The 288358-nt window shown below is 44.1% G+C and overlaps 1 protein-coding gene across 1 annotated transcript; it reads right to left on the reverse strand.

Moving 5' to 3' along the window:
• Positions 1–20828: 20828 nt before the first annotated feature.
• On the reverse strand, positions 20829–210198 carry MKLN1 (muskelin 1). Its single transcript, XM_065416326.1, has 18 exons — positions 210092–210198; positions 179484–179553; positions 160851–160993; positions 159211–159299; positions 146138–146247; positions 138649–138841; positions 126618–126695; positions 125789–125854; positions 108868–108980; positions 72558–72770; positions 70615–70836; positions 64358–64487; positions 47511–47658; positions 46173–46287; positions 42087–42226; positions 29729–29831; positions 23573–23627; positions 20829–20950 (listed from the first exon to the last, which is right to left on the reverse strand). The coding sequence occupies exons 1-18, from the start codon at positions 210196–210198 to the stop codon at positions 20829–20831; spliced, it is 2217 nt and encodes a 738-aa protein (XP_065272398.1).
• Positions 210199–288358: the final 78160 nt, after the last annotated feature.

Consider the following 288358-nt stretch of genomic DNA (forward strand, 5'->3'; position numbering starts at 1 on the left):
TGCTTCTATAGCGGGAGAGTGCCGGTATTTAAGCCTTGACTAGAGACAAGAAAGTTCAGCTTCTGGCCATCGTAAAAGGTTAAGAGCTTGAAGGCCTCTTGCAGGGCTTCTCAGCCTTTTTCATACTGGGACCCCTTCCGTCTAGCTGGGATCTAGCACTATGGGAAGGGCAGAGTGGTCATGACACCCCCCACCCCCGGGCTGAGAACCTGGATACAGAATGATCAGAAGCCTCTGGTGCCTAACGGGGTACTCCAGAAACCGCGTTAGCATCACAGGGGATTTGCCTTAGTGAAGGGTGCTGCTGAGGGTAGAAGGGCTGGAGGCAAAGGGCTAGCAATCTACTGTCATAGGTTTCTCTCAGCTCTTCGCTCTGCCGTCATGTGTATCACCTGCTGCCAGTGCCCAGTACATTGTGAGGCTCTGCACCCTGTTTGTTCTTCTTCCATCACTGCTCACCAGGAGAATGAGGATCTTTCCCCCACGTAACCTCCACCTTCACCTGCAATACCATAGTCAAACCTCCAGGCTCTGCTCCAATCAAATGAGGGGGCAGTGCCATCTAGTGGTGAGAGTGCAGGGTAAGGGATTTGGGGTCCATTCTGTGTGACCTCAAAGAAGTCTCTTAGGTGCTCTGTGCTTTTGTTTTCCCCATTTGTTATGTGCAGAGAAGCTTTATAGAAGTGCCAATTATTAAGCCACAGGAGATAAGGGAAAGAACAGCAACTGCCCTCATCCCAAGCCACGTGATTGCCTGGTCATTTGCCAAGTCTCCCTGGAATCACTATGGAAAATCCTTTGCATTCACCAAAGCTTCCCCTGCCAACACCAGTGATCACTCCTGGGTCCTTAATACTCCCTCTGTCCTCCATGGACCTTCCTGGCCTGCTGTGTGAATTCCACTGACTGACACTGAGGTCCTGTTGAGGATACATCCTTCCTTCAGGACAGGGGCAATGTTTAAGGCTCCAAGACTGCACTTCTGCTGGGTTTCTTTAGCCACTGTAGGTAGACGTTGCTGTGGGATGTTGCCTTCTCAAGCCATTAAAATGCAGCATTTTTCAGATACCGTAGTGTCCTGACTACAGCGAATAAAACGGAGTTATTTAATTCTGGGCTGGAATCATGTCCATAAACTAACTGAGCAGGAAATACCTGCACTGCCCCTACCATTCAAATGAAATTCCCAAGCCCGTTCTTTTAGCTCCTAGCCCAAAGGTCATAGAAGTTTAAAGTGTGTAGGAAGCCCACCATGTATTTAGGGAGGGTCCCAGTAGGGGTCCTTAGTGAGATCTGCATTTGAAGCAGGACTAAACTCCCTGTTTCATCATTGCATCCAATGACAAAGTCGCTCAAAACGCGCCTTGAAGTTTCTCACTGATGATAACAAGGCATCTAACAGCAGGCAAATAGGAAACTGCCACCTTGATTGTCTGGCGTGCAGGCAGACTCAGGAAATGCAGTTCTGACAAGAATGTGTGAATGCAAAAGAGAGATTCAAACTCATTATGTGAGGCAAGGGCTGGTGCTGGGGAAAAACTTAGTGAAGTTGCTGCTGTTAACCCAAACATTCTCTCACACACGTGAAAAATCTGTGTCGTGTCAGGACAGGGCTGGCCCCCCTCAGCTCCGATCCTGCGACATCACACATGCCTTCCTGGGGGGAAGTGTTAGTAACACCGGCAGCTCTCAGAGCACATCCAGGCACTATTAGAGAGAGAGAGCGAAATAGCAACAGGCATTTCTAGAAAGAGCCAAACCAATCACCTGTTCCATGGTGGGCAGTAATCGCTTCTCTCGTCAGTTAATCACTGCAGGTTTCCTTTAAGGACATGTGTTGCACTCCTGAGCATCAGTCAGAAACACTGCAAAGGTCCCCAACACAGGATTAGAAGCAAACAGCCCAAGGCTGTTTTACAGCCCGAAAGTGACCCGCTGAAACTCACTCTAGCAATGCTCCCCGTGCCATAAGCAGAAGAATGTGTTGGGGCCCAGTGACTGGGAACCTAAAGTCAGTGCCAAAATTAGTGCTGGTCTGAGTGACGTTAGCTAGTCCCGCTTCTGGCAGAATTTTGTGCAGTCAGATAATTTGAAAGCTCTGCCCAGCTGCAAAGGAAAAGAGAATTCAGCAATCAGGCTAAACAACAGCTGGCTTCATCAGGGGAGGAGCTCGCCCAATGTCGTATCCAGATCCAGTTGGCACGGGTCAATTTCTGCCAGTTCACACACCCAGTTGAAATCAACAGGTTTCAAAACAGGAAAGGCGAATGGAGGTTGCATCAAGTTCTGAAAGAAAAAGCACCTCCTCATGTCGCCACCTTAGTAGGCAAAGAGTCTTGGAAATCACCGACGTATTGATTTGGATTGTGTCAGGCTGGGCCTCTAAACCTGCGAGAGCCTTGAGGTATCAGCAAAGGGCAAACTACAGTGAACTGCACTTAAATTCCAAGGACATCGTTACTGCGAGCAGAGCCTAGCGTAGGGTGACCAGATGTCCTGATTTTATAGGGACAGTCCCGATTTTGGGGGCTTTTTCTTATGTAGGTATCTATTACCCCCCACCTCCTGTCCCAATTTTTCACAGTTGCTATCTGGTCATCCTAGCCTAGCGTCACTTATGCTAACATAGTACAGCGCTATTCCCCCTCATGACTGGGCACCATAGAGCAGTTCTTAAGTGTGGCCCTTGCTTGGGTCATGGGCAGGGATAGACCAGTGGATAAAGTATGAGCAAAAGGAGCAGCATCATTAGCTTGGGGGCAGTAGCCATGTCAAGCCACTGTACAGATTCCAGCCACTAGAGGGGGCATCGCTGCTTTAGCATGAAATACATCAGGAGTGCAGGAAAGATCCAAATTTCATTACAGGAGGTGCTGGGGGAGGGAACAGAAGAGTTCACATTTCTGAGACTTTTAAGTCTTATCTAGAGGTGAGTTTTCAGGGTGTGTTTGTCCCCCCCCCGTGACCCAGCATCATCCCAGGGCTGGTTTGTCTAAAGCTGAGCAAGTTCCGAATTTCTTCCCAGATTTCTTATCTATCAAGTCTCCCTCCAGCACAGTCTTAAGTTTAAGGACCCGCAAAAGGCATCACGGAAGGCAAGAAGCAGAAGTCTGAGCGGGTACAAGAAACAGGGTATTTCCCAATCTGAAACTCGGCTAGGCCCCAATCCTGCCATCTGACCAGCCCCGGCAGACCCTCAAGCCCACCTTGCTGCTCACTGACAATCCTTGTGTGGCTCAGTGCATAGGGGCAGGGTGCTGGCGCTGAAGAGCCCATGATCTGTTTCAGACACTATGGCAGAGCCCCGATAGCCCTTTAGGCTGGTAGAATGGCTGGTTAAATCAAAGGGATTTTTGCCTACATAAGAACTTCAGACCAATGTTTAAAAAAAAAAAAAAAAAATCACCCGAAGCCCTGACAATTTATTCTTTTCTCTAAAAAGGGCTTGATTTTATTTAGGCTTCAAATTTAGGTGCGTTTTTTAAAAAAAGGCTTTCATGGTACAAAACCCAAAATGATTACTTCGGTTCTCTCTTTTTAAAGGGACACCATCCACTTTAAAAAAGGCATCACACTTCTGGCCCTAAACATTGTACTCTCCTGTTGCAAGGACCATCTTGTTCATCTTCGGTAATGGAAAACGATTAGATAATTATTTTTCCTCTGCCTTTTCGGTTTGTTCACTTAGTTCATGGTCAGGTTCAGTTTCCCCGTGTAACCAGCCTCTCTTGTTTGTGTGGGTCTTTAACACAGCAGCAGCATTTTAAAAGATAGAAACCAGATCGTGAAACCTCAATAGTTTACAGGAAGTCACATGGGCAGGTGTAGTGGTAACAAGTTACTTTAAACATTTTAACAGTAGGCTCAAGTGGACGGTATCCCTTTCATTTCATTGTTGTGGGGATGTCGTGTGCTGGTCCAGGAGAGGCAGAAAATGAAAGTAACCTCCTTAATTCAAAGGCAGTGTGGTCTGAGGACAGGGTATTAGACGCTAGCCCAGGCTCTGAAACCTAGAGCAAAACACTTCAGGGTGAATTTTAAAAGGTATTTAGGCACCTAATGCCCATTGGTTTCAGTTACAAGTGGGAGCTTGTCCGGGATATCAACAGGGAAGTCTCTGAAGCTTGGGACATGCTTCCTCAGGTGGGAAGTACGTAACCCAGGCCTGCTTGATGTGTTCTGTCCACTTCTAGTAGCACCGAGACCATGTAGAGATGGATGAGTCTGCTACAGCCTCAGCTAAGAGGCACATAGCTTTTATCTCGTGCAGTACAGGCTCATACAGTAAGCTTCAGAGGTCCCAGGTTTGATCCTGCCCAGGGTCTGTCAGCGTTACACCTACATACCTTTAAAAATCTGGCCCTTAATCTCTGTGCTCTCAAAGGGGTAAAGTTTCCAGAAGCAGCACCGAAGTCCCATTTTCAAAAGCAAAAGGCACTTAAGGAACCTTACTATGAGTGAAAGCCAATGGGCCCGAGGTACTTAAGTGTCTGACGTACAAATATGGGAAAATGTTACCCAAGATCCTGATCTGTGAATCGAGGGGAATATTTTCTCTCTGGTAGAGCAGGTTCAGATTTATGGAGGAAGAGGGCTATGCACGAGTGTTACGCATTTCCATATCCAGGCTGAGAAAAGTGCAGACCAGGAATGGTGAAAAAGTAACAGACATTTTGGAGTCTCAGGTGTTAATCATCCAAGGTATTCACACAGGTTAAAGGTTTGGGGGGAGGGAGGGATCTCAACCAGAATAGAGTACCTGGTACAAGGAATTGGTAAACTCTCTTATATAAAGTAACCCTTCCCCCTTCTCTCATACACTGAAAGAGTCTGAAAAGTGTTTAAACCGGTGTATGTTCAATATGTAACTATTACTGCGAGTGGTGTGGCAATGTACTTCGCACTGCTTTGGGGGGGAAATAAAGGTAAGGTTCAGAGCCCAGTGCTGTGTGAGCAGCCCCATTAAAAGGGCTAGGAGTACTCACACAGGCAAGTACTTCTTCGCCTGCATCAGGGGGATGAGAATCTGATCCAAACTAAGGGGATGAACATTTCAGGCTATAGCTTGCCAATGGGACACTGCAGATTACCATTTTTGGTAGGCCCAGAAGACCCTTGCTGTGTTCTAAGGTGAAGCGTGATGGCTAAACCTGACCAACAGTGGCCAAGTGACCGTCTTTGAAGCGTGCTGTTGCATTAGAACAAGCAGCTTTGTTTTCATATTTAAACAGGCTCAACCTGCCGTTGTGATATTACAAAAAGCCTTAAGGAGCTGGTCTCAGCATTTCCAATAACTTTCATAACCATGTTGATTCACAATTGTTCTAATGGACAACTCATCCATTTGTAAGCTTGTGCGTCTGCCCTTTTACATAATGTTGAGTCTCTCTGCTTGTTTGTGCCAAGGAATCTTTAATTGCAGGATATTATCATAAAGGCCTCAATTCAGCAAATCATCCCTATTCAACCAACTTCTACTCTATGTATGTTCTTATACCATGCTCATCATCAGAGTATCGGAGTGCCTTCTGCCATGTGACTAACATCTGTCTCGTTCTCTCACCCTAACCACAGGGGAAAGCCACATGTTTAAGCATGCTAGGGTGTTTTTTGTTTTGTTTTTTAAATATACATGTTGCTATTTATGTTAGAGGAGGCAAGCTCAAAAAAATGCGCCTTGTACTTGGAGCAGAAAGTAGTTCTCAGCTTTAAGCGCATGCTTAAGCCCTATTGAAATCAGGTATATACTTAACTGCATTGGTGAATTGGGTCCAGAGACCGGATATCACAGATTGGAAGAACACGATGCAGGTCCAGGGCCTGTCACTGTGAAATTACAGGTCTTATTCAGAGCAAACAACATTGCTCAGCAAGCAGTGACTGAACATTTGAATGGGAATTGTGAAATGTATTTATTTTTTCCATACACCATATTTTTAAACCACAAGAATCTTAAAATATAGATTTTTTCCCTCCCACTTTTAAAATAAAGATTTCCTATGAAGAATGGAAAGTGATGCAGAGTAGATCATGTTCTTCAAAGTCCACTAGGAAATAGGAGAACTAGAAAATGCAACTTTGAGCATATTTGGCCTTAAAACTTCATAGTATAATGTAGCCATAATTGTGTGTTAGACCAAAAAAAAATGAAAATCCTCCCAAAAACAATAGCTTTAACGTAAAGACACAATCTCTATTTGTACAGTTACCTTTACATTTTGGTAAGACAAGTTCTTGCAAGACTTCTGTTTTCAGAATCATAGAAGAAAGTGTAAATAATGCATATTTTATGCTCATAGTCATATGCCATGGTCCAGCTGACAGTAGGTTTATATTACTGCCACCACAGCAAAAATCATACCCAAAACAGACGGTGGGGAGGGAAAATACATGTGTAAAGAGGCTATTTTGTTGTTGAATGTTTCCCATGTCCACAATGCAGCTATCTTGCGTGCTGTAGAGTGGCATCTCTCAGAGGAACAGGAGTCTGATTTACACTGGAAATTACTGAGCAACTGGATTGTAGAGATTATAATTCTTGCATTTTCCTACAAACTATATTTTGAAGACACCATGTATTTCTGTCAATAAACATTCTTGTGTGTAAAACAGGACTTCGTTTTTGGTTGGGACGAGGGGGGACTGCTTGCGTTAAAGGGACATGGCCACAAATTAAGCATAAATTGCAAGTGTATTTCCAATATTTAAGATAGCTTTGAGTTGGGATAGCTCAGTGGTTTGAGCACTGGCCTACTAAACCCAGGGTTGTGAGTTCACTCCTTGAGGGGGCCATTTAGGGATCTGGGGCAAAAATCTGCCTGGGGATTGGTCCTGCTTCGAGCAGGGGGTTGGACTAGATGATCTCCTGAGGTCCCTTCCAACCCAGATATTCTATGAAAACATCTATAAACATCCCTGCCACAGTGAGTGGCGCCTCCTGCTGGCCACCCTGGGAATTAACGCTTCCAGGCTAGCGCTCTCCCTCCGGTGGTATCTTCTCCCCATCCTGCCTCGCTCTGCAGCCCCTGCTCACTCCCAGATCTGCAGTTTCCTCTTCATGGCTTGGCTCTCCAGCCAGATCACCAAGGTCCTCCCCTTCTGGGGAATTCAAAATCCAGACCTGCTGGCTGGCATCTCCAAGCCCTTGTCACTTCCCAGTGGCTGGGAGGGAAACCCAGACCTGCCCTCTACACTGCGTTCCAGCCCAGGGACCCTATAACAAGCAGCCACAGTCCCTGTACAGTCCTACCTCTTGCTGGTGTTTCCTTGGGCCTTTTCCTACTTTTATGGCTTTCCCCCTCTGGATTTGCCAGCCTCCAACTCCTTCCACTCAAAGAGTGACTGCAGCCCACTTCCCTGCAGCCCTTCCCAGCAACAGCCCCCATCAGCAGCCAGCTACCTGGCTTTATGCAGGCCCCGCCTGTTCCTGCACAGGTGAGCCTGTTCCTCTAATTAGGGCTTTCCTCTCAGTGTTTAATCTACTAGGTTAATTGGCCCATCTAGCCTCCATGAACTCCTCCTAATCCTGTGTGGGATGGACACCTCACCACAATCCCCGTACACTGTCTGAAACCCAGAAACATGCTAGTGGCTGGGCTGACTGTTCCATGGAGGGTGGGAGGAGTGTCTCCTGTACATTTCCCTGTTTGCATTCTATCCCACTTATGCATCTTCCCCCCCCCCCCCCCCCACTTATGCTCTGACTGTATATTACTTACAAATACAAAAGCTATGATTGATTGTTAAGCACCAGATCCAGGGCGCACGGACACAGATAAACACAGATTTCAGTACTCAGGATACCCTTTCAGCTCTCTTTGTGGCATATAAGAATGCTAGAGACTTGCCCCAATTCTTTTTGCGGAAACCCTCGTAATATACATTCAATATGTACCAAAAAAAAAAAAAAAACAATTTCCATATGCCCCCTCCAAAAGGTGCGTTCAGTTCGTAGGAGAAAATGGTACTGGAATGAACACACAGTAGCCAAACTATCACATCCTGTTTGTATATATATTTTTATTAAGAAAAAAATGAAAATACATTCTTTCCATATGTACATTACATACAGTGGAATTCTACATTTGTCATTGTTCACCAGCTCACCCATTCATTTATTCACAGAGCAGTGCTTACGTATTTATCAACCCAGGAATCATAACACTGCCAAGGGCCAGAGAAGGGAAATTAACATTCCAAGCTGGAAAAAAATTTTTTGAATAGCTGAGGCGATGGGTCAGGAAGAGGTGATAGATGCAGATGGACAATCCTGTCAGTATCTCAGAGCATTCATTATTAATGTGATTTGTATCCTAAGCGCTCCGTCAGCTCTGTATGAGTATTCAGTACAGACCTCTACCTGCTCATGAAAATGTCGCTGCAACTCACAGGATGTCTCTCTGCAGGACCCTCGTTGATTCAAACGTTCTCCTGTAACTCACAGTCCAGATCTCCTATGGCAGGGGTTGAAGGTAAGGCAAATGATCAGTGAATGTCCACCTAATGGGACTCAAATGGGCACAAGTATACTTAGGACTGTCCTAGAAATGCAACTAGGCACCATGTCAGAGATCAAAGAGAAATGTAGATGTGCCAAATTCTTGACTAGGGGAAGTTCAGATCTCAAAGCACCATATGGGAGACAGCTTTTGGGGGCTTAACGTGGGTGGAGGGTAAGGAATGAGGTTCTATTTCAAAGACTACTACAACAGTCAAACATATATTCTCTTTATGTGCAGGCACAACTCCTATTAGCATTAATGGGAACCATGCAATGTAAGATTCAATCCCTTTCCCAGATTATTAGGTCTACAAATCATCAATTAATCAGATGCACAAGTGCTAATAGCTCAGGGTAGTGGGATGGAGGATAAAGGCCCTTTGCCCAAATGGTACAAGGGGAAAAGTTTGTGGTAGGCAGCATTAAAATCTCTGCAGTTACTGTCCAAGGTACTGTAAATAACTATACCCTCTCTATATACATAGGGCTTGGTGCATCTGTCCCACAACTGTTGGGTGTGAAGATTTTAATGACATCCACTGAGACTATCACAGCTTAGTCCAAGCAGCCATGAACCCAGAGATACAAAACTTGCTCTAGGTGTTTTAAGGTGGGAGGGAAAACATTTACAAAGACCTGATGCCAGGTCACACCTCAAAGTTTGCATGTGTAAAATCCATCTGATAATCATATGCGGAAATTGCTGGAATGCAATCTCGCAATATCCCACAATGAACTAGAGGGTCCAAGTTAGTAAACTGAATACCCAGCCATCAGGCCATTGATTTAAAGCCAGACTCTGCAAACGGTGCACAGAACTCTTATCAGCTTCACCAGGAACAGTTTGCAAGATTAAGCCCTACAACCAGAGCACAGGGTTGTAGCTGCCTAGAGAATGACACGGGAGGTAAGCAGGGTGCTCACTCTCACCCCAAGGGGGCAACCGTAAGACATTAACCTTCAACAGACAAGGACAAAAATGAAGACATTAGGTTTTCAATGCTATTCTGCCTTTTAAAATATCCTGGTAATTGAAAGAATCATCAAGTACAGTTACAGGATGGAAAGTGTTAAAAAAAAAAACAGCTTCTTACTCAACATAGTTGCTCCCCATGTTCCACTAACTCTCACATGTAGAGTTTAACCAAAGCAAACTAATGAATTCTGTTCACCCCTGCAGCAGAATCAACACCGCTGTGGGAGAGCAAGCTGGCTACTCCCCTGTCTCATGCAGCAGCAAAGCTTACAGCAGAAATACATCTCAGAGGTAGAAAGAACGGCTGGTGTTCAGATCCCAGAATCTCTGCAGTTAGAAGTCATTTTATTCGCTTGTAAATTGAGCAAAGTTTATCAGAGCTGAAGACGAACACTTTTTAAACATCACTTTTCTCTTAAAACAGAATTAAGTCGTTTCCCAAAGATTTCGAAGATCACCTTCTCCCCTAAGATCAGATATTCTGTGAAAAGGCAGCTTTAGCACCCTGCCGTGGTTCTGTGTTTCAAGGAAGCGTGCATCAATTGGTTCAATAACTTGAAGAGCGATGTATTAGGTAATTACACTAAATGAATTTTTAAATCAACATTGAGAAACGTGCCATTTCGTATCTACAAAGCCTGGAACAGTGTAGGTATGTCAGTGGGAGCTGAGATTTTGGTATAGACCTCTTCTATTTTCAGTTAAAAGTAGTTCACCTAAGTTAGCCCACTTTTTTTTTTTTTTTGAAAACTTTAAGTAGAAGGAACCTTATAACATCTTCCAGTTGGATCTCCCTTGCTTCCAATTGTCAGATGTATTTTCTAGGTCCTACTTTTCATCTTCCAAGATGGCCACCCCTGGTGGGTTTGTTGATTATTCTGTATTACAACTGCTAGGTCCGAACACATTCTAAATAGATTTGCTTCTCTCTGCAGCTGGGCACAGCGAGCGGAAAAGCGTTGTCTAACATTATACACCAATGTAATGCTCTCGTGTGGAGAAGAGAGGCAGCAAAGCCTGCCTGAAGTGCAGCCCTGGCATTTGGAAGAGGCTGCTCTTGCACGAATTTCATTTTAAAAAGGGGGCAGGTGGGTGATCTATAAGGAATCTGGATAGTGGGAGGACACACTCTTTCCTAATGGTGCAAATTTATAGACTGGAGGTGGAAAGGGAGGGGAGAGGTTTCGAAAATCTTTGCCTATGGAACAGCCCACTTAATAAAGCAGTTTATGAGGCCCACCCTACCTCCTGCCCCTGCTCTGTTTCTCTTCCTATTTGCAACAGGGAAGGAGGGCAGAGGAGACTGCAACTTACAATAAACCCTGAAAGCTGATAATTAACTGTTTTGACTATTAATATCTACATGACCCAAGCAGAAGGGTCCCCCTGTCCTTTTCATAATCCCCAATCCATGATTTAGCTTGTTAACGTCAAGACAAGATCTCTGTCCTCATACTTCTGCAAAGGTGCTACCACACTGCTGATGCAATATAAAATCATACGCCACCCTTGGAATAAGGTCTTATTACAGTCGAGGGCCTCTACGTCCTGACCAGAACGTTGGTTGTTTGGAGGGATGTGAATGGCCAGCTCTCTCCAGTACAGTGGCATAAGTGGCGGAACATCACGCTATTGCTGGGGGGGATCAGCGCGCATGATTTCGTGTCCTTTGTTCTTGGGCCAGCAGGCCTCCAGGAGAGTGCGGCTCAGGGCTGGCCCAATCTGTAGCGACTCTTTATTTTAAGAGTGATGTTGAGGCACTCTGGACAGAAAGGGTCACAATGATGCCCTGATGGAAGGGAATGAAAGTGATCCACCACAGCTTCCATTCAAGAAGAGTCCCCTTCAGTATATCAGCATAAGGAAATTAGGCATGCACTGGACCTTGGTGAAGAATGAATAGTCACAATGGAGAAGAACAACATGCTAAAGAGTAAGGAACTGGGAAGAAGGCCTGGATGATCAACTGCTGTCCATTGGAATGTGCAAAAAAAAAAAAAATAGCCACAAAGATTTTCATCTTCCACACGTGTCTCTTTAAAAGGTCAACTGTGAAGCAGTTTATCCTGACCTGTGTTCACTTGGTTAATGAATTACGACGCCACACCGATGTTGAATGCTGCTAATTAAATTCAAGCGGCCCTCAAATAGTTAAACTCCAAACCAATCAATGGAATCTCAGCAGGCTTGTTACAAGGAAACAGATGCAGGACTGTTTCCCCCATCTTGCTCTCCCCCTCACTGACATGCCAAAGCCTGCGTTGAAAGTTCTCTTCCGCTGATGCAATAGGTGATGGCATGCCAACACCTAGAAGGAAGGAGCTCACTGGGGTTCCAGGTGTTAACTTCAAAAACAGAACCCCAAACTCGGGTCACTGCAGGTAAAGAGAGCTTGGAGTTCACCTGCACGTAGAAACTGGCCCAGTTTAGGACTTAAAAGTAAAATGAACTTAAAACTAAAGGAGGTCGCATCAGTGCAAATGTTTACATTTATTTTTTAATCACAGTGTTTGTGAAAGGTGCTGTACTGGCAACCCTGGAAATTTAAGTCCTCAAGTTAACCTCAGGCACAACATAGGCAACAGTAATACAAGGTCCCTGCACACTACTCACTATTGGAAAGTCACAGCCCTGTTCTGGAGGCCTAGGGGTGTAACCCCAGGCATACGTGGGTAACCCAGGCTTCCTCTCCATTCAATCCTTTGCCCCTCTGCTGAGAATGTCAACACAGACCATCTGAACTAACTGGAGTAATTTGTATTGGGGTCACTTGAGACAGTAGTGAGGACTTCATTAGATGGTACCAGAACCATTCTCTGCTAGATTTCAATCAGTGTCCTAGAGGTGAAAGAGCCACACAGTGTTCTATAGGTCGTTTTAACAGTTTCCCCAAATTATCTTTTTTGGATCATCAGAACACAGGTGGTTTCCAGAGAGCAAAAATCTTGCATAAAACTTCTGATTACCACAACCTGAAAGTTTTTAACGCAACCCTCTCATGACAGTACAGTAATTAAACACGCACTGTGCCCATGTTAATAAATATTAAAGAACTCCTCACTGTAATATGGTGTTACTACACATTTACACCAATCTAATGCACCAATATTCACAGCTGTGGCATAAGCTACAGCACTGTCAAAACTACAGCCAATAGAAACAAGTCATGCACTTCCACTTAGTTTCCCCTCCCCTTCTCTTGGGCATGAGGCCTCTCTCTAGTTCATCACACATGAAAAATAGTTTTGTCATCTGGTCTAATTCTCCATGGACTAAAGAATGGACTGAAAGGCAGTGTTGTCTAGTGGATGGAGCACCGAACTAGAACTCAGGAGACCTGGGTTCTATTCCCAGGTAGGCCTCTGGCTCGGCCTTGGGCAAGTTACAAACTCTCTGTGCCTTCCCTATAAAGCACTTTTGAGATCTACCTCTGAAAAGCATTATGTAAGAGCTATTATTATTACCGAGACTGATCTGAAATAAAGGCCATTCCTCAAACTGATTAAGTGTAGTGTTTTCCCATGATTATACTAAAGCAGGCATCTTCCACTAACTGCTACTTTGCAGCAAGACAAGTGACTTGAGCACTTCAGAATCCAGACCCGTTTTTGCTGTTAAGTACTTATCTATATAGTGGCCAAACCTGTACCCCAAATCTGAACGACCCATGAACTACGGGGCACGAATTCAAAATTTGTACCGGAGCCTGGATTCACATTGTGTCAACACAGATACTTCTCCACTCTCAACTACATTGCCACCTGGTACCTCTGTAGCTGATCATTTCGGCATTTTCCAACAAGAAGAGATGTATTATCTTATAACAGTATTACACAAGCCAAGAGACACAGGAGATTTAAAATTTTATTCTGTGCAGAGTTAAATATACTAAACAAACTGCATTAAATAAGACCTCTAGAGCAACGTGACTCTCCTTCCCAATTCAGGTCCTATCGTGACATGTAGGATTATAAATAATTCTCTTGGCATGTTCTTGCATCATCTGTAATGACGACTGAATCCCCACATTATTTTCCTCTTTTAATACTTGCGGAGTTACTCAATATGATTTTTATGGATTTTATGCACTTGGTGCTTTAATTGTTACAACTGAGCTATATATGAGAGAAGTCAGACTTCTGAAAAACTACACTAACCTATCACATCCCACCCTTTCTCAGCCTCCCCAGCCCACAAAGGGAACCCTCCTCTGTAAGGGCATGTCTACCTGGGGAAGTTGACTGGAATAAACCCCCACGTGGATACTATTCTGGAATAAAACTTCCCTACCCGGCCCTCCATACAGTTGCGCAACCCCGATGTGGTCCTTGGGCCAAAAAAAGTTTGCCCACCCCTGCCTTAGAGGCTAACAAATTTATTTGGGCATAAGCTTTCGTGGGCTAGAACCCACTTCATTAGATGCATGAAGTAGAAAATACAGGAGCAGGTATAAATACAAGAAAAGATGGGAGTTGCCTTACCAAGTGTGAGGTCAGTCTAATGAGACAATTCAATTAACAGTAGGATACCAAGGGAGGCAAAATAACTTTTGTAGTGGTAATGAGAGTGGGTTCACACCCCTGAGCGATAGAACTTACATCGACTTAAACGGTAGCGTAGACAAGCCCTTAGTTGCTTATTCCTGCCTTTCCTCTCTACTCCTAAACCAGTGTTCAGTCTGTGACAGCTTCACCTCCTTCCACCCCATAGTTATCAAGATTCCTTAGCAGCCTCTTGAAAGATTTTTTTCTGGAGTCTTTTGAAGTCCAGATGCAATTATATCCTCCAGGTCTCTCTTGTCTGCTATTTTAAACTCCATGCCCCTGAAAGAGCAATCGTCTTTGCTTAATTCAACCCCACTCCACCACGTCTCAATCTCCCCCCACACCTACATCTTGCCTCTGCTTCTCCCCGGTCAAGAATAGATGTCGTCTTTGGAGATAACCAGGGCTCAAACTGATGGGAGGAATTTGCTGTAGAGCAGTGTCAGGAATTCCCATGTCCCAACACCATATAGGTGAGAACTCCATCTCTTTTACAGGGTATCCCTCATGGCAGCACACAGCGCTTCCCCTAGGCCACAGAGCTGGCTTTTTTGGATGTGAAGAACAAGGCAACAATACTTTAGCTGGGATTTGATTTCAAACTGTGTAAATAAAGGGTCGCTGACCTCAGAATAGTAAAGGAAGTTTAACTACCTATTTTACTCTTTCCCATTTATGCTGACGTAACTTTTCCCACTACACTCAGCTACCCACAACAATAAAATTGGACTTGGCCATGGAGTGCACTTTCACATATCAATTAGATTAACTTTCTGGTGCTCCTGCACCAATGCAATGGGTATTTGTTTCCCACCTTGCTCGGCTAGTGGGGAGGCATTCAACTAAAAAACCTTTGCGCTAGAACTCCATCAAAAGTGTATTAATATGAGGATCTGTACATTTCTCATTACACAGCAGTTTCGTTTTATGTAGAAGCTTTTTGACTGTGTCCCTTTAAATTACTGTAATCTGCTCAGGTTACACAAGCAGTTTATTCCCTTACACCAAGTCACCTGGTCTAAATTCCTTCGCCAACACCTTCTCCCAACTCACTAAAAGGTATAGCATTTCTCAACACTGCAAAATTCTACTTGCCCAGTCATCAAGATAAGGCCAGGGGCAGATTACCTAGCACAGGTGTGCAGTATATTTCGTGACAATTTTGCTGATGGGAGAAAGCTCTCCCATCAATTATTCCAGGCCCTGTTAGTGGTGGTAGAAGCTCTTCCACTGACAGGACACTGTCCACACCAGCACTTAGGTTGATGTAACTTACATTGCTCAGGGGGGTGGCTTATTCACATCCCTGAGTGACATAACTTATACCAGCTTAAGTTGTACTGTGTACATAGCCTTTGTCTCTAATCACCTCTGAGTGGAGTTTACACTGGTGCCTGTTTTGTAATGCTTTATCATCTGTGTGGTACTCTAACCCAAACGATAGCAGGCTATAGCAAATTTATGACTCATTTTATACTCCCCATCTCACAAGAGAAATAACTATCGAAGGAAAAAACGTTAAGTCAGACGCAACCTACTACACTGGATATAGGATTCATTCATGAGCCATGTAAGACTTCCTGATTTTTGTTCCTAGAAGAAACAGGTGAAAAAAGAAAACTCTCAATATACCAAGTCTGTTTCCTCCAGCAACCTGTTTTATAAAGTACATTTCTACACACGGGATTACAAATCTTTTTAGCTTCTGGGAAGAAGAAAGGAAGAGCAATGAACATAAGAGATGTGACAATATCTCCCATCCAGAGATCATGGATTCTTTACTGCTATTCATTCTTAGGAACAGAGCTATGCAAACTTAGAGATGAATTACACTCTGCTCACCAGTTTTCACATTACTGATGTCTCTGGCAAGAAAGATGGTTTCCTCAAGCAACTCCATGCTCAGGGAAAAGAATGCCTACATTGGATGCCATCTCTGTGTCATAGTCAAAACTATTCTCAAAGAAAGAAATCAGTGCAGAGGCTTTTCTATAGTACATTATCAAGGCAGATCTACCTACAGTCTGATCTCCAGGGTCTGTTTGCAAACCCTTTGCAACTGTGTCTGCACCCACCGATTTTTCAAAACAAATGCTTCAACGTGGTTTTGAAAACAATTCTATACACAGTACCTGTGGCCTTACTCATAAGTTAACCTGCAATTTACACATACACACAAAATCATAGGCAACCTAACAGATCAGTATTTATTTAAATTTCTACTGTTTCCATCTAAACACTACATATATGGGGTACTGTGCATGGGAGCAAAGGGCAGAATAAGCATATCTTCTGATTACAAGGAATGACCACCCTTCACTCTGATCAGCAAGAAAAAAGGGTTTGGATTATGACCAACTATATGTCAAAACTCTCTCAGCAAGCGTCAGGATGTAGCTAGTTTAAATAATTACCGCCCTGCAGACAGGTGTAGACCACATTCACGTCTCACCACCGTAGGAATGCTGCCACTGAGACCTCTCACAACAGATAAGAGTCAAATGGAATGTTGGTCAATTTGATTTCTTAAAAAAAAAAATTAACCCAAAATCTTCCTTTTGTCCCTTGCATTTATATGCCTCATGCAAAATGTGTGTAAACGTTTTACAATGGTGCTTTTACCTGAAGATACCATTTTTGAAAGAATCCAAAAGATACAGATTTACCTAACACACACAACAAACATGGACATCTATGGATTTCTGCCTTCTGACCCACTGGCAAGTGGGGTGATACAGAGATTGTTTCCACTCCCCCAAGTTCATGACCCATGTCTAAGATTATACATTCAACATTGGATTCAGTTTTGGCAATTTGCAGTAGGTAAAGGGCCTTGTTTTCTGAGGAAGATTTATACACAGCTTCTCAGGAACATTACGATAAAACAAGCTTCGTGTGAACAAAAACTTACCTACTGAACACCATCCCAAGGACAAACATTCTGAAGACCAATATCAGTAGACATTGGCTCAGTATCTCTCGAAGTCTCTACTAGTTAGAAAGCACTGGGAATAGCAGACATTTAAATTATCGCTTCTGATTCTTCAAATTGTTGGTACAAAGTTTTTTGCCTTATAAATCGCTACAAATAAACCAGCTATATGTTAAAATAGTCTTTGTTTTACTGACTTCAGTTGGTAGAAAGTGCTCGCTTAAGCAAATGGGACAATGTTTACTTTAGAATGCCCAATTTACATTTCCATGTAATGAAGTGGCCTACACTTGCAATGTGGATAATATGTGGTAGTAAATTTACAAAGTAGAGATCATGTATACTACATGTTCTTTCATGTGCTCCACACCAGGAAGCAGGCTTGGTGTTAAAGTGTTTTGAGGCTCTATGTAATCAACAGGATCAAGTACCGAGATGGTACCAAGTAAAGCATGTGTTTACACTTATGCGGTTATCCAGTGAGTGCACTATACAACAAAATGTCTTCTAAAATGATCTTTCCAAGCAAGGTGGAGAATCTCTTCTGTTTGGACATTTGTATTTCCATAATGCTTGGAGCTAATAAGTTCCTGGAATGACACTCACAGCTTAAGCCCATGCATAATACAACCCCAAAATCTAATATCACAACTGTACTTTAACAGGCTATTACAGGAATTTCTGTACATTCTCAGGAAACTGAACACTTTTTTTATACTATCTATTTTTATCAGCTATACAAGAGATGCAGAGTATACTATGGCAAAGCACCAATCATATAATTATGATTACTAACCTTAAAGAGGGCAGGGAAGTAGTGGATACCCTTTAGCAAATCCATAGGAAATACTCACTTTGGATAAACCTATCTGGCCACAGGGTGCCTCAATTGCTTCACAAATATACAGCTGCAAATGCATTTGCTGTGTCAGGTTGTACATCAAGCAGTTCTTAAAAAGGACAGGAGCGGTGGAAATGGCAGCTGGTTAATCACCAGCCGGAAGCAATGAAGTGCACACTGACTGGTGGTGGTGGTGGGGAGAATTGGTAAACTTGTCTGTGTACACAGCAAAGGTGTGTCAATATTTGATATTCCTGAAGTACTCCCATTAGCTTGGGGTAAGAGACAGGATTGTCAGTCATTGTGTAGGAAGTACTAAGCTAGCGAATTTAACTTTCTGCACTTGAGGCATCCACAACCTCCCCACCTGCCCCTAGCACAGAGCAGGCTTAAGCCCATAACTGAACATTTGCCGTTATGTGTCTGTCTGTATATATCAGAGATAAACTTTAAAATTGAGAATTTTACTCCCAGTAGTTTTCAGCAAAATCACACATACACACACCCTAGCCAATTATGTTTGCAAATCTCTTATCAGATCACATGGAGATCATGCTTTACTTTACTTCAATGAAGTGAATATGTTGTCACTTAATCACAGCTTGATTTGCAAGATATGCTTCTCAGTGAGGTTACTACCCCAAAAACATTTGGTGTTTTTATTAGACCCTCCACTAAATCTACTCTTGGTTACTTTTAATATAATTGCTTCACTTTGGTTCAACTTTATTTAAATAAAAATAAAGTTAAAAGGTAACGGGGAAAAAAACCCCCACCAGCTAGAAAAATGAAAATTAGAAGAGTAAATGCTTTGGGGTAAACTGCTTAGAAAGATTTTTTGAGGGGAAAAACAAAAAAACCACCAAAAAACAAGAATCACCCGCTTGACGTTGTGAGCAAGTTTGTTTCTGTGAACAGAATGCATAATCATAGTCCCAAGATAAACAGCACACAGCACTGTAAATCTCAGTACTTGAGGACTGAAAAATTTAGTTTAGTTACAGAACAGCAGTGCTATGGCACAATGCTAATGGAAGCAACAAAATTAACCTAGCCATTACCTAGCAAAGAACCAGAAGGTTACAACGTGCAGTAAAAAAAAACAAAAACAAAAAACACACCTATGGCATGGCACTTTTTCATGTTACTGGAGAAATTTTTTTTTTTTTTTTGACATTGTTCCTTTGAAACATTTAACCAGATTGTATTTGCTAAACTGTGTATTACATTGATTTTTTGATTTGCTACCTGTTAACTACATTAACTTACTTGCCAAACAGTAAGTTAGCGGTAACTAACTAAAAAAACAAAACACAAAAAACTACATCTATAATCCTTTCAAGGGGAAAAAAAAAAAAAAGTCAAGTCTAATCACTTAGTTTTTAAAGCAAATCCAGCCTCTAATGTACTGTTAATTTCTGGGTGTTTAATAACTTAATAAGCTAAACATTATTACAAATTTTTCATCATGATTTCCAATGTACTGAAACTGGAAACAAAATGTGAGGAAGAAAGGGACTAACTGAATGAAAGCACAAGAATACTAGAACTATGAAAAAAATATTCTTCAGTCATTTCTTTTCATTTAAAAAAAGTCTAATCCATCATCCCTGCAGACACAATACTTCCAGTAAATTCAGAGAAAAAAGTTACTCAGACACAGGAAATTCAGGATTCATGTCCTATGGGCTGTTGGCCCTCTAGACATGAAGCTCTACAGTCTTTATATAATTTATCAACCAGTTTGAACTGCATGCTTTCTGGCACTGAATTTAAGTATATGCTAACACTAGGTGCATGTGTCCTTCATTATACTTTACGGACACAGTGCAGCTCCAAGCCCTTAGGCCTACATACAAAGAATGTTTTCTGCAAGGGAGAAAATAAAGTCCACTTTCTGGACATATGCATTCAGCTTATTTTAATAAATCCATCCTTTAAACAAGGGGAGAGGCCTTTGTGCACAGAATAATTCTAAGATGCACTTAAATGAGCTGTGCTACATAGGACAAAGACAAAAAACAAGCTGTTGAGAACAATCCTCATTAAATTTCACATTCACACACAAATATACGCACAGAGCCAACATGTACGTAAACCCAGACGTGCTGCTTTGGAAAACTGCATCCAGACTGAAGTGCTGTAGAGGTGCAGCGTGTGCCTGGGGGATATGGAAGACCCAATTCTGTAGAACTCTACAAGGACTTGCAAAGTTTGTCATGAAAACAGCACAGGAGAGGCATAGACATAAAACCATCCCTGAAGAAATGCTTGTACCAGCACCTCCTGCACTCTATTTTCAAAGGTTTCTCTGAGGTTCAAACTTGACTGCCAGCTTTAAGTAGAAGGCTTCAGAGAATGGAAGCCAGGCATTTACAGTAGCACCAGCTAAATATTTATGTTCACACTCTATAGCAAATCCAATTACACGCTAGTCTTAGTCAGTTTCTCAGACTATAAGAGGGTGGCAAATTTGAGATATCCTCCTTCACACTGCACATTACAATTACAGGACTCAAGTCAATAAAGACACACATTACCTTAATGTACAGCAGTGTCCTGCTGCCAAGCTACACAACTGCTGTGAATAAAGCCAGTAGGGCAAAGCAAATGTCATGACTAGTTACAATCAAGCAAGAGGCATTTAAAAAAAACAAAAAAACAAAAAAAAACAAAGTAAAACCATCTTCAGTTTCAAGGAGACTGAAATATCTCAGCATTTCCCCTAAATGCAAAAAGGATGACTGCATGATTGATTTCTTCTTCTTACATTTGCTAACTCTTAAGTCAAAATCAGAAAATATATATACATATATATATATATATATATTTATTTTTATGTCAGTTACATTTTATTAGCCTAATTCAACAAGGGGAAAAACCTCAGGTATTCATTATACAAGTATAAAGCCCTATTCAAAGACCCAGGGGTCACTATATACTGCACACAGCAGTCAATCAATGCAGTAAAAAAAAAATTAAAATACTGAAAATGGATGCTTTTTTCTTCTTTCACATGTCCAGTGATTTTTCTGTCACAGTGTGATGAGGTCTACCAGGTTGCCTTTTGGAGGAGTCATGTTGTCAGGAAAGAAATTTACTAACGTATCAAAGAGCTGAGTTCTTTGCGCATAGGTATGGTCAACATCCGAAAATCCTGGGGGAGTGAGAAAGACAGGAAAAAATAAGTCAAATTTAAAACATGAAATAAATTAAGCAATGAAATACGCCAAGTATATACATTTTAAAGGAATGCGGAATATGTGCAATTCTCTCCTCATCCTCCTTTCTGAATACACCTCACTGCACTGGCTGTGACCAAAAGTCTTTCCCAACCTTGCGTCACACATCAGCATTAACAGTCCAGGCTGTTTATTCAGCCCTGCTATCCACTGCCACGAGTCTATCCATTATACATACTCTAAACCAGCCTGGAGTTGGTCTGTCTCACATTCAAGCCAACATCACTCAAGGGCAATGGATTTATATGTAGGGCCCTATCAAATTCATGGCCATGAAAAACACGTCACAGACCGTGAAATCTGGTCTCCCCACCATGAAATCTGGGTTTTTGTGTGCTTTTACCCTATGCTATACAGATTTCATGGGGGAGACCAGCATTTCTCAAATTGGGGTTCCTAACCCAAATGAGAGTTACGGGAGGGGGGGTGTCACAAGGTTATTTTAGGGGGGTTGCTGTGTTGCCACCCTTACTTCTGTGCTGCCTTCAGAGTTGGGCGGCCAGAGAGCAGCGGTCACTGACTGAGGGCACAGCTCTGCAAGCAACAGTGCAGAAATAAGGGTGGCAATACCATACGATGCCATCCTTACTTCTGCACTGCTGCTGGCGGTGGCTCTGCCTTCAGAGCTAGGCTCCCAGCCAGCAGCCACTGTTCTCCAGCTGCCCAGCTCTGAAGGCAGCACCGCCACCACCAGCAGCAGCGCAGAAGTAAGGGTAGCAGTACTGCAACCCCCCCACGATAACCTTGCAACTCCCCCCCCCCCCAACACACACACACACACACACACACACACCCACCCCTCCCTCTCCTTTTTGGGTCAGGATCCCCTATAATTACAACACCATGAAATTTCAAACTTAAATAGCTGAAATCATGAAATTTACCATTTTTTAAATCTTATGACTGTGAAATTGACCAATATGGACCATGAATTTGGTAGGGCCCTATTTATATGTACTGGAACTTCCTCTCTAATTTCTACAATTCACACCACTGGTATCCCAAAGGGGTCACTTTTCAATCATAATTAATTATTACGTACATGAATCCAGACTTGTCACATTGACTGAAACAAGGGGAATTTTCCTTTAAAAAGATACAGGACACACAAAGAAAGGTGCAACATATCCACATTGTTACAATGTAGATATTAATCTTAACAGGACTAAAAAGAAAAATACCTTCGTGTATTACCTTAATCATGTACTGCAAAATATTGGAATACCATGTTATCCAATTAAGAAATAAAGACAATTTAGATGCTTTCTAAAGTTACCATTTTTTTTAAATCAAAGGGGAAAATAATCTACTAAAATACAATTTAAGTATTCAGTTTCTTTAAAACCATATACGTGCTCTTTATGGGAAATCTAACTCTGTGGCTCATACACAGTGAGAGTGTTACAGTAGATGATTCCTTGGCACCACTGTGATAAAGGCTAATTCGCCTTGTTACATTAGAACAAAAAAATTGGAAACTCTCAACCTCTGGTGTCAAGGAGTTTTTATTTAAAAACTCATCTTAGAAAAATGTAGTATCTGTTGATAATGCTTAAACAAGATCAGCACAACCTCCTCATCCATTTGGACAAACTGCAGTCTTTTTTTTCCCTACCCTATTAATTCTTGAGGTGCAAATTGCCAATTCGGCTAACACCAAAATGATCAGTGCTTACACAGTATGAAACCAGGAACTGCTAGGCAGCACAGAGTTAGAAAAACGAAAGCCAAGTAATGCCTCTGGCCTTCTCATAGGTCAATCTCCAAATTATCATTCAAATAACCATGAAAAATATCTTGTTATTGGATGTCAGGGGAAACCAATTATGTTTTGGGAGTTCTTGTTTTTGTAAGTTTACAACATTGTCATCTTTATTATTCTTGACATTCTGTCCAAAGAGCCAGTTTTGCAAAGAACAAACAACTAAATTGCTCTAGGAACTGCACTGTGTTTTCACACCAAACAGAAATCTGTAACCATGCTGCTGGATTCCAAAATGACACGACACAAGTTCCTTTCTTTTGACCAAGGCTTCTGCTTATTTGGGTAATGGCGCAGCATATGGTGTAACAAGAGCTGCAAAATGATCCACTGAGACCTGAATTTGAGACCACTGATGACTGCTGTTTTAAAAATGGGCTTGAGGCAATAAACACTATTGAATAGAAATGTTCCTTCTCAAATATTTAAAGGCACTTTTCGGAGAAAAGGTGGGCGAGGTAATCTCTTTTATTGCTCTTTTATTATCTGAAGAAGAACTCTGGGTAAGCTTGAAAGCTTGTCTCTCTCTTTCAAACAAAAGTTGGTCCAATAAAAGAAACTATTTCACCCATCTTGTCTCTCTAATATCCTGGGACCAAAAGCTGTAACAGGGCATAAAGGCACTTAACCCTTTTACAGTCTGAATGTGCTAACACGTTTGTGGCCTACACCTGTTTCACCTCAATAGCAATAGCAGAAGTCTTATCACAGTAATAAACCTGGCTACACTTTGTGGTCTTAGCATAATTCATCTCTGGTTCATTATAATACTCACCCAGAGTGGTGAAATCTGAACCAGACTTGAACAGTGCTGAAGCAAGAAGCTGAAACTGTGGGAAAAAAACAAGGGCCAAACAAATTATCCAGATGTCTACATAAGGCAAACAAAAGCTTCTTAAAACAGCAAATTGCATTAAAGGTGGCCTGTGCTGTGTTTACCTAGCACAATGTTCATTCAGATGTATGGTACCGTGGTTGTCATAACAGAGGCAGGCAGAGCCATACAGGATTTTGCGACTGCATTTTTTTAAAACTATAAATATAGATTTTACATGTGTCCATTCCTCCTTTTCCCTTCGGCTTTAAGTGAATTCAGTGTTTAAAATTTAGCATAAATGTCATGAAAGGCAACATTCAGAGCCCTAGAGATAAAAGTCCTACTTATCCAAAGAAGACACACATCATAAAGGTAATGCAAGCGCCTCCTGAACTACCCCTCCAGATCATTTCTGTCTTGGAATGGCCCCTTCTAGATACGAGTTATGAGTGTGATACGGTCTCCATGCCCATTCAATCCTTGGTTGCCCAGCTGAGACAACTAAGGGTGCCAATTAGCACTGAATGAGATAGATGTTTGTGATGTGCAGAAGGAACGTGACTACAACCACCAACTTTTGTTCATAGGCCACGCAACCTTTAAATGGTTAGTAACTTCTGGTCACTACTAACCTGGGCCTGATCATCCATATCCCAGTGCCAACCCCCATCCATTCAGTCCCATAAGTTTTGGGTTTTTCATTAAAAGATTCTCAGGCTGGGAGCATGAGACTCAAGAGCGAGAATGCAACAAGAATAACTTCAACGTAGTAATAGCCATCCTTCATGTCTGCACCCTTCAGCTATCGGGAGGCAGCTATGAATAGCAACCCCCCCTTCACCATACCACTAGTCGCCAATTAGCAGAGCTATACAAACAAATTGAGTAATTAATGTTTCCATAAAGTTTTAATCAGTCCCTTAAGGCCCTTTATCATTTCTGTTGACCTTCCTCCTGTTCGCCTGCATCCCTCTGGTACTCAGATGTGCAGATTCCAAAGGAAGGGTGAGGTACGCACATACATAAAACAGAACTAAATCAATCATTAAGCTTAGTGCGCTTGCAGTGCTAAAGATGAGCTTCATTGCCACTGCAAATGGCAATGTATGAAAGAGTGATTCTGGCCCTGATTCAGCAAGGTGCTTATTTATTATTTGTATTATCCATGGGCCTACGAGCCCCAGTCACGGACCAGGACCTGCTTGTGCTAGGTTCTGCACAAATCGAACAACGAGAACTTACAATCTAAGTATAAGACAAGAGTAAAACAGACAAATACAGACAGAGGAATATAAGGAAACAATGAGACAATATTGGTCAGTATCAAAGGCTGTGGTCTTAGCCCACCAGCAGCCTAACCACTGTCAAATTTTTTGACGGCATCAGGAAAAGGGAGTTTAAAGAGGGATCTGAAGGGGAACAATAAAGTGGCTTTACAAATATTTGCAGGGACCTCTTCCCAAGCTGGAGGAGACCAGCTTTACCCCTGCAGCTCCGGGCTGAAGGGAGCATGCTCAGTTGCTCTGTGGGGATGGCACATGTGCAGTCCAGTCATACTTAGGAGCTAGGAGAGGCGCAAGCAAACTCAGTGTGGATGGACTCAGATTTTAGCAGCTACCGTCTCAGAGGTCTCTACTGAGCATGTGCAAACTGCAATTTTTCAAAAGGTCTATAACTTAGCAAAATTTGGGCAGATTTTTGTAGAGATTTCAAAAGGCACATCCCTGACACAAGATCACCACCTCCCTGTTACCCAGGCCAAATTCAAGTTCTTGTTCCAAAGCATAGGGGAGCTGGAGCTCTTCAAAGAAAAGGTCACCAGTATTTATTTTTTCCCCCCAACATGGGCAAAACACACTTTTCCCTAGCCTTGTTCTCAGAAATGGCTGACCTGTTTCAGCTGGAGTTTTCCCAAAAATTTCAAACTGAGGCAGACAACTGGCATGGAAAATTTCAGCTCAAATGGTTACAGTTTGGCAAAGTTACTCACAATTGAAAAAATGGTCTTATAATGGGAAGTGTCGGGAAATAATTATAAGCAGATCTACCCAGTCCTGCCTATACATAGCACCGCCTACAGCCTAGCATAAAACATTTCCTTCTTTAGTTACAATGCATTGCTCCTTCTACATCTTCTGAGTGTGACTGATTCTTTTCATTTATACAGTTACCTTGAACCTATTTATAGAGTGATCATGTGTCCCCACTCAAGTTCACTTTCCAGTGTTAGGTAAGTTCCACTCTCAAGCTTGCCCTACAGAATTATTTTACTCTCCATTCCTTACTTATGTTCTGTGTTTTCTCTAGGTTTGTTTATATCCTCCTGAACAGTAACATTCCAGGTATAGTTACATTAAAGCTCAAGAAACTACTGCCTCTGGAGCGTAGTAGGTGACCTGCTAAGGTTTACATGAATTAATAGCACTGGATTTTTTCCTGTCACAGCAGCACCAGACTGGGAGCTTATATTTAGCTTCTAATTTTATCATCCTTAGGTCTGAATCACTCCTTTTCAGATGCATGAATTTGGGGACAGCTGTGTTGTTTATATGGAATAGGAAAAATATATTTGCACTTTTTTTTTTTAAACCAGTATTAGCAAATTTCAGTATCTAGTATGCCTTTCATCTCATCTGCCAGGAAGCCACACCACACACTGGTGCAGTAATCAATAGCTTTCTATTTGCCCTGGAGACGTGCTAGTCACCTCACCTACGAGCACACCACAACTGTCAGGTCTCCAGGCCAGTAAGATAGAGACCCATTTCTATCTGAGAAGCTGATGAACTGCCTGGAGGGATCCAACATGACTTCAAGTGGGATCACCACTAATCTGCGCAAGTCAGAACCACATTACAAATCTGTTGTGTTGGTGAGCGACAGCACAGCCAGGATCTATACATGGCCCGTGGGGGCAACGTAATGAGCATTCATGTGCTAAATGAGGCCAAGAGGTTCTCAGCTACATTCCAGAATTTAAAAAATAAGAGAAAATAAAAAATATAATTCGCTTAACCGGATAAAGTCATAACAAATGCTGAAATTCTGGAGGTGCCATGCTGGCTCTCATTCACACTACATTAAACAAAATTAGTTACCAAAGCCAGAGCAAGTTTCTCAAGAACAAATTGTCTGTTTTCTTTGGCACTCAACTCAAAACAGCTGAAAAGATATGAAATGAAGTTTAAAAAATGAAAGGATCCTTTTATGCAGAATTTTACCTTGGTGCAATCTTTTACAGCAATGCTTACAAACCTCTGAAATTTGTGGTTCACAACGTGAACACCAACTGACACTGAACACCACAAACAATCACACTACACTATATCAGGGACAAATCCAATCAGCTTGCTGCTTTGCAGAGTGAATGCGAGTTGGTTGGAGACAGAGCAGAGATGGGGGAAGGTAAAGGAGAGAGGAAAGACAGCCGTAAGAGGAGCTCTGAAGAGAATCAAACTTAGCAGTCCTACAATGCTGAGCTATATTCAGCACACACAGCGTCAACAAGATATACTGCCCTTGCTATGAAATAGACCACATTTGTTATAGGTGGTGCCAGGGATTATGCAGGCATCTGTGCTGGGAAACAATGAAACTTCTGCTTCAATTTTGATGCAAAATATGGCATCAGTGCTGAGAACACCACACAGGAGCCATTTGGAGATGTAGTGCCAGTGCCAGAAGCCAACTCAATGAGATAACTGGAAGGGAAATTGACGTCATGGAAATATACCCAGTCAGTATCAGGGCAGCGTGGGCATAAAGCCATCTGACTGGCAGCTCTGTTCTGATACAACAAGTCGATGAGAGTTGAAGCTATTGGAACAGAAAAGATTGTAAAGGAAGAAGTTGCAGAAGGTTTTCAGCAGCTGCTCTAACTCTGCTAAACAGTAAATATTGATCTGGCAAAGAGAAGCAAGAGGAAAGAGGTCAAAAAATTCAAGCATTAGGCCTGCAAAGAAACGAGGTGTAGTGAAATTACAACTATTATCCTGAAAAGCCAGAGAGCGGCTTAGGGCCCTGCACATCAGTATTGAAACCCTTCCCTGGAATCACAGGTTCACACGGTAACATGGTCAACTCAAACATTTCATGCTTGCAAGGTAGATAAATTGAATAGCGTGCAGTTTACTGTGCGAGTATCTTGCAGAGACTTTGTGAAAGTATTGTGAAATATTTTGGGATCCTCTATGCACTATATGAAATTTAATTCAAATACTTTTCAGGTTGAAAAATAGTAAGAATTTCCTGTTATTTTTCTTCCTATTCCTGTCCCAAACAAGAGAAAAGATGTGAAGGTAGCTAATATGAGTCAATTTCAGTGTGAAACTCATAATTCAGACATGTTGTATGGATATGTTATCTATTAAATTTGGCAACAACCTTAGCATGTCAATTATGTTACTGAAAATGAATTGCAATCTATGATAAAGTAATTAAACAACAATTTCCAGGATCCTGAGACAAGCAAATTATTTTCCAAAGTCCTGTCACCCTATAACCCCAGCACCATATTGCATATGGCCTTCAGTAACAGCCCCACAAAAACAAAGCTTTTAGAGGCTCTACTTAGACAATTTCTATTTGCTTAGATTACATGATCTAGCCAGCACGCTAAGGGGCTTTGATCAGAGACTCCCCAAGTTCTTATCACAGCTTTGATACTGACTTGACACATGAACTAGGGCAAGACATTTAGTTACTGAGCCCAATTCTTGTCTCATACCAGCTTTACAGCTGTAACTATCCACTGACTTCAGTGGAGCTACTTCTCATTTGCACCAATGTAAGGAAAGTAAGGAACACCCTAACCAGTTAAAATGGGGCAACTGAGACAGCGTGATAAGGGTTACATGTTTGTACAGCATTTTGAAGGTCCGAAGTACTATACATAACTGCACATAGAAGCAAAACCCAAAAGCTTATCCTAAACTTCATAAGTTCAGTAAGTTATCTAGGGCTGCTACTAGACTTCATTAAACTCTTTTGTAAAGTGACATATGTAATGGAGAGAGGCTGTCTGAAATTCCTATCAGCTCTTGGGAACTTATTGCTTCATTTGTGCTTTGGGAACAAACTTACTCCTGGAAAAACCAAATATGTGCACTGAAAAATGCGATAAGGCCATATAAAAGCCTTAGTGATCAACATACATAAAAAAAATCCAGAGTGAGAAATATATCTTCTGGAGAAGAGCTCAATTTTTTCCTTCAGAGACATTTAAATATGTACAACCCAAATGAAAACATATCCTGAGAACATCACCTTCAGGGGAGATGTCTGATATCAGAGAATCCTTTTACATCTTCTTAATATAACATAATAGCAGCATTTCCTTTTATTGGGTGCAATATAATGCACTTTCCATAGCACAACCAACCAACTAACTATAAGCCTGTGCCATTTGCTACAGAGTTTATATTTCATTAAAACCCCCAAACACAAGACAGCCCATTAGAATTAAATCTAAGGTCCCCGCTGCATGCAGTTTTTTACTGATAGCTATTTTGGTATGGGGTGTGGAGTTTTTAAAAAATAGAAATAGTTATACTGGTACATCCCCTAGCTTAGATGCAGTTATACTGGCATAAAGGTGCCTTACACTGGTGTAGCTATTCCCATATATAAGAGTACGTCTATACTACCCACCGGATTGGCTGGTAGTGTTCGATGTATCGGGGATCAATTTATCGCGTCTCGTCTGGACGCGATAAATCGATCCGCGAATCGACGCCCGTACTCCACCTTGGCAGGAGTAAGCGGAGTCGACGAGGGAGCCACGGCAGTCGACTCGCCGACGTGAGGACAGCCAGGTAAGTTGAACTAATAGCGTAGCTGAAGTTGTGTATCTTAGTTCGAACCCCCCCGCTAGTGTAGCCCAGGCCTAAGGGGAATAAGCTATACTGGTATAAGCACTTTCATATCAGTATAACTGCAACCACATTAGGGAGTTGTACCTCTAACTATTCTAGTATAGTTAAAGAAATACATGTGTGTAGACAAGGTCTAAGAAAACCTAAGAACTCTAAAAGTTCCACAGTATGCACCTTTACATTCTATTTTTTTTTTTTTTTAACTAAAAAAAAAAAAAAAGGAAGTAGTTTTCACCCTTACCTCTTTTGTCTCCTCAGGGTCAGAATGATCCACAGTTACATACAAGTCATTCTGTAAGTATTTCAGTGCACTGAGTGGATCAGTTTGGGCCTTTTCTTCAAACCTGTAAAATGGAAGGAGATAAGCAACTTGTATGTGATTATAAGACACACTCAAAGCAAGCACTGTTTTCATTTACTTTGAGCTCAGTTACTAAACACACTCCCTACTCTTTTATGGGAGCAAAAGTCACACATGCAAATTGTTCAGTGATAGCTGCTTAAAGCACATGAATTCTATGACAGCTCAGCCCCCTCCTGCTAGAAGTCTGGGTACAGAAGCAGCATTCTAAGGTGCTCAGGGAAATCAAAGCTAGCGACTTTGATCCCTTTGCTAAAACAACCAAGTATCTCAAAGCTGTATAAGTTGTTGTTCATAAGGTACTCTGTACTAAAACATTAGGCAAATAAGCGTGGTGTATCCATTTCACACAGAGATAAACTGAGGCATGAGGAAGTGAAGTCACTTGCCCAAACAGCAGATTCAGAGATAGAAATTTTGAGTTCTAACAGACACTACCTACAATCAAGACACAATGTCCAAAACCTGATCTAACCGCCTTTAAAAAACCAATAGCACATTTTCATCCAAAATATTCCCTTAGGAATGAATATAAGGGCTGCAAATGTCTTAAAAGTATGGTATTCCGGCACCCACCGACCAAAAGGGAATAAACCTAAGACTTCAAGTTGGTCTGACCCAAAGACAAATGAATGGACAGACTGGACAATCTTGCTTTGGAGATTGATTCTCTCAGTTACACAGACTTTTCATTAGGTTGCTTGAAGAATTAGTTTCCCCCCATGTCATTAACTGAAAGACCCCTCCAGTTCTATGGTTTGTAATATTGATCGAAGCAGCCACTCTCAAACAGACAGCATGTTTACAAGTCACAAAAGAAGCTGCTGTGACTCTTCTGTACCAAAAGCACTTAGCAATTGTTATCTACCTTGTTCATTGTGGATCTTGGGAGGACAGAACTTGGGATAACCTGCTTCAGAAAGCACGGGTCTTTTTAGAAGCTAAACAGAGACTTCACTGCAATAGTAGCAATAAGGTTTCCTTCTTCTATAGGCCACTCACACTTGAACAGGTCTGACATTCCACCCAGTAGAGGGCAGTGATGACACATCAGCGACAATAAGGTTTCCTTCTTCTATAGGCCACTCACACTTGAACAGGTCTGACATTCCACCCAGTAGAGGGCAGTGATGACACATCAGCGACAATAAGGTTTCCTTCTTCTATAGGCCACTCACACTTGAACAGGTCTGACATTCCACCCAGTAGAGGGCAGTGATGACACATCAGCCAACATAGTTCTCAGTTTAAAAAGAATGACAGCAATTTTTTTTCAAACAGATGAAGTTTTATATCTACATTTTTCAACGGGCTGAACCTCAATGCCAACCTAATTGTGCTATGCTAAGGAGTTTCTTCAGTCTTGGCTTAGAATATCTCCTTTGATCAGTGTGGATAAAACTGGTTTAAAATTAAAAAAAAAAATCTGTTTCTTTACATTGTATTTTATTTAAATTAAATACATTTTATTTTTTTTAAATAAATGTATTGGAAATTGTGACAACATATGTTAAGGCCTAAACTTACTATGACTTATTAAAATTAATTAAATAAAAGTATTTCAAGCATCACATTTGCTGCCAAAGTTTTAAAGAAAGTTAGACTACTGAACTGATTGAAGTTACTGGATAAGCACCTGGAACCAGAGTTTGCTGAAGTGCGCTAGCCTCTTCTGCAATTGCAGAGAGAATATTTTCTTTATTTCAGTTTATTCAATTCAATGACTAGTTCATTCTAAGTTGAGACACCGATTGTGAGTTGAAGCAAGAAAGCTTGTTCTCCTCTTCCACTCTACAAATAAAAATGAGGTAAGGGGATGAGATCTACTAGTTCTAAAATCTTGAAGGTCATGGTGGCCAGAAACAACCAGTTCAATTCACTAACTACAGATATACTTCCTCTACTTAACCAATTAGTTTTAAAAGCAAAACATGTTTTGACTCTTTCTTATGTATCCAGCGCATTTAAGGTAGCTTTATTTAACTAACAGAACAATTTAAAAATACTTTTTTTGGTCATGAATTTAAAAAAAAAAAATCAACCAATAATTAACAAATGCATCATTCGCCATTTTCTAAAAAGTAAAAATTAAGAAACTGAATACATTTATGTTAAGCAATAACTGCTTAAATAAAATGTGCATATAGTATATCCTTTTGGTTAGCAAAAAGGATCAAATTTAGTTGCAAATCAATATGTATTAATGGTTACCAACCAATGAGAATCAACCTTTCTTTACGAAAATAAAGATACAGGTGCAAAACATGATTATATTAAATTATTTAAAATCAAGCTTACTGCTTGCTAATTTAAATCATTATAATTATATAAATGATTTTGGTTTAAATCAAGTCACTCTGTCTTTGATTATCTCCTTCCTTTAAAAAAAAGTTCACACCTTTTAGGAAGCTGCATGGACGGTCCAAAGGCAGAAGGAACCATGAATTAGCAGTCAAAGGGTAGGAGAGATTGTTTGATGTGATCTTGACAGTATACCAGGACTCACCAGTAAGTGCTGGTTAAGCTTCAGCTCCATTTCATATGACTAGAGGCCTCAGATATTGTACAGTATAAAAGAGGACATTCAAGCCCAAATTTTCAAAGTAATTTTCAAACCTGAGCATGTCTGACTATGCAAATCTACCTCTTCATGCACTGTTTTCTACATGGCCATTTGAAAAAAGAGTTCTTACTGAAAAGCTAAACTGAAACTTTAGCTAATAGCTGCATGATACGAGCACATACTTCTACTGCACAGTACGACATCACAGAATGCTGCCATTTCCCCAGGGGATGGTTCCAATCTCCATTTATAGTAACTACACAAAATGTAGAGCTAGATTCACGCTATCAACTAATGAACGCAGTCATCCTCAATAGAAGCATTCAGCTAATCAAAATACCAACTGAACTGTATCTGTCATTTTACCATGAACCTAGTCCTCATCTCCCTATCATGAGAATAACCGACACCAAAAAAATAGGACTAATAAAAAAAAGTCCACCCCCCCCCAAAATCAACCTAACAGAGCTGGGCTCTGGAGAAGAAGCAATAAAAAGGGTTGCTAGGGGAGTGCCTCTTGTCCCAATGCCTCCTCACCTATTTGCTATAAAGCAGCAGTGACTCTGAAATAGCACAGACCATTTGTAAACCTGTCCTTAATAAATCACTTACCCATAGCCTTAAGCATGAGTCAAAACAAAGATGCCTTTAATGAAGGTGAAATCACCCTCAAGCTGTACTATTATTAAGGCTGATGGGGAGCAAGAAGGGCACTTACTCCATATGATGCATTAGCACCTTCTTTAAAACAAGAGATCCAGGGCCCACTCTAGGACACACAGTGCCTAAAACACTTCAGATAAGAGGCATATCATAATCATCTCTAGACCACCACCAGCAGGAACAGATTATTTCTTAAGATCTTGTCATCATGTGTATGTCCCAAACGAGAGAGAGAAAAAATGCAGGATCTCCAATTTTATGGTCTTTCTGCAAGTGGTTTCATTTAAGAAAGTTTCTAGCTTTCTCCCTCGCTACCATCCTTCACAAGGTATGTTTCACAATTGACAGGCCCCCCTGCGTTGTTAGCAGAGCCTTGCAGAAAATATGTTCCTAGCTAAACAGCAGCGATGGTGTGAACTAACTCCCACCACGACTATTATGAAGAAGTGTTGAATCTTTGTCTGTCCAAGGCTTTAGCACAGCTTGATGACACAGCAATGCTCCTATCTGCACTACAAAATATAATTGTGTTGGAGATAACCATAATGTAATCAGCTTTAATGAAAACTAGGGCTGTCAAGCAACTAAAAAAAATTAATCGCGATTTATCGCACTGTTAAACAATAATAGAATACCATTTATTTAAATATTTTTGGATGTTTTCTACAATTTTCAAATATATCAATTTCAATTACAACACGGAATACAAAGTGTACAGTATTCACTTTATATTTATTTTTGATTACAAGTATTTGCACTGTAAAAAAACAAAAGAAATAGTATTTCAATTCACCTAATACTGTAACAATCTCTTTATCATGAAAGTTGAACTTACAAATGTAGAATTATGTAAAAAAACTGCATTCAAAAATAAAACAATGTAAAACTTTAGAACCTACAAGTCCACTCAGTCCTACTTCTTGTTCAGACAATCGCTCAGACAAACAAGTTTGTTTACATTTGCAGGAGATAATGCTGCCCACTTCTTGTTTACCAGAAAGTGAGAACAGGCATTCTCATGGCACTGTTGTAGCCGGTGTCGTAAGATATTTACGTGCCAATTATGCTAAAGATTCATATGTCCCTTTATGCTTCAACCATCATTCAGGGGACATACGTCCATGCTGATGACTGGTTCTGCTCGATAACAATTCAGAGAAATGCGGACCGACGCATGTTCATTTTCATTATTTGATTCAGATGCCACCAGCAGAAGGTTGATTTTCTTTTTTGGTGGTTCAGGTTCTGTAATTTCCACATCAGAGTGTTACTCTTTTAAGACTTCTGAAAGCATTCTCCACGCCTCGTCCCTCTCAGATTTTGGAAGGCACTTCAGATTCTTAAATCTTGGGTCGAGTGCTGTAGCTATCTTTAGAAATCTTCTTTGTGTTTTGTCAAATCTGTAGTGAAAGTGTTCTTAAAATGAACATGTGCTGGGGTCATCATCCGAGACTGCTATAACATGAAATATATGGCAGAATGTGGGTAAAACAGAACAGGAGACATACAATTCTCCCTCAAGGAGTTCAGTCACAAATTTAATTAACGCATTATTTTTTTTTAACAAGCGTCATCAGCATGGAAGCAAGTCCTCTGGAATGGTGACCGAAGCATGACGGGGCATCCGAATTTTTAGCATACCTGGCAAGTAAATACCTTGCAATACCGGCGACAAAAGTGCCATGCAGATGCCTGTTCTCACTTTCTGGTGACATTGTAAATAAGAAGAGGGCAGCAGCATCTCCTGTAAATGTAAACAAACTTGTTTGTCTTAGCGATTGGCTGAACAAGAAGTAGGACTGAATGGATTGTAGGCTCTGAAGTTTTATATTCTTTTGTTTTTGAGTGCAGTTATAACACACACAAAATCTACATTTGTAAGTTGCACTTACAAGTACTGTAGTGCAATCTCGGTCGTGAATGAGGTGAATTGAAAAATACCATTTCTTTTGTTTATCATTTTTACAGTGCAGATATTTGTAATAAGAAATATACACTTTGATTTCAGTTACAACACAGAATACAATATATATGAAAATGTAGAAAAACATGCACAATATTTAATAAATTTCAGTTGGTATTCTATTGGTTAACAATGCGATTAAAACTGCGATTAATCATGATTAATTTTTTTAATCGCTATTAATTTTTTTGAGTTAATCGTGTGAATTAACTGATTAATTGACATCCCTAACGAAAACCAAATAAACTCCTGTAGCTCAGCTAGTGAATTACACAACAAACACAAAAGTGGAATGGGGAGAAAGTCTCTGCAAGTGGAAAAGAAATAATCAGTTTGCAGCCCTCAAGCATGAGGACTGCTATGCTTTGTAACTTTTTGATCCAGTTAACATAGCTGAAAGTGCTAGGGGGAAAATGGATCCTTCTAGCATGGGGCCACCACTTCCCCAATCACGTAACTCTGCAAGGGAGACCTCCCAAACAATATGGGGGCACTAGGACAAAGTGGTATCTTTGCCCTCCCTCCAATGTGGGCTTGGGAGAAAGCTGCAAAGAGAAGCAGGCCAGAGACTCCAGCCAAGGGGGGCAGAAGCAGCACTCAGAAAACAGGGGGTAAAATGGGGCCCAGCCAGGGCCACCCCTCCCTCCCTGCAAACTCCTGGACCCAGAATGGTAGAGAGGAGCAGAGAAGACCCTCTCTCCGCCACGCACTCTGGGGGCACTAGGACTTGATCGTGTCTCCCCTTCCCCAGGCACCATGCTGGCAGTGGCTTGGAAGAAAGCTGCAAAGTAAGAGCCAGCCAGAGACTACAGCCAGAATGAGCAAAGCACCCAAAGCAAGGATCTTTGGAGAACTTCCCCTAGTTTTGACTGGTCTTTCTCTGCCCTGTATTGATGGCAAGGGTTCGAGTAAACAGCCAGTCTCTTCATCCCAGCTTCACTCTTATCCTCTTCTCCCATTTGTCCCCCTCACCCCTCTTCCCTTCAGTGTCTCCTCTGTCCCTTCCCTTTAGCTTATCCCCTTCTAAGTAAACCCACCAACCTCCTCTACCAAAAAAATATGGAACTAATGTGACATTAATTTATCACTTTGTTCAATCTGCTTGTGTGTTTTTTCCCCTTCCCTCACTCTGTGTATATTTAGACTGTAAACTCTTTGGGGCAGGGACTCTGTTCTGTGTTAGTACAGTGCCTAACACAATGAGTCCCTGGTCCATGACTCGTGCTCTTAGGTACTATGGTAATATAAATAATGATATTATTTCAATGTTTTTAAATTCTGCTACATTTACTTGACAACAAGTTACAGAGGTAGCCTTTGGCCTGGTCTACACTATGACTTTAAATCGGATTTAGCCGCGTTAATTCGAATTAACCGTGCACCCGTCCACACAACGGAGCCATTTATTTCGAAATAAAGGGCTCTTAAAATCGATTTCTGTACTCCACCCCGACGAGCGGAGTAGCGCCAAAATCGATTTTGTCAATTCGAATTAGGGTTAGTGTGGCCGCAATTTGATGGTATTGGCCTCCGGGAGCTGTCCCAGAGTGCACCATTGTGACCGCTCTGGACAGCAATCTGAACTCGCATGCACTGGCCAGGTAGACAGGAAAAGCCACAGGAAAATTTGAATTTCATTTCCTGTTTGCCCAGCGTGGAGAGCACAGGTGACCACAGAGAGCTCAGCTCATCAGCACAGGTAACCATGCAGGCTGATAATCGAAAAAGAGCACCAGCATGGACCATACGGGAGGTACTGGATCTGATTGCTATATGGGGAGAGGATTCAGTGCTAGCAGAACTTCGTTCAAAGAGACGAAATGCCAAAACTTTTGAAAAAATCTCCAAGGGCATGATGGAGAGAGGCCACAATAGGGACTCAGATCAGTGCCGCGTGAAAGTCAAGGAGCTCAGACAAGCCTATCAAAAAACAAAGGAGGCAAACGGTCGCTCCGGGTCAGAGCCGCGGACATGCCGCTTCTACGCCGAGCTGCATGCAATTCTAGGGGGGGCCGCCACCACTACCCCACCTGTGACCGTGGATTCCGGGTCGGGGATAGTCTCATCAGCTACAGCTGAGGATTCTGCGGATGGGGAAGAGGAGGAGGAGGACGAGCTTGCAGAGAGCACCCAGCACTCCGTTCTCCCCAACAGCCAGGATCTTTTTCTCAGCCTGACTGAAGTACCCTCCCAAGCCAGTAGCCAAGACCATGACCCCATGGAAGGGACCTCAGGTGAGTTTACCTTTTAAAATATAAAACATGGTTTAAAAGAAAGCGTTTTTTAATGATTAATTTGCCCTGAGGACTTGGGATGCATTCGCGGCCAGTACAGCTACTGGAAAAGTCTGTTAACGTGTCTGGGGATGGAGCGGAAATCCTCCAGGGACATCTCCATGAAGCTCTCCTGGAGGTACTCCAAAAGCCTTGCCACAAGGTTTCTGGGCAGTGCAGCCTTATTCCGTCCTCCATGGTAGGACACTTGACCACGCCATGCTTGCAGCAAGTAATCTGGTATCATTGCCTGACAAAGCCTGGCAGCGTATCGTCCCGGTGTTTGCTGGCATTCAAGCAACATCCGTTCTTTATCTTGCTGTGTAATCCTCAGGAGAGTGATATCGCTCATGGTAACCTGGTTGAAATACGGGAACTTAATTAAGGGGACAGAGGTGGCCGTTCCTACTGGGCTGTTTGCCTGTGGCTGAAAAGAAATCCTTCCCTGCAGTTAGCCAAGCACGGGGGGGGGGGGGGGAGATTGGCCCTGAGCTTTTCGCGTTTGGCTAGCAGGGATCTTCCCTGTTACCAGCCACGCGGTCGGGGGAGGGGTACATTGATCATCCCAGGGAATTCATGGCGGGGGGGGGGGGGTTAGTTTGGTTTCTGCAGGGATCTTCCCTGATACCTGCCACGCGGTCGGGGGAGGGATAAAGCGATCATCCCAGAGAATTGGATGGGGGGGGGGGGTTAGTTTGTTTTCTGCTGCTGAAGGTCAACAGGAAAACCGCAGCAGTCAACAGGCTTTGCTTGGTATGTGGGAAAGGAGGGCGCAGAAGCCGAAAGACAATGGCTTACCATGGCTGCCTGCAAGCTGAATTCTGTTGCCCGGACCTGCGTCTGTGATCTCTTAACACCAAAGCCACAGGCACTCAATATGAAGATGGAAAATGCGACCTTGTACTGAAATCACATGTGCTATGTAATGTGAATAGTGTTTTTCACCATGAAAGAGTATAAGCATTGTTCTGTAAAATGTATCATTTTAAAAACTCCTCTCCTTTCTTTCAACCCTCCCTCCAGCAGCTGCAAATTTTTCAAGCCTCCCTCCTCCGTCCCGAAGGCTATCTCAGATAAGGCGCCGTAGAAAGAGGACGCGAGACGACATGTTCACAGAAATAATGGAATCCACCCGCAATGAAAGAGCTCATTTGAATTAGTGGAAGGACACTGTATCTAAATTTAGGAAAGATGCCAGTGAACGTGAGGTCTTGAGGGACGCTCGAGATGAGAGGTGGCAGGCTGCAACGCTGGGGCTGCTGCGTGAGCAAACGGACATGCTCCAGCGTCTGGTGGAGCTTCAGGAACGGCAGCAGGAGGATGACAGAGTGCCGCTGCAGCCGCTGTATAACCTCCCTCCCCCCTCACCATGTTCCATATCCCCCTCACCCAGACGTGTAAGAACGCGGGGGGGGAGGCTCCGTGCACCCTCCCACTCCACCCCGGTGGACAGCCCAACCAAAAGGCTGTCATTATATTGAATTTGTTCAGTGGCCTTTTACTTCCCTCCTATCCTCCTCCCAAACCTCACCCAGATTACCTTCTTGGTTCTCTCCCTATGTTTATAATCACTTAATAAAGAATACATGATTTTTAAACGGGGAGGGTGGGTTCCTTACAGAGAATGAATGAGTCAATAAAGGGGGCTGGTTTTCATAACAGAGTGCCGCTACAGCCCCTGTATAGCCCCCTCCCCCCACCATGTTCCATAGCCTCCTCACCCAGACGTGTAAGAACGCGGGGGGGGGGGGGGGGGGGGAGGAGAGGCACCGTACACCTTCCCATTCCACCCCAGTGGACAGACCAAGCAAAAGGCTGTCATTTTTTTAACCATTTTTTAATGGCCTTTTCCTTCCCTCCTCCCAAACCCCACCCGGGTTCCCTCCCTCTTTTTATAATCTATGAATAAAGAATAAATGATTTTTATACGATAGTGACTTTATTTTGGTTTGAAAGCAAGCTGGGGGAAGGGGGAGGGTGGGTTCCTTACAGAGAATGAGTCAATAAAGGGGGCGTGTTTTCATGAAGGAGAAACAAACTGAAATTTCACACTGTAGCTTGGCCAGTCATGAAACTGGTTTTCAAAGCTTCTCTGATGCACACTGCTTCCTGGTGTGCTCTTCTAATCGCCCTGGTGTCTGGCTGCGCGTAATCAGCAGCCAGGCAATTTGCCTCAGCCTCCCATCCTGCCATAAAGGTCTCCCCCTTACTTTCACAGAGATTGTGGAGCACACAGCAAGCAGAAATAACAATGGGGAGATTTCTTTGGCTGAGGTCAGAGCGAGTCAGTAGCGATCGCCAGCGACCTTTTAAACGGCCAAATGCACATTCTACCACCATTCTGCACTTGCTCAGCCTGTAGTTAAACAGCTCCTGACTCCTGTCCAGGCTGCCTGTGTATGGCTTCATGAGCCATGGCATTAAGGGGTAGGCTGGGTCTCCAAGAATAACTATTGGCATTTCAACATCCCCAACGGTCATTTTCTGGTCCGGGAAGTAAGTCCCTTGCTGCAGCCCTTTAAACAGAGTAGTGTTCCTGAAGACGCGAGCATCATGAACCCTTCCCGGCCAGCCCGCGTTGATGTTGGTGAAACGTCCCTTGTGATCCACAAGTGCTTGCAGCACCATTGAAAAGTACCCCTTGCGGTTTATGTACTGGGTACCCTGGTGCTCCGGTGCCAAGATAGGGATGTGGGTTCCATCTATCGCCCCACCACAGTTAGGGAATCCCATTGCAGCAAAGCCATCCACTATGACCTGCACATCTCCCAGAATCACTAGCTTTTGTAGCAGCACCTCAGTGATTGCTTTGGCTACTTGCATCACAGCAGCCCCCACAGTAGATTTGCCCACTCCAAATTGATTCCCGACTGACCGGTAGCTGTCTGGCGTTGCAAGCTTCCACAGGGCTATTGCCACTCGCTTCTCAACTGTGAGGGCTGCTCTCATCTTGGTATTCTGGCGCTTCAGGGCAGGGGAAAGCAAGTCACAAAGTTCCATGAAAGTGCCCTTACGCATGCGAAAGTTCCGCAGCCACTGGGAATCGTCCCACACCTGCAACACTATGCGGTCCCACCAGTCTGTGCTTGTTTCCCGGGCCCAGAATCGGCGTTCCATGCCTATAACCTGCCCCATTAACAGCGTGATCTCCAAAGCACCGGGTCCCGCGGTTCGATAGAATTCCATGTCCATATCCTCATTACTCTCGTTGCCGCGCTGCTGTAGCCTGCTCCTCGCCGCCTGGTTTTCCAGGTTCTTGTTCAGCATAAACTGCACGATAAGGCGCGAGGTATTTACAATGTTCATGACTGCTGTCTTGAGCTGAGCGGGCTCCATGCTTGCCATGGTATGGAGTCTGCAGTGTTCACCCAGGAAAAAAGGCGCGAAATGGTTGTCTGCCGTCCGTTGCTTTCATGCAGGGAGGGAGGGAGAGAGGGAGGGGTGAGGCTGTACCCAGAACCATCTGCGACAATGTTTTTGGTCCCATCAGGCACTGGGATCTCAACCCAGAATTCCAATGGGCAGGGGAGACTGCGGGAACTAGGGGATAGCTATGGGATAGCTACCCACAGTGCAACGCTCCAGAAATCGACGCTAGCCCCGGTACATGGACGCACACCGCCGAATTAATGTGCTTAGTGTGGCCGCATACAATCGAATTTATACAATCTGTTTCCCAAATTCGAATTATATAAATTCGGATTAATCCCGTAGTGTAGACGTACCCTTAGGCTTGCCTTTAATCAGTCTTAAATGGTTTGGTTACATTTTAACATTTCAGTTTCGCACCATTGCCATTTTATAGGTCTGAGTAAACAGGAGCAGCCAAATGGTTACCACTAAGCAAGTGTCAGTTCTATACACCTAGCAGATTCATAGAGCTTAAGGCCAGAGGAAACTATTATGATCTAGTCTGACTTTCTACATATGACAGGCCACAGAGCCGCACCAATTAACTTGTACGTTAAGCCCATAACTTCTGTTTGAGCTATACCAGATCTTTTAGAAAGATATTCACTTTTTCTTTTCTTTTTTTTAATTTATTAAACAGACTTCAAATGGGGAACCAACCAATATCCCCCTAGATAAGTTATTCCGATGGTTAAGTGCCCTCAAAGTTAAATAATTGCACCTTATTTCTAGTCTGAATTTGTCTAGCTTCAGTTTCCAACCCCTGGATCTCATTCTCCCTTTTTCTGCTATATTAAAGAGCCATCTACAATCAGAAATCTCATCCCCGCGTAAGTACTTGTAGACCTTCATCTTTCTTCTTAACCTTTTCTTTGATAAACCAACTAGGTCCATATGAATCCGAGAAACATTTTCGTGTGAACCAATAAGGGGGTAAATTTTCAGATGTGTAGGGGAATTTGGACACATGGCCTTGCTAACACCACTGGAAGCCATAATTGCCTACTCGAACGCTGCCTTAGGAATGTGTCACTGAATTCTTTAAGAGACAACAAGAATATCAGGGTTTATTTTGAAAAACAGCAAAAAATAATAGGGGAACCTATAACAACTTTCAAAGATTCTCCCTATTTCCCCCACAAAACTTCTATCCAGATACTCCATGAATGTTCAGTATACAATTCTGTATATGCTGAAAAATACACACGTGAAAAATAATTGGGAAACTTATAACCCGTTACATAATCAGGGGAATGATATATCTACAAAATAATGAAAGATAATATTCAAATTCTCTAAAAAGCTTTTGGAAAGGCTACAACTTGTAATTAATCATCTCAAAAGAAGCCGTCTCCACTATTATACCTGTGCTTTCTTATGAGGTATTTGCAGTGTCTCAACAGGTATTCCTTCGAAGGCCGACAGAGCTTCAGTGACCAGAAGTCATCCAGCCTCATCTTCGGAGAGCAGGATTTGCCAGGATTTCCTCCAAACAAATAATGAACCTATGTAGGCCAGAGACAGTTTTTAAGTTGATATGTGCACATGTATTAAAACATTTACTGTACATTTGGCAAGTCACGTCTCTGAAGATGTTCTTCTACTACGTACACAGGTGGTGGGGGGGGGGGGGGGGTTGAAAACCTATTCCAAGTTATTACTAGGCTTGCTTCACTCTACTGAATCTGCTGATCAATAAATTGAGAAATAGTAATTCTCCTCAAGCTTTCTGTCTAGCATGATGAAAAATATAAGTCTGTGCTGTCAAAGACTAGTATGTGTCTTACTTTAAGATGATATCTTGAAATGATCTCTAATATCCATAAACTACATAACTTCTTTCAAATGTTCTTTAGGTTACTGCATCTATTGAAGAGAGAAGCCCACACTAATGCAACAGCCCTTCGAAGTGAATATGATAGTGGCTATGTGGAAGTAACAGTAGAAATTCAACCTTTTATTGTATATCATCTCCCAACACATTTTGCTCATTAGGCTTTTCTGGCACTGCTGCTCAGAAAGACTTATGGCATAATGACCTCTCAACAGTGACAGATTGCTAATATACTCTCCACTCTTGATCTCCAAGACCCTGACTCTGAAGTAGACTTAAACAATTATCTGCCAGAGGCAGAACACCAGTGTGTGGTAGAACCAAATTAAAGCATAACTACTATAGGGCCTAGGGCTCAGGTTCCTGGAGTCACATGACAACAGAATCTCTCTTTTGGTTGCAAAGAAAGTCTTGAAAACATAACTTTGCAGACAACCTGCAACAATGGTGCTCTGAAGTACTAACTATCCTAGTCATCCTAATGAGTTAACAACTTGGAAACCCACTACTCTGGAAGTGCCATCACCACAGCAGAGGGCATTGGGGGGGATCCTCACTGCTACCACTGAATTATGATTCTGATGGAGAGATGTGAGCAGCTCTCTGGGTTTGTGAGAGCAAAGTCCTCTCTTCTGAGTTAGGCCCCAACTCATCTGAAGACAAGGACCAGTGTACTAGGGCAGTGGTTCTCAACCGGGGGTCCAGGGGGGCTGTGAGCAGGTTTCAGGGGGTCCGCCAAGCAGGACCAGTGTTAGACTTGTTGGGGCCTAGGGCAGAAAGCCGACCGAAGTCCCACTGCATGGGGCTGAAGCCTGGGGCCCTGAGCCCCGCCGCCTGGGGCTGAAGCAGAAGCCTGAGCAACTTAAGCTTCGTGGTGTCCCCTGCGGCATGGGGCCCTGGGCAATTGCCCTGCTTGCTACCCCCTCACACCAGCCCTGGCTTTTATATGCAGAAAACCAGTTATTGTGGCACAAGTGGGCCATGTAGTTTTTATAGCATGTTTGGAGGGGCCTCAAAGAAAAAGGTTGAGAACCCCTGTTCTAGGGAGGCCTAAGAATGCTCAAAGGATAGTGATTGTGGGCTGATCCCAGTCCAGCAGAATGCTTTTAAGAGTAGACGTGTCAGGAGCTACCCACACAAACAGGGATGGGTCAACAGGGACTGTTAAGGCCCCCGACTGTCTTAATATGACCATAGTATATGGACAAATACTCAAGTAGCCTCTGGAAGGCCAGATTTGTTTTCATTATCTTATAATACAATAGCCTGGTTGTGAGATGTTCTACATGGCGAACTCCAACAGGCTTGTTCACTTCAGCTCCTACCTTAACTGGAGGCAAAGCAAAGAGCTAATGGGATAAAGCGTCAAATTGGAAAGGATGCATCCTGAAATGAACCAGCCCCACCCATGATTTCATAAATGATTGCTATTATTGCATTGGAACAGATAAAGCACCGATAAATATTATAATCCACTGTAAAGAGAGAAGAATTAATTGCACACAGCGAAAAATGGAAGGAAAAGCCAAGACACTGAAAATTAAGACATTTGAGAAAGCCCTTGTTCCCATCTCCCCGTTTTTGGTCAACTAGGGGTATACAAAAAGATTTATATGTATAAATAACAAGTACGGTGTACAGTTCACATTCTGCTGGTTTGCATCCGGCAGTACCATAAACTCAATGTTACAACTTTTAGTTTCTGACATCAGAAGGCCGTACAGGTAAGTCTTCCTACACACGCAAATTACTAGAAGCTGTGGCACTAATGACCAGTTAAATGATACAGCACTGGTAAATGCATTACAACATCTCTGCTCAAAGCCTCTATTTTTGCCAGCGCTAAGGGCAAGTTTTGAAAAATAAAATCCTGAAGTGCTTTCAACAACATGACAACTAAGATGTTTCCCTCTAATTATGAGGCTGAGTCCATGACCTCTTTACAATAAGGAGATGTAAAGCACAAGGAAAGTGGAAATCAAGTAGTATTGATTTTTTCCCCTTTTACTGGATTTAAAAAAAAACCACTTATTACCTGAAAACTCATCTGTTGAATACTAAATATCCCATAGAGGGTTCTGCAATTGCAGAGACTCAACATTTTCTCCTCCTCCATATATTCATCCCCCCTACCCAAAAAAAAATTCACTATTTTAGAGTCCATAGAAGGGAGACTCCTCATTTATATCAGGGGAGTCCAGAAAGGTCATTTGAACAGAGGCTTCTAAAACTATGTATGGCTTCTCATATAGAGTGAATTCAAGATAGGAACCATGATTCAGCAACCCGGTGGCACTTAGAATTCTGCTCTCAGTCTTGTATGGTCTATAACATTTAGGATATGTCTACATTGCAATCTAGAGGTGTGATTGCAGCATGGTTAGACACATGCTAGCTTTAACCATGCTAGCATGGCTAAAAATAACTGTGTATGTAGTGGCACGGGCTTTAATGCAGACTAGCAATGCAAGTACATACCCAGGGGTCCCCAGCATGCTTGAAAGCCTGCGCTGTAGCCTGCAATGCTGCATCCACACTGCTGTTCTCATCCATGCTGCAGCTGAGTTCTGGATTGCAGTACAGACCTATCCTTAAGTGACAGCAGTTATTTTACTTCACCAGTTGTCTATTCTGCACCAGTAGTTTGAATGACAAGTTTCCCCTGCACAAGCAATATTTATTCTTCCTAAATTAATACAAGATTTTAAAGTTTGGAGAATTTGAATTACATGCCCAAAAACTGCCTGCGTCTCACAATGCCATTTGCTGGGAGCCCACAAGATGGGTACGTGAAACGGAAAAGATTGCAACCACCCTCATTTGTACTATGCAATTGAATATGACAGCATAAGCCAGCCAGCATGTGCTGCTCCATATGGACTGAGCAGATCAAGACAGAGTGCTGCATGCATGGACTTGGCCTCCATGGGCTTTACTTATGTTTTAAACATGAGAATGTTTGTGACCTAACCTCACTACAGAACTTTACAGGCAGCATTTGTCCCATAGGCTGCTTTTTTGGCTGCCTCTAACTTAGCGCTATCATGCCTATTAATATTATAAAGCAGGGGTCGGCAACCTTTCAGAAGTGGTGTGCCGAGTCTTCATTTATTCACTCTGATTTAAGGTCTCGCGTGCCAGTAATACATTTTAACGTTTTTAGAAGGTCTCTTTCTATAAGTCTGTAATATATAACTAAACTATTGTTGTATGTAAAGTAAATAAGGTTTTTAAAATGTTTAAGAAGCTTCATTTAAAATTAAATTAAAATGCAGAGCCCCCCCGGACCAGTGGCCAGGACCCGGGCAGTGTGAGTGCCACTGAAAATCAGCTCGCATGCCGCCTTCGGCACATGTGCCATAGGTTGCCTACCCGTTATAAAGGAAGAAGCAGCTCAGTAACTTGTATGTTGAATTGATTCACCATCACCAGCAGATCTTCCCATCACCCATAGGGCCAAACTCAACTATTCGACGAAGCTAAGTGCATTACACCATGTCATATCATCAGCTTCTTCTTCATCACAGGCAAACACACAACCAGCTTATTTTTTAGATCTGCAGTTATGCCCACTAAATACAACTGAAATCTAGCACTCTGAAAATAGACATCCATACCTTGTGCAACTCATCATACACCAGCTGATGGGCAAACCTGGGGCAGGGCTCCTCCTCCTGAAGGCTTTTACTTGGATTATCTTTTGCTGCTTGATCGTTCTTATAGACACAAGACCTGGAACACAGGATAATATTCAAACATTCTCCCACTAGCAAATGAGAATTAGCTACAGATAAAACAAGAGGTTAGCGAAAGAGAAGGTTGCATAAAATGTGGGTGGTTGATTAAAACTCATTGTGTGCAAGGTAGGTATCTGGCTCCTTAATGGAGGGGCTGTGGGAGACTATCAGAGAAAAGGCAGGAGACAATGACCAATCCAGGGATCAGGGGGTCTTATTTATTAGTTTCAGTTTGCCCCACCTAATCCCAAATAAATGTACCATATAGGAAATGACTTCCTTGTGAACCACAGTTTTAGAACAACTGGATGGCAACCTTACTTCAAGTCTGGTGTCATATGAAACACCGTCACTTCCAAAGGGTAATATGTGATACAGCATCAGAATGTAATTATATTTGCTTTCCACAACCAACTCTCTATATAACTTTTCACGAGTGATGTACCCAAGTATTCGGATTCTAATATCTAAACTGTATTGTTAAATTTCTTCACCTAAATTTGGGTTACTGCTGATTATGTACTATATGTATTTTATGACTTTTAAAACAAACTTTGTATTTGTGGATAATCTAAGCACTATATCCAGATGTACAGACATTTCTTAACCCATGTATTATATAATTTTTTTTAACATTAGCTTTAATACTAAATTTAATAATTTTTTTTATTTCTACTGCAGCTACGTTTTGCCTTATGCATGGCAGCTGTTACAGTACTCAGTAGGCAAATGGTTAATTTGAAACTGCTATAACATTTTAATTACATAGGGCAAAATTTTCGAAGTACTTAAGTGATTTAGCAGCCCATGACCCATTAATTTCAGTGGGACAAGAACTTCACCCATTAATTTTCTGGGGTGGGGTAGTGGCACCCAATTGGTATACATCACACTAAACAGAAGTAAGAGGAGAGATTTGGATCAAAGATGCTATCTGGGAAGCGACCCTGGACCATACATTTTTAAAGGTCTCGTTGGAGGCCATCCCCCACCCACCCACCCACCCAGTAAAGCTGCAGGGAAACCAAGTTATCCAACTCAGTAGGATGAAAGCCTGAGTCAACCCTGCCTGCATCTGAACGTGTTGCAGGGGGAAGAGGCTTTTTAAGTATACTACTTTCCTACCATCCCACAAGCACACAATGGAATAACCTCCCTAATTTGTAAAAATTAGCAACAACTGCACCTTGCTTTCAGAGAAGCTTTTAATTTACTTACCAACTGTTCCTCACAATGTCATAAATCCAGAAAGAGTTCCTAACATTCTCTTCCCGTTTCTCTTTGTCTTTACTGAGCCCAGACAACACATGGATTTCATTCAGTTCTGGATCAATGGTGGCTCTCTGAGTGAAACCTGTCATAGGAACTGTTCAGTAAGAGAGAAAGTAAATGTTACATCCTAAACAGAATGACGGAAGCAGATATTGGAGAAGGGAGAATTGAAGGAATCCGATATACAATATGAAAATGAAATAACCTGCAAGCACAGAGTGTGCTTGTGAGGCATGGGGACCTCTATTTAGCTAGTTTGTTATTCCTTATTTGGCAGGGATTGGTTCTCTCTCATGTCCTGTACATTGCTGAGATATACTTGGCATTAAATAAATACTAAAGTAAATCCTTTGATTTACACCAAGAAGAACTTCTTTGCCTTTTAATTCCAAAGTAACAAGGTGCCTCATCTCTGCTAGAGGGAGAAGATTGCAAAGAACTAAGGGCAACTGCTTCATTTTGATAAAATTCAATAGGGCACAATTTTTTTTTTTAAACCAAGACAAGGAAGGGTTTTTGTTGTTGTTGTTGTTGTTGTTGTTTTTTAAAACACAGAGTTGCACCCGTTGAAGCTCAAGGTGTGGTTTTAAACAGTTAAATCAGTGCAAAAAGACTTTTTGGTTTAAACCAGGCTTATTTTGATTTAGTTTAAATCTATTAGCAACAAGTTTAGGCTAAACTGAAATGAAGGTGCCTGGACAGGGGTTTCTGCCAGTTTTACTATGAACTACGGCTGCTATCTCTCAGCAAGTGAGGTGCAAGATTCTATAACTGGATACTTTCTTGCTTTAAAGGGTTTGCGTGGGTGAATGTTCCCTTTTAGCAATGCTCTTTGTAGGAATTTTCTTGCTATTTTAAGATATATAGAGAGGTTACGCAGAAGATATGTGCAGACTCCTTTCCCCCCTCAATACTATATACACACACCTGCAGATAATTTTAGAGACAACCAAAATACGTATAAAAGTCAAATAGACTCATAGACTCATAGACTTTAAGGTCAGAAGGGACCAATATGGTCATCTAGTCTGACCTCCCGCATGATGCAGGCCACAAAAGCTGACCCACCCACAACAGAATATTCCAGCCTGCGAGCCCTGCCCTATGCTGCGGAGGAAGGCGAAAAACCTCCAGGGCCTCTGCCAATCTACCCTGGAGGAAAATTCCTTCCCGACCCCAAATATGGCGATCAGCAGTACCCCGAGCATACAGGCAAGATTCTACAGCCGGATCCTCATTTTACCCGCGATGGCACGTTAATGCCTAATTAACTAAAATCACGTTATCCCTTCAAACCATTCCCTCCATAAACTTATCAAGCCTAATCTTGAAGTCAGAAAGGTCTTTCGCCTCCACCGTTTCCCTCGGAAGGCTGTTCCAAAATTTCACCCCTCTGACGGTTAGAAACCTTCTTCTAATTTCAAGCCTAAACTTCCCCACGGCCAGTTTATATCCATTCGTTCTCGTGTCCACATTACTACTGAGCTGAAATAATTCCTCTCCCTCCTTGGTATTAATCCCTTTGATATATTTAAAGATAGCAATCATATCCCCCCTCAGCCTTCTTTTGGTTAGGCTAAACAAACCGAGCTCCTCGAGTCTCCTTTCATAGGAAAGGTTTTCCATTCCTCGGATCATCCTAGTGGCCCTTCTCTGTACCCGTTCCAGTTTGAGTTCATCCTTTTTAAACATAGGAGACCAGAACTGCACACAGTACTCCAAATGAGGTCTCACCAGCGCCTTGTATAACGGAAGCAGCACCTCCCTGTCCCTACTAGAAATACCTCGCCTGACGCATCCCAAAATCGCATTAGCTTTTTTCACAGCCACGTCACATTGCCGACTCATAGTCATCCTACGATCAACCAGGACTCCGAGGTCCTTCTCCTCCTCCGTCACTTCCAACCTATGCGTCCCTAACTTATAACTAAAATTCTTATTAGTCATCCCTAAATGCATCACCTTACACTTCTCACTATTAAATCTCATCCTATTATTTTTACTCCAATTTACAAGGTCATCCAAGTCTCCCTGCAGAATATCCCTATCCTTCTCCGAATTGGCAATACCTCCCAACTTTGTGTCATCCGCAAACTTTATCAGCCCACTCCTACATTCGGTTCCGAGGTCAGTAACGAATAGATTGAATAAAATCGGACCCAAAACCGAACCTTGAGGAACCCCACTGGTGACCTCCGTCCAACCCGACAGTTCCCCTTTCAGTACTACCCGTTGCAGTCTCCCCTTTAACCAGTTTTTTATCCACCTCTGGAATTTAATATCGATCCCCATCTTTTCCAATTTAACCAATAATTCCTCGTGCGGGACAGTATCAAACGCTTTACTAAAATCGAGGTAAATTAGATCCACCGCATTTCCTTTATCTAGAAGGTCTGTTACTTTCTCAAAGAAGGAGATCAAGTTGGTTTGGCACGATCTGCCTTTCGTAAACCCATGTTGTAATTTGTCCCAATTGCCATTCACCTCAAGGTCCTCAACTACTTTTTCCTTCAAAAATTTTTCCAAGACCTTGCATACTACAGAAGTTAAACTAACAGGTCTGTAGTTACCCGGGTCACTTTTTTTCCCCTTCTTAAAAATAGGAACCACATTAGCTATTTTCCAGTCCATCGGTACCACCCCCGAGTTTACAGATTTATTAAAAATTATCGCCAAGGGGCTTGCAATTTCTCGCGCCAGCTCCTTTAATATTCTAGGATGGAGATCATCCGGTCCGCCCGATTTAGTCCCATTTAGCTGGTCAAGCTTGGCTTCCACCTCTGATACTGTAATGTCAATCGCCCCTCCTTTATTCCCCTCTGTCCCGCTCCCTCTATTCCTAAACCCTTCATTAGCCTTATTAAATACTGACGCAAAATATTCATTTAGATATTGTGCCATGCCTAGATTATCCTTAATCTTCACTCCATTTACATGCTTCAGCGGTCCCACTTCCTCTTTCTTTGTTTTCTTCCTATTTATATGGCTATAAAACCTCTTACTATTGGATTTAATTCCGCTCGCGAGGTCCAACTCTACACGGCTTTTGGCCTTTCTCACCGCATCCCTACATGCTCTGACCTCAATAAGGTAGGTTTCCTTACCGATCTGCCCCCTCTTCCATTCTTTGTACGCTTTCTGTTTTTTCTTAATCGCCCCTTTGAGACGCCCGCTCATCCAGCTAGGTCTAATTCTCCTGCCTACTAACCGTTTCCCCTTTCTCGGGATGCAGGCCTCGGACAGCTCGTGCAACTTCAGCTTGAAATAATCCCAGGCCTCATCTGCCTTTAGCTCTCTAAGTATGTTAGCCCAATCCATTTCCCTAAGTAGTTGCCTTAGTTTATAAAAGTTGGCCTTTTTGAAATCGTAAACCTTAGTCACAGTTTTATTTCTGTTAATCCTTCCATTTAGTTTAAACCGAATTAGCTCATGGTCACTCGAGCCAAGGTTGTCCCCTACTAACATTTCCTCAACTAGGTCCTCACTACTCACCAGCACCAAATCTAAAATGGCATCCCCCCTCGTCGGTTCAGCTACTACTTGCTGAAGGAATTCATCTGCTAGCACGTCTAGGAACATCTGAGCCCTATTATTGTTACTAGCATTTGTTCCCCAATCTATGTCTGGGAAGTTAAAGTCCCCCATGATCACACAGCTCTTATTAGTTTTTACTTCCTTAAAAACATTAAATAGTTCTCTGTCCGCATCCAGGCTAGATCCCGGCGGTCTATAGCACACGCCAAGCAGTATCTCAGGGGAGGCTCTAGTAGTTCTTTTACCCAGTGTAATCATTGCCCAGACAGACTCTGTCTTATCCATTCCATCACTTATTATTTCTTTACATTTTAGTTCATTATTCACATACAGTGCCACACCCCCACCTTTACCTTTTTTCCGGTCATTCCTAAACAGCACATACCCTTCGATACCTGTACTCCAGTCATGACTACAGTTCCACCACGTTTCGGTTATTCCTACGATATCAGGTTTCATTTCTTGGACCAGGAGCTCCAGTTCCTCCATTTTGTTACCTAGGCTTCTCGCATTAGTGTATAAACATCTTACCGTATGCTGTCTGTCCTTTCTCCCATTAGTTATGCACTTTGGTACGGACCCCCTAGTGTCCATCCGCCCCGTCCTTCTAATGTCCAATTCCCTACCCCTATCTATATCTGTGCTTATCTCTCCGCCCTCATTTTCAGTGTTGGAATCTGGCGTGGAGATTAACTGGACATCTCCCAACCGTCTCCCCCAAGTTCCTAGTTTAAAGCCCTTTTGATGAGATGAGCCAGCCTTCCTCCCAGAAGTCTATTTCCTTCCCTACTCAGGTGAAGTCCATCCCGCGAGAACAGCTGTCTGTCCCCGAATGCCTCCCAGTGGCCATACATCCCAAAGCCCTCCTTATAGCACCACTCCCTCAGCCAGCTATTTATCCTCACAATTCTGTCTGCCCTTTGCTGTCCTTCTCTAGGAACAGGCAGAATCCCACTGAAGATAATCTGGGCCTCAACTTCCTTAAGCGTCGAATGTGAAATCAACATTCACAGTTTGTACCTGCATAATAAAGAGATGAAACTTAATTGAGAGGTGAAGGCCATACATGGTAGAAAAAGGGCCTCGAAGATTAAATGTGTAGCAAGGACCTCAAGAGTGTGTACCAAAGAACTAAAAGGTATAGCAGTCCTTTACATTATTCACAGATTTCAAGGCCAGAGAGGACCATTGTGATTATCTAGTCTAACATCTTATATAAAACAAGCCATAGAACTCCCCCATAATAATTCCTAGAGCATAGATTTTAGAAAAACATTATGTGCTACTACATCATAATTGTGAAAATGCTAATTACATCTCCTTTGATTAATTTTCTTCTATTTAATATTAAATGTTTGCCTTTTAAAACCATTAAATCATTTTAGATGGCACAAAGTAGAAAGACAGCTGAAAACCATACTAAGCATTCACCTCTTGAAAATGTGTTTTATGACTGGCTCACCATAATATAGGAGGTCTGCTGAGGAACCAAGGATATAACCCATTTTTCCTGAGTCCAGGGCCTTAACTACAAGAGCATCCTATACAGCAAATAGCACTTGTTTAATAAAGATCATCATCTGTGTTTGTGTCAATGCTTCCTAGAGGCAGGTATGTAGAAGTAGCCTCATTTTACAGAGAGTATGGCCAAGCACATAGCCACTGCCGCAGATATGTTAGTGGAAGAGACCTGGATCTCCCATAAGAGATACTTTAGTTCTACTTCCTGCTCTGGCAGCACTGATCTTGCATAATCTTTGGGTTACCTCATCTGTCAAATGGGGCCATAGGATACCTGGAGCCTTACTTAATAAGGGCTGTGATGCAAACAGATTAATGGTAGTCAGAAGAGGCGACACTCGAAGTCACGGTCTCATGACTCACAGACTAATACACTTTCCCGTAAACTATAGCGGGGTAGATAATAGCAGCGGTAGACAATAGGTAGACTGCAGGCCATATCCGGACAGCCAGATGCTTTTGAATGGAGCCAGAAATCTTTTTATTTACTTATTTTTTACTTTTATTTTCTCTGGAGTCTGGACCTTGCCTATACCTTGACCAAGAAATTTGGACAATGACCAGAGGCGGAAGTAAGCCGGTACGGTACGGTACGCCATGCCGGCAAGAGCCGGTACGTCATGCCGGACTGGACCGGCTTCTCTGACGGTGATTTAAAGGGCTCAGGGCTCCGGCCCCTGCGGGGAGCCCCGGGCCCTTTAAAGCGCCGCCCGAGCCCTGCTGCCGGCGCTCCGGTGGCGCTTTAAAGGGCCCAGGGCTCCTCCTGCAGCCGGGCTCAGGCGGGGATTTAAAGGGCCCAGGGCTCCTGCAACTGCAGGGAGCTCCAGGCCCTTTAAATTCCCGCCCGAGCCTGCCACCCTGGGGTAGCGGCGGCAGGGCTCCTGTGGTGATTTAAAGGGCCTGGAGCTCCTCAGAGGCTGGAGCCCCGGGACCTTTAATTTGCCCCTGAGCCCCAGGGCTCCCAGCCGCCTCTACAGCTGGTAGCTCCGGGGTGATTTAAAGGCCCTGGGGCTCCCAGCCACAGCCGGACCCCCAGGGCCTTTAAATCTTGAAAGGCCCCGCCTCTTCTGGCTGAGGCCACGCCCCTTCCTATTGAGGCCACGCCTCAAGGACTCCAGCATACCGGTAATTCCTTTAAGTTACTTTCACCCCTGACCATGACCAAAAATAACTGACTACCCCTAGACTACAGGGTACTGTGAGGAAGTTGTATTTTTTGCACTAAGAAAAATTGTGGTATGAACATCAAGGTATTCCTCTCTTTTCTACCTTCAGATTTAGAAACGTTGAAATACTGACGATTCCTGGAGGTTTCATTGTATGTAGTTCCCCGAAACAGCGTCATCAAATTAGCAGTTTGGCAGTCCTGTTTGTTGTGTAATTCTTATTTCCTGTTTCCCCAGGCAACCATCCTTTCAAATGCACTCATGACCAACACGTGATCTTTGTTTATCGATTCTGTTTGTCTCATTTTTCTTTCTGGGTCAGTTTACAAAGGCTGGTGAAGGTTTCTGGCTCTCAGTCAAGTTGCTTGGCAGGAGAACTCTCAAGGCGCTTACATGTTGCAAATTCTCCCTCCAATTAACTATGAAATTGCATACACGTATATACAATCTTGTGCTTCCTTGGAAGGGAAGCCCTGTGCTAACTACCTTTTTACATTATTATTAAACAATATACAGAATTGCATTTTACAAGTCTGTTTGCAACAGATTTTAGTATTATGCTTCACTATTTTCATATGCTGGGCCAGGAAAGTAACCTACACGGATTTAAAAAAAACTGGACAGTACTCATTTCTCTACAAAAATGTAAATAAGCCATTCAGTAAGTCTCATATTCAAATCTGTAGTCAGATAAAAACACAGACATACGTAATACATCTAGTTCACACTTGAATACGTACAACCCACCAGTGAAACTGCACATTTGAGCACCACTCAAAGTTCTTTCCAGGCTCCAGTTATGCTCCTCAGTGGAAAGCACAAGTCCTTGGAGATCTTTAACTAGCCTAGTCTTTCCCCGCTCCTACCCGTAGCTTTTGTCTCAATTTCCATGTCAAGTTTACGAGTGAAAGGTTGCCTCTAGCTGGCAGCAATACACATTTGAGCTGTTTCTGGCTTGTGCATCATCTTTAGTGATAAGTAGAATTTGGTCAGAAATGTCATCTATGCAACACTACTATCTTCTGCCTTGCAACTGAGGGGAAAATTGGCCCAAAGGCCCAGTACCTCACTCTCCCGTACCTGTGTTGGCTCTGTAGGACTACCCAGAGTAATGAACAGTTAAAAAAAATAGTGCATATATACACACAACAGACTCTGAGGTCAGAGCTACATTATAATACAATTGAGAGGAATATGATGCATGTATTATGTTACTGTTCATATTGGAAGTATATGGACTTGTTTATAGAGAGGTAGAGTAAGTCAGTAAAATGTGATTTGTGGGGGGTTAGATATGTTAAAGAATCTCTTACTCTGACATTTCTTTGCTTTTAAGGGCTTATGTGGGTGGCTTTTCCCTTAACAGAAACCATTTATGGTTGCTTCCAATTTTTGTCTTTGTGCGAACATAAATATATTCAGAATAAAAGAGGGTGAGAAAACTGGGATCCTGGAAGCACAGAATAGTTAGTTATAAACTCCCTCTTTAAATGCTGTTGTAAAACACCTGCATTGTTCCTTTGGCCTAGGAGTGATTCTCTGTAGTGTATGAAGGATACTATATAAAGTTAGTTTATTGTATTTATATGAAGAAGAAGAAAATCTTTGAGGAAAGGTCATCCTGTAAGAGCAAAGAAAATACAAAGCTTATTGGCAAAGGTAAAGAACAAAAGGGAGTAAGACCAGATGAGATCCACTCAAGGTGAAATTTCAGGGTTCACCTAGAATGAGAATCAAAAATAGATCAAATTCACTCAACACTTCCTCCCCCTCAAAAGTGTCAGTCAACCACCTCCTGACAAAAGGTTCAAAATGGAGGGAGTTTGGAGATGGATAGGAGATAGGCCGCTCACCACAGTATTGGTGTTTTAACATGGGGAAAGAGGTGGGACAGATAACCGCAGAACTAGAACCTCACACCTTGACCACACACACAAGCTGTACTGCTTCAATTCACTCAGCTTAGAAACTGAAGTGGTTAAACACACAAGTTTGTGTTGAGACAAGGCCTTTTACTCAATCCTTTACAGAGGAAGAGAATGAGAAAGTAAAAATATTATTGCAACACAATGAAAAAAAAGGCTTTGGACTGAACAAGTTCCTGAAAACAACAAAATTGATCAGACAGCAGTGGAACTAGGGCACACTAATTGGAAGATGCTGGGTAGAGTAATATTTCAGCCTAGAAAACATTAAAACCTTTAAGGGTGTTTACCAGATGTTTGTTTGATTCCTATCAATGAGCACAAAAACATATAAACCACCAACCTGTATGAAAAACTAACTGTTCCGATAGGAGGTTCAACAACTTCATTATCTACATCTGCAGCACACAATGTATTAAGTACTTGATGGTAATTAAACTATAATGTAGTAACCTCAGTCATTTGAGGGGTACACATGAGTAGTGAGCTTCTGAAAAGGTGTTCTTGGGTATTCAGCCAACAAAAGTCTCTTTAAAAGGACATTTAAAAACATAAGTGCATGTAAAAATATTAAACCCTTACTAAGACAACAATTACTTGCTTGGGATCTACCATTCTGATGTCTTCTCATAGCACGTGATGATCAATATGGGGACAAATTTTCTCCTGCATCAAAATACATTCAGGATAAGGAGAGTGCGTAGCTGTTCTAATTTACCCCAAACGATTATGATCCCACAAGGAGTATATATGCTCAGAATTGCTGTTCAGAAGTTCTGTTCCACCGCTCCCTACCTCTCCCCCCCCCCCCCCCCAACTACACTGGGCGGGAGGCAGCTGACACTGGAGAGGACTCCACTGGTTTCACACCTGCTGAGAATTCCCTCACGTGGTCAACTACAGCCAGTTCACATCTCCTCTGAGCCACTCAGGTGGTTCAAAGGGTACAGAACTGGGGCTCAGAAACTGGCCCATGACGTTTTGTGCCATGCATTCACAGAAGCCACTGGGCTCTCAATGCTTAAATCAACACTAAATCAAGGAAATAAGCCCATCTAATAGATGGAGGATGTTTTCATGGATTATCTCCATTATTTGTCAGCTCAATGTCCAATTGCTCAGAATAAGAAGACTGCAACAGGTGACTGCGATAAAGTTTTACAGTTCAGAATTTCCCTCAGAAACTGTTTATAATATAATGGTAAAAACAAACATTAGATTATTAGCAGCATGTACGGTGCAACCTTCCACATCTTGGAAATTGGCATATTTCTGAAACAGGAGGATGTAACCTGAGCTCTGCTACAGCGAGCCTTGATGTTCAGTGGGAGAAGTACATCAACCTACTGGCAACACAGTGAGATACACTGCGTTATCCACGCAAGATATTCTTTGTGATGAGATGGCCTGGCCTTTGGAATGGCCAGAGATAGCCAAAAATAAATGGGAAGACAGTGAATGGTTTGGTTCTGTTGATGTAGTAAAGTAAGACTCTAGAATCATCCAGTATACATGTGGCTTCAGAGAGACGACAGATCCATTTGAATCAGTCGCTTAATGTAACTCAGACCTACTTGGCGAAAGACCTAGTATGTGCTTTCAACATTACCATGTCCCTGTGAAACATTGTGTAGGGAGGTCAGCCATAAATCCTTGGCGCTCACTCATTCTCCCGGGCAAAGTGATAACTATAATAGCCATCTGCAGAGTGAGATGAAGTAAGAAGCATTCTGAAAGGGGTTCAAAAGGAGTTTCAAGAGGACAATGCTGAAGTCCCAGGCAGAAGCAGGTTTTCTAACCTGTGGGTAAATATGTAGCAGACCCCTGAGGAACTTCAATATCATCAGGTGGGAAAAGACTTGCACAACTGCATGGCAGATGGGAACACTGAGAATGTGCGAGGTGAACCTTAGTGAAGCTCAGTGAAGGATTAGAGTGTTTTACGTGCAGCAAGTCATTGAGGATCTTCAGTATTGTAGCCTGCAGAGAATCCAGGCCATGTTGGGATGCCCATATAGAGAACTACTTCCATTTTGATAAATCATTTTTCTTGGTGGACATCCCTGCTCTGAACCAGAATCTCCTGAATTTGTCCGGAGCAGTCCCTATCCATGGTACCTAACCAACCAACATCCAGTCTGTTAGATGGAGGGCCTTTGGAACTGGGTAGAGTACCTTACCATAGTGTTGTAAAATCAGGTCCAGGTAGTTCTAACACTTGGCATTGTCCTTTGCGATAAACAGATCACAGGAACCCCAGGACATTTATGTGAATTCTCATGTCTTTTGTGAACCAGGTCAGATGCCAAACCTGTCCCTGAAGTGTCTGATTAGAGTCTGTCGTCTTATGTTCTTGGGTTCTAGACACCATCCCAGTTCTGCAAGGATGTGAGGTGGCATCAAGTCCTTTCTGTCCATCCAGTGATTGATGGGAGAGAAGACTGACTTGAGCCTGAGTTGCAAGGGTTGCAGGTGAGGTATGGCAAGCAACATCACGTATATGCACGCCACCATACAGCCTAACATTCCAAGACAAGTCTGTATATTGTAGCCAGGCTTGATTTTATCTTGCGTAATACCAATTATAAGGACAGGAACCTGTTTGGCAAGTACGCTCTCTAGCTCCCATTAAGTTTTGGGGGAATGAAGTGATATTTCTTAGTTCAGTAGGAGACCCAGCTGGCTGGCTGGCTGGAGGGAGAGTGTGAGTGTGAGAGTGTGAGAGTAAGTAAAATCTAGGCTTTAAAATCTAGGCTTGTTACAGTCTCCTGCTGGAATCTGCCCTGATCAGCCAATCAATTTACAGGTAGATGTGGATGCCCCATCTCCTCAGGTGCATGCACCACCACCACCAGGCACATTTTGCAAAAACTCTCGGGCCAATGGAGTGTCTGAAGGGAAGTGCCGTGTACTGGTAGTCATTTGGCTGCAGAGTGAATCCCAAGTACTTTCTGTGGGTCAGTGGATGGCCACTTGTAATTATGTGTCCTACAAGCTGAGAACCATGAACCGGTTTTAAGTCTGCTGAAAAGGAATGGTGGAGGCAAGCTTTATCATTCTGAAACTCAGGTGGCATATGTATTTGTTCATTCTCCTCAGGTCTAGGACAGGAGGAAGACTCCCCCTTCTTCAGGGGGAGGAAATATTAGGAGTAAAAACCTACTCCCCTGTACACCTGAGGTACCAGCTCTATGGCTCTCAGATGTAGCAACAGGGCCACTTTTTGCAACAGGCTCTCCTGAGAAGGGATCCTGAAGAGGGCTAGGGAAGCAGGTAGGATAGGGAGTAAGTGTGGGAATGAAGCCAATGGCAGCCATGGGAAATGATGTCCAACATCCACTTTCTGTTGTAAGAGTAGACCACGCCCAGTGGAAAGGGGCACGGCCATCGCAAGCATCAGAGCTCCACATTCCCGTCAAACGGTCTGCCTCTGTGATGCTGCAGGGGGAATGACTGAGGACAACAACGGGTGTCTCCTGCAGTAGTGAGATCTTTTTCTTGGCGGGTACTCTGGCTGTCTGCTCTGGGAGTAGGACTAGGTCTTCTGCTATGATTGACAATTACAGTGCTTTCCATGAGAGCGAGCGAGAGAGAGTGTGAGTGTCCCAAAAGGATCATAGCGTGGCCCTCGAGCCTTTCAGCAAATGGAGCACTTCATCTAAAGAGCTGGAAGCTCTTCAGGCATAAGGCATATTGCTATAGAGCTACACCCCTTCAAAGGGAAGGTCCTATTTTGGGATGCCTGATGCTAGCTGCCATGAAAAGTTAGTGTCTTATTTAATGTGTCCATGGCCACTTACAGAGCTGTCCTGGCCACCATTTGGTCCTCTTATGATCCCCTTCAGTTCCTCCCTGTTCTCCTGTGGGATTTTGGACAGGAAGGGAATTACTCTCTTTTAGGTGAGGAAGTTACATTGTATGAACAGCCTGGTAGTTTGCAACACGGAGCTACAATGAGATGGAGGAATATACTTTACTGCCAAAACTTGTTTGGATCCTTCTGCTTTGGGCTGCCTTTTTGGAAGTGAACTTTTTTTGGATTCCCGATGCCATCAGAAACCCAGGATCTGGGCATGCACCAAAGTGACAGAAGTGCTTTGGAGGCAGCAGGTAGCTCTTTCCCCCACTTGCTTAGATGCAAAGGCCAGAGTATCCAGGGTCTGCCACAGCCCCTTCACTAGCTTGAATAAGCCCTTGTTGAGTAGAAGGGAGATCCTGGCTGAGCTCGCAGAACTCACTATATCAGAGAGTTTACAAGACCTCACCTGGATTACTGTGGTTTCAACAGCAGGGTCTCTGCGGTCTGTGAGAGGAGGTCCTGGAAAGCCTTCGAGTTGACCACCTGTGCAAGGGCCACTGCTTCATGTGGTGACTATGACAATTCCTTCGGTTGGGGCTGGATTTGTTGCTGTCCCTTCATTGTTTGATTGAGTCGGTGGCCTCCTTATTGATGCTGCTGGGGAGCAGGATCTCTTCCTCTTCACTGAGGAACAGGAGGATTTGCTCCAGTACATATAGGATGATAGTCCCCAGTATGGCTAAGAGAGCATGCTATGGGGTACTGGCTAGGTTGAAGTTGGCCAGCCCAGTGCCATTAATATCTTGCTTGAAACAGGGCTTGGAATGGGAGTCCTCCGACAGTAAGGGATAGGAATCCCTACTTGATGCCAGCAAGAACAAATAGGTCACAGAGCGTGATGAGGCGTATTCTTCCTCAAATGGTAGGGACAGAGTGGTGTTCCCCTGGGGCCAGCTGCTGTTTTGGTGCAGCGCAGGTCTCCAGTTCTTCCTTGAGGTATGACCCTTGACAGGCTCAGCTATTGGTGCAGGTGTCAGTAGTGAGATTGGCACCAGACCAAAAGCCCCTTGCACCTCACCAGCTGACCAGCTTGCCTCCTCCAATTTTGGAGATGTAAGGAGTTTGGAGGCTGTGTCTTTGGAAGAGTGGCATTGAAGTCCTCCTTGCGGGGTGGTTCCATGTGGCGCTTGGAGTCATGTTTATGCTCCATCTGGTCTTGCCTCTTGATGCTGCCCTTTGGTGTGAGGGCACCAGCACTGTCAGGTTCAGTGCTGAGGTAACTTGTGCCATTGCGGAGGCTGCCCATGCTGAGATAGTTGGTGTTGAGGTTGCAATGTTATTGGCATCTTCTTTGATGACTTCTTCTCTCCGGAGGCCCAGAGTATGGTGTCTGCTCAAGGGAGCACTGACCAAAGATTTTTCAGCTCCAGTCTGGCTGTTGGCATCTCCTCAGGGTTAGCAGTATCCCACAGACTGGTCTATAAGATAATTTGAGCCAACTGTCCCTGGACTTTTGAGTCCTCGGGGAGAAAGACTGGTACAGAGCACCTATCAGGGTTACGTATCAGAGGGGTAGCCGTGTTAGTCTGAATCTGTAAAAAGCAACAGAGGGTCCTGTGGCACCTTTAAGACTAACAGAAGTATTGGGAGCATAAGCTTTCGTGGGTAAGAACCTCACTTCTTCAGATGCAAGCCGAAGAAGTGAGGTTCTTACCCACGAAAGCTTATGCTCCCAATACTTCTGTTAGTCTTAAAGGTGCCACAGGACCCTCTGTTGCTTTTATCAGGGTTATGGTGCTCTCCCAAGCAGAAAAGGCATCAGATGTACATTGGGCTAAAAATATAACTGAATTGTAAGACTTTGGGATCTGATCCTACAACTGAAAACCAGAAGCAAAATGAAGTACAATGCATTAAAGATACTAACATGTAAAACAAGCATCCTTAACAGCATTTCAAGGGATGAGTCAAGTTTATATTACAGTGGCCTGTGTCAGAATTATTTTTACTAAACCAGTGCCTCATTACTAAACATTCTGAAAGGGGTTCCAATCCAGACTTGCTTTCTTTGACCAAAATAATTCTTTGACAGCATTTGTGGTTTCGAATATAATAGGCATTTCTTCTGTTCTTGTTAAAAGCAAATAATTCTAACATTTCCTTTCACAAACAAGGGAAATGTTCAAAGTTGTTTGTTTATTTTCTCAGACATGAGGACAGCAAACTGGAAATCTATTCATAAATGATTTCTAATGAATCATTTAGTCACAGTCTGCTATTCAACATTAAAGGGGGCTGGAGGGAGGGGGGAAGAGGGCTAATTATTATGTTCTCATTTGTCTGACTAACTGAAACGTGCAATTAATATACTTGGCCAGAGAAATGTGGCTCATTGTGCTCACTGGTCATAAGACAAGTCTGGTTTCTAAAATCTGAACTCATCACAGGTGTTCATTAAAAAGCGCCACACACACAAATGTTTGCCATTTAGATTTTCAAAACTGCAGTTCCCCTCAATAACCCAGTGCTAGCAGACTAGTAAAGGATATTCTTTCCTTTAAACTGTGGGCACGGTCTTTTTTTTTGGTGGGGGGGGGCCCTACTGCAGTGCCAAGCACCGAGAGGGCATTTAAATAAGATTGTGAACAGAATGCAATCTGGATCTCCCTCAGGAAGACAGTGAAGAGTAAAAAAAAAAAATCACTTTGCAGGAAGAGTATCATGAACTTTTATCCCATGTTTGAGATTTATTCAATCTTTATATGACTAAATTAACCCAAGTGAGCAAACTAAATGAGCAAAGAGCAATTTATGAGAGTATGATTGAAATAACCAATAACCAATGTACTTGCCTTAAAAAAAAAAAAAAGTGATCAAAATAAGGGGTGGAAGCTGTGTTTTTAAACATAAGTGATTTGTTTCCCAAACAAAGAAAAGGCAAAATTACTTGCATAAATGAGAAACTCTTACAAATATACACAATATTCTCACAGAAATATAATGGCACACAGAAAAACAGTAGTTTTAACTTCCCTGCTGAGGGCTGAATATGACAGGGAATTTCACAATTAAATAACAGGCAATAGTTCTAGTGAGTTATGGCCCTTCCTTTACTTGGCAAGGAAGACAAAACTGGTGTTTATATACTTTAACACAGTTTGTGCACATACAGAAAATTCCTCCCTTCTTTCATAAAAAGGGAAATATACATCAGCAACGTTGTAACTTTACCCTAGAGGGGAAAGTAAGTGTCAGACCTAGAAGATAAAAAACGATTACAGTGTTTCTGATTCTGTTATAATCATTCTTGCATGTAGTGTTGTAGCTGTTTTGGTCCCAGGATATTAGAGACAGAGTGATGTCTCTTACTGAACCAACTTCTTCAGGTCTTTTTCTGAAGCAGAGCTCTGTGTAAGCTTGTCTGTCTCACAAACAGAAATTGGTCCAAAAAAGACATTACCTCACCCACCTTCTCTCTCTAATAATCATTCTTAAGTATTTCTGAAAGCACCTGTCAACAACATGGTATTCTTGACAAGGTTTTAGAACCAAAATGATTCTCTTTATAGATCATAATACAGAGATGGTTGCAAGCCACATGATCCATTCAAACAAACTTGAACTACAGGATCTCTCTGCCAATGTCAAGGGAAGGAAGGAAGAAAAACCTAAGGCAAGACTTACATATGAAGTCTTACTAAAAAATGCTAATAAGGCAGAATGGGCCCAATGCAAAATTCACTGAGGCCAATGGGAGTCTTTCCATTAACGTCAATGGGCAGTAAATGCTTTGAGTGTGGAGTGCCACTATGTGTAAGTCACTGCCTCAACTGCACCGCTGAAGAAATCCTGATCTAGGCCTTAATTTCCTTTTGCCTAGACAATTGCAATTTCCCCCCCCTCTATGGCTTCCCTTCAACCCCTTTCTCCACATTGCAAAATACCTGCTACCTGCCTTTCAACAGAGAAAAGGTGCATCAAATCACCCATTGATTCTCACACAATTCCACTTGCTTCCCATTAGTTCTAGAGATCAGTTCAAAACTGTTCATTCTTCTTGGCAAATTCTACATGGACTTGACCCAAGCCTAACTCACAAACCTGTTCTCCTCTACTCCTTTAGTCCCTTCATTTCCCTTAGCATAAAATTTCTCTGTCCTATTACAGAAGCTGGCTACTATCAAGCGGCTTGTGCCATCTGGAATACCTTCCCTATATCTCTGCCTCATCAATTCTACAGCTCATTTCTTGTCTTGGCTGACTTTATATATCCCTCAAATAATGAACTGGAAGAGAGACTCTTTACTGTTTTGGAATATTTCTTGTACGAAAGGTGCTGTAAAAATAAGGGGGTATTACACTGCATTGGTTTAAGGAACAAACTATATGTAGAACTTCTTTTGTTTTCAGTATTTGCCAGAGTTTGGGACAAAATATTTTAGCAAATATTTTGCTAAGATTCCATTTTTATAGGCTGCAAGGTGATGAGCATTGATCATTTGCTAGAACGAGGGAAATAATATAAGTCACATAGCTAGAAGGCCATCAAGACTGTGGTGAATGGTAAAACCTAACAAACTGTGATTTACTTGTAAGCCTTAAAAATAGTACTGGTGAAGATCCCAAATTCACAGCCCTGGAGAATTAAGTCAGCCATTTATTTAACTAACAGGTACAGAGTGGGCAAGAGAGTGCAAGCTCTAGTTGGATGTCACTATTGTCAACAAGCCATTGTGATCTAACAGGACTACAGCCTCTATCCTCCGCCACTGAGGTCTTATCTTCTGCTATATACCTTAAGTCTTTCATCTATACCAACAAGACAACATTATACAGTGAAGCTCTTACCCATCCCTGAATCTTTCTTGGTGCCATCTGATATGATATCCACGTGATCGCTGTCAACATCATAGCTGAAGAAATCATTCAAATAAGTCTTCGATCTCTGCCCACCAAATACATATAAACAGCGGTTTTTCTGGAGAGGAAGGAAAGCAGATGCTTTAACTTTTGAACTGTGCTCAAGAAAACAAATTCTTAGCCAACCAGCTCTCAGTAAGCATTTGCAAAAACATCAGTGAATCATGAAAACAAGCAATAGTTCAGGCACATTTTTAGTTGGAGAAGGGAAAATTATTTACATCAGTTTGGCTATTTTGGCTTATGGAAAATGTACAAAAAAATATTAAAATTGAGCTCACTGTATTTTTTGATTCCTGCCCCCACAAAGATTTCCCCAGAAAAAGAAGTTGATTTAATTTGGCAAACAGTTTGCTCTTAAATGAAACATTTACTGGGGGAACCTTTCAAACATAGTATGCTTACAAATCCACTCATCTTTCAGCGTTTTATGATGTTTTGATGACATGGGTAAACTATGAAGACATTTGTTTAAATAAACTCTACGAAACTATAAGCCCTAAAACCAGAAGGGACCATAACATCACCTACTCTGACCTCTTGTCTATCACAGGCCATTACATTTTACCCCATACCCGTATATTGAGCCCAATTATTTTAGTTAAACTAAAGCAGTGTTTCCCAAACTTGGGATGCCGTTTGTGTAGGGAAAGCCCCTGGTGGGCCGGGCCAGTTTGTTTACCTGCCCCATCCACAGGTCCGGCCGATCGCAGCTCCCACTGGCTGCAGTTCGCCGCTCCAGGCCAATGGGAACTGCGGGAAGCGGAGCGGGTCGAGGGATGTACTGGCCGCCGCTTCCAGCAGCCCCCATTGGCCTGGAGCAGCGAACCGCAACCACTGGGAGCCGCGATCGGCCAGACCTGCAGACGAGGATGGTAAACAAACCGGCCCGCCAGGGGCTTTCCCTACACAAGCGGCGTCCCAAGTTTGGGAAACACTGAACTAAAGCATTTCAGTCCTCAAGAGAACGGGCTGTGCCACAGGCAGCGAACACGAGACCAAAGTGCCATCAGTGCCCATGGCCTTGCAAAGGCAGGGAATTGACTTGGTGAGATACGCCCGATGATCCTAGCATGCAATTCCCCACACTGTAAAGGAAGATAAAAAACCCACCAAGGCACCTGCCAGTCTGACCTGCAGAAAATTCCTTCCCAAACTCCAACTATGGAGGTTTGACCCTGGGAGATGAGAGCAAGACTCACTAATCAGTCATCTAAGAAAATGATTCACTGTACCACTTCAAAGAACTGGTCCACCCCACATGGTATCCTATCTTCAGCTATGGCCAATCTCTGATGCCACAGAGCAAGATTAAAACAAACAAACAAATACATCTGGCCAATTGTATTGAGAATAAAAATTCCTTGTGGACCCCTGAAGCCCTGAACCATGACGTTTGTTCATCATCGTCTGAATGTAGAGCTGCAGGTGTTATGACCATGTGGAGGGCAACGTGTACAATCATCCTCTCCCAGGCCCATGAAGGAAGGTGATGAACAGGAGGATTTCGCAGATCCCAAGGCCAGAAAGCTCCACCATGAACACATGACCCGAAGCTGGACTAAAGCATCTGTTTTACAAATATATCTAATCTCATTTTAATGACATCAGTGATGAGTCCACCATCTCCTTTGGTAAGATGTTCCAATATTTAGATTATTCTGACTGCTAAGAAACAATGTTTTATTTTAATGTTCAATTTATTTAACTTTAACTTCCACCAACTGGATCTTGTTATGCTCACTGCTTCCCAGCTCGGATCCAGGGCCAGATCCTGAAAGCCCAGGGTGCAACTCTTGACTTCAATTACGACTTCTGCACATAGAGAGTTAGCAGTACTGGATCCTACCAATATCAGATCAGCAATGAAGTGATCTAGTAGAACTTTTTCCATATTTAACTACTACAATCCTGTTTGAACAGGCAGTAAAGTTACAATGCTGTACTTGTGATAAAATCATTCTCTATGGTAAACAGTCTCCTAGTCAAATACACAAGATCATGACTTCACTACAGAAACCAAAAGAAAAACTGGATCACGAGAGAGAAAAGTTATCCAAATACAAATGTATTCATATTAGACACACAATAGACAGAAATGACTAATCAAATATACCAGTTGTATGTTATTGTTTTTCCCCAAGGATGACCAATTAAAAGTCCCTCCGTGTAGGTATACTGCTTTTGCTCTTTTTCAAGTATTTTTTTTAAAAACAGACAATGGTCTAAAATTTCCATAAGCTGAGTTTGTGCAAACATGTATGTGAGCACAAAACATACACAAGTTCACAGTGTTACCTGAAAGAGTATTTTGTGGGAATAACTTAGCAATATTTCTAAATCTTTAGAAGGCAATTTGAAACAAAGTGGAACTTTGAAAAAAGTATCTTCTACTAAATCAAAGGTGGGCAAACTACGGCCCGTGGGCCACATCTGACCCATGGACCCTCCTGCCCAGCCCCTGAGCTCCTGGCCCGGGAGCTAAGGCCCGGTCCCTCCCCTGCTGTTCCCCCTCCCCCGCAGCCTCAGCTCACTGAGCTGCCAGCGCAATGCTCTGGGCGGTGGGCTGCGAGCTCTTGCCAGGCAGCACAGCTGCAGAGCCGCGGCCTGACCAGGTGCTCTGTGCTGCGTGGTGGAGTGGCTGGCTCCAGCCGGGCAGCGCAGCTGACTGTCCTGGTGCTCTGGGCGGCACAGCTGTAGCGCCGCCAGCCACCGGTGCTCCAGGCAGCGTGGTAGGGGGGCAGGGAGCAAGGGGGGTTGGATAGAGGGCAGGGGAGTTCGGGGTGGTGGTCAGGGGTGGGGATAGGGGTCAGGGCAGTCAGAGAACGGAGAACAGGGGGGTTGAATGAGGGCAGGGATCCCGGGGGGCGGTCAGGAAGGGGGGGGGGTTGGATGGGGCAGCGGGGGGCAGTCAGGGGCAGAGGTGCCAGGGGGCGGTCAGGGAAAAGGGGTGGTTGAATGGGGCATGGGTCCCGGGGGGCACAGTCAGGAATGAGAGGAGGGGTTGGATGGGGTGGCGGGGGGGCAGTCAGGGGACAGGGAGGGGTGGATGGGGCAGGAGTCCCGGGGGAGGGCCGTCAGGGGGCGAGAAGCGGGGGGGAGGGGGTCGGAGGGTCAGGCACAGCCTCCCCTAACCGGCCCTCCATACAATTTCAGAAACCCGATGTGGTCCTCAGGCCAAAAAGTTTGCCCGCCCCTATACTAAATGAACAGAGATAGGAATTCCTAAGGGATCAAAATACGAACACAATAAATCACTACAATTTAAATTTTATGTTTTAAGTTGGCAGTATTAAGACAGTGAAAAATATACTACTAAACTATACATATTGTAAAACTCTGATCTCAGAGGCCTGGTAATATGTAAAAACCACGCTTGACTTCAATCATAAAGTTCATATTGTCACCAAAATCCTTAGATAAACGTACAGCTGAATAGCGGTTAGGCATTTAAGGACACATTTTTGAAAATCCTCAGTGCCCACAATTGAGGGCAAATTTTCAAAAAGCTCTGATCACATTTAAGCTCCTACATAAGTACTGTAACCAGTTCTGGTACCCATAACCCAAGAAAGATGTTGATAGAGATGTAGAGGGTTCAGAGAAGAGCCATGAGAATGATTCAAGGATTGAAGAACATTCCTTATAGTTATAAGCTAAAGAGACTGAGCTGCTTGAATCTAACGAAGAGAAGGTTAAGAGTGGACTTGATCGCAGTTTATAAGTACCTACATGGGGAACAAAAATTTTATAAATGGACTTTTCAACCTAGCAGACAAATGTATAACAAGATCCAATGGCTGGAAGTCAAAGCTAGACAAATTCAGCATGGAAATAATGCATAATTTTTTAATAGTGAAGGTAATTAGCCATTGAAACAATTTACCAAAGGTTGTGGCAGACTCTCCAACTCGGGCAATTTTTCAATCATAGCTGGAATGTTTTTCCTAAAGGTAGCTTTAATTCAAACATTTAATTAATTCATGGAAATTCTATGGCATGTGTTACATAGGAGGGCAGACTAGAAGATCACAGTTGTCCCTTCTGGCCTTGGAATTTATGAAGTAACCAGATTTACAAGAGTATTCAGCACCCGCTAGAGCAGTGGTCCCCAACGCGGTGCCTGTGAGTGCCATGGCGCCCGCCAGGGCATTTATGTGCGCCCGCCTAGTGCCCAGCAGGGGAGAGAAGCCGTGGCCCCGCGCCTGCCTGGGACAGAGAACTCCGGGGCTGCAGGCGCCAGTCTTCTCGGTCCCTGGCAGGTGCGGGGCCGCGGCTTAAGCCGGAGAGAAGCCATGGCCCCGGGCCTGCCGGGGACAGAGAACTCCGGGGTTGCTTGGGGCGGCAAAAAGCCGGGAGCCGGCCCTGGCCAGAGCCCTGCCGCTGGAGAGCCAGAGCATCGTCCCCTGGAGCCGAGTCCGGGCTGCGGCGGCGAGAGGGGCTCCCGGAGTGTGTGAGGAGCCGGGGAGGGAGGGAAGCGGGGCCCGGGATCCAGGGAGGGATAAGGGGTCCTGCTGCCGCCACCGCTACTGCTGCTGCTCTGAGTCTCCCCAGGGCAGCGCGACGTTTCCCCGCCCGAGTGGGCTGTGCAGGGCGCCGCCGGGCTGGGCAGGGGGCGCGGATCCCAGCTCGCGTGCTGATGGGGCAAGTGGCTGAGCAACCCAAGCTGCCAGGGAGCTGCCCCTTCCTGCCCTTGGACCCAGCCCGCCGCGCACCTCCCCCGCCTCAGCCCCGCGCTGCTTGCCCCGGGCTCCCACAGCGCCAGGGCGGGGAGAGGCAGAGCCCGGCTCCGAGTGGGGGATACTGCCCCGCCGGGAGACCCCCGCGGCTCGGGCACCTGGGGGTCAGTGTCCGTCCTCTCGGCTCTGCCTGCATGGGGCTGGGGAAGCAGCTGTCAGCGCCTGCCCCTCTCAGCCCTTGCACCCCCCCATCCCGCTCGCAGCCTCTTCACTTGTACCTCCCCCATCGCTCCTTCGCCGAACCCCTTCCCCTTGTACTCTCCCTTCACCCACACCTCTCCCCTTGTACCCTCCCCCAGCCCCCTCCTCCCACACCTCCCCCTTCCCCTGTACCTCTTCTCCCGTAACCCTCCTCATACCCCCTCTCCTCCTCCACCCTCCTCCGCGAGTACATCACACCCCGCTTCTCTGCCAGTGTAGAGCCCCCAAGCACCCCCACACCCACTCCTCTGCCTGAACCCTCTTTACTAGATCCCCATCCCTTTCCAGGTACAAGGTTTGAGGGTTAGTCCCTATGCCTTCCATGTGCATTTGAGTGCGGGTGGGCGAGGGCACTGGGGGGGGGACCCCAGGGCTGGGGTGGGGGGCAGCCAAAACTTTTTTTGCTTGGGGCGGCAAAAAACCTAGAGCCAACCATGCCCCGGCAGGCGCGGGGCCCGCCTAGTGCCCAGCAGGGGAGAGAAGCCGGGGTCCCGCGCCTGCTGGGGACAGAGTACTCTGGGGCTGCGGGCGCCGGTGTTCTCTGCCCTCGCGGCTTCTCTCCAGCTTCTCTCTGGATTCATATATTATGTAATATTAAATATGATGTTTTTCGTATTATTTAATGTACAAATACAAAATAAGCCTTGAAAAATTGTTGGTGATCGCCACACTCTTCTGAAAACATGAATGTGCTACTGGCCACAAAAAGGTTGGGGACCACTGCACTAGTGCCTTTCAAGAACAGAAGCTGCTGGGTAATGAACATTTTTGACAATCAGGCCCTTATTTTCTCAATAAACTCAAACACATGGATATATCTACAAGTCACCACCTGCTGCCATTAATAATATGCATCATCTATCAGGCCAAAGGATCCCAAAATGCTTTACCAACTTTTAGCAAAGATCACTTGAGACCCCTGGAAATGCAGCATCCCTGAAGGGAGAGGGAGAGGAGGGAACGCGACAGTTGTTTAATGTCAGCGCACTACTACATACAGTTCAGATGATGACTACCATTTCAAACTAAATCACAAGGTGAATTTTAAAAGTATACAAAAACACACATTACTACCACTGTCTCCTACAAACAGTGCCAGTGTTAATGATTATAAGTGGCTAATATCTGTTTTACTTCTCACCCAAAAGAATAATCTGAAGAAAGATTCATGTGCTCAATGAAGTTGAACAGGTATCACCCCCTAAAACCAGGCATTACAACTTAAAATCCAAAGTGAACTCTTACCGAATGGAATAACATGCAGTGTCCTATTCTGGATTGGATGTCCTCAGGTCCAGCATTACACGAATCTTCTCTCAACAGTTTCCATGTTTGACATTGACAGTCAAAAGCAAACAATCCACTAAATTGAGGTTCACTGGCTCTGCTGTCATCTACACTGCCATTACATGTCAAAATCCTACCTCCAAACGTATAGATCATGTGTTTTTCTGAATCCATACACATCTGTAGGAAGCAAGAGATGCATGTTAAACTAGATTTGTTTAATCAAGAATACATTAATATTTCATATCAGCCGATAAAAAACCCTTCGCTCATTGAGGTCAGCAGTAGAACAGCAATATTCAGCGTGAGTTAACATCAGCACATCCTCCTTCCTTCATCTGTAGTAAAGGAAGCAGTTTGCAGCTAACTCCGTGGGGAATGCAGACGCAGTGCACGGAGATTACTGGCCCCTAGTTTACAATGTGGCTTGGCTGCCCACATGAAGCAACACTGCATGCTAGGGTCTAGTGGCTCCGTTCTCCCCATCTGCGTAAGATGAGGGCAACCACAGGCTGCACGTTGGTCACCTCGGAGCATTCAATAGTGTTTTCAAAATTTGATGTACAAGAGTAAAAATGAAGACGTCCATGGTTTGCTTTTTTACTCTACTGTTTGCAATAACCTCTGTCATAACGTATACAAAAAGCTACCATCTGATAATGGCGAGGCAGGGGGAGTCAAGATTACTGAGGACTGGCCAAGGACTGCACACACAGCTAGGATTAAAATGGCCTATGGTTTTTGTTACCCCATGCTCAGCTCTGCCCCTCTTCCTCCAACAGCCTTCCTGTTTGTCTCATCTACCTGTTATTTCTAAAACAGCAGGGCCCTGACTTTGTAAGGTCTCTAGGTCTTATGGCAATATATGTACTGTTATTAAACAAAAAGAACAGGAGTACTTGTGGCACCTTAGAGACTAACAAATTTATTAGAGCATAAGCTTTCGTGGGCTACAACCCACTTCTCTAAGGTGCCACAAGTACTCCTGTTATTTTTGCGGATACAGACTAACACGGCTGCTACTCTGAAACCTGTTATTAAACAATCTCTAAAGCTTGAAACATAACTATTTTACAACACCCAAAAAGTGCCTCTCAGTACAAAGACGACAATGTGGTCCCTGCCTCCAAAAAACTTATTTCAGATATGAAACAACAAACGGAGTTACAAAAAAGTAGGAAAAAGCAGGGGACGCAGGGAAGGAGGACAGATGGAATTACAACAGCATTAGGTGGCTCCTCAGCACAGGTTAGATCACAGCTTGGCACAAAAGGTAGCAAAAAGAATCAATTTAATTTTAATTTTAATTCTTCAAGGTACAATACTCCAAAGAAAAACTGGCAGCCAATTCCGTAATGAATTCCTATGCCTATGAAGTGCATATACGTGTATACGCACGCACACACACCCCATAATTCTTTTTAAATTAAAAGTAGGCCTAATTTTGATCAAAAACCAAGCTTTTTTTCCAATATCTGCATTGTCTCTTGCACTGTTGTCCACAGTAACACCCAACACTGGCTACAATATGTTTGCGGTGCCACAATCCCAGTGACGAGCAACTGTTACTCACTGACAAGACATCACTGTGCAAGACTAGCTTTCCCAGACATAGCTGCATTGTTTCTTGATCTTTATAGGAGATTACAAGATACTAACAAATAACTTCATGTTCTTGAAAAAAAACAGGGTAGGTTTTTTATATTGTAACATTAACATTGCTAATTAGGAACATACATTTTTAAAAAATACATCATATCCATTTCTCCCAATATATTTTTTAGTTGCATTACCTGGTGCACACACTTTCTCAATTCTAGTAATGGGCTATAGTAAGAAATGTTGTTTTAAGCAAAGCCCGCGAAGTAAAAGTGCACTCAATGTTTATCTATGCACCTGACCTGATGATCAAACACCAACTTGGGACCTCCATCTGCTGCAGTGTCTTCACTTAGCAACATCCATGTGTTCGTGTCAATGTCATAACGGTAGAAATCGCTTTTCAGAGATTTACTGTTCCTCACGGAGGAATCCAGATAACGGCCCAGTGTGTAGATTTGCCTTCGCTGAATATCGATGCACATCTTGTGACAAGATCTGGCACTAGGACCATTCTATTAAAAAAGGAAGTTAGAAAACATTTTAATAGGCACAATACATTTATTAGGGCCCCAGATATTTGCTCAGTCAGGGTAAATAAATACTCAACAATTATATAGCCTTATAAAATAATCTGCTTTGGAGAATACATAAATTTTTTTATTTCCATCCCCAGTGATTTCCCTACAGCAGGGGTGGCCAACCTGTGGCTCCGGAGCCACATGCAGCTCTTCAGAAGTTAATATGCGGCTCCTTGTATAGGCACCGACTTCGGGGCTGGAGCTACAGGCACCAACTTTCTAATGTGCTGGGGGGTGCTCACTGCTCAACCCCTGGCTCTGCCACAGGCCCTGCCCCCACTCCACCCCTTCCCGTGCCCTCCCCTGAGCCCTGCCATGCCCTTGCTCCTCCCCGTCTCCCCCAGAGCCTCCTGCACACCACGAAACAGCTGATCGGGAGGTGCGGGGAGGGAGGGGGAGGCGCTGATCGGTGGGTGGGAGGTGCTGGGAGAGGGAGCTGCTGATGTATTACTGTGGCTCTTTGGCAATGTACATTGGTAAATTCTGGCTCCTTCTCAGGCTGGCCACCCCTGCCCTACAGCATGGACACATGCTATTCATACACTGTAAAGGTCCAGTTCACTTTAGAAAGGCAATGACATTATGACCTAATACACGTCTTTTCCAGCTAATTTTATGACCTGCAGTCTTTTCAGAACTTTCCTTAAAAGAGTGAATTTCCAGGTGCATGTGAAATCTACTTAAGCTATTAAAATGACAATAGCTGATACACTCAATGCACAAGTTCAAATATCATAGTCTATAAATACCTACATGGGATGATGATGTAATAACAGCGGGCTCCTTAATTAAGCAGGACGGACATGACAAGATCCAATGACGAAGTTGAAACTAGACAAACTGAAAATTAGGTGCCAATTTTTAAGAGTAAGGGTACTTAACCAATGGAACAACCTACCAAGAGATATGATAGATTCACCAAAACTAAATCTTTTAAATCAAGAATGGAAGTCTTTCTAGAAGATATTCTTCAGTTTAGCCACAAGTTACAGGGCTTGATGAAGTAAAATCCCAAAACTTGAGCTATTCGGGAGGTTAGAGAATTACAATGGTCCCTTCCAACATTAAAAAGGAAGAAGTGACTAACATGGCATCCTGCTAATCCATTGGCTCCCAGATCCCAAAGGCTTCTCAGAGCAACTTCTGATGGAAACTTCAACATTCATCCAGCAAAATCTCTGACCTGCTATCAGAACGCTCCACTTTTGTTTTCTGATCGATACTTTCCAGATATTTACACAGTTAGCTACACCCTGGACTGGATCTGGATGGAAAAAAATACAAGAACTGTCCTTCCTATGCAGGTAAAACTACTTCAAGAAGGAATTCCCTACTGCAAGACAAAAAAAACTACTGGTCATGATCTGCTGCTAAAAAAACTTGGAATTACCCAAATTCCAAAATTTACAGAAAAATCTATCCAACCAAGAGGGCTGAATACAATCAAACCTGAATATGCAAGACATGACATAACCAACGTTTCTATCCTTGGTTGAGAAAACAAGAAAGTTAAAAAATAATAGAGGAAGTATCCACTCTGCTGCCGCAGACCATGGGCCATAAAGTGACTCCATACTCCAATGTAGGAGTACATATAAAAGTGTGTGTGTGTGTGTGTGTGTGTGTGTGTGTGTGTGTGTGTGTGTGTGTGTGTGTGTGTGTGTGTGCTGTCAGAGTCCCAAGTTGTACATGAAACCTTGAATACGTCTTTGCACTTTATTATTCACATAAGATTTTACGAGAAGAAAGGCTTTTTTCGCCCTTCCAGGTTATACACTAACAGTTTATTTGATCTTAACCTTGGCTTGCTCTGAATCACTTGGAACAACATCTGGAAGTGATGTGAGAGCTTAAGACATTTTGCTTTTGTCAGCCATTTTAGGTGTTTGGTTGGGCATGAGGAAGAGTTCTTTGAGTAATTTTAGCATTCTGACAAAAAGAAACCCAAACACTGAATAATATAGCTGTCCAGCAAGCTCAATATTAGAGCTGGAGAGTCTAAAAGCTAGGAGGTGAGAAGTACAAATGACTCAAAATGAAAGTGTGTCAGGAGCCAGCAGTGCTATGCAGAGTGTTAACTAAGAAAGGTTAGCCCAGAAACCTCCATGAGCAATGGGGGAAAATAAATAAATAAATAAATAAATACAATCAAGCTCAAATAAAGAATGAGATGTTTTAGTCTGTAGTAGTGTGACAGGATTAAAATAAGCCAATAATAAATCTACCTTTATTGAAATATACAAAAATCCTCCGCCCCGGCATGAATTTGTGTTATGTAAGTTTTCCCTTATTGAAAGATCAGTTACAGAAGAAAACTAACTGCACCTTGTGTACCTCAGCTTTAATAAAAGCCAATTAGGGAATCCCTCATTCAGAGGTGGTATTATGACACTTGACATAGCCAGCAGCATAAATGAAATTAGTCCATTATGTAAAATCTTATCTAAAATGTCATAAGGCAAATCACAATTATACAATATCAGGACAAGAAATACTTCTAAAACTACTGTTGAAGTCGAAGCACACAATGTGCAACTGCCTCAGTATGTGTTAGAGATGAATAATGACCAAAAAACGTAAGTGTTGGCCTCAACCAAGAGACTTAATGTTAGTGTTTTCAAGGACAAGAATTCAAATTGTGTTTAAAAAAAAAGGAATAAATATTGCAAGCACCATTTCCTGCAACCCTAAATTGTTGAAATGTTATTAAAAAAACCATACTGAATTTCTCTTGCATTTTATAAATAGGATATGCTATCACATCACAGGCATGAACACACCTTTCTGAAGATTACATAGCAGTTATGTTACCAATAGGCAACAAGATTATTTTAAATAAAAGCAATATATAGCATTGTGACAATTTGGGGAAATCTATAAAAAAAAACTTATTAATTCTGTGTGAGACTGAGCTTTCTGCAGCCAAACTCCAGTCGGAAATGTGGGGCTAGTCTTCTACTTTCAAATGATATTTGAAACGCAACAGGCTGAGAAAATGGACTCTTGAGATTTGAAAGCCATTTTAATACTTCTAGGGTAGCCAGGTGGATCCTCCTCCTGCCACCACTGTAAGCTACACCTCTACCCCGATATAACGCTGTCCTCGGTAGCCAAAAAAATCTTACCGCATTATAGGTGAAACCGTGATATATCGAACTTGCTTTGATACTCCGGAGCGCTCAGCCCCGCCCCCTGGAGCGCTGCTTTACCACGTTATATCCAAATTCATGTTATATCGGGTCACGTTATATCGGGGTAGAGATGTATATGGGGCAGTTGTCCATGATGTATCACACGGTTTGTACCATACCAGAGTCACAATTTGGTGATTCCTTGATTTTTCATTTGTGGAGGAGGGATCCACACCTTCTGCGTGTTGTTCAAAACGCAGTTGAGTATAGTCCACTGCCTGTGAGAAAGACGAAATCCCAGGACTTTTTGTTGGAGCTTCAATCAGGTCTTTGTTTGAGATGTCATAAGGGGCCCACAATTCGAGCCAGAGAGTGCTGGCATCCTTGTGGTTGGCACGTAGTGCTGATGCATGGATCCAGAAAGACTTCCTGGATTTGAGTCAGGAGAGTGGCAGTGAATTGAGGTCATGAGCCATCAGGATCTTGTCTTACTCCCAGACCACAGCAACCTCTCACCTGATGTTGGCTGGCACAATGCCCGCCAAAACAGGGTGCCATAGTACTGGTGTTGATTTGAGAGAGCCAGTAATAATCCTGAGCACGGCAATGATTTCAATGTCAATGAGATTGGTGTGAGAGCTGCTTGCACCAAAACTGGTGTGTAATACTCCACATTGGCAAGACCAGGGCTTGTACTGATGTTCGAAGCGTGCATGTATCACATCCCCAGGATATGCCAGCAAGCTTCTGGATGATTTTAAGCCTGGTCTCTGTTTTCTTTTTGTCGTCAAGGTGTTGGCAACAGCTCAGCGTCCAATCAAAGGTAACACAAAGATACCATGGATTGTGGTCAGGCGAAAGAGGCAGACCACAAAAGTCCACTTTCAGCAACACTTTGGCCTCATGGTTATTCGAGTGGAAGCCAGAGATGAGTATTTCTGAAGCAGGCTGTTTCAGTCACCAAGCTCTGAAATACATTACAAGTGTCTGGAGGTCATTGTTCATGACCTTTGATGTGGCCTTCAGAGAGGATGTTTGTGGTTTTGGTGCAATGTCGTCTGCATAGATGAATTTACAGGAAGATGTGGCTGGAATGTTGCTGGTATAGAGCCTGACTAGTGCAGGTGTTAAAACATACCTTTGTGGGAGGCTGTTGTTCAATTACTGTAATTTGTGGACAGATTTACCAAGATGAATCTTTCGTTACTCAGCATCTTGGTGATGAGTCTGATGGTTGACTGCCATGGAAAAGCTAATGATAATGTCAGCAGGAGACCTTTGTGCCATACAGTATCATATGCAGAAGACAGATCAATGAATGCTGCCCCGGTTTTAAATTTTCACTGGTAGCCAGATTCTATGTAGCTGGTTAAGACCAGCACCTGGTCACAGCAGTTGTGACTGGTTCTAAATCCAGCCTGCTCTTTGGGGACCCGTTGCTCCAGTATTGGCTGTAACCTTTGAAGCATGAGCCACTCCAACAGTTTATAGCAACTGCTAAAGAGGGAGATAGGCTGGTAGCTTTTTGGATCAGTGGCCTCTTTTCCAGGCTTCAAAATGGCTATGAGCTTGGCTATCTTCCACTCTTTTGGTATTATAGCAGAAGAGTAGATGTTGCTGAAAAAGTCTGCCAGCCACCTTCTTGCCTTTAGACCAAGGTTCTTCAGAAATTTTGGATATATTCTGTCCATTTCTGCCACTTTCTCAGACTTAGTGTTGGAGAGACCCGTATCCACTTCATCTATTCTATAGGGGTCAGAAAGGGGTGAAGACAACTGGACTTGCCGCCTAATGTTTTTATCCATTGCCATGCAGGAGTTGGCAATTAACTGAGGAGATGACATCTTCACTTACTTGTGGTGGTTTGAAAAGGAGGCACTTTCAGGCATTGTGGCTTGACCTTGTAAAGTCAAGCACCGTCACAGTTTCACACCACCTTTTTCTTGCTGAGTTCAAAGACTCAAGCAATGCTATTGCGGTTTCAGGACTTTTGTCGGCTTAATATTGCCAGAAGAGTGCCTTGCCAAAACTGGGAGCCATAGTCCAGCAAAGGAATGAATGCTTTTCTGAAGCCCCTTGCAATGTTCAAGTTGGTGGCCAATATTAGACGACCTACAAACCGGTGGTAACAAGCCAGATATGGTGGGATTCGGTTTACCAAGCCCTCTACAATCGCCACATAGCAGGACCAGTCAGCAGACTGTAGATTTCAGCATGGTTCCAGGTCTATGTAAATCATGGCCAGGTGGTGTTGGGAAAGTCACTGAGAACTGACCTTGTGGATGGCATTGGGTGGCCGTTGATGTCACGCAAAACAAAGGTCAGGAGTGTAGCACTTCCACCATTGAGCCAACCTAAATATGCCAGTCATTGGGATTGTAGAGGAGGTGGTGGTCTTCAGTGAAAATGTGGGCTAGTTATCTACCCTTGTTCTTTCAATGGCTTAACAATAGAGGGTAATTTAACAAATACTCAACCACTGACATTTAATGCTCTAGACAACAGACTGGCTCCCAACCAGGAAAACCTAGGTCACCTGGGCAACGAAGTCACCTTGTGAGGGGATCTTTGGTCACGTGTTGAGGCTGATGAGGGAGTCACCTGACAGATGAGACAAAGGTTCTTTAAAAAAAGGGAGGAACTGATCTATTCAGGGCCATTTTTCTCCAGCTCAAGAGGAGAGGGAAGCAACCCAGCATGTGGGATCTGGATGAGGCAGGGGACCGCAAGGAGTCCCCAAGGAAAGGGTGAGCTAGTGAAAGGCATTATGTCGACGATGTTCACTGTTTTCTAAATTATCGGTATTCTAATTCCTGTGCTATTAAAGAGAAAGCATGAGCTAGATTTCTCTGCAAAGTCTGTATAATAAGCATTCAGACCTACTATGTGGCCCCTTGAAGAGGCAAACCAGAAGAGTGGAGTGGAGTTTGAGTGGAGTTCTAAGCGAGGGCATATGTAAGCTACAGAAAAGACTGAAGCATCAGCACTGAGACCAGGGTCTAGGCACTTGGACAGTGGGTAGCACCCACTCCTAAGAGCTGGAAGACAGAAGATCTGTGTGCTGAGAGCATGCCTAAGGACCCCAAGACTGGGGCAGTGACTGGGTTCAGTTCAGAATCCAGAGGCTTAAAACACCCACGGATCCACCACTGGGTTTCCTTGTAGCAGTCTAGCGAGTTGTGAGAGGGGCACTCAACTGGGACCTGTGACAAACCTTATAAGAAAATTTCAGCAGTACATCGCTGACATGCAGCAAGGTTCACTACTTTCACGTCAAAGCTTAAATACCCTTCTCACATCCCCTCTCTCGACATATTTCTTAATCCTCTTTCCTCACCACACTCTTTCTGCACTTCTCCCATTCTCATCTTGAGGAAGGACCAGTACTAAAGGGGAGGGAGGAAAAGAAACTCACTACAGCTTGATTATCTAGGAGAAACATTGGCAACTGTAGCTTCCATAATGACGACATTTATATTGAAGGGGCGGGTTTTCCAATTAAACAAAACTGAGTTTTTATTAGGGCTGTCACAGTTAACTCAGAAGATTAACTCAAAAAAAATTAATCATGATTAAAAAAATTAATTTCGATTAATCACAATTTTAATCACACTGTTAAACAACGGAATACCAATTGAAATTAAATATTTTTGGATGTTTTTCTACATTTTCAAATATATTGATTTCAATTATAACAGACTACAAAGTGTACAGTGCTCACTTGATATTACTTTTGATTACAAATATTTGCACTGTAAAAATGAAAAAAAGTATTTTTCAACTCACCTCATACTAGTACTGTAGTGCAATCGCTATCGTGAAAGTGCAATTTACAAATATATATTTTTTGTTACATAACTGCACTCCATAACAAAACAATGTAAAACATCAGAGCCTATAAGTCCACTCAGTCCTACTTCTTGTTCAGCCAATCGCTAAGAGAAACAAGTTTGTTTACATTTACGGGAGATAATGCTATCCGCTTCTTATTTACAATGTCACCTGAAAGTGAGAACAGGCATTTGCATGGCACTTTTGGAGCTGGCATTGCAAGGTATTTACGTGCCAGATATTCTAAACATTCATATGCCTCTTCATGCTTCAACCACCATTCCAGAGGACATGCTTCCATGCTGATGATGCTTGTTTAAAAAAAATAAAAATAAATAAAAAAAATTAAAATTTGTGACTGAACTCCTTGGAGGAGAATTGCATATCTCCTGCTCCATGGTTTTACCCGCATTCTGCCATATATTTTGTGTTACGGTAGTCTCGGATGACGATCCAGCACGTTTGATTTAAGAACACTTTCACAGCAGATCTGACAAAATACAAAGAAGGTTCCAATACCAGATTTCTAAAGAAAGCTACAGCACTAGACCCAAGGTTTAAGAATATGAAGTGTCTTCCAAAATCTGAGAGGGATGAGGAGTGGAGCATGCTTTTAGAAGTTTTAAAAGATCAAGACTCTGATGCGGAAACTGCAGAACCCGAACCACCAAAAAAGAAAATCAACCTTCTGTTGGTGGCATCTGACTCAGAAGATGAAAATGCAAATGCGTCGGTCCACACTGCTTTGGATTGTTATCGAGTAGAATCCGTCATCAGAATGTTGGTTGAAGCATGAAGGGACGTATGAATCTTTAGCCCATCTGGCATGCAAATATCTTGCAATGCTGGCTACAACAATGCCATGCAAACGCCTGTGCTCACTTTCAGGTGACATTGTAAACAAGAAGATAGCAGCATTATCTCCTGCAAATGTAAAAAAGCTTGTTTCTCTTAGCGATTGGATGAACAAGAAGTAGGACTGAGTGGACTTGTAGGCTCTCAAGTTTTACATTGTTTTATTTTTGAATGTAGGGGGTTTTTTGTACATAATTCTACATTTGTATGCTCAACTTTCAATTACACTACAGTACTTGTATTAGGAGAATTGAAAAATACTGTTTCTTTTGTTTTTTAAAATTCCAATGTTTGTAATAAAAAATAAATATAAAGTGAGCACTGTACATTTTGTATTCTGTGTTGTAATTGAAATCAATATATTTGAAAATGTAGAAAACATTCAAAAATATTTAAATAAATGCATTAAACTGTTTAACAGCACGATTAATTTTTTTAATCGCTTGCCAGCCCTAGTTTTTAATACTTCTTAGAGGTACCCCCAGCCTCTTTAGCAGGTCATCCCTGTAACACAAAAGTGAAAGCCCATCTCTGAGCACATTTATGCAGTTGTGACACTTATGGATGCTCTTTGGCAAGGGGAACAGTAGAACATTTTATGCTTTGTTAAAGAAGCCATAGATGTTATGTTAAGATCAATGTCTGTATTTCAGGTAGATGTTTTATGGATTCTCCATTTGTTATGTCATTGCCCTTGCAAGTGAAGTCCTTTTTATACTGAATCTGATGGTTTAAGTGCCACTTTTGTTTTCACATTAAAGGCTTTTGATGTATAGGCTGAACGTACTTCAAAAATTCATGCAGTAATTTACACAAGCATCAATGGCATCAAGATATTGCATCAATTTGTAGTTGAGACAACCCGTGATGCTAGGTACATGGACACTGACACATAGTGGGAGAGCCCCTGGCCGCAAAAGTTTACGGTCTAAAGGGACAAGACAAGAAGTATTTATCCTCATTTTACAGACGGTGAATAGAGGGCACTGTTAAGAGTACACAATCTGCCCATGGTCACAACATCTGTGACAGCGCCAGGAACTGAACTCAGATGTTCTAATTTTGAAATTAGTGCTTTGTCCACAAGACCATTCTTCCTCTCAAGTGATATTTCTCTGAAAAGTAGAAATAAACCTTAAACCATTGATACCTTAAAGTACCAAATTCTTGGCATTGGTACCAAGGGTAAAGGAGTGTGTACTGCTCAAAAGTAAACGAAACACAGGAACGGTGCAAACCATAAGAAGAGATTCTTATAAGACAAAAATGGACAGCAGTAACATATTTCATTCAGATTATCTAAATGGAATAGCAAGGTAAAGGCAAAGTGATCCTTCAAGTCTCATAATACAGATTTTTTTTTTTTAAGTACTAATTATATGTGCTGAATTAACAGCTTCTGGAGACCTAATTCCCCTTTTTATGTATTCAGATAACAGGCACACCAAGGGGAGTAACAATGTAAGCTTCCCCAGACTGGTCCCTAACAACATTTAATCTCTAACCCGAAGGGTACACCTCTAGGGAAAAGAAGTTAGTTAATTTCCATAGCTTGTTCCATCTTTTCTAGTACAAGCCTTGCCCACCAGAAGAGTGCTTAATTGGTAGCTTATTCAAAAAACTCAAATTGTGCATGCATGAAAGCATTAACTACAATGAAAAGGGGTATAAGGAATCCACTGGAAGCTTCCAATCAGTAAGTCTACCACTTTTTGGTAGCGATAAAAACAACTCCTTTAAAATGGCTTTAAATAATGGTGTCGTTTATTTTGAAATTGAAACCAGAGTGGAAAGGTCTAAACCTGCACTTGCTTGAGGGTTACTATATTTGTCTACACATGCCCTTGTAATATGAACACACTTCAGTGGGGGGACACAAGGTCCATTTATGAAGAAAGATATGTATAGATACTCTGGACAAAAGAAAATGAATAAGACACTTACAGCAACATGTGATGAAATGAATAAAGAGCCTGTGGGCAGTTGAGAATGTTCATCCAAAGAAGTCTACTTCACATAGCTACAATAGCAGGCCTGTTGTCCAGACAAAGAGTACAGTGAAACAACTTGTTGTGGAGAGAGTGACCTGACTGAATTCAAATTGGGAATGAGTTTGATGATTCCGGAAGTGTTTAAAAATCTTGACTCCGTATTTATTAAGCAACAGGGAAGGAAGAGAGACTGTAGTAGATATAACTTTCCTTTTAAACTAGTAATGGAAGAGATCAAATATGGTGAAAGGGCTACAGAATAAATTTCTTCCAGAGCCTTGACTGGTCCAAATTCCATGAGTCAACATCACAAGGTGGCTAGACCCCATTGAGATTATGCCCTCTCGAATCTGGGCAGAACCACTAAAACTGCGAACTGATTTATTAAGTATTTAGTACTCTCACCACACAGACCCGCTTTGTATGGTGCACATCCATTGACAAAGAGGGAAATTTTACACATACCTTCCCCATCTATGAATGGGAGAAGAGAAAACTTACTACCGAAAACATGCATACCACGCTCTTTGGAAACAGATTTTCCAGTGGAAGACAGCAAGTAAGGCAAATCTTGATTAGTTTTTAATCCATCACAGCCTCCCACTCAAAACAGAATTGTCAAATAAAAAGGCATCTCTACTGTAAGGAGGCAGTGTGCTCTGGAGGGCAGAGCATGGGACTAAGACTTTGTGGTCCTGGCTCTGCCACCAGCATGGTCTGTGGTCTTGAGAAAAATTTAAGTATCATGGATAAGTAAATAAACAAAGGTGTTTAAGGCTAACTTCTACTTATCTATTACTTTGGATAGCCGAAGTGCTAATCAATGGCCTGGTTTACGGGGGGTGTGGGGGGGTGTCGATGTAAGATACGCAACTTCAGCTACGGGAATACCGTAGCTGAAATCGACATATCTTATTCCGACTTACCTCCCGTCCTCACGGCGCGGGGATCAACGGCCGCGGCTCCCCCGTCGACTCCGCTACCGCCGCTCGCTCCAGTGGAGTTCCGGAGTCGACGGGGAGCATGTTCGGGGATCGATATATCGTGTCTTAATGAGATGCGATATATCGATCCCCGATAAATCGATCGCAACCCGCCGATACGGCGGGTAGTCTGGATGTACCCAATTAGTAGTAAAGGGCACATTTTACATTAAACATTTCCTCTAAATACCTAGATTTATAAGTATCAGAGGGGTAGCCGTGTTAGTCTGAATCTGTAAAAAGCAACAGAGGGTGAGAATATGCTTAAGGTTGGCGGGTTGTCTGTGGGCGAGGACTGGCCTGCCTCCCAAGGTCTGTGAAAGTGAGGGATCATGGTGGAATTCTTCCAGGGTCTCCTTCCCATGGGTCCAGATGATGAAGATGTCATCAATGTAGCATAGGTAGAGAAGGGGAGTGAGCGGATGAGAGCTGAGGAAGCGTTGTTCCAGGTCAGCCATAAAAATGTTGGCATATTGTGGGGCCATGCGGGTGCCCACAGCGGTGCCACTGGTCTGGAGGTATATATTGTCACCAAATTTGAAATAATTGTGCGTGAGGATAAAGTCACAGAGCTCAGCTCCCTGATGATGACACAGCACAGCTTGGAAGAATTCCACCATGATTTCAACAGCTTCCACCCCACCATCAACCTCAGCCTGGACCAATCTACATGGGAGGTCCACTTCCTAGACACCACAGTACAAATAAGCGATGGCCACGTTAACACCACCCTATACCGAAAACCCACCGACCGCTACGCCTACCTTCATGCCTCCAGCTTCCACCCCGGACACACCACACGATCCATCGTCTACAGCCAAGCGCTGAGGTACAACCGCATCTGCTCCAACCCCTCAGACAGAGACCAACACCTACAAGATCTTCACCAAGCATTCTCAAAACTACGATACCCACACAAGGAAATAGAGAAACAAATCAACAGAGCCAGACGTGTACCCAGAAGCCTCCTGCTACAAGACAGGCCCAAAAAAGAAACCAACAGAACTCCACTGGCCATCACCTACAGTCCTCAGCTTAAACCTCTCCAACGCATAATCAGTGATCTACAACCCATCCTGGACAATGATCTCTCACTTTCACAGACCTTGGGAGGCAGGCCAGTCCTCGCCCACAGACAACCCGCCAACCTTAAGCATATTCTCACCAGCAACCACGCACCGCACCATAACAACTCTAACTCAGGAACCAACCCATGCAACAAACCTCGATGCCAACTCTGCCCACATATCTACACCAGCAACACCATCACAGGACCTAACCAGATCAGCTACAACATCACCGGCTCATTCACCTGCACATCTACCAATGTTATATATGCCATCATGTGCCAGCAATGCCCCTCTGCTATGTACATTGGCCAAACTGGACAGTCACTACACAAGAGGATAAATGGACACAAGTCAGATATCAGGAATGGCAATATACAAAAACCTGTAGGAGAACACTTCAACCTCCCTGGCCACACAATAGCAGATGTAAAGGTAGCCATCTTACAGCAAAAAAACTTCAGGACCAGACTCCAAAGAGAAACTGCTGAGCTCCAGTTCATTTTCAAGTTTGACACCATCAGATCAGGATTAAACAAAGACTGTGAATGGCTATCCAACTACAGAAGCAGTTTCTCCTCCCTTGGTGTTCACACCTCAACTGCTAGCAGAGCACCTCACCCTCCCCGATTGAACTAACCTCGTTATCTCCATACTGATTTATACCTGCCTCTGGAGATTTCCATTACTTGCATCTGAAGAAGTGAGGTTCTTACCCACGAAAGCTTATGCTCCCAATACTTCTGTTAGTCTTAAAGGTGCCACAGGACCCTAGATTTATAATAGTCTCTTTTTAAAAAGTTATTTGCACATGTGAATTACAAGCGTTGTTAGTGGTAGCTTCAAAAGAACATGTTACCTAGTTTAACCAGGGCCGCCCAGAGGATTCAGGGGGCCTGGGGCAAAGCAATTTGGGGGCCCCTTCCATAAAAAAGTTGCAATACCATAGAACACTATATTCTTGTGGGGGCCCCTGTGGGACCCAGGGCCTGGGGCAAATTGCCCCCCTCCCCCACTGGGCGGCACTGAGTTTAACAGAGACATAATTATGAAATAGGCATCTCACTTTTGACTACTTGCCACAGACAGTAACATTTAGTGACTTTCAGCCTACAAACAAATTAACAACAAATGTTAGCTTTGGGAACCTTTTCCATTTCTCTTCTGAGACTTCTGGTGTGCAAACTAAGGAACAGACAAGAATCCAAGTAAATTATGTGACAAGGATAAACATCTGTTCAGGAGATGTTGTTGTAGCCATCTTGGTCTCAGGATATGATAGACACAAGGTGGGTGAAGTAACATCTTTTACTGGACCAACTTCTGTTGGTGAAAGAAATGAGCTTCTAAACTCCACAGAGCTCTCTGTCAAGTCTGGGAAAGGCACTCTGCCGCGGCAGCGCTTTAACGTGGATTGTGTAGTCGCAGCACAGCGCTGATAGAGAGCTCTCCCAGCGCTCTAAAAAACTACCTCCACGAGGGTCGTAGCTACCAGCACTGGGAGCACGGCTCCAGCGCTGGTGCACTGTCTATACTGGCACGTTACAATGCTGAAACTTGCAGCGCTCAGGCGGGGGGAGGAGGGGGGTGTTTTTTCACACCCCTGAGCGAGAAAGTTGCAGCGCTGTAAAGTGCCGGTGTAAACAGGCCCTCATATAAATTATGCATGAAATTAAGGTACAAGTGAGAGGTACACCTATGTATTCCTCAAAATAAATATTCTGCAACTTGAATTTGATCAACAAGCCTGCAGATTATGTATAAAGAAGAAGATAGTCAGCTCTCCCTCTTCCATATCTGTAGTGGCTCCACAGGGCCGAGAGAAGAAGAGAAGTCAAGTCATTTTTTCCTAAGTAAAGCAAGGGGATAGTCTGCTGTGACTAAATTTTGAGTACGAAAGGAAAATCTCTACACTCTGACCATATCTTCACTTGAAAGGATTAAATATCCTCCAAGACTTGCAAATGAATAATGTTCTCAAGCGATACGGAAGGCATTGCCCTCAATAGTACGATTTTATCTGAACAGTTGCTCTCTCTCCTGGTGAAGATTTGTGCACCAGCATTTTGTACTGCTACCTGTGTCCAGAGATGCCAGACTCCCACACTGGTGGAGGCCAATATCACCACAGCTTGGATGATTCTCTGAGTTAGACAGTGGAAGAATTACACTTCTCTTAGTCAAAAGAGCAACTAAAACCAATAGGATCTTACAACGTCAGTATGCCACACAGCTGCTTGGTAGCAGGGAAAGTTATACAGCAATATCCCATTTGCCATGGAGCAGAAGAATGGTCTGCTGGCTAGGGCAATAGCCTGGGTCTCAGGAGACCTGGCTTCAATTCTCTGCTCTGCCACAGACTCCTCCCTCTGCAATCTTGGACAACTCACAGTCTGTGTTTCAGTCTCCCACCTGTAAAATGGGGTTAATAGCACTGCCCTCACAGTGATGAAAAATTGTAAGGCAGTCAGATACTGTTGTAAAAGGGGCCATGAAAGTACCTAAGATACACAGGGCCTTCAAGTTCACTATGTCTCCAACAGTGACCAATGCCAGAGACTTTGAGGAATACCAAAAAAAACACTCACAGTACCCAACTGTTCCATGCAATGCTGAATCATAGTATATTTTATGAAAAATATCTTCTGAATATGCTACACCACGTTATAAAATTCAGTTAAGACTTAACTTCATTTAACTTGCAAATATAGAAAGCAATTATCCCACTTAAGGACTAACTTATGAAATATTTTCAAAAGTTCAGCTATTTTTGCTCTGGCGCACCATAGTGGGCATTACCTCTCGAAAATAATTTGCTCCTATACAAAAAGGAGAAAGGATTGTAACAACTCCTTAGGGTCTGCTCAAATGATTATCTATGCCAGAGTTACTATGCATCATTGTAGCAACACATAGCCCTGGCATACTCCAATAAAGCACAAAAAAATTGTTTTTGCACTTTACATCTTTTAAAAATAAATGTTAACACTCAAATAGATTCATTGTAACAAGGCAGGAGAAAACCAATTCGCCTTCCCCTAAAGAAAAGGCTGCTTGGGGAATTTTAGCTGGTTTTGGATGTCATAACTTTTTGCTAATAAAGAGTTATAGGCAATGATAATCTGCTGTACATGGATTGAACCAGATGAGAAACCTCAGGAGCAGGTCTGGACATTGTTTAAAAATCAGGGAGGGAAAAAATAAACAGCTGACCATTTATCCCTTTTAGGTGCTTTAAAAGACTGAATGGAATGTGAACACTGTCTCCAGTATAAAGTTCAGAAATAAGCATCATGAGATAAACACTCTTGTCCTGAAGCGAACTAGGATGAGGACATTTAAAAAAAATAAATCAACTCTGCCTCTATTTCCAAGAGCAGGCTGTCATTCCACAAATACTCCCTCCTGTCTGCACTCAGCTGCAGAAATTCATTTTTCTCCATTTCCCTTAATAGATTACAATTCATAAATATACAGAGAAGTATAATTTTTTCCCCCGGGGGACTGGAATGGATAAACCATCCACAAGTGAAATCCTCAGAAAAGAGAGGAGTGCATATTATTCTTGATGATGCTACCTTCAGCCAAATTTATTCTGCTTTAAAAAAAATTGTTAGTGTTTAACATGTTGTAACAAGTCAAAAATTAGGATACTGCTGCCTCACAATGCTTATACAACGTAAGATTGATCCAAGACAACAATTTTGGTCAAAAAGGACTTTACTTCCTTCTAGGCCAGTCAATGCTATCCCAGATTCAGCAGAACTAGCTACCATTATAAAACGAGCTCCCATGGGTGACGAATGTGGGAATTTTCTGTAATTTTTTTATGAACTACATTTGACTCTGTACCTACGACCTTGGCATTGCTTGGGGGCAGGAGACATGAGTGGTTTGTGTTACATAACTATCTGGGGTGATATGAACGGGTCCTCAAGGACTGGCCGGAACCAACACGCATCACTGGAGGATCTGGAAAGCTAATGAGAACCCAATGACTGAGCAATTGATACTCAACAACTGAAGGCTCCCAGCAGGTGAACATGTGAATTCAGCATGGCTTCATAGCAGAACAATGGACCAAGAGACGACCAACCGCATGCTGTGATCAGAACTGGCCTCACGGAGACACAGCAGGCCTCATCTGAGACTGACTTGACAGACAAAGAAGATGGATTCTGCAGCAGCTTGGCGGAGCCATGGCATTGGCCAGTCTGAACGCTGTGTTAACCTTTGCTTCTCTGTGCTAACCTAAGGACTTCCTGATGCTTCAGCCCAGTTGACGAATAAATCCTACTGTTTCGAAAGGGCTGCATAGAGTTTCTGCAGATATTTGCTGAAGTGCATTGATGCTCGCAGGGGGTAAAAGTCTCTGAACAAGGAGTGTTGGAGCCCAGAAGCTCAGTCTCTGAGGTAGTGAGGTGCTGCAGCCTCACTTAGTGCAAGAGACTGTGATCCCTTGGGGGTCTGGCACACTAAGGCTATGTTTACACTACAAGCTAGGGGTGTGATTTCCCTGCTCACGTACATATACTCCTGCTAGTTCTCATCAGGCTAGCGCAAGTATAAACAGCAGTGTAACCGCAGTAGAATGTGTAGGGGCAGCAAAGGCTCGGCTCAGCCATGCTGAGTACATACCCACTGGTTTCAGGCAGGTTCATATTTGGCACAGCTAAACTGTGCCGCTGCTCCATGCCTACAATGCTAGATCAATGAGAGCTAGTTGGAGTATGTGTATGTGAGCTGGGGAATCACACCACCAGGTCATAGTGTAGACATAACTTCAAGGTGCATTCCCAGGAAACTATCTACAGGCCAGGGCATACCACAGATCCTGTAAATTCATGACACCATCCCACTCAGCTTAGAACCTATTTCAAGCCCCTGGAAGCCAAGGATGCTAAAGACTAGCAGAAGAATTGATGTTGGTGTATCCATATTGTAGCATAGAGCACTTCTATTAGCCCGCAAGGCCAAACTACAAAATAAACTGGATGTGGGATAAATGCTAACGAATTAAATAAAAGCACCCACTAATAACATGCATGATTAGCAAGCCTTCTTCAGAATGTTCACACAATGGATACCTAGGGAAGATTCTGCTCTGTTACAATGGTGTAAGTCAGGAGTAACTTATGTCTTAAGTGGTTTTATAAAAGTGTAAGACAAGAATCCAGCCAAAAGTTTCTTCTGAACTTGGAAGTTACCCTCATTATAGCCACAAACATGCCACAGATATGAACATAAACAATCAAACACGTGACATCCTTTTGCAACAGTTCAATACCTATAATGATTTCACCCACAAGGTGCTTTTGTCCACCTGTGCTTTTAAAAAAAAATATTTCAAGTACTGTAGCTTTAGAGGTACTCTAAGCTATGATCTTGAGGTATAAAAAGAGCTGTGAAGTAGCATGTAAACAGGAAGTCTGGCTAAAATTTGTGACATTTAAGGTTCTCTCTAAATACTCCTTTGGAAAGAATGCTTCAATGCCATTTCCACAAACCGTTTGGGGATTTTTTTTAGATTCAGGTACCAAAAGAAAACAAGTACAATTTTTTGCAGATAATTGTCCACTGACGCATCTAGTCACAAGTGAGGGGAAAAGGATGAAGAAATATTCTTCATTCAGGCAGCAAATGCAGTACTTTGGCTCTGGCTGATATACTTACAAGTACTCTCATATGCAAATAAATAGGTTTAGTCATGGCTAAAGTCCTTTCCGGGCATCTGACTCAGACATGCAGGAACAGGATTAAAGTCAGAGGCAGCTTTTAGCGTGCAGTTATGATTTGTTTAGCAGCTCTATGATTTAAGATGAAAATTAAAAAAAAAAAAAAAAAAAGAGGAAAGCAGTTAGTAGAATACAAGAGAACCTATTAGACTTTATTGTGTGTACATACTAAAGTTTCTTTTGAATATTCAAAGCATGAATGACTGATTTATAGTCTCACACAGTTATACTTCAATACTACTCCTGGGGGAATTCTGCGCAAAAAAATTAAAAATTCTGCAAAATTCTGCATATTTTATTTGTCAAAAACAACACAGTATAATCACACCAGTTTCAATTATTTTGGTAAATTTATTTCAAAATACCGGTCAGCAAATATGTCTGCAACAATACAGAGGAGTCAAGCGTAATGGAGGAGCTGACGGAGAGGGAAAGAGCCTGGGAGTGAACCTGGATTGTTGGTGGGAGAAATATGGAACAGGGGGTTTTTTTTGAGGGAAGGGAGGGATTGTTAGGGAGCCTCCTTCATGCAGACCCTGGCCTTGCCCATTCAGTCAGGCACATCTGCCCCTGTCCCCATGTGTCCCTCCACCCCACCAACTCCCCCATCCCCATGTGGCCCTGCACCCCACTTAGCCACCCCCCTGTTGCCCTGAACCCCCTCCCCTGTCCCCATGTGTCCCTGTGCCTTCACTCAATCACCCCTCTTCCCCCATGTGACCCTGCACTTGCCCATCCCCAGGTGGCCCTGCATCCCCTCCCCTGCACCCATGTGTCTCTCTGCCCCCACTCAGCTACCGCACCTTCCCCATGTGGCTCTGCACTACTTCAGCCAGCCCCCACCCCCCATCCCTATGTGTCCCTGCACCCCTCCCCCATGTCTCTCTCTGTCCCTATTCAGCCACCCTCTTCCCCCAGTGGCCCTGCACTCCCCTCAGCCACCCCATCCCCATGTCCCTGCACCCCCTCCCCAAGTGGCCCTGTGCTTCCACTCCCATTCAGCCCCTGCCCCAATCTGTCCTCCCCCAATAGCCCTTATGAACCCCAGTCTGTGACCCCCCCCACCTGCCCCATGTGCCCCACACTGTCTGTCCCCTCATTTCCCGTCTCCTGCCCTGCCCCACCACAGGGCGCTGAAGGAAGGCAGCGTCTTTTCTTCCCTATCGGCAGCTGGGGCTGCTCTGTTCTAGTGCCACAGCAGCCCCTGGTGGGCAAAAGGCAGAGCTTCAGTAACTCTCCAGCCAAAGTTATTTTCTGCAAAAAAAAATAATGTGCATGCGCAGTGGTGCACAATTCCCCCAGGAGTATAATACAAATGACATCACTGCTCAGATTAGACTAAAGACAAAAAGTCCTACTAGGGCCATCTTTTTCCATCTCCCAGGAAGCAGTGAAGGACTGATCCAGTATAGCTGAGCAAATGTGTGTTTTACAATAATATTTGCTAGAATTAAATTAACAGGAGGGTTAGGGGTAATAGCCAGCTAAGAATCTGAGTTAACTCAGAAGTGAAGACAATCTACAGTTCAGGAAGGATGTTGATAAGTTGGAAAGGGTTCAGAGAAGAGCCACAAGAATAATTAAAGGATTGGAAATATGTCTTATAGTGATAGATTTAAGGAGCTCAATCTATTTAGCTTAACAAAAAGAAGGTTGAGTGATTTGATTACAATCTAGAAGTACCTACACTGGGAACAAATATTTAATAATGGGCTCTTCAATCCAATGAAGATATAACATAACCAAATGGCTGGAAGTTGATGATAGACAAAATCAGATGGGATATAAGGTATACATTCTTACCAGTGAGATAAATTAACCATTGGAACAATTTACCAAGAGTCGTGGTAGATCCTCCATCACTGGCAATTTTTGAGTGATGATTGGAATTTTTTTTCTAAAGAGATATTCTCTACGAATTAATTTGGGAAAGTTCTATGGCTTGTATTACACAGGAGGTCAGACTAGACCATCACAAGGGTCCCTTTTGGCCTTGGAATCTATACATCCCATATTTTTGAATATTTGCAACAAAATGCTTACAAATCACCTCCAAACCAAGAATCATTCACTAGGTGAAATTAGAACCCTGTGGAAAATGAAAACAATTGCAACCTATTCAAATAATCGCAACCTATGAACAAAAATTAGGACATGTTTAATTATCTGCTATAAGCCATTTGCCCAGATCCAATTCCAATAACACTGTACAGCACTTTGCCCTGTTCGTTCCACGACAGTTAGACTGGCAGGTTAGGGACCAAGCGTGTAAGCAATCATTTCGATGTTCTAACCATATGGCCACAGTGGCAGTGGGGTCATGGGGAGGAGAAAGACACGACTGTAGAAATGAGGGACTTTCTCTCTCTCTCTCAGAACAAAGAGAGAGAGCACGAGTGCATTGCAAGGGGAGAATGGCCCTTCAATGTGCGACAGTGAGTGGGTGGTGGGTTAGCAAAGGTGTGGTTTTTCTTTAAGATGTCTTTTCCAACCAGCTCTAGGGGTCACTACCCAGCCAACCAACTGCAGGCATTTGATCGCCACCGTCAAGTGTCTCAGAGGGTGGGACAACACTGCCATATACAGTAACTCCTCACTTACAGTCGTCCCGCTTAACGTTGTTTCATTGCTGATCAATTAGGGAACATGCTCATTTAAAGTTGTGCAATGCTCCACTCTTGCGTTGTTTGGCTGCCTGCTTTTTCCACAGCTGGCAGCCTCCCTACGCGCCCCCCACCCCCCCCATCACCTCTCGCCCGCCGGCAGACCTCACGGATCAGCGCCTTTCTCCTCCTCCTCCCCCCGCCTCCTGCCCACGGCAATCAGCTGGCTTGTGGCGTTTTGGAGGCAGGAGAGGGGGGGAGGAGTGAGGACTCAGCGTGCAGGCTCCCCCTCCCTCCCCTGCCTCCTGAACGTGGCAAGCCAGCTGATTGCCCGGGGCAGGAGGTGGGGGGGTGGGGAAGGGCGGAGCCTGCGCCAAGTCCTCGCTCCTCCCCCCTCCCTCCTAAACGCCACAAGCCACCTGATTGCCCCGGGCAAGAGGGAAGGGGGAGGAGCGAGGACTCGGCGCATCTCCCCTCTCCCTCCCCTGCCTCCTGCCAGCGGCAATCAGCTGGCTTGCAGCGTTTTGGAGGCAGGAGGGAGGGGGAAGGAGCGAGGACTCAGCGTGCAGGCTCCCCCTCCCTCCCCTGCCTCCCGAACGTGGCAAGCCAGCTGATTGCCCCGGGCAGGAGGGAAGAGCGAGGACTCTGCGCGCCTCCCCCCTCCCTCCCCTGCCTCCCGAACACGGCAATCAGCTGACTTGCAGCATTTAGAAGGGAGAGGAGGGAGGGGGGAGGAGCCAGGACGCAGCGTGCGAAGTAAAGGTGGAGGAGGTGGGGGGGAGAAGAGGCGGGTCAAGGGTGGGGGCTTGGAGGAAGGGGTGGAGTGGGCGGACTGAGAATTGAGCCCCCCGCCCCTGGTGCTTGCAGAGTAGGGGAAGCTGCCCTGAAGGGAGGGATAGCTCAGTGGTTTGAGCATTGGCCTGCTAAACCCAGGGTTGTGAGTTCAATCCTTGAGGGGGCCACTTAGGAATCTGGGGCAAAATCAGTACTTGGTTCTGCTAGTGAAGGCAGGGGGCTGGACTCTTCCAGTTCTAGGAGATAGGATATCTCCATTAATTTATTATTTATATTTTATTTATTTATTTAACCTAAGCCCCCTATTTACATTAATTCTTATGAGGAAATTGGATTTGCTTAACATCGTTTCACTTAAAGTCACATTTTTCAGGAACATAACTACAACGTTAAGTGAGGAGTTACTGTAGTGGGAATATGGTTGCCCAAGGCTGGGTGGTATGGTTGTGGGGACTTTGAATTCTCAATCTCTGTTGTAGCTGGCAAGGAGAGACAAGGTAATAAAATTTGTAAGGGAGGTTTAATTTCTGTTCCTTTGGTTTCACCTCAGGAGGTCAAGTTGTCAGGAGACAAGGAAACTGGCCTTCAATTAACAATTAATGATTGGATGGTGGGAAATTAACCAACCGTCTATCATTTATTAAAAGATGAGACCCCCTCCCTGACTTTGTGTACATTACACAAACTTCGGTAGATGCTGCTGCTTGGCCAGTTTTAGCATAGCTGTCATCATAAACCACAGGATGGGGTGTGGGGGGGAATTCAGTGGAAAGGAGGTGTAACCATGTTGATTGCAGCTAGCCTTAAATGTAGGAGCTCTTCTCCAAAACTGGATCTGATACAGTGTTTCAACTTACATGAGAGTCAGAGGATGAGATTAACATGGGGTTGGTATATGTGTACCACTCGCCCCATGGCACTACCAAGTCACTTCATAAACCAACTAAATTCCTCATTACAGGGGCATTAGAACGTACAGATTGATGGTTCTCAGCAACTTTGAGAATCTTTTAAGGCAGCTCAGGATTTCCTGGCCACCATGACGACCATAGGGCTATCCCAGGTAGGTACTGGCTCAATTCATATGGCTGGTCACATTGTGGAACTAGTTTTTGGACTTGGAGTGAAGGTTAGGCAACTGGATCCTAAACCTGTATCATGGACCAACCATTTCATCCTGCATTTTGAGGCTGGGGCTCACCCCTCCTATTGGGGCAAGAGGCTTGTTTTGATGGTCTGCTCTCAAAGATTAATGGAACCAGAAACGCTCTAGGGAGCTGAGGAAGAATCATGTTCCACAAACAGACCACTCCTTTAGTGGGTTGGTAGGATACATATAATACTCCCCTTTTGTCTATCATTGACGGGGTGCTGTCTTGGCCAGCTTCATTTTCACAGGTTACCCTGATTTACAGATGATCTACAACAAATGAAGACAGCTAGAGCACTGAAAGTGGAAGCCTTGTGCCAAGACTGATTGGTTGCAGCATAAAGACTTTTTAAACTCTTACAACGTGGCTGTGTAGGAGACAAAAAGAAAAACCATTTCCTCCATCATAGCATCTGCGAAATCTCAGATAGCAGATTTGGTTCAGGTGATAATCTGGTAAATCTGGACTGTCTCCACTCAGTAGCTGATCTGAGTCCCTCCAACTGGGAGGAAATTGTTCGCTTTTTCTGTGGACAAGATTGATCATTTAGGGATTGGCTGTCTGTTTCCATGATAGCAGAGTAAGGTCTTGAGGGAACAAGGGCCTTCTCTTCTCCTCCAGAGCTTAAACCAGTGATGCTCCATGAGACACTGGAGGTGTTGGAAGAACTTCATCCCACCACCTGTACTTTGGATCCGTGTCCTTCCTCGCCAGTGAAGGCCAGTGGGGAAGTACTGGCCTTTACTTGTGGAGATTGTCAATGCCTCTCAGAGAGAAGGTAGGTTGCCTGCTGCTTTGAAGGAAGCAATAACGAGTTCTTTCCTTAAAAAGTCATTGCTTTCACTAATTATCAAAAAGTATCACATCTTGCTTTCTGGGTAAGACTGATGAAGGTTGTGAAATAATTCACAGATGCATTTGATCTCTTTGACTCTTGTCAATCTGAGTACAGACCTGGCAATGACACAGACTGCATTAGCCAATGATCTCCTGGCAATGCACAAAGATGTCCAATGCTGGTATTAAATCTATCAGCTGTTTTCATTACCATGAGTAGGGTTCCGTGTCCATGTCATGACTTTCCGCGACCTCCGTGACTTCTGCAGGGGCCAGAGCTCAGGTGGCCCCAGAGACAGCCACACCAGCCGTGGTCCCCGGCCAGCCGGAGCAGCCGCAGTCCATGGCCCTGGGCAGCTGGTGCCCCTGGCCTCAGGCATCCCCCCAGCAGCGACCCCTCCCCCAAGATTTAATCACAGGTATTTTTAGTATAAGTCGAACAGGTCAAGGGCCATAAATTTTTGATTTTTGCACATGACCTGTCCATGACTTTTTAGTAAAAATATCCGTGTCTAAATCATAGCCTTAATCATGAGATGTCACTAACTCACCTGTAGACTCTGGAGGGGCTGATGTTCAGCAACTTAGTTCTCTTCTCAAGGAGAGCTCAATGTGTAGTTGTAGGCAACTGCTCTTCCACCCAAAGAGCTCTCAAGTGTGGGATGTTACAGGGTCCCGTTCTGTCACCTCTCCCGTTCAATATGCATATGGGGCCAGTAGGAAGTTTAGTAAACAGGCACAGGGTTTCGAGTTTTGAATAGACTGATGACACCCAACTGTATGTCTCTATCTCATCTGATTTAAGTAACGCAATTCAGCACCTCAGACAGTATCTAACTGATGCTGGGGCTTGGAGAAGAGTGAGTGGCTGAGGCTCAAAACAGACAAGTCTGAGGTGATGATGGCCAGTTGGGAGAAGCCGCCGGAGGAGGTAACATCACCCTCCGTGGACTGAAGGAGCACATCCACCATTAGTTAATAGTGTCTACAAATTAAGGGGTGATATTAGTCCCCCTGGCAGTGTTGGACAGTCATGTCGCAGTGACTCAGTCAGCTTTTTACCATCTGCATCGGGCTAGGAGGCTGCTAGCTTTTCTTTCAGATGTGGACCTTGCCTCTGTTATCCGTGCTTTTGTTCCCTCAAGATTAGTCTACTGCAATAAACTCTACATGGGGTTACAACTTAAGCCATTTGGAAACTGACAGTGCAGAACACGGCAGCTCACTTACATAAAGTGGGGCATCTTGCCGGAAACAAATGACACCTGGGCTGCAATATCTGCACTTGCTGCACACTGAGTGGAGTTTAAGGTTTTGGTTATGACCTACAAAGCCCTATATGGCCTGGGACTGCTTCTCTCCCATGCCATCCTACCACAGCTGTGGTCAGCATGCGGGCTTCAAGCTAGAGCCCCTCATTGTAAGTAAGAGACTGGCAGGCAAGGTGTTTCTCCAGGAGGGCTCAGAGTCTGGAACGTGCTCTCCTCACAATAGTCTGAAATAGCCCCAACCTGGCAACCTTCCAGGCATGCTGCAAAATATATGTTTGATAGAGCCTTTGGAGAAGGCTGAGGGTACATTTTCTAGATGAAAAGTAGCTGGCTGGCTGACCAAATTCCTGATTTTAATGCTGCTGAGGTTTAATCTAATTGTGTTTATTATATGATTAAGTTAGCATGCCTAGAGCTTTGGATAGGCATCAATTTGAAATCTAAATAAATAATTAAAATAAATCAAATAACCTGCAAATTTCATGGCAGATAACTCTAAAAAGTGAACAGAAATGTAAGATCCCTAATCTGGTTCCAAAAACATCAGTTTAGAACCTAAAAATGGAAGGTGACAAGAAGAATCTAGATCACTTGTCTCAAAACAAAGTAACCCATCTGCTCAGTCGTACAGGCTATCAAGAACATATCACTCCAGTGCTTCACTTTCTTCACTAGCTCTCTATGGAACATCAGGTGAAATTCAAGGTTTCAATCCTCATCTTCAAAGCACTGTTACACAAGTTACCCTCACCAAGCACGATCCTGCCCTTCCATGACAGATAGCTCCATTGTTCCAGTGCAATGTATCAACTTAAAGCATTAAACTTTTGCACCCAAGAGATTGTTGTCTCAAACTCCTCAGAAGTTTCTAACTCACTCCAGTAAACATCAGAACCACTGTGATCATCAGCACCGTCAAGAACAAAATACCACTTCAAGCAAGCCTTACCATAACACCAAACGAATAAAATATCACAAAGTCCTGCTCCCTGAATAAAAATCTAGACAAATTTTCATTTAATAACTTCCTTTGGGAATGACTAACTTATTTACCTCTGTAAAGATAAAGTTCTAATTATCATGACAATTACGCCTTTGCCTGCTCTATCTGAAACAGGAGGAGGCAAGACACACTGAAGAACCAGACTTTAAAAAAAATCATCCTTGAGGTAATTCAGATTACACTTCAACTCAAAGTGAAGTAACTGGCCATAGCCTCACTAATTTACAGCATGATGAATCATGTAAGAAAATGCAAAACCCTATGAAGATTAGAAACATTCATTTCTAAAACAAGTCAAGAAAGAGGTGAGGTGGACTGGATGATCTAATACCTTTTTCTTTCTGAGGCCCCCCAAACATGCTACAAAAACTCCACGGCCCACCTGTGCCATAACTACTGGTTTTCTGAATATAAAAGCCAGGGCCGGCATTAAGGGGTAGTAAGCAGGGCAATTGCCCAGGGCCCCACGCCACAGTGAAGCTAAGTTGCTCAGCCTTCTGCTTCAGCCCCAGGTGGCAGAGCTCAGGGCACTGGGCTTCAGCCCCATGCAGAGGGACTTCGGCTTTCTGCCCTGGGCCCCAGCAAGTCTAACACTGGTCCTGCTTGGCGGACCCCTTGAAACCTGCTCGCGGCCCTCTAGGGGGCCCTGGACCTCTGGTCGAGAACCACTGATCTAACAGATGCTTTTCCATCTCTAACTTCGATGCAATACCATCCCTCTCAAAGAAAAAAGATGTTTTAACAGGTACTACAGTTAATAAATTGTAATAAATAAAGCGAGTTAATAAACTGCAAAAGTGATTAAACACTTAACAGAGGTGTAAATTACCATGACAGTTCACAGAAGGCAAGATATATCCTCTGCCCTCAGGAGCTGAAAAATTTACATACATAAACACACAGAAGACATTGTAGGGCAAGAATGTAGGAGAGGGAGGGTCTGGGGAATAACTAACAATGACAGGAGAAGGGGGAATTTCCCAAGGAGGAATGCACTGAGCAGAGAGGATGCTCATAGCACTTCCATTTTTCTACACATTTTGCATGTGTAACTAAGCCAAAATCACAAGAATGTTATGAATAAGTGTTATTTTACCGATCGGGAAGATGTGAAGAGCAGTGAAATCACACAGCAAGTCAGCACAGTACTAGGATTAGAACTCCTGAGTTCCTGGCTCCCAACATTAAATTCAAGCCTCTTGGCCCTGTTACTTCATATGGTGTCTAACCAAATCACATGCTTGCTATGGAACATTCATGGATTAAGTCCTATTAAACATACTGGAGCTCTTTCAAAGCCTAAAAGCCTGGGGGGGGGGGGGGGGGGAGGGGAATGCGATGCTCTTTCAAGCAGCATTTGCTATAGGGAGATGCCAACAAACTTAAGAAACTGAGTTGGCTGGAACTTTAATACCTCACTAACCACGAACTGAGTATAATCATCTTAATACACAATTATACCCTCTCCTGCCAGCAAAGTCACAAGAGATCGAGAAAGAATATTGTTAAATTGAAGGTACATTTCAACAAATTAGCTTAGTATCGGTCTACGGCTCTGAAAATCAATGGTTCCTCCATTTTACCAAATTGGGATTGCTAATAACGTTACTTCTGTCAAATCTCACTGTAATCTGTGCAATTTTAGTTGTTGCATGAGTCCAACACAAAGCCTCTACTAGGTGAGAAGAAATGCAAAGACGACAAACTTTACAGACATATCTGAATGCTGTTTGGAGATACTCTCCCCGACAGGCAAGAAGTGTTTTTTAGTCTGGTTGACTTTTGTTAGTCTTCACATTGGCTTATAGACCACCTATGGTGCTGAAGAAATTTGTTCATCAACTGTGCACACACAGAACAAGGGGAATAGCCTTTGGCACCTGCCACTACTCAGAACTAGCGCCTATCAATCCTAAAGTTAACATGCTAAGATTCCCCTTTAGCAGAAATTGGAAAGACCTGTTCCCCTCTTTAAAATTGCCTAAAATAGCCAGTTGAAAATGCTATAATACTTTTAAAAGAAATCCAAGCGTCTTCTGCTCTGCACTTGGAGGCATTTAAAACCATCATGGGGAGGAGTTTCAGTTTATTGCAGAATCCTTAAGATACAGAAAACTGGTAAGTGATCTTCCAAATACGGTCAGAGAACTAGAACAAGACTACTATTCTGTGGTGCCTCATCAGGAACATAAACTGTAAGATACAACTAAAACAGTGGTCTCTGTTAAAAGACAAGCTTTTCAGAGCAATTACACATGCCACATGTGGTGTTACAAACATAAAAAAGAGTGGCTCTCAATTTAGCATGTCAACTTATGCTACCACATATCTTTTATGCCACTTGAGTATGCAACCTTAGCCTAGACACAAATGATTGAGCCTTCTCAGAAGAAGGGTGATCCATGTGGAGAACTGGTTCCTTCCCAAGATCTCCCAGGACCAAGGTTTGGGACCCTTCACAGCATGATGCATAACGTATTTATTTAAATATTCTCTTCTCTGTGAAGCTGCTGTGAAAATCTCCATGTTTCAGTGGAAAGATGCTTATTTCGGACATTTGGAGTTTTGAAAGTGCCTGAAGTTTGGAATGCTATTATGCAGTTTTATCACGGTCAGAAGTGGGAATTGTAAGTGCCAGGTGATGGAGAGCAGTGGAGTGGAAGTGAATAGCTCTAGGTCAGGGGTCTCAAAAATGCAGCCCGCGGAGCTCTTCCCTGCAGCCCGTGGAGCTCCCCACACACACCCCCGTTACTTCCTGTCGCTGCCAAACTCCCCTCACCTCCGCACCCCCCCCCCCCCGAGTTATTTTCTGTGCCTGTTAAGCTCCCCGTGCGCTGCTCCCCAATGTTTGGGGCACCTGCCACCCCCACGCCCCCCCCCCCCCGGAGTGTCTCCCGGCACCCACTTGCTGCCTCCTCACTGCCCCGGAACCTGGAGCCTGCAGCACAGGGTGACTCAGGAGCCTGCAGCACACCTTGAATCCGCTCCGCTCTGCAGGCTGCTGGCTTCCGGCAGGTCCTAGTGTCCCTCTCCACTAGGGCCAGGGCAGGCTGCCCTTCCCCTGCCCTTCTGCCCTAGTCCTGAGCCTCTCTCTTCAGTGAGGTGCTGCCACCCTGGAGTCACTCTAGGTGAGCGGCGCCAGGCCGGAGCCCGCACCCCGCACCCCAACCCCCTGTCCGGAGCCCCCTGCCACATCCCACACCCCAACTCCCTGTCCTGAGCCCCCTGCCACACCCTGCACCCCAACCCCCTGCTGCACCTCTCACCTCTCCTGCACCCCAACTCCCTGCCCTGAGCCCCCTGCTGCACCCCACACCCCTCCTGCACCCCACACCCCAATTCCCTGCCCTAATCCCCCTGCTGCACACCTCCTGCACCTCAACTCCCTGCCCTGAGCCCCCATTACACTCCGCACCCCTCCTGCACCCTAACCCCCTGTCTGGAGCCCCTGCCACATCCCACACCCTCCCGCACCCCAACTCCCTGCTGCACCCCTAACCCCTCCTGCACCCCACATCCCAATTCCCTGCCCTGAGCCCCCGCCATACCCTACACACCTCCTGTACCTCAACTCCCTGCCCTGAGCCCCCATCACACCCCGCACCCCTCCTGCACCGCCTGGGGGCAGAGAGGGGGCAGAGTTGGGGTGAGGACTTTGGGGAAGGGGTTGGAATGGGGGCAGGGAAGAGGTGGGGTAGGGGTGGGGCATCATGGAAGGGATGGAGTGGGGGCGGGGCCGGGGGCAGCAAGGGGTGGGTGTCAGTAATGCGGCCCTCGGGCCAATGAACTAGCCCTCATGCGGCCCTCGTGGTCATTTGAGTTTGAGACCCCTGCTCTAGGTACTTGGTTGGGCTGGGAGAAGCAGGGGTGAGCTTTTCTTCAATGTTGGAGGAGTAGAAACCTTCATAAAAACAGGGAGGGGTTAACAGAAATCACCGCAGAGGTTACAAGTAAATAAAAATAAGCAAGGGCAATAATAAAATTAGGCCCTGATCTTGCAAACAATTGCATGCATGAGTAACTCGTGTGTGTAAAAGGTATTCACATGCATGTTTGCAGGAATACACAGTCAACTCTCTGGGGCAGTGACCATCTCGCCCTGTGTGTTTGTGTGGTATCTAGCATAACAGGCACCTGATACTAATTGAGGTATTTGTGTGCAAACTGCAATAGAAGTAATACTAGACTCTTAAATTATTTCATTTATTTAGATTTAAAGTCTACAAAAATGCCTACACAAGTTTAATGCACCTTAATTAAAAACTCTCAGTCACTTACAATAACTCTAATTTGACATGCTTGAAAAAAGATAGAAGGGCTAATATTAGGGATGGGTTACTTTCCCATATACTGTGAGCAGCGTGGCTATGAACTTTTCTCTTATAAAAGTTTGTATTGTGCCCATGGTGACATACCACAAATCTCTGTGTACAGGATTTCTAGATTTTAAAAGATTACATTAAATCTGTTAGATAGCACAAAGCTGCAGCTGTCCATAGGGCCCCTTTGTGCTAGGCACTGTACAAATTAATAGCAAGAGAAAATCCTTGTCCCAAAGATCTTACAATCTAAATGGAAAAGGAAGGCAAAGATTGGGAGAAAGGGAATATTACCACCTTTGTCATCTCCAATAAGCCTATTCCCATGCTTAGAGTTAGGCATGTGCCTAAATACCTTGCTAAATCAGAACCCTGCTGAGGAAGGATGTTCTTATGGTTAAGGCATTAGGCAAGGAGTCCAGAGATCTGGGTTCAGTTCCTCACTGTGCTGCAGACTTCCTATGCAATCCTCAGTAAGTCACTTAGTTCCTCTGAGCCTCAGTTCTCAGTCTTTTGCTTATACATTGCATCCCTTTCCCTGTCTTGTCTATTAAGATTGTAAACGTAGGATTTTATTCTTTGTGACTGTACAGCATTTATGACAGTGGAGCTCTGATATCAGTTGGGGTCTCTAGAAGCTACTGTAATACAAATAAATTATTGCAGGAATTATGGTACTATTGATAAAATATCAAAAACAAACTATCATTATATTCAGTTTGCTGATTTACTTATCAGAGCCACTGGGACTACCAAAAAACTTCAGCGTTCTGACCCAATTTAGAGGCTTCGGGATTTCCAGGAAGAGAAAATTTATAAACTTTAGATAATGATCAGCTTACAACAACTGCAGTCTTTCATACAGCTACCCAATGAGCCAAAGATTTTCGCCTCTAATTACTTTCACTAAATTCATGTATGACCTCTTCCAGGAAAACTAAAATCTGATATTTGAAAGTTATTTGTTACAGTGCCAGTTTCTAAGCAAACGCAAAACCAAGAAACATTTCATACTTATCAATTGATAGTAAAACTAGAGACCAAGCAACATACAAATATTTAATGAAAGAATTAACTGGATATTGAGTGAATGAGGATAACATGACAGATGTGATAATATAGGCTCTAAGACTAGACAACTTTGAAAATCTGAGAGGATTTGGGTATCAGACTTCCATTAAAATTAATGGGTATTGGGTGCCCTGACCCCCTAGGAAGGTTTGAAAAATCTCAACCTAAAATGTATTAATGTTAAGCACTGTATGGCTGCTAATTATATAGTCAATTGAGTACACTGCCTACAAACACTCACCACAGTTCAACGTAAGACCCATGATAAGGCTTCTTTAAATTCACATATTTTCCTCATGAGGTAACATGTTTGGAAAGTTACCATATATGCAGAGAAGCCTGTTACAGGGGGAGAAATAAAAAAAGAGGGAATGGATGCTGGGTCCAGGTGCTGGTTGGGGGCTACCCGGAGATGGAGGGACCTGCCTCCACATGGTACTCAGAGTGGGAAGATGAGCCATTGGGTCCATGCACTGAATCCCTGATAGGGAGAGGGGTAGTTAGCTCAGCCCTGCTCACTCCACTCTGCTTCAGCTGCTCTGGCAACAGCTTGCTTGTCTACTCCCCAAATTCTGAGCACAGTATCATCTGCTGCCGCCGTGTTCCTCGGTGGGTCTAATGCTTTAAAACATTAACGTTCTGTTATTTTGGCCAGGCGCCCAAATTTTGCTGACTGCGCCAGCCATAGAATACAATTTTCAACAGTTTGTAACTCAGCTAAACATGAATGGAATTTAATGGGACAAAGAAAAGGCATTTCTCTAGCCTGACGGCTCTCTCACTAATGAATTTCAAAGGACTGCTGCAAACAATTGAGCCAATACAGCTTCTTATTAAAAAAAAAAAATACAATCTTTCATAAAAAACGCTAGGCAACCTAAATACACCTCTACCCAGATAGAACGCTGTCCTTGGGAGCCAAAAAGTCTTACCGCGTTATAGGTGAAACCGCGTTATATCGAACTTGCTTTGATCCGCCAGAGTGCGCCCCCCGGAGCACTGCTTTACCGTATTATATCATAATTCGTGTTATATCGGGTCGCGTTATATCGAGGTAGAGGTGTATATGGACCACTACTGTCTCCCCTATAGTTACACCTCTTTGTCCTAGAACTGGTTACTTTATATTACCCTTGAGATTATATTGGATAAATGGGGATATGTTTATTGCATTCTGCTCATATTTTAGCTTAACAGTTTAAATATTTAGTGTGACTAGCTAAACCAGTGCCAAATTAATAAGCACTAAAGGCATAGAAATAAAATACATACATACTACAATATGAAGAGAAAATAAGATTTTAAGTTCTCTTGGGATCTATTTGAATATTTTCAGCAATTCCATATCAACAGACTATTCCTTATAGCGACTTGTTTATGAATATTCTGACCTTCTTGTTAGAGGAATATCTGGAGTGTTTTCTTTAGCGTACCTATCCAGTTGAGATTCTAACCTTTCCATTTTTCACTCGTTTTACCCATTGTTCATAAGAAAGAAGGGCATTATTAGCGTGTAAGTACATATAATATATAGTACATACTGACAGTATATTATATTTGAATTCTGAATATGCCCCCTTTCAATAATCAATAAAAGCCCCACACACTGTAAACCTCCCTCTGCTTCAAATTCCCCTCAAGACTTTGTGTGAAGTCTTCCCAGATTTCCCCATAAACTACCCTGTCTCCTCTCTCTCTCTCCCAAGCCATTTTTCTCCTCTTTCTTCTGATTATCCCCCCCAAAAACAGTCACTCCTTTCCAAGATCCATCCTCCTTACACTCCCCCAGTCTCTCCCTTTCCTCAAATGTACCTGATTCTCTCTCGCTCATCCCCAAACCCTTACTTTTCTCCTCAAACTGTTTTTTGCACCTGTCTCCTTTCCCTCTTCTATATTCTACCCTGTTTTCCCTTTCCTCAGTAGCTTTCCCCCTAGCACCTAGCACTGCTACTGCCTGTTATCTCAACCGTTTCCTAGGGACTGTCCTCCCATAGCTATCCCTTAGTACCTTATCACCACCTAGTGTCCACCATCCATAGCTGTCCTCCTCCACCATATCAGTGCCCCTCCTAGGCTCCTCCTGCCTCACCCGCTAAGGCGAGAAAGGGGATGTGGAGGAGCACTGGCTAAGGCAGCAGCTTCTATCATTTTCCAGCCAGGGCCCTCCTGCCCTGCGGATGCTCAAAGCCGGCAGGAATGGTGTCCAAACAAAGAAGGAACGAAGGAACTGAGCCCAGTGCAAGCATGAACCAGAGCTATAAGCTCCTATTTGTCCAGCAAGAGGACATGGCATACTTTCCACCCATCCCTCCCTTCCCACAGCACAAGGCAGCAACTGCAACTGCATCCTGCCTATTGAGCTATTAATAGCTAATCAGCAGCTGGCAGGAGGAAAGAGGGGAGAAATAGAATGCTGAGCACTGCTGCAAAAAGCAACCTCTGAATCTCTTCTCTGCCCCCTCTACTGCTTTCACACCCTCCCCTTTACAGCCCACCAAAAGTTTGGAGGGAGGGGAGGAGGAGGGAGTATGAAAGATATTCACCAATCCCGCCTGGTATTTATGCCCATGCCTGTGAAACCTCATTATCTTCAGTTGGGTTGCACAAGTATGCGAACCATGATGCACCAGAGGTAACGCATTTCAGTATAGACAAATGGGAAGTTATACATGTAGAAACAAGGAATGCAGGCCATAACTACAGAATGGGGGGGCTGTATCCTGGACAACAGTGACTGAAAAGGATTTAGGAGTTATAATGGGCAAGCTTCTCAACAGGAGCTCTCAGAGCAATGCTATGGCAAACAGCTTATGTGATCCTCGGATGTATAAACAAGGAGTTGCAAGTAGGAGTAGGGAGCTGTATAAGGCACTGGTGAGACTGATACTAGAGTACTGTGTACAGTTCTGGTGTCCATATTTTAAAAAAATAGATGTTTAAAAATTGCAGAGTGTCCAATTGAAAGCCACGAAATTGATTCCACCACTGGAAAAAAATGCCTTACAGCAGAAGATTTACAAAAAACTCAATCTGTTTAGATTATCAAAAAGACAACAGAGGTGACTTCATTACAGTGCATAAGAACCATCACCTGGAGAAAATACTGGGTTCTAAAGGGATTTTTAGAAAAGAAAAACAATGGCTGGAAGTTAGAGCCAAACAAACTCATATTAGAAACAAGGCACACATTTTTAACCATTGGAACAAACAAGGGAAGTGGTGGATTCTCCATCTCTTGATGTCTTCCAAACAACAATGGATGCCTTTCTGGAAGATACACTTTATCTAAACGCAAATACTTAGGTTTAGTACAGGGGTAACGGGGTGAAAGGTAATAGCCTGTGATATACAGGAAGTCAGACTGGATGATCTAAAGGTCCCCTCTGGCCTTGAACTATGAATCTATAAATCTTTTTGTTGCTTCCTACTAGCCCAAACTGCAGCAGCTCCAAAAGCTTCATGCATCAAATATAGAGCAAAACAGGCTGAAGGTCATGGTACAAGCAAAAACACTAAAGCTCTTAGGATTCCAAAGCCTTTTAGTTAGGTTCAAATTTTTAAGTGTCCCTTTTATTTCTGTAGCTGAGAGAAGCTGAAGAAAGTAACAAGTTATTTCTGTACTGATGTAGCTTCAGAACCAGTATTGGAATGTGACATTAGGCAGACTGCTTGTTCAGTGCTGTCAAATTATTTCCACACATGCTACCTGCTGAATTCTATCTTTTTGTATGAAGAAGAATTTCTAGACAAAAGCACCACAAAACCAATTATATATATATACACACATTGTATAAATACATCAATGATGTTTTCATCCACTGGACAGATGACAAACTTCCTCACAGATTTCCACCACAACTTCAACAACCACCACCCGTGCATTAAACTCTTCTCTGGAACATTCCCACACCAGCATCAAGTTCAGTTCCTGGACACCACGATCAGCTTCAACAATCAAACCCTACTGACAATTATATACAAAAAATCCCTCAGATCACCTACCTTCACAGACCAAGTAACCACCCTAAAAACACACCAAGAAATCTGTTATCTACAGCCAGGCACTCAGATATCACAGAATATACTCTGAGGAGAAAGTCCAGGATATACACCTAAACATACTCAAAACCACCTTTACCAAACAAGAACACTCCACCAGAGAAGCAGATTGCATCATTGAAGGAGTCACCCAAATACCCTGAGAGAACCTGCTTCAATACAAACAAAATCCCATCCGATCGCCCACCCTTAGTTCTCATCTTCCACCCCACACTGGAACCCAAACGGGTATCATCTAACAACTACAGCCAATACTCAACGCGGACCCTATCCTGAAATAAATCTTTCCTGAACCCTCCAATCCTCCCCCCCCACACACACACACCTTTCTGGCCTGCAAACAACCCCCAACCTCATCATCAAAAGCAAGCTCTCCACAGACCAGGACACACCAGCTCAAAATGGGACCAGACCCTGCCAGAACAGATACAAAACCCACAGACATATCTCCACTGTTACAAATATCAACATCCCCTCTGAACACATCTTTCAAGATCCATAGGTCCTACACATGCCTATCACAACATATGGTGTACCTCATGCGGTCCACTAAATGCCCCAACAACAACTATGTGGGCGAAACCAGACAGACAGTCTCTACGCTCTCAAATGAACTCACATAGGAACATGATAAAAGACAAAAACACCCATCACCTCTAGGTGAACACTTTTCACAAAGCAATCACTCTATATCTGACCTTTATGTCATCCTCAAATGAAACCTGCCCAACACTTTCAAAAGATAAGCCTGGGAGCTTAAATTCAAAATCATGGTTTTAATAAAGACCCTGGATTTACAGATTATTACAACAATCTGTAGCCCATCAACCCGCCTTTTTGTCCTATGACTAAAGAGGTGTTAACAGGCCACATCACGTTGAATATAACCATATATGCTAACTACTTATGCTAAACTATCTGTTCAATCTTTTATTTAGCTGTGACACTCTGAGTACCTTTCCCAGACCTGAACAAAAGATCTGTGTAGCTGGAAAGCTTGCTTCTCTCATCAACAGAAGTTGATCCAATAAAAGATATTACACCTCACCCATCTTGTCTCTCTAACTTGTGGGTTATTCTGCTATTGACAAATAAAACAACCTCTTCCCTCCTCTACTCTGAAAAGTATGAGAGACTGAGAAGCCACTTTATTTCACCTTCTCCCAATATAAGCACTTCAAAAGTCCAGTAGAACTTCAGCGTCTGAAATCTTAATCTTAATGCAAGCAATACTCTAACACAAGTATTACAGAAGCATGACGAATTTTGTAACTGTACAGGTGATCCATTTAATCAGATACTAGTAATATGAATGTTTGGTGAACTTACCTCTTTTTCAGTATCTCTAGATATACAGGTCCACTGGTTTTCCTTCACACTGTATGCCCAGAAGTCAGCCAGATCCTGAGTCCCATCCCAGCCACCAAACAAATAAACAGTTTCTATAAAAATGAAAGAACATACATGGATTTTAAAAAACACAAAACCAGTTAATTTGAATGCCTTGAAGAGGCATGACCTTAAAACATACTTATGATCTACCTAGGATGAAAAGGCAGCACGAATTAATCAATTTATAAGTCAGTGGACATGGAAACTGGTACTAATTTCAAGCCAGTTCCTTTCTGAATGCAATTCTCTCTCACTGGTTAATTGAAAGAGCAATGGAAAGGTGGTGGTTTATCTAATAATTTAGGTTTTCAGAGTGGCTTGACACAGTCCCCTTAGATATACAGCTGATTTTCTAGGCTATTCGGATTTTATTTATAATGTCTCTCTATCTCAGAAGGGAGAATCAAATCCAGTATTTCATTGTAAAAGTACTGGAGAAAAGGACAAAAAAAATTCAACCAATATTCATGTTCAGGGTACTGTGAATAAGTACAGCTTGTTCAACAGGGTGTTGGGATTTTGTATGGGATGTGGTGCAGGCTATCAACTAGAACCTGAGATTGGGTTCTATTCCAAGCTCTGGCAGGCTTGCTATTCGACATTGACTCACAGTTACAAATGTTCTAGCTTATATCTGTTTTCCAAAAGGGCAGACTAATTCCCTTAACAGTGAGGTAATTACAATTTATGAAGTCCTCAGATTTTGACAAGTGAGGAAAGCCACAAAAACAAGTTAGTCACAGAGCCAGAAAATTCCATGACGTCAAGTTCCAAGCCCATTCCTCCAGAGCTTGCTACCCATCAAGAGTTAAATGTCAGAGTATGAGGCATATTAAAACTATGACCCCACCAACCAATTAATGACCAACATAACGGTCTCCAACAGGTGTCCCAGACAGTCATGCTCAGATATAACTGAATGAAGCTTCTGGGCGTGAGAGGCAGGGGAGGGGAGGGATAGCTCAGTGGTTTGAGCATTGGCCTGCTAAACCCAGGGTTGTGAGTTCAATCCTTGAGGGGGCCACTTAGGGATCTGGGGCAAAAATCAGTGCTTGGTCCTGCTAGTGAAGGCAGGGGGCTGGACTCGATGACCTTTCAAGGTCCCTTCCAGTCCTAGGAGATGGGATATCTCCATTAATTATTAATTATTATTATTATTAGTGTCTCTGCGCAAAGGAGAAGTGAAAAAGAATCTCAATGCTCTGATAAGAAGAGGAGTAGGAAGCATCTAGTGTACTGGCTTGGTAGCTTTGAAGTCTCAGATCTTCTCAAAAGAAAATTTGATTTTAATACCAAAAAAAAAATTGATTAGTGAACTAGAGTTAAATTTTGAGAAAAATAAATTTGAAGAGTATTTCTAATTGGGGGGGCAGCTTTCAGAACCCTTTAAGTATTCACTTAAGTACTTTTCTTAAAAAATTATGCACTAGTTTACTATAACAACTGTCTGCCAACTTTCAATCCGGTACCAATTAAACAGCACAGTTAAAAATGTGATATAGAATTTAAATGGCTATTGACCCTTGTCTATAATTGTGCTAGTGGGCATCACCATGAAAAGGTTATCCTGGTTCATTAACTTTAATTACCCTTCCTCTTGGGCTCAGGGCTCCCAATGTTCCCTGCAAAGAGCAAGTCCCTTTGTGCACATAAATTCTCACAGTTCACAAAACCCACATTACCACAACAGCTTCATTGATAGCCGAAGAAAATAAAAGATTTGGCACAGACCACGTATCCTATTGGGTCTCTGCCAAAATGTCATGCCTGCCTATGAAGGCTTTGTTGCTCCAGTTGAAGTTTAATAGCAAACCTGAATAAATCTAATGAAAGCTAAACCTTTTTATCTACCTTAAGAAAACCTGGTAAAATGAAAATCTTGCAAACGTTCAACAGGAGTGAAATATCATCATTAAAGTAAATGCCAATTGTAAGCACCTCAGTGCTTACAAGTGGCAACAAAGAGAAATGTACACAAACTATGTCAAATTTGCTTTTATTCTTACTGCATAACTACATTCCAGCTCAGCGATAAAGGCTCCATCATTACCCAGTCCAGAATGACTAACATTCCTTCCCTTTCTACTGGCGTTTTAGCAGATGCACAAAATAAAACCAAACATCTTTTATTTATTGTATTGCCAGCACAATTTTTGTACTGTAATTTATTTATTACAAGATTTTTTTAGAAGGACAACGGTGTTTCCAAATACAAATTTATCTGCTGCCAAGAGATTCATGGTTACTTGTTTTTTTATGGTTTCTTCTTCTGTTTGCAACCATTCTTCCAAGGTTTAAGTAAAATGTATTTTTATCCTTCACCACAAATCCAAAGTAACTCAATTTTGCAGCAACAGTTTCACTTCCTAGCCCCCTTTATATATGTGCACTATTCCACCATCAAATTGGGGATCTGTGACATCCTCCATAACGTTTGGCTTGCCATTAAGTCATCAACTTTTATTAAATTCATAGTCTCTGCCATACTGAATTTATCTCTGTTCACAGCGTAACAAAATACAACAATATTTCCAATACCACGGTGTGTTAACAGTTGGTAAATGATGATTATGCTGCACTGGCTGTTCAGAGCAATCACAGTATCGGTTTTCCCTAACCACACTTGCACATACAGCTACTAGGCCTATGATTGCAGTGAAAACGTTTCAGCAGGATCCAAGACTTGTATGGGAGGACAAGTCTGGTGAATGGATTTGGAGTAGTCTGATGGTGATACTGACCCTCTTAGTCTTGGCTTAGGCAACATATACTTATGGGTAAAGAGGCTGCACTTTGAAACTTTCAGTTTACCTCTAGAAAACACAATACTAGTATTAGTGGTAGTAAATGGACTGGCTAGTCAGGACAGGGACCACACGTTCCTATGGGTATGTCTACACTACGAAATTAGGTCGATTTTATAGAAGTCGATTTTATACAGTCGATTGCATACGTCCACACTAAGCGCATTAAATCAACTATCGTGGCTAGCATCGACTTACAGAGTGGTGCACTGTGGGTAGCTATCCCACAGTTCCCGCAGTCTCCACTGCCCATTGGAATTCTGGGTTAAGCTCCCAATGCCTGATGGGGCAAAAACATTGTCGCGGGTGGTTTGGGTACATGTCGTCAGTCGCCCCTCCCTCTGTGAAAGCAACGTCAGACAATCATTTTGCGCTTTTTTCCTGGGTTACCCGTGCAGATGCCATAGCACCACAAGCATGGAGCCCACTCAGCTCACCGTCACCGCTGCTGTTTTGAGCTGGAGGCTTCTGCCTCAGGCTGCTCTCCCAGCTGGCAACACCGCGCGGTCGCACCTACCCCAGCCTACCCCTTGCTCCCATGACTCATGAAGCCTGGACAGTAGTAAGGAGCAGTTCAACTACAGGCTGAGCAAGTGCAGAATGTGCCTTTGGACGTTTAAAAGCTCGCTGGCACTGTTGGTCAGACCTCAGTGCAACCAACATGCCCATTGTTATTGCTGCTTGCTGTGTGCTCCATAATATCTGAGAGAGTAAGGGGGAAGACGTTTATTGCAGGGTAGGAGGTTGAGGCAAACTGCCTGGTGTCCGATTTTGAGCAGCCAGACACCAGGGCGATTAGAAGAGCACAGCAAGGCGCACTGCGCATCAGAGAGGCTTTGAAAACAAGTTTCATGACTGGCCAGGCTTCGGTGTGACAGTTGTGTGTATTTCTCCTTGATGCAAACCCACCCCCTTTGTTGATTTTAATTCCCTGTAAGCCAACCACTCTCCCCCCCTTCAAAATAAAGTAACTATTGTTTTGAATCCATGCATTCTTTCTTTATTAATTTAAAAAAAAAAATGAGATAACGGACAAGGTAGCCCAGGTGGGGTGGGGGAGGAGGGAAGGACAAGGCCACATTAGTTATTGTAGCCACACTAAAAATCAAACTGTTTGAATGACAGCCTTCTGTTGCTTGGCCATCCTCTGGAGTGGAGTGGCTGGGTGCCCAGAGCCTCCCCCCGTGTTCTTGGTCGTCTGGGTGAGGAAGCTATGGAATATGGGAAGGAGGGCAGGCAGTTATACGGTGGATGCAGTGGGGGTCTGTGCTCTTGTCTGCTTTCCTGCAACTCCAAGAGATGCTTTATCATGTCCGTTTGCTCCCCCAACGGACGCTTCATCATCATGTCCGTTTGCTCCCCCATTAGCCTCAGCATCGCGTCCTGCCTCCGCTCTTCGCGCTCACTAAATTCTTTCCTGGCTTCTGCCACTGAATGCCTCCATGCATTAAGCTGTGCCCTATCAGTATGGGAAGACTGCATGAGCTCAGAAAACATGTCATCGCGACTGTTTTTTTCCGCCTTTTAATCTGTGATAACCTCAGGGACGGAGATGATAGGGGGAGCGTAGAAACATTCTACGCTCTACGATTCTGGGGGGACTGCATGGTCACCAGTGCTGCTGAGTTCGCTACGCTGACGAAACAGGAAATGAAATTCAAAAGTTCCCAGGGCTTTTCCTGTGTACCTGGCTAGTGCATCAGAGTTTAAAGTGCTGTCCAGAGTGGTCACAATAGAGCACTCTGGGATAGCTCCCAGAGGCCAATACCATCGATTTGTGGCCGCACTACCCCAAATTCGACCCAGCAAGGTCGATTTTAGCGCTACTCCCCTTGTCGGGGAGGAGTACAGAAGTTGATTTAAGAGCCCTTTAGGTCGACAGAACGGGGTTGGTTGTGTGGACGCAGTCATTTTTAAATCGATCTAACACAGCTAAATTTGACCTAATCCTGTAGTGTAGACCAGAGCTAAGTGTTTGAAGACTGTCTAACGCAATGAGGCTCCAATTCCAATTGACACCTCTTGGTAATCTAGTCAATTTAACATTAAAACTGCAAAAAAAGGTAATGTGTGTCCTAAAAGAACAAAAAGTACAAAAGGTAAAAGGAAGCTTCACATGCAGCCATTGTAGGGAAACAATTCGACCTCACAATGATTTGTGAGACAGAGGGAGAGAAGATAAAATTGATCCATTCCCAGTGGTGCTATTCTGATAATACAAGTTACAATACAGAAGTGCAGGTAGTGGCAAACCTCATTTTCACTCAATTCTTCAGATACAACTGAGAGTCAGACAGTATTCCAGGACAAGGTCTGCAAGTCTGATGCAGCATTCCAACCTCTGTGTCCAGAAAGGCTCACTGGCAGCCTTATCGTTCTGTCTGACGTGATTAAACATCACTAAAAGTATTACAGGTCGGTCACATCTTACACTGGGGTTACGTTCCGCAGTCAGCGCGTAAAGCGAAAATCACGTATAGTCAAAATTACATTGAGTGTAATGGCGGACGAAATCGCCCGCACTACAGGTACAGTATTAAAATAGTTTTTCTTTTTTTTGTTTTTGCCAACTGCATAAAGCTGAAATCGCGCATGTTAAATGCGCGTAAGATGCGACAGACCTGTAATTCTAAGATGGTACAAAAGAGCTAAAACTACATATAAGAATAGGAACAAACTCTTCCCAGGCAAGGAACCCTACATTCTCACTTGCTCCCTCAGAACTCTCAAGCAGACCAACCAAAAAAATACATAAAATAGCAAATGTCGAAGTTAAAGCGGCTTGTCTTCAATTACTAAGGAGCAAGGCAACTCTTCAAGGTTGCGTGCTGCTTCCATTCGGCTGCTTTTCTAAATATCAAATATCTGTACTCTGATCAAGACCAGTTTTGCATGCAAAAGACAGGAGAGGAAGCGTCTACTGTGTATTAAAGTTAAAAAGACTGATGCAATATCAGCTTGTATAGTAGATATTTTTCTACCATGTATCTGAGATGTGAACAATCCTTATTTTTAGTACTATGGTAGCACCAAAAATGTGCTAGACACTGCACAGACATATAGGGAAATGATCTAAAGACTAAAAACAAACAGGGGAGAAAGCAGCACTGTCTTATTCTTTGTGCTCCCATGTCTGTAACTACCTACTGTCTCGTCTTATGCTTAGATTGTAAGCTCTTTGGGAAAGGGGCCATCATTTTTCCCCTCTGTGCCTATATAGCACAATGGGGCCCTGCCATGACTGGGGTGCTCCCACAACACAAATATAACAACATACAAGCAAAGTGATCAGAGAGAAGGTAAACAAACCAAATTAGATTAAATTTTTTCTTTTAAAATGTCATTTCTTGCAGGCATTGCAATGAGTACTGGAGGATTGATCTGAATGGAGAGGGCCTGGCATGTCAAGGTAATTATATTGTAGCCGCACCCCAAGAGCTCAATCAAGATCAGGATTCCACTGTGCTACATATTGTAAAAATATATAGGAAAAGACTCTCCCTGTGCCCAAGAGGTAATGCTGCATCACTCTCCAGCTTCCCGCTCAACTCCGCCTTTCCCACTCATGGCCCAAATTTAGAATTTCTCCTACAGGTCAACCAGTGAACATTTGCAAGAGGCTATAGCACTGTTACATCCATCCAAAGCCCTTATGAGCTATAATTTGGAGGTCAAAATTCCCTACTGTTCTTGCCATACCCAAAACTCAAAATTAAAGTATTTCTTAGAAAAACTATATTCAAGAGCACTTCTAAATTGCTTATTCTGGCAAAAAAGCAGTCCCCAAGAGGTCTACTCTGCTCTCCCCCTTTCTTCCCTTACTCTCAATACTGTTGCTATCATCAACAACCCCCCTTTCCCAAGAGTGCAAGAAGCTGCACTACTCTGTCCATCCTTTAACACCATGCCTCAACCTAGATACTGCCTACCAACTTCTCTAAGCTTCCCTTTTTCAGAAGAGTATTTAGTAACCCTCTCGAATCACGTGCTACACAACAAATCAGTCAGATTGCCTATCTCCAGAGAACGTGCACATTTACACAGCCACGTCACTATTAGTCTGCACAAAAGATTACACTCCTCAATAGAAGTGTAAATCGAGGCCAATGTAACTAAAGCTCCTACTAAGACGACTTCGGGTAAAATTTTCAAAAGTTGCTTAAGTCGCTTAGAAATCTAAATCACACCGAATCAATGAAATTTAGGCACTTGAAAATTTTACCTTTTTTTTACAATATACTGCAGTGTATTTAATAGCACTAGTACATTATGAAGCACAGATCAAATTAAAATTGAACTAGACTTTAAACCAGTTAATGAATTTACTTGTAAATTATCAGAACATTCATTCTGTACTCAAGAAGCAAGTGCTGTTATTTGGGGGACACTACAACGTATGCTTCATATACAAAATGACTGAATCCCTGCTTCTAGTGCAAAACTCAACTCAACCTTAACTATGGGACTGCAAGGAATGATTCCATAACAAAATGTGCATTGTATTCCTGTCAAAGACGTGCTGTTATTCCTTATAACCTATGTTTGGCATCCTGACATTAAGTAGCAGAATTCATCTGCAAGAAAAAAAAAAAATCCTGTTGCTATGCTGAACCTCCCTCTCATTTGCTCAATAAATGGCCTGACAAAGCATGCTTAGGTCATTTTGATAAAGATACTAGCAGTAGATGTCTGAATCCTCTTACAAAATGCATCAAGGCAATGACTCTGCTACTTGCAGCTCTGTTCAGCTGGGAATACAGCACTGAAATCAAAGCCTGCAATCCTCTGTTTGGGTATTTTGCCAGAATCTACATAAGAAAGAAGGTACTGTAGTTCTGTTACAGAACTAGGCAGAGCACTTACCTCTAATGTCCTTGGGTGATGACCCATGTTTCCTTATATTAGAGCTTCCAAAATGCAGTCATAACTTTCTTCCCCTAAAAGATACAGAAAACTGTCCTGCCTCCCATATAAAGAGTGATTTAAAAATAGGTCCATCTTACAGGAAAAAATGGAAATGGAAATTTTAAACTGTATGTGCCTGTGGATGTATAAAGTTATACCAAAAGGACTAAAGGTAAAAAGGACATCATACCAAAAGGACTAAAGGTAAAAAATCCATTACAATCTACATATCACACAGACTATGCTGAGAGACTGTGTCACACACTCTCAAAGAAACTGCGAAGCCACCTGATCAGCATCCTATACAGCAAACAGGGAAAAATTAAGAATGAGCTCTCAAAACTGGATACTCTCATAGAAAACCAACCTTCCACACAAACTTCCTCATGGATAGACTTTACAAAAACTTGACAAGCCATTTACAACACAAACTTTGCCTCTCTACAAAGGAAAAAGGACACTAAACTATCTAAACTGCTACATGCCACAAGGAGCCACAACAGTAGTTCCCTTAACCCACCCAGCAATATTGTTAATCTTTCCAGCTATACTCTTAGCCCAGCAGAAGAGTCTGTCCTATCTCGGGACCTCTCCTTTTGTCCCTCCAGACCCATGAACATGATACAGATCTGCGGTGACCTAGAATCCTACTTTCAACGTCTCCGACTCAAAGAATATTTCCAACATACCTCTGAACAGCATACTAACCAACAGAATCCCCCCTACCAGCACTACAAAAAAAAAAAGGATTCTGCGTGGACTCCTCCGGACGGTCGAAACAACAGACTGGATTTCTACATAGATTGCTTCCGTCAACGTGCAAAGGCTGAAATTGTGGAAAAGCAACATCACTTGCCCCATAACCTCAGCCATGCTGAACACAACGCCATCTACAGACTCAGAAACAACCCTGACATCATAATCAAAAAGGCTGACAAAGGAGATGCTGTCGTCATCATGAATAAATTGGAATATGACCAAGAGGCTGCTAGACAGCTCTCTAACACCACATTCTACAGGCCATTATCCTCTGATCCCACTGAGGATTACCTAAAGAACCTACACCATCTGCTAAAAAAACTCCCTGACAAAGCACAGGAACAAATCTGTACAGACACATGCCTAGAACCCCGACCAGGGGTATTCTATTTGCTACCCAAGATCCATAAACCTGGAAATCCTGGACGCCCCATCATCTCAGGCATTGGCACCCTAACATCAGGCTTCTCTGGTTATGTGGACTCTCTCCTCAGACCCTACGCTACCAGCACTCCCAGCTATCTTCGAGACACCACTGACTTCCTGAGGAAACTACAATCCATCGGTGATCTTCCAGAAAACACCATCCTGGCCACTATGGACGTAGAAGCCCTCTACACCAATATTCCACACAAAGATGGACTACAAGCTATCAGGAACAGTATCCCCGATAATGTCACAGCTAACCTGGTGGCTGAACTTTGTGACTTTGTCCTCACCCACAACTATTTCACATTTGGGGACAATATATACACCTTCAAGTCAGCGGCACTGCTATGGGTACCCGCATGGCCCCACAGTATGCCAACGTTTTTATGACTGACTTAGAACAACGCTTCCTTGGCTCTCGTCCCCCAACGCCCCTACTCTACTTGCGCTACATTGATGACATCTTCACCATCTGGACCCATGGAAAAGAAGCCCTTGAGGAATTCCACCATGATTTCAATAATTTCCATCCCACCATCAACCTCAGCCTAGATCAATCCACACAAGCGGTCCATTTCCTGGACACTACTGTGCTAATAAGCGATGGTCACATAAATACCACCCTATACCGGAAACCTACTGACCGCTACACTTACCTACATGCCTCCAGCTTCCATCCAGGACACACCACACGATCCATTGTCTACAGCCAAGCTCTAAGATATAACCGCATTTGCTCCAATCCCTCAGATAGAGATGAGCACCTACAAGATCTCCATCAAGCATTCTTAAAACTACAATACCCACCTGCTGAAGTGAAAAAACAGATTGACAGAGCCAGACGAGTACCCAGAAGTCACCTCCTACAAGACAGGCCCAACAAAGAAAATAACAGAACACCACTAGCTGTCACCTTCAGCCCCCAACTAAAACCTCTCCAGCACATCATCAGAGATCTACAACCTATCCTGAAAGATGATCCTTTACTCTCAGATCTTGGGAGACAGACCTGTCCTTGCTTACAGACAACCCCCCAACCTAAAGCAAATACTCACCAGCAACCACACATCACTGAACAAAAACACTGACCCAGGAACCTATCCTTGTAACAAAGCCCGATGCCAACTCTGTCCACATATCTATTCAAGTGACATCATCATAGGACCTAATCACATCAGCCACACCATCAGGGGCTCGTTCACCTGCACATCTACCAATGTGATATATGCCATCATGTGCCAGCAATGCCCCTCTGCCATGTACATTGGCCAAACCGGACAGTCTCTATGCAAAAGAATTAATGGACACAAATCTGACATCAGGAATCATAATACTCAAAAACCAGTGGGAGAACACTTTAACCTGTCTGGCCATTCTATGACAGACCTGCGGGTGGCTATCTTACAACAGAAAAACTTCAAAAACAGACTCCAATGAGAGACTGCTGAGCTGGAATTGATATGCAAACTAGATACAATCAACTCAGGATTGAATAAGGACTGGGAATGGCTGAGCCATTACAAACATTGAATCTATCTCCCCTTGTAAGTATTCTCACACTTACTATCAAACTGTCTGTACTGAGCTATCTTGATTATCACTTCAAAAGTTTTTTCTCTTACTTAATTGGCCTCTCAGAGTTGGTAAGACAACTCCCACCTGTTCATGCTCTCTGTATGTGTGTATATATATATCTCCTCAATATATGTTCCACTCTATATGCATCGGAAGAAGTGGGCTGTAGCCCACGAAAGCTTATGCTCTAATAAATTTGTTAGTCTCTAAGGTGCCACAAGTACTCCTGTTCTTTTTGCGGATACAGACTAACACGGCTGCTACTCTGAAACCTATAAAGTTATTGTCCCTGATCTAAGTCGGGCATGACCTGGTTAATGAATATACTTCTGTACAGATATATTAAGAGTGTTCTGCTCAGGGCCAGCTCTAGGCACCAGCAGAGGAAGCACGTGCTTGGGGCGGCACATTTTAAGGGGTGGCATTCCGGACAATCTTGGGGCAGCACATTCCGGCCGCCCTTTTTGTGTGTGTGCGCACGCTTGGGGCGGCAAAAAAGCAAGACCCGGTCCTGGTTCTGCTGTGGTGTTTGACTGGAGTACTGTCTGGTCCTGAAAAAGATTATCTTACCTTAAAGCTACAGTTATCTTAAGTCAGGAAGGACATTATGGATTACAGCATGAGCATCAGACCTTTTTGCACCATGCATATCAGACTATATTCTTGGGATACAAAATAGAGTTGCCCGTCCCCTCCAAGATGCTCCCACGTGTGGAAAAAAACCCCAAAAAACCCAGAAAGCAGCACTACACAAAAAGAATAAAGTAATTTTAGCCTCCAGCTTCACTCACAGTGTAGCATTAGAGCAGTCCAACTAGTTTTAAAAATATTTTTAATATCATCTGATTACCTTAAAGGAGAGGTAACCTAGTAACCCACAGAATCTTTAGTTAACATATTAATGTATTTATCCCCTTTCATCTCCACCCATAAAAAAAAAAAAGTCTATTCCCAGAAATACCTGTAAGAGGGCAGAGTTAGTGTTGACTTGTCCTGCATGTCTAAATTGTTAGAAGCAACATACCAACATCATACTTGTCCCAACAGAGTAACATAAGCTTCAGTATTCTATTTTAAGCCTGCGGACAGTGACGTCTTTCACTTTTGCTGGCTCATTTTTATTGGAAACTAAGCAAGAGCAGAATTGTATATAAGCTACAAAATACACAGTTGAAAACAGCACAGGTTAGGCCTGGGCATCAGGGAATAGGGGTTTGTTCCTGACACTGACTTACTGTGAGACATGGAGCAAGTCACTTAACCTTTCCCTACGTCAGTTTTCACAGATGGTAATGAGTATAATGCCAATCTTTGAAAGTCACTTGGATCCAGTGATGAAAAGTGCTAAGCGCAAATTATCCCCTCTCATCCCCAGGATCTATGGGATAACAGTTCAGCAAGTGGGGCAAGGCGTACGTTCCTTTTTTTTCCTTTTTCCATTAACATTAGGCATGCGTGAGGCTGCCTAGAGAGACTAGCTTCAGTTTGTAAAATACACCCCAAAACAATGCCTAGCCAAATTCCCACACCTTCTATAAATGGGCCCAAGCACAAAAAGAAGCTTGAGCAGCCATTAGTAGAAGCAGCAGGTTTTACAACACAAACAGTATCAGCAACCTTCCTGGCCTTTTCATGAGCCAAATTAAATACCAGAAACACCCAGAACTTCCTCATGAGCAAAACCACCACCACATAAAACATACTGACTTTGCAGGCCCAAGCAGGCCCTGAAGCAAAACTGAGTACAGCCTCCCAAGAAGCCTACAGGAAATCTCTTCTCCAGAGCTGTAAGAATGATCCAAAGTTATGCTCTGTCACTAGAAGGCATAAAGCTTGGCGGTGAAGTTGACTAAAAGAATGGGAGGAAGTCCAGTTCTCCCTGAAAACAAAAGTACATGTGTTTGATTTAGTGAGTTACTCGCTAGTCAGTTTAAGAAACTAGAAGACTGACTCCGTTTCACTGTGTTATTTAATATCAGAATGATCATAGGTCAAAGCCTGAGCTAGTCAACTTGCTCTGAGTAAGGGAGGAAGAATCACACTTACCAATGCATTCATTCCGAAAATGTTTAATACATTTCATGTCAAAATGCATATATCCCTCTTCTTTGTATCAGCATCACTCCTGCTGCTTTGAAATAAGCACCCGATCTTGAAAACTATATTCTATATAGCCACTAGAGTGCGCTTCACAGCTTTCATTTCTCATGGTAGTGCTTCTCTCAACACAATCTCTAACAAGAAAATTTATCCTCATAGATCTTCCTCAGATTCTTCTACCTCTCTCCACGAAGAATGTTTGCCAGCCTCATACAAATGGAGTACTTCCTCTCTGGGGCAATAATTATATATTGGGTGACAAAGGTTTAGAACTTTATCAAACCAGGAAACCATAATAAAAATTAATGGTGAACAAGCAAGTTATTTTTAGGGCTGTCAAGCGATTAAAAAAAGTAATCACAATTAATTGCACTATTAAACAATAATAGAATACCATTTATTTAAATATTTTTGGATGTTTTCTACATTTTCAAATATACAGATTTCAATTAAAACACAATATAAAGCATACAGTGCTCACTTTATATTTATTTTTGATTACAAGTATTTACACTGTAAAAAAACCAACAGAAATAGTATTTTTCAATTCACCTAATCCAAGTACTGTAGTGTAATCTGTTGATGGTGAACGTTCAACTTACAAATGTAGAATTATGTACAAAAAAACTGCATTCAAAAATAAAAATGTGAAATTTTAGAGCCTGCAAGTCCACTCAGTCCTACTTCTTGTAAAGCCAATCGCTCAGACAAAGAAGTTTGTTTACATTTGCAGGAGATAATACTGCACGGTTCTTGTTTACAGTGTCACCTGACCAGGGCCGGCTCCAGCTTTTTCGCTGCCCCAAGCGGTGAAGGAAAAAAAAAAAACGGATTGAGCTGCCGCCGAAGAGGAAGAGACGGAGTGAAGGACCCGCCGCTGAATTGCCACCGAAGACTAAAGCGGAGCGTTGAGCTGCCGCCAAAGAGCTGCCGAATACCCCGACGTGCCGCCCCTTTCTATTGGCCGCCCCAGGCACCTGCTTCCTTCGCTGGTGCCTGGAGCCAGCCCTGCACCTGACAGCGAGAACCGACGTTCTCATGGCACTGTTGTAGTCAGAATCACAAGATATTTATGTGCCAGATGCACTAAAGATTCATATGTCCCTTGATCCTTCAACCACCATTCCGGGGGACATGCATCCATGCTGATGACGGGTTCTGCTCGATAAGAATCCAAAGCAGTGCGGACTGACATGTTCTTTTTCATTATCTGAATCAGATGCCACCAGCACATGGTTGATTTTCTTTTTTGGTAGTTCGGGTTCTGTAGTTTCCGCATTGGAGTGTTGCTCTTTTATAACTTCTGAAAACATGCTCTACACCTCGCCCCTCTCAGATTTTGGAAGGCACTTCAGATTCTTAAATCTTGGGTCCAGTGCTGTAGCTATCTTTAGAAATCTCACATTGGTACCTTCTTTGCGTTTTGTGAAATCTACAGTGAAAGTGTTCTTAAAATGAACAATGTGTGCTGGGTCATCATTCGAGACTGCTATAACATGAAATATGACAGAATGCAGGTAAAACAGAGCAGGGGACATACAATTCTCCCCCAAGGAGTTCAATCACAAATTTAATTTTTTTAAACCACACACAAGTGTCATCAGCATAGAAGCATGTCCTCTGGAATGATGGCCAAAGCATGAAGGGGCATACGAATGTTTAGCATATCTAGCACGGAAATACCTTGCAATGTTGGCTACAAAAATGCCATGCAAATGCCTGTTCTCACTTTCTGGTGACATTGTAAATAAGAAGAGGGCAGCCTTATCTCCTGCAAATGTAAACAAACTTTTTTGCCTTAGCGACTGGCTAAACAAGAAGTAGGACTGAGTGGGCTTGTAGGCTCTGAAGTTTTACATTGTTACATAACTGCACTCAAAAACAAAACAAAAATAAAAATCTACATTTGTAAATTGCACTTTCACAACAAAAAGATTGCACTACAGTACTCGTATGAGGTGAATTGAAAAATGCAATTTCTTTTATCACCTTTACAATGCAAATATTTATAATAAAAAATATACACTTATTTCAATTACAACACAGAATACAATATATATGAAAATGTAGAAAAACATCCAAAATATTTAATAAATTTCAATTGGTATTTTATTGCTTAAGAGTGCAATTAAAACTGCGATTAATCGCGATTAATTTTTTTAATCGCGATTAATTTTTTTAATCTCATGAGTTAACTGCAATTAATTGACAGCCCTAGTTATTTTTAAACGTATTTTGTCCTCATGCCCATGCACCTTAACTTGTTACAGCCTTCAACTCCCTATCTATACACCCACAACCAATATAGTCACCTTCAGCTCCCCCAAATCTTCAATAATCCCACATTCCTCCTTGCCCCTCACTGTAGCTGAGGGTATGATTTGCAGCTTGCACGGACATACCCATGGTACCTTTAATCTAGCTAGCCTGCTAAAAATAGTAGTGAGGACGCGGGAGGCAGCCTGGGCTTCAGTGCAGGCAGCACAAGTGAGTACCTACCCAGAGGGGTGAAACAGGCTTGTGCAGCCTGCACTGCCACGTCCTCACTGCTATTTTTTGCCAGATCGCTAGATTAAAGCTAGTGCATGCACACCTACACACGCTGCAAATTGCAGCCCAAGCTGTAGTACAGATGTACCCAAAGGCTTGGCACTCGCCCCTCTCTCCCCACTAACTGCAAGTCATCTTTATTACATTGTATTAATTGCATGGGTTAGGTGAGGAAAGGGTTAGAAACCATGTTTGTTAGGAGTATTTAAATAAGGAGTTGAGGGCAACACGAAGTCTTCTGACCGGTAACAGCAAGGTTAACCAGCAATTGGAGATACACCTCTACCCCGATATAAAGCGACCCGATATAACAAGAATTCGGATATAACGTGGTAAAGCAGTGCTCCGGGGGGGCGGGGCTGCGCACTCTGGCAGATCAAAGCAAGTTTGATATAACGTGGTTTCATCTAGAACACAGTAAGATTTTTTGGCTCCCGAGGACAGCGTTATATCGGGGTAGAGGTGTCGTGTACGTTATTACATATCAACCTATCAAGATATGGTCAATCAAAACCCTGACCATCCTACTTGTATCCCCCTTTCCTCTATCTTTTGACAGACTAAATTCTTTGGGGCAGGGACTGTACCATTCTTGTGTGTTTACATGGAACCTAACACTTTTTTTTCCTCCATAGCAGTGCACACAAAGTAGCTACAGGGTAGGGATTTGTATATTTATTACAATTAGACAGCCACAGTGAAAAAGTTGTTAAAAGGAGGAAGAACATTTGTTCTTCTTAACCTCTGAGGATAGGACAGGAAGCAATGTTAAATTGCAGGTTTAGGTTGGACATTAGGAAGTTTTTCCTAACTGTCAGGGGGGTTAAGCACTAGAATAAATTTCCTAGGGAGACCGTGGAATCTCCATCATTGCAGATTTGTAAGAGTAGGTTAGACAAACACCCATCAGGGATGATCGAGATAATACTTAGTCCTGCTATGAGTGCAGGGGACTAGACTAGATGACCTCTCGAGGTCCCTTCCAGTCCTATGATTAGGCAAGCGGGTTTGGGGATTTCCTCCAATGCTTCCCATTCTCCATCCATTGTACTGTAGTTTAAATAAATTACCTAAATAATTGAAACCAGCGTGATTATACTGCATTATTTTGACAAATAAAACAGACTGAATTTTGCAGAATTTTAAAATATTGTGCACAGTTTTTAATTTTTCGGTGCAGAATTCCCCCAGGAGTAAGTTCTTAGAAAAGTGGGGCTCATAGCACATGGCCAATCATTTAATAATAATAATAAAAAAAATGATTGGTTTAGTTTTAAGATCCCCAGGCCCCTTTCTCAGGAAAAAGCTCTGGCTCTTAATCAGAAGGTTCCTAGGTTATCAGTGTGAGTTAGGGACCAGTAACACTTGGCCAGCAAAGGCTGAGATTGCTTCCAGCCTTCAGACCTGCAGCAGATAGGGGAGGAAAGGGCACCCGTAACAGACCCTCCCCCAACCAAAAGATCAGATCACCTATGGAAGAAGTCACTCCTGCATCACCAAAACAAGCAGCCTGAAATCTAGAAGAGTGGAGTAGGGCTCCACAGAGGGAAAGCAGAATAACAATCTAGATGCACTAAGAGCAGAGTTTTGTCCCAACACTAATAGAAAAAAAGAATATACAAAGGAACGAGATATGTTTGCATATTTATAGCTGAGCTTGTATCAGCTCAATATAATTAAGTCCCAAAATAAAAATAGGACAGAACTTTCTTCTTAAAGAATAAATGACCATTCACCTGTCTGTACATCAATGACCATCTGATGGCCTCCTCTCATTCCTGGTCTGCTGTCCTCTCCATCACCTTGTTAAAGACAAAGGAAAGATTTTCTATTATACATGATTTTTCTAAAAAATTATAATTCATTCATTCATGCCATATAAGCTGAGCAGAGGCAGCACAACTTAAATAGCCCAGAGTTCTTCAAACATTCAAAATATACATAGCAATTATCTGGAGAACAGCATGTTTATACTCAAGGCAACCAAGATTATTTTTGTATTGTCCAATTGCTTTTTGTGTCTATCTTCCAGAGAAAAATCATTGTCATGTGTAAATCAGTGAATACAATGCTCTCTATCAGTACAGGGAGTGTCTTGCAAGAGGAGACCTTAACAGTCCCTGGATGTGAAAACATATCCTCAGGTCCATAAAAACTGTTGAGCTTAAACCAACCTTTGCAGCCCCCAACGCTGGGGACAGCCAAAGGCTAATTCCGCTCCCAGCATGGTAAAAAGCAGCCTCAGAATTGCTTGAAGACAAGTCAGCTGGAATGGCAGCTTAAATGATATTCCACCACCCCTTGTATAACTTTTGGTTTAAAGCTATTGTTCTGTGAACGGTTCCTTACTGAATGTACATTCACATACATTATTTTAGTATCTGAAGATAAATGCATTGTGCCAGAGTGAAAAGTAAATGACATCAGCTGCACCTGTAAAAAGCAGGACTAAGCTGTCCTATAGCCTCCCTTTTATCACCTTCATGCACTGTATCCACAAACTACTATAGTGGCAATTACTAATGCATGGGTAATTTTAAAAAGTGTTTCCATTTAGACTCTTACCTTTGGTACTTTTGGGGATAATCTGACCCCAACGCGGTTTGTATTCCTGCTGACTGATGTACTGATTGAACAAGCCATCTGCAAACACAGAAAAACCAACTTATTGCTGCATGTAATGTTTGCACTTACATTATGCTGTAGCAGAACATTTTCAGATTAAAATAAGATGCTCTCACTCAAACCTAACTGCTACTCTAGAGCTCTCTTTGAACTGTCATATGCATGTCAGTTACTAATAACATTTTCATAAATCATACCTTATTCAATTTGTATTTTGACAAAATAAAAAGAGTAAACATTAGCCACTATATCAATCAAGAATCAACCTGGCTTGATTGCCATGTCATGCCAGTTATCCATAAATCTCTAGCGTGACATGTTTTAATTAAGGATGGGTTCCTATTTCCATTATTTAAACAAGAAGGGAGGAAGTTGCAAGTGCTTATAAATTCAGCCATTTTAGCTCATGTTGAGCTGAAACTGGGTCAGACGGCATCTCCAGAGCTTCATCTAAGAGAAAAAGGTAAAGCAGATAGCTGTAAATGCTGAGAAGAAAGAAACAGGCATTGGATCAAAACAGAAAAGTAAATTAGTCTTAAATCCCATCTCTCTCCTCAGTTTACCTGAGGGCGTTTTTTGTTGGTGGCTTTTTTTTTTTCCCCCTTCTTTTTTTGAGAAGAGGGGGCAGAGACACAAAAAGGGGACTGGGCTTTTGGGGCCCCTGATAAAAAGCAGATTTGTACAGGGTTAGATTATATATGCTTCCTGAACCACAAGATGAAGTTTATAAATCTAAACAAAAAACTTTAAACACCCACTTGTTCATCCGTACCCCCCTTTTTTTTTTTTTTAAGTGTGGAGACCGTCAGTCCTAGGAAGGGAGGTGGGGGTGGACTTTTCCCCATTCAGGGGCCCAGGCATTTGAGGGTAAGGCAGGGACTTTAAAAGTTATGAACTTAGTTGATAGGCGTCCACTTCCTAAAAATACAGCTGCAAATTCAGCAGTGTATTACCTACCCCAGATGCCTCTAAGTGGAAAAGTTAAAATCAAAACTATATAAGCTCTTAATTATGTGTAGTACATGATGAACTTTCTCCACATCATATTTTTAATTTTTTTCTGGTCTTAATTTGTCAGGACTGAGATCTAGGTTTAATTAAAGGCTTAATTCTGCAAGTCAATGAGTGCTTCCTGGAAGAGGCTGAGCATTCTAAGGTTCTGAAGTCCGGTCTCACCAAACACTACACATCATTTACAAACTCAAACAAGAGTTACATTGGTCAATTCTAGCTATGAAACTTTCAAAGGTTTTCAGGCATTTTGACTCGCTCCAGAGATACATGCACAGTATATGTTCTGTTATTTGACACTAGTAAAAAATTTCACGTTAACAGAATCAGTCCCATTTTACTAGCCACAAACAGGTAGGGAAAAAAAATCATTCTTTTATGGAACATTAGGATGGTTTGGTCTTCAAGAAAGGAGCTAAACAGCAACATCAATCCCTTTGGCAGCAAACAGATAATTGGACACATAGAACAAGAGGATGAATTGCACCACATGACCTGAAAAGGGTGGTTTAACCTCTCCCGCATACTCAACACTCATGGGCTGCACTTGTCAAGACACAACACTTCTCCCCTGCTGTGCCTTCAGCTTCTTTTAATAATGCTTCTTTTCTTCCATGGGACACTGGTTTGGAGATATTCCAGCTCTATTCCCAGAAATGTTTCTTTCAGCTGGGAGCAGTTCCACATTCATTCTATTTGCGCTATAAATCAGCAGTGGCTTGTTTTGGAAGCTGAACCACTCACTAGTGGTTTGGCACATAGGCAGAAGGGGGCCTAGGTGGATCTCCTACCCGGTATCTGATCTATTCTAGTACCTTGCTCGTAGTTCTTGTTTTATCAGCTAAGCTGACCTGACACGTTTGAAGAAAGAGACAACACACTGCATAGGCCCTGTGGAGGATCAGATCTAGGTCAGATTAGGTTTTTATCATCTGTTTCCAATGAAACAGTAACAGTGGTTTAGAACGATACTTTCAACTCCATTGCAGAAACGATTTTAAGAGCGCTTATTAGTTTTAAAGGAAAATCAGATTCCAGAGCCCATGAGGCCTTTCACACAGGTCAATGACCATGTCTACTCTACAATTATGTCCAAAGAAGATGATTCATTATGTATCATTATCTATTAACTCCTTTACACCTACACTGTGATGCATTTTGCATATAGTAACATTCATCTCCTAGAGATTACAGGTTATTCATCAGCGAGGTACAATTTACTAATATTAGAGCCTTTATTTTGTCAGCCAGTTGAATGTTACGTAGCAAGAAATTTTACAGAATAACTGAATGAAGGGAGTATGCATGGCTTAGTATTACCCCTCAAAACTGCAGTGTGTCTGAAACTTCCAGGAAGATTCAACCATTCCCTTCTTATACACCCTAAGCACTTTGAGCACAGTCAACAAATATGATAAGACTTCTGGCTAGTGACTTAGTGGATGATCAAACATCAGATATTGACATGAAAAAACAGCCAGATGGAGCACCTCCTTGAAAAAAAGTGAAACCAGAACACTACCTGTAGCTTGCACACAGAAATCTAATCTGTAAGTACGTTTTGCAGTAGTTTCATGCAGTTCCATTAAGTAACTTGGATTCTGCATTTGCTATACAGGAATATTAACCAGACTTGTCTGTCAGAGCGTAGGCTGTCTGGAAGATGCAGGAATGAATCCAAATGTGAGGTATTTGAGCTACATCTAAGAAGCAACTGAGATTTAGGGAACCTTTTATTTTTGAGAGGAAGTCAGCCAGTTGCCAGAATTCCAATATGCCCATTTTCTGAGCATAATGCGCATGAGGAAGTCCTAAGAATCTGTGGGAAGAGTGTGATTGCCTGCCAAAAAGTTCTCAAAAGAAATTATCCAGTGAGGTAGGGTGGAAGACATCAGTGTTCAGCACTAGCAACACACACACACAAAAAAGAAAGAAAGAAAGAAAATCCACTTCTACTTCCACTAATCTTCATTCTCATCCATGCAGACCCATTCTTCCCGTCTAATAATACAGTGACGGCCTGCAAGAGGTATGGCATGTCACATTTTTAAACCTAGCATTACAAATATTTGCCCCCTTTTTTTAAGTCAATTTGTGCTAAACTAACTCTGTGGGCATCCCTGTTAAAGAAAAATGTAGTGGTGAAATGAGGTTAAGGCCATGAACCTCAAGATCAACGTGAGGTCAAAAGTTCATATGCCCAGGTTTAGGCTATGTAATGGCCAGGAGAGTTCAGAGTCTCTGAAGGCCTTGAAAGTTAACTGGGCATTTGTATATATTTCTCTTTAAATGTACGTTTGTACAGCATTGGAAGTATATACAACACTATACTGACCAAAACAAACTTATTTGAAAAGCTAATACACAGGACAAGAGTTCAGGAATGAAAAAGCCCCAAACTCTGCATATGAAGAAATTATTGTAGAAAGGTTTCACAAAAGTTTTAAGCAGGGAACTTGAGGAGAGTGAGGTGTACGAGAAGGCATTTCAAACACAGAAGACAGTATAAGAATGTAAAAGAGCATGGTGAGCAGGTGGTGGTAGAAGTCCAGAATGAAACATGGTAGACCAGAATGAAGATGTTTGGCCTTGAAGGCCAAAGAGAGGAAGGATAGTCCAGTGGTTCAGGACACTAGCCTGGGACTCTAGAAGTACAGATTCAATTCCCTGCTCTGCCACAGACTTCCTGTGTGACCTCAAGTAAGTCACTTAATGTGCTTCAGGATAATACTACTTCCCTACTTCACAGGGATGCTGTGAGGATAACAACACAGAAGTAATGCGGCTACACGAAGAAGGAAAGCTAGATGGAAAGATGGGTGAAAAGTGGGATTAAGGAGCTGCAACCTAATGTGAAAGCCAGGGGAAGCCAGTGAAGGGGTTCAGGCGTAATGTGGTCAAAGCAACAGAAGGGGAATCAGTAAAGAATAGGCAGGGAGTAATGGAAGTTACACGTAACTGGGAGCTTCAGTTAGCCAAGTATTGGATAATAGCATTATATCGTAAAAGTATTGAAATCAGATTTATAATACTCCTTCAGAATCAGTGACAGAATGTAGAATAGCATGTGTAAATAAAAATTCATGCTAAATCATTCAACTAGATTGCTAGTGAAAGGAATAGCTCACTCTACAGTTATAATAAACTGGGACAAGAACAAAGGATGCAATACCACAACATGCTTAACGTTGCAGGTATCAAGTTAACGGCTATGTCTATGCTACCACTTATGTTGGTATAATTTATGTCGCTCGGGGTGTGAATCAGCCACCCCCGTGAGCAACATAGTTACACTGACCTAAGTGCCGGTGTGGACAGCGCTATGTCAGTGGGAGAACTTCTCCCATTGATGTAGCTACCATCGCCCGTTGGGGATGGATCAATTAAGTCAACAGGAAAGCGCGCTCTCTCTCTCTCTCAGTTTGGAGCAGGTACACTAGAGAGCTTACAGCGGCACAGCTGCATCAGTGCAGCTACGCCACTAAGCTCTCCAGCAGAGCCATAGCCAGGGCCGGCTCCAGGGTTTTTGCTGCCCCAAGCGGCAAAAGAAAAAAAGAAAAAAAAAAAGCCGCTATCGCGATCGGCGTCAGCTCCACCGCGCCGCTTTATTCTTGGGCCATGTAGAGGAGTGGACTCACCCCTGCGGCGCCTCCTGCTGGTGACTTCTGGGAATGAACTCTTCCAGCATCCTGGAGCGCCCCCTGCAGGCTGGTGATGCACCTGTCCTCTGGCCCCGTGTCCCTCCCGGACCCCGGTGCCCTTGTATCTGGGGGGCTGCCCCCTGGCAGTACACCCCTCAGTACTAGGGTCTCCCCTCCCCAGGGAACCCCCACCCACTATCCCTACCTCGCCTCAAAATAAGGCCACTGCCAGTCACCAACTAGCCCCCGCTCCCTGGGGTAGACTGCAGTATAGGCCACTCATCACAGGCCAGGAGGGTTTGGACCTGCTGCCTTGGCCTAGCCCTGGGCTGCCCTCTGCAACCCCCAGTACCCCTGGCCTTCTCCTAGGCCACAGCCTGGGACTTTCCAGGCTGGAGCTCCCCAGCTCCTCAGCCATTCCCCAGCCCTGCTCCACTCAGGTACCCTGTGTCTAGCTCGCTGCAGCCAGGCCCTTCTCCCTCTGAAGGCAGAGAGAGACTCCTTGGCCTCTGGCTCCCAGCCTTTTTATACAGGCCAGCTGTGGCCTGATTGGGGCATGGCCCAGCTGTGGCTACTTCCCCAATCAGCCCAGCTTTTAGAGCTGCAGCCCTCTGCCAGGGCTGTTTTAAGCCCTTCCAGGCAGGAGCGGGGTAACCACCCCGCTACAGGCGGCAATTCGGCGGCAGGTCCTTCCCTCCGAGAGGGACCAAGGGACCCGCTGCCAAATTGCCACCGAAGAGCCTGACGTGCCGCCCCTTCCCCTTGGCGGCCCCAAGCACCTGCTTGCTGGGCTGGTACCGGCCCTGGCCATAGCCTAACGCCAGGTATACACCAGAAACTTTTGCTAACAGTGTCAGTTTACAAGTCCTTTTTTATTTTAAGCAAATTTCTGTATTGGCAAAAGCCCTAGTGTAGACGCAAGTATACTAACATAAAAGTGCTTTTCTCAGATTAGTTTATTTCGCTCAAGGAACCAGCGTCTAACACTGGGAGCATTTGCCAGTATTGCTATAACAGCAAACCTCTTCTAGTGTAGACCTGGCCTAGAGCTAGAGCCAGAGTTTTTTGCACATTGCATAGGTGCAATTGAAGCAAGCAATCAATTGTTCAAGGCCATTGCTCTATGCCAAGAGATGTCAGCAGCCAATGCAAACCTGACATTTAAAAACTGTCAGGAACTAGGCAGGTTGACTGTTCACCACAAAAAAATCGATTAAGCTGGAGAGCAACAGTGATTTGTTAACCAGTGAAATACTGGATCTAGGAATCTGCCATACTTGTCCTTTGCCAATACTTCTATACCTGGATAAGCGGGAGAACACTGCAGCAGTTATGAATCATTTGTTCAAGTAAGAGAAAATACTTCCTGGAAAAAGCAGAACAGTCCCAGAGGAGTGGAAAGGAGCACAGCAAAATCCCACACAGTAAACAGAACATGCTATTTGATATACTTGATTTATAAAGGAGACACAAACTATGAGGCTATCTTTAGTTACACTTCTTTTTACTCCCACTGTACCCCAGGAACCAATCACTACTTTGATAAAAACTGCATTACTGATGTTGCCAGCAGGCACATACACACTTCTGGAAGTTGTGTTTATTAACAGTTATTACAAAGCAGGAGAGAGGCGGAAGCGAAGTCGACGGGGGAGCCGCGGCCGGCGATCCCGCGCCGTGAGGGGAGGTAAGTCGATCTAAGATACGTCGACTTCAGCTACGCTATTCTCATAGCTGAAGTTGCGAATCTTAGATCGATCCCCCCCAGTGTAGACCAGGCCTAAGGGTATGTCTACACTACGAGAGTATTTCGATTTTACTTAAATCGAATATGTGGAATCGATATTACAAAGTCGAACGTGTGTATCCACACTAAGGACAGTAATTCGACTTTGTGAGTCCACACTAACGGGGCAAGCGTCGACATTGGAAGCGGTGCACTGTGGGCAGCTATCCCACAGTTCCCGCAGTCCCCGCTGCCCATTGGAATTCTGGGTCGAGCCCCCAATGCCTGCTGGGGAAAAAAATGTGTCGAGGGTGGTTTTGGGTAACTGTCGCCATCCAACCGTCACTCCCGCCCTCCCTCCCTGAAAGCGCCGGCGGGCAATCAGTTCGCGCACTTTTCTGGTGAGTGACAGCGCGGACGCCACAGCACTGCGAGCATGGAGCCCGCTGTGACCATCGCTGCAGTTATGGCCGTTGTCAACACCTCGCACCTTATCGTCTACCTTTTCCAGAGGCAGATGCTGAGAAATCGGGCGAGGAGACTACGGCAGCGCGGTGAGGACATGAAGTCTGAGAGTGGCACAGACCTCTCGCAAAGCACGGGACCCCGCGCCGTGAACAGCATGGTGGCAATGGGTCATGTTGATGCTGTGGAACGGCGATTCTGGGCCCGGGAAACAAGCACGGACTGGTGGGACCGCATAGTGCTGCAGGTCTGGGATGAATCACAGTGGCTGCGAAACTTTCGGATGCGGAAGGGAACTTTCCTGGAACTTTGTGAGTTGCTGTCCCCTGCCCTGAAGCGCAAGGACACCCGGATGCGAGCAGCCCTGACTGTCCAGAAGCGAGTGGCCATAGCCCTCTGGAAGCTTGCAACGCCAGACAGCTACCGGTCAGTCGCGAACCACTTTGGCGTGGGCAAATCTACCGTGGGGGTTGCTGAGATGCAAGTAGCCAACGCAATCGTTGAGCTACTGCTGTCAAAGGTAGTGACCCTTGGAAACGTGCAGGTCATCATAGATGGCTTCGCCGCGATGGGATTCCCAAACTGCGGTGGGGCTATAGATGGAACTCACATCCCTATCCTGGGACCGGACCACCAGGCCAGCCAGTACATTAACCGAAAGGGCTACTTTTCAATGGTGCTGCAAGCACTGGTGGACCATAGGGGACGTTTTACAAACATCAACGTCGGATGGCCGGGCAAGGTTCATGACGCTCGTGTTTTCAGGAACTCTGGTCTGTTTAGACGGCTGCAGGAAGGTATTTACTTCCCGGACCACAAAGAAACTGTTGGGGATGTGGAGATGCCTATAGTGATCCTCGGGGACCCAGCCTACCCGCTAATGCCCTGGCTCATGAAGCCCTATACTGGCGCCCTGGACACTGAAAAAGAACTCTTCAACTACCGGCTGAGCAAGTGCAGAATGGTGGTGGAGTGTGCTTTTGGACGTCTCAAGGGGAGATGGAGAACCTTACTGACTCGCTCTGATCTCAGCAAAACCAATATCCCCATTGTTATTGCAGCTTGCTGTGTGCTCCACAATCTCTGTGAGAGCAAGGGGGAGACCTTTATGGCGGGGTGGGAGGTTGAGGCAAATAGCCTGGCTGCTGATTACGCCCAGCCAGACAGCCGTGCGATTAGAAGAGCCCAGCGGGACGCGCTGTGCATCCGGGAGGCTTTGAAAGCTAGGTTCCTCAGTGAGCAGGGTAACCTGTGACTATTAAGTTTGTTTAAAGAGAAGCTGAACCTGCCCCCGTTTCTTTACCCGGTTAATGCTGACTATCCTCTCCAGCTACATACCCCGTTCACACCGTCCCCCCCCTTCCAACACACGTTTAAAAATAACATAAATGGAACTTTGTTAATGAACCCCGTTTTCTTTATTACGGGTTTCGCGGTAAAGTGTTGAAACTGGGACGCAGACTGTGGTGGGGAGCGGGCGTAGTGATGGAAAGAACGCTTCTAAACTCGAGGAATGACAGGCTCCTGCTCCTAGAGCGGTTCGCAGTGGTGGACTGGTTGTTTCAACGGAGCCTCCCACCCCTCCTTTTCGGGACTCTGTGTGTGGGGCTATGTGACTTTGTGGCAGGGGGAGGACGGTTACAGATCCCCTGCTGCGTGGCTCTGTGATCCAGGATAAGGACCGCTGCATAAGATCTCTAACCGCCCTCCCCCGCCACAAAGTCACATAGCCGTTCTCCCCCCCCCCCCCTCACACACACACACACACAGAGAACATGAAAACCACCTCCCAGACTGACCAGGGTGCCTAGTGACTGCAATGTGTGTGTGACCTGCTGCTGAACCTGCCCCCGTGTCTGTACCCTGGTAAAGGTGACTGTCCTCTCCAATTACCAACCCCCTTCCACCCTTCAAACACACTCTCCTCTAAAAGAACATGATGCAAACAGTAATTAACAGAAACGTATTTTTTATTAGCAACTACACAGTTAGGGGATGAAACTGGGACGGGGGCTTGGGTGAGGCGGGAAGGAAAGGACTTATCAAATTTTTGGGAATGAGAGCCTTCTGGTACTTGAGCAGTCTGCAGGGGTGGAGTGACAGTTTTCACGGCCCCTGCCTCCCCTCCTTCTTGGGACTTTGGGTGAGGGGGGTATGGGACTTTGTGGCGGGGAGGGCGGTTAGAGAGAGACTGCAGCGGGGCTCTGTCCTCCTGCCTCCGGTCCTGCAGAACATCCACAAGGCGCCGGAGCGTGTCCGTTTGCTCCCTCATTAGTCCAAGCAGCGTTTGAGTCGCCTGCTGGTCTTCCTGCCTCCACCTCTCCTCCCGTTCAATGTGTGATCGATGGTATTGCAACATGTTCTCCCTCCACTGGGTCTGCTGGGCCGCCTCGGCTCGGGAGCAGCCCATAAGTTCTGAGAACATGTCGTCCCGTGTCCCTTTCTTTCTCCACCTAATCTGCGCCAGCCTCTGGGAAGGGGATGCCAGGGTAGGTCGGGAGACAGTTGCAGCTGTGGGATGGGAAAAAGGGAGTGAATTCCTCAAAAAGATAATTTTTTGTGAACAATGAACATAGTCTCTCTCTGTGAACAAGACCAGGCACAGCACCTATCACATGCGCACTGAGGACAAGGTCGACTTTTCGGCCTTCGCATTCAGTGCCTGGGGTCTTGCAGTGGAGATCAGACAAGCGGGGCAGGACAGCGGAATTCGGGTAGCAGGCTGACATGGTAAGCCGTAGACTTTTGGCTGCTTAAAACTTAAATTATAGCTGCCCCTCTCCCGCCTCCACCGCATGGCTGTAAACCGCCGGTTACAGTTCTGTAAAGGAACAGGCAAGCAGTCCCAATAGTAACATTCCCCTAATTCTAAGCAGGTCACCATGAGCGACATCACTCGGCTGAGGATTTCTGAGACAGAGGAAGAACGCATGCTGCGTGAAAGCCAGCAAAAAACAGGGCCGTATGCCGCCATGCTCTGCAAGGCAATGATCCCAGAGTACTTGATGATAGCCTGGCGCGGAAAAGTTTCCTACCACGGAGGACACAATAAGGCCGCTCTCCCCAGGAACCTCATGCAAAGGCTTTCCCATTACCTCCAGGAGAGCTTCGTGAAGATGTCCCAGGAGGATTTCAGCTCTATCCCCGGACATATAGACCTTATTTGCCAGTAGCTGCACTGGCAAGGACTAAAAAGTAGAGCGCCTAGGGCAAACTAATCATGAAAAACCCATTGTTAATATTCCTGTTCTGTTCAAAATAAATGTTTACATGTTTAAAACACTTACCGACTGATCCTTCCCCTGATTCAGGGTCCGGGTTAACGCCTGGGGACGGTTGGTAGGGGATCTCTGTGGGGGTGATGAAGAGATCCTGGCTGTCGGGGAAATCAGCGTTGTAAGCGCTGTCGACTGCCTCGTCCTCCTCATCTCCTTCCTCATCTTCCCCGTCCGCTAACATCTCCGAGGAAGCGGCCGTCGACAATATCCCATCCTCAGAGTCCACGGTCAGTGGTGGGGTAGTGGTGGCGGCCGCACCTAGAATGGAATGCAGTGCCTCGTAGAAACAGCATGTCTGGGGCTGGGATCCGGAGCGTCCGTTTGCCTCTTTGGTCTTCTGGTACCCTTGTCTCAGCTCCTTGATTTTCACGCAGCACTGCGTTGCATCCCAGCTGTATCCTCTCTCTGTCATGGCTTTTGAGATCTTCTCGTAGATCCTTGCATTCCGTCTTTTCGATCGCAGCTCCGAAAGCACGGACTCATCGCCCCACACAGCGATCAGATCCAAGACTTCCCGATCAGTCCATGCTGGGGCCCTCTTTCTATTCTGAGATTGCATGGTCACCTCTGCTGGAGAGCTCTGCATCGTTGCCAGTGCTGCTGAGCTCGCCACGATGTCCAAACAGGAAATGAGATTCAAACTGCCCAGACAGGAAAAGGAATTCAAATTTTCCCGGGGCTTTTCCTGTGTGGCTGGTCAGAGCATCCGAGCTCGGACTGCTGTCCAGAGCGTCAACAGAGTGGTGCACTGTGGGATAGCTCCCGGAGCTATTACCGTCGATTTCCATCCACACCTACCCTAATTCGACATGGCCATGTCGAATTTAGCGCTACTCCCCTCGTTGGGGAGGAGTACAGAAATCGAATTTAAGAGACCTCTATGTCGAACTAAATAGCTTCGTTGTGTGGACGGGTGCAGGGATAATTCGATTTAACGCTGCTAAATTCGACAACCTCTTAGTGTAGACCAGGCCTAAGTTTCACCTAGACACAGCAAATGAACATAGAGCACAATACTGAGAGTCAGGAATTGCTGAGTTCTAACCATGGCTGTGCTCCAAACTTGCTGTGTAGGGCAAAGACACTTCAACTCTGCTACTCAAGCTCCCTCTGCACTCTAAATAAAGCTCTAAATAAGGGTTAACCTTAATTTATTTATAACGAATCTAGCCACTGGGCCTCTGCTCCAAAAGTCAGAGCCTTTCTCCCATTCCCACCTCAGGGTCTGCCTGTAAGCGGACTCCTATTACAAGGCATATTGTCCCTACACCCAGTCACAAAGCCACTGCCCTCATTCAAATCCCTCCCAAAATATTATTTCTGCTGTGTTGCCCAACTAGGTAGGTTTAAAAAGAACAATCCACTAAATTTAACAAAATCCATCATAATGAAGAGATGGCCTTGCTAATTGGTGAGTCTTACTGAAATCTTGTCATTCCCTTACACTCCTCCCAACTTCTCTTTTGTTTATTACCTTCTCTTGTAATGTTATATCTGACTTTAGGTTGTCAGCTATTTGGGTCACAGACCTTGTCTTCACTTGTTCCTGGAAGCACCTTTTAAACTCCGCCGGGGGGGAGGGGGAGGGACGGCGCTCCAAAGTAATAGTAATAACAAGGGAAAATGTTAGTAAGTCTTGTCGACCTTTACTAACTCTTCTCGCGCAGAGCATACTCATGTGTCCAGCAAGAGTTTACAAGTCCTCATGCTTCAGATACTAAATAGCTCCCCTTACATAATGCAAAACAAAAGCTATCACAATACAGCTGCATATATTTTAATGTACATTATGGAAAGAGTTTATACATCAATAGGCTTTCCAGACAAGATGCTGCTTTGGATTCACTTACCATTTACAGCTTTTTCTATCAATTCTTCACAAGCATCAAAATCTCCTTTCAGCACTAGTTTGTCATGCAGATCTGTCAACATTGGGTGCTCTAGCGCAATCTTGGTTTTCTTCTGCAGTGATTCAAAAGCCTCAGTGTAGTTGTGCTGGCGAAAATGCTTTAGACATAGACGAATGGCTTCCTGTTCACGGTACTACTGGAACACAAGAAAACCTATGAGAAGGGTAGATTTCCCTGGCTGGTACTAACAGGAATTTCTTACAAATTTGTTGGGATGGCAGGGAAGTGGAACCTCTCATACATATTGCATATGTTAACTGTTCATAGCCTACAAAGCTATACTAAACATAATATACTTTCCATGGCATCTGCCTCCCAAGGAGATGAGACAAAATATTGTGCTATTTCTTTAAGATGATTTAATTTTTTGATAGTTACAAGATGTGATCACCACAAGACCAAATCTTTAAAATCACTGCCATTCCTTTTTTAGCTCTTTGGTCTTGCTGCTGAATTCTACACGAAAATGGAAAAAAGTGGAAAAAACCCTTCACTCCCAAAATTATGTAAGCGTCATACAATCATAAATTATATAACAAAATACTTTAGAACAGTAAGTAGGTCACAGCTTCTCTAAGCGAAAGAGCATAAGGAAAGAGTATTAAACAGGAATATAGATAATGTTTTCACCCCTCAGCTGCTATAAACACACACACAATGACCATTAATCGCCATTACTTGAAATCAAAGACAGAAAGCATGAAAACCCATAACCTCAAAAGCTCAGCTGTCTTGCAGAATGGAATTTGGAAAAAACTGGTGTACATGCCAAAACTAGCACTGCAGGCTATTCCCTCACACCAGCTCCTCATCTCATGCCCCACCTGCCATCCAACAGTGCAGGATTTTGACACTAGGGTCTGGAGAAGATCCAGTGAGTTACAGTACCCAAAACTCAAAAGTCAGCATGCAGGGTCTGAAAAAGCTACCGTTTTAGTTGTCAGTCAGAGAGGGGGAAGATATATCATCATTAGGGCTGTCAAGTGATTAAAAAAATGAATCACCATTAATCGCGCTGTTAAACAGAATACTATTTATATAAAAAAATTTGAATGTTTTCCACATTTTTAAATATATTGATTACAATTATAACAGAATACAAAGTGTACATTACTCACTTTATATTTATTTTTATTATAAATATTTGCACTGTAAAAATAAAAAATAGTATGTTTAATTCACTTAAGTACTGTAGTGCAATCTCTTTATCATGAAAGTATCATGGGGGGGGAGGGGGGGGAGGGGGAATAGCTCAGTGGTTTGAGCATTGGCCTGCTAAACCCAGGGTTGAGAGTTCAATCCTTGAGGGGGCCACTTAGGGATCTGGGGCAAAATCAGTACTTGGTCCTGCTAGTGAAGGCAGGGGGCTGGACTCAATGACCTTTCAAGGTCCCTTCCAGTTCTAGGAGATAGGATATCTCCATTAATTAAATTTATTTATTTATTTAAAGTTGAACTTACAAAAGTAGAATAATGTACAAAAAAATAACTGCATTCAAAAATAAAACAAATGTAAAACTTTAGAGCTTACAAATCCATTCAGTCCTACTTCTTTCTTGTTCAGCCAATCACTCAAACAAGTTTGTTTACATTTGCAAAAGATAATGCTGCCTGCTTCTTGTTTACAATGTCACATGAATGTGAGAACAGGCATTTACATGGCACTCTTGTAGCTGGCGTCACAAGATATTTACATGCCAGATGCGCTAAAGATTCATATGTCCCTTGATCCTTCAACCACCATTCCACAGGACATGCATACATGCTGATGATGGGTTCTGCTGAATAAGAATCCAAAGCAGTGCGGACGGACGCATGTTCATTTTCATCATCTGAGTCAGATGCCACCAGCAGAAGGTTGATTTTCATTTTTGATAGTTCGGGTTCTGTAGTTTTCGCATAAGAGTGTTGCTCTTTTAAGACTCCTGAAAGCAGGCTCCACACCTTGTCCCTCTCAGGTTTTGGAAGGCACTTCAGATTCTTAAATCTTGGGTCCAGTGCTGTAGCTATCTTTAGAAATATCACATTGGTACCTTCTTTGCATTTTGTCAAATCTTCAGAGAAAGTGTTCTTAAAACAAACAACATGCTGGGTCATCATCCCAGACTGCTATAACATGAAATGTACGGAAAAATGTGGGTAAAACAGAGCAGGGGACATACAATTCTCCCCCAAGGAGTTCAGTCACAAATTTAATTAACGCTTAATTTTTTTAACAAGCTTCATCAGCATGGAACCATGTCTTCTGGAATGGTGGCCAAAGTGTGAAGGGGCATCTGAATGTTTAGCATATCTGGCACGTAAATACCTTGCAATGCCGGCTACAAAAGTGCCATGCGAATGTCTGTTCTCACTTTCAGGTGAGATTGTAAATAAAAAGTGGGCAGCATTATCTCCCGTAAATGTAAACAAATTTGTTTCTCTTAGCAATTGGCTGAACAAGAAGTAGGACTGAGTGAACTTGTAGGCTGTAAAGTTTTACATTGTTTTGTTTTTGAGTGCAGTTATGTAACAAAAAAAAATTCTACATTTGTAAATTGTGCTTTCACGATAGAGAGATTGCGCTACGGTATTTGTATGAGGTGAACTGAAAAATACTATTTCTTTTGTTTATCATTATTACAGTGCAAATATTTGTAATAAAAATAAATAGAAAGCAAGCACTGTACCATTTGTATTCTGTGTTGTAATTGAAATCAATATATGTGAAAATGTAGAAAAGCATCCACAATATTTAATTAATTTCAATTGGCATTCTATTATTTAACAGTGCAATTAAAACTGCAATTAATCACGATTAATTTTTTTTTTAGTTAATCGTGTGAGTGAACTGCGATTAATTGACAACCCTAATTATCATTAGCTTTAAATATGCTAATAGCAATAATTAGATGGAAGGAATTTAGGGTGACATTTTCCAAAGTATGTAAGCAACTTAGCACACCCACTTTCAATGGAACTTGTGCTCCCATATCTCTTTAATGAGATTATAAGTTTGGTTGTAAGGCATCTGACTAAAGTACCACATGACATTTTGATTAAAAAATCTGGAATACAAAATTAACTTGGCACATATGAAGTGGATTAAAAGATGGCTAATTAATAGGTCTCAAAATGTAACTGTAAATGAGGAATCATCATAAAAACAGGTGCATTTCTAGTGGGATCGTGTAGGGATCAGTTCTTGTCCCTACACTATTTAACACAACCTGGAAGAAAAGAAAATCAGAGATAAAGTTTGCAGATGACACAAAAATTGGGGGAGTAGTAAATAGTGAAGAGAACAGATCTCTGATAAAGAGCAATATGGCTCACTTAGTAAGCAGGGCACAAGCAAACAATGCACGTTTTAATATGGCTAAATGTAAAAGTATACATCTAGGAACAAGAACGTACACCCATACTTACAAGATGGAGGATTCTATCCTGGGAAGCAGTGACTCTTAAAAGATTTGAGAGTTGTGGTGGATAATCAACTGAACATGAACTCCCAGTGTAATGCTGTGACTAAAGACCTAATAAAATCCTTGGATGCATAAACAGGGGGATATCACGTAGGAGCAGAGAGGTTATTTTACCTCTGTATTTGGCAATGGTGCAACTGCTGCTGGAATACTATGTCCAGTTTTGGTGCCCACATTTCAAGAAGGATGTTGATAAATCAGAGAGGGTTTAGAGAAGAGCCATGAAAATGATTAAGGGGCTGGAGAACATGCCTTACAGTGAGACTCAAGGGGAACAGTCTCTTTAGCTTAAAGAGAAGGGTAAGTAGTGATTTAATCACAATCTATATGTGCCTTTATGGTGAACAAATATTTAATAATGGGCTCTTGAATCAAGCAGAGAAAAGTAAAACATGTTCCAATGGCTAGAAGTTGAAATTAGACCAATTCAGATTACAAATAAGGTGTGATATATATATATTTTTTTTAAACAACTGATTAACCATTGGAACAATTTACCAAGGGTCACAGTGGGCACTCCATTACTGGATTTTTTTTTTTATTCCAATTTAAAATTACAGGTATGCTTTTGTTCAAAAAGTAATTATTTTGGTGAAGTCCTATGGCCTGAGTTATACAGGTCAGACTAGAGATCACAATTGTTCCTTCTTATGTTGGAAGCTATGAATAAATCACATAGGCACTTTTGAAAATCCCACCCTTAGCCTTTATTATTGAGAAATATGCCAGCTTTATTGAATTTGATTTGGGGTTTTTTCATTCACTATTAAAATTTCACCTTTTTGCCTCTTAAAATGTAGGTATCGAATATTGATAAATTTTATTTTAAACATTTTTAGTGGGTGAAGTCAGTTTCTGTATTTTAGTATATATTCAAAATGCCTAGAGTTGGATGAATTGACAAATTTTTTGAAAACTAAAAAAAAAAATCGGTCACTGTCCCTTCAATCTTCCATCAACATTAAATTTTGTGACAAAAGGTTTACAAGTGGAAAGAAAATATCTACAATAGTCATAAGTGCAGTGTTTATCATTCTTAATCCAAAATTATTTACTACAGTCATCTGTGAACTGGTAGTTACCTGAAAATGTTGGGAGTGAACGTTATCTGTGACTTCAAAAATCAACTACCAGCACATATGTAAAAGAGATTAAGTTGCGTGCTAACAAAAAACACAGAACACTTACTGGAATATGCAAATAAAGCAAGGAGATCAGCTTCACAATATAGCTGAATGTATGAAAAAACAACATAGAATCATAGAATATCAGGGTTGGAAGAGACCTCAGGAGGCCATCTAGTCCAACCCCCTGCTCAAAACAGGACCAACCCCAACTAAACTATCAACTTAAAAACCTCTAAGGATGGAGATTCAACCACCTCCCTAGGTAACCCATTTCAATGCTTCACCATCCTCCTAGTGAAACAGTTTTGCCTAATATCCAACCTAGACCTCCCTCACTGCAACTTGAGACCATTGTTCCTCGTTCTGTCATCTGCCACCACTGAGAACAGCCTAGCTCCATTCTCTTTGGAACCCTCCTTCAGGTAGTTGAAGGCTGCTATCAAATCCCCCCCGACTCTTTTCTTCAGACTAAATAACCCCAGTTCCCTCAGCCTCTACTCATAAGTCATGTGCCCCAGACCCCTAATCATTTTTGTTGCCCTCCGCTGGACTCTCTCCAATTTGTCCACATCCTTTCTGTAGTGGGGCACCCTTTCTGGACGCAATACTCCAGATGTGGCGCTATATACACACACACATATATATATATATACACACACACACACACACACACATATATATATACACACACACACACATACACACACCATAACATATACCATCTTGGTTTCTAAGAGTTATGATATTGTTTAGAACTTTAAAAGTGTTCACTTGTACATCAGTAAAATCTACCTAGTTTTAAGGTGAAACCTATATAGAAAATTTCCTAAATTACTCAAGTGATGGAAGGATAAAAAAAGCAGACTGGAGCATATTCAACTCCCTAGTTTAGTCATAAGGCCAAATTCAACCCTGGTGTAACTCCACTGAGGGCATGAATACATTTGATGTATTTAGTCCATAAAGAGTGAAATTAATGTTGGATGCTAATTTTGATGGTCAATATTTACAATGAAATGCCCCTATGAGCATAAATGGTTATTTTAGAACACCAAGCAGAGGTCCAGCACAGCTTTTATTGGGAAAAGCTATGAGTACATTACATTGTCTCCCACCCTTCATATGATGCTCATCTTCTTAGACTGCAAGATCTTTTATACATGGACAGTGACCACATCTTCACTGGTACAGCATCTAGTACAACAGGGCCCCATTCCTAGTTGGGGCTTTTGGGTACTATTATTAAGACTCTACTTAACTTGCAATATTTGTGGAAATTGTGGATTCCGCAATATTAAGCTTCCATCACAATTTTGTCAGTGGGAGCCCTCACTCTCAGCCCTGGATGGCAGACAGCGGAAAATCGCAGAAGAGTAATAATGGACCTTATTATTTGTGGTAATAAAGTCCATTAAGGTCCATTATTACTTTTCTGCAATTTTCCATGGCTTGTCTGCAACTCAGCTGCAATTTTTTTTTGACAATCATCCCACAATTCAAGTAGCGCCTTAATCATTATATAAGTATTAAAGACTATTTTTTACACAACTGTCAAGGTTCAAGTAGATGAGCCACACTATAGCTGTAGATTGGGTTTTAATAAACTTCTCATAATTAACAGAACAGGATAGGGAGACAAAAAAAAAAAAGAAATCATGTTCAACAGTCCACTGCAGCTAACCTTAAAGTTTAAGTAGTATATTCACTAGCAAATGCAGGAACGAGAACAGGAAGTATAGTCAAGCAAAAGCAATCTAGAAAAATGCTCTGATGTTGATGAGTGTGGTTAATTGAACCAGGAATTCTGGAGAGGAGTTTCATTTTTATTTTTTATTTTTTTTTATAAAACTTCATTTAGAGTCCATAAAAGCAACAGGGTTTGAGGCTGACCTATCAAAGAAAAGTATTATAAAGATGTAATGGCAACATTGAGAATTCAAGAACCTAGTGACAGGAAGAAGGACAGATGAAAGGGGAGGTGAAAAGTTGCATGGATTACTATTTGGATTGACCTTTATCAACCGTTATTGTTTCGGAAAAGAGAGGAGGTCTGTGTGCACAAGTGCATGCACACACACACACTTTGTTGATGTTTTCTATATAAACTGCTCTCTTGTACACAAGACTTCAAACGACCAACTCTCACCATACTGACCAAAGACAAAAGTGCGTATGAAAACGTGTACATCTACATACACACACTTGTCTTGGTCAGTATGACAAGATTTGATATTACTCTATAAGAGAGCACTTTACATGGAAATGAACGTTGAAAATCACCACCAAGATCCTTATAAGGATCTTTAAGCTTGAGTGTTTTGTCCTGGAACATGTTTGCATTTTAGCAGTGTCCTAGGACAGCTCACGTCGTCCCTCTCCCACCATGCTGAAGTCTATGCCTACAACTGTCCTGGTATGTGTAAGCCATGCTTCACTAGTGAAAACCAAATACAAAATACAAGTCCACCTACTTCAGATAACCAAGTGTTCAAGTGTATACAAGACCCTTTAAAGAAAGGGTAATATAGGGGAAAAGTTACTGGAAGAGGGTGCAAGGCAAAAAAAGATCACAGTTTAACGAATCTGCCTCAAATTCCATAGACTCACTGGTACACAATAAATCATACAAATTTAAAGCACAGGATAGTTTCAGAAAGTCTGAATTCAAGCTTCCGCACTTGCCTTTATATATATTTAAAAGAAAAAAAATGCTTGTTTAAACAGCTGATATCTGCGGAACAGAAGAGAAATAGTACAATTCCACAAGAGTAAGTTTTACAGTGTTTTGAGATTGTGTTTGCTTTGAGAGTGGTGCAGTCATTTAAAATGCAGGCCTACCTTGCTGTACCAGTTGAGGCAGGGTTGGACCACATCTGGATCATCAATGCCATTAAGTTCAACATACCAGATACTAAAATTGAAGCTGGGCCCCCATGATAACAGTGGAACTGGAGGGGGAGAGGGTGGGGAAAAAAGCAAGGTACATAAATGTCAAATACTTGTTAGATTATTGATCAAACCTACAACACTATTTCAAAAGAATGCATTTTTAGCCCAAGGAGAATAATAATTTAACAAGAATAAAATTCTCTTCCTTTACACACAAATTTTTGGTTATTGATTTTCTGTAAGGTTAGAAAATTTACCGGCCATACATCATATTAAGCTGTGCCTCAAAACAGCTTGCAGTGGGAAAAAAAGATGAAGACAGCAGATCTTTACAGACTAGACGCTTGCACACAGGTGGAGAAAAGGAGGGTCAGAATGCTGGAATCTGAATATAATAGCTCAAATGGCCAATGGGTACACTGATGGATATTAAATGGGCAAACTGAGGGCAGTACGTGATATTTTTAAAGTGTGTGGTTTATTTCATTTTTGCCAACAGTAGAAACACCATCCCTGGTTAAGGAAGAGGATATCAAGTTTGGTTATTTTTTACTTTACATGATTTGCAACATCGTCTTGGAAGCTTGGGAGGAAAAAGTGTTGTGCTTTTTCCAGCTTCACAACTTTCATCCATACATTATTTCTATCTAATTGCATATGAAACCAATTTGGCTTCCTGGTAGTTGACTTCCACAATTGTGTACCTCTCTCCCTAAAACTCCCCCCATCAAATATTATTACTCTTTCCCACCCCATTTCTAACATCAGGGATGTCAGGTTAGCTGGCAGCCTGCTCAGGGCTCCTCTTGTGCCCTCACCCCAAGTTTGGGCAAACACACTGGAGTGACATAACTTCACTGGATATGGCTTTTCCCTCAACAGCAGGCAGCACTAGTAAGAACTACCACCACAGCAAGTCTATACCATGACGTACTCCTGGGAGAATTCTGTGCCACTGCGCAATGCAGAATTTGTGCAGAGTTCCAGGTTTCCCCCGCAGAATTGGGGCTGCAGACCGCCACTAAGGGCTGCTGGACTCTGCAGAGCCCAACTCGCAGTGAGCAGAGTGCCCAGGACGGCAGGGATGGAGGCTCTGCATGCTCTGGCTACCCGGCTTGATCCTCTTCCTCCCAGGGACAGGAGAGGGTCTGGCAAATGGTGAGGAAGGGCAGGGTCACCCCACATCACATACCCCAGCGGGACAATAAAGAAGGTGGGGGGAGTAAAGGCTCTGGGGGTGCAGGTGTCTGGGCCAGAATGCGCCCCACAACTGGGCTCTGGAGGGGGGGTGCAGGTGCCTGGGCCAAAGAGTGCCCCATGACTGGGCTCTGGAGAGATGGAGGGGTGTGGGTTTATGGGCTGGGGCGTGCCATGTGGCTGGGCTCTGGGGGAAGGGGAATGCAGATGTCTGGGCTCTGGAGGTGCCATACAACCCCCTCCAAAAACCCCTAACTGGAACTGGGTTGTTGTAGGGGTTTCTTTAACTCTCTACTGCTGGGGGGATCTTTTTTTTGTTATGGTGTTTCTGTTGACATACTTGTTGACAGGTATTTTGAAATAAATTACCAAAATAATTGAATGGAGTGATTATATTGTGTTATTTTGACATATAGAATATGAAGAATTTTAAAATAGTGTGTGCAGAACTTTAATTTTTTTGGTGCAGAATTCCCCCAGGAGTACACTATGCTCAAGCCCACAGCAGTAGAGACCTGCTAATGAAGGTTAAGGAATAAATAGTACATGCATTTAGAAAACGTGAAGCACAACACAAACAGTTATGGAACATGGAGAAAGTCCTCTTTAATTTTAGAGGTATAAGAAGATAGCTTTGGGGCTTAAACTATTTGACAATACCCCTTTAAAAGTGAAAACAGCTATTAAAATGTTACTTTAAGGAAAAATGACATGCTTTCTCTTAGGAATAGCAAAGGATGCCAAAATCCAGTGGAAAATTTTAACAGCTGGTCTGTAGGCAGATCTAATACGAATAAAGTGTAATGCTGTAGATCTATAGCATTTAGCTGTGTTAACTATACAACACAAGCCAAGACAGAGGACTCTACACTGAAGTTGCAGCATAGATCTGAAACTATGGAGAGATACAGGAGGTACAGAAACTCCATCCCAACCAATCATACTAGTGAGTAAAGGTATCATTTTATTTTTTCAGTTACAACCCTAATATCCTCTGACCACTGGTGGTCATTAAAAAAGTGTCTGTTATTGCATTCTTAAGAACAGGAATATTGACACTGGGTGTCCTAGCCAAATTCCCATTGATAGTTACAATTGCACAACTAAATATCTATCTGTAGCTTAAACTGAGACTTCACTTCCTCTCCTAAATAGCTTAGTTTTAAAAAGTGCTTATTGGTAGATACACAAGCTCCATACAGGAAGCCAAATATACCAAGTCAACACAATATACTAGGTTTAGAGTTTGCTGGGAATTTTCTGTCCAAAATCATTGACAGAGAATGTATTTTCTGGAAATTTCTGACAGATTTTTTTTTCAGTTTTCCTCTGGGAAAAAATGAAACAAGATGTTTAATTCTGGCAGTTCGACACAAGTAAAAATATTTTGGTTTGCTGAACTGCATCTTCCTATACTGCCACGTTGCATCATGGAAGTTGTACTTCAGATGCCCCGTGCCCCCATTCTCAGGCTCCCTGGCCAGACTACATCTCATGACGCAACATGATCTCCCCTGAACACACTGTGTGGTGCATCATGGAAGTATCACAGAAGCTGTAGTCTGGGCAAGGAGTCCAGTCCATAGGGGAAAGAGGGCATCAGTTACCTGCTCTACAACTCCTATGAGGCAATGCAAAACTATAGGGAAATGATTTTTAATGTTGAATTGACTCAAAGTGATGCATTTTGGGTCAGTTAAATAAACGGACATTAAACATTCCAATTCAAGAATATCAAAATGTTTTGTTTCAATTTAAAACAGATGCATGTAGTGGAAATTTCCAGAGGCAAAATCCAAACTGAGAAGCTATTACACAGTAGTTGCTCCCTAATGCAGCACTAGAACCTGCCCCCTACTCGGTCTCCTACTCTGAGTGGGGCATACCACAGCAGTATCAAAACTATACTTGCGACCCGATAATTTATGGAATTTGTAACATGTCTGACGTAAGCCTTCAGGTCATCTGTTCAAATTCATCAGTTTGGAAAGTGACCCACCATCTGATGGCCTGTCAGAGTTCCAAGAGAGTTACTCTCAGTCCAATTACTAGTGGATAGGTGTCACATCACAGAAACCTAACAAAGATACTGCTTGGTGATGGTTATCACATACGAGGCAAAAAGCATTGAACAGGCCCTGGAGAGCAGAAGCCCCCTGTAGATATGAGGCGATCTTTTCAGGTCAGGACTGATGCACAGTGCAGGTGAAAGTTATGCTCCTGCTGTCTTAACTATATTTGTCCTTTGAACAGAGGACTTTAGTAACCAGTCCTGCTCATCAGCAACCACTACTAACATTCTTCTCTTGATTAGAAGTGGATTTAATCCAAGAGCATACATAGCAATTTATCAAATTCTCTCACACACACAGATTTGCATTTAAAAAAAAATTAAGGGTTAATAAAAGTTTAATATGATTGTTTTCATTTAGTTCCTTCTCTACAAGAAAAAGCATTGTCCCCCACACTACAATTTTAGAGGCTATAAAACACAAAATAAATAGAACCAATAGCACTTAATAGCTTTTAGGTTATCTGTCTATCCACCCCAGCCCCCAAAAAGCTTGGAAAGAGAGGAAAAATCCAGTAAGAGCCATGAAGACCTGAAAATGTTAGAACTGGTGTACTATTCAGCAGCCTCTCTACTAAGCAAGGCAGACCATCAAGAACATTCCACCCCTGAGCATCACCCTCAGAACTAGTTACCTACCCAGTTCCAAGTCCAATTCAAGGCATTAGCTATCGTTTGCTAAATGATTAAGGGGCTGTGGCCCATCTATCTCAACAGTTGCCACTTGTCCCTCACACTGAAACATGAGCTGATGGTTGGAAAGCTGTCAGAGCACAAGGTACACCTCACATGGACCGAGACAGAACTTCTCAATGGAGAGCCCAAACTGCGGAACTGGCTTCTAGCAAAGATTTAACAGCCCAGGTTTAACACCTGACTCAGGAAGAAGAAAAAAAAAAAGAAAAGAAAAAAAAAAAACGACGACGACTTTTCCTTACACAGGCGTTTTAATGGAATAGCAGGTTCCCCACCTCACCCCACTTTACTTGGAGTCATACTCTGAAAGACCATGAAATAGAGGATCAGGTTGGACAGCTAAAATCCCATTTAGGGATAATTCTTATCATTTATGTACATATCCAGATATTAGGGTGACAGGTACTTCAGAAATGTGAACCATGAATACCACAAGGATGTAACACCACAAACAGTTCAATAGCTCTCATTAAACATTCAACAAGGTCTTACATTTGTTCACAAATAAAACAGAAAAGAGGTGAGCAGTGGTGTTTTTACTATCAGAGTTCCATTATGCAGGATCATTCTATTTCACAAGTATTTAAAAACAATTAGCATTAAAACAGAAGTTATACCACATATGGGAAGGACAGATGATGGACGCCTTGCAGGGCTACAAAGCCCAAGAAAATTTCATCAGATATTTTAAAGTTGCTCCAAAAGATGAGGGTGGAGAGAAAAAAAAAAAAAAGTATGAATTGAATGGCTGGATAACCTGTCCTTTAACTCTAATACATAGGACATTTTAAGATTCCTTTTCCATCACTCTAAACCTATCTCCTCAGTCTTGAATCTCTCCCTGGTTCCCCTCTTCTACATTAAGGGCAAGCTTCTCATCTTCACTTTCACTGCTTTCTGCCCTCTGATTTATACAGCTCCTAGAGATGTGTACAGCATTTCAGATAAAGTGTCATATGGTTGGGGTAGCAACCATTTAAATTAGACATGACATAAGGAGAGACAGACGGTGGGATGCAGTTTGAAAGAGCGGTGAGATTCACACAAAATACGGTCATGGGGTAACCCTGTTTTTGTTATGTACTGAGCTAGTTCTCTTTTAAATTTATTTTATTTGTAATATTTGCAAAAGCAACAAAGTAGCAAATTTTGAGGAAGGATTTGGAGGAGGAGGTTAATACCTATGCCCCATCTAAGTTCTTTTCCCCACAGTTCCCTTTGTCTCCTTCACCCACCCCAGACTATGTATCTTCTTCTGTGTTGCCCTTCAAGCCTGTAAAACCTTCCCAAGTATTTGAGAAGTAGCCCCTGTAAAAATGAAGTCCAAAGATTTGTTCTGCAAGGGAGTCTCATTGCAGTGGCCACGCCCTATTATGTGTATGTTCTGTACTGGATTATGCTAGGCACTCCCATCCCTTTGGGGGTAGAGCTTTAGTTATCTTTGGCTCATTCTAGCCACAGTAAAAACCTTCAGTACAGCTCTACCTAAAGATTCTCAGCATATTTTGTTGCAAGTACTACAGCAATCAGTACTGAACATGTAAACAGTTTAGACCAAATGAATCATTGCTACACAGTAACAAAAAACTGGTGAAGAGCAGAAATCAATATACTTTTTGTAGTAGGAAGAAAGCCTGAGACATAAGCCCTTGTATTAGAGGCCTAGTATGAGGCAGAACCTGATCACAGAATCTGGCAAGAACAGGGCTGATACTGCAAAAATACACATTCCTAAGGAGTGCTAAGTACAGAGTACTCATGCAAACACATCCCGATATCAAGTGGTACCAGAACATCCAGATATCAAGGATGGTACAAAAACATTCCCCAAGGATAACAGAAACACACTGACCCCTCCTAAAAGATAAGGTTAGGGTGACAGTAGGTAACTTGTTTATATCGGGGTATAAAAATGTATCTCAGAGGGAGTAGCTTTGGCCAGCCTAGGGAGCAGTGGAAAGTCCCGTCATTGACTGAGCTGTGTCCATTATCACAGATATACATGTCTTAGTATCCTCGTAGAGTCTGCCAGGTGCTATTACCATGCTTCATCGATAATAAACCTGGCTGGATGCCTTCGCACCTTAACGAATCTTGTGGTCATTGGGTGGTTCGCTCGAGGTCTGCTGTGCCAACTGTCTGCACAGAGCTGCGACAGCACACAGAGAGAACACACATGCAGCCAAACATCTGACCACACTTAACAAGATCAAAAGCAGTGAAGATATTTAGGGCACTTACAAAACATACAGGTGTTTTAACTGGTACTAAGGTGCTTTTGTTTTCATAAAATGATGCAAGAACAGGCCTACTGAGGGAGCATGTGATAGAGGATAGAAATAAAACCATCATCCAAAATATTATGACTGGGGAAACGTGAATGAAGTCTGAGTTCATCTATTTCAAATGTAATCTTAAATTATCTACAATTCCTACAGCAACCTCAACTGTACCGTTGAAGGCCGACATTATGGTACTTGGCAACACAACATACATGTACAGTAACGCCTCACTTAACGTTGTAGTTAGGTTCCTGAAAAATGCTACTTTAAGCGAAATGATGTTAAGCGAATCCAATTTCCCCATAAGAATTAATGGGGGGTTAGGTTGCAGGGAATTTTTTTTCACCAGATAAAAGACTATATTTTATATGTATGTTAGTACACACATATATATACATACACACATACACACACACAGTATAAGTTTTAAACGAACAATTTAATACTGTACACAGCAATGATGATTGTGAAGCTTGGTTGAGGTGGTGGAGTGAGTCCGAGGGTGGGATATTTCCCAGGGAATGCCTTACTGCTAAATGATGAACTAGCACTCTGCTGAGCCCTCAAGGAGTAACATGTTGTTAATGTAGCCTCACACTCTACAAGGCAGCACGAATGGAGGGAGGGGAGACAGCATGGCAGAGAGAGAGAGACACCCTGTGTGAGAGAGAGAGATGCACGTTGCTCCTTTAAGTACATTGCCTTTTTAATTGATTAGCAAATTGAGACAGCAGGTGCTGCCAGCAAGCTCCCTCAGTCCTGAGCCCTGTAGTGTCTCTCCCCCCCCCCCCCCCCATGGAGATAAGGTTCAGGAAATGGGGGTACAGGAGTGAGGGGGGAGAGGTTGACACCCTGACATTAACATCCCTCTCCCCCCCACACACACACACACAGCAAGCAGGAGGCTCCCGGGAGTAGTTCCAAGGCAGAGGGCAGGAGCACCACACGACAGTGAGGGGAGAGACAGCTGAACTGCCCGGCAATTGATAGGCTGCTGGGCGGCTGACACACAGGAAACTTAGGGGAGCAGGGAGCTGATAGGAGGGGCTGCCAGTGCACCCTAGATTCAAAGCCCCCACCAGCTATCTCCAACGGGCTGCTCTTTCTGTAAACAGTGGACAAAGCAGGCAGCTACCAAACAACCTTAGAAGGGAGCATTGTGCAACTTTAAACGAGCATGTTCCCTAATTGATCAGCAATGTAACAATGAAACGTTAACCGGGACGACTAAGTGAGGAGTTACTGTATATGGAAACACATGCTACAAGATACGATTTAGATAACATTACAGCCAACTTATTTACAAAGACTTACCAGAGAAGCAACAGTAAAGCAAGTACAGTTCCATTCCATTATACCAAAGCTTATGGTACATGCGGACTAATTAACTCATGCCAGTTATTTGGTATGTCAGACACTCCTCTTGATAAGTTTTCAATACAACCACAATCCTCACAACACCCTCACACGCCCTCAATAAAGAGCTTTCCCCAAACAAAACTTTCTGAAAACAGGGAAGGTAGAAGGGCCAGAAATGAAAGTGTTGAGATAAGAAATGAATATATGAGCTTTCTATTGGTATATGGCATGTCCAAGTAAGCTGCTTCCCTCACCCACGCCCAGACTTTCAATGAACAACCGGCAAAACATTATTATAAGGGTTAAACATGTCCCATTGCTCTGTTGCATGGCCTATGAAGTCCGAACAATGTCAAGCGGTCAGAATTATAAAAGTGTAGCTCAACTCTAAAAGAGATTTTTTTTTAAAGTTGCCTTCTTATTCAAGAGGTCTGCTCCTTTCAAGTTAGGAGCCATGTTTGATCACAAACAACATAAGGCATTTGGGGGTTTGGTTGGGTTCCCCTCCCCCCCTTTTCCTTCTGCTAACTCTGCAGAGCTCATTCAACTACAGGAGTGGAAGTTTGAGTCTATCGTGGCATGCTTATTAATAGAACTGTTAACCAAATTCCAACCACCAAGCCAAATTAGGTCTTCATTTACACTTGTGCAACCTCACTGATGACAATGGGTGACTTCACTGATGTCAGGGTTTTACCCAGTAGGCTCATATAAGAGCAAATTTTGGCTTACAGAATTTTGATTATTGGTGATGTCACAAGGAACACGGCATAGCATTCCTATCCCAAGTTGAATTACCTTGGCTAGCAAGTAGGGAAAAGTTTACTTGTAAATTGGGCAAATTTGATCTGTAAGCATGAAAGAACGGATTTCACAACACCATTTTCACAGTCATTTCACAGTAGAAACACTTTCATGTCACATTATTATATGAACAATGAAGCATAAAACAAAATAGAAAGTATTTTTATAGGTTTCAGTCTAAAGGCCACTTGTAGTTTTTAAATGCCTAATCTTTCCCAAGTGGCTATGTAGACTTTCTTCAATTTTCCAAAACCAAAATTTACTTCTGGGCATGCAGAAAGCATAAAAAATTCATCCCAAAAGATAGAGGAATCAAGAAACTAAGGTACTAAAAAAGGAGCTTAGAATGGCGAGTCCCATCTCAATCAAGGTAGAAAGGTAACAAATGAAGATTCTCTGTTGGAAAGGAATCCATTTGAGCAAGAAACGGATGAAGGGGCTTTGGTATTCAGAAGCATTATAGGCCAGGTTATTCTCATGCTAAGACTTCTAGCTATGCTTTTCCAGTCACTAGTAGTCCAGTAATTAATAGTCTGGTGTACAAAACCAACAGACTCTTTTTTCCTCTCTCTGATATATTCCATCCAAAGACAGACCAGACCTAACTCTACTTAGTTTTTGCCTATTGCATCTGTTTACAAGTCCAGAACAGCACAGACCCATTCTTCTACGTTATCCAGCCACTGTTTCTTCAGCAGTGACTTCTGACACTCCACAGTTCATTCATTCCCAAGTCCATGCACACTTCTGTTATGTCATTGTTACATATCACTAAACTAATGAAAAGGTGAAAAGGTGAGGATTGTTCTTGCAAAAGTAAAATGTTGAGTGTTAATCACAGAGCAAAATACCATACTCTTTAGAAAAACAAACAAACACTACCTGGTATCAAGGCACACCTCAAAGCTCTTTGACTGGCATAGATTCATAGATTCTAGGACTGGAAGGGACCTTGAGAGGTCATCGAGTCCAGTCCCCTGCCCGCATGGCAGGACCAAATACTGTCTAGACCATCCCTGATAGACATTTATCTAACCTACTCTTAAATATCTCCAGAGATGGAGGTTCCACAACCTCCCTAGGCAGTTTATTCCAGTGTTTAACCACCCTGACAGTTAGGAACTTTTTCCCAATGTCCAACCTAAACCTCCCTTGCTGCAGTTTAAGCCCATTGCTTCTTGTTCTATCCTTAGAGGCTAAGGTGAACAAGTTTTCTCCATCCTCCTTATGACACCCTTTTAGATACCTGAAAACTGCTATCATGTCCCCTCTCAGTCTTCTCTTTTCCAAACTAAACAAACCCAATTCTTTCAGCCTTCCTTCAGAGGTCATGTTCTCAAGACCTTTAATCATTCTTGTTGCTCTTCTCTGGACCCTCTCCAATTTCTCCACATCTTTCTTGAAATGCGGTGCCCAGAACTGGACACAATACTCCAGTTGAGGCCTAACCACCGCACTATAGAGCGGAAGAATGACTTCTCGTGTCTTGCTCACAACACACCTGTTAATACATCCCAGAAGCATGTTTGCTTTTTTTGCAACAGCATCACACTCATATTTAGCTTGTGGTCCACTATAACCCCTAGATCCCTTTCTGCCGTACTCCTTCCTAGACAGTCTCTTCCCATTCTGTATGTGGGAAACTGATTGTTCTTTCCTAAATGGAGCACTTTGCATTTGTCTTTGTTAAACTTCATCCTGTTTACCTCAGACCATTTCTCCAATTTGTCCATATCATTTTGAATTATGACCCTGTCCTTCAAAGCAGTTGCAATCCCTCCCAGTTTGGTATCATCCGCAAACTTAAGCGTACTTTCTATGCCAATATCTAAGTCGTTAATGAAGATATTGAACAGAACCGGTCCCAAAACAGACCCCTGCGGAACCCCACTTGTTATGCCTTTCCAGCAGGATTGGGAACCATTAATAACAACTCTCTGAGTACGGTTATCCAGCCAGTTATGCACCCACCTTATAGTAGCCCCATCTAAATTGTATTTGCCTAGTTTATCGATAAGAATATCATGCGAGACCGTATCCCATGTCCTACGCCTGTGGGAATTCTGCACCAAAAAATTAAAAATACTGCCCACAATATTTTAAAATTCTGCAAAATTCTGCATATTTTATAAACACCACAATATCATCATGCCGGTTTCAATTATTTTGGTAATTTATTTCAAAATATCTGTCAGCAAGTTTCTCGGTAACAATACAGACCCAAAAAAAAAAGATTCTAATAATTTTTTTTGAGAAATCGATTCCTTACTAGGCATATTAGTACAGAACTTTGAGTAATTAATTTAAATTATAACACAGAAGTGTATTTCCTGCACCTGTCAAAACCAGTGCAAAGACTTGGGGGAGCCAGGAGTAACGGAGGAGCTGTGGGAGAGGAAAGGAGCCTGGAGTGAACCTGGAAGTTTGTTGGGTGTGGGTGGGAGAAGTATGGAACAGGTGTTTTTTTTTTGGGGGGGGGGGGGGAGAAGAGAAGAGAAGAGAAGAGAAGAGAAGAGAAGAGAAGAGAAGAGAAGAGAAGAGAAGAGAAGAGAAGAGACAGGATTGTTAGGGAGTTCGGAAGCCACCCCCATGCAATTATGTATGTCAAGTGTTAATTTTTAAAACAGCCATTTGTAAATTTGAGCTCAAAAAAGCATCTGAACCATTTTCTGAATGGTAAAGCAGTATACATTTAATGCTCCAGTAGCTCAAAAAATGACCAAAAAGTTACTGGTGTTACTTTTTTCACCTTGCATCACAACATATGAAAACTAATACCATAATGTAACATTTTTATCCTGTGACAAAATAAATAGGCCTCAGCATGTTTAAGGGCAATACAACTTTGCTAATACATTCAAATATTCTATTCTCAATGCAGCATTTGTGCTGCTTTACCTTGCTCTTCTGTCACGAAGTACCTCAGAGCCAAATTTTGCAGATTATATGGCCAAGAAGATAATTGGGGGGGAGGTGGGGGTAGTAGTAAAACACACACACACACACACACACACACACACACACACTTTTATGGGCATTAGGGCTTCTGGTTATCAAACAAATCACAGATTTAAATTCTTGGGCCTAAGTTCTCACTTCCCTGGGTGCTGGCACACAATGGAGACAACATCTTCACAAAACTCTACAGCAGAGGTATGAGTGACAGAAAGAACAGATTCCAAGAGGAGCCTCATTCAGTCAGTCTCAGCCAAGTCTGGGTGAGCGAGGTAAGATAAACCAGGACCTCAAGATACTCAAGCTACATAATTCATATACTGTGAGTTATATTAGTAACCTGTCTCATTCCTCCACTGTTCTGCAAGTATGTCCTTGCTATTTTCCTTTCGAAGAATAGTCACTACAGCAAAGCAAATAAGAACATAAGTACATCAGAATGGCCATACTGGGTCAGATCAAAGGTCCATCTAGCCCAGTATCGACAGTGGCCAATGCCAGGTGCCTTTGAGTGAATTAACAGAACAGGTAATCAAGTGATCCATCCCGTCACCCATTCCCAGCTTCTGGCAAACAGAGGTTAGGGACACCATCCCTGCCCATCCTGGCTAATAGCCATTGATGGAATATCCTCCATGAACTTATCTATTTCTTGACCTAAGGGGCCAGCTGTGGTTGTGCTGCCGATCAGCCTTATTAGGCTCACAGGACTATAAATTTGCTATGTAAACATTTGGGCTCAGGCTGGAGCCCAGATTCTCTGAGACCCCACGAGAGGGGAGAGTCTCAGAGCCCTGACTCCAACCCAAGCCCAAACATCTAAACTGCAATTTTATAGCCCCACAGCCCAAGCCCTGTGAGCCGAAGTCAACTGGTCTGGGCTCTTTAATTGAAGTGTAGGCATACACTGAGGGACCAGATAGCTCAGCTAATTCATAAATTGGAATCTTTCACCTCTAGGTCACGCGTTGAAATGCAGCAAAGAAGAACAGTGACCAAGTGTTATTGTGCTTGGTGGCCAAGGTGAAATAAGGAAATGACTCTGTCCAGTTCTCAGTGGACAAATGCTCATATCGCAAAAACCACCAACACAAGTGGCCCTAATTGATACACCAGTTGACAGAAAGACCAATGACTCAGTACATCACGGGGACTGACATGCTGCTTCCCCCAGATATTGGCTCTCTAGTCAGGGTGGGTCTTCGTGGTATGGAAGGGGCAAGGGAAGCTTCTGTTCCTGCTAACCATGCTGTATCTGTTTTGGGAATAGAAGAATTCAACTCTTTTCAACCTTGAAGGCTGTCAATGCTGAACGTTTTACCAGCAGAAAACTACTGGACATTTTTTTAAAAGCTCTGTACTGTAATTCATAATAGGACAGTAAGCAGCTTCCCCAGCAATATTACTTGGCTATATGATTACATTTCTTTACGTTTGTATTCTACTTTGCTTGCAGTCCATAGGATTCAAAATATTACGCTATTACTCCTTGGTTACAAGGCTTCACTGTGTTCTAGTCTAACCAGTCTAAAAGGTCATGAAAGGGAACAGCTATTTTGGATATTTTGCCTGAGTACAGCGTAGTCACAAGTGCCAAGACTGGCACAAGTATAAGAAGAGATTATTTTCTACTCAGAATGCTGAAAAAATGCATTTACCTATCTTAATGAATCGACAGGGGAACATCTGTTCATCAATTTTATGCTTCAAGGTGAATGTTTCTTTGTTATAATCATTCTTTAAGCCACTGTGGAAAAAATAAATAAAGTTACTAAATCTTACCTTGTATTTTAGAACTAGCTAGTAAATGCAACCATGTCTGAAATGTGATGGTTTCATTTTACTACTGATTCATAAGTATGCATGCTGGACCAGTGTCTGGATTGCTGTCAGCCACTTTACCTCCCAAGGAGGTAGCATGTCTAGTGATACGAGTAGGGAACTGGAGTCAGGAGACATGGATTCTGTTCCCGTCTATGCTGACTCAAAGCGTAACTTTAGGCAAGTCACTTCTCTGCAACTCAACTTTCCCATTTGTAAGCCATAGATAATACTTGCCTAATTCTCATCATGCTCCTGTGAGGTAATTGATTAAGAAGTGCTCTGTGATTTCCAAATGAAAAAGTACTACATAAAGTGCAAGGTATCAAGATTCATAATAAAATTTAACTATACTAAAGTCCAGTTTTATCAAAAATGATACTGGAAGCAATAATTCCTGACAAACTGAGAAGTCAAATGACACTGAAAGACTGCTCAACTATACCAGCAAACTACTAACATACTATTTAAAACCTTCCCTCTTCCCATCAAGTTGCCCCACAATTCAAGCACTAAGCAATAGCAATTTAAAATTACTAAATTGGGGTAGCTCAAATTTGAAGATGCTTTTGAAATCCTACAACATGATCCTGCAGGATATCTATGCTAGGTTCTTCATGCCGCATGGTTTCACTTGGTAAGGCAGCACTAGTCTGATTCTTTGATCAAGAAAGAGCAGCCAACGAGTACTGACTACTTCAACAAACTAGCAACACACTCCCTATAACTGGGCTTTCCTGTTGCTGGCCTCCAATTAACATTGGCTCTTGCTGTATGGCTCCTCTGCACTTGAAGTACAGTGAGTGATCTAAACATTATCTGTCCCTTTCACTTAGGAGGCAGGAAACTGGCTAGGTGGGCTTCTCAAATTTACATTAGTAATTATTCTAAGACCTATGATAAGTCTAAAACTGGTAATAGGCTGCCTTCCATAAAATACCTACCACTGGACTACCAAATAAAGTGATTTTAAGACAAAAATTAGTTTTGTACTCTGTCCTTTGACAGATCAATCAATATGAAGGTAAAGCAGCTGAGTCGTTCAGACCTGTACTGTTATGAGTTTCTATACATATGCAATTGAGAACACTTACTACACAACTCCTAAAGAGCTATTAAAAGTTTTCCACAACTGTAGCTCAAATTTAGGTGCAAGTCTCAGGTATGCAGAAGAAAGGAATCTCAGCCCACAAGCATTGCACCCTGGCTCTTCAAAACCTCCAGGAGTTCACCCTCCACAAATCCTCTGTGGTTAGAACAAGGTAGGGAAGGTTTCCCAGAGCTAAATTTTGACATATATGCTCCCTGGCCTGACCATATCACATTAGTTATCTGCCCAGGGGCTGTACATGGGACCACATGTTAACCAAGTGCACTGTTAACCAAGTGCCATTTGGGAGAAAAGAGAGGAGGGAAGAACACTGTAGTCCAGCCTTTGATTTAGGATGATTTACAAGTTGTTGAAATCATCTCTTACCTGGATAATAGGTCTGTCATGTTTTCTTCATTCATCCCACCAAAGACTTTAAACTTCTTTAAATTGCAGACATGAGTCTTCTCATATTTGCCAAAGGTGATACTTTGGACTATGGCAGGTCTTTCGAGTTTCAGAATCAAATACTGTGGAAAGAGGGGAAAAAAGGAGAATGAATTTTGAACACAAAAATAAATGCTGCAGTGTGCGCGCCTAGGAGGAAAATTACAGCCTTCACATTTTCATAGGTAACACCAAAGCTGAAGGAAAACGATTAATGTTGGTACTCCAAATTATATGGTCCCTGCCTGTGAATGAGATTAAACAAAGGAAGATGAGGGCTGCATATTAGGAAGTACTGCTTTAAAAGAAATCTACACAACCAGAAAATAAGTCAGACCCCGTATGCTCTTCGAGACCTCATGTATTCCTTCTGGGAGTTGGAAGACAGACTTCAGAAGGCATTGCAAGGTATGGCCAGGCTCTGGATAACTATGACTTAGCTATGCACTAATGCTTGAACTGAAGTTTAACTCTGGAGTGCATTCTGTTGATTCAATCTCTCTTAGGGTATGTCTACACTACGAAATTAGGTCGAATTTATAGAAGCCGGTTTTATAGAAATCGTTTTTATACAGTTGATTGTGTGTGTCCCCACATAAAATGCTCTAAGTGCATTAAGTCGGCAGACCGCGTCCACAGTACCAAGGCTAGAGTCTACTTCCGGAGCGTTGCACTGTGGGTAGCTATCCCACAGTCTCCGCCGCCCATTGGAATTCTGGGTTGAGATCCCAATGCCTGATGAGGCAAAAACAGTGTCGTGGGGGATTCTGGGTACATGTCGTCAGCCCCCACCCCCTCCGTGAGAGCAACGGCAGACAATCGTTTCGCGCCTTTTTTCCTGGGTTACCTGTGCAGACGACATACCACGGCAAGCATGGAGCCCGCTCAGCTCAGCTCACCGTCACCATATGGCATCTGGGTGCCGGCAGACGTGGTACTGCATTGCTACACAGCAGCAGCTAATTGCCTTTTGGCAGTAGACGGTGCAGTATGACTGGTAGCCGTCATCGTCGTACTCCTCAGTGAGTTCGGTCAGAGGCACCTGGGCAGACATGTTTGGTCTCCTGGAGACTCAGTCCTGCCGGCAGTCCTATTGCACCATCTTGACGATGATGGCTAGCAATCGTAATGCAGCATCTTCTGCCAAGCACCCAGAAGATGCCGATGGCTATCAGTCATGCTGCACCGTCTGCTGCCAGCCTAAGATGTAAAAGATAGATGGACCAGATTTGTTCTGAATTCATTTGCTTCCCCCTCCCTCCGTGAAATCAACGGCCTGCTAAACCCAGGGCTTTGAGTTCAATCTTTGGGGGGCCCATTCTCTGTGACAATTGTTTGTGTTTCTCCCTGATGCACAACCACCATTGTTGATTTTAATTCCCTGTAAGCCATGTCGTCACTCGCCCCTCCCTCCCTCAGACAATAGTTTCACGCCTTTTTTCAGCCCAGACGCCATAGCACTGGGATCATGGGGCCCGCTCAGATCACCACGGCAATTATGAGCACTATGAACACCACGCGCATTGTCCCGGAGTATATGCAGAGCCAGAACATGCCAAAGCAAAACCAGGCGAGGAGGCGATTGCAGCGCGGCGACGAGAGTGATGAAGAAATTGACATGGACATAGACCTCTCACATAGTACGGGCCTCAGCAATGTGCAAATCGTGGTGTTACTGGGGCAAGTTCATGCCGTGGAATGCCGATTCTGGGCCCAGGAAACAAGCACAGACTCGTGGGACCGCATTGTGTTGCGGGTGTGGGACGATTCCCAGTGGCTGTGAAACTTTCGCATGCGTAAGGGCACTTTCATGGAACTTTGTGACTTGCTTTCCCCTGCCCTGAAGCGCCAGAATACCAGGATGAGAGCAGCCCTCACAGTTGAGAAGCGAGTGGCGATAGCCCTGTGGAAGCTTGCAACGCCAGACAGCTACCGGTCAGTCAGGAATCAATTTGGAGTGGGCAAATCTACTGTGGGGGCTGCTGTGATCCAAGTAGCCAACGCAATCAAAGAACTGCTGATATCAAGGGTAGTGACTCTGGGAAACGTGCAGGTCATAGTGGATAGCTTTGCTGCAATGGGATTCCCTAACTGTGGTGGGGCGATAGACGGAACCCATATCCTTATCTTGTCACCGGAGCACCAAGCCACCGAGTACATAAACCGCAAGGGGTACTTTTCAATGCTGCTGCAAGCCCTGGTGGATCACAAGGGACGTTTCACTAACATCAACGTGGGATGGCCGGAAAGGTACATGATGCTCGCGTCTTCAGGAACTCTGGTCTGTTTCAAAAGCTGGAGGAAGGGACTTTCTTCCCAGACCAGAAAATAACCGTTGGGGATGTTAAAATGCCTATAGTTATCCTGGACAGAGTTATCCTTGGGCACCCAGCCTACCCCTTAATGTCATGGCTCATGAAGCTGTACACAGGCAGCCTGGACAGTAGTCAGGACCTGTTCAACTATAGGCTGAGCAAGTGCAGAATGGTGGTAGAATGTGCATCTGGATGTTTAAAAGCGCGCTGGCGCAGTTTACTGACTCGGATAGACCTCAGCGAAACCAATATCCCCATTGTTATTGCTGCTTGCTGTGTGCTCCACAATATGTGAGAGTAAGGGGGAGACATTTATGGCAGGGTGGGAGGTTGAGGCAAATCGCCTGACCGCTGATTACGCGCAGCCAGACACCAGGGCGGTTAGAAGAGTAAAGCAGGGTGCAGTGCGCATCAGAGAAGCTTTGAAAACCAGTTTTGTGACTGGCCAGGCTACGGTGTGAAACTTCTGTTTGTTTCTTCTTGATGAACCCCACCCCCCACCCCGGTTCACTCTGCTTCCCTGTAAGCTAACCAACCTCCCCTCCCCCCTTCGAGCACCGCTTGCAGAGGCAATAAAGTCATTGTTACTTCACATTCATGCATTCTTTATTAATTCATCACACAACTAGGGGGATAACTGCCAAGGTAGCCCGGGAGGGGTGGGGGGAGGAGTGAAGGACAAGAACACACTGCAGTTTAAAACTTTAACTCTTATTGAAGGCCAGACTTCCGATGCTTGGGCAATCATCTGGGGTGGAGTGGCTGGGTGGCCGGAGGCCCCCCCACTGCGTTCTTGGGCATCTGGGTGAGGAGGCTATGGAACTTGGGGAGGAGGGCTGTTGGTTACACAGGGGCTGTAGCGGCGGTCTCTGCCTTTCCTGCAGCTCAACCATACGCTGGAGCATATCAGTTTGATGCTCCAGCACCGGAGCATCAACTCTTGCCTTCTGTCAGCAATCTGACGCCACCTATCCTCTTCAGCCCGCCACTTGCTCTCTTCAGCCCGCGATTCAGCCCCCCACCTCTCCTCTCATTCATATTGTGCTTTTTTGCACTCTGACATTGACTGCCTCCACGCATTCTGCTGTGCTCTGTCAGCGCGGGAGGACATCTGGAGCTCCGAGAACATATCATCCCGAGTCCGCCGTTTTCTCCTTCTAATCTTCACTAGCCTCTGCGAAGGAGAAACATTTGCAGCTGGTGGAGGAGAAGGGAGAGGTGGTTTAAAAAAAAAAAAAAAGACATTTTAGAGAACAATGGGTACACTCTTCCACATTAAATTTGTGCTGTGTAATGTGAACAGCAATGTGCTTTCGTTACAAGGTCGCATTTTTCCTCTTATATTGAGGGCCTGCCGGTTTGGTGTGAGAGATCACTCACGCAGTGCCAGGCAACAGAATTAGTCTTGCAGGCAGCCATGGTAAGCCACAGTCTTTTGGCTTTCTTAACCTTCATAACATGTGGGAATGGTTTCAAACAGCAGCGCCCTCATTTCCCATACCAAGCACCCGTTGGGTTGGCCATTTAAAATGGGTTTGCAATGTAAAAGGAGGGGCTGTGGTTTCCGGATAAACTGCAGCACAAACCCAACTAACCCCCCTCCCCCCACACACACCCAATTCTCTGGGATGATCACTTCACCCCTCCCCCCCACCGCATGGCTAACAGCGGGGAATATTTCTGTTCAGCCTAGCAGGAACAGGCACCTCTGAATGTCCCCTTAATAAAATCACCCCATTTCAACCAGGTGACCGTGAATGATATCACTCTTCTGAGGATAACAAAGAGAGATAAGGAATGGATGTTGTCTGCATGCCAGCAAACACTGGGACCATACGCTGCCATGCTTTGTTATGCAATGATTCCAGACTACGTGCTACTGGCCTGGTGTGGTAAAGTGTCCTACCATGGTGGAGGGGATAAGGCAGCCCTCCCCAGAAACCTTTTGCAAAGGCTTTGGGAGTACATGAAGGAGAGCTTTCTGGAGATGTCCCTGGAGGATTTCCGCTCCATCCCCATACACGTTAACAGACTTTTCTAGTAGCTGTACTGGCCGCGATTGCCAGGGCAAATTAATCATTAAACACACTTGCTTTTAAATCATATGTAATATTTACAAAGATACACTCACAAGAGGTCCCTTGTGCGCTTTGGGTGAATTTGGGGGTTACTGGTTCCAGGTCCAGGGTGATAAACATATCCTGGCTGCTGGGGAAACCAGTTTCTCCACTTCCTTGCTGTGAGCTATCTTCATTGTCTTCATCATCATCTTCCTCGTACCCCGAACCCGCTTCCCTGTTGCGTGATTCTCCATTGATGGAGTCAAAGCACACGGCTGGGGTAGTGGTGGCTGCACCCCCCAGCATCGCATGCAGCTCCGCGTAGAAGCGGCATGTCTGCGACTCTGCCCCGGACCTTCCGTTTCCCTCTCTGACTTTGTGGTAGGCTTGCCTTAGCTCCTTAATTTTCACGCGGCACTGCTGTGCGTCCCTGTTATGGCCTCTGTCCTTCATGTCCTTTGAGACTTTTTCTAATAAATATTTTGCCATTTCGTTTACTGCTATGGAGTTCAGCTATCACTGATTCGTCTCCCCATATGGCGAGCAGATCCCGTACCTCCCGTTCGGTCCATGCTGGAGCTCTTTTGCGATCCTGGGACTCCATCATGGTTACCTCTGCTGATGAGCTCTGCGTGGTCACCTGTGCTCTCCACGCTGGGCAAACAGGAAATGAAATTCAAAAGTTCGCAGGGCTTTTCCTGTCTACCTGGTCAGTGCATCTGAGTTGAGTGTGCTGTCCAAAGCAGTCACAATGAAGCACTCTGGGATAGCTCCTGGAGGCCAATACCGTCGAATTCCATCCACACTACCCCAAATCCGACCCAGAAAGGCCGATTTCAGCGCGAATCCCCTCGTCGGAGGTGGAGTAAAGAAACCGGTTTAAAGGGCCCTTTAAGTCGGAAAAAAAGGGCTTCGTCGTGTGGACGTGTCCAGGCTTAATTCGATTTAACGCTGCTAAATTCGACCCACACTCGTAGTCTAGACCAGGCCTTAGATGCTAACCTACAACTTCCATTAACTATGTCAGTTCAGAGACTACCTGGTCCCAGAGAGCAAAGTGAGCCACTAAAAGCTTGGCTCATCGGTAATAGGTGAACCAACTGCCTATAAAGCATATGAAATGATATTTGGCCATTTCATTTGCTATAGGGAGCCTCTCCTAGTCCATAAGGAAACTGATCAGAAGGGTTTGGCTCACGAGGCTCTCCTTTCAGCTGTCCCCTGTGCGCTGAAGGGTTGGCATAATTCCCATTTTCTGGCCCGATCAGTCACCTTAACCAGCACTGCCTGAGGGAAAGAATCCTACTTCTTAAGTGCCTCTGAAGGGAGATGTTCCTACTGAATAGTCTGGTTGGACACCATGAATCAAGACGTTTTAATTTTGCATAGCTGAGAGTAAAAAAACTCCCTTCTCTCTCTCTCTCTCTCTCAGAATCAAAAGAAGGTTTTTTTCCCCCCAACAAAAGCAGAACAATCTAGAATTTACTCCGGAGTAGCAGATCTTGTTCTGCTCCCTAAGTTCACAACAGGGAGATCTACAATAGGATGGTCACACCCACACAATAGAACAAGTGAGAAGAGGTTGAAAAATGTACAATAAACTCCACATGCACTACCTTCCCCTTGATTTTGTCACAAAAACCTCAATAGAAGCTACTGTATGAACAGACATGTGCAATTTTCTAAAAACCTTTCCACTGCAAACTACATGGGGGGGCCTAGTCCAACCATAAAATGGTGCAGCAGATTCAAACATGACTAGCATTTTAAGTTTAACTATTTTGATAGTAAGTGACAGACTACATAGAATTTAAATACAAGTGACTGCTTTCAAAGATCCCAGATTAGAGACTGAAGTCTTATCTATCCACAAAGCAGGTACAGCACAGAAAGCAGCCATGCAAACTTTGTTGAAACTGCCCTGCCACCATACCTCAAACTTGACCTAGAATTACAACTTCCAGGGTGATGGAGGAATTTGTTTTCCACAACCAGTCAGATAGACAGACCTTGGTCTTTCTCCTGTGACTCCATCATACAGTCACCTCTAACTGTTCTTAGAAATTGGACTGAGACCAACAGCACATTGTACCTAGGGCAGTAAAATTGTGAATTTAGATTAAGTTCTTGAGGACAGGAACAGGCCCTCACTAAGTGTTTATACCGCACCTAGGTCAATGGGACCATGATTTCAATGGGCGCCTCTAAGTCTTACTGTAAAACACACAGGCTAGAAAGAATTAGACAAAATGAAAAAATAATTTCCATTAATAATAATCAAAGTCTACAGGTAAGCAGAGTAAGAAAGGAACAAGAGTTTGATTTAAGGATATTTACTTTGTATATTTTGACATGATGTTGACAATTTGTGTTTTAATGTTATAAAAATAATTTTTGACTCATCTGCTGTCATTAAGCAATTATGGTCTGACCTCATACATAATTTCCCACAAATGAAATAGCTAACATTAAGAAAAATGCTTTAAACCCATAATTTTGCAGTAATTATAAAAGATACAATTGAATGCTGGCAAACCTAAATACACATCATAGCAGTGATTATGTATTTTTAAAAACTTCCATATCTATGCACTGTGTCACAACACTACTAACACAACAAGAAGCAGCATTCACGCTAAAGGCATTACTATAAAGCATCTGGTTAATACTAAATGGGGGAATCTTTAAACATGATTTGGTTAGTTATTTTTTAGTTAAATAAGAGACACAAAACCAAGGAAATTCAATCTTAAAAGTTTATTCACAATTTAGGACAAAAGAGGTATGCCAACACTTTGCCAATAGCTAGTTACAATGCAAGGTGAGGACATGGTGCTTTTCCAGTAGTTCTCTGCAAAGCCTCACAGAGCTCAATGCCATATTTCAACACAAGTCTCTCTCTAGCCACCTGCACATTTTTTATTATGTTTACATGCTTCTTTTCATCAGAGTATCCCAAAGAACTTCACAAACCATATAAATTCAGCAGCACTGAACGCCAACTTCTTCTGGAATGGACACTGGTCAGCAAGCGGAGCGAACTAGTGTGTGGCATGCTGAAGAGCAAAGGAGTAGATGGGGGACTTTTGGCCTAGGACACTAGCACAAATCCCATGTGATCTTATGTTCTTTTCCAAAAATCTCATACCATAACTTACATATTACACCGTTTTACCTCAGAAAGCTGAAGGACTGGAACTGACCTTATCAAGATTTGAACTTGTGGTTCCAAGGAATTTAAGAATTCCATATCAGATGCTTAGGTTATTAAGATACACCCTCTGGCAAATATTAATGCCAGATTTTCAGAAGAGCCAAACTCACATGTAGTCTACATGCTTATTAAACGCTGCCGTTTTTATTATTTTTAGTCCAAAGGAAGGGAGAGAAACAGTGGGGAGGAGACATGGATTTTAGTCAAAACCTTTCTCTGCACAACATATGCAGGGCATCTTCGTTGGAAGGGCGGAGACATCTAGAAATGAGGTGTGGTAGTTAGCGGACACGCTTACTAGCTATTTTAGAAGCTATGCAGAAGGTTTCAATTGAGAATGAGCAGTCTTGCAGGTTCCACACACTCACCATCTGAGAAAAGAGCCAAAAAGAGCTCACAGGGTGAAAGTTATAAACAGGAGCTGGAGAAAGCCCTGTGGACTCAGTAGCTGATCGACACAGGATCAAGAAATGCATCTGCTGTGAAGGCTGCATTCCAATACCTCTACCACTTTAGATACAGGCTGCATATTCCTAGTCTTGTTGGAAGAGGAGACAGCAGACTATTACCTCAGGGACTGAAATTGCTGCTGATTGTGAAGATCTCCTGACTGTTGTGCTGAGAAGGTTCTGAGGTGTTTGGAAGGGAACTGAGGCTCCCATTTTCCTTAGGCTCTGGAGGATCCAGGTGACTGACACACACACACCACACCACAGAGACTGAAAAAATCTGAGAGAAGATCAGAGCAGAAAGTATAAAAGGGTATATATGCTCTGTTGAAACCTTGCACTGAATTATATGTAAAAGTAACAAAGTGGGAGAGTTTGTACAAAGAGCACCAATAGATTCAGTGCCTAACATTTTTATTAAACCAGTTATTCAAAAGTATTCCAAATGTTTTTGTTTATATTAAATGTTTGTTCGCTAAGAAAATCATATAGTACTCTCCCCGAGGCTGACTGACAACTGCTAGTAGCACCAACATTCAGGGGATTGCATTATAATTCTGAGGTTTAACTCTGTTTAATAATTTTTCTGAGAAGTCCTGAAACCGCAGAAACTTCAGCCTGTGCTTCAGCAGAGAAATAAACTGAGGTACAGGGGAAAGGGAAGTGTAACAAAGTTATACATACACCTCTACCCCGATGTAATGCAACCCGATATAACACAAATTCGGATATAACACGGTAAAGCAGCGCTCCGGGGGGGCGGGGCTGCGGACTCTGGCGGATCAAAGCAAGTTCGATATAATGCGGTTTCACCTATAACGCAGTAAGATTTTTTGGCTCCCGAGGACGGCGTTATATCGGGGTAGAGGTGTATTATCTTAGCAACCGCTACCCAATCACATAGGCATCAAAAAAAATGTGACCCCAAGTGTCATAGCGGGAACTGAGCACTTTTGAAGATCTGGCCCATGCCCCATGTTGAATCTACATGTGTGTTTACCACATACAGTTGAACAAGTTTTAACAATATACTTTAAATCACTCCCTGATATGATCTGCACAGCAGGAGCAGAATCAAGAGGTAATTTTTTGGGATTAGGCAGAAGAACAAAATCTGTCTTTACTCTGCAGGGATACAAAAATCTTTTGAACCAGACAACTGTTTATGTACTTGGCAAATTGAAGTTGCCGCTTAGGACATTTTATTTTTTATAAGGATAGAATACTTCTGCTCTGTATTAGCTTGAACTGTGATTTCTCCAGAGCCAATAGGCTGAATCAGACATTTAAAGTCTTATCTACCTAACATTATCCCTGCAATTTGATTCATAACATACTCTGCTAGTTTTTCAACATAAACAATTTCAGTTCATTAATATGCAGTTGTCATGATTTCACCCTGGAGGTAAATGCATTTCATTAACACATGAAATGTGTTTTACTGTATATAAAAAACAGAAATACAAAATCATAACTTTTTTTTTTTAAAGTCAGGCATAGTGACTGTGGACATACTTCACTGAATCAAAGACCTACTTTATGTTTATAACAAGGATTACATCTAAAAACCTGTTCTTTTATATATTAACTGTCATCAACCACAGAAATCCATATTGTTGTACATACATTGTACTAAATCAGAATGGAACCACAGCTAAGATTCTCTTTTATAAAATGAAAGTCTGGTCTCCAACGCTATCAATTTTATTACATTTCCATTGTAAACCTAGAACTAGTATGAAAATAGAGAATATACCAGCTTCTGCCTAAATAGACTACTACATCACAGGTTTACCATTGTACATATAATTTCTGGGTCATTCTATTTCAAGACTGGATCCAGAAAGTATCCAGTTTAACGAACAGCTGAAGTGTATTTCCTTTTGCTGGCACTCATTCATAATCAACTCATTGCCTTAAAGGCCACAAGAGCCATTTAACTCTACCATAACCACATAGCTGGAAAACCCCTTTACTAAATATAACCCAAGGGGTAGGATGTCAGATGTTTCAGTTGTATGTTGAGATTTTAGACTTCCACTTTCAATTTCTTTTTCAATGAACAACCTGACAAACACCCTACTGCACCAATCAAATGACATTTGAGTGGTGTCTGAACTATAATTAGGGCAAAAGAGTAGGACTTATATCACAGAAAGGGAAGCTTTACTTTCACTTTTTAGTTGAGTATAGCATAGTTCACTTCCTGGCCTAAGCAATTTTGACATTTTGCTATACAGTTAAAACTGTGTTCCAGCTCAAAAATAGTTGGATTTCAATGGTAGATAAAATGAACCCCCTATGTGTGAACTCTAGACTGCTTTAGGAGAATAGATGCTTTACTCACAAACATGTAGAAATGCAGGAAGGAGCATAAAGGACAAAGGTGCTAAGCCCTCAGTTTATATAGACTTCAACAGGACTTGTTGTGCTCAACACCTTTGAAAATCAGGCCGTAAGACTTCTACTACACTCCCAGTTTCTGTACCACAATCTATATGCACTTGTTTTTCTTATTTCTATACCCCTTACTACTGTAATATCTAAGCACTGATATAAAATATATTTAGGATTTTCCTCTCCCCAGCTTATCATAGGCAGGGCTGGTGGGCACCCAGTTAAAGCTGCCCAACACTTTCATTAGAGAAGACTCTGTTTTTAGTTGCTTATAACTTTGCCAAACTTTAACCGTCTGGGCTGAAGTTTTCCGTGCCAGCTGCCTGTTTCAGGTTGAATACTTCAGAAAATTTCAACCAAAACTGTTTGGCCACTTCTGAGAATGAGGCTAGTGAAAAATAAGTTGTTTGAAAAATCCTAACAAGCTTTTCTTTGAAAACCTACGGTGCCCCCATGTTATGGAGCAGGGAATTTAAATTTGACAGGCAGTAGTCTTTAAATCAAGGATGTGCCTTTTGCCATCCCTGTAAAAATCCGCTCAGTAGGAACTCGGATTTTAATAGCTAAATTTCCTTAACATGCGGTCTGTGCTGAGTAGCACTCTCCCTGCAATTGCTAGGCAACTGCAGGTCATACCAGGTCCAAGGGTATGAACTAAAATCAGCAAGTCTTTCCTGTGCTCTCAGTGACCACCCTGCTGGCCCCAAGTAGTAAGCTGCTGGATTCAGATGCAGAGGGAACAAGAGTTAGATTTATAGTGGGAGTAGATTGGGACAAGCATGTTTGTGAGGGGCACAGAAACTGGGACTGGAGATTGCACATGGAGAAAGGGGGTAGAACAGACCGGATTACGAGCCAGGAGGAGAGACGGGGACCCAACGGAGCAGTGGAGAAGGCGATGACGAGAGATGGATCTGATAAGAAGCTGGGGTGCAGGGGGAGAAGTGGGACTGGCTGGGCAATGACCTGGATACACATATCAGATGAAAAGCCTAGTAAAAGAAAGACTGAGCCAGTGGGAATGGGGAACATGGGCAAGAGAGAGACACAAATTGGATGAGGTCTTTGGGGGAAGAAGAGAATGTGACACAGGAAGAGACGGAGAAAGAAAATAGGAGAAAGAGAGCTGAAACTGGTTGAGCAAGAAGACTGACTGGCAGTGATGAGAACACTGGGACACGGAGTCCTGAAGGGTAAGACTTGAACTTGCTGCGCAATGATACATGAATGAGAAGCCTGAAGAGTAGAGATTGGGACTGGCTAGATGAGGATAATGAGAATGGGATAGGAAACAGGGTAGAAAGGATCATCTCAGAGGTAACAGGTGGAAGAATCTGTGCACATTTGAGCAAACTCTTCTCATGGCCCTGGAATGGAATGCAAGATTCCCAAATTTCACCATTCCTCTGCTGTCAGAAAATCTCTCTGAAACCCCTGGCAATGCATTCCATCCCCATCTATGCTGGTCCACATAGCCCCTCAGTTACTCCATTAGCTCAAGTGGCACAGGTCTGTGGGGTGGGGCTGATGGATAGATGGATGGCAATATGATGGAATTTGTTTTACCAGTTTAAAAAAAAAAAAAAAAAAATCTCGGAAATTACACTCAAAAAACTATGTTAAACGAACATTAAAGTTCCAAAGTCAAGCACCCGAAATTTAGAAAATGTCAGAATTAAGGTTGCTTATGCAACCTTAATTCAACCCCTTTGTGCACATGCATTATGACAGTCTCATTACAAGATCACTTGCTATTTTTCCCCGCACAGGAGTCCTGCCTTCACCAATGCACAGGATGGACCTGCTCTGGGAATGAATCAGGGCTGCGTAGTGAAGATGGCTTGTATATAGGATCTGTGATTCATTTGTTACAGAAGTTGGAATGTGTGTAGTGAATCAGTCAGCACCTTCCCTCTCCTCTCCGCAGCAATCAGCTGGCTTGCAGCGTTCAGGAGGGAGAGGGGAGGAGCGAGGACTCGGCACGCAGGCTCCCCCTCCCTCCCGAATGCTGCAAGCCAGCTGATTGCCCGGGCAGGAGGCGGGGGGGGGAGCCTGCGCGCCGAGTCCTCGCTCCTCCCCCCTCCCTCCTGCCCGCAGCAATCAGCTGGCTTGTGACATTCGGGAGACAGGAGGGAGAGGGGAGGAGAAAGGACGCGGCATGCGGAGTAAGGGTGGGGTGGGGAAAGAAGAGGCAGGTTAAGGGTGGGGGCTTGGGGGAAGGGGTGGGGTGGGCGGGCTGGCTGAGGATTGAGCCCCCCGCCCCTGGTGCTTGCAGAGTAGGGGAAGCTGCCGCTGCTGCTGAGCAACATGCTTCTCCTAGCCCTACAGCACCTTCAGCCTCCTTGTCTGCCTCATTGTCTCCAGTGCCAGTGGGCTGTGCCTGTGTGGGGTAAGGCGGGGGCACCTCCCAACTATAGTACTGTACTGTATGGAAAAATATATCTAACCTAGCCCCTCTCCCCCCCCCCCCCCCCATGTACATTCATTCTTATGGGGAAATTGGATTCACTTAACATCGTTTCACTTAAAGTCGCATTTTTCAGGAACATAACTACAACGTTAAGTGAGGCGTTACAGTATTGAAAAGCTGCTCATTAAAGTGAGTACTGGCCATTCTGTGCACTGAATGAGGCAGTTGCCCTATAGAAAAATACTGTGTGATCATGTAATTAAAGCCATCATAATGTACAAAAAGAGCTGAGTTAAGGTTGTACAGGCAACCTTAATTATAGCTTTTCCTAACTTCTGGTGCTTGACTTTTCAACACTGATATTTTTAACACCGTTTTATATGTAATATTATATAATGCATGTTTGATTCCTTGGAAGTGAACCAAAGCTTTACAAAAAGAACACCCCAAAATAATACTGATACTTGCGATCTCCACCACAGCGCTCTCATTACATGCACACAATTGATTAGCCTTTACCATTCTGACCCCAGAATTATAAAGCTTCTCGGTTCACCAAGTTGAATGAAATGATAGGGCTTTAATTTCCTCATACCTCACTTTTAATGCTAAACATGGATGAGCAATGCCAATGAAAACTTATGCTAGTTACAATTAATTTCTTCAAAGTACAGATACTGTATCTGTACTTTATGCAAGCAGCAAAATTGTACATGGTTCAATATCCTATGGCTATCAAAACTAAATTTTCTGTAGTGTAAAAACTTCTTTACTAGATTGTGTTTGTCCACAGGAATTTTCTTGCTTTAGACTCTACACAAGAACCCGTTAAAGTATTTATTTTCTGAAAACTGGGCTTGGGACTCAGTTCCACCATTCCACACTGATAATGTATCGGCCGCAAGCCTTGGGAGTCCCATGGAATTCAGCCTATCTACAAACAGAATTCTGATGCCAAAATTTATTTCACTACAGGCATATCGAGAGATTCATAGGCCTTGGCTACACTGGCAATTCACAGCGCTGCACTTGCTGCGCTCAGGGGTGTGAAAAAACACCCCCCCTGAGCGCAGCGAGTGCAGCGCTGTAAAGCGCCAGTGTAATCAGCGCCTGCAGCGCTGCACGCTCCCTCGCAGCGCTGCAAGCTATTCCCCTCGGAGAGGTGGAGTACTTGCAGCGCTGCGAGAGAGCTCTCGCAGCGCTGGCGGCGCGACTACACTCGCGCTTCACAGCGCTGCCGCGGCAACGCTGCCGCGGCAGCGCTGTGAATCCGCGAGTGTAGCCAAGGCCATAGGTTGTCTGCTAAGATAAACAGCAGAGTGGAACAAAACTAAGTTTTCCCAGTGCCAAACCATCCCAATCTTTCTCACACACACACGCACCAACCCTCCTCAAGCCTTGCACAGAGGGACGTCTGTACATAAGGGGCATCCTGATCTTATTAGGAGGCCTGAATAAAAACTATAGCCAAGAGAAAAATATTTTAAATTGACTTATTAGCTGACTTTATAAGAAAAATCAAGCTCATTTCTAACTAATCCACTGTTTTGATAGAGCTTAACAAATGAAGGCAAAATGTGTCAAAGAAAGAGAAAAAGCTCACTGTAGACCAGGGTGGGCAAACTATGGCCCAGGAGCCATATCTGATGTTTTAATTTGGCCCTCGAGCTCCTGCCAGGGAGTGGGGTCCAGGGCTTGCCCCGCTCCAGTGCTCCAGCCGGGGAGTGGGGTTGGGGGCTTGCCATACTCCGTGTGGCTCCTGGAAACAGCAGCATGTCCCCTCTCTGGCTCCTACATGTAGGGGCAGCCAGGGGGCCCCACACCCTGCCCCAAGCACCGTCCCCCCAGCTCCCATTGGCTGGGAACCACGGCCAATGGGAGCTGCAGGAGTGGCACCTGAGGACGGGGCAGCATGCAGAACTGCCTGACCGTGCCTCAATGTAGGAGACTTAGGGGGGGACATACTGCTGCTTCCAGGAGCTGCTTGAGGTAAGTGCTGCCTGGAGCCTACACCTCTGCCCCCCTCCCGTGCCCCAACCCCCCTGCCCCAGCCCTGATCCTCCTCCCACACTCCGAACCCCTCGGTCCCAGCACAGAGCACCCTCCTGCACCTCTAACCCCTTATCCCCACCCCAGAACCTGCACCCCCAGTCAGAGCCCTCTCTCTCACACACACACACACACACACACACACACACACACACACCCCAACACCCTGCCACAGCCCACACCCTGAAATCTTCATTTCTGGCCCCACCCCAGAGCCTGCACACCGAGCTGGAGCCCTCACCCCCTTCCACACCGCAACTCCCAGTTTCGTGAGCATTCATGGCCCCCCATACAATTTCCATACCCAGATGTGGCCCTCGGGCCAAAAAGTTTGCCCACCCCTGCTGTAGACTATCCCTTCCCCAAACCAGCGATCCCGTTTTACTACCTGTTAGAAAGGCCGCCCCTTTGAGAACTATTAGGCATAAAGGAAAACGTTCCTACATTCTTAGTAACCATATTAAGCTTAAGAAATGGTTCTTACTCAGCTGGGTTCCAATTTGACCCTATGGTTAGATTATTATTTCTCAGTGGGGTTTTTTAAGTGACAGTTATGAAGTCTCTCAAAAACATTAGAAGGCTAAATGTTCAATTTACTGATGTCAGTTCTGAACATAGGAGTGAGAGTAAATTTCTAAATTACCCTTCACAATGAGAATGAAGGTGACCTAAGTCAGTCAAGAACTCTGAACGATCTGAGCTGTAGAATCAAAGGGAAAAAACACCTAAGGGAAAGGAGCTTAATTTCAAACAAACAATTTTTGACCCGAAGCCATGATAGACACACGAGTCTCCAGTTGCAGAGAACTAGATTCTTGCCAAACAATCTAGGAAAGAAAGTGAGGCTGAATGCTCTGAATATACCACATGACATTTCCTTACTAATTGATACTACAAAGTAAGAACATGCTGCCACAGAAGCTGTAAGGAGGGAGAAAGCAGAAGATGATTTGCTCTCAAGGAAGTTATTTTTCAATCTCAACACTCATTACCCTGTAACCATTCTAGGACGGACTAAGATTGCTTGGAAGTGGGGAACAAAATTTTTTTCTACATCTACAAACCAAGATAAAAAAACAAGTAATTTTAAACTGACTGACTGAGCATATGTACTAGCCCTGGGGATCAGAGGAAGTTGGTATGTGAAATATGCATTATTTGGGTTTCCTTGAAATCTCTGGCTTTGTGAAGTCAGAAGACAACACAGAGATAACAACCAAATAGGTAAAAAAATAATGTTCCCAAAACCGGAACAGGTGCTCATACTACAGTGATGTGGCTATGTATGTACCTAAATAGCAATCCCTGAACAGAAACCTTGATCAACAGGATCCAAAAGGAGTCACTCTTCATCACAGTTTTTGACAACTGCACACATTGTGAAATGTTTTCTGAACTCCAAAACCTTGTGGTGGGGAAGACTTCTTGTAGATTAATTTTTGTGCCAATGGAGATCATTGAAAATACTTTTGCTGAAAGGCCCTAGACTTGTAAACTTGAGGGCTGGAGACAAGGTATTCACAGTGGATGATCTCACTGCTGTAGAACATTGTCAGACCTGTGCATGTTTGTTAGCCTTCAGACTGAAGCAGAACATTCATCTTTCCAGCCAAGCATTTGCCCCACACAGTCTAAGTCTTGCGGCATTTTCTCTTTTGATTAATTTTCTGATGTTTCTTGGGTGGGTAAGTGGAGGGTTACTATTGCTACACATTATGAACATTCATAAATCTCTTGTGTGGCAGCAGGTACATTATATGCTAAATAAATGAATTTAAAAGCAAATCAAAAACAAAAAGAAAAAAAGAGAAGTTGTGATCTAGTGAAGTAAAAGTGACAAGGAAGTTTGTGAATAGTACTGGTCCTGGGGGAAAAAGAAAATCTCTTGTTGCCTAGATCAGGAAAAATGTAAACTCTGAGTAAAACAACCAGGCTAGAAAACAAAAGTAAACAAATGCAGCCAAAAGCACCGTGAGGTCATAGAAGTACGGTTAAGATTTTGTCAGTTATTTTCAGTAAACGTCATAGACATGTCACTGTTGTTTACTAAAAGTAACAGTGACAAAATGTGGAGGGTGGAGTTCAGCACCCACCGCTGCTGTTCCCACAGTGACTAGAAACTCTGGGTGGGCATCTCTGCCGCCCAACAGCTCCAGCCCCACCGCCTAGGGCTGAAGCAGAAAATGTCATGGAGGTCTCGAAATCACAGATTTTGTGACTTCTGTGACATAATCTTAGCCTTATATATAAATAGGACAAAATCTGTGAGCTTAAAGTGGTCCCAGAAGACTGATAAAAAGGAGCACTCTCTACCAATATTACTAGACTGTTTAAGAGGTAAGCCGAATAGCAGATTTTGCAAACATGCAAATCTATTTGCTTAACAGGAGAGCTTACATTTATTGGAGAAAAAGCCAAACAAATATTTTGAAAGAAAAGTGGTAGGATGAACAGATTTTACTTCTCTCAGAAGTTCCAGAAACCAAAATATCATGGTAGAAAGATGAGTTAGACACTAAAGTTGTGACATTAAGACAAGTGAACAAACAGAACCACGTTCTAACACAGTAATCAGGCAAAAGAAGGGGAAATATGATTTACCGTTTCTAACAGCTTCCATGTTTAGAAGTCTGGCAGTGTAAGTGATGAAAATGAAGAGTATGTGGTCTATTCTAGAGGACAGAATATCCTCATTGAAACGAGACTGGTGAGCACAGGAACTCTATCACAGCTCCTCAAGGTGCTGAGGAGATGGGGCCTGCATGGCAGATTCCCACCATTAGTTCAATGACAGCAGAACTTGAATCACTTTTAGTTTTATACTTGAAGTTTGAAATGAAGAATAAAAAGATACCTGCCAAAATTCACTTGTGGTAACATGACATTCTTCCCCAAAAAGGAAACTGCTTTAAAAATCAAGGAGGCAAACATGCCCTAAGTGGAAATGTAAATATTCCTGCCAAGAACAGAGACAGAAAAGCTGCAAGAGAGGTAACATTTTAGGTATCAGATCACTCAGATCTATCAGTCAATACCAGCACGAATAACCCAGCTGTTTAGGTTTTGGAGTAGCAGCCGTGTTAGTCTGTATCCGCAAAAAGAACAGGAGCACTTGTGGCACCTTAGAGGCTAACAAATTTATGTGAGCATAAGCTTTTGTGGGCTACAGCCCACTTCATCGGATGCATAGAATGGAACACACAGAAAGAAGGTATTTATACATACAGAGAACATGAAAAGGTGGGAGTAGCCATACCAACTGTAAGAGGCCAATCAATTGATATGAGCTATCATCAGCAGGAGATAGAAAAAAAAAAACACCTTTGAAGTAATAATCGAGATGACCCATAGAAGGTGTGAGAATATTTTAAGGTGGGGAAATAGATTCAATTAGTGTAATGACCCAACCATTCCCAGTCTCTGTTCAAATCCAAGTTAATTGTATCTAATTTGCATATTAATTCAAGTTCAGCAGTCTCTCTTTGGAGTCTGTTTTTGAAGTTTTTTTGTTGCAAAATTGCCACCTGCAAGTCTGTCACTGAGAGGTTAGAGAGGTTGAAGTGTTCTCCCAGCTGTTTAGATTAATAATAGTCAAGATGTAATATAAATTACAATTTAAAATTTGGGCCTTTGGAAGCCACAATAGGGCTGAGTACTAATGTAGAATTAAAATGCTTACCTGGGGAGGGTAGTTGCTTTCTGAAGACCACCTTGAAGACTGATCATTAGGCTTGTCCACTAAAATATTCCTAAAAAGTGAAAAACAAATGTAAGTTTACAATACTAATTTTTAAACCCAAAACGGTTAACTCGCAGAGAAAATACTACACTTCAGCCAATAGTTCCTATAGTTTGAACACAAACACATATGGTCCTGTCAACAATGCATTTATGAAGCTACCTAAGTTGCTATGTAGTTCTTTTTGAATTTGCTGCATAATTGTGTGGCAGAATCTAATTTTTTTAAAGGTAAGTCAAGCCTCTAGTGCTTGCGGTTGTGACGATAATTCCAAATTGTGAAATAGATGAAAACCAATGCATTTATGTTTACCCAAGTCTGCTGACAACCTGAAACCTTAACTCAGAGAGGCATGAACTGTCTCATTCACCTCAACGGGGCATGAATTTTAAAGCCCAATGAGGTGTCATATGATACATTAACCATTTCACTGACTATCATTTTAGCATAATCTAGCTAAAGTACACTTCTATTTGTTAGACACCATTGTTAGACTGGAATGGAGAGCAATGGAGCTGCTAGCTTGCTTTCAAGTTTTGCCACAGTGGGGAAATTAGAAATTCATCTCTCACCCTCAAATTTAAAGTCACCTTCACCCCTGTCAATAGGTCTAGACTGATGCACAGGACATGAAGTCTCATAAAATGCTTAACCTGCATTGCCTTCCCATGCATTAAGAAACACCAGTGACCACTGTGTCTTCCTTTGTAATTTAGCGTACTGAACTACTTTGGCTTGTAAGAAAGATATATGAATTTGTGATGGTAAGAGGCACAAAGACCAAGTTAGGTGACTGAACCTCAGTGGACAGAAGTCATCCTATTCCACTTTTTCCTTTGCTCAGGCTGGAGATCAGCTGAGTTCTCTGATCTGGGAAGCCCGTAGTAGGCAAAGTAGGGGGATGTAAAAAGATTTATTATCTCTCCATCTGCTGTGTAGGAGGAACTGTACACATATTGACTAGTATAGAAGATTGGCGAAGGGAAAGTTTATGTAAAAGCTTAAAGGGAAAAAGGTTAAATGAGAAGTTTAACAGGGTCATTCAAGAAGAGTAGCTCTCTTCACATACTAGAAACAGGAAGAAACATCAACATGTAAGGAGTCTCCAGATAGTCCAGTACTGGAGTAATGTTTAGGAAATACACAGAGGGATGGACTAAGATAGCTGCCTGATGCCTGAGTTTGAGGACATACCAAAGTAATTTGGTTACATCAAATCCCCAAGCCAGTGGTGCTCAACCTACGGCCTGTGGGCCGTACATGGCCCACGAGAATATTTGAAGCAGGCTGCGGGCCTTATGAATATAATATACTAAGGACCGATTCATTAGTGTTTTGTCATGTTTACCTCATTTTAGTATACACAAGTGGGTAAACAGATAATACTGTACATAGAAACAACCTAACTTAAAATATAAATTAATACAGGTGACTTTAGATCTTAAGATGTGCAGAATCTGTAGACTAAGGGGGGATATGACAGAAGTCTATAAAATCATGACTGGTGTGGAGACAGTAAATAGGGAACTGTTATTTATTCATCCTCATAACACAAGAACTAGGGATCACCATATGAAATTAATAGGCAGCAAGTTCAAAACAAACAAAAGGAAGTATTTCTTCACACAGTGCACAGTCAACCTGTGGAACTCTTTGCCAGAGGATGTTGTGAAGGCCAAGACTATAACAGGGTTCAAAAAAGAACTAGATAAGTTCATGGAGGATAGGTCCACCAATGGCTATTAGCCAGGATGGGCAGGGATGGTGTCCCTAGCCTCTGTTTGCCAGAAGCTGGGAATGGGCAACAGGGGATGCATCACTTGATCATTACCTGTTCTGTTCATTCCCTCTGAAGCACCTGGCATTGGCAACTATTGAAAGACAGGACAATGGGTTAGATGGACCATTAGTCTGACCCAGTATGGCCGTTCAAAGTTGTGCTGAGGTTTGTGGGGCCCTCCTGTGATAAGGTTGGGCACCACTGCCCTAAACCCACTGAACTCCCAAGAAAGCAGAGTACATGATTGCACTCGATGGCCCCTCCAAAAAACATCTGAAAATTTTAAAAGATACCTCAAAGAGTGTTTGACTCACAGATTAGGGAGGCCTCTCTGACTCCAAGTGAGGACACGGCAGATAGTCAGGAAGAACCAAAGCCAAAGAAAATCAACTGAGCATCAAGGTGGACAGTAGGGAGTTGATCTGAATTTAAGGCCAAGACAAATGATCTGATAGCTACGATTCTAGCAGAAAAAAGGGAAGTTACAGTGATTCGATCTCTCAAATCAGTGTTAAAAACTGGCCAAGGAGAAACAATGGAGAGGGAGAGCTGCAGAACTGCTTGGCACTGATGGAGCAGAGAAAGAAGAGAGAGAGAGAGAGAGAGAGAGAGAGAGAGAGAGAGAGAGAGAGAGAGAGAGAGAGAGAGAGATGCAGCTTAAATCTGAAAAAAAATAGAAGAGAAACATTTGAATTAAGAAGTTGCCTGAAAATGCAGAGGGAGAAAACCCAATATGGGCAGAATATTTTAAACATGTACCTTTCCAGATTAAAGATCAATTTCAAGATAAGGAAGGACAGTTTCTTATTAAAAGGACACAACTACTAGGATATTAACAGGGGGCTCAGTGTATGCTCCCAATCAAAAGAAAAAAGCTCTAAGCTTTGAGGATTTCTTTAAAATATTACATTTTGGAGAAGGGAAATTATACTTGGAGGAGACTTCTATTGTACACCAAATTCCTTACTGTCCCAGATTTGAAGACAACAACATAGGAGAGAAAGAAACAGGTGCAGCATTAACCTTTCTATAACAACTCAGTTGCTCAGATTGCTGGAGAGAACTGCACCCATGGGAATGAGATTATACATTTTAGTCACACCCTCGTTTATACACTAGAATAGATTTAATGTTAATCTCTAAATCAGTAGGTCTCAAACTTTTTTTTTTACTGGCGACCCCTTTCACATCACAAGCCTCGGAGTGTGACCCCCCCCGCCCCAATAAATTAAACACCCTTTTTAATATATTTAACACCATTATAAATGCTGGAGGTAAGTGGGGTTTGGGGTGAAGGTGGATAGCTTGCGACCCCCCATGTAATGATCTCGTGACCCCCTGAGGGGTCCCGACCCCCAGTTTGAGAATCCCTGCTCTAAATCCTTACTGAAGCAGATATGGTCTGCAGAAATTGGTGCCGTTACATGGTCAGCTCATGCCCATTCAAAGTAATATTTAATAAAAGGGATGGATGGATCCCAAAGATCATTTTTATGGGAAATTAACTGTTTGCTGCTCCAGGTCAAAGATCCGGTTGCAGTAATTAAAGAGGATATTGTTGAATACTTTCAAATAAATGATAAAGACAAATATAAAGCGAGGCAGGAAGTAATATTTAAGAATCAGTTGATAAGCAGAGCCTCATTTGAAAGAGCTCAAGAAAAATTAAAACTAACAGGAGATAAAAAGGTTAAAAGGAATTCATAAAAAACGGTTCAAGAAAGTATATTAATCGAGAGGAAACAATGTTTAGACACCACTGAGAAAGATTTTGCTAGAATACAGTGGAACTTTCTGTTTGAAGACCTGTCTCAAAGCATACATTATATGAAAAAGGAAATAAAATGATAAGTTATTGGACCAAATGCTTAAAGAGATGAGAGCAATACATTATTTCACCAACTAAGAACAATCAACAAAAGATAGCTACATACCCTAATGAAATATGTGCAGTTTTTCCTGCTTCTTATAAAAACCTATGTTGTAATAAATGAAGGGGGGAAGTGGCTTCCTTTTATGGACACCCAGCCAGCCAGTTTGCTACAAAATCCCTGTTAGTAGCTGTTCTCTACTTGTTTTACCTGGAAAGGGTTAAAAAAGCCCAGAGGTAAAAGGAAGGGAGTGGGCACCTGTCCAAAAGAGCCAATGAGAAGGCTAGAACTTTTTAAAATTGGGAAAAAACTTTCCCTTTGTCTGTCTGTTGTTCTCAGGAGAGAGGAGAGACAGAGCAGCAACGCTGTAAGAAGCTTTAAACCAGGTATGAAAAATCATCAAATCAAACCTCGAAACTACTTATCTGAAACCCCAGATATGTAAGTAGATCAGGGAATGTCTAGGAAGACGCGATTAGGTTCATCTCTTATTATCTGTGCTAACCCCAGGTGCTTTTGTTTTGCTTGTAACCTTTAAGCTGGACCTCAAGAAAACCATTCTTGATGCTTAATTATTATATTTGCTCTTTTTTTAAATCTAGCAATAGCCTACGTTCCAAATATATTTTCTTTTTGTTTTTTAATAAAATTTACTTTTTTTAAGAACAGGATTGTGGGGGTTTGTGTCCTAAGAGTTTTGTGCATATGTTGTTTAATCAGCTGGTGGCAACAGCTGCCTTCCTTTGTTTTCTTTCTCGGCTCTTCCCCGGGGGGGGGAGGGGGAGGGCTTGAGGGTACCCCACAGGGAAGAATTCCCAAGTGCACCTTCCTGGGTCCAAAGAGGGTTTTTTTGCACCTGGGTGGTGGCAGCATCTACCCATCCAAGGTCAGAGAAAAGCTGTATCCTTGGGAGTTTAATACCAGCCTGGAGTGGCCAGTATTAATTTTTAGAATCCTTGGGGGCCCCCACCTTCTGCACTCAAAGTGCCAGAGTGGGGAATCAGCTTTGACATATGTACTTCACATACTCCAAGCTATGAAGTGATTCAAGAACATCTGTAAGTAGCTGGTTTGCCAAAGATAAACAAAACAGATAAAGAAGCTTTAGATAAAGAAATAACAGAAGTCTTCTTATAAACAATCATAAGTATGAAGAGTGGTAAAACTCCAGAACTTGATGGCTTCCCAGCAGAATTTTTACAAGATATTTAAAGAGGTATCAACAGGTCTGTGGAGGGGTACCTTTAATGCCATTCTGTTAAGGGAGGAACTTACTCCATGAAAGAAGCTACTGCTGCTCTCCCTAAAGATGGAAAAGACTTTACCATATGCAGCTCTTTATAGGCCCTTGTCACTGCTGAATCATGATAAACAATTTAGCAAAAATACTAGCTAACCGAATGCAGTCCATGCTCTCAGTTTACATAAATTCAGATCAAACTGGATTAACTGATAGACAAGTGTCATATAATATTCTCAGAGTATTTGGAATCTTTCATGGTGCCACACCAAAAGAGATCCATTTCTTGTATCACCTGATGCACAGAAAGCCTTTGATAGAATAAAGTGAAACTTTCTGTTTGAAGTCCTGTCCCATAAATTCACAGGCCCCCAGTCCCTTAAATGGATAACTTCTCTTTATACCAGCTATAAAACTGTTAAGTGAATCAATGGGGTTAAATTTTCTGTTTGAATTACATGTGGAAACTAGGCAAGGATGTCCATTGTTTCCTTTATTTTCCGCACTGGCCGTGGAGCCTTTTACACACAGGAAAAGCAACAAAGAATTCATCACAGGGATAAAACTTACAGGGAAACATCAGAAATTAGCTTAAAATACTGTGTCTTCAGAATATAAACTAAATGAAAAATTTCTGGCTTTAAAGTAATTATGCCAAATCTGAAATGTTAGCTCTATATTCGCTAGGCTCTAAAAAAAATCATCCCTCCAGAAAACATTTCAGTACAAATGGACACGTTCTATAAAATACCTGGGGATTCAAATATAAAACAAAACCAGAAGAGCTGTATAATTTCAATGTCAAAATCACTACTTTAGCAAATGGAAAAAAAAGAGCGCAGAGAAAATTATACAGTTTCATGGTTAGGTAGAAAAGTCACAGTCAAAATGACTTTTTTGCCAGAGATATCTTTCTTGTTTCAAAATCTTCCTATAATCCTCTCAGATAAAACTAGCAGGAATGCAAAGAACGTTAGAACTTATATGAAATAAAAGACCAAGAGTGAGTGGAGATACTTTGTAAGAACCCATTAACACGGTGGACTAGCTGTTCCAATTAGGCAGAAATATCAAACCAGACAACTCAAAACAATAGTGGTTTAGGGGTGCTCAAATCCAGCAGTTCTCAAACTGTGGGTCAGGACCTCAAAGTGGGTTGCGACCCCATTTTAATGCGGTCGCCAGTGCTGGCATTAGACTTGCTGGGGCCCGGGGCTGAAGCCCAAGCCCAAACCCCACTGCCCGGGGCCAAAGACCAAGGGCTTCAGCCCAGGGTGGCAGAGCTTAGGCTTCGGTTACCCCTTCCTGGGGTCGTGTAGTAATTTTTGTTATGAGAAGGGAGTCATGGTGCAATTAAGTTTGAGAACCCCTGCTCTAATTCACTCAAACACTTGATCTTTATTCAGCAAGAAAATTGTGGCAGTGTATATACTGCTAGGTTACCAGGGTTACATTAAAAAAAAAAAATTATACCCTCCAGAAAGGTATAATTATCCCTCTGCAAAGGCTATGCTACGATTTGGGCTAGAACTAGAGAAAAAAAATTCCCTTCACCAATGTTTAACGTTTGCAAATTATCCAGATTTGAACTCAAACCACAAACCATTGAGTTTTAAAGATTGGGAGAGCCAGGAAATACATATGGTTGGAAGGGTGTTCTAAGAATTTTATCTTATTTAGAAATCAAAAACTTGTCTAGATAAGTTGTTTCATACAGAAAACTAACTTTAGTACAAGCAATGGCTTCCGATCCATTAGGAAACAGAGTTACGATCTATATCAGTGTTTCCCAAACTTGGGACACCACTTGTGTAGGGAAAGCCCCTGGCGGGCCGGGCCTGTTTGTTTACCTGCCCCATCCAAGGTCCGGCCAATCGCGGCTCCAACTGGCCGCAGTTCGCTGCTTCCAGCAGCTCCCATTGGCCTGGAGCAGCGAACCGCGGCCAGTGGGAGCCGCGATCGGCCAGACCTGCAGATGGGGCAGGTAAACAAACCGGCCCGGCCCGCCAGGGGCTTTCCTTACACAAGCGGCGTCCCAAGTTTGGGAAACACTGATCTATATCAATCATTACAGACACCTACCCAAAAGAAGAAATATCCATATAGGACACTGGGGGAAAAGAATTTGGACAGACATTACCTCACAGGTATGGGATTCCATCTGGAAAAGAGGACACCAACCTAAGTCTGCAACATGATAAAGTTTCTTTAAGATACTATTTGAATGGTACCTCATGGTGTCAGGTAAAATATATAAAGACTGAAAGGGGATAAAATGTTGGAGAAATCGTGGTAAAAAGATTGTATGCATATATGGCAGACATCTCCAGTCAGAATGTATTAGAATGCAATTCATAACCAAATATTACAAATTGCTGGATTTTATTATTAAATGATCCTGTGATAATCTTCCTGGGGCTTCCTAGCAGAAATGATCACACATTATATATATATATATATATATATATATATATATATATATATATATATATATATATATATATATATATATATATATATATATATATATATATATATATATATATATATATATAAAAATAAAGGCTACTACTAATAGCATCAAAAACAGCAGAATGGTTCCCCAAAAAAACATAGGAGGTTGTTATGGAAAAGTTATTGATTATGTACCCAGCAAATTAGAGAGAGGACAAACAAGTACTTCAGTATTTAGTTACCACTTATTCACTACTCAAAGTCTATTCTCCTGCAAGAGAACAGCACTCCGATGAGCAGAGTCAGTAGTTTCACTCAATTTAATAAAAATCACCAGAAACAACATCTCCTGGATGGGGTAAAGATGCTCTCTCTGTAATGTGGTAACATCCTGTTAAAGGGAGATTTGATATTATTGCATAATGTTTCTAAAAAAAAAAAATTCAGTCATAATGATTATCATTTTGTTTGATATTCACATAGCAAAGATTTGTAAGGCTGTTAAAACTTCCTACATAAATAGTTTCAAAAAGGAGTAAAGTCACAAGAAAAAAAGCAACATTCTTGTATCTCATCTGTCAGAAGGATAACTTTTATATACTGTCTAAAATGGCATAGAAGGATAACGAGAACTGAAGGATGATTAATTCCTGCAATCGTCTAGTGGTGCAATAATTCATTTTTTTTTAAAAAAACATTTGGTATATTTCTTTTAGTAAATGAACTAGGATTAACTATTACCCAAAGGCCTTTTTTACAGAGCAGTAAGTAAACCACTACTGGCAAACAGCGATCTATACGTTGGACAAAGAACGCCTGCTCACTCAGGAAACAGGCCATTTGATTTTAAACAGCACTTAGTAAACTTCCAGGATCATTAGAACTACCTAAAGGCCTGTCATATGATTGGACAAAAAAAAAAAAAAAAAAAAAAAATCAAATCCTGTATCAGTCCTGATTATTCTGCATAGCAAGCCATATTTTTAAGTTTCAATGTCCACATTTAATGTTTTGGCCCATTTTTATATAGTATCTCTCCACCTCCTGACCACTGATTTAAGGGTTGTTTCCCTGAATTTGTAATAAGTCGCAAGAAAATAAAATTGTTTCTGCCAAAAAATAAAATGAAGTAAGAGAATGTGTGTGTGCACACATATACTGTAGGAAATGCAAGTATAATCTGAATATATCCACATTGAGAGGCATTAGTCAAATCACATTTAGTAGCAACGGACAAAGAATCAACTCACTAACTCAAGGAGGTGCAGAAGTTGTGGTAACTGTCTGGTTTCCATACATGGGGAAAGTAATTGGGAAGGAGATAGCATTCATTAAAATTCTTGCTGGCAGATTCCTATCCAACCGTGATACAGTGGTTATAAAGGTAGTACCAAATCCCAAACCAATTTCAAAGTATTACACAGATAGATAGTCTGACTCTACATAGTTAAACACCTCAGCATCTAGGGAATGAGCTGGTGAAACACTGGATTGGTTTGACTGCCATATTGGTGATGTTGCATAAGATTCCAGCATGATTTTTTTTTTTTTTAAATATAAAAAAAAAAGAGGCAGGTTTTGTTTTTTTTGCTATATTCCTCTTTACTCAAGAATCCTTTATGTAGGACAACATTTTCTAATCTGACATTTTTCAGAGAGTTTAGGAATTCCTGGCACGTAAGGAAAATTGGCTTAAAAATGCTGCAATAGCGCAAATCCATGGCCAGTTTTTCATAATCATTTCACTAATTTAATAGTTATTTCATTTGTGGTAGGACCCAATGATTCTAATTAAGGATTATGGCTCCCTACTGTATCGGACAGTTACAAACAAATCCCTGCCTCAGAGAGCTCACAATTTACTTTGACAAAAAGCAACAGATGAATAGGCAAATGGCATTTGGGGGAGTACAAGGTAAAACAACAGAGGGTCCTGTGGCACCTTTAAGACTAACAGAAGTATTGGGAGCATAAGCTTTCGTGGGTAAGAACCTCACTTCTTCAGATGCAAGTAATGGAAATCTCCAGAGGCAGGTATAAATCAGTATGGAGATAACGAGGTTAGTTCAGTCAGGGAGGGTGAGGTGCTCTGCTAGCAGTTGAGGTGTGAACACCAAGGGAGGAGAAACTGCTTCTGTAGTTGGATAGCCATTCACAGTCTTTGTTTAATCCTGATCTGATGGTGTCAAATTTGCAAATGAACTGGAGCTCAGCAGTTTCTCTTTGGAGTCTGGTCCTGAAGGTTTTTTGCTGTAAGATGGCTACCTTTACATCTGCTATTGTGTGGCCAGGGAGGTTGAAGTGTTCTCCTACAGGTTTTTGTATATTGCCATTCCTGATATCTGACTTGTGTCCATTTATCCTCTTGCGTAGTGACTGTCCAGTCTGGCCAATGTACATAGCAAAGGGGCATTGCTGGCACATGATGGCATATATAACATTGGTGGACGTGCAGATGAATGAGCCGGTGATGTTGTAGCTGATCTGGTTAGGTCCTGTGATGGTGTTGCTGGTGTAGATATGTGGGCAGAGTTGGCATCGAGGTTTGTTGCATGGGTTGGTTCCTGAGTTAGAGTTGTTATGGTGCGGTGCGTGGTTGCTGGTGAAAATATGCTTAAGGTTGGCGGGTTGTCTGTGGGCGAGGACTGGCCTGCCTCCCAAGGTCTGTGAAAGTGAGGGATCATTGTCCAGGATGGGTTGTAGATCACTGATGATGCGTTGGAGAGGTTTAAGCTGAGGACTGTAGGTGATGGCCAGTGGAGTTCTGTTGGTTTCTTTTTTGGGCCGGTCTTGTAGCAGGAGGCTTCTGGGTACACGTCTGGCTCTGTTGATTTGTTTCTTTATTTCCTTGTGTGGGTATCGTAGTTTTGAGAATGCTTGGTGAAGATCTTGTAGGCGTTGGTCTCTGTCTGAGGGGTTGGAGCAGATGCGATTGTACCTCAGTGCTTGGCTGTAGACGATGGATCGTGTGGTGTGTCTGGGGTGGAAGCTGGAGGCATGAAGGTAGGCGTAGCGGTCGGTGGGTTTTCGGTATAGGGTGGTGTTAACGTGGCCATCGCTTATTTGTACGGTGGTGTCTAGGAAGTGGACCTCCCGTGTAGATTGGTCCAGGCTGAGGTTGATGGTGGGGTGGAAGCTGTTGAAATCATGGTGGAATTCTTCCAGGGTCTCCTTCCCATGGGTCCAGATGATGAAGATGTCATCAATGTAGCGTAGGTAGAGAAGGGGCGTGAGTGGACGAGAGCTGAGGAAGCGTTGTTCCAGGTCAGCCATAAAAATGTTGGCATATTGTGGGGCCATGCGGGTGCCCATAGCGGTGCCACTGGTCTGGAGGTATATATTGTCACCAAATTTGAAATAATTGTGCGTGAGGATAAAGTCACAGAGCTCAGCAATAAGTTGTGCTGTGTCATCATCAGGGATACTGTTCCTGACAGCTTGTATTCCATCTGTGTGTGGGATGTTTGTGTAGAGAGCCTCTACATCCATGGTGGCTAGGATGATGTTTTCTGGGAGGTCACCAATGCACTGTAATTTTCTCAGGAAATCTGTGGTGTCACGGAGATAGCTGGGAGTGCTGGTGGCGTAGGGTCTGAGTAGGGAGTCCACATATCCAGACAGTCCTTCAGTGAGAGTGCCAATGCCCGAGATGATGGGGCGTCCAGGATTTCCAGGTTTGTGGATCTTGGGTAGTAGATAGAATAACCCCGGTCAGGGCTCTAAGGGTATGTTGATTTGTTCCTGTGTTAGTGTAGGGAGTGTCCTGAGTAGATGGTGCAGTTTCTTAGTGTATTCCTCAGTAGGATCTGAGGAAAGTGGCCTGTAGAATTTGGTATTGGAGAGTTGTCTGGCAGCCTCCTTCGGGTAGTCAGACCTGTTCATGATGACAACAGCACCTCCTTTATCAGCCTCTTTGATGATAATGTCAGGGTGGTTTCTGAGGCTGTGGATGGCATTGCGTTCTGCACGACTTAGGTTATGAGGCAAGCGATGTTGTTTTTCCACAATTTCTGCCTGTGCACGTCGGCGGAAGCATTCTATGTATAGGTCCAGACTGTCATTTCGACCCTCAGGCGGAGTCCATGTGGAGTTCTTCTTCCTGTGTTGTTGGTGGGAGGGTATCTGTGTATCAGTGCGCTGTTCAGTGTTATCTTGAAAGTATTCTTTGAGTCGGAGGCGGCGAAAGTAGGCTTCCAGATCACCGCAGAACTGTATCATGTTCGTGGGTGTGCTGGGGCAAAAAGAGAGTCCCCAAGATAGGACAGACTCTTCTGCTGGGTTGAGTGTGTAGCTGGATAAATTGACGATATTGCTGGGTGAGTTAGGGGTACCCCTGTTGTGGCCCCATGTGGTAGGTAGGATTTTAGACAGCTTACGGTCCTTTTTCCTTTGTAGAGAGGTGAAGTGTGTAATGTAGATCTCCTGTCTTATTTTAGTAAAGTCCATTTGTGTGGAGGGTTGGTTATTTATGAAAGTCTCCAGGTTGGAGAGCTCTTTCTTGAGGTTTTTCTGTTTGCTGTATAGGATGCTGATCAGGTGGTTCCTCAGTTTCTTTGATAGTGTATGGCATAATCTCTCACTGTGGTCTGTGCAGTATGTAGATAGCAATGGATTTTTCACCTTCAGTCCATTTGGTATGATGTCCATCCGTTTGCATTTGGAAAGGAAGATGATATCTGTCTGTATTTGTGCAAGTTTCTTCATGAGGTTGATAGATTTCCATTCCATACGGCTAAATGCAGTGCCTTGCATGGTGTCAAGTATCAGAGGGGTAGCCGTGTTCAGACTAACACGGCTACCCCTCTGAAGGTAAAACAAGTGTATCTGCGTAAGTTAGCACTTACAGGTGGCTGTTAAACTAACAGAAAACATAGACTAATAGATTCAAACTGTTACTGTTTAAAATTTGTCATTTGAGGCTGATATCCATAAAAACAGTAGCTCCAGATTCACATGAACCTGTTTTAGATTTCCAATCAATTTTTAAAAATAAATTATCCTACAGTAATAGGCTGCACAAAGTTTGTTTGGGGTTTTTTTAAGATAATTTTCTATAGTTGGCTATGGGAGAATATTCAAAAAACTTTGAGAATTTAGTTACCTTCAGCATCTGAATGATTACTGAATCCTGTAAATCCTCAAATGGTAATATCTAGCTTTGAGTATTTGATTGCCATTTATTTATCTGTTGCTATTTATTTTAGATGGTTACCAAAAAATGATTTAATAAGCAAAACTTTTAACAAAAGGGGGTTTTTTTAATACGTACCTGAACCACTAACTTTTTAATTTTTAAAGATCTTTGGATCATAGAAATAATGCACCTTATTAGTAAGTTTCTCTTAAAAGTCAAAAATAATTAACATAACCCAATGACAAAGTTGACATAGTCACGGATTAATCAGAAGTGATTTAATTTGGTAACTGGTATCTGTGGTGTTATCCCAAAACTCTCAACAAATTTAAAACTTTCTGTGGCCCCAAACTGGGCTTTTGTTCAAAGTACATTTCTTAGGTGAACCATATCTGCTCATAATATTATGCACTTTTATTATTTCTACTGAGACTGGTCAACTATCAGAAAAACTGAACTCCACTCCCACTAATCCCTAGGAGCGGTTTACTTGGCATCATTTGGACCTGCTTTAAGTTTCTATTTCTCTCAATGGGATGTGTGAATATTATTGCCTATGTCATCTCCAGGGATCCAGTCTGGGTCTTATCTGTATGTTCCTACATTTGGAGCACTATTTTATGGCTCTCCGTGCCATATGTATTTGAAGAACTCGTTTTTCTGCTTCTAGAGATACAGCAGCTCTCATTGTTACACGACTCCCTCTTTGACATTCACCTTTAGCACGTCATCCAGTTTTTTTTTCTTTAATTTGACAAAAGTTAACTGTCACTCACTAGATTTCAACATTTATCCCCTTTTGCCTATTTCTTTTAATAGCCACAATGTCCCTTCTGTTTCTACTACTCATAACTTTAGGGTTAATTGAAACTCAGCTTTTTTGTTTATTTACAAAATGCAAATACAAAGAAAGTTCTATGGATGCATGTACAATGCTTCAGTACTACACAAGAAAACTGAACATCAGCTCCTCACCCACTCCATTAGGCAAAAGCCTGACAACAGGTCTTGCTTTCTGCCCAGCAAGGAAACAAAATTCCAGACTTGAAGACACTCCACTAAGAACATCCTGTCCTTGACCCTCGGACACGCAAATCCAAGCACAAGGAACTCAGGCACCTCAGATGACTTGAACTGTCACAGCAGTGCAGAGGGAGAGGCTGTTTCAGACAGCTAGGAACCAAGCTAATATGCATTGCAATTATGGCCTTAATGACATGGGACCTGCCAATTTGAGAAATCACATCCCTCCTTCTGCCATATTACCAAAAGTTGGGTCGGCAGATGTGCACAAGCTGAGGCCTCCTCAATTTAAAAGAGAGGAAATTGTTAGCAGCATGCTATCTGGAAGTGGCCCTGAACTCTGAGTTCACTCCTCTCCCTTCAACTTGTACAAAATAGCCTATATCTGTCCACCTGCAAGACATGCTGCAAATCCCATTTATTTTCAAAGGGTTTGGGAGAGATGTGGATGGAGTCTGTGCACTGAAGATTGAAATCTCTGGCAGAGGTGGCTTCTCCACTTCCTTTTCTTGGCTTCAAGGACTCTGCTGAATTTATTTGTGTAGTTAGTAGTTGGCTTGTATTTTATGGGGCAAAAGCAACTAAAGATCAAGAGATTTTGTGTTTCATGTATACTTAAATACAAGAAATTAATTCAATTAGCCATACAGGACTAGAGATTAACCCTCTATATAGGAAAGCAATTAGTTAAAGGGCTGGTTTCCACTTAAAATGCTAGGGTGGCACAGCTGTGCCACTGTAGCGCTTCAGTGTAGACACTACCTACGCTGATGGGAAAGTCTCTCCCATCAGGGTAGGTAAAGCACCTCCCCAAGAGGCGGAGCTAGATCAACTGAAGAGTTCTTCTGTCACCCTAGGCTATCTACATGGGGAGTTAGGCTGGCTTAAAAACACTGCTCAGGGATGTGGATTTTTCACACTCCTGACCAACGTAGTTAAACCGACCTAATTTTCTAGTGTAGACCAAACCAAAGCTAAAAAAAAAAAAAAAAGAGTCCCAAATCAAACTCTTGCATCTTAGTAGCCACTTATCCCTCAAGTAGTCTTCATTCAGCATTCAACCTGACAGCTTATCCCATCACACTTTCATAAATTCAGAAAACAGGACCAATTTCTGTCGAACTTTGCAACCTACAGAAGTTTGCATTTTCTTGAGCATTCCTGTGAGTACATTATATGACTTGCAAATTTCTTAATGCTGTAGGAATTGGAATGGGCAAAGCAGGATCAAAGATTCGTCACAGCAGCAGCAGCTAGACTATACACTGAAGAATACAGCATAGTACTTACCCACAGGTGCTACAGGTGAAGATGAATAAAGTGAACATACTAAGGGAATTCTTTACCATATGACAAGTCATACAAGCTTTGTCTTTACAGACAAAAAGGGAGCATTTTTACCACCGGATAGCAGATGCACATTACCTATTCCACTACAAAATCATAATGGAAATAAGGCACCGTTTAGTTTTTACCATGTGGTGGCTAAGGGAAACCCCACCCATGGTTGACTTTGGAGTAAAAATGACAGTGCCTTGTCTCCACCAGGATTTTACAGCAGGATAGTTAATGTGAATTTTCCCCCCCTTAAGATAACTAACATTTTTTTGCAGCGAATATGTAGCCATAGACTATTCACCATCAAAAATAGGTTGCATTTGGCTTGCAGAGGTATCACTAATTCTATCTTCAAGAAGAATATTGACAAATTGGAGAGGGTTCAGAGAAGAGCCACAAAAATGATTAAAGGATTAGAAAACATGCCTTATAGTGAAACTCAAAGAGCTCAATATAGCTCATTAAGAGAAAGGGCGACTTGATCACAGTCTATAAATATCTACATGGGGAACAAAAATTTGATGGTAGAGCTGTTCAACCTAACAGACAAAGGGTATAGCAACATAACAGGGTTCAAAAAGAACTAGATAAGTTCACAGAGGACAGGCCCATCAATGGCTATTAGCCAGGATGGGCAGGGATGGTGTCCCTAGCCTCTGTTTGTCAGAAGCTGGGAACAGGCGACAGGGGATGAATTACCACTTGTTCTGTTCATTCCCTCTGGGGCACCTGGCATTGGCCACTGTCGGAAGACAGGACACTGGGCTAGATGAACCTCTGGTCTGACCCAGTATGGCCGTTCTTATTATATGACTGGAAGATGAAGCCAGATAAAAGTTTGGGCCGTATTTCTAGTCTGAATTGATCACGGAGGGGAATTAACTATTGGAACAACTTACCAAGGGTTGTGGTGGATTCTCCATCACTGGCAATTTTTAAAATCAAAATTGGATGTTTTACTAAAAGCTATTCTTTAGTTCAAGCACAGCTACTGGACTCGAGGCAGGAATTGACACAAGGAAATCCTACGGCATGTGTTATGAGGGAGTCAAACTAGACTTTCACAAACAGTTCCTTCTGACCTTAAAAATCTATTAATCTATTGAAAGTATCTTTCCACAGTCCCCAAAATGAGAAAAATCTACATCAGCAAATCTACTAGCGGAGCAAAGAATTAGCTGATGCCCCCAAAACACTGACACAAAAGGACGATCACATACATTTCTTCAGTAATCCACTGCTCCTATTTCTCATCTCCACCAACCCAAAATCCAATTGGGAAGCACGACGTAAATCTACCCTGCCACCCTCCCAGCCTTGCCCCTCAATCATCCAGGATATATGGTAAGAGTGTTCTGATTCTGTTCATAAATGTTTGTAATACGAGAGCTTTAACCATTTCCTCAGCAACTAACTGATGTAAAAAGAGGGTTAGATTAACTCCAAGGAAAAAAATCCATATTTTAATTAATGGAAAAATACAAGCAGAATAATTGCCGACTAAGAAATTTAGTTCAAATATACTTCCCAAGAGTTCCATGAAACGGCAGCACTCACCATAAGTTGCTAGTGCCAACATTTAACAAAACAAAGCTAGCACAGTATTTGCTGCTACAGCAACTTCAATCAAGAATTGCATACAGACTGTTTCTTATAAAACAAGTACCGTAAGTTTCGGTACCTTTTAAAACTTGTGTTGAGACCCAATTATGCAGTTCTTTCTTAATGAAAGAAAGAAGTTTAGCTTTACAGGGAATTTTATAGACCCATTTCTAATTTCTTAAGGATCTGAACCAAAACAAATAGGTGGCTTGTATTGCTACAATGTTTTTCATAAACTTGCTGTTCAGAATAGTAGAGCTTGTGCTCACATTTTGCATTACAGCTAAGAGGTTTCCAAGAGCACCTTCAGAGTTAATTCCTCACCAATTCTTTCTTTTCATGAACCCAAATAAATTTACTATAATTTATGTAGCTTCAAAGCTGTGATGCACTATTAAGCCTATTTACAAGACTTGTGTTTTATTTTTAAAAGAATTAATCAGATTAATGAGGTTTACATTTTTCTGTGTCACCTTCAGAATAAAGATGAACACAGCATCAAGTTAGACAAAGGGATAACTAATGTTATTCCTGACTTACACCAAATGGAGTTACTCCTAATTTACACCAGCAAGAAAGGAGAATCAGGCCTCTAGAGTCTTTTTTGACATAAGCTCTATCTTTTGGTATTGCCAGAAAACCAGAGTAATGCAATAGACAACATACATCTGTGTGAATCTCCAGTTATTCTTTGCAGAATTTTGTAAGATCTCCAAAGAAGTTGGGCAACTGTCAAACAAAAATATCCATAAAGTAAACTTTTAATGAAAGCTAAGAAAGAATTAAGACATTCAGCAGTGATACTGCAATATTGTAGCATTGCTCTTACACAAGCATTTCACTACATAGGAAGGTGAATTCCTGCTTTCATAAATCTGATTTAAGAGCTGTTAACTTATATACAATCTCTCTGCCATAACCACACCTGTTAACATGTACCACCAGCCTTATAGCTTCGCTCTTAATTCTCCCAAATACACTGCATGCTCAAGACTTGCCTATAAAGCATTTAGAAATAAACAAGTACAGTAAAACTCATTTACAGAAACTGATACAGTGAAATTCTAAGTACAGTGAAGTCAAATTTAATTCCCCAATGTGCTAAAACGTGCAAACTAATTCTGAATAAAGTGCATTTCCACCTGAGGAAGTTCTGTGAAAACATGACCTCGCTCTATGGTTGTGTTTTACTTTGTTCAATTGGATTTTGAACTCAAAAAATTCACCCTGGAAATTAATTTCATACCAGGTTCTCTTCAAAGTGTACTTTGGAAAATTCTGCCACATAGTAAGGTTTTGTTCCACCCTTGTTATTTTTACCTGAAGACAAGCTTTTTTGTGCTTTGAAATCTGCCCTAATAAATAGCTTGAGAAGTCTCTCCCCCCGCAACTAGTCAATAGAAAATCATTATTCAGGCAAAACGTAATCCAGCAACTCTAAACTTTACAGAGTACAATAAAGTAGTGTAAGAATATCTGTGTAATAAGTAAGAGGAAAACCTTTTCAAGTATTACATGTGAAAAAGAGGAGACCATAATTAACCAGGAGCTGGAAATTCTTCATAAACCCTGCAGGTTTTGAACCCATAGTGCTAATTTGGTCCCTAAATCAGTTGGTGTTGTTACCCAGTAAGAAAAGCAGCCATCCGTTTAAGAAAAAGTGTTCCAATAAAAATTTAACCCCAGAAAAGGCTGATTATCAGACTAACAGAATCATTGGGCCCACCATATTGGATCAGATCAGTGTACTAACTGGATCAGTAACTTGTTTCCAACAGCAGCCTGTACCACATACTTCAGAGAAAAAAAAGCAAGAATCCCATTGCCAATTGGAAAGTTTCTTTCTGATCTGGTCACTGAAGTGTAGGCTTTTGACTCTAATAATGTAACTGTATATGTCCTCATTATCCAGAAACTGAGCATTTTTTTAATCCCGCTAAGCTCTGCCTCAATATACAGCAGCCATGACTGCCGGAGGTTAATTGTTCATTGCATACAATCGTATTTACTTTTTAATCAGTTTTAAGGTTTCCACTTTTCAATTTCATTGGCTGTCCCCTTGTTGGGGTCCACTAGGCATAGCTACCAGGTAACTCGGGAGAGCGGAAGGCCAGAAGTGCCGATGAAACTCTTTTGCTCTGGGCCTATCTGAACCCCCAGACCCCATCTTGTGAACTCTCACCTACTTCTATGCTAACTGCTTACATGCTGAAGCAGAAATGTAAGGGTCAGCTTTTCTAGCAGGCAGCTGCTGTAAACAGGCCTTGCAAGGCCAAAAGATAAGCAGACGAATGGGAATTTTTCTAATTGTAACTGCTAGAGAAGGGAGGGGTGGGAGGGGTAAGAGGGAGTAACAGAACAAAGGCTTACACAGAAACAGTTTGGAGTATAAAAGGTAAAATTTGTTTGTATTTGTTGCACTGCATTTGAGACATGCTGGTCTCCTAGTGCCATTTCAGAGCTCTGAAATAAACTTGGCTTGCTTTCTCCCCTCGGTGTCTTTATTGGTGCCAAGCACACCGGGCGACGGACCATTGTTGTCCCCTCGAGCCCTTTAGGGCGGGCAACACCCTTGTTCATCCATTATTGTAAAAGATAAGTAAGCACAATTAACTTACCTTCTCTGAATCCCTGATTAATTGTGTATACTTCTATCATGTCCCCTTTAGTCACCCCCCCTCTTTAAACAGTCCTAATATTTCAATCTCTCCTCATACAAAAGACTCAGTTACATAACCATTTTTGTGGCCTTTCCTTGGACCACATCTATTTATATTCTCTTTAGATGGGGTAACCAGAATTGAACACAGCATTCGTGGTGAAGGCTACCTTCAATTTAAATAATGACAATTTTTTTTTTATTCCGTACTTTATACATCTGAACTTAGTTTGCTTTTTTTGACCATTGCTAAGCATGGAGCAGCTGTTTTTATTGAGCTGAATACAATGATACCCAAGTCTTTCCTGTGTGGTTCCAGTTAGTTTGGAACATAGTGACGTTTACAGCTTATTTAAATTATTCCTCCCCTGTTGACCTGGCATTTAATTACAATGGATTTTCATTTGCCATAACGTTGTCATTCAGTTAGCTTTGCTAGATCCCCTGAGGTTCTTCACACATTTCTAATCTTTAATATCCTAAAGAATATTACTAATTTATTTTACAACAGCATAAAAAAAGCCCTAATAGGGATTGTGGTCCCACGGCACTAGGTGATGTATAAACGCAGAACGTCCCTGCCTCAATGAGCCTCAATCTAGGGCTCTGAACCTGTTAGCACTTAGGTTCTCAACTTGGACAGAATGTATAAAGGAATTTTATAGCTGGACTACAGAATGACTGCTAGTCTTTAAAGTCTCAGTAACTCTGTTTCCATTTGTAGAAACACACTTTGATAATACTTTTTCAACTGGAGAACAATCAAGAACATTTAATTTGAATACAGTTACTTTTTACATAAGTTGTGCAGAAATGACTAGTTTTAACAGTATTATATCAATAATTAACAGATTTTAACACCAGAAGGGACCCACATATTCTGGCCTCCTGTATGACACAGGACATAGAATATCACTACAGTGATTCCTGGAACAAGCCTAATAAAGTGTGATTAAACTAGAGCGTACATTGTAGTACCCATCATTTTGGAGGGAACCTACCATGTCTCCGGGTTTAAAGAATCCTATCTGGGGATATTTTTAAGAGCTTCCAGTATCATTCACTAGTGTTCGGAGAGGATCACATGCATGTAAAAAGACCAAAAAGATAGGGGATTGACAGCAACAATGAAATAGCATTCTTAGAAGTGGGTTACTGACATGAAGGATGACAACCAAGATTGACACACTATCAGGTCGTCATAACTAAAAAGTAGAAATCACTGGCCAGCCACATTGGTCATGAGTTAATAGAAGTGACAACCCTGCTTATTTTCCAGGAGGAGTCTGTTCTAAAGGTGTTGAAATTTCATTTTCTAAATCTGGACTACTTCATCCTAATCTGAGAAACCAACTGGATGTAGAAAATGCGGGGGGGAGGGGGGGAAAGAGAAACAGTCTTCCTTTGCTAAGCAATGAACAAAAACGAGGTGGAAGTTTAAAGATAAAGATCTAATAAAGAAGAAATACAGCACTTGCTAATTTATATTACTTAACAATGAAATCTCTGAAGAACTGTAATTTAGTAAAACACTGATCAAACAAAGCAGGTATATGTTACCAGAAAGTATTACAACCTTTCAAGGAGTTAGCTTATACTTTTAATACATCAAATAGGTAAAGACTGTTAGAGAAGAGTTAAACATTTGTTTCTAAAATACTGTATGTGTATTGATTTGATTTGAAGTCAGTATACCCCAAATACAAAGCTAACGGTGATACAGCCACACAATTAAATGGAACATCAAATTGTGCACTATCTAAGCTGATTCAATTAAGAGTATTGAGGGGGATATTTTCCTAAAACCCCTCCCCATTTCCGTTTCTTTTTAACTTCAGCCTTCACCTATGTTAATACTTGGTAAATATGTACATTTGCATCAACACATCTATTACTTTTTTAATTTTATACAAAAATACAGTTCCTCTGGTGACCCCCTTTTTTTGCAGGCCATTCACTTCTCAAGGTCCACCCACTGCCATCTGCCTTAAGAGATTTGCATCCCTGTTAAAGCAAAGTAAGATGTTCACAATAGGGTTCCAGAGATATTATTGCTGTAACTGCTGCTGCTGCCGCCGCCGCCATTTACCTATTCACAGGTAGAACCTGCGCCTTCCATAGGCCAATTCCCAGAGCCACTGGGACACATGCCCCACTTGCTCAGAAATAGGAGAAGGCACTCGGGTTCTGCATCCCACATAGTCCTTTTTCAGATTAATTAAAATAAACACCAGCGCATCCAATTCTCTCAGGCTTACAGACTTAAATAGCACAAGCGCTAACAACAATCAAGTCCACCATATGGGATTGATCTCAGTTCCTCCTGGCTAGTGAAAGATCTTCTGGGACCCCCCAAAAAAGACTGTAAATATTTCCTTTAAAAAGAAAACGCTACCTCACACCCTAAAGCAACTGTATTCCAACTAGTCCTAAAGAAATTAGTACTCTGCACAGGTGACCTTGGCTAATTACCACTTCATGTTAAGCCTCACCTTCCTATGCCATCTTCTTGATTAGCTTGCTTAGAATCATCTCCAGACCCACTTAACATCCTCCACAGCCTTGGAGCCACCTCAGTCAGGGTTCAGGCCAAGGCATGGCATAGACACATTACTTGTTGCCCTTGTGGATATCCTCCTGTCCACAGAAATGCATACTTAACCTACTGGGCCTATATGTGGCATTCAACACAGCTGATGACCACCACATTCTTCTCTCTCCCTTCAAGAAACAATAAAAGTTCATCCTAAAACTGTCAGAATCTTCTCTCAGACCAACCCAGACAGATGTGATAGGGAACTGTTCCAACACTCCCAGAGCATTCATCTACCAAGTCCAGCAAAGCTCTATTCTGTCCCTCATCTTATTGCAGAAACTGTAACACTTGGGAATCTGGCAAGACCCTACAGTCTAAAATGTCAGCAATATGAAGACGATTCTCAGCTCAACACATCCTTCAAATCAGATTTAAGCAGCACTATCTCCTAGACTTCCCAATGCCTTGAGAAGACCCACCACCCAGGTTAAAGTGAACCTAGGTAAGGCTGATGTTAGGAAAAGGCGAACACTTTGAAGAATTTGCCTACTCCATAACATCCCTTTCTATCAAAGGCATGGGCCAACTGATAATGAAGCTGCTTGCAGCTTTGTGAACATCCCAGACTCTTCAGTGCTTTTAATTATTATTCCATGGATGGGACCTCTTTAATTTTTTCAGTTCCTAGGTTACCCTGAAGTATTCATGTAAAGATCATCTTTAAAATGTTTTTGATGCTATAAACATCAGGTTCCAGCTTCAGTCTGTGACTGAGAACTTTACCAAGTCTAAAATGGAAGTTATTAAAACACATAGGATTTTTATATGACTACTAGGAAACAATAAATCAAGTTCTAGAACTGTCTAGTAGGGAAGGGAAATGGGTGGAGTCACTGAAGAAAGAGCAGGGCATGATTAATGGGCAGAATCACTTTTTGTTTGGTATTGAAAAGGAGGAAGAGGGTAAAGTCCTGAACTATTAAAAGCACACGGTTTGGTAGAATCTAGGAACAACTTCAAGGTGGGTTGTGCATCTGATAATGTGATAAAGCTGACTAGCTCATCTTATTTTGCACTAGTCACTACTAGATGCAGCAACAGAAAAGCTAGGGAAAGAACTGAGGAATAAAAGAATCAGGTACACAATGCATATCACTTACTGGGTCAATTCTCAATTTCAGCAAGTACTATACAATCTCTAAAGGGAAAAAATGTATTCCTATTTAACAGAAGTGATTCTATACATTAAAAGGAAAACCTCATTTGCATTCAAGTTGCTGAAGATGCCATCCAAGAATGCAGATAAAAGCATGATACGGTCTCTCATTTACTCTGAAAACAAAAATGAAATAAGGATGAAAATTTAGGTACAATCATCTAAACTTCTGACATATGAATGGAGAGCACACTTCAGCTCACTGAGAAAGTATTAAGACCTAAAGCACATTGTGGTAGTTCAAACGTTCTTCCAAAATTGCCATTAGCAGCATAATAGACTGGAAGAGGGCAGATGGATGGATGAAATGCAGAGACTGAGACACTCAGGAAAATTGTTTCTCTACATCTGCATCCAACTGTCATTAAGTATGTTGACATTTGCACTGTGTACAAGGATGACTGATCAAAATACAGCATGCTTTTTACCTAATGGACTCTACACAACAACAGCACTAAACATATATAGTAGAATCTCAGAGTTACGAACACCAGAGTTACGAACTGACCTGTCAACCACACACCTAATTTGGAACTGGAAGTATACAAGCAGGCAGCAGCAGACACACACACACACAAATGTAAATACAGTACTGTGTTAAATGTAAACTACTAAAAATATAAAGGGAAAGATTTAAAAAAGATTTGATAAGGTAAGGAAACCGTTTCTGTTCTTGTTTCATTTAAATTAAGATGGTTAAAAGCAGCTTTTTTCTTCAACATAGTAAAGTTTCAAAGCTATATCAAGTCAATGTTCAGCCGTATACTTTTGAAAAAACACCCATAACATTTTGATAAGAACATTTCAGAGTTACGAACAACCTCAATTCCAGAGGTGTTCGTAACTCTGAGTTCTACTGTAAAAGCCAACAAAGGCATTTTCAGAGGGACCTGACAGACTGCAATCTGATGACACTACTGTTGCAGTCCAAATGGAAATCTGCTTTCACCTAATTAATAAAGAACTAGAACTACTTAAGGAAAATCCAAAAACGAGCTTCAGGAACTTTTCATACTTAGTCTTCACTGATCACAAATCAAAGGTTGAGTCCAGAACAGGAAGAAAAAGCTGATTTGTGACTAATGGAACATAAGTGAGTTCCTCCTTCTACCATTTAAAATTAAGATACAAATTTCGACTAAGTCTATGAAGAAGCTTGTCACATCAGTTTTTCTAAACAACTGTGGAAATATAATCTCAAAAAACAGGACAGCTGAATTCAGAATGTTACCAGTTTTCAAAAAAAGAAAACGGAATGCCACTCCAGCCAGCTCAGAGTCAATCAAGCACATTCTTAGCACTTTGACTGTTCTGATCAAAACTTTTTAATAGGTTAGATTGTGAAAAAGCAAGTGTATCCATATCTAAGGGTAAATACAAGAATGGTAGATACTAGTTTACTCCTGGGGGGAATTCTGCACCAAAAAATTAAAAATTCTTCATATTTTATTTGTCAAAGCAACACAATATAATCATGCCAGTTTCAATTATTTTGGTAATTTATTTCAAAATATCTGTCAGCAAACATGTCTAACAATACAGACAACAAAAAAGATTCAGGAAATGTTTTTTGACAAATAGATTCCTTACTAAGCATATTAATACAGAACTTTGAGTAATAATTCATTTAAATTACAATACAGAAACGTATTCCCCACAAAAGCAGTGCAAAGTCTTGGGGGAGTCAGGGGTAAAGGAGGAACTGAAGGACAAGGAAGTAATTGCTGGGAAGGAGCCTGGGAGTGAACCTAGAGGATTGTTGGGTATGTGTGGGAAAAATACAGAAAAGTACCTGCTACAGCGGGTGAGCCAGGTACCCTCTGTTCTGGTGCCATCGCAACCCCTGGTGGGCAAAAGGCATAACTGCAGCACCTCTCCAGCAGAATATATTTTCTGCAGCAAAAAAAAAAAAAAAAAAAAATCTGCAGGGGACATGAATTCTGCGCATGTGCAGTGGTGCAGAATTCCCCCGGACTAAAACAATTCTGCACAATGTATGATGTTTTGTGTCTGAGGAATATACATGCTTATGAAGTGAAACAGTACACCTTTTCTATTTCACTTAATAAAAACCCTGAAGGGAATTTCCTAGTTTTATCGCTTTACAGAAAAAAAATTGGGATATTTAGTGGTGGAAAAAGTCACAACAAACTTGTCAGCAACATGAGACAGCCATTTCTTCCCAGGGGCTGAGCCTGCCAGCTCTTTGGCAATGCCAGTCTACAGTGAGTCAGAGCAAGTGATGGAAGGAAAGACCAGTTTTTCTTCTCGTCTTGCAAGTATCAAGCTACTCCAGCACAATAAAACGATGACTAAACTAGGCACTATTTGGAGGTTCAGACTGCTATGTGCTAGAAAGATAGCCCCAGTGGAATACACTTATGGGACATTAAAAGGTACCAATGCCCGTCCCCTTCTTTTCACATATTATATTTAATACACACCAAGATGTACTCCCTTAAAAAGAATTTTCAACAAATCCAGCTCAGATCAATAGTGACCAAAGTCACTGCAATCAGATGGTTGTTTCTGTGGTTTATGCAAAGTGAGTTAGTGGTCCTCAGTGCAATTTGTACCTTGCTGGTATTTCAGTCCATGCTTTTTCACACTCTATCCTAGCAGTTCATATAGACGAACAAGTTGGGGAGGCAGGCGAGAGCTAAGAAAGTGGAGGATCAGGTGCTCATCACAACTCTCCAGGAGCAGCCTCATTCAGTCGAAATAGCATTAAGATGACTTCCGTCTATCTTTCTACTCTCTGCCATATCTGAGGCAGGACAGCAGAATTCCATGATGGACCTTATCAAATCCTGCTGGATTATTCTGTAATGAGTGTATGAATTTGTTCTTGACTCAATTTTCCTGGCAACAACTCATAACTTTCCCAAGAACCAACAGAATCAATGACATGATTCCTGGATTCTTGACACCCTCGCTGCTGCCCATGGAGTTCTGAATAGCAACAGCAAAAGTGTCCTGATCATCATCATTAACTTCATTTGACTGCTTGGGAAACTCAGGAACAGCTGTAAAAGATGCTGGAGCTGTCCTTCTGCAAATTCGAGAGAGTACTTCCTTGGGTGATATTTGGAAGGTTCTCTTTAAAAATAGGTTTAGTCTCTGTGTTTATAGAGTGACTTCAGATTCTGCAATAACTAATAGTTTAGCAATCACCAACCTCAAAACAAACAAACAAACAAAAAGTCCCCAGAGAAGCTGTCCCTATTGTCACTGCCAAACAGGTGAGTGGACTGCCAAGTACTGGCTGTACTTACAGCCTTTTGGCCCCATCCCCATATTAACAGAAAGCAACCAGAATTATCTGAATGCTACCAATAAGTATTTGTGTAATATTCGGGGAGAATACCTAGAATCACGTTAACTGTTTAAAAATTAAACTTCAGTCCCAAGCCTTCTACATTTTATCCACTTACCAGTTTAAGTCAACAATGGATTCAGATCCCCACTAGCATTCAAAAAGCTGTTGCCAGCAGGGCTCTAACTGGCCAGCAGGGACAAGGATTTCGCATTTCATAATTTTGTTTTACATTTAAAATCATGCTGAGTGCCAAAGGTGAGTCTAAACCATGGTTTTGTTAGTAGAGTCCATGAGAGATGGACAGAAGAAACCCTGTCCACATTAGTACACCTCTACCCCGATATAACGCGACCCGATATAACACAAATTCGGATATAACGCGGTAAAGCAGTGCTCCAGGGGGGCGAGGCTGCACACTCTGGTGGATCAAAGCAAGTTCAATATAACACGGTTTCAGCTATAACACGGTAAGATTTTTTGGCTCCCGAGGACAGCGTTATATCGAGGTAGAGGTGTACTTCACCACAACTGTAGTAAGGATGGTTCTTCTCCCAGTGACAGGGCTAATCATTTTGGGGAAACCAGCAGTCTACATTAATTCTATCCATAACACAGTAGGACATAGTCTCCTAGCATGTCCCATTATGGTTCAAATAATTCAGACTTACAGCTTAGGCAGGACTGAACCGTGTTTTAACTGTGGACCCTAGCAACATTTCTGGACCATCATTTGGTCTGGTCCTGTCTACTTTTAAAACAAGCCAAGTTTTAACTGTGTCATGGTGTACATCCTGTAACTGCATCAGCTCCACTTCCAGAGGTTTTTTTCAAAATTTCAATACTCCTTCTCATGCTGCTTCCACTTAACATTTCTCCATTTAAAAAGTGGCAGAATACTTTAGCCTGCAGCCAGGGAAAGGACTGCTCCTGGCCTTTACATTTGGTATAAGGTTTGTTAGGTCTCCAAACATAGCAGTTAGTGTGAAATCATCAAGTGAGGGGTTTTAGTCCATTACCACTAGGATCATTCTCAGCCCAACTATTCAATATTTATCAATGATCTGGAAGAACACATGCAAACTTTAACCGCAATGATTTTATACAACAAAAAAATTATGAGAATAACTGTAAGGACGTGTCACCAATACAGAGTAATCCAGATTGCTAGTAATCTGGGCACACTAAAACATACATTTTAATGAGGGCTGTCAATTAATCATAGTTAACTCAAAAAAATGATTAATCGCACTGTTATACAATAGAATACCAATTGAAATGTATTAAATATTTTCAGGTATATTGATTTCGTACAGCACAAAATACAAAGTGTACGTGCTCACTTTATTTTTTATTACAAATATTTAAACTGTAAAAATGATAAACAAAAGAAATAGTATTATTCAAGTCACCTCATTCAAGTACTGTAGTGCAATCTGTCATGAAAGTGTAACAACAAAAATAATCTATATTTGTATGCAACTGCTCTCAAAAACAAAACAATGTAAAGCTTTACAGCCTACAATGTGAGATTTCTAAAAATAGCTACAGCACTGGACCCAAGGTTTAAGAATCTGAAGTGCCATCCAAAATCAGAGAGATGAGATGTGGAACATGCTTTCAGAAGTCTTAAAAGAGCAATACTCAGATGTGGAAACTACAGAATCCAAACCATCAAAAAAAGAAAATCAACCTTCTGTTGCTGGCATCTGACTCAGATGACGAAAATGAACATGCGTTGGTCCGTTCTGCTTTGGACCGTTATCTAGCAGAACCCATCATTAGCATGGACGCATGTCCTCTGGAATGGTGGTTGAAGCATAAAGGGACATATGAATCTTTAGCACATCTGGCACGTAAATGTCTTGCAACACCAGCTACAACAGTGCCATGCAAACGCCTGTTCTCACTTTCAGGTGACACTGTAAACAAGAAGCGGGCAGCATTGTCTCCTGCAAATTGTAACCAAACTTGTTTGTCTGAGCGATTGGCTGAAGTAGGACTGAGTGGACTCGTAGGCTCTAAAGTTATACATTGTTTTATTTTTTAATACCTTTTTTGTACATAATTCTACATTTGTAAGTTCAACTTTCATAATAAAGATATTGCAATACAGTACTTGTATTAGGTGAATTGAAAAATATTCCTTTTGTTTTTTACAGTGCAAATATTTGTAATCAAAAATAAATATAAAGTGAGCACTGTACACTTTGTATTCTGTGTTATAATTGAAATCAATATATTGAAAAATGTAGAAAACATCCAAAAATATTTAAATAAATGTTATTCTATTACTGTTTACCAGCATGATTAATCACACCATTAATCGTGATTAATTTTTTGCACTTGACAGCCCTAATTTTAATACAGTTAAATGTAAGGTCACACATCCTCGAACACAAGTCATATTTACAGGATGGGAGATTGTATCCTGAAGAGCAGACACTGTAAAAAAAACTTAGATCAGCATGGTAGATAGCCTCTAACCAGGAACACCTAATGAGATACTGTGGCAAAGAGGGCTAAGAGGATGCTTGGCTATACAAGCAAAACTATTCAGTGGGGAGTCTTTACCTTTGTAAACAGCACTGGTGAGACCAATACTGGAATACTTCGTCCAGTTCTGGTATCAACCCTGATGCTTCTCAAATTTTTTTAAAGCAAACAACTGCAAGAATGATTCGAGATCTGGAAAACAAGCCTTACAAAGAGAGAGTTTAGTCTATATGGCTTATCAAAGGAAAGGTGAAGAGATGATTTGGTCACAGACTAGGAGTACATACACAGAGAAGATATCTGACACTAAAGGAATCCAGACTTCGGGTACGTCTACACTTACCTCCGGGTCCGACGGCAGGCAATCGATGTTCTGGGATCGATTTATCGCGTCTTGTCTAGACGCGATAAATCGATCCCGGATCGATCCCGGAAGTGCTCGCCGTCGACGCCGGTACTCCAGCTCGGCGAGAGGAGTACGCGGCATCGACGGGGGAGCCTGCCTGCAGCGTCTGGACCCGCGGTAAGTTCAGACTAAGGTACTTCGAATTCAGCTACGTTATTAACGTAGCTGAATTTGCGTACCTTAGTCCGAAGTGGGGGGGGGTAGTGTGGACCAGACCTTCCAATGGCTGGAAGTTAATGCCTTTGCATCTGGTTAAGTAAAAAAAAAAAAAAAATTAAACGAAGTAAAACACTTTTTTTAAAAACATGAGTAAAGGTAATTAACCAAAGGAAATAGATAGAGGATGAGATAACTCCATCACTTGAAGTCTGACTGGATGCCAGTCTAGAAGACATGCTCTGGTTCAACCAGAATTTATGGCCTGTTTTCATGCAGATGGTCAGATTGTTTACACATAATAGCACCTTTAAAAATCTATGAAAATTCAAAACTGAACTGATACACGGTCAACATCAATAAGAATAAAGCCAGGCCATACTAGTTTTATGCTACTTATAAAGTTTATTCATTTTACTGTCAACAGCCATTGGAATTTAACAGGTCATAACTAGTGGGCAGTATGACCTAGATTCGCATTCACCGAGATTTCACCACTTCGGTATTCATTAATGATGCTATGTGAATACGGCAAAATGCAACTTCGACCTACTTTCTTCAAGCCTGGATCTAACCTTAAAGCCTACTTACTTACTTACAAACAAACACACACACACCCCTTAAACAGAGGACGAGAAAACACTAACTGCTAACAACAGACAGAGCGTGGAGTGAACAGACCCTTTACTGCACGGTTAGCATTTCAGAGGCTGGAAGAGCGAGGTGAAATGAGGTAAAGGACAAGGCCACCAGAAGACGGAAGACTAGCGAAGCTGCAGGAATAGGGCACGGGGATAGGACAGTCCCTGGTTTTCTCCCATGGTGTCAGATGGGCCACATTTAACCGAAGAAACGATCAGGTCACCCCCTTCCCCGGGTTAAAGCTACCCCCCCCCCGATCCCGGTGTCCCCTTCCTGCAGCCACCGCTCATCTTTCCTCAGGACACCGAGGTCCGAGACCCCCGCCGGCCTCTCTTCTCCCGCAGCTGCCCGGGGCGGGGGCACTGCGCGGCTCCGGGGTGGGGGCGCCCCGACACAGCTCACGCTGGGCGGGGGGGGGGGGGGGGGGGGCGGGAGCGGCCCCCTCTGCCCCCGGCCCGGCCGGATCAGCGCCGGGGCCAGGCTGCGGACAAGTCCCGGGGCCCTCTCAGGAGCCGTGTCCCTGGCGCCCCGGCCTCGCCCGCGCCAGCCCGCTCTGCCCCACGGCCTCGCCCTCCGGCCCTGCCCCCGGGCCCCGCGCAGGCCCAGAGCGCGGCGGCGGGCGCGGCGAACCGACGCCGCGCTCGGCCCCCGTGGTACTGGCGGCGGCTCGGTCACTCACTCGGGCAGGTAGGTGGAGGAGAAGCTGCTCCAGCGGTGCAGGGTGTAGCCCAGCACCCGGCTCTCGGGCCCGGCCGGACCCGCGGGCCCCGCCGCCGCCGCCGCCATCTTGTCAGCAGCAGCAGTAGCGGAGGGGGGGAGGGGCCGCCGCTCTTAAAGGGGCCGCCGCCCTCCCGAGCCCGAGGGGAGCGGGCCGGGCTGGGAGGTTGGGGAGGCGAGAGACTCGCGGTCCGGCCTGTCCGTGTGTCTATCATTGCAGAGAGACAAGCGGACACACCTCGCAGACAGCTGACAGGCAGGCATTACAGACCACCAGACAGAAGGACAGACAGACCGGCAGGGATTGCAGACACAGTCAGTCTAGGGTCACCCGATGTCCTGATTTTATAGGGACAGTCCCGATTTTGGGGTCTTTTTCTTCTATATTCTCCTATGACCCCCCACCCCCTGTCCCGATTTTTCACATTTGCTGTCTGGTCACCCTAAGTCAGTCCCATTGCAGAAAGACGGGCAGACGCTGCGGCCAGCACAGGCAGAGACATTACAGACAATCCGACAGACCCCGCTGCAGCCCGCAGCCAGGCTTGACAGCCCAGACACACACATTGCAGAGAGACAGACAGACCCAGCCTACAGCCATTGCAGTCACACCTGGCAGAAAGACAGACGTTGCTAGGGTGACCAGACAACAAGTGTGAAAAATCGGGACAGGGAGTGGGGGGTAATAGGAGCCTATATAAGAAAAAGACCCCAAAATCGGGACTGTCCCTATAAAATCGGGACATCTGGTCACCCTAGACGTTGCCCACAAGCAGACCGATATTGCAGAGACACTGGCAGACATAACAAACAAGCAGACAAACGTTGCAGACAGACCCACACTGCAGGCAGCTATTGTAGATGGGCAGGCCAGGCAGGCCGTTCAGTGGGGTAGGTTAGTCCCTACCCCATGGACTAACACCCGATTGTGCTAGGCACTGTACTGTCTGATGGCTTTCCTGGCTGTCTGATGGGGCTGTCTCTCTACGGGCTTATATTGTGCGCTGGCATGTAGGCACTTCCAGACCAGGATGAGGACAAAATTGAATCCTAGGCCTCCTGCACGGACGGACAGACAGAGGGGAGCTCACAGACACATGCTGAGATCCAAGCCCAAGTGGTTTCTGGCAGGCCAAGCCCTGCTCCGTCCCTGGGTTGCAGTGTGGTGGCGTGTCTGCTAGGAGCCCCAGCAATATAGTGAGGAATTGCCTGGCACCGGGCAGTAAAGAAATGGATAAAACAAATAAACTACACAAGCAGGGTTTTGTCCTTTAGGATTATTTGTCATCATCACCCATTGCTGGTTCATGGCTGCTGTGTGTCATCTCATTTATTTCTCCTGATACCACAGATGTAAAGGCCTGTTAGACAGTCCATGTCCCCTTGGCCACTGTAGGACTGCATTTCATAGAATAGAATATCAGGGTTGGAAGGGACCTCAGGAGGTCATCTAGTCCAACCCCCTGCTCAAAGCAGGACCAATCCCCCGACAGATTTTTTGCCCCAGATCCCTAAATGGCCCCCTCAAGGATTGAACTCATAACACTAGATTTAGCAGGCTAATGCTCAAACCACTGAGCTATCATTTGATAGTGTCTGAGCTACAATCCTTAAGGCAGGGGTCCTTTTTGTTCAGTGTTTGTACAGCAACTAGTACAATGGGGTTCTGGTCCATGATTGAGGCTCCTATCTGGTACCACGGTACAAATAATTTTTAAAAGTCCCATGTGAGGGGGTTTCCACCACATCCCTTGGTAGACTATTCCACAACCTTGTGCACCTCAATGTCAGAGTGATATTCAGCTTAACTTTCCCCTTTCTTAATTTCATATCATTCCTTTAACCACAGCTACTAAACTAAAGAATTCCTCTCCCTCCCTAGTCATCACTTAGCCTCGCTGGGATGATTTAGTTGGTGTTGATCCTGCTTTGAGCAGGGGGTTGGACTAGATGACCTCCTGAGGTCTCTTCCAACCCTAATCTTCTATGATTCTAAGTAGGACACATTCAGTTCTTTTATTCTTTGCTGAGAAGTCTGTCCTTCCAGTGCCACGATCTTTTTTATTCATCTTCCCTACATCCCCTCCAGTTATTCATTATTGATAGTATTTATTATTTGTATTACCATAGTACCTAGGATCCTTAGTCATGGACTAACACCCGATTGTGCTAGGCACTGTACAAACAGAACAAAAAGGACAGTCCCTACCCCAAGGAGCTAAAAATCTCTTTCTGGTAAGTGGTGCCTAGAAGTGAATGTATTATTTTAGGTGGGGTTGGTCCACAGCCCTTTAGAGAAGACATTTTACTTCCCTGTTCTTGACTGTGTTGTTTTTTACATAAGCAGTCCACCTCAGCATTGGCCTTTTCCTTGTGACCAAATCACCACTGCAAATTCATAGCTGTGTAGCACCATTACTGTTTTTCAGGTTTCTCCCTTCCACTGAATATCTGTATTTTAAATCCTCTTCCCCCCAAAAGTTGAAACTAGACAAATTGAGACTGGAAATAAGGCATACATTTTTAACGGTGAGAGTAATTAGCCATTGAAACAATTTACCAAGAGTTGTAATAGATTCTCCATCACTGACAATTTTTAAATCGAGATTGGATGTTTTTCAAAAAGATCCGCCCTGGGAATGATTTGGGGGCAGTTCTATGGCCTGTGCTATACAGGAGGGCAGACTAGATGATCACAGTAGTCCCTTCTGGCCTTGGAATCTATGAAAACATATTAGTCTGCATTTCTGCTGAATTTAACTGCATTGTTTGCTGAACTTCTGTCCACTTCTTTAATCCCCCTCTGTGTTATTTCTGAGTGCTCTCCACACTTCCTCACAGTTTAGAGTCAGCTGCAAATTTCGTAAGTGTGCAGAGTTAGGCTTGCAGGATGTTTTCTAAGGTTAGAGGAACAGGCTGGTACTACCTATCTAGGTACTTATATGACCCATGTCACTGTTTGAGCGCCTCACAATCATTAATGGATTTTATCCTCATAACACCCCTGTGAGGTAAGATCCCCAAGATACCCCATTTTACCAAGGTCTCTTGAGTCCCAGTCCAACACCCTATTCACTAGACCTTCCTTCCTACATTGACTCTTATCGTCCAAATGTGCTGCAATATATTTCAAGTAGATACGACAGTGAGGAGTATGTGGGGGACAGAGAGAGTGAAATTCATTTTTGTTCCTCTTCCAGCAGAGACAGCTGCAGCCTCAGATGGTGGGGCCGAAGGAGGCTTTACTCCTTGAGTAAGTTCTTTGGACATGATGGTGGAGACATATGCAGAAGTCACTGTGCACTGACTGGTGGATCCTGTGGCGCTATCAGCTGATGTTATGAGCCTTGTTTCTGTGATGCCCCAGTAAAAGTTTATGTTTGATTTAGGGTTTGGAATGATGAATTTAAAGGCACCATTGAACTTATCCAAGTAAATAATACAATGCACCAGCTCCTCCATATATTTTACATTGGTTCTGAGCAGAGTTACTGTAGGTCAGGGGTAGTCAATTGTTTTTTGTCAAGGTCCAAATGTATTGGTCAAGATATAGTCAATGTCTAGACCCCAGAGAAAATAATACAAAAATAATAACAATGATGATAATAATAAGTACATAAAAAGATTTCGGGGTCCGTTCAAAAGCATCTGGCAGTCTGGATTTGGCTCACGGTCCGCCTATTGACTATCCCTGCTGTAGGTTATCCCTGGCAGCCATGCACATGTTTTTCATGTGACCCGACAGAACATTTTAATGTGGGCTGTGGTGAGGAAGCGCATGCGCTGCTGCTCTAATGCACACGAGACTGAGGATTGCCGGGATTTCATTAGATGCAACATGTGTGGGAAAAGTGGACATGTTTATAGGCAGTGCCTAAAGGCATGGCACAATAGAGAAAAACATCATTCCCAGCCTCAGAATGACCCTTCTTTGCCAGAGGGTCAGAGGATGCCAAACAGCTCTGCAAGGATTGGCGAAAGCCCCATTTTGAGTGGCAGGGCCTCCCTATTTTTGGAGGAAGGACTGACCTTGTTCTTTGCTGATACAGGACTGGGAAGGGGTCAGGGTAAGGGAGTGGGAACCACTGAGATCCAGGACAATAGAGATGGGACATGAGCACTAGTAAAGTGGGGGACACAATCAGAGATGGGGGGTGGGGGGAGAATAAGAGAAACTGGGGAAGGAAAATCCACAGGTGACATTTGTTATGCAGGAATCCTAGCCACCGCAGAGGGATTAGCAGGCTATGGGTCTGGCAGACCCGACAGTTGGGGAACAGGATTTGATGTGCTTAACTTCAGGAATAGAAGAGTTTCTTGAAATCACACATGGAAAGAGAGGATCCAAGGAGACAGCTGGGCTTATAGTGACTGAGAGTGCCCTACAACTGTCCAAACCACACAGCATTTTCACAGTTCAAACACATAACAAGTTTTCTGTATTAGGTGCTATTGCGGATGAGGAAGAGCAGAGAGAGGAGTCTGTGGGTGCGTTAAACGTGCATTCATTGAGGGAAAGGGACCCACGAGCTATTGGGTCTGAGTTACTTCAGAACGAACTACACCTCTACCCCGATATAACGTGACCCGCTATAACATGAATTCGGATATAGCGCTCCGGGGGGGCGGGGCTGCGCACTCCGGCGGATCAAAGCAAGTTCGATATAACGCGGTGTCACCTATAACGCATTAAGATTTTTTGTCTCCCAAGGACAGCATTATATCGGGGTAGAGGTGTATCAGAATTGGGATCAAGATCTGGGGACTCAGGAGGTCTCCCAGTTTGTGAGAAATGAACGAGTCAGCAAGGAAAAAGTGGGTAAACAAAAAAGAACAAGAGAGGAGGGTAAGTCAGAGGGTTTAATAGCAACGTCAAGGCAGTCAACTAGATGGGGGCCACAAGTAGCTGTGAACCTTTGTTTAGATGATACTGAAAATTGCAATTTAGAACATGTGCCCCATCCTGAGGGTGCACCAGAGGCAAATGATCTTTCAATTTTTGGATGGGCAGGATTTGGTTCTAGTGGATATCCAGGAAATGAAACTATGTTCTAGGTGTGACATTTTGTAGCTCAGAGGGACTGGAGGAGAGACCCATCTGTTTTGGTCCACCGAGCTAATGGAATAGGGGTAGTTTTATATTTATGTGATATTGGTGCAGAAGGTGGTAGAACTACAGCCAGGAGAGGGTTATTAGTGGATTTCTGTTATTGGAGTGTGAAGTATCATTGTGTTACATCTGTGGCCCACAGCGTCGGAAGCTGAGGAAAGATCTTTTTTTATAGAGGTTTTGTATTAATGGCTCGACAGTTGTTTTTAATGGGGGATTTTAGTTATTTAGCTGCAGTGGTTGACAGAGCAAAGCAACTCAAAGCATTATGAGCTGTTGAAATTTACAATCAGTGTGTGATTCCATTGACTTGATGTTTTGGGGCATCCTAATTTAAGGAAGAAGGGGGCATTTACATTATTTGGAGGGGAAATGGTTGATTGATTGGACAGGGTGTTTGGGAAAGCTATCTCAGTGAGCGGATGCTGCAGCGTGCAGCCTGTAGAATTTTCTTATCACTGCATTTGGTCCAAGTTAAACTCAGGGAGTACAGAACAGTGAACTTTGGCCATGGTTATTGGAAACTAAAGACGTGTTTATTTAGTAATGCAGTGGCATGTAGAAAGGCTGAAGGCATCTTTATGGAACAAGAGACAGTTCGGGAGTTTTATGCATCCCAGACAGAAGGGTGGGAACTGACTAAGAGGAGCCTGGTGACCTCTTTACATTCCTTTTCATGACGTCTGTATACATCTGATTACAAGCATTATTTAGTACTGCAGAGCCATTTGAGAGATCTTCATAGTCGACTGCAAGCTGGGGAACACGTAGATGCAAGGGTCTTAGAGACAATTATGGTTCAGTACTGAAGGAGATGGCTGGAATCAGATAAATTTGCAAAGGACTCCAGGACAAAAGGTGGAACAGCCTCCTTTAATGTATTTGCAGGATGTGAGGAAAAGAGACTGCAGCAGCATATGATGGTGTTATGGAATCCTAGTGCTGGACATGTCCACAGGGACCCTGCTGGCATGTTGAGGATAGTTCAGGAATATTACAGTGAGATCTCTCAGGAACAAACCATTCCTCCTTTCCAGCAGCAGCAGCAGTTTTTAGATAGTATCACGGATTTTCCAACATTGGCAGATAAGGAACAGGACTCACTTGTGAGGCCAATAGAAGAAATTGAGGTTCGTGCAGATATCTTGTTACTGCAGAAGGGAACTGCCCCAGGAGTCGATGATTTGACAGAAGAATTTTATGAGAGGTTTATGGATCCCCCCTCTATGGTACTCTCATGTGCTTTCAGTGATGGATCACTCCTGAGGGCATTCTGCGCCAAAACATAAAAAATTCTGTGCCAAAAAATTAAAAATGATGGCACACAATATTTTAAAATTCTGCACGTTTTATTTGTCAATAAATAAATGCGGAGGCTCCAGCATGGCATTGGCTGCATGGAGGTGGGAGATCACCCTGAAGGCCCCTGCTACTCCATGGACAAGGACTCAGCGGTGAGGCTGCACCCAACCCTGACTCAGCACAAGGCCTGGGCTTGCCCCAGAAACACCCTGGGGCCCTGCCCCTCTGAGCCAGGGGCACCAGGTGTGGGCAGGCAGACTCAACCAGGTAGGATCCAATTGTGAGGGTGCTCAGGGAGGGGGTGTCCAGGTGTGGGGTGAGAGGGTTCTGTGTGGGACAATCTGGATGCAGGCAACTCAGTGGGGGGTCTAGGTGTGGGGGGATCTGGATGCACAGAGGCTTGTTGGGGGGGGTTCCAGGTGCAGGGGCAATGGGACTCTGCAGGGACTTCCAGGTGAAGGTGGTTCAGGCTCAGCGGGGGGGGGGGGGAGGAAAAGTCTGGATATGGGGGATCCAGCGTGCGGAGGTCTGGGTGCTGGGGGTGGGGGCTTGGTGGGGTGGGGGTCTGTTTATAGCCAGTTCAGGGTCAGTGGCATGGGGGTCTGGATGTGGGGGCTCAGGGTGGTGCAGGGAGGTGGGGCTCATCAGGGTGGGGGTTTGAGTGCAGGGAGCTCAGTGGGGGTGGTCTGGGTACAGGGGTGGGGGTCTGGAGGCAGGGGGTCTGGGTGCAGGGGTTGAGGTTCAGTGGGGTGAGGTTCGGATATGGCTTAGCAGGGGTGTCTGGGTATGGGAGGTCTGGATGCATGGGGGTTGGGTGGATGGGGGAGCAGCTCCCCATACAATGACCCCTCCCCCCACAGCTGAGGAGCAATGGGGGGAAAAAGCAGGGGAGGATGATGAGCTTCCTGCAGCTGGGAGAGGTTTCTGGGGGTGGGTCTGACACAGTCCCAGCCACTCCTTTCAGGGGAAGAGGAAGTTCTGTCTTCTCCCGCCTCCAACCCAGCCAGGACTAGCGGCTGATCCCAGCACAGGGTAGGAGCCACTGTCTGGGGTGTCACCAGGCCCACGGTGATTTAGCTCTCTGCCAGCTGCTCCAGGTGCCTGAAATAACATATCTGCGCTGCTAGGGAGGGGTGTGTGACTGCTCTTGCAGCTGCCCTTTGCTTCCCTGTCAGAAAGTCATTTTTCTGCGGGGAAGCAAAGAAATCTACAGGGGACATGAATTCTGCGCACTCACAGTGGCGCAAAATTCCTCCAGGAGTAATGGCTTGACTAGAAGCACATTGGGCTCTTTTATGAAGCCCTTTTGATTTTTTGGCAAAAAAAAAAAAGGATATTTGGAAAATATCAGGAACTGGAGGCCTATTGTCCTTTTGAACATGGATTACAAAATTTTGACTTCTGTTGTAGCCAAGAGATTGGGGAAAATAGCAAGGAAATGACTGTATCCCAGTCAGTCTAAGGCAGTTAAAGGTCATACAGTGGCAGACACTTTGTGTAGTTTGCGAGAAGTGTTTGAAACTGGGCAATGGGGAAAATGGCAGGGTTATGTTTTGGCCTTGGATCAGGCCAAAGCTTTTGACAGAGTGAACCTGCCTTAATTATGGTTGGTCCTTCCTCAATATGGCATTCCCTCACAGCTTATTAACTGGCTACAGCTCTTTTATGTTCATGCACTATGAATCCCTTTAGCGAATGACAGGAAAAAGGGGGGCTATACAGATACTTTCTGGGATACAGCAAGGTTGTCCCTTGAGTCCATGGTTATATTGTTTTTCTTTGCACCCTTTGCTGTAGACAGTATTTGGTAACAGGGAATTTCAGGGTTTAAATGGGTGGATTAAGAAGGAGAAGAATTTCACTCTGTCAATGGCAATTTTTGCCCATGCTGATGATGTCACAGTGCTGGTGGACAGGACAGATGATAGGAATATATTTTTGACACTTTACTTAATTAACCAGCTGCAGCCAAAACAGCAATTGACATGTAGAAGAGCAATGCTTTGGGGATGGGGATTAGGGGTTGCTCTTTTGCTCTTCTAGATTCATTGCAGATTGTGATGAGCCCTCCTGGGGCTATACAGATATTTTGAGACTCACCTTCAGCGGTGAGTCAATAGCTGAGTTGAACTGGGAGAAACGCTTTGCCTCCTGCCAGGGTAAGGTGATGAAGTGGAAGATATGTTTCATTAAAACATTCCTGTTACCCCTTTGTATTTATGCATTTATGTGGCTTTTCCAAAGAGGATGGATTTAGACTGTTCTCAGTGGTAGAAGATGACAGAACAAGGAGTAATGGTCTCAAGTTGCAGTGGGGGAGGTTTAGGTTGGATATTAGGAAAAACTTTTTCACTAGGAGGGTGGTGAAGCACTGGAATGGGTTACCTAGGGAGGTGGTGGGATCTCCTTCCTTAGAGGTTTTTACGGTCAGGCTTGACGAAACCCTGGCTGGGATGATTTAGTTGGGGTTGGTCCTGCTTTGAGCAGGGGGTTGGACTAGATGACCTCCTGAGGTCCCTTCCAACCCTGATATTCTATGCTTCTATGTGTATCCTCCCCCTGAAAAATTGTTGGTTATTTTTTCAGATGCTCTGGGGGAATAAATATAACCTAATGAAGGGAAGCATAGTCTACCTGCCAGCTAAAGAAGGGGGTTTGGGCATGGTTTTATACATTTCATAGGGTTTGTGCAGCTAGGGGCAGGGTATGGCCATTAATTTCCAGTGTTACTGGGAAATGTCACAGGGGAAGAAATGGAGTAATTGGTGAGAAAAAGGGGATGCAGCTCCCAAAATGGTATTTTCTCCTGCAATAGCCCACTTACATGCAACTTGCTTTAAGAAGTATTTCCCACTGGCAAAGTTAGGCAACAGCATTCCAGCCCGGTGGCTTACAGTTTAGGAGAGTGCTGTACCAGAGGGTGCTTAAGGAACATTTTCAGAACACCATTTAGCATGACTGAATTGCCCAGAAGATTGTCTCAGTGGGGCATTATTGTACTTTCAAAATAATAGAGTTCCCTTCCAGAACAGGGATATATGGTGGTGGGTATTTTATGTATCAGAGGGGTAGCCATGTTAGTCTGTATCCACAGAAACAACGAGGAGTCCAGTGGCATCTTAAAGACTAACACGTTTATTTGGGCATAAGCTTTTGTGCGTAAAAAACCCACTTCTTCAGATGCTAGAGGTAACCTATGGGGGAAGCATATAGTCTATAAAGATTGTGCCCAGGAAGCGTGCTCTGATTCAGAGGAGACCACAGAGCACCTTTTATTATTCTGTTCTTTTAGTGTCCACATTTAGGATTTGTTGGCTTCAAAACTGTGAGTCCTGCTGTTGTGTGGCCAGACTTACATACTGGCTTTCGAACTTTTTCAGACACGAGAGGACTCAGCATCGTGCCTCGATCAAGGACAGACATTTGCCACATTTTTTTTATTTGAGACTCTGGCCGTTGTTAACACTGGTTTTATACAACTTATGGCAGAGCTGCTGGTCAGCTTGTCTTCAGACACAGAACAACACACTTGAAACTCTGGTGCACGTTATTGGTGTGGTTATTTGGTCACTGGCAATGGTGGAGAAAAAAGAATGAGTTTGGTAGAATGGTGGGTGGCGTGAAGGCCTATGATATCAGATTGATCTTCATGTTTTCAGGACAAAGAGTCTGGAGTGGGGAGGCTTTAGGTGGTTTCTTTGATAATCTGTGATTCTGATTGCGACAGTAATTTGGGGGGTTTGTTTGGAAGTTTTTATTTCAATGAACATGAACAGAGAAAGAAGGTATAGATTCTTCTGTCCTGTTTGGGCACCAGTAGGACAAGGTCATCTGAGTACAGTAGATAATTTATTTCAGACTTATTTATTGGTGTTTTGGGATGGATTGAGTAACACTGAAATATCACTTTTAATTTGGTAATTAAATAATTTTGAACAGATTGAAGGTTTAATTCCAGTCTTACTCCTCTTTCTTTTTGAAAGCATCTGTTTGCATGTTGTAAGGTTGCCAGTTTTGGTTGGATGTATTCCTGGAGATTTCATCACATGACATAATCTTTAATTAAAGATTAATCTTTAATTCCTGGAGACTCCAGGCCAATCCTGGAGGGTTGGCAACCATAATGTTGTTTGTTTTTATCCTGCAGTAAATGAATTTGTACATGGATTTAATTATGTCATATGTTTTGCCTCCTCTTCTGTTTTACAATAATTTAAAGTCATAGCTCATGGCGCCAGACTGAGCTAAAGGCTTTTAAAAATATTTTTGCTGGTGTATAAGTAGGTGAAGGAGCCTGATAAACTGGTGAATTCTTCCCTCCTGGACCAGAACCTTTGCTGCTGTATCTCGGGATATGTCAGTGGGGCTATTTGATGTCAGTTTACACCAGCTAAGTTTCTGGCCCCACATTTCTTAATATTTTGTGATCCATGTCAAACTAACTTTCTTTCTTTCTGAGGAGTTGAATGGATTAGAGAACTGTTAGAGAAGAATAGGTAGGTCACTGACGTAGGTGTTGGAACAAGTTGGAAGTGAATCCGCCTCCTTCTTTTACCCCTCTCTTTATTCTTTGAAGACATGTGTTTGCATGTGGTTTATTTTTATCCTGCAGCTGATTGATTGGTGCATAGATTTAATTATGTCATATGTTTTGCCAACAGTTCCATTTGGCTGCAGTTGAAAGTTGAGCCTAAATTGCTATAGTAAATCACAAGGGTTTTTTTAAGTCTACGAAAAACACAAATATCTTTCCTCATGTTTTTTGTTGTTTGTCTGTATGTTTATTGATAAGCAACTGTGTTGTAAATGTGATTTGTATTTTGGGAAGGGATTCAGTATGACTCTTATTATGTATTGCGGCAGGTGTATTGTTAGGTAGTATAGTACTTTCCTGTTGAGTCTACAGAATAACTTATTGATGTTGCTAACAACATTGATACCTCTGTAGCTTTTTGGATTGAGAACATCATCATATTTCTGGAATGGGATGATAGCTCCTCTGACCATATCTTGGAGAATCATCTGTCATGGAGAATGAGTTTAGACAGTTCTCACACAGACTTCCAGATTTACACAGTGGTGATTTTCATCATTTTAGCTGACATATTACCCAGACCACAGGATGTATCAGGTGTAGGTACCTGGAGGCTTTCTTTGAAGTCCTGTGTAGTTAAGTGAGTGTCCAGTGGGTTTGGCAATCTTTAATGGATTTTTCTAGGAGAGGTTGTTTTAGAAGTCTGTTTGTTCTGGTGACACAGAGAAGGAGATAGATGGAAGAGAGATGGCCCGTCAAGGCCTGAGAGATACAGAGAGGGTAATGTTGGAGGGAAGGGGTTTAGGACCTCAACAAGGAAGTTCTAGGGTACATCTGTATTGCAGTAAAACACCCATGGCTGGGTTCCAGCTCCAGCCCAAATGTCTACACTGCAATTTGATAGCCCCACAGCCCAAGCCCTGCAAACCCAAGTCAGGTAACATGGGCGAGACACGGGTGTTTTATTGCAGTGAAGATGTCGTACCCCTAGAGGCCTCTGGAATGGAAAAGGGAGACAACTTGGGATAGGAGGAGAGGCAAAAGAAACAGACATCTCCTGAAGGTGACCAACTGGAAAAATAGATCTGGCCAGCTAGGCCACAAAGATGCCTGACTAGATTAAGTTAACACAGAGAATGTATATTTTAGCTTTATTTTAGGAAAATGAGTCAGAGTGCAGCAACAAAAGCCAATTGAAAAAAAAAATTCACTCCGCTTCCTTGAAGGCTAAAGAATATTGACCAAGTTTTTGAAAAGTTACTAGTGACTTTGGGGGCCTAATGTGAGACATCTTAAAGAGGCCTGATTTTCTGGCAGAGGGTTCCCATAGTGCCAGGACAGGCAGGCAGCCTGCCTTAGCCCCCCCCCCCCCACGCCCCCACTGCACTATTGACCGGGAACTGCCTGAGGTAAGCCCACGCCCCAACCCCCTGCCCCAGCCCTGAGCTCCCCCCAAGCCCAGAGCACCCTCCTGCACTCAAAACCTCTCATCCCTGGCCCCACCCCAGAGCCCTCACCCCCTCCTTCACCCAACCCCCTGTCTCAACCCGCAGCCCCCTCCCACACTCCGAATCCCTCAGCCCCAACCCCCAGCCTGGAGCCCCCTCCTGCAGCCCAAACCCTACATCACCAGCCCCACCCCAGAGCCCACCCCCCCAGCCAGAGCCCTCACCCCCTCCTGCACCTCAACTCCCTGCCCCAGCCCAGAGCCCCCTCCCACACCCTGAACCCCTCATTTCTGGCCCCGCCCCAGAGCCCTCACCCCCCTCCCGCATCCCAACCCCCTGCCCCAGCCCAGTGAAAGTGAGTGAGGGTGGGGGAGAGCGAGCCACCGAGGGAGGGGGAATGTAGTGAGTGGGGGCGGGGCCTCAGGGAAGGGGTGGGACAGGGGCAGGGCATCAGGGAAGGTGCGGGGCTAGGGTGTTCAGTTTTGTGCGACTAGAAAGTTGGCAACCCTAGGTGACAGTAGTTTACCTAGTAATGCCTTTGTAACTTGTTTATGTTCTTTATATTACAGGAGCAAGGAGTATGTAATATATAGGACTAGGGCAGTATTCCTTTAAATAGTTGGTAAGCCCCCTTGTGGAACTTGCTGTGTTCTATGCTTGAGGAGCCACCAGAACCCAACCAGAGCAGTGCTGGGTATATGTAGCCAAGCCTTGCGTACTGTGTATGTTCAGTAAGCATAGTTATTTGAGCCCCACTGTGTCCATGTGGTTCCTTCATATTATGTTTGATGTGTAAAGAGCAAAAGACACAACATTAATCTAGTCCAGTACTCTATCTCCAGTAGTGGCTAGTTCCAGATGTTTCAGAGGAAGGGGCAAGAAGCCCCAAAAAGGACAAATGTGGAACACCCAGCTGTTAAAAGAAGTTTCTTCCTAAACCTCATCACTTGATGTTTTGCTTATGTCCTGTAGCATGAGGTGGCCCCTTGCTGGAACTTAGGGGCCAGGAAAAATGACATATTCGCACTTTGCACCCTCTGCTGCTGGCTGATGAGTGTGGAAGCTCCAGGGAGTGACTTTTTATAAGTAGCCCCAGATGGTTCCTTTGTGGTGGTCCTATTCATGTCAGGACATGGGGAGAGTGGTGTATAAAAAAAACTGTTAAAATTACAAGCTATCACTTTAAAAGTAAGAGTTTTCCTGGTCCTGCTCACAGGCTGGGGGGCTCTGTTGGGAAGTGTGCAATCTGGATCTTCAGCAGTTAGTCTGCAAAGAACCAGCCTGGAGTAAGGTGGGAGTGAGTTGTGCTCGCGATCTTAGGGAGTAGCCTGCTTTGTCTGTCTCTGTTTTAGGTTCTTGTACGTTAGGGTTGTGGATTCTAAGAAATAAAGTAGTGTTACATTGCAACCTTCCAGAACGAATATTTTATGTTTTTATCTAACTTCTCTGTGTGAGTGCTGTGAACATAATAGAATCATAGAATCGTAGGACTGGAAGGGACCTTGAGAGGTCATCTAGTCCAGTCCCCTGCACTCATGGCCAGACTAAATATTATCTAGACCATCCCTGACAGGGGTTTGTCTAGGGTTACCATATTTAACAAATAAAAAAAGAGGACCCTCCACAGGGCCCTGGCCCCGCCCATTTCCCACCCCCAGCCCCGCCCCAACTCCGCCCCTTCCCCACCCCAACCCCGCCCCTCCTCCCTCCCACTCCCAGCCACGCGAAAAGGGCTGCCCGAGCGCTACCGGCTTCACGGTTTGCCGGGCAGCCCCCAGACCCTGCACCCCCGGCCGGCGCTTCCCCAGCGCAGCTGGAGCCCGGGAGGGGAAGCGCCCAGCCGGGGGCGCAGGGTCTGGAGGCTGCCCAGCAAACCGCGAAGCCGGTAGCGCTCGGGCTTCGGGCAGCCCCCATGCCTCCAGACCCTGCGCCCCCAGCCGGGCACTTCCCCTCCCGGGCTCCGGCGGCGCAGGGTCCGGAGGCATGGGGGCTGCCCGAAGCCGGTAGCGCTCGGCTCTTAAACAGAGCCGAAGAGTCAGGGGAGGAGCAGAGCCGCCGCGGCCGGAGGCTCTGCTCCTCCCCTGACTCTTCGGCTCTGTTTAAGAGCCGAGCTGCCCGAGCGCTACCGGCTTCGGGCAGCCCCCATGCCTCCGGACCCTGCGCCGCCGGAGCCCGGGAGGGGAAGTGCCCGGCCGGCGGCTGGGGTCCGGAGGCAAGGGGGCTGCCTGAAGCCCATAGCGCTCGGGCAGCTCGGCTCTTAAACAGAGCCGAAGAGTCAGGGGAGGAGCAGAGCAGCCGCGGGAGGGGAAGTGCCCGGCCGGCATTTTTCCCGGACATGTTCGGCTTTTTAGCAATCCCCCCCGGACGGGGGTTTGATTACCAAAAAGCCGGACATGTCCGGGAAAAACCGGACGTATGGTAACCCTAGGTTTGTCTAACCAGCTCACTCACTGGTCCCTCAGGCCAGGGATGGAGCTGGTGGTGAGGGCCAGAGTGACAACAAGACATGCCCTCTGCTGGTGAGCTGAACATACTGCACCAATCCCAGAATCTTGTTTTTCTTAAATATGCTTGAAATCCACTGAGAGCTAGGGGATTTGACAGTTGTTTGTGTCTGCCCTTATACAAACATTTTGGCCTTAGTCATAAACTTGCTTATTTTGTGTGTGTGTTTTGAGTTTCCTCATGTAAAATGTGTGTGGGTATTTGGATGTGAAAATAAATTACATTAGAGTGCCAAGTAGTGACAAAACCATTAGGAATACAAACAAACCCATGGCCTGCAGCCACTCCATCTCGGGCTCTGATCCAGCTAGATCTCAAGAGCTGCAGAGCTGGTCAGCAGTTGGACTGGAGACCTTCATGGAAAATCTAGGCAGGTGATTCATTACATAGCATTCTTCCCGCCAAGACAGGACTGAACCAAGGGTGGTTGGAGGAGCTGTGTTGTTAGAGGTACCATCTTTCAGAAGAGAAGTCTTGTAACTAAAGATCCCATGGCACTGTTCATAAAAGTAGAGTATTCCCCTACTCAAGTACTGTTGTTATGTGTGATTTGGGTAACCATTTTCTGCCTCACTAGATTCCCTCTGCAAAATCCTTGGCTTGTCTTAAATGTAAAAGAAAGAGTCCCCCCTTTGGAAATGGGGCTTCAATCAAATAGGAGGAGCAGGCCTAGAATGAGTGCAGTTCGGAAATGTGCCTTCCAGAGGCCTTGGTCACAGCAGAAAGATGCTATTTTTATATTCCTCTTTGATGGCACTGTTTAAGGGAATTCACACTGAGTGCCTAAACACAGTACAGGAGACAATGCAAAATAAAGGTAGATTCCACAGAAAATGCATGATTAACCATCAGATAATACAACAGGAAACTTGGTTACAAAAGAGAGTTAAGGATATAATACCTACAGTGCATTCTCTGTGGCTGGGACCTCATGGTATGGAGACCTCATGGGACCTCATGGAGACCGCCTGGAGGTGAGAGAACAGGTCACATGGCAATGCCTCTTTTACCCCTCCTTCATTCCTCTCCTCTTTATCTCTGAGATAGATAGGAACTGGTTGCACCTTTATTCTCATAACATGATGAGCTGCATTAGTTCATGTAGGCCCTATCCAGCAATCGGAACCGAATCAGTAAATTATTTAAGCGCAGGCTTATGTCCCGCACACTACACAATGCAGATTCAGAGACTATGTTAAAAGTCCTAAATCACTGAAAGATCTCACTGGCAGTCACAGGGATTCTGGTGAGGTTGAAAATGCCCCTAAATTCAATCCCCTTTCTTCATATGTGTGTACACACTGAAGGGAGTGTTCAAACCAATTTCAAACTGCTGCCTTTTCAAAACGTAATATTAAACATTAATGCCAGTATCAGCCCTCTTTCACAGATTTCACCTCCATAAACCAATGGGCCTGCAGACAATGGATGGCATGACGTGGGGTAAGAAAGTGGATGTTAGCATTTAGAGTATTCAAGCCATTATAAACTCCACTGAGGAAACGAAAATCTCTCCGCAGTGTCTTTTTAAACAGGCAGGCAAGATATTCCCAACTGTACTGCAAAGGCAAGACAAAAAGCCAAAAATATTAGTATTGTCTGTTCTCCTTCCAATACACGCATGAGTCAGTGCAGCTCACAGGTATGCAGTTCACTGCATACCATCAAGACAGACTATCCCGCTTCACAATTAATCGCTTTAAATGCTTTTCTCTTTAAACACAAAGTACGTGTGTATGGTATGATTATCAGTTGTAAATTACCCAAAGAGGATGTCAAGTATCAGAGGGGTAACCATGTTAGTCTGGATCTGTAAAAAGCAACAAAGAGTCCTGTGGCACCTTAAAGACTAACAGATGTATTGGAGCATAAGCTTTCGTGGGTGAATACCCACTTCGTCAGACGCATATGCTTTCGTGGGTGAATGCCCACTTCGTCAGACGCATGCTTTTTTTAAAGGTTTTCTATTACATACCTTACTTGTGCACTGAAATGAGTTATGAGTATTTGTCTTTGGTGCCCCTGGGGCATAGCCAAAACGTCTGGCTTTGCTGGTATACAGACCAGCAGGTTTGGGAAGAAATGTGTCAGCTCAGTTTTCTGAGCTGCTGCAGTCCTATAAGGTTCTGAAACTTGGAGACTTCAATATGCAGGTCGATGTTGGCTCAAAAGGAGAGAGAGACAGAGACAGAGAAAGAGGGTTGTGATCTGAGCACGTGTCTAGGAGCCAGGAACTCCTGAGTCCTAACCCTGACTATGACACTGTTGCCCTCTATGGCTTTGGACAAGTCACATCACTTTGTGCCTCAGTTGCTCCATTTGTAAAATGAAGATAAATATTTAATTACCCACTTTGCCGGGAGATAGTGAGGATAAGTAGCTAATCTTTGTGTAATGCTTCTCTTCTTCAAAGTGCTAACTATTATTACTGTTATCAGATAGGCCAGCACGTGTCTCCTTGGAAGTGAGGGACTTTGGGAGCTTTATAAGAAGAGCTCCAACAAGACTGGTCATGTGCTTAACTTTGCCATTAGGTCTGATCTCAATATTTCAGATGTTCAGCCTCTGTTGAATGTTATCATCTAGTTTGTTGACTAAGTAGTTGTTGAGGGAGTATGTGATAGTTGTCTACAAGTATTTGAAGGAGATAAAACCCCACAAAGGGTGAAGAATTGTTTAAAGTGCAAGAGACAAGCACTAAGAATAATGGGATGGAATTCAGAAAGAGAAAATGTAGAGTGAATATCAGGGAAAATTTCCTAATAGTGAGCTCTATTTGACTCTCTTGAGAACAGGGATTACGCATGTGTTGGCAGCACGTCTAGTACAACGAGGCCATGATGCTAAATGAGGCCTTTGGACACTACTGTGATATACATATTAATTAGCAGTAGACTGTGAAATAATCTCCAAAGGGATTTGATGGAAGCCCCGTTGCTTGAGACATTTTAAAAATTATATTGGACACAGACAACACACTAGAAAATATACTGTAGAGATTAGTCCAGTTCTGGTCTTTAGGCCTGGGCTACACTATCGGGAGGGTTCGAACTAAGATACGCAACTTCAGCTATGCTATTCGCGTAGCTGAAGTCGAAGTATCTTAGTTCGACTTACCTGGCCGTCCTCACGGCAGCGAGTCGACTGCTGCGGCTCCCCCGTCGACTCTGCTTACTCCTCCTGCCGAGGTGGAGTACGGGCGTCGATTCGCGGATCGATTTATCGTGTCCAGATGAGACACGATAAATCAATCCCCGATACATCGAACACTACACGCCAATCCAGCAGGTAGTATAGACGTACCCCCAGAACGAATGAAGTAGACTTGACCCAGTAGGAATTTTACATCTCTGATTTCAATGATTCTGTGAATTATATTATGGATAAAATTTCAATCATTGTCACATCTCCTGATCAGAACAGGTGAGATCTCGGTCATGCTTCCTAGAACTTAAATATCTCTGAATCACATTGTTTGGTAAGTGTGTGCTTCTTAGACCAGTGCATTAACTCTCATGTTCTTTTGTGCTTAATGTAGAATGAGTGCCTTAGAGTGGTGCAATTAAGAAAGCTGATTTTGGCCTTAAGCTTTAGATGCTTTACTGTTGCTGGAATGAGAATCTTAAAAAAAATTCTGAATAGTTTCTATTTATTTTCCTGATTTCCAAACAAATATTCCCCCCGACCCCCCGTTGTATTTGAAATTAATGGCACATCAGTGCTCTCCCAAAATTGCCTTGGAAAACATCACTGCATTCGCAAATTCCAGCTTTGGAAAAATCTAGAAAACTAGCCAGTAGCCCTATCTAAGAGGGAAACTGTTTATGGTGAGGACGCACTGTTTCCTGTAGCTATTTTAGAACTCAGCCAGTATTTCTCATGCTTTTTTGCATCCTGGAGACAGTCACAGTCTTAAGGTATGTCTACACTGGCAGAGTTATTTCGGCGGCAGTTACAGTGCCACTCAGAGAGCACTGAAGGGAATCCGCTGTTGGGTGTTCACACCTCCCGGAGGCCAATCGCAGCGCTGTAATCAACCAGGATATCTACACTGGCACCGCAGCATTGTAGCCCCGGCGCAGAAAGCTCTATGCCTTTCGTCGGGGTGGTTTTTTTTACAGTGCTGCAACTGTGCAGTTTCTGCGCACTAAGTGGCTTAGCAGTGTGTACACCTCGGGAGAAACTTGCCAGTGTAGACAAGGCCTTAGACCCTTTGTGCCACTCTGTACCTCAACGCAGCACCCTGGAATGCCCACATTCACCATTGTCATATAAGTATGATATGCTTTGTACAACATATATCTTGTGAGGTATCATTTTAAAAGTCTTGATCCATTGAACACTAATATCCTGTTGGACTGTAGGTGCTATCATGGTACATGGAGTTATGATGTATTGTTGTATGTGTCACTGAAATATGTTGTGAGGTTGGGAACACCCACAACCAGCCTTTCAGGTACAACAAGGGAGTAGCCCTGGATAGCCAGACAGTGTTAATGGCTCATCAACACCCATCAAAGAAAGCATCCACTATCATAGAGCACATATACAATGAAGACTGCTAGACCAATGGGAACTGCCTGGTCCCCACAGCACAGCAAACGATTTTTCCAGCAAGCTAGAAGAAACTATAAAAGAGGGGAAGTGACATCATCAGTTGGCCTGTCTCCATCCCCCCTCCCACCAACTCAACACCTGGAAGAAACATCTGGAGGACAAAGTCTTTGGACTGGGGAGGGTGGTCCCAGGGTGCAAGGCAGTTCCAGACTGTGACTTGAGGATCTGTGACCTGTTTGTACCATCCGTCGGGTGAGGCCCTGCTTGATTCAAATCCTGTTTAGTTTATAGAATTCAGATGGAAAATTTATTTTTATTTTTTAATTAACCAACTTTGATCTCTACGCTTGCTACTTATAATCACTTAAAATCTATCTTCCTGTAGTTAATAAATCTGTTTTATATTTCACCTAAAACAGTGTGTTTTGGTTGAAGTGCTTGGGAACTCTCAGCTCAGTTTACAAAGGCTAGTGTGTGTCCTCTCCACATCGAGGAAGGGGAGGACTGGGTAATGAACTTACACTGGCCAGGCTTCTGACCAGTGCAAGACGGTACAGTTCTGGGGTGCAAGGCTGGGGGAGAATTGGCTGGAGCCTACTGATAATTCTTGAGTGTCTGGGAGATCATTCATATAACTCAGTTGGGTGTGTCCCTGCCTGTGGATGTCTGTGTAAGTGCAGTACCTGCCAGAGGTTTGTGGCTTGACACAGCATCAGTGTGAGAGGGATACTCCAGGTTGGTGGGGCAGAGGGCTCAGCAAGTTGCACCCTGGGGACCCCCTTAGACCCGTGTGATCTTCTGGTGTTTTCCAGCCTGTGTTGCTAGACCCTTGCTATTTCCTGTTCCAGTGAGAGCCTAAGTAGTGGCCACAGGGAGGTCATGAAAGCTGTCTTCCCTAGCATTTGCCATCTGGCTGTGCCTTGGGCGTGCAAGTTCAGAACTTTCTAGGTAGCAGTGTGTTGAAGCTGCATATATACCCTGCCTATGTCCTCTGATAATATTGTATATTCCCTGAGGATAATAAAAGGCAGTGCATCCCCAATCACCACTCAGATTTTGTATTTAGTGGAAGGAACAGTTATAAGACTGAAGTACTATAGAGAGGAAGCAAGTTGGGTAGTGTCCATCCATACTGGCATTCATCTTGAAGAACCAAGGTTACTATGGTAAGTAACCGTCCTTTCTTCTCCAAGCATTGCCTGTATGGATCCCCACAGCAGCCCCCAGACCCAGGGCCGGCTCCAGGCACCAGCCTAGCAAGCAGGTGCCTGGGGCGGCCAATGAAGAAGGGGGCGGCACGTCTGGCCCTTCGGCGGCGGGGCCGTCACTCCCTCTGGGAGCGAAGGACCTGCCGCCGAATTGCCGCCGTAGAATGAAGCGGCGGTAGAGCTGCCGCCGATCGCAGCTTTTTTTTTTTTTTTTTTTGGCGCTTTGCTGCTTGGGGCGGCAAAATGCTAGAGCCGGCCCTGCCCAGACCTAAGGGAGTTGGCTCAAAGGAGGAAACCCTGCTAGCTCACATAGGAAGTTGATGAGAGCTTTGGCCTGCTACCAAGGGTAGCCGATTGCCTTTTTCCTGACTGGAAAAAAAGTTGATGTCTGATCTCCTGACTGAGCAAAATGTCTTTGCCATAAATCAGGCACGAAAGAATAAAAAGAGAGCAGTATGATTCTTCAGTGCTGTGCCTGTTGTTTTGAGTTTCCCTAAAATGTAAACAGTTCCAAACATGTTGAATTACAGCCGCCCAGTTATAGTATTTCCAGGTGGAGAGGCTAATGTGAACTCTTGTTTTCTGTCTTTGAAGCCTCAGATGATTTTTGGTACTATCTATGCCGGATAAATTTGCTTAATGTTTTAGCTACTCCTGGTTTATCCTAAGTAGGTAGGACTGGCAAGATATTTCGGAAGGGCAGAATTTGGGGCAGGACATTCATTTTGAATCAAGCTGATTCAACCAAAGACTATGCTTCACTTATGTCCAACTTACACACTCAAATAAGGGCTTAAGTGGGACATAAGTGGTGCAAGGGCCTTGCACTGCATGGGGATGAATTTTACCCAAAGCGAACAAAGTTATTAAATAGTCACATCTAGTGATGAACAAAAGTCTGGTCACCAAACGTCTCACGGTACCAGTGTTATTTACTATACTTCAGTACTCTAATAGTGGTTCCCAACTAATTCAACAAGGATAAAATCATGTAGCAAGCTACCATATAGCTTGCTTTCTCCTCCCTTTTTATACCAATATTATGTTTCTGGGAGAGGGAGATTTTCAAGGAATATGAAGTTTGCTTGTTGTGTTGAATCTCAAATAAAATTAATCACGACAAAATCAGAATGTCATATATGTCAGAATCTTTACCTTGACTGGGTTAGTCATTAATCAGCAAGACACTGTTTCCTCAAAGTACTTATTTTATGCAAGTAGTTTCATGGACATCAGTTAAGAATGTGAGTAAGCCCGCTGAAGTCAATAAGATAACTTGTGTGCTTAAAGTCAAGCACGTGCCTTGGTGAGTTGGGCCTAAGGTGAGTTGTGTCCTTGAGTGAGTATGGAAACATCAGTTTAGCCCATTTAGCACTTTCAGACAGGCGTAAGGATACAGAGCCAGGAATATCAGAACCATGAGAAAAGAAAAGGCTATAAGAGGATTGTCTGTATAAAGGTTATTGTGAGGGGGTCTACCAGGCCCCTTTGAGGCCCCCTGCCGGAGACCTCACAAACCTACCACACCCTGCCCCAGGAAAGGAGCAGTGAAGGTGGATCCTCCAGGCCTGCCTAGAGAGGCGTAGAGAAGCAGCCAATCACAGTGCAGCAGGCCCAGTTAAAAAGAGCTGCAGGGGCTGAATAGGGCAGTTCCTGGGTGGGATTAGAAGGGGGGTAAGGTTGTGAAACTCTCCAGGTGAGGAGGCCTGGGAGAGACCCTGCTCAGGCACGGAACAGACAGAGAACCCTGAAGGGGCTATGTGGGAAGTGGCCCTGGGAATAGCAGTGGATTATTAAAGGAAGCAGCACATGGCTGCTATGTCTAGGGTCCCCTGGGTCGGGACCTGGAGTAGTGGGCTAGCCTGGGTCCTGCCCCTGGGGAAGTGGCCTAACCCTGAAGAAAGGGACAAGTTTCATGCAGAAGTCCAAGCACAGGGCTGGAATGTAAAGCACTCTAGAATGGGGCTGAAGATGGTAAACTATTTTGATTAACTTTGTTACGCCCTGGAAGGGGAGTGAATGTGAGAGGTGACTTGGCTGGAGAACTGGGTCTGTAAGAACTGCTGAGGACAAAGATTCTCCTAGGAGAAAGTCTTGGGGGCACTGCTCTTGAACAGGGCAGGGACAAACTTAAAACTAGCCCAGAAGGGGCAGAGAACTGAGCCCAGGGACAGGGCTGCAGACACCAACCAGGGCCCAGTGATAGGCCCAGTTGGACCTTTCACCCCAGAAGGGGTTTGTTCATTCATGTTAACTGCATGACTTAGCCAGAAGGCTGAGCCACTGAAGACCCATTTGGTCAGGGCAACAGCTGACAGGAGGCACCACAAGCAGAGAGAGACAGATAGAGTGCAGGTTCACACCCAGCAGACAGGAGTTGCTCATGAGGTGAGTGTGCCCTGTCACAGTTATTACTTACATATTTTACAAGCTCACCTTAACTATATGGAAACGAGTTGATTCTCAGTTAGAACAATCAAGGGTTAGATTATCATAGAATTAGTACCAGAGTTGTCCCCTGTTAAGTGACTGAAACTAAACTCATACCACAGACCAAGTAAGAGAGAATGACTACAGTATTTACATATTTTTTCACTTAACAAATAGCATTGCCATTTTAAGTTACGTAACAGCAGTAAATTAATGCAAAAAAGTCCCCTAACCTTTTTTTGAGCTAAGTTTTTTCTCCCACTCTTGAATCTCTGCAGATTTCATAGATTTTAAACAAAGACTTGGATTCTTTAGAACCTTTTCAAAGTTGCTGGTTATTAGGTATGCATCTAATACCCTTAGCCTCGTAGTTTCCTTGCTGGATTGAATGCAGTTCTGTCTCCGTAAAAGGGGAGAATAATCCTGGAGAAACAATAGTATTTCCTGGTTTGAATAAGTGAGCATCTTGTTTCATGCACTACAGAATGGAACTCCTGCTTTTAAAGTAATGTGGACACATAAGTACAGGTCAGGGTGAAGGTCAACACATATAGCCATGCTCCGTGCCTTATGGTCCCTATCTATTTTTAACCTGTGGATCCAGTAGTTTGGGGATCCATTTAGAAGAAAAAATTAGTGGGTTGATTTTTTTCTCTCCTTCAGAGAGATGGAGTCCTATACTGTACTCAGTAGGTGGCTTCTGTTTACAATATCTTTGGTTTTATCCTTGTAGCGGGGTGGTGACCCGCTCCAGCCCTGACAGGGTTGGAACAAGCCCTGGGAGAGGGCTGGCAGGCTCTGAAAGAAAGACCTGGGCTGATTGGGGAAGCAGCCGCAGCTGGGCCACGCCCCAATCAGGGCCCAGCTGGCCCTATAAAGGCAGGGAAGCCAGGGGCAAGGACACAGTCTCTCTCTGCATTCAGAGAGAGAAGGGCCTGGCTGCAGGAAGCTAGAGACAGGGTACCTGAGTGGAGCAGGGCTGGGGAAAGGCTGAGGAGCTGGGGAGCTCCAGCCTGGAAAGCCCCAGGCTGCGGCCTAGCATTGGGCTAAAAGGTACTGAGGGTTGCAGAGGGCAGCCCAGAGGTAGGCCAAGGCAGCAGGTCCAAACCCAACCTTGCCAGTGATGAGTAGGCTGATACTGCAGTCTGCCCCAGGGCGTGGGGCTAGACGATGACTGGCAGTAGCCTTACACTGAGGCGAGATGGGAATAGTGGGTGGGGGTTCCCTAGGGAGGGGAGACACTAAGACTGAGGGGTTGCTGCCAGGGGGCAGCACCCCAGGTACAAGGGCACCGGGGTCTAGGGAGGGACACAGGGGCCAGAGGACAGGTGGATCACTGGCCTGCAGAGGGCGCTCCGGAGCTGGAACGAGCTAATCCCCAGAAGTCACCAGCAGGAGGCGCCGCAAGGGTGAGTCCGCTCCTCTACAATCCTCTAAGTAGATGACACTGTTTTTCAGGAGCTGCAGAGGGGTGTCTGCTATTGCTTGAGCTGATTTGGATGCTGCTACTCCTTGCTGTTAGTTGATTTTGAAACCCGTCTACCTTTTCAGTTAACTACGCTCAGGAGGGCTGCAGAGACAGTGACTGCTGAAAACCTGCTATCTATTGCTTGTAAGATCTCAGTGGCTAGACTGCAGGCTTTTGCTGACTATAGGGCTCTCCCACTTCAGTTGTTTTCCTGATTTGTTCCCACACTTTGGGCTGTGAGGTTTGGATATAAAATTTGACAGGGTTGTCTTTAAGCTTAGTGATCAGGATTCCACAGCTGTTTAGAATGTTAGTTCTGTGGCCTAATAGTTTAGGAGGGCAATAATTAGCTCCTTACTTGAGTATGTCAAACTTCAGCCAGCAGCTAAGGCCTGGTCTACACTAGGAGTTTATGTCGAATTTAGCACCGTTACATCGAATTAACTCTGCACCCGTCCACACCACGAAGCTATTTAGTTCGACATAGAGGTCTCTTAAATTCGACTTCTGTACTCCTCCCCAACGAGGGGAGTAGCGCTAAATTCGACATGGCCATGTCGAATTAGGCTAGGTGTGGATGGAAATCGACGGTAATAGCTCCGGGAGCTATCCCACAGTGCACCACTCTGTTGACGCTCTGGACAGCAGTCCGAGCTCGGATGCTCTGACCAGCCACACAGGAAAAGCCCCGGGAAAATTTGAATTCCTTTTCCTGTCTGGGCAGTTTGAATCTCATTTCCTGTTTGGACATCGTGGCGAGCTCAGCAGCACTGGCAACGATGCAGAGCTCTCCAGCAGAGATGGCCATGCAATCTCAGAATAGAAAGAGGGCCCCAGCATGGACTGATTGGGAAGTCTTGGATCTGATCGCTGTGTGGGGCGATGAGTCCGTGCTTTCCGAGCTGCGATCGAAAAGACGGAATGCAAAGATCTACGAGAAGATCTCTAAAGCCATGGCAGAGAGAGGATACAGCCGGGATGCAACGCAGTGCCGCGTGAAAATCAAGGAGCTGAGACAAGGCTACCAGAAGACCAAAGAGGCAAACGGACGCTCCGGATCCCAGCCCCAGACATCCCATTTCTACGAGGCACTGCATTCCATCCTAGGTGCGGCCGCCACCACTACCCCACCACTGACCGTGGACTCTGAGGATGGGATATTGTCGACGGCCGCTTCCTCGGACATGTTAGCGGACGGGGAAGATGAGGAAGGAGATGACGAGGACGAGGCAGTCGACAGCGCTTACAACGCTGATTTCCCCGACAGCCAGGATCTCTTCATCACCCTTACAGAGATCCCCTACCAACCGTCCCCAGGCGTTAACCCGGACACAGAATCAGGGGAAGGATCAGTCAGTAAGTGTTTTAAACATGTAAACATTTATTTTTAACAGAACAGGAATATTAACAATATTAACAATGGGTTTTGCATGATTACTTTGCCCTAGGCGCTTAACGTTTCAGTCCTTGGCAGTTCAACTACTGAAAAAAAATCTAACAATGTCCGGTTTAGCATGATTGTTCTGCCCTAGCCGCTCTACTGTTTAGTCCCTGCCAGTGCAGCTACAGTAAAATCCGGTCTATATGTCCGGGGATAGAGCTGAAATCCTCCAGGGACATCTCCACGAAGCTCTCCTGGAGGTAATTGGAAAGCCTTTGCATCAGGTTCCTGGGGAGAGCGGCCTTATTGGGTCCTCCGTAGTAGGAAACGTTTCCGCGCCAGGAGACAAGCAAGTACTCCGGGATCATTGCCTTGCAGAGCATGGTGGCATACGGCCCTGGTCTTTGCAGGCTTTCCCAAAGCATCCTTTCTTTCTCCGTCTCTGAAATCCTCATCAGAGTGATGTCGCTCATGGTGACCTGCTTTGAATTAGGTAGGGGAATGTTAGTATTGGGACTGCTTGCCTGTTCCTTTACAGAACTGTAACCAGCGGTTTACAGCCACGCGGTGGAGGCGGGAGAGGGGCAGCATACAGGGATCTTTCCCTGGGACAGCCGCGAGGGGGTGGGACAGGGGCAGAGTTCATGCTTGCCGGATTGCTGGCAGCAGGGACTGGCATTGCTTTGAACGTGAAAGGAGGCCAGTGCTATTATTAACGTTTTAAGCAGCCACAAGTCTACGGCTTACCATGTCGGCCTGCTACACAAATTCCGGTGTCCTGCCCCGCTTCTCTGATCTGCACTGCAAGACCCCAGGCACTGAATGCGAAGGCCGAAAATTCGACCTTGTCCTGCGTGCGCATGTGATAGGTGCTGTGCATGGTCTTGTTCACAGAGAAAGACTATGTTCTTTGTTCACAACTAAATTTATCTTTCTGAGGAATTCACTCCCTTTTTCCCATCCCACAGCTGCGACTGTCTCCCGACCTAGCCTGGCATCACACTCCCAGAGGCTAGCGCAGATTAGGCGTAGGAAGAAGAGGACACGGGAGGACATGTTCTCGGAACTTATGGGCTGCTCCCGAGCCCAGGCAGCCCAGCAGACCCAGTGGAGGGAGAACTTGTCCCAAATGCACCGATCACACATGGAACGGGAGGAGAGGTGGTGGCAGGAAGACCAGCAGGCGACTCAAATGCTGCTTGGACTAATGAGGGAGCAAACTGACACGCTCCGGCGCCTTGTGGATATTCTGCAGGACCGGAGGCAAGAGGACAGAGCCCCGCTGCAGTCTATCTCTAACCGCCCTCCCCCACCACAAAGTCCCATACCCCCCTCACCCAAAGTCCAAAGAAGGAGGGGCGGCAGAGTCCGTGAAAACTCTCACTCCACCCCTGAAGACTGCTCAAGTACCAGAAGGCTCTCATTCCCCAAAATTTGATAAGTTCTTTCCTTCCCACCTCACCCAAGCCCCCGTCCAAGTTTCATCCCCCAGTTTCATGTGTAGTTGATAATAAAAAAGACGTTTCTGTTAATTACTGTTTCCATCATGTTCTTTTAGAGGAGAGTCTGTCTGAAGGGGGGGAAGGGGGTTGGTAATTGGACAGGACAGTCACCTTTACCAGGGTACAGAGGCGGGGGCAGGTTCAGCAGCAGGGCACACACACATTGCAGTCACTAGTTACCCTGGTCAGTCTGGGAGGTGGTTTTCATGTTATGTGTGGGGGGGTGTGGGCTATGTGACTGTGGCGGGGGAGGGCGGTTAGAGATCTTATGCAGCGGTCCTTATCCTGGATCACAGAGCCACGCAGCAGGGGATCTGTAACCGTCCTCCCCCTGCCACAAAGTCACATAGCCCCCACACACAGAGTCCTGAACAGGAGGGGTGGCAGGCTCCGTTGAAACAACCAGTCCACCAGTGCGGAGCCTGTCATTCCTGGAGTTTAGAAGCGTCCTTTGCATCACTACACTACACCCGCTCCCCACCACAGTCTGCGTCCCAGGTTCAACACTTTACCGAGAAAACAGTAATAAAGAAAACGGTGTTCATTAACAAAATTGAAGTGATTTTATTTTTAAACGTGTGTTGGAAGGGGGGGAACGGGGGGAACGGGGTATGTAAGAGGAGAGGAGAGTGAGCATTAACCGGGTAAAGAAACGTGGGCAGCTTCAGCTTCTCTTTAAACAAACTTAATAGTCACAGGTTACCCTGCTCACTCAGGAACCTAGCTTTCAAAGCCTCCCGGATGCACAGCGCGTCCCGCTGGGCTCTTCTAATCGCCCGGCTGTCTGGCTGGGCATAATCAGCAGCCAGGCTATTTGCCTCAACCTCCCACCCCGCCATAAAGGTCTCCCCCTTGCTCTCACAGAGATTGTGGAGCACACAGCAAGCTGCAATAACAATGGGGATATTGGTTTCGCTGAGATCACAGCGAGTCAGTAAGGTTCTCCATCTCCCCTTGAGACGTCCAAAAGCACACTCCACCACCATTCTGCACTTGCTCAGCCGGTAGTTGAAGAGTTCTTTTTCAGTGTCCAGGGCGGCAGTATAGGGCTTCATGAGCCAGGGCATTAGCGGGTAGGCTGGGTCCCCGAGGATGACTATAGGCATCTCCACATCCCCAAGAGTTATTTTGTGGTCCGGGAAGTAAATACCTTCCTGCAGCCGTCTAAACAGACCAGAGTTCCTGAAAACACGAGCGTCATGAACCTTGCCCGGCTATCCGACGTTGATGTTTGTAAAACGTCCCCTATGGTCCACCAGTGCTTGCAGCACCATTGAAAAGTAGCCCTTTCGGTTAATGTACTGGCTGGCCTGGTGGTCCGGTCCCAGGATAGGGATGTGAGTTCCATCTATAGCCCCACCGCAGTTTGGGAATCCCATCGCGGCGAAGCCATCTATGATGACCTCCACGTTTCCCAGGGTCACTACCTTTGAGAGCAGTAGCTCAACGATTGCGTTGGCTACTTGCATGACAACAACCCCCACGGTAGATTTGCCCACGCCAAAGTGGTTCGCAACTGACCGGTAGCTGTCCGACGTTGCAAGCTTCCAGAGGGCTATGGCCACTCGCTTCTGGACAGTCAGGGCTGCTCGCATCCGGGTGTCATTGCGCTTCAGGGCAGGGGACAGCAACTCACAAAGTTCCATGAAAGACCCCTTCCGCATGCGAAAGTTTCGCAGCCACTGTGATTCATCCCAGACCTGCAGCACTATGCGGTCCCACCAGTCCGTGCTTGTTTCCCGGGCCCAGAATCGCCGTTCCACAGCATCAACATGACCCATTGCCACCATGATGTCCTCGGCGCGGGGTCCCGTGCTTTGTGACAGGTCTGTGCCACTCTCAGACTTCAGGTCCTCACCGCGCTGCCGTAGCCTCCTCGCCCGATTTCTCAGCATCTGCCTCTGGGAAAGGTGGATGATAAGGTGCGAGGTGTTGATAACGGCCATAACTGCAGCGATGGTCGCAGCGGGCTCCATGCTCGCAGTGCTGTGGCGTCCGCGCTGTCACTGACCAGAAAAGTGCGCGAACTGATTTCCCGCCGGCGTTTTCAGGGAGGGAGGGCGGGAGTGACGGTTGGATGACGACAGTTACCCAAAACCACCCTCGACACATTTTTTTACCCAGAAGGCATTGGCGGCTCGACCCAGAATTCCAATGGGCAGCGGGGACTGCGGGAACTGTGGGATAGCTGCCCACAGTGCACCGCTTCCAATGTCGACGCTTGCCCCGTTAGTGTGGACTCACTAAGTCGAATTACTGTCCTTAGTGTGGACACACACGTTCGACTTTGTAATATCGATTCCACATATTCGATTTAAGTAAAATCGAACTACTCTCGTAGTGTAGACATACCCTAAGATGCTTCTTAGGTGCTGTGATGCATTTGGTGACATCTCAGGCCTCTCCTCTTTTACTCCCACATTGCCCAATGTGCTAGTGCTTCTTAGGGATAAAGAGAATCTACAATCTCAAGAGCCCATGAGCCAGCAGTGTTCCACAGTATATATGTTTGATTCTTTGGCGGCTCACCCAGACCAGTAAGGGGTGGTGTCACTGCCTGCCCTGTAACCTTGGTGCTTCTGTGCAGAGTCCTGAGTTCTGTGCAGAGGCTCAGAGTCCTCACACCAGCAGCACAATGGCCTCACCCTGCCTTCCACCTGTCTGACTACTCCTTGCAGCGTTTCACCAACAGTCCCTCCCATCCTGAGTCTCCCGAAAACAGTCTCCTCTGTAGTGTCCATTCCCTCTCACTGGATCCTCACAGAAGTTAAGTTTGCTGCCGCCAAAGACACAGAATAAACACCGGCCTGCTAGATTAGCTGAGGATTTTACCCTTTAGTTTTATATACGTCACTGAGATAGTTTTGTAAAAGTTTATTAAAAATAGAACCTTGAATTAAGTGATACCAAGTAGGAGGAATAGGGATACAAACAAAAGTAAAATAGATTTTCACCTTAGAAGCATAACTTAATAAACTAGAGTCTCTTGTTCAGAATAGTTTTCCCACCACAGTCAATATTCCAGCATGCCTGGGCAGCGGGTGGCTGCGCCCCACTTTGGGGAGGCTAGCCCCCAGCTTCGCCCCTTCCGCCCAACGGGCACCCCCCCCCGGAGCCCTGAGCCCCCCTGCCCCCACTGTGGCCAGAGGAGCCACAGCCGTGCCTCCCCTCCGCAGACCCCAAGTCGCCCCATGGGAAAATTCAAAAGCCCTTCTCTTCTGGAAGAAGAACCCGAGCTTTTTATTATGCCCCATGCCGGTTCTGGGGCGGCTGAAGAGGCAGTATGTGTTACTCAGCTTCCTGGGTTCATCAGTAATCTCCCAGGAAGCTGAATAGCACATACCAGCTCCTCAGCCACCCTGGAACCTGCATGGGGCATAATAAAAAGCAAAAATTTCCCCCACCAAACCCGCAACCAGGGTCCTGCGGCAGGGCTGCGCCAGGGGAGGCAGAGGCTTTCCTGGCCTATTATACTCACTGCACATTTCAGCAGGGCTGGCTAGTCTTTATCCAGGATCCAACACACAGCCCCAGAGTGCTCAGGTGAAGGATAACCCAAAGTCTTTTTCCAGTTTCTTATAGTTCCCCAAAGTTCACTGTCCTGGTGGCAAGAGCCAGGAAGGTCTCCTGGGGGATTTGGTCTCTTGTCTGCTCCAGGGGGCGATGCCATCTGGATCAAAATGTCCCCACCTGGTGAGTTTCCATGTGATATTTCCTGCTGCAATTTTACCATACAAATGAAGTTTTCCTTCCGCCCTTGCCAGCCTGCTAGCTGCTTGCTTTTTTTTTTTTTTTTTTTTTTACTGGTGGTGTATCCCCATTGTACATGACTCACAAGGTAGGCAGGGAATTCACCACCTTTTGTCTAAGAAAAACCCATTTATCAACTTTTCCTGACATGCCTAGTTTAAACACATTTTGGTCACACTTGCAGCACATCTGTATGGGTCTTTGCATGTTAACCATTTAGATCATCCAAGATTATTATCACTGAGTTACTAGTTTCTGATCATATATTACAAGACACCTGTTAAATAAATATCATGACAGGGTGTGGTTTGCACTGAGCCCGTTGGGCCAGCTGAGACTCTCTGCTACGTACCAGAGACAGTGGCCCTGGGGTGCACTTAGGGTCACAGCATGCTAATAGGTTTGCAGCATCACCTGAGCTGAGGCAATCTAAGACTTCACATCAACGAGTGTCACTCTTTGAGCCCCCCATCCCAGGACCAGTCTCAGCAGGTTACAATGAAATATTCTGGAGAAGGTTCCGTCCTCAGAGTCACAGAAGAAGAGGATAAAGCCAAGAGTAAGGGTGGCGCAGACAGGGCTGATACCAAAGGACTTTGACCTGTGACCAAGGCCATGTTTACAGACTTCTGCCTGCACAGTTATGGTGGCCTGGAGTGTGAAGAGGTGTGATCCCTGACCAGCATAGCTACTGGCAAAAGTCCCTAGTGTAGATGCAGTTACTCTGGCAAAACTGCACTTTTTACCAGTACAGTTTGTTTAGTCTCCCAGTACAAGAGCAGCTTTGCCGGTATAAGCTGTGTTTTCCTGGTATAGTATAACGCTAAGGTGCTTGTAGCATTGACATGGTTCAAGGCCTGGGCAATTGCTAAAAGCTGGCCTATGGCGCATCAACTCAGAATGTGCCTCTACCCGAGGCAGAATACACCAAGTGGGCTTGTCCGTCACAAACATGCAGGAGGGACACGGTGTGAAGCTGGGGGACGTCATGCCAGCCATTGATAAACAGGCACATAACATGGGGGAGGTTCAAGAGAACTGGAAAATTAGAACAAAATGCCAGACATTTGTCACCCTGTCCTTCAGAGTGAAGACCTTTAAGAGAACACACTAAACTTTCCCAAGGAGGGAGTGGCAGGGGTTACTGCTTGGTCAGGGCCGGCTCTAGGTTTTTTGCCGCCCCAAGCAAAAAAAATTTTGGCTGCCCCCCCGTCCCAGCCCTGGGCTCCTCGCCGCACCCCCCTGCCACTCCAGCCCTGGGCTCTCCTACACACACACACACACACACACCCAGCTCTGGGCTCCCCCCTACTCCTCCACCATTGCCCCACACACACCTCCTGCCGCCCCAGGCCTGGGCTCTCCCCCCCACCACCACCTGCACCCTCCTTCCGCCGCAGCCCTGGGTCACTGGTAACTCACTCCCAGGGCAGGTCATTCAGCAGGAATTTTAGATGTGCACAGAACACAGACAGGATTGGTTCCCATATGGTTACAGAACTGCAGTAAAGTGGAACAATTTTCAGCTTGTGAGATTGGAGGATATCTGGATGCATATTATAAGACTGTCCTACATAAATGAGGAAAAGTTGAGGTGCCGTTATTATTCTTTTGTTCCACTCTTTCTTTCTATGGGGAATTTGCCAATGCAATATCACTGTCTTCCTTTTAAACAAACAAACAAAAGGCAATGGCTGTTGAAAATAGCAATTCCAGTCCTAATAACCACTGGGAAGCATTTCTTGCTCAATTTTATCCTACTTTTTCTACAGCAAGTTACAGTGGATCAGTATATTTGATTTGGGAGAAATGAAGTAACAGCTGCCCAAACTGAGCTTGAGCACTCCTGAATTTTGAGGTGTTCAAATCTGGAAGGCAGGTGCTTGGGGGGGAGGGGGCTGTGGCTCCGAAGGGGAGCATGGCAGCATGTATGCAGCAGCGTGTCTGGTGCTGCGTGAAGCCAGACACGCTGGTCTGAGTGGCACAGTAAGGGGGCTGGGGGTTGGAGAAGGGGTAGGGAGTTCCGGGGGGGCAGTCAAGGGACAAGGACCAGTGGGGCTTAGATAGGGGGTGGGGTCCTGGGGGGCAGTTAGGGGCAGGGGTGATCAGGGGACAGGGAGCAGGGGGGTTGGATGGGTTGGGGTTTCTGTGGGGGGCAGTCGGAGGCAGTGGATGGTGGCAGGGTGTGGGCTACCCTCCCTCCCTGTGGAGTGTCCTATTTTTTGAATGTTAAAACATGGAATCCCTACTCACAGCGCAGCTTTCCATTCACAGCAGCCTGCAGCATGAGGTCTCAGCTTCCTCACTCCCTCCCCCTCTTTCCTGTTGGTAGTGGCCAAGGGAATGCTGGGAAATGTAGTTCTTTCCTTGCTCCAGGGCTGGCTCTATAGCAGGCCTGCACAACATACGGCCCGCGGGGGCTCACTCTCAAGCCTGGGAGGGAGGGGGAGATCCCGAGCGGCCGCGGCGCGCGAAACAGCTGTTTCGCGCGCCGGTGCTCCCCCTCCCTCAGAGCCTGGGAGGGAGGGGGAGAAGCGGCGCCCGCGCCGCGGCCACTCGGAGTCTCCCCCTCCCTCCCAGGCTCTCAAACCTGGGAGGGGGGGGGGAGATCCCGAGCGGCTGCAGCGCGCGAAACCGGCCCCCCTGCCCCAAGCGGGACACGGGCAGGGAGCCCTCGCGCGCTGTCGGCCCCCCCGCCCCAAGCGGGACACGGGGATGGAGCCCTCGCGCACTGCCGCGCCTCCACCCCCCCGCTCCAAGTGGGATATGGAGCCCGCGCGCGGCACCGCACCCCCCAGGCCTCAAGCAGGACACGGAGCCCTCGCGCGCCGCTGCCCCTCCCCACTGCCCCAAGCGGGACACGGGCACGGAGCCCTCGCCCCCCCCCCCCAGCAGGGACATGGGGCTCAGCCACTGCCCCCGTCCTGAGTGCTTTTTGGCCCACCCCCCCGGGACTCCTGCCCCATCCAACCCCCCGTGTTCCTTGATGCCCCCCCCCGGACCCCTGCCCCATCCACCCCCTTCCCTGTCCCCTGACTGCCCTCCGCCGCCCCATCCAACTCCTCTCCTGATTCCCTATCCAACCACCCCTTCTCCCTGTCCCCTGACCACCCTTGGAACCCCTGCCCCTGACTGCCTCCCACCGCCCCATCCAACCCCTGCTCCTTCCTGACTGCCCCCCGGGACCCTTGCCCCCATTCAATCCCCCTGTTCCCTGCCATCTGACCGCCCCGACCCCTATCCACCCCCCCACACCTCCCTGAACTCCCCTGCCCTCTATCCAACACCCCCTCCCTGCTCCCTTACCGCGCTGCCTGGAGGTGGCTGGCGGCGCTACAGCCACGCCGCTCGGCTGGAGCCGGGCCACGCCGCCACCGTGCAGTGCCTGGAGCACCGGGTCAGGCTGAGCTTGCAGCCCCCCCGCTTCCCGCGAATCAGCTGTTCACGCAGGAAGCCTGGGAGGGCTGAGAAGCAAGCGGCGGCTTCGCGCTCAGGCCCAGGGAGGCGGAGCAGAGGTGAGCTGGGGCGGGGAGCGGTTCCCCTCCGCGCCCCTCCCCCCGGGTTACCTGCTGTGGCGCGGGCGGCTCCCCCCACCCCAGCTCACCTCCGCTCCGTCTCCGCCTCCCTGGGCTTGAGTGCGAAGCCACCGCTTGCTTCTCTGCCCTCCCAGGCTTCCCGCGCGAACAGCTGATTCGCGGGAAGCGGGGGGGGGGAGGGGAAGAAGCGGGGCAGAGTGTTCAGAGGCGGAGCGGAGGTGAGCTGGGGCCGGGGAGCGGGGCGGAGAGCTGGAGCACCCATGGGGTCGGCTCCTAAGGCGCCACTTTTGGATAATATGCTCAGGGGGAGCAGCCGCTCCCTCTGCTCCCCCCCAGCTACGGTCCTGGTCACTTCAACTTACCGGTTGTTAAATTTAGAAGCCCTTTTAGAACCGGTTGTCCCGCGCAGGACAACTGGTTCTAAAAGGGCTTCTAAATTTAACAACTGGTTCCCGCGAACCGGTGCGATCCGGCTCCCGCTCACCACTGGAGACTCCCCTTGCCGCTCTCACCCTAGGAGCCAGAGACCTCCCAGCAGGGCTGGTGAGTGGGGCCAGGGAAGGGGGAAGGGTGTGGTGGAGTGAGTGTCTGGGAGATGTGCGGGGGGTGCTGGGCTGTGAGGGTGTGGAGGACGCTGGGCAGTGGGGGAGGTTTGTGTGTTTTGGGGTGCTAGGCAGTGGGGGCCTGTTGGGGGGTGCTGGGCAGTGAGGGAGATCTGTGTGTGTCAGGGCACTGGGGGTCTGTGTGGGGCATTGTTTAGTTGTGGTGGTGGGGCTGTGGGGAAGGGCACTGGGAGGGAGGGAGGAGAAATCTGTGTGTATTGGGAAACTAGCGAGTGGGGGGTTCTATGTGGGGTGCTGATGTGTATTAAGAGTTACCAGCTGGATTGAGGACTGATAGATCTGGACAGAGTTTATATTGAATGGGCAAATGAAAAAGATCGCAGGGAAAAACAGTAAGGTTAGTTTAGCCGTCTTTGACATTTCGACCAATAAGGAAATTAAATTGCATTTGTAATTACATATCTTATTCTTGGCTGATAATCATTTATTGATATTTTTTAGGAAAATTTTCAATTTAAAACACAAACTTTTGTTTTTCTTTTTTTACTTATGATGTCTATCTGAAAACCCATATAAATTGACACAAATTGCAAATTAAAACTTTTTAAATGTATAAGCATTTTACTCACTTGGGCGCATTTGCCTCATGGCACACAAATTTGAACTCTGCTTCAAAAATTTGCACAGAAGAAATTTTTCTTTTACCTTAATTATACTATCTTAGGAGCCCGCTATAACATAGTACCAAGGTTCAATACAAAGTCATATAAAAGTTATACAAAAATGCATAATGCAGAGATTTATCTACAACTGCATTGATTGACTGCTGTGTGCAGTAATATAGTGACCCCTGGACCTACAGGCTTCCACACACCGTCAGTGCCTTGCTAGTGTGCCATGCGCCGTGAGATATCTCTTCTCTTTGTGTGTGACTGTGAGTGTTTCCCTTGTGTGTGAATTTATTCAACAAAATCTTGAGCTTCATAATGGATACCATGAGTGAAAAGAAAAAGAGAAAAATAGAATCAGAGCACAGAGTTTTCAACACTGAATGGACGAATAAATACTTATATACTATTTCCAAAGACAAAATACTGTGCCTCGTGTGTCGCGAAACGTTAGCCGTTCCGAAAGAATACAACCTTCGGTGGCACTTTGAAACTAAGCAGCCCAATCTCGCCAAATTGAGCCCAAATGAAAAAATAATTAAAGCAGCCAGTTTAGCGAAAAACCTTAGTAGAGAACAGCAAATTTTCAAGAAAGTGAGCACTGAGAACGATACAGTTACTAAAGTAAGCTTTCAAATTTCTAAGGAAATTGCTGCTGCTGGGAAATGCTTGACAGAAGGCGAGTTATTAAAAAAGTGTATGTTGATTGCTGTATCTGAGTTATGTCCAGAAAAGAGGGGAATATTTGAGAATGTCAGTCTATCACGCATGACTGTACGGAGAAGAATAGCTGACATTTCTACCAATTTAAGTGATCAGTTAAAGCAGAGAGTCAGTGAATTCTGCTTTTACTCCCTAGCTATGGATGAAAGCACCGATTTAAAAGACACCGCCCAACTTCTTATTTTTATTAGAGGTATTGATAAAAACTTTGAAATTACTGAAGAACTTGCTGGCATGTGCTCCATGACGGGTCGCACAACCGGAAAAGAAATCTCCAGTGAAGTGATAAAGTGCACGAATGATAAGTCAGGATTAGATTTCACAAACTTGGTGGCCATTTGTACTGATGGTGCTCCAGCTATGTGCCAAAAAAATGTTGGAGCAGTTACTCTTCTTGAAGAATTTATCGGGAGAGAAATAACCAAACATCACTGCATTATGCATCAGCAGGTTTTGTGTAGCAAAGTCTTAAAAATTTGAGTATGTAATGTCAGTGGTAGTTTCCATTGTAAACTACATCCGTTCTAGAGGACTAAAACATAGGACATTTCGAGCCTTTCTTGAAGGGGTAGACACCGAGTGCAATGACTTAATCTACCATACAGAAGTGAGGTGGTTGAGTCGAGGAAGAGTGCTCCAGCGTTTCGTTGCTTTGAAAGAGGAGGTAGCAAAATTCCTAGAAAATGGGCCAATAAAATTCCCAGAGCTTGAAAATGAGTCCTGGAATCAAGATCTCTTTTTCTTTTGTGATATTACAGCACACCTGAATGATCTCAACATTCAACTTCAGGGAAAAAATCAACTTATATTTCAAATGTGTGCAGCAGTGAAAGCTTTCAAAATGAAATTGAAACTTTTCAGAAGTCAGCTGTCAAAAGGTGAAATGTGTCACTTTCCCACTTGTGCACAGCGTATCCCTCAGCACAAACACGCCGAGTTAGGAGAAAAATATGCAAAGCACATCATTCTTTTGATTGAAGAATTTGACAGAAGACTTACTTTGTCTAAAGAAGAAGACGTCCAGTTGAAGCTGATTGAAGATCCCTTTTCTGTGGATCCAGAGGAAGTGCCACTAGATTTGCAGTTGGAGGTTATTGAACTTCAGTGTTCAGCAGTTTACCGAAATAAGCACAGAGAAAGCAGCTTGCGGGACTTCTACAAAAGTCTGGACAATGAAGTTGCACTGAAAACGTTCAGCATTTTTGGACGCACTTACATATGTGAACAAACATTTTCCATCATGAACATGAATAAAAACAAGCAACGTTCTTCTCTGACTGACGACCATTTGGAAGACATTATGAAAATATCCACTTCAAATATGACCCCCAAATGCGACAAGCTGGTTGCCGAAAAGAGATGTAATATTTCTCATTAAATTTGCAAGGTAATTATGAAAAGTACAAATGTTTTCTTTCAACGGAACAGATGTTTTTAATTTTTCCATGATTAATAAAAAAATTTAAAATAATTAAAAAAATTGTTTGATTTAATTGAAAAATTCTTAATAAAGTATCACACACCCTCCCCCCCAAACCTTAGCTGTTTCGGCGGGGCGGTGCTGGGGAAGGAGGGTTTGTTTCCACGGGGCTGGGCGGGGTTGGGGGGGGGGTGTTTCCGCGGGGCCGGGGGGTTTCGGCCCTCAGCTGTTTTCTTTGGAGTAATATGGCCCTCGCCGCTTTACCAGTTGTGCAGGCCTGCTCTATAGGCAGGGAGCTAACCAAGGAACTACAGCTCCCAGGGCCCCCTGTTGGTTCTCAGCTCCCATGCTAGATCCCTGCTGCCCCTGCAAATGGGCTGCCCCAAGCACCTGCTTGCTTTGCTGGTGCCTAGAGCCGGCCCTGTGCTTGGTGCTTTCAGCCCTCAGACAAAACTGAGTGACAGTTACACCAGTACCCCCTTTCTGTACCCCCTTTCTGTATCCCCCGGGGGGAGGGATAGCTCAGTGGTTTGAGCATTAGCCTGCTAACCCAGGGTTGAGAGTTCCCTTCTTGAGGGGGCCATTTGGGGATCTGGGGGAAGGGGAAAAACAAACAAACAAAAAACACCACCACCACCCCTGTCAGGGACAGTACTTGGTCCTGCTAGAGAAGGCAGGGGACTGGACTCAACTCAATGACCTTCCAAGAGCCCTTCCAGTTCTATAAGATAGATAGAGCCTTGCAGCTGGATGCACACACAGCCCCAGCATACACTGCTATCTGGAAATCACAGAGTTTGTGCACTCAGGGTGCATGCATCACCTCCAGTGGAGTCCACAGTTTTGCCAACCCCAAACGTTCAAAAATCATGAATCAGGCTCACCACAAATCATGAGATATGATTTTAAAGCCACAGATTATGTAAAAACAATAAATTTGGTGTTTTTATGTACCTTCTGCTTTTTGAACCTTTAGGGTGCACTGGGGTCACATTTTGAAGCTTTCTCCACAACCAACTTACTTTTTCTTTAAGAATGAAGGCTGAATTCATCACGTATCCACTTGACTCCAGAAGCTGGGGCTTTAAGGAAAATAATTACCATGAGAGAAAATCATGAGTGTTGGCAACACTGGATCCAAGCAGGCAGTGCTCAAAGAAAGGAAAGTTATCTGCACACACTCTGCTTCCTGTTATTGTTCTAGGAAAGGTGTGGGGGGGAGGGGACAGCGATCTGAGTAAGGCACCAGCTGCTATGAGAGGAGGTAAGAAGCAGAACGCTTAGGATGCAGTGGGAGAAAAGTTGTAATCCTAAGCATCGTACAGCCATTTACAGCTTCTCACACAATCGCCTCCGAGTTTTTGTCCACGCAGCCCCCTATGCACATTATAACTTCTCTGAGCTCATCTGCAAGGCCCAATCCTGTCCACACTTCAGTCCTTCTTAAAGACCTACTTCTGCCCTGCTGCCTACAGTGAATCACGTTGACTTATATGTAAGGGACTGATTCTCATTTACATTGGTCCTTTGACACCACTCTGGCAGCGTAAGGGAGCCTTAAAGTGAGTGTAATTAAAATGAACGCCCACTTTAATAAATGAGGATCAGACCCAAAGTTAGGGTTGCCAGGTGTCCGGTTTTCGACCGGAACGCCCGGTCAAAAAGGGACCCTGGCGGCTCCAGTCAGCACCGCCAACTGGGACGTTAAAAGTCTAGCCAACGGCATAGCGTGGCCCGGGGCTAAGGCAGGCTCCGTAGCTCTGCACGGCTCCCAGAAGTGGCTGCCAGGTCCCTGAAGCCCCTAGATGCATGGGCAGCCAGGGAGGCTCTGCGCACTCCCTGAGCACCGGCTCTGCAGCTCCCATTGGCTGGGAACCACGACCAATGGGAGCTGCAGGTGTGGTGTCTGAGGGCACGAGGCAGCACGCAGAGCCTCCCTGGCGCTGCCCATGCATCTAGGGGCTGCAGGGACCTGGCAGCTACTTCCCGGGAGTCGTGGTAAGCACTTCTGGGACTCCACACCCCAAACCCTCTCCTGCATCCCAACCCCCTGCCCCAGCCTGGAGTCCCCTCCCACATCCCAAACCCCTCATCCCTGGCCCTACCCCAGAGCCCAAACCCCCAGATGGAGCCCTCACCCCCCTACACTCCAACCCCCTTCCCCAGCCCAGAGTTTCCTCCCGCACCTAAACTCCCTCCTGGAGCCCGCACCCCCCAACATCCTGCCCCAGCCCCCTCCTGCACCCCAAAGCCCTCATCCCCGGCTCCACCCCAGAGTCCACATCCCCAGCCGGAGCCCTCACCCTCTCCCACACTCCAAACCCCTCAGCCCCAGCATGGAGCCTCCTCCTGCACCCCAAACCCCTCATCCCTGGCCACACCCCAGGGCCTGCACCCCTAGCTGGAGTCCTCACCCCACACCCCAACCCCTTTCCCCCAGCCTGGTGAAAGTGAGTGAGGGTGGGGGAGAGTGAGTGAGGGTGGGGGAGAGCAAGTGACGGAGGGAGGGGGATGTAGCAAACAGGGGAGGGGCCTCAGGGAAGGGGCGGGGCAGGGATGTTCAGTTTTGTGCAATTAGAAAGTTGGTAACCCGACCCAAAGTGCATATAATTTGCCTATTTTTCCCATTCCCTCTGGCCTACTTGTATATCTGTCCTTAGCTTGTGAGTTCTTTGGATCAGGCACTGTCCACCTTGAGTGTTTGGAAAGCACTTAATATGTAGGGCGTGCTGCCATATAACAATTAAAATCCAGCAGCGTGGGACCCTAAAAAGACACCGCAGTCAAGGTACAGCAGATTACACTTCCTCTGACAAAAAGAACATACCAGGAAAGAATGAGCATAAGAAAATGCACGGTGGATCCCGAATCTCTCAGGCCCCTCCGTGATTCACTCCCCATTTTGATAAAGGGATGGTTTTAAGAGGAACCTCAGTAAGACCAACTGGAACAGCTTGGCTTTATTGCCTTCCGCCGACTCTGGGAGGTGAATGCTGCCGCTGGGAGGGCTTGAACTGTATGGCTTCATGAGGAGCTGGTGAGAGGATATTCTATTCCAATCTGTCCCTCTGCCCAGTGAGAGTTTGTGCTAAGTACTGTGGTTTGATGGCTCCACAATGGATGGCTTCCTTGTAGGTGGAGTTGGCATTAGGTTTTGCACAGCCCTGCAGTAACAGAGACGTGTTGTGTCCAGGGCACATTCTGGTAAACCACCCAGCATATTTGAGTGAAGAGGTTAGCTAGGGCGGGGGGATTGTTGATGCTTGACAGTTGTGGTTTGGGGTTTTCCAGCGAGAAGCGGGGGTTGGACCAGGGGAGCTAGAGAGGATTTCAGCAGAGGCTGGAAAAAGGCATTTGTCACTGGGGTGTGTGAAAAAGGATTTTTCAGCAGCGGGGGCAGGGTGGTGGTTTCAGGAGCTTGTTATTGAGAGGGCAGGGGGAAGTTTGGAAGCGATTGGGGCAGCGGGAATGTCACTAGGGCTAGGGAGACTGAGTCCAAGTTCATCTCAAGAGGCAGGGTCACAGCAAGTCAGCAGAGGGGCAAGGCTGTAGGTGCTGAGAGCGGGGTCCCCAAACTCATGAGGCCCTGTGCAGCCACCCACACTGGACACATGCCCAGGGACAACTGTGGATGCAGGAGAGCTGAGCGAGGATTAACCACCATTCCGAATGCCCACTGAATCCCTTTTGTAATGGCACCTTGGGGCTCAGTAGATCCAAATATCTCCCTTGGTGGGGGGTAAGAAAGCCAGAGGAGGATTCACTCAAGCTTCGGGGCTTTATTCTTCTGGCTCTGAGCTCGGCTCAGTGCAGGAGGGAGAGGGGCTCTGAGCTGTCAGGGTGCTGGTGATGGCTCACTGATTCTGCATTGGCCCAGCCCTAGGGTGAGTTACAGCAACCTAGGGGCTGCTCTGATTTCTGTTACTTGCGTCTGGCCCAAAGGGACCTTATGTAAGTGGAGGATTGGTGCCGTGGAATGTAGCTTTGCCATGCCACAGCCCTGACACCCTGCCCTTTTCATCCCCTAGCACAGACGTGGGCAAACTACGGCCCGCGGGCCACATCCGGCCCGCGGGACCGTCCTGCCCGGCCTCTGAGCTCCTGGCCGGGGGGCCGTCAGGGGGCGGGGGTGTGGATAGGGGACAGGGCAGTCAGGGGACAGGGAGCAGGGGGGGTTGGATGGGTTGGAGGTTCTGAGGGGGCAGTCAGGGGGCGGGAAGTGGGAGGGGGCAGATAGGGGGCAGGGGCCAGGCTGTTTGGGGAGGCAGAACCTGCCCTACCCGGCCCTCCATACAGTTGCACAACCCCAATGTGGCCCTCGGGCCAAAAAGTTTGCCCACCCCTACCCTAGCATGCTCCCTATAGCACGGTGGCGAGGGTAGCTGGCACAGGAGCTAGCTCTGTTGGCTTTACACCAGAGGGGAGAGCCCTTCTGCCGGGGAAATTCAGCACTGCCCTGTTATGGCCAGAATCCAATCCTTGTGCATCTCCTCAATGGCACAAAAAGGCCCCACTATAACGGAATCTGGCCCTAAAACTGTCTTTCAAGAACGCACCCTCATTAAGAAGCTAAACCACTGTCGTTTGAGGCCATATCTTGTCACAAGACATCCAAGAGTTGATTGTGGTTGTTTTCTTCATTGGCTCCACTGCATGCCTGGGAAAAGGACACAGCAATTAAAGTATGAATCTCATTATAGCTCAGAAAGTGTTTGGCTTTCTGGGAATCCAATTATCACAAACGTTAAGTAACTACCACAGTCAGCAATGTGGCTTGTTTTTTTGGAGGTTGGAGTGATTTTCCTTAAACCTACAATTAGATGTTAATTCAGATTTTACAAAAGTAGTTGAAAAATTGGAGAGGGTGCAGAAAAGAGCCACAAAAGTTATTTGAGGGCTGGAGAATTTTGCCTTACCGTGACAGACGCAGGGTACTTCTACACTGCGATCAAAGACCTGCAGCACAGCCCCAGCTGGCCTGGGCCAGGTGACTGGGGCTAACGGGGCTCGGGCTGCGGGGGCTATAGAATTGTAGGGTAGGCATTTGGGCTCAGGCTCTGGCAGGCTGTGATGGGGAGGGTCCAGAACCCGGGATCCAGCTCATCCTGAATGTCTACAGTGCAGTTTTATAGCCCTGCAGCTTGAGTCCTGCGAGTCCAAGTCAGATGATCCAGGCAAGCCACGGGTCTCTTATTGCAGTGTCGACATCCTTAAAGCCCTTGATCGGTTTAGCTTATTAAAAAGAAAACGGAGAGGTGACTTGATTAGTTTGTAAGAACCTTCCCAGGGAGAAATACTGCCTACCAAAGGGCTCTGTAATCTAGCCAAGAAAGTCAGAACAAGAACCAATGGCTGGAAGCGGAGGCCAGACAATTCAAATGGGAAATTATGCACAATTTTTTAAGTGAGGGTGATTCACATTGGAACAAACAACCAAGGGAAGTAGTGGATTCCCCATGTCTTCGAATCTGGCCTGGGATGCCTTTCTGGAAGATATGCTTTAGCCAAACACAGTGTGTGAAATGTAATGGCCTGTGATATACAGGAGATCAGACCAGATGATCTAACTGTCCCTTCGGGCCTTGAATTCTATGACTCTCCATAAATCAAAAATGGCCAGCACTCGAGGTTAAAAACATCGGTTGAGTTTATTCAAAGCATTTCTGCCCTGTGCAAATTGATTGACGTTTCCCCCTTCGCTCCAAAAATAAAGATTTTGTTGATCCTGCAAATTGTCAGAAGGAGTTGTCACATGACCCTGCGTCTGTGCCAAGCTAAAAGAGAGTCTAGGCTGCACATGGGGTTATGCTACTCTGGATCTACCGTAGTGGGAGGGAATGTCATTTAGTTGTTGAAGCAGGCACCTGGAATTAGGGCTGCCAGGGGTCCAGTTTTCGACTGGAACGCCCGGTCAAAAAGGGACTCTGGCAGCTCCGGTCAGCACCGCCGACCAGGCCGTTAAAAGTCCGGTCAGCAGTGCTGCGGGTCTAAGGCAGGCTAGCCCCTACCTGTCCTGTCTCCACGCTGCGCCTTGGAAGTGGCCAGCAGTTGGTCCGGCTCCTAGGCGGGGAGGCCAGGAGGCTCCGCGCGCTGCCCCCGCCCCGACACTGGCTCTGCACTCCCATTGGCCAGGAGCTGTGTGTGTGTGTGTGTGTGTGTGTGTGTGGGAGGGGTGCCTGCAGGCAAGAGCAGCATGCAGAGCCTCCTGGCCTCCCTGCTTCGGAGCCGGACCTGCTGCTGGCTGCTTCCGGGGTGCAGCACGTTGCCAGGACAGGCAGGGAGCCTGCCTTAGCCCCGCTGCGCTGCTGACCGGGAGCCGCCCGAGGTAAGCCCACACCCCAACCCCCTGCCCCGAGCCCCCCCAGCCCAGAACCCTCTCTTACACCCCAAACCCCTCATCCCCAGCCCCACTCCAGAGCCTGGACCCCCAGCTGGAGCCCTCACCCCCACTGCACTCCAACCCCCTGTCCCAGCCCACAGCCCCCACCCACACTCTGAACCCCTCGGCCCCACCCCAGAGCATGCACCCCCAGCCCAGAGCCCATATCCCCTCCCACACCCCAACCTCCTGCCTCAACCCGCAGTCCCCTCCTGCACTCCGAATCCCTCGGCCCCATCACCAGCCTCGACCCCCGTCCTGCACCCCAAACCCCTCATCCCCAGCCCCCACCCCAGAGCCCGCACCCTCCAACTCCCTGCCCCAGCCCAGAGCCCCTCCCGCACCATGAACCCCTCATTTCTGGCCACACTCTGGAACCCACACACCCAGTTAGAGCCCTCACCCCCTCCTGCACCCCAACCCCCTGCTCCAGCCCAGTAAAAGTGAGTGAGGGCTGGGGAGAGCAAGCCACCGAGGGAGGGGGAATGTAGTGAGTGCGGGGCGGGGCCTAGGGAAGGGGAAGGGGAAGGGCCTCGGGGAAGGGGCGGGGCTAGGGTGTTTGGTTTTGTACAATTAGAAAGTTGGCAACCCTACCTGGGAACAAGGACTCCTGGGGTTGCTTCCCAGTTAGGCATCTGGCTCACTCTATGACTGTGCATAAGTCACTTTTTGCCTCATTTTCCTCAGATGTAAATGGGTAGTAAAATAGTAACCTAATACATAGTGGTGCTGGGAGCCTTAATTAAGGTTAGTAAAGAACTGATTTCCTAGGATGAAAGGTGCTATTTATGTGCAAAATACTATAAAAAAAAGTCATAGTGCAATACACCATACTTTGCACTTATGTAACTATTTAGCACTTATATAACATTTTACATCTTTAAAGCATTAACTAATTTTATGCACTCAAGCAATTAACCATCATACACTCAAAAACATCTGACAGTAACTGATCCAGGTGCTTTTGATTGATTTAGATTTACAGAATTCTCCATGAGAACTGCACAAGATGGGTTGTGAAATTAAGTTTTCAAGAAAAAACAAAAATAAACACGAATGCATTAAAAGAAAATCAGATGGTGCAGCCAAGCCAAAGGAGTGAACGGATGGAAGCAGTGCGCTACATTTTAGCAATACAAATGACCGACTATACCAAAACAGGGACTGCAGCGATAAAGTATATTTACATATCCTTTCTTGACCTGTCTCTTTACTAATATTGAAACTTGTTAAGGAATTCTCATCTTCTCACTTAATGCAAATTAAACACACACTACACTCGAGCACCATCTTGACATTAAAAAAAAAACAACCCGTAGCTCTAGCACTTAAAAGCAACATTTTTTAAGTTTTAATTCCACGTTTCAACAGAGCCGCTCAGCTTGTTTCAATCAGGGTGGTATGTAGTTCAAGACAGGGCAGCTTCCAGTGTGTTTCAGTTTGCTGTTAACATTAGACTTTCTCCCTGTGGTTGTCGCAGGGTGAGCGGGAAACACTGGGGCGTGTCTACGCTGCAATCAGACACCCACAGCTGGCCCAGGACAGATGACGGGGCTCACACTAAGGGGCTGTTTAATTGAGGTGTAGACATTTGGGCTCAGGCTCTAGGACCCTTCGAGGTGGGAGGGTTCCAGAGCTCAAGCTGTCTACACTACAATTAAACAGCCCTTAGCCCGAGTCCCAAGAGCCTGTTATGGGCAAGCTGCGGGTGGTCTAATTGCAGTGTACACATACCCATCGAGGCCATTGACTGGATGGAAAACCCTGCACGGCTTTTCTTCCCAGCGATGATGGGCGACATGACTGCCAAAGAGGAAGTTTGTTTTGGAAACGAGAAAAATAAAATGAGGTTTAATTCCAGGATAACAGTGAGGATAGCATCTGTACAGCTGGAAGCACTGGATTAGAGAACTAAGCCATCTTCACCACTGCAGCATTCCCAGCAGATTTCCAAGCACTGGTAGAACGTCACAAAGCTCCAGAGTGAGACGAGGTCCAGTGAATATATTGCGTTTCCTTTCTCCCCTCAGCCCCATTCCTAGTTTGTGCCATCAGAATTGCAAATTGCATTCCTGATTAGTGCCTCACATGGGCTCTGATTCTACACCATCAAAGTAAATGGGGGTTTTCCCCTTAGGGCAGTGGTTCCCAAACTGGGGTTCGTGAACCCCTGGGGGTTCGCAAAATGTTACAGGGGGTTCTTGAGAAAAAATTCCCTAATGGCGGCCAGAGCTGTCCCTAGGGACCCCGGGCAGCATGGGCCCAGCAGCCCAGAGTGCATGGACTTCCAAGAGCTAAGCAGATCAAAGCAAGCATATCTATCACACTGAGGAGATTTAAACTTCAAGACTCCTTATAAGAAATGGAAAGGGGAGGTGGATATTTTTTGCTGTTATTAAAATTAAATAGGCAGCTAGTGTTGTTTTTAAAAGTATTATGAAGAACAAATTTAAGCTTTGTTGTAACGTGTGTTGTTTGCCTGGACTGCTCAAGACCTGAATGCTTGTGTAGGAGGAACTCTTTGAGTTGGCGTCTTAAATACCTTCCTGCTGTTTCACATCTGATACTCCTTGATGAAACATAGGAGCCTTGTCTTATAACAGGCTTCTTCAAAGTGATACAAGCTACGAAAGTGAGATCTTGGAAGAGTGTTGCCGTTTTCATAATGTAATAAAAATACTGTAATGATAAATAATTAATAATAAATAGTGGGTAATAAGCATGTCATAAAAACAAATTTTATATTTCCAAGATCACTGCTTTTATAATTTATACTCAGGTAAAGGAGAAAATCCCTGGAAATGTTCATTTTTAGGAGGTGGTTCGCGAGACTTGACATTTTAGTGAAAGGGGTTCACAGGTTGTTAAAGTTTGGGAACCACTGCCTTAGGGTGACCAGACAGCAAATGTGAAAAATCGGGACAGAGGATGGGGGGTAATAGGAGCCTATATAAGGAAAAGACCCAAAAATCGGGACTGTCCCTGTAAAACCGGGACATCTGGTCACCCTCTTTGCCCTTGACTTCAATGGGAGCAGCATCAAGCCCCCAGTGTTTTATGTCTGAATTGTTTTCTCTGTACCTGATTTGGGCTCAGTTCCTGCAAATGGAACTGCAGGAGTGGAACGTTGGGTCCATGCAGAAATCTAATCTGCTTATGCAGAGTCAACTGCATGATCGCTGTAAGTTCCTTGGAGATGAGGAGTGTCATGTCTGAGTAGCACCAGGCAAAGTATCTATGCTAAATAAATAACCATGTACTATTTGATGAGCAATGCTAAAGGACACTATTACCGCTTAGTAATAGTCACTACACTATGGCGGGGAAAACACCCTGTGGTGTGGAAAACACCACACCAGCCCACCACAGTAGCATTTAATTTCAGAAAGGGGAACTACACAAAAATGAGGAAGTTAGTTAAACAGAAATTAAAAACTACAGCACCAAAAGTAAAATCCCTGCAAGCTGCATGGAACCTTTAAAGGACAGCACAATAGAGGCTCTGTTTAAATGTATACCCCAAATTACAAAACATAGTAAGAGGACAAAAAAGTGCCACCGTGGCCAAACAACTAAGTAAAAGAAGTAGTTAGAGGCAAAAAGGCATCCTTTAAAAAGTGGAAGTTAAATCCTATTCAGGAAAATAGAAAGGAGCATAAACTCTGCCAAGTGACATGTCAAAATAAAATTAGAAAGGCCAAAAAAGAATTTGAAGAACTTTTTGAGTCTTTGGCTAACTGTAACAGCAAAAAGTTTTTTAAGTACATCAGAAGCAAGAAGCCTGCTAAACAACCAGTGGGGCCACTGGATGATCAAGATGCTAAAGGAGCAGTCAAGGAAGATAAGGCCATTGTGGAGAATCTACATGAATTCTTTGCATCGGTCTTTCACAGCTGAGGATGCGAGGGAGATTCCCATGCTGAGCCATTCTTTTTAGGTGACAAATCTGAGGAACAGTCCCAGATTGAGCTGTCATTGGAGGAGGTTTTAGAACAAATTGATAAATTAAACAGTAATAAGTCACCAGAACCAGATGGTATTCACCCAAGAGTTCTGGAGGAATTCAACATGCATAACTACTACGTGTGGATGTAACCTATCATTTAAATCAGTTTCTGTGCCAGATGACTTGAGGATAGCTAATGTGACGCCAATTTTTTAAAAAGACTCCAGAGGCAATTCCGGCAATTACAGGCCAGTAAGTCTAACTTCAGTACTGGGCAAATTGGTTGAAACTAGGGTGACTGGACAGCAAGTGTGAAAAATCAGAATGGGGGTGGTGGTAATAGGGGTCTATATAAGAAAAAGACCCAAAAATTGGGACTGTCCCTATAAAACCGGGACATCTGGTCACCCTAGTTGAAACTACAGTAAAGAACAGAATTGTAGATACATAGGTGAACACGATTTGTTGGGGAAGAGTCAACATGGTTTTTGTAAAGGGAAATCATGCCTCACCAACTACTAGACTTCTTTGAGGGGGTCATCAGGCACGTGGTCAAGGATGAGCAAGTGGACAGAGTGTATTTAGATTTTAAGAAAGCTTTTGACAAGGTCCCTCACCAGACACTCTTAAGCAAAGCAAGCTGTATTGGGATAAGAGGGAAGGTCCTCATGGATCAGTAACTGGTTAAAAAGATAGGAAACAAAGCGTAGGAATAAACGGTCAGTTTTCAGAATGGAGAGAAGTAAACAGTGGTGTCCCCCAGGGGTCTGTACTGGGACAACTACTGTTCAACACATTCATAAATTATCTAGAAAAAGTGGTAAACAGTGAGGTGGCAAAATTTGAAGATCATAACTATCTTGAGTAGTTTTGTAAGTCCAAAGCTAAGAGTTACAAAGGGATCTCACAAAACTGGGTGACTGGGCAACAAAATGGCAGATGAAATTCAATGTTGATAAATGTAAAGTAATGCACATTAGAAAACATAATCCCAACAATACATATAAAATGATGGGGTCTAAATTAGCTGTTACCACTCAAGAAAGAGACCTTGGAGTCATGGTGGATAGTTCTTTGAAAATATCCACTCAATGGGCAGTGGCAGTCAAAAAAGCGAACAGAATGTTAGGAATCATTAAGAAAAGGACAGATAAAAAGACAGAAAATATCATATTGCCTCTATATAAATCTATGGTATGCCCACATCTTGAATACTGCTTGGAGATGTGGTTTACTCCTCATAACACAAGAACTAGGGGTCACCAAATGAAATTAATAGACAAAGGTTTAAAACAAACAAAAGGAAGTATTTCTTCACACAACGCACAGTCAACCTGTGGAACAATTTGCCAGAGGATGTTGTAAAGGCCAAGACTATAACAGGGTTCAAAAAAGAACTAGATAAGTTCATGGAGGCTATTGGCTATTAGCCAAGATATGCAGGAATGCAAAATCATGCTCTGAAGTGTCCCTAGCCTCTGTTTGCCAGAAACTGGGAATGGGCGACAGGGGATGGATCACTTGATCATTACTTGTTCTGTTCATTCCCTCTGGGGCACCTGGCACTGGCCACTGTCGGAAGACAGGACACTGGGCTAGATGGACCATTTGGTCTGACCATTATGGCCGTTCTTATGTTCTTATGCCAGGGGATTCAGAAATTGACATAAGAAGCACAGCTTTAGAAGGATTAAATCAGTGTCAGACTCTGTCAAGTAGGTAAGCATCATCACCCCTGATTTACACATAGGACCTAGAGGTAACAAGAAGTTAAGTGGCTTGCCCAAGGCCTCCGGCAAAAATCATTTTCAGAACTAGTGTTAAAATTTAGTAGCACCTGACATACTGCTGTGCTCAGATTACTTGACCACACTGCCTCTCTCATACCAAGATCCATACAATCCTGACATGCAGGAAGCATGCTCGAGTAGAGAGGGCTGGAAATCAGGACTCCTGAGATGTAACCCTACCATTGACACGCTCCCTTTCACGTCTATGTGCCTCAGTTTCCCCATCTGTAAAATTCTCCCTCAAGAGGATTAGGGCCTAGATCGTCAAAGGTATTTTGGTTCCATTGAGTTCAGTAGGAGTTAGGTACCTACATGCCTTTGCAGATCTGGGGCTAAATGTATAGGAAGTGCTCTAGAAGGGTAAAATATGATCACTGTCAGGCAGGAAGAGAAAAGACGACACTGATGTAATCAGAGAAATATTATAGCTACCATGATGCCAGCCACGGTGCACAGGTAAACTACCAAATGTTTGAAGTCTTACATAGGATATTTATCCAAGCCTCATACAATCCTCTTTGGGCTGCCGAACAAGGCTCTAGGGCGCTTGAAAACGGGCTGCCTTGGAAGATTTCTGGTGCTTCCTCCCAATGATGGCCTTAAGCCTGTTCCTCCTAAACTATCATATAGAACTCTGCATGGCCCGGACACTGTTAGGACCAACCTTAGGGACAGGGATGGTGTATCACAAAACGGAGGCCACCTCTAGGAACATTTGACCCCAATGCCAGGCAACACTTTTAAGGCAGGCCACTAACTCCAAACTAGAATGTGACAGCACAGTCATAAAGCTTCCAATCCCTTGAGTCACATAGTAGTGTTTGAAGGCATCCACAAAATCAAAGCTGTCAGTTCGTTAGGGCTGAATCACAAGAGGGATTCAGGTTTCAGAGTGGTAGCCGTGTTAGTCTGTATCAGCAAAAAGAACGAGGAGTACTTGTGGCACCTTAGAGACTAACAAATGTATTTGAGTATAAGCTTTCATGGGCTAAAACCCACTTCATCGGATGCATGCAGTGGAAAATACAGTAGGAAGAGATATATACACAGAGAACATGAAAAAATGGGTGTTGCCATACCAGCTATAATGACAGTAATCAATTAAGGTGGGCTATTATCAGCAGGAGAAAAAAAACTTTTGTAGTGATAATCAGGATGGCCCATTTCCAACAGTTGACAAGAAGGTGTGAGTAACAGTAGGGGAAAAAATTAGAATGGGGAAATCGTTTTTACTTTGTGTAATGACCCATCCACTCCCAGTCTTTATTCAAGCCTAATTTAATAGTGTCCAGTTTGCAAATTAATTCCAATTCTGCAGTTTCTCGTTGGAATCTGTTTTTGAAGGGGTTTTTTTTCAGGGGATAATAGACGTAGTTCACAAAGGAGCAGCGTGTGCCCCAGGCCAGTATGTGCTACACCCCACAGCAGAAGAACTGAGGGACTCAAGTCCTCTAGCTAGCAGACCAGGTCCCTTACCAGGCTCTTTAGGGCTACTATCCTGTCCTGCTGCTTCATGACTGCAGTGAGCTCCCTATTCTCCCCCCACCCCCAGCCCCGCACCCCCTGAGCACAGTCCCCTATCACAGGAGAAGACCGGCGCTGTAGACTAATCTAATCAATAACTCTTCAGACAACCTTCCCATATCTACTTCTTACTGAGTGAGAAGCCTAGAAAAAGCCTGGAACAAGTGACCATGAGTGATTTGAGTTCAGCAGAGTAAGCAATAGGATCACAGAATGCTGGAAAGCAAATTGGGGGGGTGTGTAAAAATAATCTAGCAAGCAACGCGTAACGGGAGGAAGAATTAAGTCCACTAGTTTGGGAGAAGGCTGGGGGAATCCTAAGCAATGTTATAATCAAGGGGCTACAGACTGAAGTTTAGAAGCGTGTCAGAAATAAGAATCAGAGGCTGCTCAGAAGAACAAGAGGAGGTAACCAAGCAAACATATTCCGAATCAGTTACGGCTTTCTGGGAAAAGGGAAGAGAAGCTAAATAGCAAAACCAGTTAATACCAGTCAAAGGAAATAAGAAGCTTTTACAAATACATCAAAGGAAAGAAGTTCTAGGAGGAAAGTGTGAATGTGGAGGGGAATGAAATTAACGATAGCTCAAAAAGAGATATACCAGAATCCCCCTCAACAAGAACAGTTAGAAAGAAAGGAAGATTCTCGACAAATAACTATGTATAAAGAGAAAACAAAGGGATACTTGGAACTATCTAATGTGGACACATCAGTCTGTCCAGATTACATACATCCTAGGGCATTTGTTCTCAGCCATTATTAAGGAAATTAGCTAATGATTCTAAATGCTGATTTGCTGACAATGAAAATTCATAGACAACTGCATGGGTGGAACCTTGGGTCCACACACAACTCTAATCCACCTGTGCAAATCCAACTCATAGGAAGGTTCTGTGTGACAGGAGAAAGGAAATGCAGTACCAATTTTCAAAAAGAGAGAAACAAACCTGGCAACAACTGTCCTGTACATTTAATCTATCTTCCCAACAAAATACAACAAGCATTATGAGAAAATATAATTAAATATTTAGGGCCCGAGTCTGATCTCACTTACACTGGTGTTAATGAGGAGTAACTTTGCTGAAGTGAATGGCTTACACTACTCAAAAACAACTGAGAGACCAGAATCAGGCTGCTGGAATGACAGGCACAATTTTGTTAGGGAATGATTTTTTTGAGGGGAGGGGCGAGAGATTGTTTGATAGAATGACAAAACTAGTTGGCAACGGGAAAACAACAGATGTAACATATTTGGGTTTTACTTAAAGCATTTGCTACTGTGTCTCAAAATCTTACTTGAAAAAATAATTCAAATTGGAGCAACCACATATGTAGACTGGAAACTGGCTCAAAGACACTTAGAACAGAATTAATGCTAAATGGCAGAGTGTCAAATCAGGCCCGAAGTATCTAGTGTGGTACAGCAGGAATCAAAGTTAAGAATCAGACTTTTTTTCATTAATGATCTGGAAGAAGGATAAACAGTACTCTAATTAAATTCATATATGATAATAAATTGGGGAGGAAGATGGCAACCTTCCCATGGTCATTCTTGTTAAGTGCTCCAGCACGACCAATGCTATCAATGTCATGACTGAACACCAATCAATGGCCTTGTGGTCTAAACAAGAACTCAATCATTTCCCTGCAGAGGCCTCGGGCATTAGTGCACCTTGGTCCTCCTATTACTCCTGGGGGAATTCTGCGCCACTGCGTGCATGCAGAATTCATTTCCCCTGCAGATTTCTTTGCTTCTCTGCAGAAAAATGACTTTCTGATGGGGAAGCAAAGTGAAGCCGCAAGAGCAGTCACGTGCCCCTCCCCAGCAATGCATGCACGACATTTTGGGTGCCCAGAGCAGCCCGCAGAGAGGTAAATCACAGGGGGGAGGAAAGGAATGCTGAACCCACTCTCTGTCTGACCAACTCCTGTGCATCCAGATCCCCCTGCTCAGCCTCACTATCCTGCACCCAGAGCCCCCCCACCAACCCCCCCGCTCCCGAACCCCCACCCCGACGAGCCTTACCCCCTGCATCCAGAGCCCCCCTGCATCCGGTCAAATGTACTGACCGGACACCAAAAGTTGGGTTACCATGGGGCAGCGGGAGGTCCAGGTCATTAACCTACACCAGCCCCTGCTCAGCCGGAGCTGCCTCCTGCTGCAGAGAGGCTCCTTGTCAGGCTGTAGCAGCTCCTGTCCCAGCCCTGGAGCAGAGGGAGCCCAGCTGGTGGGGATGAGGGAGACGGAGATGATTCAGTGAGCGATGGGAGAAGAGTGGAGAGGAGCGAGCAATGGGGTTGGGGCCTCAGGGCTCCAGTTACCAGCAATTAGAAAAGTGGCAACACTGGCAACCCTACAGCTGAGCTCCTCACACCCATACTCCCATGCTGAGCCCTATATCCTCCCATACCCAGACCCCCTTGCCAAGCCCCAACCACCTTCACCTGGATCCCCCTGCAGAGTCCCATTGCCCCTGCACCCAGAACCCCCCCCAATGAGCCCCTGTGCATCCAAATCCCCCCTGCACCCAGACCCCCCACTGAGCTGCCTGCACCCAGAACCTCTCACCCCTCACCTGGATTCCCCCTCCCCCCCACTAAGCCGCTCCACACTTGGATCCTGCTGAGATGAGCCTACCTGGCGCACCTGCCAAGACTGTGTCTGGGCCAGGCCCGGCCCTTGCACTGTGTCAGGGTTGGGTTCAGCCTCACTGCCGAGTCCATGTCTCGGGGGGCAGAGGGCTGCAGGGTAATCTCCCACCTCTGTGCAGCCATTGGCCTGTGCTCCCTACTGCTGGAGCATCCACATTTACTTATTGACAAATAAAATTTGCAAAAAATTTTGGCACAGAATTCCCTCAGGAGTATGTACTCCTATTCTCTGCCTGTGGGACATAATAGTCTGGTCTCCTGGGGGCTGTAATGTTTTGGTCTGGGTTCAGTTGTTGGGTTTAGTGTGTGGGAGCGGGGTGGTGTTGGCGGCCTGGGATCTATAGAAAATCAGACTAAATGATCTGGGGGTCCCTTCTGGCCATAGGCCCTATGACTCAAGTGAAAATCTCAAGCTAAATGGCCCTTTTCAGGGCAAACACAGAGAGAAACATAGGCTCAGACCTCTGTGCATGCCACCTCAATGTAAAAGGCCATTCTCCTGGGAAATCTGACCACGCTATTAAGTGGCTAGAAGATTCATGTCTTCACATTACAAGAGACTCACTTGTTGCATAAACAAGCAAGCACTGACATGTCACATTTCAGGATACCACTTAGCCCCAAGCCAATACCACTGAAAACACAGAATGGAAACAATCCCGAGACAAGCACTCTGGAACACCTGCTCTGGGGACTTGAACGCTTCCCGACCACCAACATCCTGGTATTGGACTCCCTCTTAAGGGGGACAGAGTCATCCATCTGCCATCCAGACCAGGAATCGCGAGAAGAGTGCTGATTATCCTGGCTTCGTCATGCCAGGAAAGATATGGCTCACAGCGGACCGCATCAGAACCCCACATGGGTGATGCAGTTACCTATTACACAAATGGCTAAGTATGTCTTGTGTGGTATCATTCCAAAAGTCTTGATCTGCTAGACGTTAATATCTTGTTGGATTGTATGTGTTATCATCGTATGTGAAGTTATGAAGTTTGGCTATGTTTGAGTTACTGAAACATGTTGTGAGGTTGAAAATACCCACAAGCAGCCTTTCAGGTACAACAGTAAAAAGGCCAAACGATGTTAATAGCTTATTGAGGAAATGCACACAAGGATTACCCCAGAACTGTGTACAATAGAAACCTCTCAGAGAGAGCACTACACAATGGGAACTGTTTGACCCAGGTCACAGCAAAAGAGCTTTCCAGCAAGTAGGAAGAAGATATAAAAAGGGGACAATGACATCATGAGGGTACCTCACTCTCCCTGCAATAACACATCTGGAAACACCTGAGGGGCAAGGACTGAACTGTGGAAAATGATGGTCCCAGGCTAGAAGGATCTTTATCCTGTATATGAAAACCTGGGAAAACCAAGGCAACTTGGGCCTTAAGAATCTGCCAGCCTGTTTATCACTCAGGGTGAGAATTTGCTAATTTATATCTACCTATGTAATGTGTTAAACTCAGTTTGTGATTTTTGTTTATTTACTAAGGTAATCTGCTTTGATCTGTTGGCTATCCCTTAAAATCTACCTCTTGTACTTAATAAACTTGTTTTTGTTTTAAACCCAGTTTGTGTAATTCATGACTGGGGAGGGGGGGAAGGGGGCAAAAAGCTGTGCCTCTCTCTCCACATTGAGGGAGAGGGCGAACTTCAGTTAGCTAACGCTGTACAGTTCTCGGTGCAGCGAAAGACAATACAATTTTGGGTTTACTCTCCAGAGCGGGAGTGCACTTGAGCGCTGGGCAAACCCTTAGCTGAAAACCTTCCCATGCAGTGCTGATCTCAGTGTCTGTCTTTCTGCAGTTGGGTGTGTCCCTATCTCTGTGTGTGCTATAAAAGGCTTGAGGGCCTGGCTCAGCAGAACAGGGTGAGAGGGCCCATGCTGGTGGAACAGACTGGCTCAGTGGTACCCCAGTACATCAGGTAGCTCCCAGAAGGGGGGCGCAACCCATCGCAACATGCTCTTGATCATTTTTTACAGCTCTTCCCTAAACCCAATCCTTCTCCTCATTATTAGATTGTTCTATATTTTAAAAGCTTTCTGGATATTATTTATCCCATTTTGCATGGTGTTACTTAGTTCTAATGGCCTTTTCAGACCTAACTGGGATGGATATCAGCTACATTCTCTTTTGCTTATTCTTTAATATTTACTACTTTTGTACAGCAGATTTCCAATACCCCTGTAATCCCACCTCTTCCACCATTTCATCACCAACAGTCAGCTAGTACTTATTCTCATTAATAGTATTTCACTCAGTATTGTATTTATAAAGCACTTTTTACCCTATGTCGGTTGTTTAACAGTACCCAGCAATGCTGTACAACTGGTCAGGAGAAAACTGAAGAACACTATATGCAAATGAGTTATCCAGACTGGGGTTTGGTAATGGCATTGGGGCTAACCAGGGTGGATAAAAATCAATGATTAAAAAAAAAATTTAAAAAATGGATTTTTTTATTTAAATCAGATTTTTTGATAAAATGTTTTTTTGAGGAAAAATCCTATCTAAAGATAGTTTTAATTAAGATACATTATAGCTCAAAGATATCTCATCATGGAACAGGGATTATAAATTCTAATTCTATAGTATGAGACAATATATTCAGGTAATGTTTAAGAAAAATTTTGTAAATGAGTTCCAATAGTTCATGGATTAGGGACCCAATCTTATGGGGTTCCACAGACTTCTGTATAGATTATTTAGGTTATTCTTTCTATCTACCCTATGGGACTCAGTGCTCAGTCTAGAAGATACCATCAGAGATGCTTAGTTTTGCAGTTCTCAAACTGTAGATTTGTGTCTCCAGAGGTAACATGCTTGAAATTAGATGACGGTTTCTAACCGTCAGAGGGGTGAAGTTCTGGAATAGCCTTCCGAGGGAAACGGTGGGGGCGAAAGACCTCTCTGGCTTTAAGATTAAGCTTGATAAGTTTATGGAGGGGATGGTTTGATGGGATAACGTGATTTTAGTCAATAAGTCAATAACATGCAATCGCTGGTAATTAGTATCAATGGTCAATGTGGGTCTGGCTGGAGAATCTTGCCCGCATGCTCGGGGTTCTGCTGATCGCCATATTTGGGGTCGGGAAGGAATTTTCCTCCAGGGTAGATTGGCAGAGGCCCTGGAGGTTTTTCGCCTTCCTCCGCAGCATGGGGCAGGGGTCGCTTGCTGGAGGATTCTCTGCGACTTGAAGTCTTTAAATCATGATTTGGGGACTTCAACAGCTGAGTCAAGGGAGAGAATTATTCCAGGAATGGGTGGGTCAGATTTTGTGGCCTGCATCATGCGGGAGGTCAGACTAGATGATCATAATGGTCCCTTCTGACCTTAAAGTCTATGAATCTATGAAAAAAACAGCAAAAATGTTTTTAAATAAATAAATAATATATAGAGGTGAGAAATAACAGACCTCAACTCTATTGTCCCTCTGCAATTTGTGTACACAGAGTCAATCCCTTACCTCTCTCTAAAAGTGCAAAGTTTCAAAAAGTTCAATGAATAGAAGATTGTTGGGGGCGGAATAGATCTGGACCAGGAGAAGAAGTCTGGAGGTAAATGTGAGAAGTGAGGGACATATGCTGGTTTTGTTAAAATATGATATGTTTGCTGTTGAAGAAAAAAATCCTGAATACTTAACATTGTTGTTTTAGTTAAAAAAACCCATTTAAACGTCTGTCCGGTGATGTTCTCCTCCTAATACAGCCTGGCAAGAAAATCCTCCAAATATTAATGATTAACCTGTTGAATTGGAGATAGTCATTGGGAGGTGAACTAAATAAATATCTGCTTCAATTACCTTTGGTAAATGAAATAACCAAACAATCATTCATGTTCTGATATAGCTGTAAAACTAATCTGAAAAGTTTTCAAAATAAATCACTGTTTAAAAATGTCTAGTGTGTACCTTCTAAAAATGAAACCTACCTCTATCTATCTATCGCTGAGTTGTGAAGAATATGTATGAAGGTTATAACAACCAACAAGAATGCACTTTTATGTAGAAAACCATGATTAAATCGAGTCTTCCTGACTAGGGGCTATCCATCCTGGGGCTAACACCCTTACCAACAATTTGATCACAGGATGGGCTGTAGGGCCTCAGCCCCAGTCATATCACAATTTATTTCTTAAGATGAAAGACAAATTGGCCTTTGACCTTGTCATGTGGCAGTGAATCATAGAAACAATCGCAGTCTATCACTGAGCAAGGAACTTTATTAGAAAATGAAAACCAGAATTATTTCTGAAGCTACTCTCTCAGCTTCACCACAGAGCTTCCATCACCACGCTCTGTGGCCTGGCCTCTTGCTACACATGTAAAGAAACAACACATGCATCTTCAGAACCTTATGACAGGTCATTCAACTAACAGCAAGACAAAGGAGTCTTGTACTAAAATATGTGCTCCTTCCTGACCCAGCCTTCAACAGCGGCCAGCCACATCAGCATCAATTAGATTGGTTATACAAGAACCCTTCAAGGCTTTGGCTTGTTCATGGACCTCTCTGGCACATCAAACATTTACTGACTTTCCTCTCACTGTCCTAGAGGTCTAAAGTAACATCCAAGAATCATCTGACTATCCTGAGAACCACATTCTGACCGTGGTTGCACATGAAAGATTCCCAAGGATAATCAGGTGGTCCTTGTGATACTACAGATCTCTGGGGCAGTCAGGGGAGAGAGATCAGAAAGGGATGGCAGCCTCCCGTATAATGTTTTGTTTCTAAGCACACAGGAAGGACACAGATTGCTACTAAGCCTATTTTCATGTCTTCTGTCCTCTAGTTCCAGCTAAAGCTCATTGGCACAAGTAAAGCAAGCTGGGAATTAAAAAGGTGATGACCTAAATAAAGGAGAGCGGGGGGTGCGGGGAAGTAGGGGAGATCTGGGCTCTCTCCTCCTTCACTCCAGCTCAGCAGCTGGAAGTGAGGGGGCGGGAGGCATTGAGTGGGAAGAGAGACGTGCCCCCACCTTCCATGAAGTAGCCAGGATGGAGAGGATAGAATGAGATATGGTCATGTCGTGTGCTAATAGTGCATCATATGTAACTGCCAAAGCTGTAACATTTTTGAGGGGCAATATTCCACAGCCCCTGGCTTATTTAGAACCAACACACACACACACCAACCCACCAGGGAGCGTGGGGCTCATTCTGGCACGGTTTTGTGGGATTTTTTAGATGAATACTTAGGACCTCAGAGTTGATAGTTTAAGAACAGCCTGAAAACATGGGCCTTCTCCTTCCAGGCAAAACACCCACCAACTCCTCTGCCCCATGTGCTGCATTGAGACAGTGCATCAGTGAGTGAGGATGCAGCATCTCAGTGACACACACAGTGATACATGGCGCCTGCATGGCAGTAACTCTTAAGGGGCGGCGCGGTGAAACATTGCTGGCCACACACACACACACACACACACACACACACACACTTGTGGCACCTTAGAGATGAACAAATTTATTTGAGCATAAGCTTTCGTGGGCTACAGCCCACTTCATCAGATGCATAGAATGGAATGTATAGTAAGGAGATATATACACATACAGAGAACATGAAAAGGTGGGAGTTGCCCTACCAACTCTAAGAGGCTAATTAATTAAGATGAGCTATTATCAGCTGGAGAAAAAAAGACTTTTGTAGTGATAATCAAGATAGCATCAATTTAGGCTTAAATAGAGATTGGGAATGGCTGAGCCATTACACACATTGAATCTATTTCCCCATGTTAAGTATCCTCACACCTTCTTGTCAAACTGTCTGAAATGAGCCATCTTGATTATCACAACAAGTTTTTTTTCCTCCTGCTGATAATAGCTCATCTTAATTATTAGCCTCTTAGAGTTGGTTGGGCAACTCCCACCTTTTCATGTTCTCTGTATGTATATATATCTCCTTACTATATGTTCCATTCTATGCATCCAGTGAAGTGGGCTGTAGCCCACGAAAGCTTATGCTCAAATAAATTTGTTAGTCTCTAAGGTGCCACAAGTACTCCTGTTCTTTTTGCGGACACAGACTAACACGGCTGCTACTCTAACACCCCAGACTGAAACTGAAGGGAAAGGATTAGGTCCCATGGCATTGTGGGAGAGACAGGCACCCAGTTCAGCTACTAGCCAGTAGGGGGCTCTGGATGCATTGCCAAGTGAGCAGGAAGAGGAACATATGGGGGCAGGGGCAGATCAGCCTCATAGGGAGAACCATGGGTAGGGTGACCAGACATCCCATTTTTAAAGGGACAGTCCCATATTTAAGCCCTCCTGCAGGTGTCCCAACTTTTTATTAAAAATGGGCAAATTGTCCCATGTTTTCTGTCTTTCCACCCCTCCATCAGTACTGGTGGGTCCTGGTACTGGCCGGATCCCTGCTCACCAGCTGCCCTCCCAGGAGCAGTGAGGGGGTGTGTGTGCAAGGCTAGTGGTGGGGCAAAGCTGCAGCACGTGGGGCCGGCTGCTCCCCCTGCTGGTCCGTCAGCACAGCCCCTGCTGCGTGCCGGCTCTCGGCTAGCAGGGCCCCGCCCCATCCCATTTCCGGCTGGCACTGGCTGTGCACTGCAAGGGCTGGTGAGCACGGGAAGGTGCCGGGCAGGTGCCAGGCGGCCGTCGCTTATGTGTCACCTCTGCTGCCCACCCATCGGCCCTTTACATGCTCCCCCTCTCGCTGTCCTCTCCCTGCTTTGCCCCTTCACCTCCCCCCAAGCCCCGCTGCTCTTCCATATCCCCCCCAGCGGGGTACATCCAGCTTCCAGCGCTGTGTGGAGAACCAGCCCCTGGTCGCAAAACTCAGCTCACCAACAGCCTGGCCAGCAGGCTCCTTCCTTTCCCCCACTGCCTCTGGCTGGGCCAACGCCCCAGAAAAGCCCCAAACCCTCCAGCCCAGGGCGCTGGCCAGGAGGAGCTGAGCCCTGCAAGTGCCAAATCCCCGCACAGAGTGGCATGGAGTAGCCTCTTCGCCCCTCAGCTAACCTCTGGAGTGGTGGGGGGGGGAAGGGGAAAAGCAATTTCCAGCCTGTTTGCGCCCCGACCCTGCAGGTTCCACAGCACCCTCTTCACCACCACCCCCATGCCCTGGTTCTTGCCCCCAGGGAGCGTGGGGCTGCTCCATCCCCTAGGTGCCCTCCCCTCTCCTTAGGGCTTAATCCCTTCCTGTCTGCGCTGTAATCGGAGGCGGCCAGGTTACGTTGGTGGCCAGCAGCAGCCTGTAGGTGTTAGCTGCCTCTCGACACTGTGCAGGGAAGCAGGGACAAGCTGCTTCCAGCCACAGGGAAGGGGACATGGAAGAGATGAGCTCTGCAGACACGGGGCAGGTCATCCCTTCCCTCCCTCCTCCTCCCCTGCAGCTGGAAGCATCTCCCATCCCTTCCCTCCCACACAGCGCTGACAGGCTGCTGCTGGCCACATTCTGGTGTGAACCCTGGCAGAAATCTGGGGAGGGAGGGCATATGACCCTGTGCACCCCCCACCCCCGTTGCCTCAGGAAAACGTGGTGCCAGGTACCAGGAGAGGTGGGTCCATCCCAGGGGCCCAGCCAGACATGGAGGATGGAGAGCACCGGGCAGGGAAGGGCAGGTCGGTCAGTCACACCCCTATGTAAGAGAGGTGTAAGAGTGGGGGGGGGGGTAGGGGTGTATGTCACCCCTCCCTGTGTGAACCCTAAAGCCTTAAAGATAAGAAGGTAAATAAAAAGAATCCAGCAACGCCATCTTTCTTTTGAACAGGGGCTCAGTCAACTTGAACGTTTGTACTGCATAGTTCTGATTGATTGCAGTTGAACTTGCTTGAGTAGGAGCAGTTTTGCCAGGTGTCCCATACTCAGCAGAAGGACATATGGTCACTCCAACCGTGGGGCTGTGGCTCAGAGTGAGTGCAGGCAGAGACAGCAGCCTGCCAGTTGGCTCTGGCCAGTCTGTGGCTGGATACAGGGGAACCTGCCACAGCAGGAGGCAGCCTAGAAAGGTTTGAAGGGGACTCTCAGGGCAGGAGCACTGATGCAACAGCCCTACAGGGCTCTTAAAGGGGCGGTTGCCTGAGTTAAACCTATGGCAGGGGATGAGCTGGGCAGAGGCGGGGGGGGGGGGGGGGGCGGGAAATCAGTGTGACCTGACCAGGTGTTGGGTCCAAAGGGAAGCAACTGCTGTGTTGCAAAAGGGCAGGTGTAGGTCATCCATACCAGGCTGCCGGGCCTTTCAGCCAAATTTCCCCCCACAAGTGGGAACAGGAGACAAGAGGCAAATGCTAGCTCTGATGATAGAAGGAAAATGCCCCCATGAGACAGCAGACTCTGAAGTCGAACCTGGCCAGTAGGACCTGCATTCAGCTACCTCATTGCCTAGCAGACTGAGGGACTACAAGGGTGTAGCGATGTGCGACTCACCCCTGCAGCGCCTCCTGCTGGTGTCCTGGGACTTAGCTCATTTCCAGCCTTGGCGCACCCTCTGCAGGCCGGTGTCCCACTGCCACTGGGCCCCCGCGTCCATCCCTGGACTCCGGTGCCCCGTTATGCTGCCCCCTGGCAGTCATCCCCTGGCACTCACCAACTAACCCCTGTTCATTGGGGCTGACTGCGGTATAAGCCACTCATCACAGGCAAGGTTGGGTTTGGACCTGCTGCCTCTGCCTAGCCTTGGGCTGTCCCCTGCAACCTCAGTACCTGTTTGGCCTTATACTAGGCCGCAGCCTGGGGGGGTTCCAGGTCGGAGCTCCCCAGCTCCCTTGGCCTTCCCCCCGCCCCCAGCCCTGCTCCACTCCAGGTACCTTCTCTGGCTCCCAGCAGCCAGGCCCACCCCTCTCTCCAGGCAGAGAGAGACTGTGTCTGCTCCTGACTTCACTGGCCTTTATAGGGCCAGCTGGACCTATTTGGGCATGGCCCAGCTGCAGCTGCTTCCCCAATCAGCCTAGTAGCTGCTTTCTCCTGCCACAGCCCTCTCCCAGGGCTGTTTTTAACCCTCTGGGCAGGAGTGGGGTGACCACCCCACTACAAAGGGGTACCCCAGTTGCTACATCTGAGGGACCCCCCTGGGACAAGGTAAACCTTGTACCTGTCTATTGGACTTTCCCCTGCAGTAGAGAGAGCCTGAAACATAAGGTCTTGTATCAGAGGCCTGGTGTGAGGCCTAAGGCCTGAACTAAAGTAGTGGTCAAGCTTTGCTGATATAAAGCGAAGAAGCAAAGTGAGCAGAAGTCAGGCTGTGCCTGCTTGCAAGCTCACAGACTCTGGCAAGAACGGGGCTAATATTGCAGAAACACACATTCCTATTAATTGCTAGGTACAGAATACTCATGCAAACACATTCCAGGAGGGCAATACCACTCCCCAGAGAAACGAGGGACACACTGACCCATCTTAAAGATAAGGTCAGAATGACAGTATTATGGATAGAGCGGTTTTGATCGAACCAACAAGTACAAGGCGATGGGTGGTAGCTAGCCATGTCACAGGGTGGCACCTAACCATGTCAGAGGGGTAATATGTAACTTGTTTGTATTGGGGTATAAAGAGGTACCTCTGAGGCGCTATCGGGGTCAGTGGAAAGTCCCGCCACTAACTGAGCCAGTCCATTGTCCCGAGCATACACGTGTTAGTGTACCTGTAACCACTGAGCCAGGTTGTTAGCACTGTGCTTCATTGGCAATAAACCTGGCCAAGTTTCTTTGCTGAAAACCTAATCTATGGATTTATTGGGCAGTTCAATCAAAGCCTGATGTCTCCATTATCTGCGCAGAGCTGGGGCAGCACACAGAGAGAACACATGCACTCAGCCAAACATCTGATGACACCCCAAGTCAGAAATTGCTGTGTTTGTCTCTCTCTCACTGACTCAGTCATACTGGGGGTATTTATGTGCTTTCCTTTCTCCCAGCCCTAGTATATAATCTTTTCACTGTGAATCAGCCAGGGACTAGAGCCAATAGCATTTAGGGAGTAAAGTGACAACATCGCTTGCCTACCTACCTGAGCAACTCCATTAGGTGGGGCCAATTATAAATGCTTCACGACACAATACCACTGCAGCAGAGGGTGGAAAAGCAGACGTGTGTTATACTAGTTCCATGACTCTGCCTCCCTGCCAGCACTAATCCTACCACAAAAGTGAGTCTCCCAAGCCGAGGGCAGCTCAGGAGAGAGAATCATAAATGAGCTCGCAGTTGTTATGCTAGTGACAATAGCACCTCCTCTTACATTGTGTATGCATCTGAGGACAGGATTGGCCTTTATTTTCTTTAGCTTCTATCCACTCGCTCTACAGCCTGAGTCAAAATATCTACAACTATCGATAGCTTTTGTCCAAAGACTTTGCAGGCCAAATTCTTCCCTGAGTTGCATTCATGGCAATTGGAAACAGGTGCACATAAAGCACCACAGAGTTTGGTTCTGTATCATGCCTCACCAATCCCTCCCCTCATTTATGACATTCATCACTTCCATAAACTCTGCCTTCTGATAGTCACTGCTTAAAAGTACCTTAAAATAGATACATTAGAGAGGTAGACATTTTAATTCCCCCTCATTAAGCTAGTTTGACTACCCATCTGTTACTCCACTAATATAAAATGGACCCATTGCTGACCTGGAGATTGAAATTTTCAATCATTCTCCTGGCATCTGTATGGAAGATACCTTTCCTCTCATAGTCCCCCCTTTTTCATCATCCCTTATAATATCAAAGGGATCACCGAGGCACAGATTCTCCCTTGGATCCATAGGGATAATTCATGGTCAACAGTTCCATACTCTGCCATACACAAGTTGTTAACCTGATCATAGTAAATCATATAAGTTAGAGATGGGAAAGACCTAACGACAGACCATCCTATGATTCTGTCCCTTCTTCCTGAAAATACAGGACTGTTCCATCTAGCGCTTTTTCTAATGTTTTCTTCAATTTTCTGATTTTAAAAGTCCCACATTATGGAGCTTCCATCTCTTTCCCAAGGAAGCTCTTCTAATTGACCTTACCGTCAGGAAGTTTTTCCCGGAACTCATCCTAATTTATTTCTTTTTTTAATTTTGTCCCCTTAATTATATCCCTTGTACCAGCCTAACGATGTCCTCTCCTTTCTTGGTATTTGCCACCTCTGCATATTTATGGGCGTAGTCACTTAGCCAACCTGTACTTATTTCATTTGTTTAATTTTCCCCATAATTATTCTTGCTGTTCTTTTCTGAACACCCCAGTTCCCATTTGACCACGTCTTTTTGGTAATGTGTTACTCAAAACTGATGCCATATCAGAGGTGCAGTTGAACCAGAGCTGCATGGAGAGAGACTCCTCGTACTCTGTGATGAGAGGACTCTGGAAATGCATCCCTAAACTCCGTGGGACTTCTTTCCCCAGCCATCTCCTATTGCAAATGCATATCCATGGTTACTCCTCGTTCTTTTTCAGCATTTTCAATTCATTGATAGAGGTTACATTTCTCCAAGCTGAATCTCATTTTCTTATTTTATGCCCATGTTTCTAATCTTTCTAGGTCGCTTTCCATTATTTCCCTTGCCTCACTGTTGCTTGCAAGTCTTCCCAGTTTAATATCATCTGGAGCTCCGTTAACCTGAAGAATGTAGGAAGGGATTAGTGGCTAACATCGGTGAGGCTGAACCTGTATTCTTCAGTGCCTGGGCTATCCATTGGCTGAAATGAGCCACAAGGCTAGTTATTCTGTTCTTAGAAAGTCCATCAATACACTACATTGGACAAACACCAAGAAATAAGCCCAGGTGTCACTGCTGTTAACTCAGAAAGACCCCTGATCACTGAGTGTCCCTGCAGAGCGTGTGTGGTGTTGGGTTGGTGATGTGGGTGGCGGGGGGAAGTGTAAAACATGTCTGTGTTGTGGCCTACCATCAGTTCACTTTCTTGTGGCTGATTTCAGATAGTATATACATAGTTTCACATCTAGTGGGTACTTATCATGCCTCCATATCAGCACATTCAGTGAAGAGTTCATAAACCAAGTGCTCTCAAGAAGCCTTCTGCTCTGACAAAATAGCAAACATTTCCACAAACACAGTGATCCCCAAGTGGCCGGACAGCAGCAATTAATTATAAACAGAAAGCTGGTTATTTGTGGTTTCTTAGGTCAGTGGGAATTCATGTTCTAATTGGATTTCCAAGAAATGTATAGGTTGGCATAGCTCCTGATTGCCAGAAATTATATGCCAGCAAATTTAACCGCTCTGTGAAGCCTAGTGTACTAGAGAACTGGATGTGCAGGAAACAAGAGACCCAGGATCTGAAAAATTAGTGATAGAAAAGACCCGTTAGGTTACATAGTCCAGCTCCCAAGGATTGTTCCCTATGTTGTATTCTCCAGTCGAGTTGCAAAGGACTCAAAGGGAAGGGGCTTCCACCAATTCTATTGAGAAACCATCATAAACTGTACTAGATCTTACTGACAGAGAACACCTCATTATCAGGACAGATTCATTAAGGAACACCCTGGGGAGGTGCTGGAAAAAAAAAAGTGCATTAAAAAAATCTATTTGTTCAAAATACGACAAAGCTCACTCAAAACAATAATCTCCCAAAGACAATCAATACATTGTCAGTCAGGACAAATATGCTGGAGGCAGTGGGCTAATAATAAATAATACTGTAGTGATGTCTTAATCATGGCTTACTGAGTAATCTTTCCTATGATCATGAATAATCAGTTTAAGAGGAAGGCTCTCTAGCATTTCAGTTACAAGAGACACAAGTTACTGGAAGAAACGTAAGCAGACTGAGAAATGGTGGAATGCCAAGAAAGAAGAATTTATCCGTCATGCTAACTCACAATTTAGGAAGACAATTAGAGCTGCCAAACCTTAATAGTAAAAAATCATCAAGATCTAAAAATGATCCGGATGACAACGAGAAGATGAAATGTAACAGCGCCCCTTTATCCTACAGGAGATAAGGACATTTGGAAATGATTCATCCAGACATGGAGAAGCAAATGGTAGGAAGGTGACGTTGCTCAGGATTTATCTCCTCAGAATGATCATTCTTTGTTCCTCTTTATAGTTTGAGAAGCAGGAGAGACAGGTTGTCCTAATCTTGATCCACTCAGATTCAGAGGTCTAGAAGTAATTTGGGGTCATCTAAGTCACTCCTGGGAGGGTCTTAAAACTCTTTCCTTCTCCAACCCCTTTCATTCTTGATTCATCCCCCCCAAAAACAATCAGTCCAGCAAAATTCTCCTCTCAAAGCCACATGGCAGCTCTTGGCTCCAATGTTTTACTCTCCCTCTCTGGGAGGTCAGTGCCTGAAGGGAAGGCAGAGAAACCAGAATTTAGATCCACTGTGTTGCAGAAAGAGGAGAATTTACCCTAGCCAGCTCTCATTTGGCTGGGTTAGTAACAGAATATTATTAGCACCTGGCATAAAGAATTGCTGCTGAGTGCCCTTGTAGCTTTCAAAACACAAAGAAAAATAAGAGGGAATGCATGGATGCTTGTGTGCCATTGTACGCACAAGATCCTTGAATAAGCTGACTCACTGTATTAGAAGTAACCTCGCTACACAGAAAGGCAACTATGAATTGAAAACAAACCCTCCTCCCATCTATTTTTATTGAAGTCCCTCAGATTGAGGGACATGCTACTGCAGCAGCGATACAGGCTGTTATGCTGCAATCCAGAGCAGACCAAGGGAGAGGCAGGCGCTTCCGCTGCTAGGAAACAAGGCTGAAAGAGATCCAGCGGATAACAAGGAGAGAGATTCAAAGTTCAGCTAATGAGCAAGATGACTCACTGGCTCAATAAGACAAAGTTGAGAATGGAAAATTGAAATCCTCACTCAGAGGAGCATTGCTAGCGGGGATGTTAAAGGAGGAGCTGTGAGGCTGGAGACGCAGTGTTATTCTGAACACAATGGAAATCATTGAGCCTTAAAACAGGGCAGGGGGCATAAAGGGGAGGGGTAATAAATGCGAAACAGAGCCGGTGCTCTCCAGAGGGTGGCCTAGCAAAGGCTGTGTTAGTGCCAGGAGCAGACATGCCCTGCTAGTGGGGCTGCCTAGGCCTTCCTGGAGCGTCATTTGTCATACCTGATGTCCCTTCTCTCAGATGAACAGGTTGTTCTTTTTTATGTAGAAAGTAGCTGTTCTTGCACTGGGGCATGGAGTAGCAAGAGGATACAGGGATTCTCTTCCCTCATCTTCCTACAGCAGCCTGAGTGGAAGGCCAGCTAGCACATCTGGTAGTGCTCTGCTGCAAAGGGGCGTGGCCAGCCCTGTTCAGGGAGTGGCCAATCCCCATCACTGCTAGCATCTGGCAGGAGGCCTAGAGCGAGAAGGCTTGTGGGGGAGAAGAACGAAAGATCCACACCCTTTAAAGGAGGTGCAGTGAGTGCTGGGCATTGCACTGAATCCAGTCCTCTGATCCCATCCAGGCATTCTACCTGTGTCTGTGTAAGGGGACAGTTGTCCCCTTACTAAAACTCAGTGGCGGTGTTCTGGTTGGCTAGCTCCCAGTACCAAAAGGAAGGGGAAGGGTCAATGGGAAATCAGGACCCTGAGACTGACAGTTCCCAGGAACAATGGGGAGAGGCCAATGCTCCAGGTCAGCCTGATTGGCAGGGCGGGCAGGCTAATCAGGGAGTCAGGCGGACCTCCATGAGAGGTGGAATTGCCTGTGTCAGACAGAGTGGGGCCCAGCTAAGGAGAAAGCAGGGGCCCAAGCTGAGCTGGGGAGCAGAGCCGTGCCAGCCAGAGGGGCCAGAGGCGCAGCCCAGGGAGCTGGAGGCAGAGCAGCACCGGCCGTGCTGAGGCGGAGTGGAGCTGGGGCTGGGTGCGGTGAGTAGCTGGGGAGAGCAAGGGGGACCCTGGCAGGGAGACGCTCCCAGCCAAGAGTCCTTGCAGGCCAGACTTGGAGGGGGATCGTAACCTGGACCGGGGTGGGGGCTGACACTGGGAAGAAGGGTCCTGCCACCTAGAGCCTGAGGGCGTGTGGCCACCGCCAGAGCAAGTGTCCGACCCACAGCGTCCCTGTAGCACAGCCAGGGCCTGAGAAGGAGGCCTGGGCCATGTGAGGAACAGACTGAACTTCACTTACATTCCAGAGACGCTGGTTGTGGTGTCCCCGTGCCACAGAGCGGGGTGACGTGTTTTCCTTTAACCTGTCCCATTTTTTCCTTATTTTTTAAAATCAATTGCTGTTTAATAAATTGTATTTGCTTTGAACTGTATGAGATGATCAGTGGGTCAGGGAAGCATCCAGTGCAGAGAGAGCACCCTGGAGTGGGGACACCCTAGCCCCTGCCCTAAGTGACCACGACAAGGTTGGGGCATCGAGCCCCCCAGGAATCCTGGGCCCAGCCTTGTTGGGGTTACAAGGACTCTGCCAGACAGGAGAGTGGAAGGGGACTCCTCTAGGTCAGGCATGGCTCCGGGTAAATGGAGTGGGAGCGAGGACTCCGATCCTTTCACTAGCCGATTTCACCGGGATAGTGTATAAGCCAGGAAAGTTCCCCACAATAGTGGGACCATTCCCCCGCTTACATCTGCAATGCGCAGGTAGGATGCCTTAGGCCACTTCCACCCATGTGCCACAGCCCCAGTGAACGGCGCTCAAGAACACAATTCAGCCCAGAGCCTGCCAGTCCCTCAATTAAATGAAAGGTATTATTAAAGGAAGATACTTCCATGTAGCACTTTTTATCATGAAGGGTCCGCTCCATATGCGACAATCACTTCTAGAGCAGGGCAAATAATGGAGTTTTTGGTTTGCTGGCTATTCCAAATAATTATTTTTTAAATCATTTCTGGTCAAACCAAAAATGAGGTTTTTTTTAATTAATTTTTTAGTGAATTGAGCAGGAGTCAAAAAAATTCCTTTTGTTTGTTCAACCCAAAACGAAAACCCATTTTATTTTGATTTGGGCCATTTTTTGTTTTTCACATTTAAAAAAATGAAATATTTAAATTTTTTCAGATTTTTTGTGTTTTCCCCAATTGAAACAATTTGCTAAAAATCAGCACAAGTTCACAGAACGTTTCAGTGTCGCTGAATCTGTTTGTTGGTTTTTGTTTGTTTTTTTAAGTTTTTGTCAAAAAATCTCACCCAGCTCTAATCCCTTCTCCTGCCTCTAAAACGGAGCCACTTCTTGGGGGGAACAGAGCAGCTGTTTAAGAGTGCAGAGAAACACTGCACAACAGTTTATGGCAGAAAATGAGGAAGAAGAATGTCTCCAATCTGAAGTGCAGAGGGAATTTTAGGGGCAGGAAGTGTGTCTATCTGAACTGGAATCGGTCCAGGATATTGTGGTTCACATCCTTGCTTCAGTGAAAGGTGTCATGGACATAAGTGGGGGAAGACCTCAGTTTTAGCATCCGAAATACGGCACCTCCTGCAACATAGCACTTGCCTACCTTACAACAGAGCTGTTTCCCTTCCCTTTGTTCGTCTTGTCTATTTAGATTATAAACTCTTTGGGGCAGAGACTGTCTCTTATAATGTGTTTGTATAGGGCCTAGCAGAGTGGGGCTTTGATCATGGTTGGGGCCTCTAGGCATCACAGCCATGCAAATGACAAAAGTAGCAATGAATAACTAACAAATCCCTGGCACCACTTCTACAGAACCCTGGGTTTTCTCTAAAGGTCTCCAAGGCTCAAAGCTGTTCAGCTTGTGACATCAGACAAGCTCACGGCCCAAGGTGATGTATCTAACCTTCACGGCTAGGCTCTAAGTAGGATTTAATTTGCTGTTGTCTTTTCTTAGCCATCATGGGAGATCTAGTCACACACTGGAGAGACTTCCTGGAGATCAGCCAAAGTGAGATTCCTATTGACATTAACGCGAGAGGCACCTGAGCAAGGATTTTCACCAAAAGTCAAAAATTGTACATGTTACTCATCGGGGGAGCATTAGCCCACTTCATGTATTTCCTTGCTAAATTCTTGCTGATCAGCAATGAGGAAGAGAAACAGTCACAGCAAACTTTATATCCAGATCCAAATTTCCCCACAATTCAGATCCAAGTTTGTCTGGACCATTATTAAAAATTGTTAAAACATTTATATTATGGTAGCACCCAAATTCTTGAGTCAGGATCATACTCTGTTGGGTGCTATACCAATAGATAAAGAAACAATCCCTGCCCTAGACGATTTACAGTCCAAAAGGCACAAACAGGCAAAAGAGTTGGGGGCATGGATATAACATACAAGCAAATGAATCTAGTGAGGAATAGATGCAGCTTTGTTAGTTACATTTTTTTGTGTGTGTTACTGGTGGTTTCTTTGTTTGCTTGTTTTTGGATCCTTTATTATAGTCATAGGGGCAAGTCTAGATTTGGATCCAAGTTTCCCTCAAGTGTGAGGGTGCTTGGTTCTGGCCCATCTCTTCTGTAAGTCACAGCTAATTATGGTAGCACCCAAATTCTTGAGTCAGGATCATACTCTGTTGGGTGCTATACCAATAGATAAAGAAACAATCCCTGCCCTAGACGATTTACAGTCCAAAAGGCACAAACAGGCAAAAGAGTTGGGGGCATGGATATAACATACAAGCAAATGAATCTAGTGAGGAATAGATGCAGCTTTGTTAGTTACATTTTTTTGTGTGTGTTACTGGTGGTTTCTTTGTTTGCTTGTTTTTGGATCCTTTATTATAGTCATAGGGGCAAGTCTAGATTTGGATCCAAGTTTCCCTCAAGTGTGAGGGTGCTTGGTTCTGGCCCATCTCTTCTGTAAGTCACAGCTAATGAGCAATTTTGATATAGGTGGTTTCCAGCTCTGTCAAGGAACATAAATTAACTCTGAAGTTCAGTTAAAATCATCCACTATTTCAGTTTTAAAAAGCATCATAACAAACAAGAGGGGAGTTTGCCTGTCCCCTGGATGATCTCTCAGTGGGAAACAGCTGCTGGAGTAATTGCTTCTGGTAGACCTAGCTGTCTGTTTGCATCCAGCCCTGGCTGAGATCTTACTACAGGCATCTCAGAATTCTCTGTTGAACTCCTTCAGATCAGAGTAGAGATCTCATATGAACTGATAAACTGATGGATTAGGATGAATCCTTTCCCCCCTGGAAAGATGAGCAAAATACAGATGTGTGCACTGAGCTTTTTATAGAGAAGGTAATGGAGAAGGTGAAAAGGGAGAGAAGAGCATGGGGAGAGGACTGAAGAGGGAGGATGATGCCGAGGTTGAGAGTGGTTGCAAAGTGGACAAGATAGGAGCTAATGGGAGAACCAGTGTGTTCCTCACCTCCAATTTAATAGGAAAGCTCTTATTAGAGAAAAGGTTTGGTTTTAGTATTCATTTTTCTGTCTCTTCAGCTGGAAGACTGGGTTTGCTTTAGTTATTACAAGTTTGATAATCTGAGGCAGCCCCACGCTTTCAGTGTGTTTCTTCTAAAATGGTCTGGAAAACCATGTGGCATAAATGAAAATATGTGAGCAGCATGCTCTCCTGCAGTGGGCTGGGAATCAGAAACCTTGCGCTCTGTTCCAGGCCCTGACTTTGACTCCGCACAGGTAGAATCACTTGATTTGTCTGTGCTTCACTTTCCCCAGCTGGAAAACGGGGAAAACAGTCTTCACCTTTGTGAAGTGCTCTGAGATCCTGGGGTGAAAGACACTTATACCCACACCCATAGAGCATTATTGTGACTAGAGCTCATTGGAGACCATCCACATAACACTCTCCTGGCTCCACTCCTACACACCACTCGGGAGCTCTCCCTTAACTCATTTGACAAAGCGTATTAGGCTGGTCTGTGTCTGCTCTATATTTAAGTGATATCATCACTACCCTTCTATTTCACAAGGCAATAATACAATTCCTGAGTGGATAAACTATGATGTTCCTTCTAGTTTATCACAGTGAGGGTTCATACAGAGGAAAGCAAAGGAGTAAAGCAAGTAATAATTCAATAGCACTTACATTGTGTTCATATGCTTCAAATTGCTTTTACAGGCATTAACTAATCACTTACCATTATTATTGCTATAATTAATCAAATTAACTCTAGTACTGCTATTGTAATAAAGTTGTAGGGCTCACTTGTGGCCAGCTCTCCACTGATGCATGTCGCTCTTACAAAAAAGTGCCCCATTTGCTCTTGAATGTCTGTGCAAAACAGACAGGACGAATTTCAACTGAGATCTTTTAAAAAAAGTTTACATAGTAAATGGCATATAAGTAAATATCTGGGAAAAATCTTTTATCGTGAGCAGTTCTTGGCTAAGAATGGACTATATGTGAGAGGACATTAAGGTTAAAAAAGGGATATAGAAACTATGTTACACAGAGATATTCACTCGTAATGCATTTCCCTGCACTACTATATTACTGACATTCAGCTATGTAGCATGTGTGGATTCCAAGAAATTTGCCCTTTGTGTTTAGTGCTTACAACAAATCTCTGTATTACAGGGCTCTTTAGTGGAAAATTACCTATTGAATGCTACGTCTTGGTGTCAATAATGACACCTTAAATTGCAGCAATGAACATCAGAGAAAATTATAAAGCAAGTATAAGTTACATTTAATCAGACACAGGAAGATGGGGAAACAATCATATCGGTCAAGGACAGTACATCCTTCGATTCAGTTTACTTACAGGAAACGAAGGGCCAAATCCTGCTCTCATTTGCACACAAGCAGCTCTCACTGAAGGCAATGGGAACTGCTCAGATGCTAGTAAGAGCAGAACTTGGCCAAGGAATGTTATTTTAGAGGCAAGACCGTGACTGAGAACTAACTGATCCAAAGACCTATGAAGTCAATGGGAGTCTATGGATTTCAATCGGCCTTGGAGCAGACCTAGAACACCCTGGCGCTCTGTGGGGGGAGGACGGATTGTGTCTTTTCTTCTCCTAAAGTGAGAACAACATTATCATCCTGCCTTCCTGCATAGCACCGTCCATCCCAAAGAACCTCCCAAAGGGTGGCCCTGCTTTTTCATATCCTTTACACAGACCCGCTGAAGTGTCAGTGAGTTCTGCATCAAGAGGGCATGCAGGCTCAGGCCTAATATACATGCAGCACCAGTGAAGTTGAGAAATCAGGCAGACTGTCAGCATACAGCATGGTCCCTTGCAGTGGCCAAAGAGGAACATTTTGGCCAAGAAAACCGGGGCAATCCCTACTTATATGGAAAGCCCATTGTACATGTCGACTGGACAGGAGCTTGGCTTTTAAGGTCTCCTATGATAGTAAACTGCACTGAATTCAGTGCCTCTAGCTGAGAAGAATGAAGGACTGGATCGGCTATATGGGAATCCAAGCCTGTTCCACAAAGACCAGCAGTTACAAATTTGGTGCTATGGCTCCAGGTTGTTAATAACACTTAGCATGTTTATAGTGTTTCTCTTCCAAGCTGTAGATCTCAAAGTGCTTTGCAAGGGTGGGTAAATGTCATGATCCCTATTTCACAGATGGGAAAACTGAGGTATAAAGAGCGGCTGAGACACTTGCCCACGGTCACACAAGTGAGTCCATGGCAGAGCCAGGAAAAGGAAACAAGCGTCCTGAGCACCAATCTCATGCCCCTTCCACAGGCCACTCCCATGTTGTAATCCTACTATCAGCTCCATGCAAGAGCTGTCACTCTGGATGTTTTTAAAAAACATCCATTTTCTACAGGTAGCTTCATTTCTCCATGATCGCCCATGATTCACCCCAAAAGTAAATGTTGATAGTTTCATGTCCAGACACCAACAGGTCACAGTGGTTCAAAATTTAGATTTTGTAAAAAACAAGGTTTGGGTAATGGAGAACCAGTTAAAATGTTTTCATGAATGGCTTTAAAATCCAATGGAGAACGGTATTTTAAAGCAGTGGTTCTCAAAGCCAGTCCGCCGCTTGTTCAGGGTAAGCCCCCTGGCTGGGCTGGTTTGTTTACCTGCTGCGTCCGCAGGTTCGGCTGATCGCGGCTCCCACTGGCCACGGTTCGCCACTCCAGGCCAATGGGGGCTGCGGGACGTGGCGGCCAGCACATCCTTCGGCCCGCGCCGCTTCCCGCAGCCCCCATTGGCCTGGAGCGGCGAACCGTGGCCAGTGGGAGCCGTGATCGGCGGAACCTGTGGACGCGGCAGGTAAACAAACTGGCCTGGCCCGGCAGGGGCTTTCCCTGAACAAGCGGCGGACTGGCTTTGAGAACCACTGTTTTAAAGTAAATCAACACTCCCTTGTACTGTTTCCAACCTCCATATCAAACCACTTAGCTAGTCAGAATGAGAAAGTGAAACTGACTGATTATAATCCAAAATAAAACTGACCAATTTGTTTGGTCTAAGCAGAAAGATTTAAAAAAATGTTTCCAGATTGAATTATCTCATGCCATTGGTATGATAGTTAAGAGAATGTGTTCACCAAAATCACAGGGTGTCTCTTTAAAAGCATTGCTTGGAATTATGCTGAGTCAGAAGAATGTCCTCCCTCAGTGAAAAATTTGCCTGTTTTAAAGGACTGCAGGATCGGGCCCAGACTGCCATGAAACAAGATTTTTGTTTAATTAACAACAAACAAAACTGTATGACTTGATTGGTGTTTACAAGGTATAAGTGCAGCTAAAAGATGAACTCCAAATACAGAATTTGCTGTTACAACTAAAAATCCAGTAAAACTAATCCATCCCCTCAAAGTAACAGTGCTGACTATGGGGGAGTTATAGCATATCAGAGGAGATTTAAAAAAAACTATGTCCTCCAGTACACCATACTGTTGAAGTAGAGTTTTTACTATCAGTTGTAGAGCTAGGATAATAGAGGAGGCCTGAATTCTAAAGCAATCTAAGGACTCGTATAAACATAAAAGTTGCACTGCTTTAATTATATCGGTTTAGTAAACTGAAAAACCCTCCTAGTGTGGAGACAGAAATACCTGTATAAATGTGTTTATAAACAAAATATCTTCTCATAGGGAAAGGAGAATAAGCTATACCATTTTAATGCACCTTTATTCCAGTATAATTGTGCCCACACTAGGAGTTCTACTGGTGTAACTAATTTAGTAAACACCCACCTTACCTACCTCTAACCAAAATAGGTTAGGCCTGTACAGAATCTCTGTACACACCAGGCCTAAAAAGACCAGCCACACCTACAACCGAAACAAAAGCATTGCATGTGTCTATGTCCTTGTTAATTCTAGGTTAATCTGTTCCCACTGCAGCACTGAGGAGCTTTTTAATTCTGTGAGACTGAACTGCTACAAAAATGTCCTGTTTACTTTTTTCTGCCAGTCTGAGCTGCATGTATTTAAAAGTAAAACCAATGAAACTCCTGCAAAAGTCAATAGAGCAAAGTCATCAAAAGCTTTTGATGTGTACAGCAGGGTGCTTGAAAGTATCATACTAGCTTCATAATTGAGAAGTCCCCAGGGGCACCAAAGAAACTCATTAGAGCTTTGAATAAAATATGCCACTTATGATGCCATTAAATGCAAATGGTTTTTTTGTTTCTACAGTCAGAACAAAACTGTAAAGAGAAAAAAATAGGATGAACTGGCTTATTTTAAAACACTGATTTATGTAGTGCATAACTAAACTTTTGGGGGCAAAATCCTGGCCCCAGTGAAGTCAATGGAGTTTTGCCACGGACTTTGATGGAACCAGTATTTCACACAGTATGTTTACAATCACATCCTCTCTGTCATCCAATCACATTAGAGGATGGACTGATTTGAGGACAGATTAAAAGAGCTAAATATGTTTAGTCTGGCTAAGCAAAGGTTTAGTGAAGAGGAGAGAAAACCCAGCATTTTTATCTATTTCACAAGCACACAGCTCATCCTTAGTCAGCTCATGCTCCTGGAAACATTAATTTACACCGGCAATGCTCAAAGGCTTAACAGAGGTATTAGTTCATCATTCCCTGTTATTGTGAGCATCTCATTTGCACATTCCCATTCTGTTAACTTGATACTTATTCTTACAACGCGATGTAGGTGATAAATGGGACTAGTGGGATAAAATTAAGAAAGGAAACATTTAGGCTGAGTAGCTACCTCCTGAGAGTGAGATCAATTGAGCTGTGGAATATTCTCCTCGAGAAGTTGTGGAAGCCATATTGCTTGGAACATTTATAACTAGTGTGACAAAGTTCCTCCTCTATCTTGGTGGGTCCTGCGCTTATTGGCGGATTTTCTTGCCTCAGAGATTCACCATGTGGGTTGGGGAACAGCCCAGAGACCTTCCCCTCTGGGAGAACCCACAGTCCAGGTCAATTGGGAGGTTTGGGGGGAACCCGGGCCCGCCCTCTACTCCAGGTTCTAGCCCAGGGCCCTGTGGACTGCAGCTGTCTATAGTGCCTCCTGTAACAGCTGCATGACAGCTACAACTCCCTGGGCTACTTCCCCATGGCCTCCTCCAAACACCTTCCTTATTCTCACCACAGGATCTTCCTCCTGGTGTCTGATAACACTTGTGCTCCTCAGTCCTCCAGCAGCACTCACTCTCACTCTCAGCTCCTTGCACCTCTTGCTCCCAGCTCCTCACACACTACCACAACTGAAGTGAGCTCCTTTTTAAAACCCAGGTGCCCTGATTAGCCTGCCTTAATTGATTCTAGAAGCTTCTTCTTAATTGGCTCCAGGTGTCCTAATTAGCCTGCCTGCCTTAACTGGTTCTAGCAGGTTCCTGTTTACTCTAGTGCAGCCCCTGCTCTGGTCACTCAGGGAACAGAAAACTACTCATCCAGTGACCAGTATATTTGCCCTCTACCAGACTCCTGTACCCCACTCGTCTGGGTCTGTCACACTAGACAAGACAGAGCACTGGAAAATATAAAGATCAGTCCCATATTGGCAAGGATATGGACTGGTTGACTTATTAGGTCATTTTAATCTCTGAGCTGTAGGCTGAATGTGTGATGACTTCATTAG

The sequence above is a fragment of the Emys orbicularis genome, chromosome 1, assembly GCF_028017835.1.
Source record: "Emys orbicularis isolate rEmyOrb1 chromosome 1, rEmyOrb1.hap1, whole genome shotgun sequence".
NCBI lineage: Eukaryota > Metazoa > Chordata > Testudines > Emydidae > Emys > Emys orbicularis.

Excerpts from the sequence above, each read along its gene's own strand:
- MKLN1 (XM_065416326.1), bottom strand. The coding sequence starts at position 210,198 with ATGGCGGCGGCGGCGGCGGGGCCCGCGGGTCCGGCCGGGCCCGAGAGC. Across the intron at positions 29,832-42,086 it reads TACCTCATAAGAAAGCACAG|GTTTGAAGAAAAGGCCCAAA; the intron begins GTATAATAGTGG and ends TCCATTTTACAG. Across the intron at positions 20,951-23,572 it reads TTCAGATTTCACCACTCTGG|GATTTTCGGATGTTGACCAT; the intron begins GTGAGTATTATA and ends TCACTCCCCCAG.